Source organism: Amia ocellicauda, chromosome 7 (assembly GCF_036373705.1).
Source record: "Amia ocellicauda isolate fAmiCal2 chromosome 7, fAmiCal2.hap1, whole genome shotgun sequence".
NCBI classification, from domain to species: domain Eukaryota; kingdom Metazoa; phylum Chordata; class Actinopteri; order Amiiformes; family Amiidae; genus Amia; species Amia ocellicauda.
This window is the reverse complement of record NC_089856.1, coordinates 9,758,783-9,980,560: the sequence shown is the minus strand read 5'-3', so window position 1 is coordinate 9,980,560 and position 221,778 is coordinate 9,758,783. Positions and strand designations below refer to the sequence as shown.

General features: G+C 43.2%; 7 protein-coding genes and 1 long non-coding RNA gene across 11 annotated transcripts; 4 read left to right on the top strand and 4 right to left on the bottom strand.

Annotated features, from left to right (window-relative positions):
* The first annotated feature begins 25,641 nt into the window (after positions 1-25,641).
* LOC136754037 (uncharacterized) lies at positions 25,642-29,186 on the top strand. The gene is made up of 3 exons (XR_010817503.1): positions 25,642-25,758; positions 27,279-27,332; positions 27,696-29,186. It is a non-coding gene; the product is annotated as an uncharacterized LOC136754037 (long non-coding RNA).
* A 9,405-nt stretch (positions 29,187-38,591) lies between these two features.
* Positions 38,592-81,946, bottom strand: itga7 (integrin, alpha 7). Of its 3 annotated transcripts, XM_066708292.1 has the most exons (26): positions 81,391-81,946; positions 60,125-60,252; positions 59,338-59,417; positions 58,532-58,787; positions 57,143-57,274; positions 52,441-52,648; positions 52,050-52,243; positions 51,690-51,778; positions 51,374-51,501; positions 50,978-51,073; positions 50,774-50,835; positions 50,481-50,650; positions 50,151-50,297; positions 49,764-49,879; positions 49,454-49,637; positions 49,251-49,334; positions 48,914-48,993; positions 47,350-47,427; positions 47,116-47,218; positions 46,587-46,793; positions 46,350-46,472; positions 46,112-46,225; positions 45,825-45,923; positions 45,429-45,554; positions 44,525-44,685; positions 42,150-42,235 (listed from the first exon to the last, which is right to left on the bottom strand). In XM_066708292.1, exons 1-25 carry the CDS (start codon positions 81,594-81,596, stop codon positions 44,572-44,574), a joined length of 3,324 nt encoding a protein of 1,107 aa, XP_066564389.1. In that variant the 5' UTR covers positions 81,597-81,946; the 3' UTR covers positions 42,150-42,235; positions 44,525-44,571. The 3 variants fall into 3 exon arrangements, with proteins under 3 accessions (XP_066564387.1, XP_066564388.1, XP_066564389.1); XM_066708290.1 differs by lacking the exon at positions 44,525-44,685 and having other exon boundaries at positions 38,592-42,235; XM_066708291.1 differs by lacking the exons at positions 44,525-44,685; positions 57,143-57,274 and adding an exon at positions 56,641-56,748 and having other exon boundaries at positions 38,592-42,235.
* An 11,735-nt stretch (positions 81,947-93,681) lies between these two features.
* On the top strand, positions 93,682-102,206 carry bloc1s1 (biogenesis of lysosomal organelles complex-1, subunit 1). Its single transcript, XM_066708289.1, has 4 exons — positions 93,682-93,864; positions 94,600-94,672; positions 97,823-97,955; positions 101,486-102,206. Exons 1-4 carry the CDS (start codon positions 93,804-93,806, stop codon positions 101,594-101,596), a joined length of 378 nt encoding a protein of 125 aa, XP_066564386.1. The 5' UTR covers positions 93,682-93,803; the 3' UTR covers positions 101,597-102,206.
* Positions 102,207-110,357: 8,151 nt separating this feature from the next.
* rdh5 (retinol dehydrogenase 5 (11-cis/9-cis)) lies at positions 110,358-118,804 on the top strand. Its single transcript, XM_066708288.1, has 5 exons — positions 110,358-110,475; positions 114,885-115,212; positions 115,549-115,807; positions 116,048-116,211; positions 116,865-118,804. The coding sequence occupies exons 2-5, from the start codon at positions 114,894-114,896 to the stop codon at positions 117,086-117,088; spliced, it is 966 nt and encodes a 321-aa protein (XP_066564385.1). The 5' UTR covers positions 110,358-110,475; positions 114,885-114,893; the 3' UTR covers positions 117,089-118,804.
* A 4,208-nt stretch (positions 118,805-123,012) lies between these two features.
* Positions 123,013-140,359, top strand: LOC136752732 (glutaminase kidney isoform, mitochondrial). Of its 2 annotated transcripts, none has more exons than XM_066708286.1 (18): positions 123,013-123,329; positions 125,578-125,677; positions 127,396-127,517; positions 129,549-129,678; positions 129,953-130,032; positions 130,177-130,340; positions 130,625-130,683; positions 132,490-132,522; positions 132,652-132,710; positions 134,706-134,772; positions 134,873-134,923; positions 135,027-135,203; positions 135,363-135,494; positions 136,299-136,391; positions 138,047-138,108; positions 138,341-138,417; positions 139,087-139,150; positions 139,275-140,359. In XM_066708286.1, the coding sequence occupies exons 1-18, from the start codon at positions 123,172-123,174 to the stop codon at positions 139,426-139,428; spliced, it is 1,782 nt and encodes a 593-aa protein (XP_066564383.1). In that variant the 5' UTR covers positions 123,013-123,171; the 3' UTR covers positions 139,429-140,359. The 2 variants fall into 2 exon arrangements, with proteins under 2 accessions (XP_066564383.1, XP_066564382.1); XM_066708285.1 differs by having other exon boundaries at positions 136,284-136,391.
* A 570-nt stretch (positions 140,360-140,929) lies between these two features.
* spryd4 (SPRY domain containing 4) lies at positions 140,930-145,705 on the bottom strand. The gene is made up of 2 exons (XM_066708287.1): positions 145,545-145,705; positions 140,930-142,667 (listed from the first exon to the last, which is right to left on the bottom strand). Exons 1-2 carry the CDS (start codon positions 145,672-145,674, stop codon positions 142,126-142,128), a joined length of 672 nt encoding a protein of 223 aa, XP_066564384.1. The 5' UTR covers positions 145,675-145,705; the 3' UTR covers positions 140,930-142,125.
* Positions 145,706-147,341: 1,636 nt separating this feature from the next.
* LOC136752731 (elastase-1-like) lies at positions 147,342-150,215 on the bottom strand. Its single transcript, XM_066708283.1, has 8 exons — positions 150,135-150,215; positions 149,589-149,677; positions 149,149-149,249; positions 148,919-149,044; positions 148,675-148,811; positions 148,389-148,531; positions 147,916-148,065; positions 147,342-147,500 (listed from the first exon to the last, which is right to left on the bottom strand). The coding sequence occupies exons 1-8, from the start codon at positions 150,172-150,174 to the stop codon at positions 147,483-147,485; spliced, it is 804 nt and encodes a 267-aa protein (XP_066564380.1). The 5' UTR covers positions 150,175-150,215; the 3' UTR covers positions 147,342-147,482.
* Positions 150,216-151,891: 1,676 nt separating this feature from the next.
* Positions 151,892-207,534, bottom strand: itga5 (integrin, alpha 5 (fibronectin receptor, alpha polypeptide)). The gene is made up of 30 exons (XM_066708282.1): positions 207,155-207,534; positions 188,908-189,038; positions 183,632-183,732; positions 182,919-183,042; positions 182,485-182,546; positions 181,999-182,044; positions 181,520-181,645; positions 181,063-181,107; positions 180,334-180,377; positions 179,994-180,050; positions 178,840-178,892; positions 177,873-178,081; positions 177,406-177,597; positions 177,163-177,208; positions 176,853-176,972; positions 174,809-174,864; positions 174,548-174,699; positions 173,648-173,785; positions 170,148-170,215; positions 166,963-167,113; positions 166,506-166,598; positions 165,999-166,078; positions 165,712-165,792; positions 165,250-165,355; positions 164,730-164,888; positions 160,792-160,899; positions 158,793-158,906; positions 156,889-156,987; positions 156,593-156,715; positions 151,892-156,200 (listed from the first exon to the last, which is right to left on the bottom strand). The coding sequence occupies exons 1-30, from the start codon at positions 207,340-207,342 to the stop codon at positions 156,117-156,119; spliced, it is 3,156 nt and encodes a 1,051-aa protein (XP_066564379.1). The 5' UTR covers positions 207,343-207,534; the 3' UTR covers positions 151,892-156,116.
* Positions 207,535-221,778: the final 14,244 nt, after the last annotated feature.

Sequence of the window (221,778 nt, the reverse complement as noted above, 5' to 3'; positions counted from 1 at the left end):
ACTGCCCTTGTTCTCAATTCTACACTTTTGACAATATACCATAACATCCTGTTTGCCTTTTTTATTGCTTCCCCACATTGTTTGGATGGAGAAAGTGAGGAGTCCACATAGACTCCTAGGTCTTTCTCTTGTGTTACTTCATCTAGTTCTATTCCTCCCATAGTGTAATTATAGTGGACATTTTTGTTACCTGCATGTATTACCTTGCACTTGTCCACATTGAATTTCATCTGCCAGGTGTCGGCCCAGAACTGAATAATATCTAAGTCCCTCTGAATAGCCTGTGCTGCCAAGATTGTATCTGCTGAGTCACCTATTTTAGTATCATCTGCAAATTTGACAAGTTTGCTAACTATCCCAGAGTCCAGATCATTAATATAGATTAGAAAAAGCAAAGGCCCTAGTACTGATCCCTGTGGAACTCCACTAACAACCTCACTCCAGTTAGAAGTGACTCCTCTAATCGACACCCTCTGTTTCCTAGACATCAACCAGTTCATAATCCATCTACTTACATTACCCTGAATGCCTACAGCTTCCAATTTGAGGATCAGTCTTTGGTGTGGAACTTTATCAAAAGCTTTCTGAAAATCTAAGTATATCATATCATATGCTTTCACATGATCTACAGCTGCAGTTGCATGTTCAAAAAATTCTAATAAATTAGTAAGACATGATCTGCCTCGTCTAAACCCATGTTGACTATCTCCAAGAATATGGTTTTCATTAAGATGCTGCTCTATTTTCTGTCTAATCATTTTTTCCAACATTTTACAAGTGATGGAGGTGAGACTGATTGGTCTGTAATTTCCTGGCTCAGTTTTGTCCCCTTTCTTGTGGATTGGTGTGACATTTGCTGTCTTCCAGTCAGTTGGCACATCCCCTGTTCTAAATGTCATTTGGAATAATTGAGTTAGCGGCCTATAAATAATTTCCCTCATTTCTTTAAGTACTGTTGGAAATATCCCATCTGGCCCAGGTGATTTGTTTGTTTTTAATTCTGCTAGTTTTAGTACCTCCTCCTCATTTATCCTGATCTCTCTTAGGATTTGACTGGACTGATTGTCAACCTGTGGCATGTCATCTGTTTTTTATTTTTCCAAGATACCTCAATTTTTGCCCTTTATCTGTTTCACCTCCTCCTTTATTGACCGCTTGCTGTTGTAATTTTGAAAAAAGCTCTTTGCATTAGTTTTAGCTCCAAGAGCTACGTTTCTTTCTATTTCCCTCTTTGCTTTCCTGATCCCTTTCTTAAGATATCTTTGCAGCTCAACATATTCTATGTATTTTGTTTCGTCACCATCCCTTTTGTATGCGCTATACAACATTTTCTTCCTCTTTATATTTTTTTTGCATACCTCTATTCAACCATTTTGGCCACTGTTTTTTGTTCCTCAATTTGCCAAGTTTTGGTACAAATTGCTCCTGAGCCTCAAGTAGTATATTCTTAAAATATACCCATCCATTTTCAACTGAATCTGTATCCAGTGTGCTCCAGTCTAACTCTTCTAAGTGACGCCTCATACCTTCAAGGTTTGCTTTTCTAAAATTGTAGACCATTGTTTTAGACTTGGACCTTGTTTTTTGAAAGAATGCCTCAAAACTAACCATATTGTGATCACAATTTGCTATTGGTTCTCTAACTACTGTCCCCCTGACTCTATCTTGGTCATTTGAAAAGATCAAGTCAATACACGTGCTCTCTCTGGTTGGTTCCCTGACAAATTGAGTTAGAAAGCAGTCATTTACCATCTGAACCATTTCTATTTCTGCTTCTGTAGTCCCAACCGGGCTTTCCCAGTCTAAGTTTGGGAAATTGAAATCCCCCATTATAACAGCCACATCCTTGCTACATGCAGTCCTGATTACACTGTACAATGCAGCATCTTTCTGAATATCTGAGTTGGGTGGCCTGTAACACACTCCTACTGCTAATCCTCCAGATCTCTTGTTTAAAAGTTTCACCCATAAAGATTCTGTTCCGTTACTGGGATCTAATACAAGTTCTTCTGCCTCAATGTCATTTTTCACATATAATGCTACCCCACCCCTTCTTCGATTTTGCCTGTCTCTCCTAAACTGTGTGTATCCTTCCAACTTGTATTCATCTCCATCATTTTCTGTAAGCCAAGCCATGTTTCTGTCACTCCTACAACATCATAGTCACACGCCAGCACTGTGGCTTCCAAGTCTGACATCTTGTTCCTTATACTCCTGGCATTGAGGTACAAACATTTCAGGACTTTCCTATTAGCAGTTTCCCTTGGTTTTCTTTCCTTAGTGGAACATCTCCCATTGTCAGAGCTCCCTGCCCCCCTGGTTCCTAGTTAAATGATTCTCAATTTCACTGCACATACGCTCTCCCAATGCATTAGTCCCCCTTCTGTTTAGATGTAGACCGTCCAGTTTGTACAGGTCCCATCTATCCCAGAAGAAAGACCAATGCTCCATAAACCTAAACCCCTTTTCCCTACACCAAGCTTTCAACCACGTGTTAAACTTTCTAATCTCTGCCTGTCTCCCTGGCCTGGCACGTGGTACCGGAAGTATTTCAGAGAAAACTACCGTGGAGGTTCTGCTCTTTAGTTTTGTTCCTAACTCTTTCAATTTGTCTTGCAGAACCTCTGTCCTACCTTTTCCTATGTCATTGGTTCCAATGTGGACCATGACCAGTGGATTCCCCCCGGCTTTGGCCAGTAGACCGTCTACTAGTTTAGGGAGATCTGCAACCTGAGCACCAGGCAGGCAAGATACCATGTGGGTCTCCTTGTCACTAGAACACACTGTGTGATTTACACCTCTAAGAATTGAGTCTCCTACTATAACTATCTCCTTCTTCTGGGGGGGAGTGGGTACCATGGTGCTCTGGTGCTCAACTGCCCCCCATCACCCTCTGAGCTATCACTGTCCAGCTCGGTGTCCAGCAGTTGGAACCTGTTGGGCAATTCTAGCTCTTGGGGTGTCTCTAGGGGTTGTGCACGCCCTTTTCTGCGGTTACGACCTACTGTAACCCAGCAGTTCTCTACGCTGTCCTGCTCTAAGGTCTCAACTTTCCTAGGTTTTGGCGTGCACACCATCTCTCTCATGGGCTGATTGACCAATTCTTCTATATCCCTAATACAGCGCAGATCGACAAGCTGAGCCTCAAGATCACCAACCTTGATCTCCAGGATTTCAACCTGCCGACAACATTCACAAATTAAGTCTTCTTGGATGAGTTCATCCAGGAAGGCAATCATTCTGCAAACCTGACACTGTAGTGGCCACATGCTTCTAAATGTTACTTTTTTTTATTTTTTATATACGTCTCTTGGTTCCTGCTGTTAGTCAACTGCCTAACTTTTGTCAGCTGCTTTAAGTAGCTTTTGTCTACCTACCCCCAATTCACACCTAACTGGCCCCACCTGGCTTCTCCTGCAACAGAATTCCTGCCTGTCCTAGACAAAATCTCCCTTCTACAACCCGTTTACTTTCACCAACTCAGCAGCTGAACTGAATTGACTTCAATACAGACAATGCTAACGTCAATTAAGGCAAACTTAAAACAAAATGAGCAATGCTAAGACTGGTCTGAAACTAGTCAAACAACAAGATGGCTACCTCTCACCTGTACTCTCCTGTCTCTCTCTGTGGCAACTTGTAAATACTTCTGTTTGACACAAAAAAGACACAAAAGCAGAGTGCATGTTTCAACTATTTTACTATTAAAATAATATTTTACTTTTAATGTGTTGTTGTTTATCTGTGCTTCACCACTTTACAATTCTAGCTACATCAGACAGTCAGTACCTCTCCTGCCCGGCTCATGGATAACTTGTCATATATTGTTGCTCTATATTTATTTGCTCTGTTGTAGTTATTCGTGGTTAGACACGCAGATGAGCTTTTCCACCAGTTCACGTCTTCCTCTCGTGTTTCATTGTCCGATGTAATTGTTAACGCACATGAAATTAGATCTAATCGCACTCGTTTCACAGTCAGTGTGCGAGGTGGGAAAGGGAATATGAACACACTCGTGTATTTCTCTTTTCACGCAAGTTGTGATCGTATGCATCATCCAGTGTGCATGTAAATGTACATATTGTGCTACTATGCATACTCGTATCGTCTCTCATTTCAGGAAAATGTATTGGACTGCCGTGGACGCTATTTGATGTAGAAAAGCCTGTAAACACTGAATTTAATGTTTACTTTTCATTATTTATTAAAAAAGGGTTTAGCACCTTTCAAACTGAAGAGTAAAACAGCTTTGTGTTTTTAGATCAATGTAAAAACACCTGTTAATATATACACTATATACAATAAAGCCCTTTATTTTGTGCGCATACGTTTTCTATTGGTTTTATAGCTGCCATCTCAATGTTTTAAAGAGAGCATTACGCAAGATGAGGAAAAACTAAAAACTTTAATAAAATACTTGCATTTAATGCTGGAATTATGTTGATCCAATTCATCTATTAATCGAAGTAGTAATCGACAGATGCATCGATTATCAAAATAGTTGTTTGTTGCAGCCCTACTTAACTTATTACTCTTTCTACAGATTTGTAACTGCAATTGCTGTATTATTTTTAATTTACTAAGCAGATGTCTTTAACCAGGGCAAGTTACAGTTGAAACAAAATACACAAGTTTCACGATTAATAATATAGTAATTAACAGCAGCTATAATATAGCAGGTTAATTTAACTAAAGTGTGCACGTTTCAGTCATGGCATTTATGGACTTATGGATGCATTTATTAAACCAGTCCTTAGTGTTTTAGAGGGAATCCTAGATTTGCTGTATTTATTTATTCATTCATTTATTTAACTTGTAAATGGGCACACGTTAACTAAATCATGTTGGCCTTCATACTGATTGTCTCTGCGCAGCTGTTATACAACTGTATAACAGCTGTTATAACAGCTGTATAACAGCAGTTATACAGCATCCACAGCACAACAGCCTGAAACACTGTCCAGTTGTTCATAAAATATTAATAAAATCAGCTGCTACCACTCCGATTATTATCCTTCAGTTTGTTTTTAACTAGTCACGGCACTGCACCGGGGTCCTGTGAAATCCATGTTTGGCAAGTTAATACACTGGGCTATTAACTGTAAGCATAATTATTTCTGTACATGGATTTCACTCCATGGTGCTATAATAAAACACACACGGCACTTGAGATTATATCTTCCTAATGTGGCTGATCTCTTCCAAGTCAAGCACACATCTCTTCTTCTGAAAAAGAAGTATTTCCTTAGTGGGGTGACGGACACTTATGGCCACATCTGGCAGCTGATAGTTAACCATCCACAAAACCGGGACGCGTCCATGCTTAAGCCACTGGAAACAAACGTTGAAGCGTCCGGGGCCGAACGTTTCTGCCAGTGGAAATGGGGCATTAGTTACCTCATGCACTTTCATGTCCTCCATCTTGCCTTCTGGTGAACACAACTGGCACAGAAGACGTTCTGGGAAACGAAGAGAAGAAAGAGTGAAACCAAAGCAGAGATGGCTTGTGAGTAAGAGCTGCTGCCACTTCTGCAGCCAGAGCTCAGCTCACAGGTGTACAGGTGTAGATATATTACAGTTTAAAACAAATTCCTGCCCTGACACACTGACAGCAACCTGAAGACCACTGTACAATCAGACTCCTGCTGAAAACAAACTGAGTGGAAAAACAAATTAGTGCTTCTGTTCATTAACTCACAACACAGATCAATGAAAACTGAGGAGCCCACCTGGATCTCAAAGACGTGGCACATCAAAGAAATAAATTAATAATAAATAATGTATTTTTTAAACTAAATGAAAGCAAGGACAGTGTTTGCAAATAAGTGTTGTGTTTTATTCCAAACTTTCACAAAGGCACTGACAGATTTAATACATTATGTAGGTGTTTCCAGTTCATTTTAAACTCCTTACAGGAATCAGTTTTTTATTAGTCAACACAAACATAATAAATAAATAACTACATAAAACAGCTATATTAAAAAATGGTTTGGACTGGGTTCTTTTAAGCTGAAATAGGATAAATAACTTTTCTGAAATCTATAATATTCTTCTAATTCAGTACAAAATGGGCCACCCGGTACTGATGGGCCAAATACCGCCCTGCTCCTAAGAAATGGGTCACAGCTCAGCACTGACTATGAAAGAGACTGTCTGACAGAGAAGCTGTTCCCCTGTACATCTCCGTGGGTTTGAGGGTGTAGAGTTGTGACCTTCTGTGTGTCCCGAGGGTGAGGAAAGAGAGTCAGGGAGAGGCAGCTATTTCTGCACAAGCCAGTTCACAGCCATAGCCTTATAGCACAGGATGTGTAGTTTGCACGTCTGTATTAATGTATTCATTCGTCACAATGTGGCCCTATACACTACAGCCTACACAATTAATCCCTATTCCCATTTTAGTTCAAAATGAATCACGACTAGCAAGGAATAACACGTCCACGAAAACACATGTAGTCAACAACCAGGGTTCTTGGCCTTTTCTCATAGACAAATTCAAGACTTTTTCCAGACTTCTTCCAAACTGTTTCTTAAGATTTCAAGGCAAATCTGTAACCGCTTTCTGTTAAAGAAGTGCATGTTTATAGAGTATTTTGACAAATATTGTACAATTCTAATCAATAAATCAAAAACTAATGTGCAAAGAATAAATTAACATCTTTAATTAAACAATAAGTATTGTTTATGCCTTTCCCATCCTACAACATTGCACAGAAAAAAATATACCAGTTTAGCAGTTATTTCTCACATTTACCATGGTCAGAGAGAAATCACTATCTTAATAATTAATCATTGGTAAAAACACACTATCCAATCCACTTGATAAAAATATTAGATTAAGATTCTCTAGTAACTTTAAATAAAAGGCTTATTGAAATTACATACCCGGACATCTACCATTATTTGGTTGTGGTAAAGTTCCACTAGCTCCAAACAACAACAACAACAACAACAACAACAACAACAACAACGTATAACCCGTAGACTTAAGGGGCACAGACTTGACTCCTGGTACCTCATGATTATTAATATAAAATCGCTGAGGTTCCCCTACTGCAGTGCGCGTAACTGAGGACGGGAACCCTGTGTATGAAGCAAACATGCTGACTGTACAGTTGACAGTCAACTTTAGTATACATTATTTGGACAACAGGATTTCCATACTTTTCCCAAACTTAAATTTAAGTCATCAGTTAACACTGTCGAATCCACTCTTATGGATCTTATGGATTTATCCCAATAAGTCAGATTGATGAACCAGAAGTATGTGAAGATAGAAGTTTATTTTGCATACAAGCAGCTCGGGAGAAAAATACCCATGGAGGCAGTCTCTATGGAAGCAGTTTCTCAAAGCACTTTCCACACACACACATTTTTATATGATATAGTACATGACGAGACGGACTCTCTTCCAATCTCCTCTGACATATCAGTCTCTTTAGGACATATTACAGCATTACAGATCTTGTTGCTGGGCAGACAGGGAGTTATGTCCATTATCATAACACATACCACGAGGAGCAGTCAGAGAGTATTTTGACAGTTTCTCTTGAGAACCACAGAGAGAAACAACAGACATTCTGGATACTTGTTTGTCCTATTTATATTAAGAACGTCAAGTACAGACAACATTAAGTATAGACAAGGACAGAGTTAGTCACATAGCATTCCTCAACTTACATTCCTCAATATGGAGGATTTTTAGCACTCAAAACTATTTCACCCTTTGAGCCCCAGCCTCTTCAGACCCTCCTGTCGGCAAAGCGAGCGAACAAGAGAGCAGGAAGCCGAAACAGAAAATCATGAGCTTGGCACGCCTTTTACAGACTAGCCGCAACTCCACAGCTCCATATGTATTCAAGGCAAGTAATACATGTTATTATATGGGCTGGGATGCGACACTAGTCATGTTGTAAGTGTTAAGCAATTAAAGAAAAGGAGCCATGTCCTTGTAATTCCCAGGGGTGCTGGACAGTGGTCGGGCCAAAGCAGAGGAGACAGGGAAAAGGGTATCAGAGGCTTTTCGAAACAGGCACACAGACTACATTGAATAACAATATAGCTACAGATGAGGAGTACTACAATATAAACAACAAATGACATGACAGAGTCCCAGAGTTTTTGAGCTACCTTCTGTATATGATCTGCTAAGTCGTAACTATGTTTGGGGGAATCAGGGATGTATGTACAACATTGTTTGCCTATAATAGCAGACGTTCCCCATTGTGCAGCAAGTAGATCATTGAGGGCCATGTGATTCTGGAGGGCAACAGTGCGTATAGCCACCATTTCGGTAGTGATATTAGACAGTGCTGCAGCAGTATTATTAGCAACAGATTCCAATACAGATGAAACCAAGCGCACTTCTTTAGTATTTCGAGCAACACCGACATTAGGAAACAAAAACATAAAAAATCTAGTATGTTCATAAATTTCTCTTGTAGAAACATGCAGGTGGCTGACAGGGATGCCTGGGAGCATTGAAACATTGTGTAAGGCAGGATATACATATCCCAAATAGCAACAACCTATGAAATTTGCTGGAAGGACCCAATAGGCTCTGAGGCCACAAATCCAACATGTGCCATTGGTGGCAGGGATGGATACATAAAAGGGCACCGTGTGGCTATGAGATGTGGTACATGGGTGGAAGCTGTTCTCGAAGGTTATGTGGGACAGATTACGAGGACCTAGGATGCCATTGATAGAACAATTGCTAAAACCTAGCATCCACTTAAGGGAAGCATTCTGACATATACAGGTATCAGAGGGGAGAGAATAGCTTCAGTGAGTACTTCTCCTCTTTAGGGGTGTACCGTCTCCCCGTATCGGTCCTAGTTTTGGTTAGCGGACGGGCCAAGTTGAATTTCTTGTGGTTTTACATCCGGTGGCGTTGGTAAGATTGTCTCTAGGTCCACCAAATGCTGTCATGACCCGCGTAAAGCCACACTCAACAGGTTGTGCTATTAATGGGGCACCACTGTCAACCGCTGCAGGTACATACATACACATCCCACATTTTGACACATTTAATGCTTGTCCATATGCTGCAGTGATCTGATAGAAGGAGTTCATCCTGTGAACTGTGTCTATCATGTAGATCAAGATCATCTGTGGAAGACGTGCTGTTGGTTTGACTGTCCGATGTGGACAGCCATAGGACGACACCTAGGTATAAAAATAGAACACCTGAAATTTTAAAAGGAAGTGGTTATATACCTCAGGTCGGCACACATCTGAAATTAAGAAGAAGTGGTTATATGTTTCAGGTCGGCACTGGTTGCAGGTCTGTGGGAAGAAGAGATAGGGTTATCATTCTTTTCATATAGCTTTACTTGAGACCAGTGTTTCCAGCCACCCCCCCCCCCCCCCCCGGGGCGCAAACCTGGGCACGGAGGAAGAGAGCAAACCATAACAAGGCTCCCAGGGACAGGGAGGGTGGGAGAAGAAGAAAGAGATGATTCTAAATCTCGAATACACTGTTATTCCTGAGCATCTCAAAGAAGGGAAGAAAGGTGAGTAGAGAGGGCACGAGCATAGTCTTTAAGGTAGTCTTTAAACGGGGCAGAAGAGTCAATAGGGCCCCAAAGATCAGCGGGAAGTTGCATGGCCCGCCCTGTCATAAGTTCATAAGGGGAGAGATGCATCTGATGGGAAGGAGAAGCACGGAGCTTATACAAAACAGCAGGAAGAGCTACCGTCCAACCTTTGCCGGTAGTGAGCAGGACCTTAGCAAGGCTTTCCTTAACTGAAAGGCTTTTTCTCCACCAAACCACTACTTTGGGGATAGTAGGGGATATGGAAACATTGTTTAACCCCCAAGAACTGACACATGAGTTTCATAATCCTGCCAGTGAAATGGGTACCCTGATCTGAATCTAGCTGACGGGGAACGCCCCATTGGGGAGCAACCTCAGCGGCCAAAAGATGGGCGGCTGTGGTAGCAGAGCAATCACGGCACAGAAAAGCCTCCACCCATTTGGTGAAGTGATCGATAATGACGAGGCAATAAGACTTACCATGACACTTAGGAAGAGGACCAGTGAAGTCAATTTGCAGATGTTCCCAGCACCCACGAGGCCGTGGCTGGTGAGCTTGACGAACCTTGATAGGTTTACCTGGGTTAACGGGAGACACCTTTGACAGTGGATAGCAACATCGCGGCCCAGGCCGGGCCACCACCACGTTCGAGAGAGCTGTGAAATCATGGCTGCACGTCCAGTGTGGCCAATGCCATGATACAGATCTAGGAGAGTAGAACGAGTGCAGGATGGTGCTATGGTAGCAGAAGTGTCAGGGTGGCGCCACACTCTGTGATGATCAGGGGAGGCAGGATGCCAAGAGCGTAATGGCTATCGGTATAGGTGTTAACAGTTTTGCCCACTCCCAAACGACTCGCTTCTGTGAGCGCAACCAAATTCAGCCATCTGTGCCGAGCAGTGTCCAGGCAGGGCGCCAGCCACAAGTACGTCTCCAGCACTTGACACAACTGCCCAGCCTGTCCGATGGAAGCCCTCATGGTGTAACTGGGAGCCCTCCACATAGAGTTCACAATCTGGGGATAGAAAAGGATGTTCGGAGAATAAAGAGTGATCATCAGAAGAAATAGTAGTGGAACAAGTATGAGGAATACCTTAGTAAGAACCCTCCCATTACCATTACCATTACCTTCTTCTCCCATTGGTGTCTCCTATTATTTGACATGCCTCAGGAACATGTGGATGTGGAACCAGAGTTTCCAGCACATGATCAGGATGCAATTGCCAAGAGAAATGCAATTGCTGCAAACTGTTGCTGTGTAGGAGATACACAGAGGACAGAGGATTGTGTATAATCATTGAAAATAGTTGTGTAAAACTGGCAGACATTGTAATATTCTTGTTTTATTCATGGAACAAAGCATGCAAAATGAAACCTTGAGTTAGAAAGAAAAATAATCCTCCCCAGCCAATACAAATAAATAATATCACTGCTTTTCCACGATTGTTTCTAACAGTTCAATAATTCTGTCTTGTTTTGCAGAGACAGCTTTAATTTCTTTAAGCAGTTCATTTCCCCTCATTCTCTTCTCCCATCCCTCGGCACAGCTTTGAGACAGCTTTCTTCCCTCTTTTGTTGTCACCATTCGTTGGTTTCTATGAGGGTTTACAGCATCATTGTCCTTTTTTGCAGACAGATCTGCCTGTTCAGTCAAAAACTGCCCTGCTGTATTTCCACCAGGTGTTTTGACTTTTCTTTTTTGTGGGATGTGTTGGGGAGGGAGGATGGCATTTCATTGGAATTAGAAAAAATCAGGCCTGACATTGCCGACAGTGGATGGGAAAAGACTGTTGAAGAGGCAGATTGTGGCACATACATCTGGGAACAGGTTTGTTGCCACAATGGTCTCTTTTGCAGCTAAAGCCCCTTGTGTCTTGCAGAGCAGACTACCAATTGCCTGGGAGGAGAATACACAATTTAAATTTATTCAAGCTGACCCCTTTCAAACCTGATCCAAGCTGATCTTACTAAAAGACGGTCACAATATAGTGTTAATGTTATAGCATGTTTTGTCTTGACTAGACCCTTCCTATCAGAGGGCCCCTAGGGGTCCCCCCTACGAACGTCGTCACCCCCCCCCCCCCCGCGTGAACAAAACACCATCAGCACCCCCCCTCCCACTTGCAACCCAGACACAACACCGTCTGCACATCCCCCGTAGCACGGTGTGGAAATGTATGACCCCCCTAATATTACAAATGGCCCCAGCTGGCCCCCCCAGCTGAAATGGTCTAGAACCGCCACTGCTCCCTATGAGGCATCCACAGATATACAATGTAACTGTCCGTGTCATGTGTGCACAGGTTATCATGTGTTAATAAAGTAAATAGTTTAAGACCGTTATACCTCTGATGGTAGTGTAGCTGCCTTTTGTAGGATCGAGTGAACACATGAATACATCTCACCTCCTGTCTTGAGGGACAATGGGGATGCAGGTGTAGAAGATTGTTGTGGCATAAAGGCGATCTGTTCAAACACTGTATATACAAATGAACCATTCACATGCACCATTTATGACAGTTCTTAAACATCATAAGGCTGGTTGTAAACATTCATTTAAAAAGTACAAGGTAATCAGGTTGTGCTTGTGGTGCTGGTCGCACTGAAGACATCCAGGAGAGACGATCTCAAGAACAGTCTTAGAGAAGATACAAAGTACAGGCACTTTCATGCAGACCAGACAGGAAAGAAAGATAACATGTCTGTACCGTGATGAGTGGAAATTCGGTTTCCGCCTGACAACTGCTCAGAAACACCCATTTTGATGGGTCTGTCATGACTTGACAGACAGGAGCGTGGTGCATCCAGGTGCTCGCTCACGCTTCTTTGCTGCGCATGTGCAGTTCTCTCTAGACGCTCACAATTCTTTTTGACAGTGTTTTCACACTGAATCAGAATACAAAAATCAGGCATCCTAGATGATCATCGGCACTATCGATCTCCATTCTCATCAAACATGGCTGACCCCACGGCTAAAAGTCTAAAAAGCTTAACATGGCTAAAAAGGGTAAAATATGAAAAAGGCACAATCACAGACGAAAACACAGTAGAATGTAAATGTTAATAAAATCACAATAAAAGACAGAGTGCAATAATAAAAGGGCATAAAAGGATTTAAAATATATATATATATATATATATATATATATATATATATTACTGATATTTCATGTTTTCACAATGAAAATTACAGGTGAACATTTGCTTGCATAGGTCTTGACTTGCAAGTTTCCAAACTTTTCTTCCTATTTTTTTTATTTTCTTGATATGCTGTTAATTCATCTGTTAAAACTATATTAAGTTATCTATTATCATTAGGCATGTAGGATGTATATTAAGACAACAACTGACATGGTATTATTCTTTTATATTTCAAAGGATGAGGGCAATATCTCAACAAAATGTGTTGTTGTTTATTAGAGCAATACGTTTACAAATTAATGAAATGAAATTAACCCTGGAATGTGATCAATGTGGAAGAGAGTCTGCCCACATGAGTTAATGACGCATAGTTTTCTGAATTCTTCTACAACACTACAATTTGTGTATAGCTACACAGACCAGTTTGGGTGGTTTCTGAATTACACACATTTCCCACTCCTCCCTTTGGTAGCTCAGTGTATTGCTTTTTTATTCTCTTTATCTTTTAATAGAACATTTTAGTGAAATCCAGAGCAATTTAACGTAACAAAGCCTAAAAAGGTCATGAGGTATTTTACTGTAAAGAGCACAGTAAAATACAGGCAATTGTACAACACATGTGGAGTGCAGTAACATACTGTACTGTGTGCCGTACTTTACTGTAAATTATACAGTCCAATTACAGGGGTATTTACTACATTTTTTTTACAGTGTACTTGTTTACCTTACAATTGCAAGTGCATACAGCGTGGTTTCCATGGCACATCTATAGATATAGCTAATAAACATTCAAAAGCATGCAATAGCGTGTTTAGTGAACACATCTAGAATATGAATTATATAACTATTAAATATCTACGGTTGACAATCTAAAGTGTTACCGAAAATACAGTCTTAGTCACAACTGCAGTAACGAACTAAGAGGAAGTACAATAAACAGTGCAAGGGTGTTTAGGGGCAGATAAAAGAAAAGGCAGAAATGTACTACCCATTGATTTCCCCTTTGCTCTCTTTCCTGTAGCCCTTGACTGTGACCGAACATCTTGACAGCCCTACTGTATACCTGTGTAAACTGGAAGTTGTAAAATGTATTATACTTTGAATTGCTTTGCATAATGTAAATTCGAGTGTTTGATGCCTTGTACTTAACTGTATTCTTGCACTTTGTATTGCACTTATGTTGTAAGTTGCTCTGCATAAGGGCGTCTGCCAAGAAATAATAATAATAATAATAATAATAATAATAATAATAATAATAATAATAGTTACAGTTACGTCCATGAATATTTGGACAGTGACACAACCATCATCATTTGGGCTCTGTACATCTCCACAATGGATTTGAAAGGAAACAATAAAGATGTGCTTTAAGTGTAGACTTTCATCTTTAATTTGAGGGTAGTTACATCCAAATTAGGTGAATGGTGTAGGAATTACACCCATTTGTATAGTGAACGATACACCGATAAACCACTTTTCACTCAGCGGTCATGACCAAACTCAGTAATGGCGCATTTTATCAGATTATTTGAGGTTAGTCTTGTCTTTACAACAAGGCCCACGGACATGTAAAACAGAGTGAAAACAATCAGCACTGTAGTGCACACGAAGATCAGTGATATAACAGGGATATTAACCCTATATTAACCACGGTTGGGCTCCAGCTCACTGTGACCCCGGACTGGATGAAGCGGTTATTGAAAATGAATGGATGGATTAACCTCAGATGATGGGCCTATTTCAGAATGCATGGGAAGACATAAATGATTACCAGATGCTGTAAGAATTTCATAATTGTAGAACTGTTTGCCTCCTTCATCCTAATAATCCATTCTTTATTCTGTCAGGCATTTTGAAGCGATTTAAACAATAATAATCATTATTGTAAGACCATGAGTATGGAGTGAATTCACTGTCAAAATACACAGCACAGAAATACAACTTGTACGTGCAAAACTACATGTACGGTTTTTATTTTACGCTTACAATTCAATTCTGCACTCATTCAACATCGTTTACACATGTGCAGTTTTCGCTGCTCGCTCACGCTTCTTTGCTGCGCATGTGCAGTTCTCTCTAGACGCTCACAATTCTTTTTGACAGTGTTTTCACACTGAATCAGAATACAAAAATCAGGCATCCTAGATGATCATCGGCACTATCGATCTCCATTCTCATCAAACATGGCTGACCCCACGGCTAAAAGTCTAAAAAGCTTAACATGGCTAAAAAGGGTAAAATATGAAAAAGGCACAATCACAGAAGAAAACACAGTAAAATGTAAATGTTAATAAAATCACAAGAAAAGACAGAGTGCAATAATAAAAGGGCATAAAAGGATTAATATATATATATATATATATATATATATATATATATATATTACTGATATTTCATGTTTTCACAATGAAAATTACAGGTGAACATTTGCTTGCATAGGTCTTGACTTGCAAGTTTCCAAACTTTTCTTCCTATTTTTTTTATTTTCTTGATATGCTGTTAATTCATCTGTTAAAACTATATTAAGTTATCTATTATCATTAGGCATGTAGGATGTATATTAAGACAACAACTGACATGGTATTATTCTTTTATATTTCAAAGGATGAGGGCAATATCTCAACAAAATGTGTTGTTGTTTATTAGAGCAATACGTTTACAAATTAATGAAATGAAATTAACCCTGGAATGTGATCAATGTGGAAGAGAGTCTGCCCACATGAGTTAATGACGCATAGTTTTCTGAATTCTTCTACAACACTACAATTTGTGTATAGCTACACAGACCAGTTTGGGTGGTTTCTGAATTACACACATTTCCCACTCCTCCCTTTGGTAGCTCAGTGTATTGCTTTTTTATTCTCTTTATCTTTTAATAGAACATTTTAGTGAAATCCAGAGCAATTTAACGTAACAAAGCCTAAAAAGGTCATGAGGTATTTTACTGTAAAGAGCACAGTAAAATACAGGCAATTGTACAACACATGTGGAGTGCAGTAACATACTGTACTGTGTGCCGTACTTTACTGTAAATTATACAGTCCAATTACAGGGGTATTTACTACATTTTTTTTACAGTGTACTTGTTTACCTTACAATTGCAAGTGCATACAGCGTGGTTTCCATGGCACATCTATAGATATAGCTAATAAACATTCAAAAGCATGCAATAGCGTGTTTAGTGAACACATCTAGAATATGAATTATATAACTATTAAATATCTACGGTTGACAATCTAAAGTGTTACCGAAAATACAGTCTTAGTCACAACTGCAGTAACGAACTAAGAGGAAGTACAATAAACAGTGCAAGGGTTTTTAGGGGCAGAAAAAAGAAAAGGCAGAAATGTACTACCCATTGATTTCCCCTTTGCTCTCTTTCCTGTAGCCCTTGACTGTGACCGAACATCTTGACAGCCCTACTGTATACCTGTGTAAACTGGAAGTTGTAAAATGTATTATACTTTGAATTGCTTTGCATAATGTAAATTCGAGTGTTTGATGCCTTGTACTTAACTGTATTCTTGCACTTTGTATTGCACTTATGTTGTAAGTTGCTCTGCATAAGGGCGTCTGCCAAGAAATAATAATAATAATAATAATAATAATAATAATAATAATAATAATAATAGTTACAGTTACGTCCATGAATATTTGGACAGTGACACAACCGTCATCATTTGGGCTCTGTACATCTCCACAATGGATTTGAAAGGAAACAATAAAGATGTGCTTTAAGTGTAGACTTTCATCTTTAATTTGAGGGTAGTTACATCCAAATTAGGTGAATGGTGTAGGAATTACACCCATTTGTATAGTGAACGATACACCGATAAACCACTTTTCACTCAGCGGTCATGACCAAACTCAGTAATGGCGCATTTTATCAGATTATTTGAGGTTAGTCTTGTCTTTACAACAAGGCCCACGGACATGTAAAACAGAGTGAAAACAATCAGCACTGTAGTGCACACGAAGATCAGTGATATACCAGGGATATTAACCCTATATTAACCACGGTTGGGCTCCAGCTCACTGTGACCCCGGACTGGATGAAGCGGTTATTGAAAATGAATGGATGGATTAACCTCAGATGATGGGCCTATTTCAGAATGCATGGGAAGACATAAATGATTACCAGATGCTGTAAGAATTTCATAATTGTAGAACTGTTTGCCTCCTTCATCCTAATAATCCATTCTTTATTCTGTCAGGCATTTTGAAGCCATATAAACAATAATAATCATTATTGTAAGACCATGAGTATGGAGTGAATTCACTGTCAAAATACACAGCACAGAAATACAACTTGTACGTGCAAAACTACATGTACGGTTTTTATTTTACGCTTACAATTCAATTCTGCACTCATTCAACATCGTTTACACATGTGCAGTTTTCGCTGCTCGCTCACGCTTCTTTGCTGCGCATGTGCAGTTCTCTCTAGACGCTCACAATTCTTTTTGACAGTGTTTTCACACTGAATCAGAATACAAAAATCAGGCATCCTAGATGATCATCGGCACTATCGATCTCCATTCTCATCAAACATGGCTGACCCCACGGCTAAAAGTCTAAAAAGCTTAACATGGCTAAAAAGGGTAAAATATGAAAAAGGCACAATCACAGAAGAAAACACAGTAAAATGTAAATGTTAATAAAATCACAAGAAAAGACAGAGTGCAATAATAAAAGGGCATAAAAGGATTAAAATATATATATATATATATATATATATTACTGATATTTCATGTTTTCACAATGAAAATTACAGGTGAACATTTGCTTGCATAGGTCTTGACTTGCAAGTTTCCAAACTTTTCTTCCTATTTTTTTTATTTTCTTGATATGCTGTTAATTCATCTGTTAAAACTATATTAAGTTATCTATTATCATTAGGCATGTAGGATGTATATTAAGACAACAACTGACATGGTATTATTCTTTTATATTTCAAAGGATGAGGGCAATATCTCAACAAAATGTGTTGTTGTTTATTAGAGCAATACGTTTACAAATTAATGAAATGAAATTAACCCTGGAATGTGATCAATGTGGAAGAGAGTCTGCCCACATGAGTTAATGACGCATAGTTTTCTGAATTCTTCTACAACACTACAATTTGTGTATAGCTACACAGACCAGTTTGGGTGGTTTCTGAATTACACACATTTCCCACTCCTCCCTTTGGTAGCTCAGTGTATTGCTTTTTTATTCTCTTTATCTTTTAATAGAACATTTTAGTGAAATCCAGAGCAATTTAACGTAACAAAGCCTAAAAAGGTCATGAGGTATTTTACTGTAAAGAGCACAGTAAAATACAGGCAATTGTACAACACATGTGGAGTGCAGTAACATACTGTACTGTGTGCCGTACTTTACTGTAAATTATACAGTCCAATTACAGGGGTATTTACTACATTTTTTTTACAGTGTACTTGTTTACCTTACAATTGCAAGTGCATACAGCGTGGTTTCCATGGCACATCTATAGATATAGCTAATAAACATTCAAAAGCATGCAATAGCGTGTTTAGTGAACTTTTAGTGATGCCTTGTACTTAACTGTATTCTTGCACTTTGTATTGCACTTATGTTGTAAGTTGCTCTGCATAAGGGCGTCTGCCAAGAAATAATTATAATAATAATAATAATAATAATAATAATAATAATAATAATAATAATAATAATAGTTACAGTTACGTCCATGAATATTTGGACAGTGACACAACCGTCATCATTTGGGCTCTGTACATCTCCACAATGGATTTGAAAGGAAACAATAAAGATGTGCTTTAAGTGTAGACTTTCATCTTTAATTTGAGGGTAGTTACATCCAAATTAGGTGAATGGTGTAGGAATTACACCCATTTGTATAGTGAACGATACACCGATAAACCACTTTTCACTCAGCGGTCATGACCAAACTCAGTAATGGCGCATTTTATCAGATTATTTGAGGTTAGTCTTGTCTTTACAACAAGGCCCACGGACATGTAAAACAGAGTGAAAACAATCAGCACTGTAGTGCACACGAAGATCAGTGATATACCAGGGATATTAACCCTATATTAACCACGGTTGGGCTCCAGCTCACTGTGACCCCGGACTGGATGAAGCGGTTATTGAAAATGAATGGATGGATTAACCTCAGATGATGGGCCTATTTCAGAATGCATGGGAAGACATAAATGATTACCAGATGCTGTAAGAATTTCATAATTGTAGAACTGTTTGCCTCCTTCATCCTAATAATCCATTCTTTATTCTGTCAGGCATTTTGAAGCCATTTAAAAAATAATAGTAATCTGACATTAAAGCACATAAACAAAATATGAATAGTAAAAATGTATATATATTAGAAGAGGTACGGCAGGGAAACTGATGCTCAAGAAAATAATAGTAATACTTCCACCATCACCAATAATAATAATAATAATAATAATAATAATAATAATAATAATAATAATAATAATTAAAATCAAGGCTTTTCTGTTAATTGAACCAAAAGAGACTGCTTTGGTTTAATCCTGTTCGCAAACAACACAAATCTATGACAGGATGTCATAGGTTTAAAGGAATCGTAACTCCCCCAATCCCCATCTGCCTTAATCCTTGTCTCTTCCTAATCTTTTCTTTCTCACCTTCTGTTTGCTGTTGGTTGTGGTGTTGATACAGGCCCGTACAGAGACAAGCCCACCTCCCTGTATAAAACGCACAGCCTCCTTTAGAGCTGACAACACCCCCACATGAACCTGCGGTCTCAAAGAGGTAAGGATGTGATTCTGTCTGATCACCTCAATGGATTCAGGTATCAGTGCCATACCTTGTCAAAGAGAACAGATCTGAACACTGCTCTTTTGATGGGAGTGATGGGAGACTCACTGAGCTGGGCCGTCATCGGACAAGCTGATTGTTTCAGAGAACCAGTAGTATTTTGAAGTGTAGCCAATTGGGAGCTTTCTAGGCCACAGCTGAAGAATGGGTCTGCAGCCTGGGGTCCTTAGAGAGCTGCCGGGTCTGAGCCGTGCAGAAGTCAGTGGAGTTTCTTAAGAAAGAGTAAATGTTTTAAGAAGAATTATGGTGTGCGAAATGACACCTGTATCGGGGAGAAGGTGGAGGACAATGACACCAGTTGTGCAGTATCGCAGTGTGTGTCCGTGTCAGGCAGTCACCCTCTCTCTCTCCTCGCAGTGCTGGCTCCAGGACACCTATGGACGCTCTGCCTGTGTGTGGGCCTGGCCGTGCCCAGCTGGCAGTGCGTGCCCGAGGGCTGCAGAGCGTGGGAGGAGGGGCCGGAGAGCTCCATCGCGCTGGACTGCCGGGCCCTGTCCGGGACGGAGCGAGCCCTCGATCACATCCCTGAGCAGGTGAGAGCAGAGATCAACTCTGGAGTTTCAGTTAAAATAGTTGTTCTATTGCACAAATTGGCCTGGCAAATTTTTCGTAGGGGTGGGCGCGTGGGAGGTGCTGGCCATTCGGCGACTGGCAGACGAACGACAGAGTTCGTTATAGGAATCATAGGAGGGTATATCCTATCCAGAATCGTAATGGTTATCGTTTCTTGGGCATACGCACAGTTCCATTCCAATTATGTGGGCATACGGTGCATGCCTGCATATGTCCTCGACTGAAATGATAAACTCCAGTATGGAAACAGCACATCATTCAATTAACAGATCTCTGATCACCTCAACCGCCCACTCAGTTTAGTATTACTAATCCTGTCCTTGTTTTCCCCAGGCCTCCCACTCAATCTCGGCCGACTCTTCCTGTTCAATCAGAACATCAGCTCGGTCTCCACCTGGGACCTGCGAGGGCTGTCCATGGTCCACACGCTGGATCTCCACGGCAACCAGCTCTCGGCGCTGGGACCCGACTGGCTGCACGACCTGACCCGGCTGGCCATCCTGCGTCTGGACTCTAACACACTGACTCGCCTCAGCGCTGCGGACCTCGCTGGCGCCACAGGAACGCTGCGGGAGATCCATCTGTATGGCAACCCCTGGAGGTGTGGCTGCGCGGATGGGGGAGGGGCTTTCCAGGCCTGGGTCAGGTCGCTGGGTGGAAGAGTTGTCAGCAGAGAGAAAATCACCTGCGACAGCCCCCCTGCTCTCAGAGGAAAAGCTTTACTGTCATTGGACGCGCACACAATCTGTGGATAGCATTTAATGCGTAGGTAACTATGCAGCTAAAAGTCATGCAATTCTGCTGGTGGGGAAGTTACATCCTATTCAATAGTTACAATGAAACGTCATACAAATATCAACAACTGGGAAGGATAGCTTTAATTCTTAAGATTAAAATACCAAATTGACTAAACAAATACAAAGCACACATTCCCTTTGTATCAAACTGAAACAATAGAGAGAAAGTAGAAAATAAAAGAAAGCTTTCACTTGGACTTGTTGGGTGGGCTGTAATCCATCAGCCTTATACAAACTGATACTACACAATGTGGTGCATTTTACCTGCATCCTAGCCACCTGGAAATATGGACAGAACCCAGACCTGACAATCCAGACAGAAGAGCAGACAAACCACACACACACACACACACACACACACACGCACACACACACACACACATAAGAACATAAGAACATAAGAAAGTTTACAAACGAGAGGAGGCCATTCAACCCATCGTGCTCGTTTGGTGTCCATTAATAACTAAGTGATCCAAGGATCCTATCCAGTCTATTTTTAAATGTTCCCAAATTTTCAGCTTCAACCACATCGCTGGGGAGTTTGTTCCAGATTGTGACGACTCTCTGTGTGAAGAAGTGTCTCCTGTTTTCTGTCTTGAATGCCTTGTAGCTCAATTTCCATTTGTGTCCCCGTGTGCGTGTGTCCCTGCTGATCTGGAAAAGCTCCTCTGGTTTGATGTGGTCAATGCCTTTCATGATTTTGAAGACTTGAATCAAGTCCCCATGTAGTCTCCTCTGTTCCAGGGTGAAAAGGTTCAGTTCCTCAGTCTCTCAGTAGGATATTCCCTTCAAGTCTGGTTGCTCTCCACTGAACTGCCTCTAGAGCAGCGATATCTTTCTTGAAGTCTGGAGCCTAGAATTGCACACAGTATCCAGATGAGCTCTAACTAGCGCATTGTACAGTCTGAACATCACTGCCCTTGTTCTAAATCCAAACTTTTGACAATATACCATAACATCCTGTTTGCCTTTTTTATTGCTTCCCCACATTGTTTGGATGGGAAGCGTGAGGAGTCCACATAGACTCCTAGGTCTTTCTCATGTGTTTCTTCATTCAGTTCTATTCCTCCCATAGTGTAATTATAGTGGACATTTTTGTTTCCTGCATGTATTAACTTGCACTTGTCCACATTGAATTTCATCTGCCAGGTGTCTTCTATTCTATACAGCTCGTTAACTGCTTAATTGAAGCAATTATGGGTCTTAATTAGGCAAAATGTCCCTGTGTACAGTGTATCCATTAATTGGTAATTTAGAGAGATCTGGAAATCCTGCAGGATTGCGGCTCTCCAGGACCAGGGTTAGCCACCCCTGCTTTAGTATCTCCTCCTCATTTATCCTGATCTCTCTTAGAGTTTGACTGGACTGATTGTTAACCTGTGGCATGTTATCTGTTTTTCTTTTGTACAAACCTCTGTGAAATACTTAGAACATTTGCTATATCTTGTTCGTTTTCTAAGATACTTCCATTTTTAGCCTCTAGCTGTTTCACTTCCTCCATTATTAATCTCTTGCTGTTACAGATTTGAAAAAAGCTATTTGCATTAATTTTAGCTCCAAGAGCTATGTTTCTTCTGTTATTGTAATTGTTACTGTAAAACAAAACTTGGCATATGGTGAATGGCTCCCACCTCAATAAAACAGGAAGCAACAGGCAGGCAGGAAGAGAGCATGAGAATGCAAGGGAGAGAACAAGCGAGAGAAGAAAAGTCAATACAGTACATGGACTTGGATTGGTTTGCTGTGTGTGTCGTGTTTGTGTTTATTGTCAGATGCTTGTTTAGAGAGGGATCCATTTTGTGTTGTAAGAGGATTTCTTTCCAGCCAATCTCATTAACAATTTAACTGAAACTCATATTGAAGAATCCCCTTTTTAATTGCTTGTAACAGAAATCAGACTGTAGAGTAGATTGAATCAAACAGAGTCTTTATTTAAGCAGCTTGAAGGAAAGTAACACTCAGACACGCAGGTCTTTGTCTCAACTTCCCTAAAATCATAGAGCTTACATGATGTTATATACATACTGCGATATCCTGGACAGGGTGCGTTTGAACCAATAAGGGGGAGACAACTCCCTATCTTATGATATCCTCACTATCTTCCTGATTAAGCTTAAACACAATGTTTTCTATTTTATGCCCAAATATGGAGACACATGTAGCCATTTCGTTATTTATATTCCACACGTATCTAATGCATGTCTAGATAGGTAAAGGGGGCTTGTGTGCCCACTTCCCCATCTTCTTGTGGTTTTACTAGAACGTACGTTCTGTACTAAATTTGTATTGTGTGTCTGCAGAGAGATGCATCTGTTACAAACCGGTAGAAGCTGGTCTCATTATGTGCTCTTTGGTAACCTCATGTACGGGTGAGGAATTTGGGGCCTCTTCACATATTATTACCTCAATACAATTATTTTCTGAGGGAAGATGCAGTCAAGTCACAGGTGTTCAATAATCATTTATTTGTGATAGAATTAATGTTAAATTAATATAATTTGATTATATTCCTAAACAAGTAATATTAAGTCTGTGTTAAGTTACAGAAAAGAATGGATAACCCTATTCTCCTCTCCTCTCACAGAGCAGCTGTGGTAAGTTTGTAACTTTGCAGTGCTCCTCTAAACCAATAATACTGGAACACCTCTGTACCATGAGCTCTATATGTGATGAAATTGTGCTTTACCATGGGCCCCTCTTTTGTGCCCATGCCTAAGGTCATAAGGTGAATACAATAAGGCAATGGATCTGTTTGGAGTTCAGACCATATATGGGTGTGACATGAGGTGCGTTTTCACTGCCATTTCTGATCTGGATTTAATCCTCAGTAGCATTTGATTCTGGCAGTGTGGTCGAGCATCCACACTGCCAGCATCAAATGCTACCGAGGATTCCTGTCAAGTTTGTCTCATGTTAAACAATAATGCCCCAGTAAATAAAAAATATTGCCACATCATATCACTATAATAGTTTTCAACAATCACAATCATTAAACATAATACAATTATTAATAACAAAGAAGAAAAATGATCTACTAGTTTTAGTATACTCTGTTTTTAAATAAGGTTTGAAAGAGTTTAGTAGATTTTCACTTAAAAAGTTTAATAGCAGTTGCTTTTGACCTGCCTATTGAACACTCTTAGAGCTTTACAAATGTTTGAAAAACTTTACTCTTTAGAAATTACAGCACAATAATGTGTTTGTCCCATACAGACTTGTGTTAAAAGACATTCTCTTGTGCGTTGGTGAATTTTTACACAAAATTCTGTTGTCCTTAAACAAACACAGAATGTGTTCAATTTAACAAACTACATAGCAGAGTGGTATGCTGTAGACAGGGCCGTTTCTAGCCTTTTGGGGGCCCTAAGCAGCATTTGATTTGGCCCCCCAAATCTTTTCTTATTGACGTTATTTTAGAATATATATGTGTAAACATTTTTTTTTTAACTAACTAGCTCGAGCCTTCCTTGACACGCCACAGTTTGAGAACAGCTTATCTACACCAAATGCTATTTGCTGATTTTAACTAGCTAATTAGCTAAATTGATCATTGATGCTGGGGAACTTGGTAGTAGTATATCCTAGATTTTGAACAATCCTCTGGCAGATCTTATTCAAAGTAACACTTGCAAATACACAGCCACCATGTTACCAAAAAAAAGGTTTTGTGGCAGGTAAGGTGAACTTGGACTGTGCAGTTAAATTAACCAGAAAAAAAACCCATACAGCCACCCATGTCTTAGCTACACATTTAATGGCATCGTCATTAAAACGGTTACTTTAACCAGTATGCAAGCAAGCTACTGGATGAGGGGCCTTTTAGGAAATAATTCAAGCGTTTTGTACACACACGTATGAAATCGAATAGTCACGTATGAAAAGTTCGCACACATGCAAATTAAATTGAATACTCTCACACATACATATATGAAACGCACTCACACATAGGACTTGTATTAACTGTATTTTATTTATTTATTTATGATCAGATGCCCTTATCCATGGTGACTTACACAATATAAGAGCATTACAAAAGTTCAATAATACTAGCATTTAGAAAGTAGCATTCATCAGAAGAATTTATTAAAACAATTTACAGCTGGGAGGCACCTCACATCTTCCCTGGATGATCTCCTGGGGAGGCACACCCCACAGACGAAGAACTCCTGATCTAGGGACTACGAATAGAAATTATCCAAAAAGGCCACTTCACCAGCTAAAGTGGAAATACAATAAATGTTATGTCAATTTTTGCTTATCTTTTGCATTACACAGCTGCACGTTTAGCACTGCCATCCAAAGACTTCTGAAAATGTTTCTTTAACTGCAGAGCTAACTTACTTTGTACACTCCAGTATTTTTCATCAATGTCTATATCAAGTATTCAGAAATATATATATATATATATATATATATATATATATATATATATATAAATAAAAGTGAAGGGGAAACTGCTATTCTGAAACTGCACTGAGGCCTCTAAAACTAACATCCAGACACATTGTTGTAGCCACTTCTCTGGGATCCTTCCATAGTAGCAATGGTCATGGTGCTATAAAAGATAAGTGACAGATAGGCACTTGTCCACATATTCAAAATTAGAACTGAAGAACAGTCAAATTCAAACAGTCATAAAACAATTCAGAGAAAGGGTTATGACTGAACCATCTATTATCAGATATCAACATGACTGTAGGAGTGTTCTGACAGATGCTAGCAGGTACTGGTAACATAGCATTGGTATACACCCTAATGGTAGGCTGTTCCTCTCTGCTTATTATATAAAGACATACTTTTTTTCTTACTTTCATCTTGCTGCACAAACCAGAGAGACTTTATACCAGAGGGAACATTGAGAAGATCACTCACAGTAAGTCTAATTCAGTTGTGTTGTACAAGCTGCCACTAACTAGCTAGTAAGTTTTTTTAAAGGACATAGGAAGAATATGCAACATTGTAGAGTAAACACGACTTGAGTCTGGTTATTATTTTCCTGAAATGAATTATGAAGCATCTTGGAATCATTAAATGAACTTTAACAGTATAAATTAAAGGTTGGTCCTTGGGTATTATAGTAGTGTCTATCTTTGTTAAAAATGGTTCCCCAAAAATATGGCTCAAAGTCTATAAGCTGAATATGACATTTACAAACTATTCAATACTGATTGTATTTTTATCTAATTGAACACATTTCCAAGGTAGTTAAACTCAACTGGAATATAAATGAAAGTTGTATTCATTATCAACAATCAGTGAATTGTACTAGACTATAACTGGTTTATAACTACATTAATTTAAAATTCTATAGATTAACACTATGCATTAGATCACTAATGCAATCAGACCTATAGTTCAGCTATCTATTCAAAAGGAGGACACAAAAGGCTCTCATTGCATGTTGTTAATACAATTGCTTTTTTTTTTAAATATATGTATTTTTTCAAATCTTTTTAAGTTTTTCCATACACATCCCAAAACAAAACAAAAAACAATAATAATCATCATTATTATAATAATAATAAAAATAAAAAGAATACACACAACAACAGACAGAGAGCACATACATAAAACAATGATCAATGACAGAGGGATTGATTAGAGATTATCGTGATAGAAAGCCACAGCACTCGATGTAGCACTTAAGGTAAATACAAAATAACTATACACTCCACAGTCAATCCCGCGAATATTAGTAATAACACACACAAAACAGCAACAACAACAACAAAAAATCTCAACAATTACTCATACAGAGCCACAGGAGGGGTCGGGACAGAAAACACATTTAGTCCTCTGAGAGGCACTGGAGTTGCTCAACATAGGACAAGAAAGGGCGCCATGTAGTATAGAATGCTTTAGAGGCCCCATGCAATGTACATTTTATTTTTTCTAATTTTAAAAACTGCATAAGATCCCTAATCCAATGTATGTATGAGGGAGGGGTAGATTGTTTCCAATTGAATAAAATAAGGCATTTGGTTAACAATGTGGTAAAGGCAAACTATCCAATTGGAGTCTGTTCAAAGGGGTGTTTTCAGACACTACTCCAAAATGTGTTAATAATAGAGGGGATGGGTCAATGTATTTTGGGGAAGGCCACATTTTTGACAGAGCTGTGTAAAAGAGGCAAATTGATTATTAATGTATAACTGATTCATAGACTTAAAACCACTAGTGAGCCAATTACGGATGGCTCCATCACCCAGAGAAGGAGGAAAAAGGTGGTTACCATATAATTGTGCGTGCACAGATAGAGACTTTAGACCAAAAGACCTTTTGAACTGAATCCAAATCCTAAGACACTGTCTAACAAGAGGATTGGTGGTGAGGTTAGTGAAAGAAAGTGGGAGGGAAGAGCACAACAGAGCTGATAAAGAAACTGGTTTACAGGAAGCGGCTTCCCTGAGAATCCAAGCTGGATTGTGAAAAAATACATATTTAAAGGTTTGTAATTGTCATCTCTCTTGTTTGCTTTTGAGTTTGCTGTCAAGTTTCTAATGCTTAGATCAGATTGTGCTTGTCAAATAATTCTCTCTCTCTCTCTCTCTCTCTCTCTCTCTCTCTCTCTCTCTCTCACACACACGGATAAAATAAAAATATATAATCCTGAATAGTTGAACAAAAGAACACATGGATATCAGATTGACATCTAGTTGAAATTGATTTTAATCATGGTCTCAGACACTTACTTGTTGTCACTGGGTTTAGGAATGATAAAACCCAGATGAATCAAAGCAGGTTAGACAACTGACCGACCAATAGTAGACAAAAATAAAAATAAGTCTTTGCCATTTCCATTTCTTTCAGACAATTAAGCTCAATGGCCAAAATCCTTCCTAAAAACAAAGCCCCTGGGGTTGATATTTGTGGAACAAGTAATATGTTCTACATTATCCGCTCTGATCTGGGCTTTTATGTGGAAACCTCCAACCTCAACACAGGAAGTGACATGAATCTGCATCACCTGCATCCCTCTTGCACGGGGGGTGAACACTACCTGGCCGATTACTATGGCAATTTCTTTGTCATCAAAGGTGATTCATTTCGGAAAGTGTCCAACCTGAGTTCTGACAGTGAGGGTAAAGTCTTCAACCTTCACTCCAACTGCCAAGGAGGAGATCACTACTTGTCATTCAATGGATATTTCTACATCATCTTCAAGACAAAGTCAACTTACCACAAAACCACCAATCTTACTGAAGATACTTATGGTGAAGATGCACCTCTGCAGACAGATTTACTGCAGGGGCTCTACTACTGGGGTTCTGGTTACGAGTTCCAACTGCTCAAGCCAATAGATAAATGGGCAGTCGAGTTCAGCTCCTTCAACAATTTCAATGAAGATGCTACTGAATCCATTTCCTCCTTTTCTCCCAATCTAACCTGTTTTCTACCCGCTGGGCTAGCGGTCATCCAAGGGAAAACATTTGCCCGGTGGGAAAAAATCAAAACTGTCTGTAATGATTCCAGTATCCCCATAACATGGAATAAAAAGATCACTAAGAAAGTGGGGTATGTAAAGGAGACGATGTCATCGGTGGAGAAGAATTGGAAAGTGGCAGCTGAGAGCTCAATCACACCGGGACCCCTGACTCGTTTTCTGATCCAGTTCCAGTTGTCCCTCAGTACAGAATTCGGAGGAAGCTCCATTAAAACAGACAAGGAGAACTGGGAAGATGCAACAACAACTGAAGAAACTCTTTCCTTTACCCTTCAACCCAAGCAGAGTATCAACATGTGGCAATACACAGTTGGCCTAGGCAAAGAAATAATCCTGTTCTCTCAACACATCAAGGTTGCTGAGGGAACTTGCCCACCATCTGAAAACCCCATAGCATACAGTGAAAAATAACATCACCAAGATTAAAGAGCACTATATGATCTTCTTTATATTAGAATTTCAGGAGAGTGTGTCTTGAAAATAAATGCATGTTAGTGTCATTGGATAATCAAGGGTCTAGTGGGGTAATATTGGTGATGGGAAGTTTAATTATAGTGTGATGTATTTAGACAAGCATAATCATTTTCTGAGTTCTGAGTTCTGAGTTCAAATGATCAATCGCATATAAAGGCTATATGTATGCAGGCCAGGGTTAATACATTGTGTTACTTTTCTAATGTGCATGTAATGAAAAAACACATGTCACGAAGGTTATGAAAGCATTATCAAAATAATGTAGTGTTGATTATAGGGTTGTATTTGATTAAGCATTTAATTTTTTTCAAACTCGTCTCATTCTGTGGTACTTAGGCCACTTTATACACAGATGCACACATGTATAAAAAATATGTAATCACCTCTGGCAAATAAATTACTTTTAAAAATACACATGTTTGAATTGATATGTTTTGTCATATTTAAGGAGCACTAATGCTGGGAAGTTAACGTTGGCAGAAAAGCATAGTAGTTATAGTAGATATGTAGGTAAGTAGAGTAGATATCATGCCAAATATATAATCAAACTAATATGAAGCCATGTATCAAATTGCATACACAATATATTGTGAAACATGCTGATTTAAGTTTCTCTAATGCAGTCAAAAAACTACTCTTACTGAGCTGAACTACACTGTAAAGAAAATCTGTTAAATTTACAGTAAAATACTGGCAGCACAGACACCAGCAAGATACTGTATAATGTAAAGTAATAGTACTGTAGGTAACTGTACAGGATGTTACTGTAATATTCAAATACATTTCTGTATTGATTTAATTTACAGTAAAATACTGGCAGCACAGATTTTGACACTCTACACTCACTGAACTACTCCCAACCCCAGCACCAGTGTTGCCAGGTCCTCTCCTTGATTTCCCCCTAAACTGGTCCTAAAAATCACAAAATTTCCCCCACCTTTCGGAGAAGGTGAAGTGAGGCCCCGGGGGGTGGAGGGGGGTGCTAATGAAATGAGGTCCGGGGCGGGGGGGGTGCTGATGAAGTGAGGGGTCCAGGGGTGGGGGTTAGCTGATAAGGTAAGGTCCAGGTAGGGAGGCTGGGGTGATGAAGTCAGGTCAAGGGGGACTGGGTTGGGGTACTGGTGAAGTGAACTCTTAATGAGAGCACTTTGGGGAATTTACAATGAGGAAAATAATCCCCCATTTTTTACTTTTGCCCCCTGTTTCATATCCTTTTCCCCCCACATTTCCCCCCATGGCTTCAATTTCCCCCCAAAAATGAGGGGTTTCACCCCCAATCTGGCAACCCTGCACAGCACTACTCCGCGACTGCCCTGTGGCCCCGTAACTGGCTTCTCCAATCACGACGCCTCCCGCGTTCCTGCGCGAGGCTAACCCTTAACCCCACCCTCCCACACACGGACAGCACCCCCACACACATACATACACATGCACATACCCCCCCCCCCGCCAGTCCCAGATCGCTACAATAATTAGCCAATAATCAATTGTATTTATAACGTGCTTTTCTCAAGTCACTACAAGCCAAGCAGTCAAAACACACAAGATCAAACAGGCAACACAGCAGAAGCAACTCAACAGCTGCAACTAAGAGAGATCCAAAAGGTGAGTTTTAAGAAATGTCTTAAAACTATGGGGTGTAGGGGCGATCTCAGTACGTTGCACAGCCGTGGAGTTGCTACAGTAATTTTCAATGGGGGTCCTGGAGAAATAAGAGCATTTTTACAATAAGGTAAATAAATACAACCCTAATCGCAACACAAACTACACCTCACCATAAAGACACAAAAGCAGAGTTTATACAGGGGCAAAACAGAATTTTTTTAACCGATATTTATATTATTTTGTTGGTGTAATTAAGTTATTAAGCAAACACACTAACAAAACAAACCTCAATACAGAAAAATCTAGAAACTATGGACAGATAGAACCATCCCACCCATCTGCCACCTGCATCCACTGAAATTAAATATATTTGTAAAAAAATTACAACATTGTAAAAGTCTGCATCTTCATCTTCATCATCATCACTGGTATTTTGTGGGTTCCAATTATGATGTATGAATGATGTTTTTTAGGTATACACATATATTTAATTTCAGGGAGTTACACGGTTTCAGAGTATGGAGGACTATCCAAACCGAAATTTAAAATAAATACACAGAGAAAATAAATACATGATTAAACAAATACATGGACATTTAGGCCTATCTATTTACTTATTCATCTATTTATTTGTTTATGTATTTCAACATTTATTTATTAATTCATTAGTTTCAACACGTATATATTTATTCCCTGTTTGTCTCTTTGCTATTCACATTTCTCAGTGCGCTTCTACATTTCGTAGTGTCTCTTGTATTTCTTTTTCTTTTTCGATGTGACAAAACATTGAACTCTGTCAATCAGAGCTAGTGGGCGGTAGCTAGTGCGCTTATTGGCTAATCCAATGCACATAATCATCTTCCAAATCATCTTCATGTTCACGTTCATAATCCTCTTCATGTTAATCTTCATAATCATCTTAATAATCCATGTTAATAATCATCTTCATAATCCATGTTAATAATCATCTTCATAATCATCTTCATGTTCATTTTCATAATCATGTTATTAATCATCTTCATAATCATCTTCATGTTCATCTTCATGTTCATAATCACGTTCATCTTAATTTTGGCACTGATCACCCTCCATACTGATCCGTTTAGTACAACACAATTGGGATCAAGATCGGATGCCGTTAGTGCAACCCACCCCTGCTGATCAGTACATGGTATTGCGTCTGTATCGATTGATTCGACAGGCAGGCGAGATGACGAATTGCCGGATGAGCTAATCTGCACTGCACTTAAACAGTGGAGTGTCATCATTTGTATTTATTTTTTCTTAATTAATGGGTGTACCTATACTTTTCCTATGTTCTTAAAGTTTCATTCACATTTGTTGATTATAAGATGAAAAGGAAAAAAGTACATTTGCTGTTCGACCATTTAAAAAACAAAAAACTTGGATTCCTTGCATCAGGCCATTCCCTATAGTGTAAACAACGGGCGTGCAATGGCAAATTACCTATCACTCAGTATTTTGCATGTAAACATATCTCGCTGGCCACTGGACCACTGTAGAGTGGTCTCTGTACTGGTACAGACCAGTTGTGCCTGGAGTATTTTGAACCACTGTCGAGTGGTGTTATCACTCGTTTGATTCAAACTACTACTAATAAAAACGATGATGATGATGATGATACATACACGATGTCTCAACATTGGTATTCAAATTATTTGGTTAGCCCTTCCATTTTCTCACATCAGCTGAGAATATTTGATCAAATCTTTTACACTGATTGCTGTTCACACCTTGGACCAGGTTACTTAAACAAGATATTCAAACTCGGGCACTAATCAAAGTATCAAATAGTTTGTGTCTGACTTTTTTCTCACCTCAACCTACTGTCACCGGAGACACTGACCTGTTGATTAATGGTTTTGAAGGCAAACAATGCATCCTTGGCGCCAGGTAATACGTCTGGTAAGAGGTAAGTCTGGAGTGGCTGGACTCGGATCACAAAAGACGTCAATCAAAGGCCAAGTGGTATATTTTTAAGTCCGAATCATAGATCACGTCAAATTCTTTCCTTCAACGCATCTGCAGAGATCACAGCTGAATGTCCTATGGCAGGTATGATATTTGAAACATTTTGCCACTTCTGTGTACTAACATAAAACTGGTGTCATTAGTTGTAGTATTATTACTTTTTATTTTACAAACAGGTCCAAAAACATTTGCATCTTTTGAGGATTTATGAAAGATATCAAAAGATGATGATTGTCAATTTTGCAAGACACCGTTTACTTGTACAGAGCACCACCTCTTAAAAAAAACACTGGGGATTTTCCATTTGTTTTGAAGATGGAGGTGTTTGTAAGTTATTAATTTATTCTTGTGTTACGGTTTCAATTTTTCTTTTCATGGTAAGAAAAAAATGTAATCAATACATTGTACTGTGATCATTGTCTTCATTATAAGTTTAAATGTATCCTGTTTATATAATATGCATGTATGTGTTAGCTTTCAAACATTGTATTTTATGTTCAAAGTTTGTCCTACCATTGTATTTTGAATTGCCCAGCCTTTTTCTATTGAATATGTCAATATTTATGCTGATATAATCTACGTTTTGTGGTGTCTATGTATATTTTCACAGATACATTTATCATTCCTTGTTACTGTGCTGAGCATGGATGCTCTGCAAACAGAAGCCACTGGCACAGTCATAAGTGCAAAACTGTTGTGCAGAGAAAGCATAATTTCAGGGAACACCTTAATGTAATTGCATGTTTTGTCTTGACAGCTAGGCCCTCCCTGAGGCATCCACAGATATACAATGTAACTGTCCGTGTCATGTGTGCACAGGTTATCATGTGTTATAAAGTAAATAGTTTAAGACCGTTATACCTCTGATGGTAGTGTAGCTGCCTTTTGTAGGATCGAGTGAACACATGAATACATCTCACCTCCTGTCTTGAGGGACTGTGGGGATGCAGGTGTAGAAGATTTTTCTGGCACCAAGGCGATCTGTTCAAACCCCTGGAGAAAATTGATTCTTGTCAGACCCAGTTCTTCTAGTTATCAGAGTTGAACTATAACACAGTACTGTAGCACCGTAAGACCATGAGACCATGACCTTGTTTACACAGACACACTAATTCAATCAAACAAATACAAATTAAGTTGGACAAAAGCTTTATGGTAACCCAGGTACAATTATTTTTACATGGGTTGCATTACAGTGTCCAGTATTATAATTTGTTAACAGTTAATAGTTACAAACTTTATATACTTACATTTCCTTAAACCCGAGGTTCATAACATATCATTCCCTACCTGAAGTTATCTTTTGGTTGTAATCTAAAGTCACTAAAAAATCATTGGTGGTGGAGCCATAATTCGAGAATCCATAATTCGTTGGTGGTATATACTAACTAACCAGCAACCTCACCTACTTATAAACTAGTTGCCTAATTGGAACGGTTTAACACATATTATGTAATGTAATTACATTGAATTTATACACAATGTATCACACATGGGGATTGCATTCCATAATAAACATTTACCCTTAACTTGTTCCATAATGTTGTTTCCTTTAGTGTGTTTATTCCGTAATATAATGTTCATTGTCTCTGTGTAGTGTTGTACAATACTGTTTTACATTAAAAACAAGTCAAATGTTTAAATAACATAGTGTTACAAGAACACTTCAGTTGGTCATTTTGTTTAGGAATACAGTGAGAACAGTATGAAACACTGCAAGACATAAATAACCAAACATTTTTACAATTTTACATTCACACAGTGAGAACAGTATGGAAACCAGCTGTAATCAATGCATTGACACAACATTATCAAGGCACACCAGACCCATTTGAATCATATATTTTGTTATTCAGGGCTTTTCTTGCTGGTGTGCAAAGCCCTTTACAGACATTTTAAACAGAGTTAAATAAGAAAAAGGCACAATCACATTAGAAAACACTGTAAAATGTAAATGTTAATCACAATAAAATACAGAGCGCAATAATGAAAGGGCATAAAAGGATTTAAACAATTTTATATTTTACTGATATTTCATGGTTTCATGATGAAGATTACAGGCGATGGCTTGCTTGAATAAAGTTTCCAAACTTTACTTCCTCCCGGTTTTTTATTTTCTTGATATGCTATTAAGTCATCATAAGTTATCTATTATCATTAGGCATGTAGGATGTATATTAAGACAACAACTGACATGTTATTATTCTTTTATATTTCAAAGGATGAGGGCAATATCTCAATACATTTGTTGTTGTTTATTAAAGCAATAAGTTAACAAATTAATTAAATTAAATTAACCCTGGAATATGATCAATGTGGAAGAGAGTCTGCCCACATGAGTTAATGATGCTTTGTTTTCTGGATTCTTCTAAAACACAATTTGTGTATAGCTACACAGACCAGTTTGGGTGGTTTCTGAATTACACACATGTCCCACTCCTCCCTTTGGTAGCTCAAAAAGGTCATGAGTTATTTTACTGTAAAGAACACAGTAATATACAGGCAATTGTACAACACATGTGGAGTGTAGTAACATACTATACTGTGTGCCGTACTTTACTGTAAATTATACAGTCCAATTTCAGGGGTATTTACCACATTTTTTTTACAGTGTACTTGTTTACCTTACAATTGCAAGTGCATACAGCGTGGTTTCCATGGCACTATAGATATAGCTAATAAACATTCAAAAGCATGCAATAGCGAGTTTAAATAACTATTAAATATCTATGGTTGACAATCTAAAGTGTTACCAAAAATACAGTCTTAGTCACACTGCAGTAATATGAACTAAGAGGAAGTACAATAAACAGCGCAAGGGTGTTTAGGGGCTAATAGTTACATCAGTGCTGCGTGCAGTGGGGTCAAAGCAGGCAGAATTACTAACAGCACAGATACAGTTACAGCCAATGAAGATGAAATACAGATATAACACGAGCAATGGCAGGGAGCATCATGGTGAGGAGCAAGACAATTGTCCAGAAGGGAAGGGCTGAAGTATTACAGGGAGGGCCTGCACATCTATCACTGCAGACTTCTGCGAAGCTGCACAATGAAATCTAAAGCAGCAGACACACAAAGTACAAAGGAAAACATACGAATCGGGATGCAGAGGAGAGGAGAGACACAGGAGCTTTAGAGTCCTGATGGCATTTACACCAGTCAGAGAGACGAGAAGAATCTCAGCCACAGAAGGACGGTATTGCTGTGACTTGGAGAAAAATGGAGAACTACAGAACTTTAATGGGCAATGCATTCAATTACTTATTAATGTTTTTTTTCTGCTGTCAATTTATTGTCGATATTGAAACAAAATTACATAACTCTCAAGCACCCTCCGTTCTGACCTCCTGCTTCCCCCTGGTGGCCAGCTAGCCACATGTAACCTGTGATAAACCGATAAACTGCTTTTCACTCAGCGGTCATGAACTCACTAATGGTGCATTTTATGGTGCATTGCATTTTATACAATAATTAGAGGCTAATCTTGTCTTTACAACAAGGCCCATGAACATGTAAAACAGAGTGAAAACTATCAGCGCTGTAGTTCACACGAAGATCAGTGATATAACAGGGATATTAACCCTATATTAACCACGGTTGGGCTCCAGCTCACTGTGACCCCGGACTGGATGAAGCGGTTATTGAAAATGAATGGATGGATTAACCTCAGATGATGGGCCTATTTCAGAATGCATGGGAAGACATAAATGATTACCAGATGCTGTATGAATGACATCATTGTAGAACTGTTTGCCTCCTTCATCCTAATAATCCATTCTTTATTCTGTCTGGCATTTTGAAGCCATTTAAAAAATAATAGTAATCTGACATTAAAGCACATAAACAAAATATGAATAGTAAAAATGTATATATATTAGAAGAGGTACGGCAGGGAAACTGATGCTCAAGAAAATAATAGTAATACTTCCACCATCACCAATAATAATAATAATAATAATAATAATAATAATAATAATAATAATAATAATAATAATTACAATCAAGGCTTTTCTGTTAATTGAACCAAAAGAGACTGCTTTGGTTTAATCCTGTTCGCAAACAACACAAATCTATGACAGGATGTCATAGGTTTAAAGGAATCGTAACTCCCCCAATCCCCATCTGCCTTAATCCTTGTCTCTTCCTAATCTTTTCTTTCTCACCTTCTGTTTGCTGTTGGTTGTGGTGTTGATACAGGCCCGTACAGAGACAAGCCCACCTCCCTGTATAAAACGCACAGCCTCCTTTAGAGCTGACAACACCCCCACATGAACCTGCGGTCTCAAAGAGGTAAGGATGTGATTCTGTCTGATCACCTCAATGGATTCAGGTATCAGTGCCATACCTTGTCAAAGAGAACAGATCTGAACACTGCTCTTTTGATGGGAGTGATGGGAGACTCACTGAGCTGGGCCGTCATCGGACAAGCTGATTGTTTCAGAGAACCAGTAGTATTTTGAAGTGTAGCCAATTGGGAGCTTTCTAGGCCACAGCTGAAGAATGGGTCTGCAGCCTGGGGTCCTTAGAGAGCTGCCGGGTCTGAGCCGTGCAGAAGTCAGTGGAGTTTCTTAAGAAAGAGTAAATGTTTTAAGAAGAATTATGGTGTGCGAAATGACACCTGTATCGGGGAGAAGGTGGAGGACAATGACACCAGTTGTGCAGTATCGCAGTGTGTGTCCGTGTCAGGCAGTCACCCTCTCTCTCTCCTCGCAGTGCTGGCTCCAGGACACCTATGGACGCTCTGCCTGTGTGTGGGCCTGGCCGTGCCCAGCTGGCAGTGCGTGCCCGAGGGCTGCAGAGCGTGGGAGGAGGGGCCGGAGAGCTCCATCGCGCTGGACTGCCGGGCCCTGTCCGGGACGGAGCGAGCCCTCGATCACATCCCTGAGCAGGTGAGAGCAGAGATCAACTCTGGAGTTTCAGTTAAAATAGTTGTTCTATTGCACAAATTGGCCTGGCAAATTTTTCGTAGGGGTGGGAGGTGCTGGCCATTCGGCGACTGGCAGACGAACGACAGAGTTCGTTATAGGAATCATAGGAGGGTATATCCTATCCAGAATCGTAATGGTTATCGTTTCTTGGGCATATGCACAGTTCCATTCCAATTATGTGGGCATACGGTGCATGCCTGCATATGTCCTCGACTGAAATGATAAACTCCAGTATGGAAACAGCACATCATTCAATTAACAGATCTCTGATCACCTCAACCGCCCACTCAGTTTAGTATTACTAATCCTGTCCTTGTTTTCCCCAGGCCTCCCACTCAATCTCGGCCGACTCTTCCTGTTCAATCAGAACATCAGCTCGGTCTCCACCTGGGACCTGCGAGGGCTGTCCATGGTCCACACGCTGGATCTCCACGGCAACCAGCTCTCGGCGCTGGGACCCGACTGGCTGCACGACCTGACCCGGCTGGCCATCCTGCGTCTGGACTCTAACACACTGACTCGCCTCAGCGCTGCGGACCTCGCTGGCGCCACAGGAACGCTGCGGGAGATCCATCTGTATGGCAACCCCTGGAGGTGTGGCTGCGCGGATGGGGGAGGTGCTTTCCAGGCCTGGGTCAGGTCGCTGGGTGGAAGAGTTGTCAGCAGAGAGAAAATCACCTGCGACAGCCCCCCTGCTCTCAGAGGAAAAGCTTTACTGTCATTGGACGCGCACACAATCTGTGGATAGCATTTAATGCGTAGGAAACTATGCAGCTAAAAGTCATGCAATTCTGCTGGTGGGGATGTTACATCCTGTTCCAATGAAACTTCGTACAAACCTGGGAAGGATAGCTTTAATCCTTAAGATTAAAATACCAAATTGACTAAACAAATAATACAAAGCACACATTCCCTTGAGGCAAACTGAAACAATAGAGAGATCCAAGCCAGTCCTTGACACAACACAGAGAAGAAGTAGAAAATAAAAGAAAGCTTTCACTTGGACTTGTTGGGTGGGCTGTAATCCATCAGCTTTATACAAACTGATACTACAAAATGTGGTGTCTGTTATCTGCGTCCTAGACACCTGGAGATATGGACAGAACCCAGACCTGACAATCCAGACAGAAGAGCAGACAAACCACACACACACACACACACACACACACACACACACGCACACACACATGAACTCACACAAACACATTACCAGACACAAACCAGCACAAAAAAGAGAAAATGGAATTGAAAGAGAAAAGAAAAAACGCCAACATCTTTCAATTTATTAACATTTTCTAAAATACAAAATCAATAATAGCTTTCTAGTTTATCTTTTTTTAATCATTAATTTGGCATCATTAAATATATTCATAAATACAAAGCACAAAATAATTAACATTTGTTCGGTAACAGTACCAGCATGACCAGTTTTTAAAAAACAAACAAAACAAACAAACACAAAAACTCAGAACACACCCAGACATGGACACACACAGACACTGCCCAGTAACAGCACTTTGCTGAAATACAGATTTGCCAGCATGTTTAAACCGTGTATACTTTCTGACTCGATTTGCCTCTGAGAACTAGGCGTATCACCTGGTCCCATGATCCCAGGAGATTAAAAAATAAAGAAGAAAAAAAAATAGTGCCAGGGTTTTAAAATTGACGTCATGGAGTCACTGTTTAACCACTTTAGAAAATGTGTGCAATGGTGTAATAAAGCTTAGTACGTTTGCTCTGCTCTTTAGTCCTTTCTCCTGATTTCTTAGCAGATCCCTCCGCTAAGAGAACATCTTAGAAAGAGTGAAATCTGTCAGCTGAAATAATCTGTTTAAATAGAACCAAGAAGGTATTGCAGATGAAAGAAAAGTAGCAACATTACTTGAGTCACACTTTATTTTAACAGTGCCTGACTGCCTCCAAGTGGCCACAAAGAGACACTACAGGTGCTCAAAAACAAGCCTTCACAAAAGCTTCATTCTGTTGCAATTCCAATTCAACTCTAGTAGAATAAGAGCTTCAGCACCACTTCTGCGCTGTGCAATTTGGCAGGTAGCCTGATCAAGATTTCAAAAATGCACATAGGGTAGGTAGGGTTTCTCATCACGGCTTCATTGGGCAGCGTTTAGATAATGTGTTAAAGACACACACACATTGTTAAGGAGTTATAATCAATAAATCCAAATATGAACTCAGGAATACCTTGCAGCATAGTGACATCTAGAGGCTATGGTTGGCCTGTAGTGGCTGTGCTAAGATGGCTTTGTTACATGCTACATTAATTCCAACCCGCTCACAGTAATCCAATGACCTGAACATGCATAGCTCACCAGATTTCACTGGGCCGTAATTGTGAAGCTCAGCCGGGCACCGCTGTCACCCACCCTTTGCTTTGGAGTGTGCGTGAGGATAAAGCGGGCAAAGGGACACAGGTTGACAGGGAAGGGAGGGCCCACGCGTTTGTCCCTGGGCACTCATCGCGTTGACCGCCCCAAGAGTTTATCTGGGGCATGTCTCAATAAATAAAGCCACCGTCAGTTAACGGTCTGAGCCTCATGAGGGCAAAAAACCTCCACACGATAAAGAAAGATTGTCCAGCAATACGTGCGCACCAATTAGGCTGTGAACTTGGGTCTGTGTCTGTGCGTCATGGTCCATCCCTTCCCCCACTCCCCTCTCCTAGTGTCAAGAAGAGACCCCACCCTTCTGTCCCGGAGAGGCCAAATCTGACCCCCGAAAATGCTTACAGGTTATTTTCGGCATTTTCGGTTCTGAGATGAGCAGAACTTCTAAAGTAGTCATCACCTGTATTTAATTTCTGTACTTTGAGTTAAATAATATTAGCCTACAATGTAATGCCTAGCCACGAAAAAAAACGAAAACAATGTGTTAGAACCCACAACAAGTAACAACTGGAAAATATGAATGTGGGGATTATCTGGATTTGAGTAAGATGGACCAAAACCTTTTGGAAATAGTATTATTATTATTAGGTGTCAAATATGGCCATCCCCATAATAAGGCACTTACAAGTCAGGAGACCAAAAAAAGTTTATCATATTTTAAACTTCAACATAACAATTCAAGCCTCCATACTGTACGAAGACAAGACAAAACTTTGAACATGTGATTGACTTTTCTGCGTTATTTAAAAGCTACTTAAGGAACCTATTGATCCTGGGTGTTTAAATATCTGCTATAATACACTTGCATTTTCTCTTTTTTTCCTTTGCTTTTTAATGAAACTGATCTTTGTGCCAGTACTGTTTGCTAAAAAAACAAAAAAGACACACTCAAACTAAAGGTCTCTTTCAGGGGATTGTGTAGTAACCAGGTCAGCAAAGTAGTAGATTGTACACTAGTAGTTGGTCAGTTGGTCCCAGAGAGCCACAATGCATCTTTTTTTTTTTTAAGGTCATCTTTAAGTCACTAGTTTCTGACACCTGGACCAGTTAAGCAGATTGTTTTGTTAGTGAAAGTAATTTAAAGATCATTTACATCAAAAACCTGAACATACTCCTCAGTGACAACACATGACTTGCCAAAACTGAGCACAATCTTCCCATTGACCAAAAGACTGATTTACAGTGAGCTACACACATTCTCCTGTGTTGTGTACTCTCTAGAACCAGTGCTGACCATCCCTGTTATCGACAGATACTCCCACACTTCCTCTCTCGCTCTCAAACAGAGATAATAAAATGTCACACTCCAACACTCAGTGCCTGCCAGTAACTCCCTGCGACATTCAGACAAAATGTCCTGCAACTTTGAACAGAGGCAGGACAGAAAGGGTGAAGTCATGAAGAAAAAAAAAAAAAGACACAGTGATATATAGAGAATAAAGACAAGTGCAGCTAGAACAGGACCCCTGTTGGGCAGAATCCAAAAAGTGCATTCGCACCATTTACCAGTGTTTAGTCTGCAGAAACTGGCACTCAGATCTTAGTTAAACCCAACGGCGATGCTCCTCACAGATTCATTATGAGCCAGTAGAGGTCTCGTCCACAATACACAAGGTCTCAGTTTCAGGGGCGCTGTGACCTTCTGGTCCAGATCAAATAGGATCTCTCTTCACAGACCTAGAATGGATCTTCCCTTGTTCAATATCAGTACCATCCAAGACCTGTCAGAAGCCACCGTTCACGTGCTGGCTGAGGAGTGATTGGGAGTGTCATGGTGAATGCTCACTCCAGTCTGTGGCAGAGTGACAGTGTGCCCGTCCCTGTGAGTGACTTTTTACCCATCTGTATTCCTCGCTGCCCTGGACCGTCTGACACTCCAGAGCTGTTGCAGGCGAGTGGGGGGCTGTGATGGCATGAGGGAGCAAGTGAGCACGTCTTTGTGTGTATGTCAATCAGGAGCGTGTAGTCCGTGAATATATACAGTATTTACATTTGTGTTTTGAGAAGGAGGGATTTCCGAGTTCATACTTTTTCCTTCTCCCTCGCGTTCTGGTTATTCAGTATCTTTGCACTTTCCCGCCCTGGCATTGTCCTCGTGCTCGAAATGAAGCCTGTGGATTGGCTGACTGGTGGCTCGCACATCTGTAGGAGGCGTTGCTCGAAAATGACCGAATTTCCTCTCTCTCTCTCTCTCGGTCCGATCGGGTGTTTGTCAGTCAGTCTCAGTGCGAGTTGGTTTTGTACTCGGGGTGGTAGTGTGTGTGGTGGGAGGGAGGGGGTTGTGTGTGTGTGTGGGGTGGGGGGTAATGAAATGGGAAGGGGGTAATGGGGTCGTGTGGATCAGGAGGCCCCGTCACTCCAGTGCGTTGCCCACTCCTTCTTCTGCAGGGTGCCCGTCTTCTCGTCTTTGAACTGCGGCCTGTCCTGCCGGGGGATCTTCACAGCATGGTACTGGGGAACGGTGTCTTTGTGCTGGGCTCGCCTGAAGAACCCACACTGTAAAACACAGCAGAACACAAGGGTCACGGACAGCCCCACACAGCCCTCAAGGTCCTAGCCAAGTTCCTTCATCAAACTGTAAACATGGATAAGAAAGAAGTTTGTCCCCTTAAGCTACACCCTTAATCTCCCATCCACGGTCCATGTTTTCATGCAATTGCCTCACAGCTTTTAAGGCATCGGCAGGACCTTGAAGAACATGTGCCTTGCTGCAACTGGATTTCGCAGAGGCAAAGGAGATGATTTTCTTTAACGGGAGCACTATACACGCATGCTGCTGATTAAGTTAAAACCAGCACCCAACAATACACCCCTCCTAAGTCTGCTGGGTTAACCAGGCAAGGGCTAAAGGGCCTGCGTTGTGTAATGCTGCACACACGTTAGATGTGTGGGTGAAAAACACGACAGCAAACTACAGCAGTGTCAAACACACATGAACACACAAACACACAGACGCACAAACACAAAGGCAAAGACTTCCATAATATGTGGGCCTCAAATTCGAAAATTCGCCAATTCTAAGAGAGCATCTGTTAGTCTGTGGAGGCCGATCTAAGCTGCTGGAACGATGTGGACCATGATCTCTGCCCTTTATTTGGGATACTGATATTGTTGTTATTATTTGTTGTATTATGATTATTAATTATTATGATGCTTATATCATTATGTATGTGTAGCAAAGGGCATTAGTTGACCCCATCATGATTACAGAAGTAGTGTCTGGGGATTGTTTATTGACCTATTAAAGCATGCAGTCTCTTGCTTTGCGTGTTCAATGTGTGATCATTGCGTGCTCACTCAGACAACTGGTTATCAAATCCAACCAGTTAACTGTAATGTTCCCCAATCAACAAGGCATATTGTTGTGGAGAAAAGCAGGTTGCCGGAACAGATAATGGACGCAGTGTGCTTATGAAAGCAGGCCAGCCCCTAGGAGTAAATATTTTACTTGGTTTGTTCCCCTTAGCCGAGTTCAGACCCAGAAACGCCCGCACTGCTTTTGCTGCAACTCACACGAAGGGGACAAGACAATAGTGGAGTAATATAAACTGTGTCTTTTTTCTTGTTTTTTTCCAATGGTACATTTTCAGTCATGGTGCACACACACACATGACAAACACTACACACACGACACACACACAAAGCCTAGCAGTGTCTCTGTGTAACACAAACAAGGCTTCCTTTAGAGAAGTTCACTCTGGCTAGATTGTACAGATCCTCGTTAGGTTTTGCCCATGTGGTAAAATTCCCCATCTTACTGAGCATTGCCTTTTGTTTTGGCTGCACATTACTTTAGACACCAGTTCAAAGTCATGTGATGACAGTGACCTCATTCAAATCTAAACAGAGGACACATCTATTCTTCCAATTCTAATTAGACTTAATCAGTTCCCTTTTCTACTGCTGCTGTTCCCTCCGATCCCTGCTGCTCTTGAATGGATTCGGTACGCTTTAAAAGTTGTGCAGGGCCCTCCTCAACTCCTAAAGCTTACTGAATCCATAGTTTCATCTTCCACACTCCAACTAGGTCCAAAAGCATCTGTATACAAGCATTAGTACATCTGCAGTTTCACAAAACACAAGGGTCTGTGGAATGTATACAGAACATCCAGAATTACTTTATAATCCAGAGCGAATTAAAATCAATCGCAGGACACCAATCCATGATGATGATGATGATTATTTTGTATGATGTGCAACTGTTGAAAGGTATAGAAAACTGGTAGGGCTATAGTAGGGTACCACTTTGGGTTTCAAACATGGGGGCATTTGTCCTTGTACGAGTTCTCCTCCTGTAAGGAGAGATAGATAGCAACTCCTAGCCAGGCAGTCCACAACTGTAAACAGCTCCAATTAACATAAAGAACTATAAAAGTTATTATGTTATTGTATCTAAGAGTCAATTTACGTTGGAAGACTTATCGTTTGGCGGGACTAATGAGTACTAAATAAAAGTACTGAGATTCAAACCTTTTTGGCGGATGGTGGTTTGCGAATTGGCGGATTAATGAGTCATTTTACAATGGGAATGAATTCATTCTTGGCGATTTGTGGCGGAATTGCAAATTTCGCGGATTAAAGAGCAGCAAATTTCAAGATTGGACCTGTACTTAATTTACACAGACAACAGGGAACACTGCATCCTAGCATCCTATAGCATCCTATCCTTGTTCTGTACTGCCGGCCTTGTGGGGCTTGCAGAGAGCCAGGGTGAACTTTTCTAACGGAGCTGCAGCTCAGTGGATCACAACACAGCAAGCCGCCCCAGGGCGCAGGCCGGGTTACCGCTGAAGGGGGAAGGGGTAGAGGGGGAGGGAGGGGGGGCGGGCAGTCTAGCTCAGATCGGCCGCCTGTTTCTCTGCCTCGGAGGGCTGGACTTGCAGGTGGGCGCTATGGTATTCCGTCTCGTACTGCGGGCGCCGCTCCGAGCGACGGAAGAACCCACACTGTGGAAAGGAGGAGGAAGAGGAAGGGGATGTAGGGAGGGAGGAGGTTGACCAGGGAACCAAAGACGACATCATCAGCAATGGGGGTAACAACAACACACCTCCCTGCCCTGTGACACAAAATCAAGTCTGCATCGTTTCACCTCTTGTTTCTTGGTGTGATACACAGCCCTGCCACATTCAAACGAGTCCAGGCAGAATTGAAGTACTGAACTGCAGTACCCCTGAGTCCATAATGGAATTACCAGCCTTCTGCATCAGGTCCAGAGAACAGATATCAATGTGTTTGTGTCTGCTCCATTTTATGCTTGGTGTTTTCTTGAGGCTGATCTATTGAACACGGCAGGGCTCTGCATGACGTCTGTTTTGAGTTACTCTTTTATTTTGTAATCTAACAACTTGTCTGGGGGAAAAAAATAGAAATCAAAAAAGCTCCTGAAATGAATTACAAACACTGATATTCATGAAGCAAATAACATTCCAGCTCAATGATACAGACCATTCTCTCATTAGCTATCATAAGTGCTATTTTATTTATCGGTTATTTCTGCCGATACAGTATAAAGCATTTGTGTACGAGCACATCAGTGTAGGACAGCTACTGTGCCCTTGGGGGACACCTAGAGGCACACACAGCCCTGTTATCGATACCTGATCATACACAATCCTCTTTGTTGTAGCCGCTGTTCCTGCTAACTTGGAATTTAATTGGCTGTGTGTTTGGTCCCCTTTTAACCGCTTACCTTCCACAGCAGACACACCAGCAGGGCTAAGACCAGGATCCCTGCCAGGACGGCTATCAGGATGATCCACCAGGGGATCCCGTATTGATCGGAGACCCCGTGCTCTGGATATATCATCACTGAGATCTGTGCAGGAAAGAGAGAAGGCATTGTCCAAAGGCAGGCTTTCTCATGGCCTGTAATCTTAATCTGACGTACTCTCTCAGATTCTGTCACAGTTTTTGTACACTTCACTAAGATCTGTAGAGAAAAGGAAAACTAACTGATAATAAATAAATATCATTTGCTCACTTAGACAACTCCATATCAGAGCCAGGGCTGGAGAAATTTACAAGGCCGGAATCTTAACAGCCAACAGACAAAACGTAATGCCATAACAGCATCAGGGGTGCCTACCTTGGCAGCAGCATCCTTTAACACCAGGTGTTTAATGGTGGACTTGACTGTGATGTTTGCCTTGACTATCAAGTCTAGGGCACTGACTGAGGGAAACTCCTGACAGAAGCCAAGAGGGGGGGAGAGAGAGAGAGAAAGAGAGAGAGAAGGATTTAAAAATTATATAACAGCAAACCAGAAAGTCTTATTCGATAGCCTGCTGGGGTATCGATCCAACCCTACAACAACAGGTTAAGCTTCTCTCTAGTCAATGGTCGGATTTAGAGTGCAGAGGGTATGTCTGATACCTCCAGGAAGGTGCTGTTCCACAGCCGGGCCCAGATCTTCAGCACGGCCGAGCTGGAGAAGCTGTGCAGGGGACACTGGAACAGCATGCAGCGCGCAGAGCCCAGCTGGCAGTCCTGAGGAGGGGTGGGGAGGGGGGAGTATACCACATCATTAGATTTGACACAGATGAATATGAATACAAATATTCAGATTGTAAGTGCCTGGGGTTATCTACAGCCTTAATGGCGACCTGCTCACCAGCTCCAGAGACTTCCTCCTTTCTGAGGCAGCCACAGCTGGAGTTGTCCTACCCATGATGCTTTGCGTCAAGACCCTGTCCTCCTCCTCTGGGTGGGACCGGACCTTCCTGGTTGGGGAATTCTGTTCGGATGGAAAACCAAAAGTTAGTCAAGAGCTCCCAATCCTGGTGTTGGAAACAATAGTTCCACCACTAGACTGAGATGGGGAGGCATTGGAACTGTGCAGAACCCTGACCGTGTTCTGTAAAGCCTGGGATTGGTAGACGGGACTCTTGTTCAGGACGTTGAGAGGTTGGGAGGTTGTGCAGCGAGTGTTGGGCTGCCCTTTAAACTCCATCGCTGTGGGGTACAGTAGCCACTTCCCATTGGCTAGCTCGTGGGGCCACATGACGTTCAGGAAGGCGGAGCCTAGTGTCTGGAGGGACTGCCCAGGATTGGTCACCTGAAGAACAGGGCAAATGCAGTGTAAGACTCCTCTGTTCAGGCAGAACCCTTATCATACAAAACTCAAGGATATCGCCTCAATGAGCACATCCTGCCTGGTGTTGCACTGTTCATGAATCACAACACCGCCAGAAGATCCCAATTTAGTTTCCACATGGCTCTGTTTTTAAGTATGTGTCATTATTTTGACTGAGAAGGACTGATCAATTAGAAATAAATAGATAACATACATAGTGAAAAAACTGAAAGACAGAGATCAGTGTTATTTACATCACTTATAAAACTTATAACATGAACAAATGAACAAAAAAAAACATTACCGTGAACTCGTACTCCACCAAACTGCCCATGTCCTCCTGTGATGTCATCGCACTCTCGCCTCTCACTGTCCCGCTGAAGAAGAGCTGGTGAGGACGAGCCACCCTGTTGAAAACACGATCCACACGGCCCAGTCAGGATGGCTGCGTTCAAATCGTAGACTATATCCCTGCCAGGTTTTCTAACTGTGCAACCAGTTGCCGTGAAATATCCCTGCATACTGGTACAGTGCTTACCCAGCAACAGAGAGAGGGAGCTCGATCACAACTTTGGCATGAGCCACAATGGGTTTCAGGTCCAGCTGTTCACTGATACTGCAGGTGGGAGAAAAAAACACACATAACACAGCCATTAGTGTGACGATATAATCCCTTTCACAACAGCACAGCTGGAAAGTTACAGATTCTCAACTGTAAAGCACTCTATTAAAGACAAAGGTATAATTGAGCCGGTTGTAGCAAAAACATGGTGCAGTTACCAGGGTTGGGGTCAATTCCACTAATTCAATTCCAATTCAATTATTTATCCCTTTAAATTCCATAAAATCAATTCATTATCCAAAACACTTTCCTAAATTCCTTTTCAATTCAATTAATCTCAATTCCAAATTCGGATCAAATCTGCAAACTCAATTCCAATTTGATATTTCTCCCACACCAATTCCTTAATCCTTAACGGTTTCCTTCTTTGTTACCATCACTTAAGTTTTCAAAGTGATCAAACACCAGAGGCTTCTCTGACATTGTGAAAGTGTTTGTCCAAATCGGTAGGCATTGGGTCCTCAGTCAGTCCAGGTTCAATCACAAAATCAGGGTTCTCAGTAACAGTCCAAGTCAAAAACACAAGCAATCCTTAAAAAAATTATATGTTAACACAGTCAAAACCACCACAATCCTTCTACCCAACAAAAACAAGGAGAGCAAGGTAGGTCCTTATATAGTAAGGTTTAGAACAGTGGGTAATTGCAAGTAATTGAGATGGTTCTTGTGATATATCCTTCCCAACAAGAGGGCAGGACTAGGACACTATCTTGTATGAGTGTCTATTAGGTGGATGAGGAACTCATTGGCTGAGATTCAGATAATAGAAATTCCTCAGTTGCTAAGAGGCCTGGAAAAATTCACCTTAGAAGCTGCTGAGAATCATTTACCTGTAATTTTAATAATAAAACATTGTCTTGTAAACATTGTATTGTCTACATCATTGAAAAATTTGATGAAAACACAATTATTACAAAATAAAATATTTTAAAAACAGATAATACATAATTATAGATGATTCATAATGGATTAAAAAGGGTAAAATGGTAAAACAAGGCACATGAAAAGCATTTCCAATTCAAATTCTGAAGTATGAGATATTGACAATTACAAATTAAATTACAGCTTAAAAGGTCTAAATTCCAATTCAATTCCAATTCCAAAGACTGAATTTGAATTACAAGAACCATTAAGAATTCAAATTGGAATTGATCAATTAAAAAAAGTATAAGATTTGAGTTGGAATTAACTGATGAATTTAAATTTAAATTTAATTGACCTCAACCCTGGCAGTTACAAAAACTAAAAGTAGGCCAAGGTACTGAAATTGTTCCAATGACACCAAATCACAGAGTAATCTCATCACTTGTCAAATCTGAGACTTGAGCTGAGACTGAGCTCCAGAAATAAATCCTTTAAAGGTCTATTGAAGAACATTTTAAAGAGGAATATTTGTTGCCCCCGGTGTTACACTGACAAAGGAAGTGGAAATTCTGCCTAACTAATTGGGACTTCAAACTCAGGGTATATTAGTACTCACGTGTTCAGTGATAGGTTGACAAACAGGTCGGTGGTTTCTATGGTGATACCAGAGGTGCTCAGGATTACATAGAAGGTGAGCTGAGAAAGAGAGAGAAGCAGAGAGAGCAAGACAGATGGAGGGGGATAGTGGGAGGAGAGAGTGAGAAAAGGGTGATCAACCTTTATTCGGTTAAAATTATGAAAGCCCTCACAAATCTTAAAACCTGAATCTGGGTAAAAATTGTAAAACTCCTACCCCAGAAATGTTTTCGTGTAAGGCAATTTCGTCCAGCTGGAGACAATGTAGCCGAAGGGGGTGTGGGGGGGTAGGATATGTGCTGATGGTAGAACGTTACCTTGGAGCCTCTTTTGAGTGGATTTCCCAGTTCGCATTCTGCCAGGGAGCCGTTCTGATTGGCCTGACACACCAGCTGCTTGTCCTGCGGAGACGCAATGCTGTCAGATCATTGGTTGTGACCAGTGAATCAACCAGATTTGAGAAACCGAGTGGAATCAAGTCTTTAGCTTCTGTATTTGGGAAAAGGGTGTGAGCGGGTACCTGCGGGCCCCTGAAGCCGGAGTAGGACAGAGTGTCCGGCACGGCCACCAGTAGCTGGGCAGCATGGGCATCGTCTCCGTCCTGCTGGGGGTAGCGCGGGTCAGAGGGCAGGTTGGTGACGGTAACCTCCAAGGTCACAGCCTTCTGGTCTGAGAGAGAGAAGACAGGCGTGCCTTCAATGTCCCTGTACACACAAGAGACAGACACACAAAGAGAAATGAGTTTCCAGCAGGTAAAACATGGAATGCTTCCTGCTTGCCATTTTGTTTTTTAACACAGGCAGTTTTGGGGATTTAGCGAGTGTACTGACTTGGGCAACTGGGTGAAGAGATCTGAAGCGTGGTGGCGGATCCCGAATCGATAGCGGAGCCGCAGGTTGCTCTGGCAGATCTTGTCTTCTCCACAGCCCTGCCGTAAGAAATTCACCTGCAGAGAGGGAGGTTAGAGGGGGGGGAGAGAGAGAGTGGCAGAGCGAGAGAGAGAGATGGAGATCGGTCATTTTCATCCACCCCTTGTACAATTGGCTTAATTTGGAACAAAAAAAATACCTCACAGAACATTTAATATACACCTATAAAAACAGGCAAACAGCATGAGGGCTAATCTTGGTCTTGCTTTGGACTTTGTGACAGTATTTCAGTGATTAACAGTGAACAAAATTGTGTATGAAACCAGGCTAAGAAGGCTGTACACTGACCTCGTCGTGCAGTGTGGGGGGCATGGCAGGACTCAGTACTGGAGACAGCTCCCCTAGCTGGCTGGCAGGGACATGGGAGTGCCACACACGTTTCACAGAGTGGGTGACGGAGATTGATATAGGCCTCAGCTTGTCTCGCAGGTTGTCCTGCAGAGTGAGAGAGAGAGAGAATAAATAGAAAAATAAAAGAGAGGCAGAACCATTTATTTTCATGCTTGCTTTAGTGGCACACTGAGCAGTAGAATGGGAGTCTCTGTAATTTTCTGTTAAGTAATTCTCTTACTGTTAAAAATTAAAATAAGCACTAGTAGGCTCAGTGTTGTCCCCTACCTGCAGCTGGAAGGTGGCTGTCTGGCAGGCGACGTGATGCTGCCCTTGGAGCAACACCTCCTCTGAGTGCTGGTACTCTGGCTCTCTATCCACCCGGCCCAGGAAGTTGACGCGATGTGGGAGGCTCAACTTCCTACGCTCGGTGTCGGCCTCAAACAGAACTGCCAAAGCTGAGCGAATGGAGAGAGAGAGGGAGAGGGTGTGAGTAACTGAGAGAGAGGCAGAGGGAGAGAGAGAGAGAGAGAAACAGCATGAGAGCAAAGAGAAATGGTGACAAAAGGAGGAGAACTCACTGATATGGGGTCTGTAGGATGAGGGGTGCGCAGTGTAACTGAAGCAGGCCTTCACGTCCACACTGTGGGAAAACAAGCACAAGTCGCAGTGTCAATCACTCTGAAAATAAAGAGTTTGTTCATACAATCGGGTGACCAGTTCAGGGATGGCAGCAGCTACACTGCGGCACTAACCACTTATTCACACATTATTGTCGTACCCACCACACTCCATCACGGCCCTGACAGTTGCGTTGCTCCAGGTCGATGTTTTGGGGCGTGATTTTGACGGTTCGGCCTATGTTGATTACTGGACGAGACCTGGAGACACCAAGGAAAGGGTCATAGATTCTGAATGGTGCAGGATTATTTTACAGATTAGTTAATGCAAATGATATTCCATATAACATGTGCTGTACTAGTAGGATAAGTTATTTTAAAAATGTAACATTTTTTAATGCTTTTGTTGTCTACTGTTACCAAGCACATAAGGGAGCAGGCTCAAACGCAGCTCTATCTGGTAGCCTGGCCTTGTGCGTCACCCAGGGCAGAAGGCTGATGTGTTTGTGTGGCAAACGGGGGGGAGGGAATTCCAAGTTTAAAGGCATTGCGTGGTGTCACCTGTACAGGACCACCTGATCATTGAGGGAGCCCACTGCCAAGTCGGGGTAAGAGTTCCCGTCGATGTCCAGACCCCCCGAAATGGAGTATCCGAAACGCTGCACCCCCACAGCCAACCCATCCAGCACCTGGGCACCCAAGACAGAGAGTGAGAGAGAGGCAACAAGAAAAACAGAAGAACATAAGAGTGGTCTATCTTCTTCAGTAGAATGGAAGAGCACAAGATTGTCCCACAAAACAGTGTTGGAACACATAGGGATCATGCAAGAATCAGTCAGGAGAGCACCAGATCTCGACCCTAACAACCTCCACTGACCTGGGCAGCCTTGGTGATGATGCCAGAGGCAGAGCCACGGTAGATGTAGACCTTGCCATCGCCATCGAATGGGGCTCCCACTGCGATGTCTAGAGCAAGAGAGAGAGATTTAGAGACAAAGTGTCAGCGAGTAAGAAAGAGAGAAAGAAAGAGAAAAAGACAGCCAGCAACATAAAGCGCGTTGTGTTCAATTTCAATGCCTTCAGTTCCGGTTCCCTCAAGCGCCAAAATGTCCTTAAATTCCAACAGCTGTTTTTCCCTTAACTGGTGTGTGGACTTCACTGTGCTAAGACATCCTTCAACTTGAGCACTTAAGGGGAATTAATTTTACTAATATTACATAACTACACGCAGACTGACCTCCATATCCATCCTGGTCCAGATCACCCACGCTGCTGACCGTCAGACCGAACATGGAGTCATAGGTGCCATTGAGCCGCACAGGCTTGGCCCACTCCTTGCGGCCCTTTGGGTTGAGGTACACGTACACAGCGCCGCCGATCTCCTCCTTCCGGTCAAAGAAATTAGGAGCCCCCACTAACAGGTCCACCCAACTGTTAGAGAGCAAGAGAGGATGGAAACAAGGAGACGATGAAGTGTTTCTTACTCTTAATCAATTGAGTGACAATCTGCATGCTTAATGGTCCATTTAACCAGGTTTGTCTTCATGTGCATGTAGCGTTATGTGGACAGAGCTCACCCACATGCAGATACCAAGAAGCCTGTGACTTGTGAAGGGAGAGAAACTCACCCATCATTGTTGAGGTCAGCTGCAGCGACAGAATACCCAAAAGAAGATGCCAACTCCTCGCCCCACAGGATGTGCTTAGGTACCAGTCTGTACACATTGTCCTTGTGCAGCAGGACCACGGCGCCCGTGTGGTTGGCACGGGGCGCCCCGGCCACAAAAGTCAGCTCCTTCTGGCTGATGATGCCCTTGGCAGAGTCTATTGAAAATCCTGGAGGGAGAGGATGGGGGGGGAGGACAAAGTTAGGGAGAGAAAGAGACTGGCACTCATCATCATCCAGCCTGGTCCTGACAGGCTTTTTCCAACCTCCTACACCAGGAGTAGGCACTGCCAGTCTTCGAGGGCTGAGGGGAGTTCTCTATTTCAACTGAAGTCATTATGGGGAGGAAAAAAATCACCTGTTTATGCCAGGTCTGAATCAGGTGATCCAAGTCTTCATCATCCTGCAAGTGACAGGGGACACCTATGTACCTGCAGGCCCCGTTGAACATTACACTAAACCCGAGAAGGACAGTTAAGGGACCCTAATGCCTAATCAAAAGGTGCCCACAAAACCTATGACAACCCAGACTGGATTTACCTACTCCTGTCCTACACTACTGACTTACCTTTGGTGTCAATGGTCTGGGTTTGTCCCCATTATTCAGCCTACAAGAGAGTGTTTATGAGGAAACGCCAGTAAAGCTACGGAGTGGTGTTTTGCGAACAAAGGCCAAGACTGAGGATAGCAGTTTACTCGTGTGTGTCACTGCTGTCTGGTGGATTTGGGTCTATCCCTGTTCTGAAGGGCCACTACTCTTAAACACTGACTCGGGTCGCTCTCGAGGTTTGACATCAGAAAGGCAGAGGCCTCCTACAGCAAGTTAGTGCTGCCCATTAGAGAACAGCAGTGCAAATCTGCTGTGGTAATTAGCTGTTTAAGCTGGGCCCACAGGTTACAGAAAATCAAAGCCTGGATCAGAAGCAGGTGAGAAGGTAAGACGCCAAGTGTCAATTATCTGCTGGTTTAATCAAAGTTTTTGCTAAAGAAGGCGTGACTGAATTTAAAACTGATTTAGTTTTCCTTTTTTATAAAGGCTTGAAGAAGTGGTGTTCAATGGTATGTGTTTGTATTTGGTCTGGGTGGGTATATAGTGCAGGAGTTACACTGCCTGGAAGCCTGATCTGATCTCAGAGACAAAGCCAGTTGGAACTGGTACTCAGTTGGGGACAAGTAGAAAAACTAGGAGCTGCAATTACTGGGGGTGTAGCAGGTAGGCCAGTCAGTGGCATTCTGTCCACTATAACATAGAAAAATCCAAACCAACGATCGGTCTAATGACAGGGTACAATTTAGCTAAGGGCTCTGTAAATAGCGACAGAAAAACTCATCCTGTGATCCAATTCCATTTATATTTTTAGAAGTAATGTGGCAGGCCCCTGTTCTTCATGTTCTGATGCTTGTTTTACACAAAATTAAGGATTTTTGTTCTATGTTCTACACCACCTGTGCTTACATCACAAAGAGCCCAAGGTAAAGCGCAATATGATCTCTGCGATGAAGTGACGGCGTTGTGGTGTGCATCGCTGGTGTGTCTGAGTCTGATTGTGCATTGCTGTGTGTTTGGAGTAAGTATGAGAGGGCGCGTGTGTTTTAAAGTAGGGGAAGCCGCTGTGATGTAGGGGTGTTTGGGGTCTCGTTGCAGCCAGCTGTGAAAGACAATGTTGATTAGTTCACTTGTTCTTGATGAGCATAACAGTCATGCCGATTAAAATGTCCACACTAACGACTAGACGCATGCAGTAAGATGCAAGGGAAGAGGAGGGGGTGGAGGGGTGGGGGGATTATGGTAGCTGGGACCTTCATGCAAAAGCAACACAGGGACAAACGGACAGACAGACGGTTAATGAGATTTTCCAGGGTGGCAGAGTCGGGCAATCCTCTGAGTTATAGAGAATACCTTACACCGGCAGGTGCTTGATGTAAAACTGCACTGGGGTGAGCAGTTCCACATATGGCACATCTGCAAAGTCACAAATCTTCGTTTATGTGCTACTCTTAAAAGTAAATCCCCCTCTTTAGAAACTGGCCAATAATATTGTCACCACAGAAACCAAAGTGCTGTGTCACTTTACGTTTGGTATTTACTTGAACTATACTCAAAAATGACTGAAGGCTTTGAGAAGTTGCCAACATTGTTGTTTCTTGCATTCACAAAAGAAGCTACAAAGCAATAAGGACCACAGTTCAGTTGGCAAACTGTTTGGACATAAATTATTGACTTGGGGAGCCTGTGAAGTTAAGAGGTTGGGTGCCCTTTTAATCACCACTGTAGTGACAGAGATTTAATGAGATAGCTGCTTGACCAGAGTGCCTGCTCTCGTGGACACTAGGAGATGCAGTCAAACACGACACAATTAGCACTCATATCCATTTCAAAGCTGCGGTATGGATCTGCACAGCATTAAAATCATACCCGTTCTGTTTGGTTGAATAAGCTTGGCAGCAGAGCGTGGAAACACCAGGTAGGAGTACTCCCTTACTGTGCTGAAGTTTCTTTGCCATTAGCGTTAATCAATAATGGAACACTGGCTGCCAAGAATACTGATCGATCAGCTGGATCAAGTCACATTAAAATCAGATTAAGCCAAATCAACTAGACCCAGTCAATAAATTGATCCACGTCTTTGTGTATAGGAACTACGGGTAAGTTTCTTCATAGAAGGGACTGCTCTATTTCACTCTAAATCAGTTTAGGGACTGCACAGAACACCAGCTCACTGATAGCACTGCATAAAGCACAGATGAAGACAACATGCCCTTTTGCAGCAGCTGATGCAGCACGTGTGAGTCTGAAACAGCAGGCTGATTGTACCTGCTGCCAGGGCAGAACACTTTAATGACACTCAAGAGCTCTTTCAGATACCTAGGGTCCATATTTGGAATTGGTTGAGCCCACGTGCTTCAAGTACAGAGGGATTATACAAGTACACACAGGGATTCTTGTTCTTTTGTATGTGATTACTGTTTCAACATATGTGTGTGTTTGCTCTTGGACCAATAGAGAGGAACATGCTTGTCCACGCTTAAACATAGAAGATGGTGAAGGCGTTTTGGATGGGAATGAAGTGGTGCCATCCAAGCCAGAGCAGGCCGTTTGAATTGTGCTTGTTTGTGCTCAGTGAGGGGGAGACATGCAAGTTACACCGTGCACTGGAAGTGGAGACGGTGGAATCGAGGAGTTGAGAAGGGGTTGGATTTACAGAGCACGTGCGAACGGAGCCAGTCCAAGTTATTAAGCTGCTGCAATGAATGGAAAGCAATAAAACAAATCTATCCCGTAATGGGCATCTTCACTGGAGAGCTTCATGATTTGAAGATAAAGCAGACCAACACCAGTATACTCTGTCTTTGGGCTAACGTGCCAGTAATATTTTTAAAACTGATCTGCAAAAATACAAATCACAGTTAATGCAACATTTGCTGAAAATCCATCATCTCAAAGGGCAAAAAAAAACAAAAAAACAATCCCCATTGTAAACGTATGACGAATAAAATTATTTTAAAATGTACAGAGGGGAAACAGTAACTCCCCAAGGACTATAGACAAGCACAGTGAGCTCGAGTTCATTGTGGGTAGGAGAGGTAATACTGAGGAATGCCCTAAGAAACCAGAACTCTGCGGGACTGTGGGTCAGTTTAGAAGCCACCACCAAGGAAGCCTGGGTCACCCCACGAAAAAACCCACATAAACATGCATTCCCACTGACCGACAGGACAGAGACCGACACAGACCACCAATCTAGCACAGACTACTGCAGAGACCCCCCCGGCTGTAACTCTCAAGGAAGACACCACACTACCATGGTGGCCTCTTACCCTAGATGCCACCAAGACACATGTCATCAGACACATGCGCAACACTGTGGAAAATAAAGCTTAGCATATTGGTTTGCAAATGGGTCTGTCTTTTGATTGGCTGGATGGACAGAATGGATCCAAAACTATAAAAAACTATTTGTCAACAGCTTGTAGCATCTAAGCTTTTGAGTTTTTTGGCTAAGAGCTGCAATGGTAGTGGGTCATTGAGGAGAAGCTAGCAAGGTCTCTGATCCAGGCTAAGAAGAGCACAAAGTGAGTGAGGAGGAGCAGGGATGGAGGGGGAGGGAGTAGTCTAGGACAGGGGACCTGATCTAACGAAGGCCTCCTTCTGCCTACAAACCTAAGTAGCTATTCTGAGCTACGTCCTCAAAGGTGGTGGCGCGCTCTGACGGCTCCAACGTTTTGTATACCAGCGTGTCCTCGACGGGGCTGGTCATGAACAGGAGCCCTAGGCCCCAGAGAGAGAGGGAGATGACAGAGAGAGACAGAGAGAGACAGAGAGAGACAGAGGGAGAGGGAGAGGGGGTGCAAGTGAGAAAGTCTGTGCTGTGATGTGCACATCAAGTGGGCATCGTGGTGGGTACTCACGCCAACCATGGGTGCCCCCAAAAGGAGGGGAGGGACTGAGAACTGTCACTCAGACTACCTTAACCAACATCTTGTTTGAATAAAGGCTTCAACCTTCCAAAGAGATTAACTTTTTGATTTCCATTTTCCATGCATTGGCCTGGGGGATTACAGTACTGGAGGGATTCTGGGACGTGCCAGAGAGGGCTCGGAGTCTGGGGACAGTTCTCAGCCACCATGGAGACCCCGGATGCCCACGGCCTGCCTGCCCGTACCCAGGTAGCTGTTATAGGGCACTGGGATCAGCTTGTCATTCTTCTCCTGTTCGTCTGCCACCTCGTAGGGCCCGTCGTCATAGAAGCCAATGTCAATCACAGACAGGTCAAGGAGCTGGACCCTCAACTCACCTGGAACACAGAGGGGTGAGACCACAGCACTCACACTCGCACACTGACGCATTCGCAGACTGACACACTGCAGGCACACACTGAAACGCACCCAAGGATCCAGACACGCTGACCTCACCCTGCAGACAATGCAGACACACAAACGCACACACACTGATACTCAGCCAGACATGACTCACAGACATCACTAACTCTTACACAGATGACACTCCATGAGTACACAACACAGACACACAAACTCCAAACACACACACACACACATTAGCACACTAAGAAGAACTAGTAAAGTAATGGAGACATTAATTTAAAAATGCACAGTCAGCTTCCAAATGTCAAAACAAATCTAATCAAGGTCAAGATCACGCAGCAGTTAGCCTCTCGGGATCAGGATCCATTAAGACAGTATAGAAATACAGAAAGGGTTTGAAAACGTCCTTGTGCGCACCCTTTCAAAAACATCCAATTTGTTTGGAGGTGTGTGGAGTGTGCTATGCTCTCATTGTCCAGTAGGTGCCGGTATAATCACAAGAGTGTTATGTGCAAAATGGGAGAGGAGCGGCATACTTCAAATAGCATCCCAGAGAATAAGGCACTGTACGGGACCTCGCCCCACGCGTTTCTGGAACCGCCTGAGCAATGTGCTCGTGTTTGATCTTTCCCCTGTTCACATCCTGTCAAGAACCGGCCACAGGAACGCCCTCCATTGAACTTTGATATGAATCGAGGGGCCGCAATTGGCATCTCTCCAGCAGCTGCTACTGATGTCAGACAGACAGACCCCCCTGCTGTTGATGTGGTTCAAAAACGTAAACAGCAAACACAGGAGTGTCTCTGAGACCACTGTTTCGCAACCCGTGTGCCCCGACACATTAGTGTGCCTTCAGGCTTGAACAGGTGTTGCACTGAACATTTGAAAAGTCGCACATGAGGAAAAATAAGATAACAAATCAATTAATATGAATAAAGGTTTCATTAAAAAAAGATTAGTGTACTGCATGTTATTTCTACGTTAATTAGGTGTGCTTCAATGGTATCAAACTAATAAGTGCTGCTTAAATCTATCTACTGGAGCCATAAATTAAATAAATCAAAATATCATAAGGATGCTAATGCAAATGGAATAAGTTGTTTGTTCCTCTTAATTGATTCAACTGAGAGTTTCAGATTGGGTGGAAATGACAACAGAGAGGAAATGGAAGACTAGACCTTGTTGTGAAAGCGATCACTAACTCTCCCCCTCCCTGCACCTAGGCTCACCTTTCCAGTTGTAGGTGCCCGGCGCCCCGAAGAGGATGTACCTCTTGTCGGGGGTGAAGCTGGCGGAGATGCCCTGCTGGCAGTAGCCGAACTGCTCATGCCCCTGCGGCCGCCCCTCACAGAATTTCCACTCCCCGCCGTCCAGGTCGTCCCGCTCTGTCAGGTCCTCGCTGAGCACGTAACAGCGCCCAATGGGGTCCCGCGTCTCCGAGGGTTGCTTCACGCGCTGCCGCAACTCGTACAGGTGGGCGCATGTCTGGGTCAATGAAATGGGAGGAGGGCACAGATTCTCTAAGGGCCTGATCTGAACATGCTTTTTTTGTACTTTTATATTTGGTTTATAACTGGGCTGGGTAATGCTTGTAAGCTCTCCTACTTTGCTCTGCATAATGCGGCCCTATGCCACCACACATTTTAAATGCCTTGTAGAGTTCCTGCTCCAAACCTGTACTGCATATGAACTACAGAACATCTTCTAATGTCAAGGATGAGAAAGCAAAGATATTAGATTGCCATCTATCAAAACCAGGACCAGAAAATGGCTTTGAGGCCGGTGTGGGTCAGCCTGAAGGATCAATTTTCAATGATCGGACAGATCACAGTTTGGTGCCCGCACTGTCCAATACCATTGTGCTGAATGTCTCTATTCACAGAGAAACAGCAGAAATGTACCTGAACAGGTTCAACTAAAAGTTCTGCAGCACAGCAAACACACAGTCACACAACCTAGGGCTGTTGGGATATTTTCATTTCTGTGATATTGAGATTGAACACAGTGTAATTAAATAATTAAAATAATTCCTTACCACCACTTTTCCTCCAACGCCCTGGCTCTTGACTGTCACCCCGAGCCATTGATTCTCCTTGCTCTCCCGATTAGCGCTCACTGTGGACATCGAAGGGGGGGGAAATTAATGATTAAAACTGTATTGAAAATAGGCCTCGGATGGCTATTAACTGAATGAGAAAAACTGCCCCCTTTCTGTGCACTGTCAACAGCAAAGAGATCAGACCCAGAGAAAAATGATCAATCTATTACAACATCCATACAATTACAAATGGCCTCTTGTCTCAGATGATGGTCAGAAGCCCAGAATTTAAATGCCATGTCCACACTTTATCTGATTTAAAAATGATGGTCTATGAAGTCATTTTTTTTTATTAAGGAAATTTAGTATGCAGGACACATGTATATTTATGGTACGAGCTATAGAGATTGTATCATAGCTAGGCCAAGGATGAGCTACTTGAGTCATTTTATGAGGCAGAACTCTGTATAATCCTTGTGTCAGGTTTCTTTCAAGACTTCCAGGAATGGACACAGCCAGCAGAGGAGACACGGCACATTGTGTCCCTTCCAGAAAAGCCTGAAAAATCTCAGGTGCTCATCGGAGGTTCACTACTGAATTTCAAGCCCCTTTCATACTAACCCATTCCTCTACCAGGGTCAACCCTATCCAGAGTGCAGCCGGTTGGGTACACCCTTTCTACCCATGCCCGTGCTTTCACACTGATGAAACCTGCTCAGAAATGGGTCATATCCCTGGCTGGGGTAAATCCCTCCCTAAATCCCTCTGTCGGGCTCAGCCTCACCCTCGTTGTCGATGTTCACTCGCTCGCAGTCCCACTCCTCCGCTGTGATTGGACACTTGAACAGCGCCCCTGTGCGACTGGCTCCGTCTGTCACTATGCCGCGGGCCTGTGGCGCCCCCACCAGGATCCTGAGGAAACGGCACCCAAAAGACATGGCATTAGTTTTTAATGTTTTAATTATTGATTGTAAAATACTTAACCCAATAAAACAGTATTAGAGGGATGTACTTTTCATAAACAATGGAGGTCTGCTTTGGCTCACTTGTGGAACTTTATAGTGTGACTTTTGTGACCTGTCGCCGCATGTTTGATTTTGTCATGAAGCTATTGTTGTCTCGGCTTCAGTTCTGATTCACAACATCATCACAGATCATATCAGTAGACCCAGCATTGGCACGGATTTCCTACAAGCTTTGTGCCAGGATGTGTGCAGGGGGAAGGAAATCAGCGTCATACCATATACGCACAAAATAAAGGTTTTGTGTCCCCGATCACATTTCCTTCGGGACAGCTTTGGATCAGGACACACACATGTGACAGGATCAAAACTGAACTGGAAAAAATGTAGGTGATGTGCAGGATCAATTTTATAAGGAACTGCTTTGGGAGTGGGATCAATTGTATTGTACAGAAAAACATACTGCACATACCAGGACCTTTCTGCTGTGCTGTACTATGGCAACACCAGGGTTAAATATGAGGGTGTTGAGGGTAACAGTGTGGACTCCTCTCTTGATGCACACAAACACACATATGCACATACGCACATACACACACACACACACACGGTGCTCTATTGTCACCCAGTGCTGGTATATCAGCTCTCAGCCCTGAAATCTGCCTTATTTGGGCTGGCTGGTTGGCTCCTCACGGGGGCTATTTAAAAACAGCGCACAGAGCCACATTCCAGACCAACCCTCTCACCCATGACAGCGCGCAGGGATCAGGGGAAGCGAGAGGCAGGGCCGACTGCACAGCTGTCCTGATTACCAACCAGGAATCAGGGCTGTTCTCCCACAATGCTCGGCCCTCCACCATGTTGGAAACCTAAAAGAGACTGGCTTGATTCTCTGAGGCCCTGGCTGATTGTGATCTTGTTGTAGCCTTGTCGTTTTCCTCCAGATGTCACAGTACGCGCCACGGCCCTATCTCCTGATTACAGCATCATTAAGTTGAATTCTTCCGCCTCGTGATCTTACAGCAGTTCTCAAACCAACATGCAGTCATTATCAAGCCATCAGATGTAATGAGCACTACTACCCTGTGGGAAAATAAGACATTAATCCCATCCACCCCCCCACCCCCCTTTATAAAATCATCAGCTGCTTTTCGGGATACATTAATGGCAAAACAGTGCCAAACTGAACCAATTTGCCACCCACCGACCACTCTGCCTCTTGATAATGAAAGACCCCATTCCTATTCTGGAGGAAACACTGGGGCACCAAAGAAGTTTTCAAAACCATTCACTGAACTTCACCATTGGTAAAGATTGTATTTTTTAAAATCTGTACATGTTAGAGAGATGTACTAACTGTTCTGCATACTAATGAGCAGTTCGAATCTTTGTGCTATATCACCAGGCCGCAGTAGTTTAGTCGCTGGGCTGCATTTGGAGGCTTTTGAAGTTTGCGCTTTTTTGTGAGGAAGGGCAGCTGAGGAGACGGCAAGGGATCATGACACTAAGAGTGACGAACAGCCTGCTGGGAAGGCAGGGAGGCTACTTGCTTAATATGGCATGAGAGAGACCTGCGTGTGTGTGTGTGTGTGTGTGTGTATGAGGTGGGCACAGTCCTGTAGGTAATCTTGCGCTCCTCACCATGACACTCTGTTTAGACAACCTGGCCGCAGCTGCCGGTTCCTATTGTTGTAGCTGTGCTGCTGCCTGCCAGGTTATGAGTCAAAGAAGTGAGTGTATGGGTGGGAGGGGGGACAGCTGTACACCCCCCCCCACCCACATCCCACATGCCTACCCCCAACCCTTACACCCACCTCCTGCTAGCCCCGCCAATCTGACCACCACATCTTTACAGCTGTTCTTTAAGACCCCCCCATCCTCCCTCCATCTGCACCTCTGCCTTTTCTTGGTGATGTATAAGGTATATATGTTTCCTTTAAGTATAATCCCAGGTCAAGGCAGTGCAATGTGTTCTGATCCTTCTGTTAGTCACTGTGTGTGTGTGTGTGTACTGTACTGTAGTTACTCTAATTAGAACCTGTGCACCTAATGTCCCTCACACGTTAAATGCCTTGGTACTAAAGACAAGTGATTTTTCAGCCCTTACTCAGTGTCAGACCAATATGCCATGTACAGTCAGTAAAATGGATCTCTGGAGGCGTATGCAATACCTGTCAGTCTGATATAATCACTGCATATGGCTTATGTAATCCAAGTGCTGCTACAAATTGCTGAATTGAATCACTTTCCATGAAAAAGTAGTTTGCATCATCAAAGCTTTTAGATTATTTCATTTCTCCTGGCAGTCTGGGGGTTGTCGTTTCTCCTTAGATTGCTATATGCCGGGCCACTTAACAGCCACCACAGGGGAAGCTTGCACCGTAAAAGTCTTCACTGAGCAGAGCGAGAGAGAGAGGGCATCGGGAAGTGTCTCCGTATGCCAGAGCCTGCCAGCACTCACCAGCTTTGTGCGCCGACTCAAACTGTTTCTCGGAAGAGCCGAGTGACTCAGCTCCTGATGTATAGTGTGGTACTCAATACAATATGCTTTCAGACACACTCTCAGCAATCTGTATCTCCCTGTGTCTCTGTGTCTACCTCGGATTTATCCCTGTTTTATGGGCTAGTCTCCTTTATTCCTGTCAGGATTTTTATTTTGCACTACTATACAAAATAGTTTACTTTGTTGTACTATAGTTTCAGCAGGCACATATGTATTGTATGAGCTAGCTCTTATACAAAACAGTTGGGAGGACCTTTACATTGCAAGTTCACAGCAGGGTACAGTGATTGGAGGAGGAGGGGTGGTGGTTTAGTATGGGTGGCCTTTGTGTAAATTACCACCCTCTCCAATTTCCCCCACCCCTCTCACTATGGGCTGGGAGGCAGGTGGTGAGCAGTGGGGGCCGGGCTGGTATGCAGCTGGGTTTTGTGGGTATGCTGCTAGTGGGCCTCCAGTTCTATCTGAGCCATTCAAAAGACTCAGTCAGGCATGATGGCACACATATCCACGCCAACCAGGCTGATCACCTAGCCCCCATCTTTCTTTCTGATGAGCACAGGACCGTATTTGAGAGGAGCTTTTAATCTGAAGGGAATTACCAGAGCCAGGGAGCATTGACACCTCGAATTGAAAAAGGCTGCTTTTACACAGATTGCAAAATAATTTCTTCTCTGCGACTCTGCAGCAAAGCTGTCCGTTTAAATACATGACTTTATTCAACCCTGAATATCTGATATAAATATAATATGTCCCAACTGGGACAATGACAAAGCAGATTCTTTGTTTTTATTCTGTTTCTGGAGGTCCCACCTCATCTTTCTACATGCCCATCTACGTATTGCATACACATCCTGTCCGGACAGCCCCTTGACACGACACTGATGAGTGTGAAGCTATAAGAGATTTAAAACTGCAGTCTCTTCCGTTCTTATCACCTGAGTCACAGGCCTTTACAGTGAACACATGGCCATGACTTGACAAGTGTACTCAACTCTTGGTTTCTGTGCAAATGTGACACGGATGTGAGTGTAAGGCCTGGTCCTTCTCTTTCAAGAGATAAAGGGTGAATTTTTGAGTGTGTATGTGTGTTGGGGGGGGGGAGGTTCAGCACCGTGTCCATTGCAAGAATTCCAGCCAAGCTTCCCTCACAGCCCTGGATTGGTCATGGCAGCCCCCCCACATACAGCCCGAGTGCGATGGTGATGGAGCCCAGAGGAATGCCCAGCTGCTGCCAGCCGGCCCTCTTCTCTGCCAGCTCAAGGCGGTGCAAAGGGGGCACAGAGTTAGCACAGCAAAGTTGAACACTGAGCCCACTCAGGGAACGCCATCCACAGGGGGATACCAATCTTTGTGGATTCACTCTATTGGTTCTACTGTTACTTCTCCTAATAAGGGCTTGTGGGACAGACTTGCTCAGCTTTCCAGTTTTACTTTTTTCTTTTTCCTCGTCTCTCACTGAGGCAGTGCTAGATCGAAGTCAGTGGCCAGAAAAAATAAAAGATCAATGACTGTTATAAAATGTTACACCTACGTCTGAAAATCAAACACGCAGACTTTTTATGTGCCTTTTGTTCCAGGAATGCCAGAAATGCAATCCAAAGTCAAACTGAGGAGTTTTCTCTTAACAGTTATGTAATCCCAGTGTTAGCACGAAAACATTAAGTGTTTCATAGGACATCACTGCAGAAACTGTGATTTTCCAACACCACAATGCAAGAAAACCCCACTAAAAGCTAGCTTGCCTTCTTTCCACCTCTGCAGTGGAGCGGTCAAGGCTCTGGACTCCTGAGTGGAGAGCTATATAAACTGTATGTATAAATTGACAATTTATGTAAAAATAATGTGATATATTGTAAAAATTGTAACTCACCCTGGATAAGAGAGTCTGCAAAGAAATATAATAATAGTAATTATTAACTACCTCTTGTGGTAAGACACCCTTCAGAATGCGGTCGGATTCAGGCAGATAGTGTTTCATTCAGCAGACAGGGGGAACAAGCTGTCGTGCTGGAAGTGAACGGTCATTAACGCTGTAAGACCATTTTATTGGGGGGGTGGGGGTGGTGACCTCATTCCCATGCGTCGGGCTCAGGCAGAATCCAAACACAAACTCCCTTGAAGGCGATGGCTTCCCTTGCCCACCTCCACTCATTTTCAGCCTCACTGCCCCTGTGCTTAGCATCTCATTCAGGGGCCGATCCCCAAGGCGGGAGGGGGCGGTAGAGAGGCTTCGATCCTTGTTTCCGCCATCCTTGTCACTAATCCAAACACTCATCCTCATCCCGTTTCTAATGGCAGGTCAGGGAGTTCAGCCCTTGTCTTCCCATCAGTCTCAGGGGACCCTGCCCCTTATCTCTCTGTCTGACGCCGTGGTGTCCGTTAAGAATGTGGTTCTTGAATTACCTTGTTGTGGCTGCTGGCCGTGACTGCGGAAAGTCTGGCTGCTATGCTAAAAGCTTTTAGTTTCGGCTTGTATGAAGTAAATACCTGAAGGGGACTTAGCGGCCTTGGAAATTGGGCTTCAGGGCATTCAAGACAGAAAACAGGAGACACTTCTTTACACAGACAGTCATCACAATCTGGAACAAACTCCCCAGCGATGTGGTTGAAGTGACAATTTGGGAACCTTCGAAAATAGACTGGATAGGATCCTTGGATCACTTAGTTATTAATGGATACCAAACGGGCATGATGGGTCGAATGGCCTCCTCTCGTTTGTAAACTTTCTTATGTTCTTATGTTCTTAACTTACAATTAAAGCTACCACAAGGACAGAAGAGTTTAGGGCAGCAAAAACGGGAAAGGAAATTAAATGAAAAGATCAGTGTTTGAATACGTAGAAAACAAATAATCTATCTGAAAGTAAACAATTTACTTCTGGATGAATAAAGATGCAGAAACACTGACCCCCCACTTCCACCAAGATTGCAAACTCACACATTCATTGCATTATTAACACCGCTGATGGCTTTGTCTGAAGGAAGGGATTGCATAATTAATAGGGGTGTTGTTGTTGTTGTTTTTTTTCCTTTTGAAAGCAGTTTGGCTGGGATTGACTCCCCCAATGGAAAGATGCCATACAGGGTTTAGAGGTCAGTGGGGGTTTCCAGTGCCCCGCCTCAGTCTGGGTGGCACCTGCTAGCAGATTCACCGAGCCTCTTCCATCAAACCCAGCTGAGAATTTCCATTCCCCACACCAATCACGGCAAGACATCAGACCTTCATACTTCAAGGTCTATACAGCTCTTATTCACACAAGGATCCTGTTCTGCTGAAGGTCACTCCACCCTTTAAATGTGGTCGTTAACAGCAAATGAGGTTATTGTCTAATTACCTGCCTGGACAAGGGGATGGTTTTTAGCGTGAAATCTTAAAGCAGAAATCAGAGCCAGTTGTAGTTGTACATGGTAAATAATGCCAAATACAGGTTGGAACAAAACAGTAATGCAACAGAGAAAGCAGGGAATAGCAGCTAGCACAAGCAAGAAAACTAGCAAGAAAACTGAAAAGAAAACAAAACCTTACATGTGACAAAGATGAATAGAGGGCCTGACCGGGGCTGGATACAGCAGCAGCCGTGGTATCTGACCATAAAACCCCCAAAGACAGTTTGGCAACAGTTTGACAATGTGTGGAAGGATAATCATCCCCCCAGCTATAACTTATTCATCGCCTGGTCTCCGCCATTTGAATGTACAGTTTTGGAATTTGAAAGCTTGTCACGGCTAATTCGTTTCCATGTCAAATGCAGCCCTGGTTACGGATTACGTGTTGCCGCTGGTGGCACCAGCGTCCCATGCATATGCCGGCCGGGGCCTAAACATGACAGCGTCCCTTGTCTTCCCTCATCAGACGCGGTCAAAGACCTGTCAGCGGACAAGTGTGAGACATGCTGTGGAAACGATGCCTCAGGTTGTGCTAATGCACACCGAAACCGAGGTTAACTGACCGGCCTGCAGTGAGGAACTCCAGGGGGTCTGGTTTAAAATCCCATTATTCCTTGGGATCGGCATTCAGCGGATACAAATGTAGGGGATTTTAAAGCAGAACGTTTTGTAATCATGCGTGGCTGAGAGAGGACCGCTTCGAAAAAGGCCACCTTCGTCATCACTTCCAAGCCTCATCTAAATTCATGAGCCGCCAGCTGTTACAGATCAATCTGAGCTGCTCCCCTGCAGCCCTTACTCGCCCAAACCCCCCCTTCCCCTCCCCCTCAGCTCTTCCGCCCCATATTAACCCTTGAACAACTCTCGGCCCTCACAGGATTAAGATGTCGGTAGTCCTCCAAGATCCCAGAGGGCTTTGCAGCAGGTGTGAGGTGGTCATGAATATTCTGATCAGGGGAGCAGGCATAACAACAACCGATTAGAATCCTCTTTTGGAAGATACAGTGGACTATACTGGTACTTTAAAGGAGGTTAAATAGTTCTGTATCTTTCATAGCTAGTTTTCAATACGGTTGTAGTGGAAAGGTTTCACACCCTTCATCAGAAACAATGCGATTTGTTACATTTAAAGTTTACACAGTCCACAGTTTACACACGCCGTTCAATCAATTTCAATCTCCTTCAATCAGTGTTCAACAAAATCTTAAAATACATAATTGCCACAGAAATGTAATTTGATGAACAGTATGGGAATACAAATAATCAAGTTGAATTTGTTTAATTTTCAGTATATTTTTGATGAGAAAGGAATGAGAGAATCAAATTATGATCATCTAATACAGACATACTTGTAATTCTTTTCCTTTAGGAACTATGTCCACAGTGAAATGTCAACACTATTTTAAGTTTGTTTACAAATGTACAACTTTAGCATCAAGAAGACATTCATAAAGGGGCACTCACCTCTTAACTATCTCTCCTGCAGAACCCACTTATAACACATTCGAGAACATTTGTTTAACATGATCTTTTCCAGATGTAAAAAGATATCATCTAGTCCGTTTCACAGCCAAGATCTTGTCATGTACCTCAGAACCTTCCAGAAAGAAGAGACAGGAGACCTAACATTTGGGGAATTCTTTCCCCCTGTGATTGTGTGTTACTGTCAAGAGCTGACACAGAAATGGGTGTCTGGATGTTGTGGAGTGATAGTGAAAGCATATATCTTGATATGTCTTCAATCAGGGAAACAGGAGCAGGCTCTGAGACTCCCATGTCTCCTACCTATCACTCCCTACCCCTTAGCACACCCTACTGATAAAACCATTCATCTCACTCCCAGTCACTACATCATATCAGCGACCTCAGACCACCCAAACTGCCTTGGTTTTCCACTTTTGGGGGCTGTGGTGGAAAGAATTATGGCAACACTTTGTTTTCAGCTTAACGTCTTCACTTTCACTGTTGATCTCTCACACTCCCTTGCTCTCCCCTGCTTTTATGAACCAAGACTGTAGAATTCAGTGCTGTAGGACAGTAGGCAAGCGAAATCTCGGTTCTAAAATAAGAACTGATTTAAAAAAATGTTGTTATTGAGTTCTCTTAATGTCGGGTGGTGTCACATGTTTTTTCATGTCTAATTTCAATGTTATGACTCAGTGTAATAACTGAATGCTTTGTATTTTCTATATTTATAAAATCGCTACTTTTTCCTCCCCCCTTTTGTTCAATACTTTTGACCGAGCCCAAAAGATGACACAGGCTGGGATTAAATCAGTACTGACCTGTTAATAGAAATCTACAAACTTGTGCTCAGAGGTGACTTTCTTTTTTGTCAGATGCTTCTTTCTTCAACTCATGAATAGAACCGCTATTAAGTAGCCCCACCCATAGTTGAGGGGAAAAAGTAAAAAAAAGAAATAAAAAAAAAAGAAGAAAACAACAAGACCGGTATTCATGTGCAAGGGTGAATAATTTGTGCATGATGCCCACAATTTAGTAAACCTAGAAATCAGAATAATCATCTGTGCACAAATTAGTCAACTGTGCCCTTGAATAAGTGATTAAATTCAAATTATATCATCCCGGAGGCTCTGTATGTTTTTGAATGGCATGAATGGCACTCTACACATAGAAATGATTAGGATGAAGATCATGGTTATTTATGACTTGACTGAAACTAAATGGGACCACACAAGTCACTAGATATGGAATAGAGATGGTTCCTTAGCTTTTAATTCTTACTACCATAGAACGTCCCTTACTTTTCAACAATGCAAGAATATTCAAAAGCACTAAACAGAAATGTGCTCCAAAAAAGGGATTGTTGGATAGAAAATAAATGTTTCAGCTCAAATGGCAAACCTGGGTTGCAAAAAACTTGCAATATTAATACTCCAGTATGAATTTTACATTGAAATACAACTGAATGACATCAATAGAACATCTAGCATCACTTATGGTCTAGTGTGTATTTGTTCCATTAAGTATGTTTATTCAAACCTCTACATAAAAAAGAGAATGTTTCCCCAGCTGTGGAAAAATTTAGCCCTGGGTTGCACTAGCCTGTACACTATAGACAAGCTGGTCAAGTGAACAACTGTGCAGCTACCCTGAGAGAAAAGCCACAGCGGTGCGGCAACGAGGGATTTAGTCCATTTGGCCTCTCTTTTCCCATGTCCCCTCCTACTTTGATTCCTCAGAAGGGTGAGAGCGGCAGCAGCTGAAACATCTCCTCAACAACAAGCAACAGTTGCCCCCCCCACCCCTCAAAACTCTTTGCTGTTCTGGGCAGTAATGGTTGGGCCTGAAGAGACAGCTGCATCAAATTTCCATACAGGAACTCCAGAACAGGGATTCCAGTTTATAATTGGGTTTCTCAACCATGACGGTACAGACTAGAACTTAATTTTCCATTTTTATTTACGGATTGATTTTTAATTTGGAGAAGGTGTATCTTCAGTTGGGCTCTTTCCCTTCCCACTAAACTATTAGATCAATAGCAGAGTCTCGCCGTCAACTAGAGTCTAGTTTTTAATCCCCCGGTCTCCCGTGACACACCAAGTTTTGCAGGCAGGGCGTGGGTGTAAAGGGGAACGGTAGGGAGAGGGGCCACATTGTAGGCCGAACTGCTGCGAAATGCATTTACAGGGGACTGGGCATCTGGCCTAAAGGGAAAAAACAAGGAGACAGGTCTGTAAATATAGAAGGCGTGAGTGAGTTGTGTGAATGACTCTTCGCACGGGGCAAGTGGGGAAAAGCAACAAGAATAACAACAACACACTGATCAAAACGTTGAGAAATCTGGTGCCCGGATCCACTGCCACCAGTTTCCCCAACTCTGGCCTTCCTATAGTATGAAATTCTCTGTCATTTTCCCTGCTACCTAGCTCTCAGATTGTGTTTTCATTGCCTGCTCTGTTCTAGATCTGGGGATAGAGAAAATAAGTTCCCATTGTGTGTACGATACCTACCCTATGTAAGTATGTATGGTTGGAAAGATCGGTACAGACAGATTAACAAAATATCCAGTGCCTATGCTGTATAAATGTGTCGGTCTGTCCTGCGCATAGATTGAGCTGAGCTGCATCAGCCCAACGCACCCCACCCTACCGCCAGCCCCAGCCCCAGCCCCAGCCCCAGCACAGCAGTACAAAGAAACACCCTGTAGTGCTTTGAGAGGCTCTGTGCTTTGTCTGCTACAAAGGCTCCCTGAAGAATTTGGCACTGGATTCTCGCGCCTACAATTTGTACTGCGCGAAACACGTCCCCACGCTAATCAGGCCTCGGTTCACTCTGGGGGCCCCGGTTGTCGAGCTTTCAGATTGGGGCATGAAGTGTACAAATCGCTGGACAAGACTGTGGTAATGATTCCTGCTGGAGCCCACGCCGTCTTCCTTAATTGGCTCATTACAGAGAGCGTGGGGTAGAAAGCCACCCCTCCGTGGGCTGTGCTGGTCGGGGGAAATTGCGCACGGCTTTTGCAATGGGAAAGAAGCACATTGACTCATGTTTAAAGGCAACCCAGGCCTGCTGAAAGAGGCTGAGCAGTGTTGAAAGTGCATGTACCCTGCCATCAAAGTGTTTTCTCTGGATCAATTCCTCTAGGCTCCTGGGGATGTATTTCAAACATTACCCCGCTGGTACCAGATCTCAATGGGCTGGCATCTGCGTTCTTTTCATTGTGAACCTTTTAAGGAAATGTTGAAAAGATTGGTATCTGCAGCACATATTAAAATGATCCATCTTAACATAGATTTCATGTCAAAACAGAGCAAACACATTCATGCCCCTATTTTGATCTGGATGGGCCATGAAACGGTATTTGGCGCAATCCTTTTGGAAATGTGGAAACGATGGGAAATTGCTGAAATTGCTAAATAATTTATGTCCCCATATTAATGAGTCTCTGACTATTAAAATCCAGTTCGAGAAATTCCAAATCAGCTTTGTGCTAATTTTATCTGCAGTATCAGCATGATCGATGCCGGCAAATTGCAGTGCCTCAATTGGAAAGCCATAAACTGGACATTTCCAATCCATTTCTAACTAATGAATTCTCATATTAAAGCAGTAACATCAAAGTATTGGGATTGCCCCACCGGATAACACGATTACATCCATATTACAAAGGCAGCATCGGACTATAGCTGCCGAAAGTGCTCCTCTCTGTTTTTTGACTTCATTACTGATCTGTCAAAGAGCAACCTCCCTCCCCAATTCACCAAGCAAGATGTTGAAGGCATTTCACAGACCCACTTCAATGAAATATATGCACGTAATTAACTATCCCTAATGTTCACGGATGAAGAAATACGTTCACCTCGGTGAAAGTGCCACTGTATCCAGTCGCATTCCTTCTCCTCATCTCTTGGTGACGGTCAGGTTTCTCAGGCCTCCCTCAGTTCCTTCTCTCGGTGTAACCCCCCCTTGTCAACAGTAGCAGGCAAATATTAGTTCCCCACAATGTCCAACTTGACGTGAGTGCCAGCAGTATCTTTAAACAACCCCCTCCTTTAAATCAATAGGTAAACAGGGCTGCCAAGAACAGATGGTGTTCCCAGCACAACCACCCCCCACCCCCCACTTCCAATAAAATCCCATATGCCCCCATCTCCTTCAATTTCACATTAACAAACATGCACAACAAGACGTCAACTGACTTTGAACTGCAATGCATTCAGTGGTCCAGTTTGGGAAACCCTTTTCACACACCAGGGGCCTGCGAGACATAATTTTGGTTGGTTATTTTTATTTCGCTGCCTGTTCAGTCTCCCTGTATAGCCTAATTTTGATGCAAATCAAATTATTTAATCAACACAAAGGAGACACTGTAGCAAATTTTACTTCCTCTGCTGTGTGCTAAACCTTGCACAAGACCAAGACCATCACAGATGCAGAAACAGATCAAACAAACAAGCAAACAAAACAAACTGCATTAACCGTACATTTCCTGCACACCCTGAGCTGGCACAACCTCTCCATGCAGGCAAGAGTCCCCAGGGAATTTAGCAGGGTCTCCCAAAGGATGGCTGAGGTAATTGCCTTATCTGTATCCAAACCACACACACGGTTTTCACCCCAATTACTACAAAAGCCGACTCCGAGAGCTTACTTTAAATGAGCACAGGCATGGAAACAATGTCAATGTCTGTCGGGTGATCTCTTCTCCTGAAACCAGGCCCTTTGAGGTTAGCTCTCAAGGGTAAGATCTGTGAAATGTGTTTTTCTGTGTTTCTGATGGGGTCTGAACAACTAATACAGATAACGTGCTACAGAGCTCCCAGGGCAAGATAAAAAAAATCTGCACGACGCTGGATCCTAGATCAGGGAAATCAAACATAAGACAAAATCAACCGAGCTTAGGGAGAACGGTGAAATCAAGCGAGATAGAGATGTATTGGTTGCAAAATGGTACAGGTGACACATGCTGGATGTCAAAGACTCTTCAACTTAAGCCACCTACTGGGGCATCAGCAGAGCCCATACTGTATCATGCATTGTACCGGCGCACAAAGACGCTGCCTGTGGCAAACGGCCCAGTAATCCCTGAATAATTGCCTGCTCTGGCTTGCGTTCATTAGCAAGCAGCATCTCATTCCGAGAGAGAGACCGATTAAACGGTGTCATGATTTATTTAGCAGGTTGGTTGGGTGAGAAGCGCGGCAATTCGCATAAGATGGGTACTGGTGTCCACACTGATTGGTTTCTCATTACTGAGCTGGCACAGGCGGTGTAATCTGTTTATCAATACAAAAAAATTGGTAAAACTGAGATCCACTGGCCAATGCACACTGGGCCAATTCCAATTTGAACATATGCACTTGCATGATTCTGCACTTTGAAGGTACACTTTTGTCTGCACCTTTATTCAGGGGTGCCATGCAAATAAGGTCTTATATATGTTGACACTTCTTTGATTCTGGACTCAATCATGTGTCTGTGGGTTGTGTTTCTGTGCACCTATATAAGTGAAAACTATAAGATATTTGCGAGTATTTCTGATGCATTGGTCCTTGTGTCACCTTTCTCCATATGGATGAAGTCACGGATCCAAGTTGGGTGTGTGTGTGCGATTGTGTCATATTTCCTCTGTGGAAATACTGACACTGACATCGCCGAAGTCTGGGCTTCCTTCTCATAAACAAGGCCTGCCAGTTTTCTCCTCAAAGGCGTTTAACACTTGCAGTCAGGGGTTGGGGGCTGCCAGTTGTTCAACATGCTCTCCTCTGCATGGATGACAATCCGATAACACTTCACTTCGGGGAAGAAAAATCAGCAAATATAAATTAAATCCTTAAAGCCACCCCAAATGAGTTGCAACCTTCTTTACACAACTATTTCCACTGGTCCTTCAAGACACAGTCAAAGATTAAATCAAGAACCCCTTTTACCTGTGCCATACTGCATGAGTGTATGCGCATACAGCCCAGAAGATCAAGATACTAAGTACAGCTGTGTTTGTGCCTGCTCTGTTTTGTGCTCGGCATTGTAGGAATCGCGTTATGATCTATGTCAAGGCTGCTTATTTTGGACACAGCCCTTTTAACGGGCTTCTTTCCTCTGGCGTTGAAGACTCAGTTCAATCCTATCAGAAGAAGTAAGAAAAATAATCCTGACAATTGATGTTTTATCACTGCTGCCTTGCTTTGTTGTATTCTTGCATTACCTGACCTGGTGTCATTACCAGAGGGGTACACCCATATCGAAAACGTGCTCCTTTGTGTTGTACTGTGCTGCGTAAGAGTAGAGTTTCAGACGCATGTCCCTGTGTTTCCCTGACTTGGCATATTGTCTCTGATTCTGGTGCAATATTAATGAGTCTCCAGTCCCTGCAGGGCTTTTATCAGTGAAACAGGAGTATTAAAAAAAGAAAAACAGCAGCTGCGATGTGTGATTGCCTGTTCTCGGAGGGCAGTGTAAATCACCGCACCGAACCCGACTGCGAGAGCCCCCACTCAGAAACACGGCTATTAAAAACTAAACCCTAAATGCTGGACATTTCATGAAGACTGGGCAGCCCATTGCAATGTAATCAATAAATAAATACAGTCATAAATAAATGTGACGGGAGCAAAAACAAACAAAAAAAACAACAGGTTTGCCATTTTCATTGTTAGTTTTAAGCTGCTTTCAAATGGGATTTTTCTTTTTCAAAGGGGGGGAGATTTAAATGCAAATTAGGCAGAGGAATTGTTTCATGCATTTGGAATGTAAAAAGGGATTTGTTATCCTTATTTCTAAGCCAAAAACGTCCATTGCTACTGTGAAGGCTACAAAAAAAGACGAATTGTGTCCGGTCTCCAGCACAAACTGATACATCAGACCGGTGTATAACTACAGAGAGTGAGGGAGAACGTTTATGGCTTTAAAAGGGAAAAGAATAGGGAGTGAAGTAAAGATGACCAAGAACTTAAATTCACCCAATCACAAGCAGCAATGGCAGTTGCATCGAAAAGCTGATGTTACTGTAATTCACACTGCTGTCACTATGGTCTCATAGTAACTACTACAATACCATTAACCTTAACTCAGTATAATATTAGAGTCATGCAAAACTACTCTTCTGATGATTTACAGTGGCCAACTTTCACAGAGCAGAATATAAAAAAAAAACAGAGTGAATCAATAGCCGAACACCGGGAGAGCGAGACAAATAGACATGAAATGCAGAGGAGAAACCCTACGGTTGCCGGGAAGAGTTTACAATGGTGACAACTCCGAGGATCTGTTTCCATGGAACTGTAGAAATCACAAGTCTAATGGGCTCAAGCCGAGCTGCCCGAGCTTCTGTTCATGTGTGTACATACAAAAAGAAGACATTGTGTTACAGGGGGGAAAATATTACACTAGCAGGACGAGGGTGGTCAGCTATGGATGTAATTCAGAGCCGACTTCAAAAGCCGTCTTGACAGTGATTTTTTATTTTTCTTGACCTATCCCACACACCCAGCCCCCCTTTCCGTATGTCATAGGATTATATCCAGCTGTCCGAAACTCGCCTTTTCCGATCACATCATTGCTGCTTATAGGCTTTTTAAAGACTACATTGGAAAACTTTAGGAGCTTTTGAGCATAGCCCTATGTTAAATATAAAACTAAGGATTGGGGGGGTATGCAAGTATAATAAAACACAAAATGAAAGTCCCAGGAGAGAGAACTGACTTCAGCATTGTGCATACATTGGAATAAATGTATGGCTGAGCAGGTAAAAGTGAGACTGTTATAGTGTGAGGAGGTAGAAGAGTCTCAATTCTAGATCTCTGAAACCATCAATATATAAAAAAAAATCTGCAAGCTGTCCTGAATCAGAGCTGCAGTACTTTTATAAAATTTGCTTGCAGGCCTCTGCATTAAAGCAATGAAGATATGCAGCCATCGGTATTGCGGTCACACTCCATAACTCCAATCACTGTCAATCAATAGCTACCATGCGCACACACACACACACACACACGCACACACGCACACACACACACACCACTCCCTGGTTGCCTCTGTACCGCAAGACTTTAATCAGATGCCATTATTAAAATCGCTGTACCCCTGTGCCCAGATGCTCAGCTGGTGTTTGAGGAATTTATGTGGGGAATTAAGGAGTCCAGCAGGACCTATGACAGGGACCCCCCCCGCCACCCCCTCCCTGTTTCTTTCTCTCTCTCTCTTTCATTGCTCTCTACTTGACTCAGCTCTGCAGTGGGTGGCATTGCAGAGAGGGAACTGTATAACACTCCCTGCCTTCCAGTTGCAGACACTCACATGCTGCTTTTCACCCACACCACATTCTGCGCAGAAGACGGCTTACTGACCAGGTGTGGTCACTCGGCCCATCATCGCCATCTCGCTGACCGGCAGCTAATTGATCCAAGATGATCCTCGAGCCTTTCCTTGTAATACACTATCAAATCCATACTCACATAACGATGGGGCACTTGGTTGAGTTTTCGTTTCACACTCAAGTAGAACATCACCCAGAAGCACTTACCAGAATGAAGTACAATCGGTAGTACAACAAATCGGAAGTACAACAAACATGAATTACCAATTATGAGTTTAAGAAATTAAACGTATAAACTAATGAAAATACATATGAAACAATGCAATTTTATATCAAAACAATGATAAATTAACAATGATCTAATACCAAGAAAATCCCCAAACACATAGTATGTAGAATATGTAGAAACTAAACTTTAAAACTGATGACACCTGACAAGAAGAGAAGCATAGTGATCAGAGATGTGAAGATAGAGAGCACAAATACACCCACGGCACTGTCAGAGGTATCTTCTTCTGTCCTCAGACCTTAATGGGCCTGAAAATAACTTACATGTGTCCCAGCAGTTTCCTGTTAGTGAAAATCTACATCAGTTGACCACACTTCTGGGTGTGACACAACCCTGAGCTCAAGATGTAGCACAGAACAACCTGGAGATCTTTTGGCATATGAAAAATAGAAGGATTGCACATTTCTAGCATATATTGAATAATGAATTATATTACTAATTCAGATATTAATCATTATTATATTAAAAGTTTGGTCTGCATGGGTGACTATAAATCAATCCCCCCCCAAAAAAATGGCACCATTATATCACTCCACTGATGCACACCTGTTTTGCAATAACAAAAGTTAACAATAGCAACTTCTTCGGCCTGCAGGAAGGACGGGTGTGAGTCAGTAGCTGTTTCTACTCCGGTTTGAATGAGATAAAAAAAAAAAAGTTACATGGTTGTTTGGCTCAGTTTTGCTGCAACTGAACTGTCAGACACCCGCTGAGGAGACAGTCGGAAATAGCCAAGCGCGGTCTAAGAAAGGAAAGCCAGCGAGGGGGCTGAAACTAAACCTCTGGCAACCCAATCTGTCCCCTGAGCATAGGATGGGAGGGGGAGGGGAAAACCTATAGGTCCACAAAAATCAATGGTGAGTGTTGGTGACGACAGCTGGCAAAATGAGGCCAGGTTCAGAGTCTTGCAGGAGAGGGTGACACAGATTTGCATGATGGGAAATAAATTTTAGAAGTTGAAGAAACCACTGGATCAACTGCTATGAATAAACTATGCAGGGGGTGAAAACTTTTTAAAGCATCTGAGTGTTACCTCTGTGGCAAAAATATATAAAATTATCAGACAGTCTATGCTGTGTCACCAAAGTGCTAATTCCCCTTTCAGTATTTCAACATATTTCTCTGGAGCTGGGGCTGAGTGTGAAGTCCTGGGACAGTATTCCTGGAAAAAATGTGAATAGGGTCAATCCCAAGCAGACCATTTCTTCCTTATCTTTACCCTTATATCCCACTAATTTCCTGTGGTAATCACACTATCGCTATCACTATCACACTAACATAGGCTTCTTGATAACGCCTGGGGGCTAATTTAAAGACTGCAATCACAAGCTGCTTCTAGGTTTCGTCCTCAACAAATGTTATTATTATTAAATTATGTTTTTTTCTAGGCGTCTTTTAGGGAAGTCCCCGAAATAAACAAGCACAGTTTGGTGCAGATAAACAAAGGGCTCTGCACAAACACGCTTTATATAACCCTGTGAGATAATCTTAATACACATTTAACCCTGTCCACCCTATTTAGGAAGTTCTTCTAAATGCACAAGATCAAAATGGGCCTGTGTCTCCCTTTCACAAAGTAAAAGGTTCAATGGCAGTAACTGCACTCTGAATAAGGCTTATCTGACAGCAATTTCAAGCACATGATCAGCTATTCCACGTATGACTGAAAGAACGCACAACTGGTCGATCTGTTCAAAGCCTCAAATGTGAAGGTTTTTTTTTGTAAATCAGTTTTTTGTGAGGGTGATCTTGAGTTCTCATAGCAGCACAGGAATATAACAACTGATTTTAGCTCTTAACCATCCCTTCGAGTTTGATAAACCAATTGTACGGCAACATTAAAGTTTTAAACAAGATCTGCCATTGAGAGAAAACGTTTTTCTTTCTACCAATATTTTTTATGAGAACCAGTAGTGTGCAAAATGGCCAATAAATTAGCCATTCGAGACTCCAGATTAATTCAAAACAGTTCGGACCAATCATAAAACTTGAAAGTCATGTTAACTTTAGCATCCCTTTAAAAATATATAACATCCAATGATACAAAGTAAATAAGTAACTAAACACAACTTTATTTTTAATAGATTTATGCGACCCCACCCCCCTGTATCTTTATGTTTTCCTTATTGAGAAAAACAGGTGTTCCCTTAACATGCTGCTAAACATTTGCGCCAATATGGGCTTCGATGGCACGCTGGGGTTCAGGGAAAAAGATTCGGGCAGATTGTGGGGTTATCCTTGAGATATCCTCTGGTCTGCAGTGTGATGGTTTGAGGGCCGAGTCTTGGAGGACGTGCGCGTTTGTCATTAAACATGGGCAACAGCCACAGAGATTTGCATATTACAAAAGGAAAACAACAAAATACAGCATCCAGTCAAGCACTTTGATAACTAGGCTGTTTACAAGTGTTTCCACCTTGTTTAAATGACAATATGCTCTGTGTCACAAACTGTACTAGTAATGCGCTATTCCGAGCACTGGAATTTGCCTTTGTATTCATAGAAACGGACGTAACCTCGTTTCCCCCCCACCCATCACAACAGCCCCCTTCCCCAGCCCTCAGAAAATCTCACTTGGCCACAGCTTTGCCTTTGTCACAGGACAATCAATGACATCCACTCCCCCACCGTCTGGTGAATCCATGTGATTGGGTTTTTCTATATTCAATACATTTGCAGGGATCAGCTAACAATCTATTTGGGTGAGTCATAAGCCATTTTAGTCCTGGGGCCAGGGATCACAGTAATGTATACTGGGGTTCGCTGTAACCTATATGAGGGAGGATAGAATTCTGCTAAAAAAGGAGACAAGGTCAAAGAGGGACATTAGTTAGGACAAGAGCTGAACACGTCCCAGCATTACCTTGACAAATGATAATTGACCAAAGCGAATCCATCCAAACCGAAACTGAAAGGCCAACTTTGTTAATTGCCACAGGACTAAAAGGTGTGCGAACCCGTCTCCGCCTATAAAGCAAAGTGGAAAAAGTGATTTCTTAGTTCACTTCATGTGCGAGGGCAATTCAGAAGCACGTCATGCAAAAATCAAAGTGGGCAGGACAGAAAACCATAAAGGATGCATTCAATATGTAATAAAAACACAACAAACACACAACAATTTAGCTAGAAAATTCACGATACCAAACCATTACAGTGCATGTGCACATCATAAATAAAAAGAGATACAGCACTATATCTAAGGTAGCCATCTGAATAATAGGCTCAGTTAATTTGTAAAAAGCTGGGAACTGTAGAAGAAACCCTTTCCTCTACATTGTACAAGTTCCTGACTCAGTATGTCCAGTTTTGACCTTGATTATGTTTACACACTGACGCCGTTTATTCCAAACTGTTTACATGATTATTTATACTACAGTGTAAACCCATATTTTAGAGGGTACACCACTTGGATTTTCTCACTAAACAATCATTCCAATGATATCAAACTCAAACAGCCACACACGTAGAAAAAACACCTATCCTACACCTAAGTGTGACATAAGTACGGGAGCCAGGCCATCTGTGGTAGGCAGGCGACACTGCACTGCACTTGAGACACCAACAAGTGTTTGTATAAGCCTCATTCATTTCAAATTCCTCTCTACTGATGACATTAGAACAATTTTCATATTTTTTTTAACTGTTTTGTTTCCCTGTATACCCTACTATTCAGTTAAACCTTCGGATGAGTGTTTTGAAACTATCACACCAGCACTGTCTCTCCCGTTAACTTGCTATTCCCAGGCATCTCCCGCCGTCCAGTAACCCAAACCTGCGATTAAAAGAGAAAAGCACCTGCTGCTGTTATATCATTAGGATGTAATGGCTTTAGCCAGCTCAAGGGCTCTAAAGAGAGTTTATTGCCTGCAGATCTGTGCTCGTCTTCCCAGATTGAAACCAGTCTGTCAATAACATAACTACACCTGTTCTTTAGATTGCACCACACTATTATACTACTTTGTTTTCCTTTGAGGGGCAGCTTTACAGGGCGTCTTGCTTGGTTAGAACAGCGGCTGCTTGGTGTGTGCCAGTGGCTGCCCTGAGGTTAATAAGAAGCCAGCTTGGGACAATAAAAACCAACCAAAAAAATAATATATCCCTACCACTTGCACAAATTACTGAACGTTATTAGACATGGTTCTGGTCAGGGCGGAAGGGGTGGCACAGCTTGGAATTGAGCTGGGGATGCCAGAGGTAAAGGTTTCCCTTTGGAAGCACTGCATCCATCCAATATAGATCTGACCGGGCGTCCAAGCTCATGCAGACTGATAGCCTCCTCTCTGGGCTGCCAGCACCCAGGGGCGTGGAGACGGACGGGCAGCACGCTGGTAAGCTGAGCCCGCACAAAGGCTGGTAAATTTGGAAGCTCTATAACAGGAACGTGCAGTAAATCATGTGCCCTGCCTTGACGGGAACCTAATTGGACGGTTTGGAATTGGGGAGACTTTGCCGGTTGGCCCGAGCGCAGGTTAACGATGGAGTGGGGGGTCACTGAAAAGCACGGAGAGGCGGGGAAAGGGGAGCCGTTACCTCCACGAGTTCATCTGACTGCAGCCTCACACTTCATTTAAAATGGAAAGACTCAATGACAACTTCGACTCCAGCTTTGGTTCCAGCCCAACTGCTAATACTGCCTCCTTGATTTATCATTACAGTTTATCAGTCGTTGTGGAATGTGGAGAGAATAGATATAGTGTGGGTATTCTGGGATACAAAAGCTCCAATGGAAAAGCATCAACTGAATTACACAAATATGATAGGCTGACTACGTTACGTGGAGAAAAATTAACCACGTCCCCTTTGAAGCCGTGTTAATGCATACCTTTCTAAATTAATGACCAATAGTCGCAGTGCATTCCTGTGCTAAAGACTGAAGGTGCTTTTTAAGGCTCACGGACTGCATCCAAACTTAAAATACAAACACATAAACCTACTCACTCAGGACCAACTGACCGTACACAAATCAAACAGGCCCCCCCAGGTATCAAAAACCCAGCCGCTGTCCATGCAAACTGAGTACAGTATGGTTGCTTTTGCTGGTGGGCACTCAGATCACCCTCCCCTGACATAAAAGTAATGTGTTGTAAACTCCTGTTCTATGCAGCATTGGGGATGGCACCAAGGACACTCACCAACTCTTCGGCTCAGGGGTAAGTTGTTGATGAAGGGCCACGGAGAACCCGAAAAAGCTGTTCGCCTCGCCCTCCTTGGTCAGGGTCTCTGTGGTGTCCAGGTTGAATCCCCAGCCTTGTCCCGCCAGCAGCGCACCCAAGAACAGAAGCAGAACGGTGCAAGCTGAGGGTCCGACAGCCGCCCGGTGGGTTCTGTAAAGTGCCATAGCGCAGGTCAGAGGTATATCCCAAGAAGCAGTGAGCAGACAGCAGTTCCTGGTGCGTTTGGATTTTTATTCCCTTCTGGTCTGTGCCTCCAGGGTCCCGTTTACAGAAGCAGTGGTTCCACCTTCCTTGAGAATGATCCCACTTTCCCTCCCTCTCCTTCTACAATCTCAATCACTCTCTCTCTCTCTCTCTCTCTCTCTCTCTCTCTCTCTCTCTCTCTCTCTCTCTCTCTCTCTCTCTCTCTCTCTCTCTCAGTCTGCCTCCGTCTGCTACCGTCTGTCTGAGCAGCCTGGGAAAAGCTTGTGGAGCTCTCTCTCCCTCTCCCTCTTTCTCTCTCGCTCACTGTGATTGAAATGCATAGGACAAGTGCTGTGAATAACGCACTTCACTTCCCTCCGCCCCCCCTCCCCTCTCCCCCTCTCTCTCTCTCTCTCTCTCTCTCTCTCTCTCTCTCTCTCTCTCCTCCACTCCCTCCTCTTCTCTTTCTCTCTCTCAGCTGACATCAACACTCAAGGGACCTCTGCCAAAATACCAGGCTGTGTTGTCAAGACACTTGGAAGCGTTGGGGAAAAAAAAAAAAAAAAAAAAAAATGAAGGAAAAAGGGAGGGCAGAGTATTTTATCTCTTGTAAGCAACATATTACAATTGTCATGTCCATCTGAGGAACATGGAGAGTGGGAGTGCTGTGAGGGTACAGGGCGAGGTGGGATTTGAAAGGGTTTTTTTTTTTTTTTTTTTAAGCTCTGCAAGGACTGAGCCAGAGTCCCACTTGAAAACGAGTTTGGCATTGCGGAGTTCACCTTCACGATAATCACCGTTCCAGTATAGCGCAGCTATCCATTAAAGAGAAGGGGGCCTGGACTGGGCTTTCTTCCCAAAGCATGTTGGCAAGGATTTGACAGGGATGAGGAGGGCCGTTTTGAGAGAGGATGAGACTTGAGCATGGATACGTTATTAATAAACAATTTTGGGCTGCAGGGAAAAACTCAATAAATTATTTGTTTAAGTGTTTCAGAGAAGTGCAAATTAGCTCCCAGGAAAGAAACCTGTAACAAGCTATTTAACACCAGTACAAGGGTCTAAGACACTTCCATGATAGACAAAGGCTGCCCTGCTAACCTGAATACAGTGGAATAATGATATGAGGTATTTCCTTAAACTCAAAAACTTTTTACTATTATATTTTGTATTTATTTAGGCATTTATCAATTTATTTTCACTTTACACCTCTAGTTTCCACACTCTTTACAAACACAAACATTAATTCTGGCAGAGTATTGAGATTCACATAAAACAAAGATGATGGAAACTGGGATCAAATTAATACTTTTATTAATACAAATAATTATAAATGATGATAAATAAACAAAAAGTTTGCAAACACTAATTTGACGGTTTTACTGATATTGATTCCTCTGAACCGATACCTTGGATGCTCCAGACTTTAGCCAGCCCATAAGTTAAGGACACCTCCAGCAGCAGATAAATGAAATGCACCTACCTTTCACATCGTGGCTTTCTTTTCAGCCCTCTTAGCTGTCACCTGCATCTTTCATCCACAGATCAAGACATGGGGTTGGCATCCCAGCATTCTTCAGTGACATTAGAGCATCCAAACATCGGCAGAGACACCTGAGAGATGCAACAGGGGGTCTGGCTTGGCAAGGGTCTCAGTGTTTTCTCCAAAGCTAAGCATAGTGCATAAAGACAATATATTTAGCATTCTACCAGCACACACATGATACACGTTGACATTGTCATCTGCATTGATCATTCATATGAACTATCAATTGATCTGATTGTACATTGACAGACATTCTTTGCATTTTGGCATTAGTAAAAAAAAAAAAAAAAGTTAATCAAATTTCTCTGGTGAGGCATTGAAAACAACAGCAAACAATACAGGCCTGTATTTTTTTATTTATTAATCTCCTATATAATATGGTGAAGTGTTTAGAGACAAGGACCAAGACCAAGGAGTTCTGCTGACATGGACTGGCTATTCTGCAGAGTGTTGTTCTAAGGATGCCACGCCTGGCCCTGGGGTTCTTTCTCAGGGATGTTTGAGGAGTATCCTGAGTAGCAGGGTCAGAACACAGGGGCTACGCAGCCGGAGGGGAGGAAAGAGGGCTGTTCCAAACCCACTCCGAGATGAGGACCTCCGGACATTCACCCATGTCTGCGTTACTCATTAACCCAGCCCCACCAGGCATTCGTGGCCTGGCGAATGCTTTGATCCCATTTACAGTAGGACTTTAACCTCTTGCTGATGCATTTTAAAAGCCTATCAGTCAACGACTCTTATACAGTGACTTTCACTACAGTTGGAGATCCCAAAGTGCTTTACAACAAAGCCAAAAGCTAACTGAACAGTCAAAACTTTAAATTAAGAAGGTAATGTAAGAAGTAGACTTCCACCTTAAGCTGACAATAAGATTGACACCTCCCTGGTCTTACAGAAAAGCTGGACAGGGTCTCACGACAACTGATGTCTCTTCTGAAAGAGCTGCAGCCGAGTCACTTACACTGGGTTGGAATTTGAGGTGCAGAGGGAAGAGTGCCACCTGCTGGTCATATAGTATAATTCCCAGTAGAAATGCCATGGTTTTCATTAGAGGTCTGCTGTGAAAGTACTGCTCAGGCCGTGCCCTGTTATAATATGTAGACCAAGTTCAGCTCTGATGGTTTTAACAGACAAACATCCTTACAGAATAAAAGAGTGGCATTTTGTGTAACTCAAATAAGAGCAGAAATGGAGCTAATTTACAAAATTACTATTGGGATACGGACATGAGTATAACGTTATTTTAACATTATTATGGATTGTACTGAATCAGTTCTTTCTTGTCTTACTGTTTAAGCAGAAATACTTCTTCACTCCCATATCAAAATCCAAACTTAAATATATTCCAAGCACTGAAACCCATAATTGAGTTATTTTGTTTTGTTGGGGGGAAAGCCGGGAGCAGTATTGCTATAATATGATTATTTTATATGAATGCAGGAGGGGGAGAGGGCAGCATTTTGTTCAACCTGGTGCCATTAGCGTTACTATACTGCGCTTTCAAGAACTACAGTAAACGTGACAAGCGAATCCGCTTTATTAAAGGTCTGTAAGGGGAGCTATCAGTCAAGGCTGTGTCTGGTCTCTCATTTACATGAAAGCTCTGTTCAGACCATGTGGGAATATGCAGCAGGAATTAAGCCAATAGGCCTGACAATACAAAGGGATTTGTGTGTGTGTGTTTTTGTGTTTCTTTGAGGAAAGTGTAAAGGTGCAGGTGTGAGCAATCACATCAAACATGGAAGTAGCACCAAAAAAATGATACAAACAGTGATGGTCATTTTCAACAGAACAGGTTGTAGAGGCTGTGTCAGGTCTGATTGCTGCACAAGGCCGGAGTTGCCAAAGTCTGCCAAGTGGGGTTTATTACGAGTGAGAACTGCCATGAAAATGCTTGGCAAACCACAAACAAAGCCTTGTAAAATCAACCATTTTCACAGAAAGGTATAATTTAATCACATACGGTCAATTTGTTGTTGTTTTTTAAATCTCACTCTGCAATAAGTCTTTCACAGTCATGCTTCTGGGGACAAAGATTAAATATATCACAACGATATGGAGACTTTCCAATGTCGGAAGGGGTGCATTATTACATGTACATATATACAAATACCACCCTCCCGGCAATCCATCCCTCTGTGGTTTCCTTCTCTGTCCAGACACATACCCCAATATCAACCTTTCAAGTCTAGGTTTTCCTACATCACCCACCCCGACTTCCCACCTCCTTCCTGGTCTCTCATCACACTAACAGGGGCAGGAAAAACCCAGAGACTCTGATAACAGAAGTGGTTCCCGGCCTCTTGATTCCAGCCTGTGCTAAATTTGCCAAGACAGTCCAATCCCAGCCCTATGTAATCTCTGTTGTTTCACAGCCCGATTTCTTTGTTGTTTTTGAAACGCTTTCCTGAGAAACGTGCGGGAGCAGCCCGCCGGAGCCCAATACCTCACCTGCCGCCCAGACACATTGCTGGCTATGAGAGATTTCTATTGCAATTATTTCTACAGAAAGGGTTCAGACACCACTTCCATCCACAGACAAGTCTTCAGTTGTAAAGAGCTATAAAGGGCATCATTTTCATTGCAGGTATGTGAATTCCTTATTCTGTACTGTACACTCTTCCCAAATACTGTAATAATGGTTTTGCAGTCCCTTAACTGTTTTATAGCACCATATTATTTATGATTATATGATATATGATTTTATATATGGAAAGTTGCTCTAAATGTGTGTGTGGGAGGGTCTGATCATGCCGTTTTGCATTGTGTTCCTTAGCAAAAGCAGACCCAGGGGGAGTAACAAGACAGTGCTGTCACCTTGTATGAGTTCACTGCCCTGGGTAAAACAAGGGAGTTATTCTGTACTAGTCTACTACACTACACAAAAGACGATGAGGTCACTGAAAGACCTAAATCCATGCATAACATTTGATGAATAAATATGGGCCCCACAGATTGTAGCCCCCCATGCTAGATGATAATAGGAACTTCAGTTCACATTCGTTTTGCACATTTTAATAAATATATGAAGAAAAGAGGAACATGTAACAAATACAATGCAACCCCGAAGTACGTTGCAATGTGTGCATTATGGCCTTAGCTAAAAATATTGATGGTTCCGTTTGAGCCTTCAGAAGCCTCCCTCCCCCGCCGTGCACTACACATTTATACAGCTCTTCTCCGTGTGGAAGCACAATGAGAAAATAACAAAGCCCATCCTTCCATCGGAATGGAATTTGATCCTCTCGAGAATTAAAGAAGAAAAAAGAAAACACAAGGAAAGTGTTGGCCCAGAAAATATCTTAATGGCAGCTTGGGCAGCCGGCCCAGAACGCTGAAACAAAGCTGAGGAGAGGATGGACAATGGGAGGGCCGCATCTCACACGGCGGCCCCCCAACACTACCGGCGCACCGCTCATTAGCAGGCAAGGGCCGACTTCAAGGAGAACGCATATTTTTAGGACAGAGGCTTTTAAGAGAAGGACGCTGCATCTCCCTTCTTCGGTGTCAGCACTTTTATCAATTCGCTGATGAGATGATACGGCACTGGCAGGCAGCCACTCAGGCCGTGTCTGTCTGTGTGGATGTCCGTACCTCCGTCTGTCTGGAGTGCACGTGCAGCAGGGAGATTTCTCTTCATTTTTTTTAATTGATTGATTATTTTTTGTACCTGAGAAAGCTGATGCTTTTGCTTTGGGCTGCAATAAATCATCTCTCCCCCTACTCTACTTTACTCTACTTTAACTTTTGCTGGTCTAACAAGCAGTTACTTCCTTCGGAGCAAAAGATTTTGGGGTCCAAAAAAGGCAGGTGGATAAAGCAGGGTACAGAATCTCTCACTCTCTTTCTCTCCTCATCCAGAGGTCAGCTGCAATCCGGCTGGGATTCACCAGGGAAGAAGCATTTCCAGAGACACTCATGCGTATTACGCAGCAACAGATACCAATATTGTTCAAGTAACTGTACAGCACAATTAGTATTTTAGAGATCAAAAGCAAACCGATTTTCTAAGAAAAGGAGCTTAAACTCTTGCATGAGGACAGACTGCTTGCAATATTATGCCTCAAAACAATTCTATCAGTTTCCCAGGAGTAGGAGAATACAAAAGCACATGCATACATCAAAGAATCTGAAATATATAGAGAGAGAGCAAGGGGGAGAATAGGAGAGAGAGGGAAAGTGTAAGAGTGAGAGAGGAAGAGAGAAAGGCAGAGAGGGAGAGAGAGAAACATAGATAGTTAGTTAAACAAATGCTTGTTTTCTCGATGTTCACTTGTGTGAGAGTAGGAACCCCCAGAAACAGAGGTCAAGTCTGATCTCAGAGAGGTTTTTAAATCTCTGCTCCCGCTCTTTGCAGCTTAGCTGTGAGTATCTTTGAGATGCTTGGACTAGATACTGCAGTGCAGGCGTTTTGTCTCGAGTCCTGAATGCCTCTGATAAAGGGCAAGGAACAGAGCGGGCACATGCATTTCAATTCACTGCTCTGATTTATTTAATGCAGAGCTTCCGGACATTCTGCCCTCCGAGGAATGCATTATACTGTAGGCTGCCTAAAGAGCAAGCTGGCCACCTCTTATCTTAACAGGATTCCTCTGCTGTGCTTTTAAAACATCTGACAGTCACACATTTTTGAGTCTTATCTCTACCCCCCAAAAATAACTAAATAAAAAACAGAAACATCACTAATCACATCTCTGTTTCCTCAGTTAATGGCATATCCTTTCACAAAATATTTAGTAACAGGGTGATGCTTGATGCTTCCCCCTCCAAATGGAAAGTTATACAACATACAAAATTAATTGCAACGTATGAAGCAGATTCGCATAAAGCTGGGTTTTTTCCTGCTTTGTAGAGGTAGTGGTAGTGGTGTGTCAATTTTAAAGAATTGAGATTTTGGAAGGGACCGTGCCGGGGGGGTGATGTCATTCTCAGTCGTTTAGGGAGATCAGCAAAGTGCCTGGCTACACAGTGAATCAGGGGAGGTTCGGGGATTAGGGAAAACCACACTCACACTCACACTCGCACCCCCTTTCCCAGCATTCCAGTCTGTCCAATCACTGGCCCCAGCACCTGTTAGCATCACTCTGCGGCCCAGTCCAGACCGACACCGGCTGGTCACAGAGCTCAGACCCTTTCAACAAATGCCCCGTTTCACAGGGAAGCACGAGTGGTGTTTTTTTATCTGATGAAAACAATTATGCACAGTGCAAGAAGCATTCCTGGTTTCTGCACTCTGGCAAACACGGTGAAATTGCAGGCCCACTCTGCCCAGCATCATCTCCAAGGCTGATGTGGCGAGAGATCGGTCACAGGTTTTCCTTTTTATTTTTTTTGTTGCTGCAGATTCTTTCAGGATACAGGACACAAAGTGATTTCAGCTATGAAGAGGGAAAGCAAATTTCTACAAAGTCCTCCTTTGCTTATGAATGAATAAACATTGTGAAAATAAATAAATACAAATAGAAAAGCAGTTTATATTTTCCTTCTGAAAAAATACAAAAAGATGAGTGACCCTGACGTCTTAGGGTTTAGTTTTCCACACTGGAAAGTAAGCACCTTTGGCTTCTTGGGTTTTTACACTGTGTTGCTTGGCATAGAGACCTCTAGCAGTTTAATATACGGAAACCACGAACCGTTTGATAGCTGTATTTTAATAGCTTGGGTAAATAAACACTTTCTAGGCAAAAGTAGCCAAAAGATGGATGACGCAATGTAGTAAATGTCAAAATAACATTCTCATAATAAATAGAAATGCTAACACAGCAATGCAACACTTCTGAAACTACTTCATTGTAAACATCAATATCTTGTCTCATAAACAGTCACAGGCTCGTATTAGTTTCAATTAGTTATCAGTGAATCTCCATTTGGCTTTTTTAAAATATAATATGATTTTTAGAATTATTACACTGCATAAAGTGTAATTCATTATTTGCTATAATTTGCTGCAGGAAGGGGGCATCTCTCTGTCCTTGACTGTACATCGGAGTACGATAAAAAAGGGGGAGAAATGAAAAAGACACTTAATAGAAATTACTGACTGGCAGCAGAATATTTCACGACCTCGATAGCTGTTCAAGGGGCTTATTCTTAGAATTGTATCCCTTGAGAAAAAATAAAAGCTGCCAAAAAGGAACTGAAGGGCACAATTTATCAGGCCGTTTGCACCACACTGTGCACTCCGAGAAAGGGGCTGCTAACATGACAGCAGTAGTGAATAATGACTGGAATGGTTACCATTAAAAGTGGAAAGCGGGCACCTAGGTTGTAATATTAGAAGATCCGTGCTTCCTTTCACAAACATGCCACAAGATGCATGGTGCTGTAATACTCGAGAGAGAGAGAGGCAATCTGACCCGCAGTGCCAAAGGGCTCGCCCCTCGTAAAAAACCCAGCTTCTTTTACACAGTCTGCTTCAGCTGCCATTGCTGAGGGGGGGAGACACAAAATTGCAAATACAGATTCTAGAAGAATTACAGTCGGACCACAGCAATGAGAAAGAAAATGAATCATAACAATAATATTAATAAATCATTGACTATAATTAGATTATTCCACTCCATTCCACCTTTTTTCTTAAAAAATAAAAATGTGAAAAGTAGAATCCCATTTATACTAAGATAGCAAAGCCCCAGAGGTCAGTTTGTATTACCTCTGTATTACTGTGTCTCTTTGCTTATTGATGAAACAGGCATCATTTGTGTTTATATGCCCACCCAAGTCTTCTCATAACTGCCTAAGAGGTATCTTTTTTCAAGAAACTGGTTACTCTCAAGAATCAGGAGGTCACATGACGCCCAAGTCAGACAGAACACGAATCACAGGCCAAACCAACTCAATGGGGACAACATGGCTCTCGTACAGGACTGTGGAAGTGGGGCGGACGCCTTCCAACTGGGGAGCTAGGATTAGTAGTTCAAGAAGGCACAGTGTACAGGACCGTTATCACTTTAATATTGTGAAGTCATTAAAATGAGTGAGTGGCATCTTGGCAGCAGCATTGCTTTCATCTCTGGCAGAAGGTTGAAGCAATTAATCTCCGTTTCTACTCAAGCTTGAAGAGACCCAATAGCTGGTAAAGTGTAGTCTAAAAGTAGACTCATATTGGCCTTATAGGGTGCTATTTAAATGTACTAGTTGCTTTGAGCTGTAAGAAATCTGACAGCCCTCTCTCCAAGGCCATATTTTAATACAATCTGCCAGGCTTGTCAAGTGTAGTATCGAACTATAATACTGCTACTTACCTACTTACTGGGATGCATACTACTCCTATCCCCAAATATGGCTACTGCTTCAACTAACCTATAAACTATTAGTGATACTTACAGTGAGGGAAAAAAGTATTTGATCCCCTGCTGATTTTGTACGTTTGCCCACTGACAAAGAAATGATCAGTCTATAATTTTAATGGTAGGCGTATTTTAACAGTGAGAGACAGAATAACAGCAAAAAAAAAACGCATTTCAAAAAAGTAAAAAATTGATTTGCATGTTAATGAGGGAAATAAGTATTTGATCCCCTATCAATCAGCAAGATTTCTGGCTCCCAGGTGTCTTTTATACAGGTAACGAGCTGAGATTAGGAGCACTCTCATAAAGGGAGTGCTCCTAATCTCAGCTCGCTACCTGTATAAAAGACACCTGTCCACAGAAGCAATCAATCAATCAGATTCCAAACTCTCCACCATGGCCAAGACCAAAGAGCTGTCCAAGGATGTCAGGGACAAGATTGTAGACCTACACAAGGCTGGAATGGGCTACAAGACCATCGCCAAGCAGCTTGGTGAGAAGGTGACAACAGTTGGTGCGATTATTCGCAAATGCAAGAAACACAAAGTAACTGTCAGTCTCCCTCGGTCTGGGGCTCCATGCAAGATCTCACCTCGTGGAGTTTCAATGATCATGAGAATGGTGAGGAATCAGCCCAGAACTACACGGGAGGATCTTGTTAATGATCTCAAGGCAGCTGGGACCATAGTCACCAAGAAAACAATTGGTAACACACTACGCCGTGAAGGACTGAAATCCTGCAGCGCCCGCAAGGTCCCCTGCTCAAGAAAGCACATGTACAGGCCCGTCTGAAGTTTGCCAATGAACATCTGAATGATTCAGAGGAGAACTGGGTGAAAGTGTTGTGGTCAGATGAGACCAAAATCGAGCTCTTTGGCATCAACTCAACTCGCCATGTTTGGAGGAGGAGGAATGACCCCAAGAACACCATCCCCACCGTCAAACATGGAGGTGGAAACATTATGCTTTGGGGGTGTTTTTCTGCTAAGGGGACAGGACAACTGCACCGCATCAAAGGGACGATGGACGGGGCCATGTACCGTCAAATCTTGGGTGAGAACCTCCTTCCCTCAGCCAGGGCATTGAAAATGGGTCGTGGATGGGTATTCCAGCATGACAATGACCCAAAACACACAGCCAAGGCAACAAAGGAGTGGCTCAAGAAGAAGCACATTAAGGTGCTGGAGTGGCCTAGCCAGTCTCCAGACCTTAATCCCATAGAAAATCTGTGGAGGGAGCTGAAGGTTCGAGTTGCCAAAACGTCAGCCTCGAAACCTTAATGACTTGGAGAGGATCTGCAAAGAGGAGTGGGACCAAATCCCTCCTGAGATGTGTGCAAACCTGGTGGCCAACTAAAAGAAACGTCTGACCTCTGTGATTGCCAACAAGGGTTTTGCCACCAAGTACTAAGTCGAAGGGGTCAAATACTTATTTCACTCATTAACATGCAAATCAATGTATAACTTTTTTGAAATGCGTTTTTCTGGATTTTTTTGTTGTTATTCTGTCTCTCACTGTTAAAATACACCTACCATTAAAATTATAGACTGATAATTTCTTTGTCAGTGGGCAAACATACAAAATCAGCAGGGGATCAAATACTTTTTTCCCTCACTGTACCTGCATGCCACCATAAAAAGAACACATATTTAATCATATATTATGCAGAAAGGGCTCTTGCATGCATACAAAGAAAAAGTCTTCAGATACTTTAAATTCTACTTGTATATGTACTTTGTGTCTGAATGCACAATCATATAATTAAGAGATGTGTTACTCTGCCTGGGTTTTTGCTTAAGAATGCATTGCAGTCAGGACTTGTGAACAACAAGCAGGAACACAAAAATAAGGCAGGAGGTTGCAATTTGTGTGGCACGCAGTCTTTTGTAGTGCAGCCCAGCGTGAAGGAGTGCGTTACTGTAGTCATCATTGATAAGGTTTGTTCTGCACACTGAAGTGCTTGGATCGGTATCGCTTTAACTGCCCACCGCACTCTTTACTGTAAATGTTTGCTTTCTTGCTCCTATTTTTAGCTGCCCATTGTCTCCCTCCCCTTTAAATGTAGATTTGATCCCTGATTTGTTGTATGAATCCCCCACATAAATGCATAACAGCCTTTCTATGCTGAGGAAAATCAATTTCTGAAAGGACTCTCAATAATCTTAAAATAGCCACATTCAGCTAGAGCAAGGATCGCCCAGTTTTGCCCCAGTTTCTGCAAAAAGGCCTTGCATGTTGCACAAGTCCAGTAGGCCAGTGAGAGCTGTGTGTGTGTGCCTGCTCCATTGCGTGCATGGTGGTGTGTTGCAGTTGGCTGATATTTTAAAAGCGCAGAAACTCTTCACTTTCCATCATGTGAAGTCTTGATGGAAGCCATCTTCTCTGGCAAACATGGCAAATTAATGCAAGGAGAAACGCCTACAGAAACAGGAAATTGGACCGTTAGATGCAAATACAGAAGAGCTGGGAACTGCTTGGAAAAGCAAACAACGTGGGATTTTGCAAGTTAACAAGAGTCTGCCCTTCATTAACAGCAAGCTTTAGCACAGACACATTTAAGAAGACATGCCAAGAAACATGCTGTCAAACAGAAAGCTCTCGTTTAAAATAGAAACAAAGAGAGCAGTAAATGAACCCTACTGGGGATTTTTGGAGGAAATTTTGGAAACAGTCTCCCTTCTCCTACTGTATTCTCAGGCTCTTCTCTAATCACTGCGCTCAAACTGAAGAAGGCAGGGGCGGAGATGCACACATGAAAATAATTTATAAAAAGAGTGTGGGAAAGCCAAAACTTTCACAATCTCCTCTAACTAGCCCAGATCCTTTAACCGTTAAACAAATACAACACTGTATCTAGGACACAACTAAATAAAAACAGAATTATTAAATTTTGAAGGAATGTGGAATAATTTATGTGTTTACTTTAAGTTGATTCATTGTTCTTTGTTTTTTAATTCTACTATAGTATATTTCCCCTGGCATTAATTAATCTATTGAAAATAATGTGAGCCATTTTATATACAGTTGTTGGCTTCAGTAATGTTTGAATTAATAAAACGGCAACAGTCTAACAGTGCGTTAATACGCTTATTAAAACATATTTCTCACAGACTTGCATGTCTTATCTATTGCCAAGCTCTAAGAGCGCAGTTCTGCGCAGATGTGCAGAAATCCACCGATCCCATTGGCGGAGCAGCGCAGATCTGCACAACACCAACGCGACCTGAATTCGTGTCTCACCACTGTCACATGCCGCGGGAGGCTTCACTTTCCCTTTTCACTCGGTTGCTGCTTATTACTGCAAACGGAAAGCGTAACAGAAATATTAATATATATTTGATGACAACGTAGCAATGCTTTCTCGCTTGCTTAAAGAACATCAAGCGAAGCAGAATGAGAGGAAAGAGCTACAAGGTAAGTTATTGTAATACAATTTCGTTTACTTTCCAACGAGAGGCCTGTATTTGACGCAAGGACCTGGTGCTCACTTAATAAAAGACGCCGAGGAAGGTGACGGGACTGCCGAGGCCTTTCTATCCAGAACCCGCTACTGTAACTCGCGTCTCTCAACCCTCTGCCCCGCCTATCTCGGTTGTGATTGGTGGTTGGGTGTCTGGTGCAAGATGTGATTGGTACACACGGATGTCGATCTTTTTAAAAGCTTTGTTACAGGAAGTAGTTTGTTGTTTCATTTAAACCATTTTTTAACGTTGGCGTGTTAGTTTTAACTGCTACACTTTTCCTTCCTAGAGCACATTAACCTTCACTTACAGGTTTAGACTTTTAGTCCTTTACACAGATTGCACAGCATACACATCAGCTATGTAATTAGCAATGCTATGGTACAACATTTCTTGATTTTATCATGGTTGTATTTATACATAGACTTGCCCCTTGTTTTCTTTTGTTTAAGACTGTTAAAAATGTAAATGCATCCCCTCCACATACATTAGTGTAGTAGTTACTGTATAGCTACTTGTAGCTACTCCTACAATCTAGTTTAACTGACTACAATACTGTTTCTCTCTCACTGAATACAGTTCTGACAGCACAATACATTGTCCCTCAGCTTACACGGCATCTGTTGCAGTGTTTATATTCAGCTGCTGTTTGGGCTTAAGCATTTATGATGATTTTGATTTTTCCTAGAGAGGCGCAGGCGAGAAGCGATTGCAGCGGCCACCTGTTTAACAGAAGCCCTGGTTGACCACCTCAACGTCGGGTAAGGTGAAAACGTCTCGCTCAGTACCTGAGGGGACCGGTCACAGCACTGACTTCAGTTCGGTACAGTTTCATCACCATAGAATGAGACATTCAAATTGGGCAGTTGTCACACGTATACCCTCAGATCACACGAGTTGGCAGGCTTGTGGGAAACAGACCAAAAATTGTAAACAACAAGCAGGATGCCTCCTGTCCTCACATATCTCAAAAGATGCCAAAATTTGAAAGATTTATCACTGGGTAATTTCTTTCCAGTGTGCTGCAGTGCATTTGTAAGTGTGTGTTGCTCAGGAAATCCACTTGTCCTGTAGGAAATGTTGCTGAGCCTGACTGTACATTTGGACCAAAAACTGCATTCCAGGAAGAGACTTTTTCCCCTACCCTGAGCAACCCTGGCAACCCCCCCGGCTCCCAGACCCATACAGCCCCTGCCCAGATCAGTCATTGTAGTGCACCAGAACTAGGGCTGGACTCCACTGCTCTTCTGTAAACTGTGGGGGTGGATCATTTCCTCAGCTGTTGGATTTGATTTACGCTTACCCACACACACACACCCCATACCGGTACAAAGCTCCGCAACAAATTTAGTAACACGCCCAAAATTAGCAACAGCTGAGTTCATCTGTCACCACCGAGAGAGATTAAGAGGAGGTACACAAACAGCAGGTCAGAAACGGACAACAACGCGCCAACTCATTTCAAGTTAAACTTAAAACTCCAGTGAAGGAAGTCTAGGATTCTCAACACACGTATTGTACAGAGAGGCGTCTGCGTCAGGGCAACTAGAGCACTACACAGTCGGCACAAAATAAAGAACCTTGATTCTTTATTCTCCTTGACCAAACTTCCCCAAATTAAGAAAGAGATGGGATATTTTAACAGCTGCCTTGGGAGGTGGATTGTGGAATATAGTCTACTGGGGAAAACAAACTAATATTTGTGATATTCTTGACCTGATTTTCATCATTCAAAATTTTAAACTATCTATCTATCTATCTATCTATCTATCTATCTATCTATATATATATATATATATATATATATATATATATATATATATATATATATATATATATATATATATAATGTCTGTTATACAGCTGTCATCTGAAGAAAGATAGTTCAGTTACATGCTGGAGAAAACCTCTGTGATGCCTTTAGTTTGGAACGGAAAATCAAAGATACATAACAAAGTATTATTATAACTGACAACTAAAATTCTGATGTGAGGATAGTTTTCCTTTAGGAGATTAAACTGCACTGGTAATTAGTTTGTGTATGCATTTTTAAAATTACATTTATTATTTTTGGACTTTTTCACGGGTCCCTGTGAGGGAAAATGTTTCCCATACGGCCAGCGTACCAGACATACTGGGAAGATGAATGAAAGCAACAGGAGATTGACTTGATTTGCACATAATACAGTCTCTGCAAAATGAGAAACAGATGACACTGACCTAGTGAAAAAGAAAAGAATAAACGCAATCTGTACTGGACTGCATTACGTCTAACACGTAAAAAAAAAAAATCTTATAAACAGTGATAATACACCCCCCCAATATCATGACATTTTCGTAAACATCCAAATGTTAATTCCATACAGATATGGCAATAAATTAGACACCTAAACACCTAAATAGTATTCTTCACGCTGAACTATGATATTAAATTGCAATGTTGAATGGAGTCCCCTTATACTATACCCCATTGTATATTAAATATGTAGGTTATCTGCCCTAATTAAAACTTACAATATTTCATGTTAAACTATTAAGTTTGGGGTAATTTTGAAGAGTCCTCAGTGAGTCACTTTGCTAAAATGGGGCATCGCCAAAGAGGACTGTAACTGAATACCCTGCATCACTGAATTGTAATGCATCACAGTTGAGATTATAGCCTAGAACCACAAATCTCAATACCAAACACCACGCATATTGGCAGTTATCGTTGTTACAGTTACAGTTGCTCTTGTAACCCAAACTACTCCACTAACAGCTTTGAAAATCAATCCAAGACCTTGTCAGTGCAATCGACAGCAACCCTCTGGCTGTATTAAAGATACGGGCGGGGGGGCTGTTTTAAACTACTAAAATGCTCTCCTAAAGGTATAAAGTATGAATACAGCAATGAAAGACTGTCCCTAACGTTAGCCTGGGATGAGATTGGAATTAAATCTTGGTAGTAACAAAACCTTCAATGCACCAGGAGCCTTTGGTTGGATGGCTGTAGTTTTCCTTCTGTGTGTTCTGTCAATAGCTTTCAGATATACATATGATCAGTAAGAGTGACGTTGAGGTTTACAGTTGATCATTAATGCATTCCAATAAGCAGCCAGCCGATGCCTGACTGGAAACACTCCTGTCCTTCTGCCTAACCCAGTGATGATGTCCTTAGCTCACCACTCAGGCCCGGCTGGTATCGACTGCCTAATTGATTGCTGGCTCGGGGCTGACATTACACAGCAGAGCGCTGAGATTAGGAGTCAGCTGAGGGTGACTAATAGAAGAGGAGCTCTTCTTCAGAGACTGGGGGTTGTGATCAGTGTGTGTGGCAGAGACAAACAGAACTTGCATTCACTTACTGGAATGGAGGCATAAATTGATCTGTAACACTGACTTCATTTGTGGCAGCATTTTCAATTTTCTGTCAGTGGAGCTGATATATCCCGTACAGTCATAGAGATGTATGTAGGGGGGGACCAGTGTCTCAGAGCTGAATGTTTTATTTCTGAAATTTAGGTGATCTCTAAGTGGCATGAACTCCTAATAAAGTTATTGCCCATTAAAATAGTGTAAAATGAAAATGTATCTTCAGCTAACATCATGGCTTAATATAAAAGAAACAGGCAACAGTGTATACAACACAATCAGTACAAACTGCAAACATAAATAATGCACACACTGCCGATTGGGTCACTGGGTGCTAGTCTGGTCTGGTCTGGCAGAAGTCCCTAATACTGGGTGAACATTTTTTTTTCCTCTGACCTGAAAAGTCCCTTATCCAGTGTCTCTTAGCCCCAGTCCTGGTGGTTTTTACTCCAACCAGGCTCTACCTTTTCTGAAACCTGCATTGAACTCCGGTGGTCGACTTAGGAGCGGGTGGGCTTTCCTCGCTTTTCTCACTGGCCTCTCGGTGTGTTTCCCAACAGGGTGGCCCAGGCCTACGTGAACCAGCGCAAACTGGACCATGAAGTGAAAACGCTGCAGATCCAGGCCAGTCAGTTCGCAAAGCAGACGGCCCAGTGGATCAGTATGGTGGAGGGCTTCAACCAGGCCCTGAAGGTGAGAGTTCTGAATACTTGAGTGGGTGGTCGATGGCAGAGTACAGGGTTTCCCGCAACTATATTCAGGCCAGGACGAAAATCGCGGCAACCTGGTCAAACCAATTTGTGAACAGTTTTGAAATACAAGCGCTCTAGCTCTCGCACCACCCCCCCCCCCCCCCATAAACCGATACACTATACTTCAGCCAAAGCAGCTTGAGAACAGACAAAAACGTTTATGGGAAAAGATAATGGATTATATCAGGCAAATTTGATATTTTCAAGCTTCAATACATTATTTGGGAGATTGAGAGAAGACAAAAATATCTGTGTATGAAAACTGGCTCCCATATTCTAATTTCATCCTACTTGTTTAGTTTAAAAAAATTATGAAAAGCATTTCGAGCTAGAAATGGGATGGGAATCTTAAATTGGAAGCTGTGCCCTTCAGAAGCAATACAAATTAAATCAATTTGCTGAAGTCTTTTTCCAGTCCAGCGATACAATACAGTTGGTTACGAGCATTTTGGCATTTCGTTTCCAGTGATCTATTGAATTTGGTTGTCACTTGTTGTGCAGAAATCAGTCATGCTGCAGTAGGGATGTATTATAGTGCTGTATTAGTATAATGTCAGCAGAAAAGAAATTATATGAAAAAAAAAAAAATGTATATATATATGTATATATATATATATATATATATATATATATATATGTATATATACCACAATCTCAATCAGAGATTTCCATATGAAGAAATGTTGAGAACAGATTGAGCCCTCGTTTTATGTCGAGTCATGCAAGTCAAGCGATAACAAAACCAAACGAGTCACAGTCATGTCTGTTAGGGGGCATTATTAAAAAAGTGTTCGCCTATCAAAGGGAATGAAAGAGAATTCCTTTTCTACAGCCTGATAATGACTCAAAGGGCGATGTCTTTGAAGCCATATAGGTGCACATGCCTGTGGGCAATGTGTAACACAAATGGATCCAGAAGGGTCACGCTTTGTTGTAACTTAAACTCTCAATGCTGTATTGTCACCATCGAACGCTGAGCCAGCGAAGAGGCGTCTGTGTCTGAAATTGGAGCACCTGTCCTGGATACATCAAATGCCACCGTCCTGCCTTCCTGGCCACAGTGCTCTGTATTTCACATTCAGCCAGGGCCTTGGGTTAGTGTGCTGGTCCATAGGATGCCTTTGGAGTGAGTCGGAGGTTTGATTCACAAAGTGTTTGCCGCTGTTCTAAGGTTGCAAAGTAAACAAAGGTTTTTAAAATCGGTCTTTCAGTCTTTAGTTTACATACCGCCTTTTAATGGTCAGCATCCAAATATCCCTTCACAATGAGTCATATTCCAACTGGGAACAGGACGAATCTGGGAAAGCACCAGCAGATGACCTACAAGTGTGGAATATAAACCTAATCTGTAAAACAATTATTTTCTCATACATACAGTTCATCATCGATAGTTTTGACCTCTGGTGCCATTTGTATTGTCACAGTGTGGTCAAAACTTCAAAAGGGGACAGTGTTAACCTAGACAGACATTTACAATGCCAAATTGACAGACCATAGAGAAGGTCACGACCGTCTGAAAACTAGTAACGCCGCAAAGGGGACAGCCAGTTTCTCCCTGCTCAGATAAAATATAAATGATATTGTGTGAGGAGCATAACTTGACCTCTTGACAACCTCCTAATGAAATGACTGTAAAATGGGCATCATCTGGCTGGCTATGCCCTTCAAGACAAATTTATTTTATTTTTTATGTGAGTCGGTCTGGCAGTTGGTTAGGAAGCACAGCAGCCACCAAGCTTGATCTGTATCTAGCAGAAGCCCAACGCTGCCCTCTACTGTGCTTACAAAGTAACTACAAACAGCAGCTCCAAGACAGGACTCCTCTCCTTTCCACAGCGCCATGGGTAAACGATAGAGCAGAAGTTCTCAAACTGTTTTGTTCACAAACCATATGAATCTTGGGGGGATTCTGGTGGCAGTTAAAGTGTGGGTCACAATGAATTAGCCCACCAAGTACTGACACTGATCCATTGTATAACACCAATCAGATGTCCGCTTACCCCATAGTTAGTTGATAAAGAGCCAGATCCCCAAATCTAACCAACACCAACATTTGTTGCCCTTCCCAAACAAACTTCACCTGTACTAGTTAACACAGTCAAACTCTGACCCCCCAGCAGAATTGAGGACAGATCCCACTAACCCAACCTAAAATGTAACCCTAATTTGATCCCTTAACTAGTTCATAATTTAGATTACTCAAAATATTCCTCTGAAAATAGCCTAAATGTAACCCTAAAATAATTCCTACTTTAAACTATATCACTTACTAGACCACATTCGAACCCGAGCCCAGCCCTGCACACATCATAATGGTTAAATTACAGATCTCGAGTTTATAATGTAATTGAGATACCCACCCAACTCCAAAGCCATGTAAAAGTGTTTTCTAATGTTCCACTTGAGATTATATCAATTCTAATCCATCTATTACAGCAGTGGGATTGTGTACGTTTTCCACAGTTTGGGAACATGTGTAATAGAGTGCATCTGTTACAAACTACATCTGTAAACCTTGAATTATGTGTTGGGTCGGTTGAAGAATTGCTTTTAATTCCACAACAGGTCACTGATTTAAAGAATGGATTTTCAGCTGACAATTGCTACAGGGGTGTCCCATTGGAAAATTATAGAACAGCCAATAACTCAAAATACATCAACATTACTGCAGTTAAAAAAGAACAACTCTTCTTCTTGTTTCAAAGGCTGAACAAATTTCCACAATACCCATAAAAGGGCGCTTAAAAAGGGGAGAAAACACGAACTCAAGTCATGGTGAACCAGTGTGTGGGTACATGCATTGCGGTACTGCTCGGTGTTCGCTAGAGGGGGCAGATGAGTCCGTCTTTGCATGCTGAAAATTCAGTGAAAGTGACTTTCTTTGGCTAGGTGACGTGTGATTGGTTATCAAACATGCACAGTATGATTGGGGGACGGGGGACAGGGGGAAGGAATAGAGAAATAAATGTTGACTGTTGAAGACTGCACACTGACCATATTCTTAGATTCTTTAACCCGTTCCCTGGTATGTTCAAACCAGTTCCTTCTGCAACTTCATGTGCTGAGCCTCTGTCTCAAAAGGTTTAGGAGGCACAGCAGCCACCATGAATAATCTGTAGCTAGCAGAAACCCAACGCTGCCCTCTACTGTGTTAACAAAGTAACTACAAACAGCATTTCCAAGACAGGGTTTGTCTCTCTCCAAGTCCTTTCCACCTGAGCGATCAGACACACTGTTCTGCCAGCTGTGATTCCATGTAGCTGCACAAAGATACACTATGATTATAAGACGTGTGAATTTTAGGAGTAACACTAACAGGGTTAGCATAGAGAGCAGCTGAACAACATTTAAAAAGTAACTATATTGTTAAAAGAGCATCAATGGCACTCTATTGTTGCTGTTGTCTAAGTGAAGTGTGCTAAAATCAGTCTGTGCACAGTGTCCCTAATAAATATTTGCTGTCTTCTGCAGGAAATCGGCGACGTGGAGAACTGGGCACGCAGTATTGAGATGGACATGCGGACCATTGCCACCGCGCTGGAGTATGTGCACAAGGGCCAGCTGCAGCCCGCCTCCTCCTGAACACACACACACACACACACACACTGCACACTGGATCAGCCCAGGACCTCAGACCTGGCTCTACTGACTACTGAAACCCTGGGTCCCACAGTGGTTAAAGCCTGATAGGACAGGGCACTCTTATAAATAAATAACCACCCAAAAAAACAACGCTGTCCTCTTATACAGCAGCTCCATACTGCTTCCTGTCAGTGTCCTCACACTGGGGTCAGAGAGTCCTGAGGCTCTCAGGAAAAGTCTGAAAGGACAACGTATTCCAGATCACCACTGATACGCCATCAAAGTGTGCAGCTCGTCAAAGCATTCAGGCCTTGTGGAAAAGGACGTCTGTAGTCAGGCTTGCTGGTGAGGTGCAGGCCATAGCACTCCTAGTTTTTTGTTTTGTTTTGTTTGTTTCAGATCCGTGCCATTGTTTACAGCATAGAAGTAACTTAATCTCGCATTGTAAAGCTTTTGAAACTTTCATTTACAAAGACAATACTGCAAATTTTACAATTTTTCTTTTTGCCAGTAAAACAATACCTTACGATACCGACAGTTAAACATTTTACTGCATCGTGTCTCAAATCCATTGTCTATATGTAAACCCATTAAATTGTAATGACAACAATGCATATAGTAATTTCTGTTTGTAATTTACAATTTATCTTTTGGCCAGAACAATGGCATATTACAAGTTGTGTTAAACTGCTCATATTACAATCTAAAATGTGTTAAAAATGGCGCAATGTTTCAAAAGAGAGGTGACAGATGGAAAATACTGTGGACATTCTCTTTAATGAAACTGGGCCCTACATCATACAGTGCCTTAGACTATTGGCTGATCTCCTAATATTTCAGGTCACCTAATTTTATGGGACTTTGAAATAGTATTTGAAAGAAACTGCCAGCACAGTAAACACAGTCAGACCAAGCTTTCTGGAAACCCCCTCAGATTTGTCATGAGCCTTGTGTGCCGTCGTGCAGTTTAAATTGACAGTACAAGATTGGGAATGTCCAGAATCGCTTAGGCTACGTAATGTTCAGATACTGTGAAGATCAGTTGGTTGGATTTCACACAAAGTGTAACCAAATTCAGGGGTCTATAGTGAGTAAATGTTATCTTTTTCTTTTTAATTTTAATTCAATGTTTCATTTCCGAGCATCCACAATAGAACTTCTCAAAGTCTCCCTCCACTCTCACTATTGTTCTGAAAGTAACAAAAACAAAAACTGGGTTATATATCGATTGATTTAAAAGTCACCCTGCGAGTGTCAGATATAAAGTGCACCAGTTAATCCGCCCCCTCCCCCCTGAATTTCCACTTTGCAAGATGTGATGTGGAAGGGAAAGTGTGATCACACCTGGCTACAGCAGGACATTTGGACACGCAAGACTGAGCTCCTGTGAGACACTGTGAAAGCAAAAACAGCCACAGGAACAATGCCAACCAATGGCTAAGATAACTGGCATAGTACGTCCGTGGCACTGTTGTGTGTCAAGTGTTATTGTTCTACTGTGTGCTACATTAAGGGGGAGCTGTGAGGTAATGCTAAAAAGCGATTATAGATGCAGTTTATGTAACTAGACAATGTTCCTGCGAGGGGCAATTTAAGACTTATGTACTTATTTAAGCTATGAGTACATTTTGTTTGTTTCAAGACCTGATTTTGCTTTACATTTTACTTGTAATTCAGAGATATCATGCCTAATAAGGATGTAATAAAAACAAAAACAAAAAAACATTCCCATAATAAGCCGTCAGTCAGCAGCACCCAAGACATGCTATTGGGTTGCAAAGCTTTCGTTGCACTTCTGAAAGTCACAGAGGCGGCAGTGGAGAAAGAAGAAGAGCACCATCTAAGAGTTTGAACCCAAGTCTGATCCTCTGATTGAAGGTTTGAAAAAAATTGACACTAATCAGCAAAATGTCCTCTGATTAGAATATTATCATAAAAACTAAAATACTAATACCATGTCAGCACAGAAGCATGTCACAGACTGCCTTTGGAAGGGCTTTCGTAAGGTTTGAGGTTTGTGCAGTGTGACTCCTGGGCAAAATCGTCCTATTAAGAGACTCAATAAATGCATTTTCATCTTAAAAAGGGGGTTTTGTATTCAGAACACTGCTTCTGTTGAGGACAAATCATCCCTTGACATACATCCAACACATGAAGGAATGCACCCGAGGACTTCACTCTGGGCTATTAGTCTCCACTCCAGTCCAGAGAATGTATTCGTTTCCAATCTGATTGGTTGATTACACCAGCTTAAATTCATGCCACCAAATTACAGACCCAGGGAATCACCGTATCAGATTTACTGATTCCCTGATTTGCATTTACAATGCTGTAAGGCTTTTCTTTTTTTCATCTTGGTTGGTAACTGTTGAAAAGGATTATATAACCCAACTATTAGTTTGGGCAAGGCCTGAAATTTTGCTGCTTGTGTTATGTAGTCAAGTCAAATTGTACCCTGAAACACACACTGACCGAGCGGAATTGCAGTCTCAAGGAAATCAGCCAGGAAAGTGTTATAAAGTGACCCTGGTACTTAGACTTTTTCAGTACAAAATACATAGTTTGATTCAGGACTGTGTCAACTTAAGTTGCATAACCCCAAGGTCTTATATTTAGTTACTTAAATACTTAAATGCTCCATTCACTTAAGGTTCACTTTCTTACCTAAATCCCTTTTACGAGAGCTTTGTTGTATGCCAGAGAAACATCACACCTGAAATAAGCTTTTAACTTTTACACAGGCATATTTGTACATATTGGACTTCATATTCCACAGCTGGTGAGAAGTTAAAGACCAGCTTTTGAGATGTTTCTCATGTTTTGTGAGAAATTATGGTTTAATTAGGTTTCTTCCTGGATGCGTGGAGCAACATTTGAATGCCACAAGATATCTGAACTTCATTGCCAATCAGGCGCATCCCTTCATGGCAGCAGTGTATCCATTTGCGAATGGGTCTTTTCAGCAGGATAATGCTCCCTGCCAAAAGGCTAGGATTGTCCAGGAATGGTTCCTGGAACATGACAGTGAATTCAGCTTGCTACAGTGGCCTGTTCAGTCACCAGATCTCAATCCAATCAAGCATCTGTGACATGAGACAGCACGAGCTTGTCAGAGTAGAGATCCACCACCAGCCAATTCTGTAGCAGGTTTTCGACACCTTGTTGAATCTATGCCCTGACAAATTGAGGCTGTTCTGTGGTGCCAAATGGGGAGGAACTCGGTATTAGGTCGGTGTACAGGTGTAGACTTCTAAGGTTGGTTTCTCTCATTGCTTGATCTGCCCTCCACTGCCTGTTGGTTCAAACTGAATCCCAGTCGGAGAAGTCTGATTTCGAACAACGTACTCAAGCTCAACAGAAGCCCCTCAGACTCTCTTGGGGCAGGATCAGTTCTCGCTCTTCCTCTGAAGCCACACACAAACTGTAATCTCCAAGTCCTCTACTTGAAAATGCCCCCCCCCCCTCTCCATTTAGTGCAATCCACACAATATTATTAGAAAGACTTCTGCCATTTACTAGCTTGGTTTTCCCTTCTGTAGTTTACAAGTTGTCTTTCTGCCATTTACAAGCTTCAATTAGGGTCTTCTTGTTCGATCAGTACAAAATGTTTTTGTTTTTTTAAGTTGTTTCTCAGATGTTTTCATTCACAAATGCCACAGTCATAAAATGTACTTAATCTAGAGCCTCTGAATGACGCTTCATTAAAGTTGTGGGAGTGTGGTCAGGTTACATCTGGGAGGGATGTTGACTTTCTAATGGCCGTATTTGATACAGGCGCTCCTGAGGGTGTTGTGAGGGTTTCATGCCTTGTCCAGGATTTACTGTGGCATCTCTTACTTGAGAGGTAGTGATATCTGAGGAGTGCGGCTAGGGCAGACATCACAGGGGAAGAGCATTAGTGTTGCACACATGCCCAGCTGCACAATTCTTCACCTGGGGGTTTGTGTGACCTTGAGAGCTGTTAAAAGACAGTAAAAGATCAATCTCTGCAGAAAGAAAACAAAAACAAAAACAGATGACAATCTCACTACAATGAATAAATCAAGACATGGCTGACAGCAGGTGAGAAACTGTAATCATCCATTAATTTTAATTATCGGTTACTTGTCTAAGGTTTCCCTAATTGCCTGTCTTTTCCTGGTTTGTTATTATAACCCAGTATGATCAGGTATTTACATTTCTCAACTGGCTACCTCTGCTTATTGGGGTGTCAACAGGTGGTTAATGCTGGTCCTTCAACGTAAATGCTGCTGACTGAATGGAACTTACTCCCTCACGGCCCCCTGAGTCTGATCCCTAAAAGATGAATCCATTCTTCATTTCTTTTAACCGCTGTACCATTCAACTTTCTCATCTGAAGTAAACGGTCAGCACTAATAACTAGCCCCGGAAGAGGATAAGGCCCAGTCTCCGTGTCTTTGTAGTGGTTGTTTTAAATTCCCAGTCATTATCTTCCAATTTCATCATTTCAAATGCCTCCCGTTTCTGTCTACCCTACTCCCTACCCTGAAAACTGATGCAACTTCTCCTGTGCGCTCTATTCATAAAGATAGTGCTCTGTGATAGTGGGTAAAAGCAGACATGAGGCAACAGGAGATTCTCTGGTTATGTGAGCATCATTTGAAACATATATAACACAGAAATAATCAGGGTCAGGGCTTTTCCCCCCCAAAAAAAATCCATGTCCATGAATGTTCCCAGGCGTGAAATTTTAAAACGAAAACTATAATTCCTCAGCTTGAATTCTTCTGGGGATGAAAAGGACGTTTAAATTGGGATTAGCATAGCTTTCTCTACAGCCTGCTTCTTCACCAGGAACAAAAGAGGCTTTGATGAAATCACCACAGCAAAGAAAGGGGATTTATTGACGAGTTATCGGTCTCATGTTAGCCTGACACCACCCCTCCCCACCTCTCCCCAAAACCCAACCTCCTCCTGGCTTAAATTGATCTGCTTTGTGAGAATGCTACTGTTCAGGCTGATGCGAATAGCTCCAAGCCCCTATATGCAATAATGTTATGCGATTCCTTGTTTCATAAAAGTTTTTCATGATAGTTACCTTCTAGCTATTGGCAAACCTATCAGTCACAAGGTCATGTAGAATAAATAGCATTTATTTGGTTACAGGAAAAGCTCTCATATGTTTATGGACCTTCTATGAAAGGAATGACAGATGATTATACAACTGGATCTCAATTATGTATCCATTGCACAGAATAAAGACATGTCTATGATGTGGATTTTGCCCACTTTTGAGAACCAAAGGAAAATGTCAGCAAAACAGGCCCCTGAACCAAGTGTTATGGGAGTAAATGTTGGTACTGTTACACTTCGGCCTGGAGCACATAGGTTAAAAATGACTTACTCACACACTTGCCATTTAACATGCTGATACCTGATGAGGTTTCCCTTAAAAATAATGAAGTGACACTTCATTGTATATGTGTGAGTCTTGCTTCATATGTGATTCGGTGACATACTGTACACACAAGCAAGGCACTAGCAAAAGCAATTTCCACAGCACATTTCAAAACCCTGCCAATGCATTACAAGCAACAGGACAAGGCTTCTTAGAGAAAATGACTGGAGCTTGAGCAGTTCTGGGAGCCACATTTATCGCTCCACGCTCTTCAACTCCTTTAAAACCTCTGAAATGCTTTATGCGAGTTACACTGGATTTTCCCACTGTGTAAATTCCCTGTCTTGAGTCACTGACTATAATTAGAACATCTTTCACAGGGCCAGGTTATGCTTTTGTTACATTACATAACGTTGCATGACACTTGAGTTGAGAGCGGGAAGAAAGGGAAAAAAGTATTCATGGTGACAATTAGAGATGCCACAAAGATAGCGCAGGACAATATTTACAATTGTCTCGATTACTTGAGCACATTTGTCCAAACTTTTTCAAAACAATGAACACACGCCCCAAACTGAACCATGTTTGGCCAAAATGACACAAATCATTTGCAAAATGCACTCAGACTCTCAAAACAGCAACTAAATCACAAAATCACAAAATCAAATCAGTCCATCAAAACAGTATCATTTGCCATCTATTGAAAAGTTCTTTCCATTTCACAATGGCCTTCTAAACACTAAGCATGAGCATCAAAATGACATTGTCAACGCTGTACAATAAAGTTTAAATAATCAGTAAACATTTCACCCCATCATGAGCTGAATTCATATTCTCTGAGTGACTCAGATCAAGAAGACCAAATTAGAAACAATTTTATTCAACAGCAAAAAATACTTTGATAAAAGATTTTACTTTACTCATTTACAGTAGTGCTCCTGATACATTGTGTGTGCATGTGTGTATACACTACCGGTCAAAACTTTTAGAACACCTCCATTTTTCCAGTTTTTTTTTTTAATTTACGCAGTTTAATGTCTCAATGTACTCTGAAAGCATAGAACAAATAAACAATTGGAGAAATCATGGAATCATTTTGTTTAACAAAATGTAACCCCATAAAAGGGCACCACATCCATGTTCTTCTCTTTAATCCCATGTGTACTCTTCACTGTTGTGTCATTTGCCAAGTGTTTGGTATCCCATGAGACTCTCCGCTTTCTAATGATGTGAAGCATTCTCTGATGTGAAAAAAAAGTTTTTTATTCCCCCCTGCATTTATGCCCCCCCCACCTCCGCATTTTGAAATGGGGAGGTGGGGGGATACTTGGTCTGAGTAGGAATACAAAATCTCGGAAAATATTGACAATTATGACATATTCTGGAACCGGACAGTCTACTGATCAAAACAAGAACACCCACGTTTTGGTAGAAGCAACACACACCCGTGGAGAGCTCAAAATGTCAAGATGGAAAACTCTGTTTACAGTGTACTAATACACGATTTTACATAATTGGATCTGACTTCACTGTGTTTGATAGAACATAAAATAATATATACTAGCCTACTAACAAAACAAGCCTATTTGCAAAGAAATCTGATCGAAACTGAGTGATCTGAATGAAACCCCCCCCGACGATTTCCATGGAGGAGAATACGTGTTTACCCCCCGGGCTCTGAATGACGGCGGGCGACACAGAAACTGTGAATCGGATGTGTCTGAGAATGAAACGCGCTGGTAGCCAAGAGAATAAGCTTTCAAACGATTGTGTGCATTATAGGAATACAGTGTAACTTCTATACATAGGAGCTGCGCGTAACACTGCCAAATAATGCTTAAGAGGGTGTAGTAACACAGTATATAACTCTGAAATGTACATTATTTTTCAGTTTTTGGTAACCTAAACTGTTTTTAACCTTTGTACCATTTCAGGTTATTCACTGGACTTGAACTGCTTCATCCACGTATATAAATACATGTGCTGCTGTGCCACCATGCACACGCACCCCTCTTCCTCTATTGGCCCCGCTTTCTCTCTTTTGTCTTTGTCTTCTGACTTGCTCCATTTCATGCCATCACCAACTCACTTTTATATGTGATTATGGACTGAATGCTGATTGAACAATTGAGCAATAAGATTTGCACATGTGCAGTAGAGATTCACAGTTGTGGGAGTATGTGTTATTGACTGTGAACAAATGATTTAATTTAGTTTGACATGACTTACCCAACTGATTTTTGTGTGTTGTGTAGAGAGTGGTGTTTACTGTGCTGCATAAATGTGCTTGGCATTTGCATTTTGTGTGAAAGCAAACAAAAATGACTTTGTTTCCTGTTCTGCTCATTTAGGTTATGGTGTTGGTCATGTGGACCACAGTTCCATTCACATTGAGTTAGCAATCGAGAAAAAATGTATGTGTCAACAAAGTCGCCACCATCTAGCCAGAATAAGACATATCTCTCTTTATACATCTATTGAGACAACACAGACAAGCGGGCCTGCCTGGATCAGTGGAGCAGTGCAGTCTCCACAAATCAAACAATGAAAGTGCAAGTGAGCAACACAGCAGACTGCTGGATCACACAGCATATGCAATGGATGAGAGAAGTCAAGGCACACATACAGGGTATATAGCTGATTGTTCCTCATTAGTCTACACCTGGGCTGGCACACAGTGAGTCCAGTCTCAGGTCTTAACTTAGTGAGTCTGGACCAGTATAGAGTACAACACTTGCTATTAAAGAAGGGAGACTAGAGATATTGGCATCTGGGCCTTTCCTAAAACACTAATAATAATTAAAAAAATAAAGTATACTCCTGATTTTCAACTGTGAATGTGGGTTTGAATGTGCTGCTATGAAGGTATGGCTGGACGTATGCAACAGGCCTCTCAGGAGCTGTCGTGTTCAATTTGTTTTATTTTCAATATATTTTATTTGTCAAAGATCATGTGAAAAAGAAAACTGTCCAGCAGCACAGTTTTAGAGTGTAGGATAAGTATATCAAACTAAAACACTGAATTAAAGACAACAGCCCAGCATTTCATATGTATATTTTTATACCGTAGTTCTAATGGGACAAAACTACATTACCTGAAGTTATTTCAATGTGATTTAAATACATACCCACATTTCCTAAATCTGGATACTGGCCCCAGATATAGTTCTTAGAAACTAAATACACATCGATCAATTTGGAACCACATTAATCTGTTACTATACAACAATATCATAACTATTTTAAATGTCTGTGGTCGCTTGAAATTCCCCAGTTTTGCAGTTATGCTCTGAGATTTGTTCCACAAGGAGATGAAAGGATTGCGTTGGTCCCGGCTAACTCTCGCCCTCCCTCCCCTCATCTCACCCCCTCTCCAGGATTGTCTTAAAGGCTAAAGCACTTTCACTGTGACTCTCACAGTAATCTGACAGAGATCAAGAGAGGCAGAAAGCAAGCCAGAGACAGAGGCCAAAGCTCACTTCAGCACCAAGACTTCTTCGCATTTTACACTACATAGAAGGTAGGTCTTTCCCTTTTTTATATGAGTTTCACTTGCAGAGATTTAAACAGACACTTAAGACAAAAATCTAATTTATCCTGAATTCCTAAGGGTTTATTATTTATTAATAATGATTTATTCTGCTGGTGTATATGTTTTTTTTCTTTCTTGTGTGTTTTTTTTTCATAGTAAGAATCATACCAAGTATAACATTCAATTATTGAATTGCTTATGGAGACATGGGACACTTACAGTTGGCTGCTAATGATCTGCTTAGTAGTTTACACAATTAAAATGACACCAATTAGGCAATTAGGTCTATGGAGAGTGATTAACATTTAAAAAAAAAGCATGAACATAGCTTGAGTTATCTTTGAATATGCCATAGATAATATTGTATAGTGTATTGAACACAATTAGAAGGTATGACATTGGAATTTGGTTTTAAAAACAAATATTGCTGTTATTTTGTTATTATAATTATTCTTTGTATTATTGTTTTTCTTTTTTAAATAACACTAATGAAAGTGGCGATTTGATAGAATAGCTTACCCTGCTATTGGTAAAGTACCTGGGTTTTGTTGCACTTCCATCTTCAGTCAGAATTTGTCCTCATCAGTTAGTTTAATGGACAGCAGTGACTGGACAGAGCCCGAGGGATTTGATAAAACACTGCAGCTGTGTGAGAAGACACCAGCATGACACTTCCTTAGTTTGATTTTATCTTCCTTGTCAGGTATAGAATGTTCAGTTCGATAGCCTGGATGCACTATAGCCTCATCTGAGCCACAAGGTTGTCCTTAGCATATCTGTGCCTTGGCCCCTTTAAGATGCAACTAAGTTAAACCCAAGGGCTCTACTCTCAGATCTCACGGGATCTGCGGGAGGACGCTCCAATGGGAAAGAGAGATATGGCAATCTTTCATGCCCTGGGGAAACATAAGAAACAAATATAAAATACGCATTAAATAAAAGTTATGGATAAAAATGTGATTACCCCCTCCATTAGCCACTTCACTGCCAATCACATCGTAAAGGGCAGACCATCTACGTGTCTGTGTGCACCTGAGCTCTGAAAGACCTGCGTTTTGAACAATGTGAAATGACCTTATTTGCCTTTTCTACGGGAGAGTTCAGCTCTGGTGTTTAGCATGAACTTTTGGGAAGGACGACACCACGAGACATCCATGGGTAGCAATGTCACCCTAATCAGGGTACATAGAAACAAGTAGAGAACGAAATAAAAAAGATATTCTCTGAAGCAGTCTGACAAAGAGGCTAACTGAATATTTGCTTAATTGTTCATGAAACCTATGAATCTGTGTGCATGCATTTGTGCCCCAAGGGGTTCGATCATGAAGGATTTATAAATGTGGATGAGTTGAGGACTGTGTGTCACTCCTGGGGCACATCAGTTATACTCTTAATACCTATTGTGTGCTGGAAATCACTCCCACAAACCAGAGAAATAATGCAGGCAACTGATGACTTCACCATATTTGCACAATCAACATGGGCCAGAAAAATAAACCACAAAACCAGTGCATGATATCTAAATTGTTTGGGGTTGTGATAAGACCTTTACCTTCACTCACCAGAGGGTAAACAGGCGATAGAACGCATATATATATATAGGAGGACGTGTTAACACGATGTCTGATGGGGTTACAGTAGGAATTCTGGCCATATCAATCTATTTAAGAACCACATTAAACTCCAGGGTTATATTATTTATTGCTAAGAAATAAATAATAATAAAAATAATAATTATATATTCAGCTCCCATTATGATCAAACTGCAAAACACAAAGCATTAATAAAGAACAAGCGATCCCAGACTAAGTGCTGTTTAGGAACTGGTGTTTTGTGTATTTTGTGTATTGTGTCTTTTTGTCTGTATTTCTGAATGTACATTTGGTTATTTGTTGTATTTGATGGGCATGCCTGGATATGTGTGTTTGAGAGTGAGTATCTGTGTGTGAGTGTGTATTGCTCAAATTGCAAAGGATCCTGGTTTAGCTGCACTGAGGATAATCGCTTTGAGCTGCGAGTAGATTACAGTGCTGCAACACGGGCGTGTGACTTTCCCCCAACATACAAACAGCCTCTGGCCCGTGTTGTCTGAGAGCGTCTTTGTGACATAAGAGTCCTAGCCCCGGAATTCTCTTGTGTTCTCATAGTCGATCGTAAGCCCGTTTTGTAAGGCCTCCCCTCACACGCTGTATTCTAAGCAGCCCGGCACAAATGCTTTTGTCGACAGGAATTAGGACAATCTGCTCATTTGGAGACTTATGTTGCTTATAAAACTGTGCGTTCCCAGCTCCACTGATTTATGGCGTAACAACACAGAGACGTGTCTTATCGTTCTTAACGTTGTGGATCACAAGGCTGATTAAGACCAGCGGAGAGCTGTCAACATGTGTACACGGCTCACGGATCAAATAATCGCCTATAAACGGCAGATTTTCTCAGTTTCTTTTTATTAATTATTTGTGTAACATGCTTTCTCTTGCTTGTATGCAGGTGTGTTGTCTTAACATAATTCAGTACACAATCTATTCCAGCCAAACCTGTCCCTGAAGATATGTGGAGAGGTGTAAGAACTGTGGGCATGTCGTGAAAACGGGCGTTCTGTATAGACTAAACCAGTTAATATTGACTCTGTATCATCTTTAATTACCCGGCATCTACTGTGTGCGATTTACATTATTACCCAGCCTTCCCTGAAGAGCTGCAAGGACCTCCATGTTTTGTTTTTTCTGAATTGTTCATTTCTTAACTGAGCAAATGATTGGTCTTAAGTAGTCAATGTTCCTGTGTTCAGGGTATCCAGTAACTGATGATGTAAAGAGATCTGGAAAACCTGTTGGATTGTTGCTCTCCAGGAACAGGGTTGCCCCCCCAGTATTTGGTTCTACTGGGTCGAACCCCAGTTCCTAGTTAACCTGATCACCCCAGTAGCTTACTTCCTGTTACTGTACTTTGCTGGTGTTGGTATTTACAGTATACCATTTGGAAGACATTTGAGAGACATTTACACCTAAATCACATTCTCTTGGTGCACTTTTTTGTACTTAATCTTTTTTATGTATTATTCTTTGCATTCTTCCAATATATACATATACATATATTTTTAAGTCAGACTTGAGGGGAAAAAGGGTGGTTTCCACAGCAAACAGATCACTCAAAACCCTCTTAAATGGATTAGTCCAGGGCAGAGAAAATTGAAAATGGAAAAAAAGCAATTGCATTTAACACAAGATTACTTCCTCCTGTCTTTTTAGCATTGAAAAGTGCCTTCAAAAAGTGTAGTGGAATGGCTGACCAGGTCTGTGCTGATGGGAGAATAGTGGGGAAGAGGCATCCATTTTCTACACTTGGGCTATTGAGGTCTCCTTCCAGTTGACTGAAGCTCATAAAACACTAATCGATACATTAAGATACAGATACACTAATGTGGCTATAGGTGGTCAAAATAAATAAGCAAACAATATGGAAAAGGTATCCCCAAAATTAAGACCCATTATTATTTAAAATAAGACCAGAAACATACACATGACCTGTATCTGCTTTTCACTAGTGTACACATCATCACCTCCCATAGCTGCTTTCAAATTGTAAAACACGAATCGGAAATATTGCATCATGATATGAAACATGCCCAGACTGCATGTAGAAATATGTTTTCATAATTGGATTCCTACAGTATGCTAAGACGGTCCACTGACCTCACAGCACCAAGCATTACTGTGTACCGCAATACTGTCAGAGAGAGAGGGCTTCCTCGATTTAAATAGGAGCTACTTACTGACATGCTGTCAGCATAAGAACATAAGAAAGTTTACAAGCGAGAGGAGGCCATTCGACCCATCGTGCTCGTTTGGTGTCCATTAATAACTAAGTGATCCAAGGATCCTATACAGTCTATTTTAAATGTTCCCAAATTGTCGGCTTCAACCACATCACTGGGGAGTTTGTTCAGATTGTGATGACTCTGTGTGTGAAGAAGTGTCTCCTGTTTTCTGTCTTGAATGCCTTGAAGCCAAATTTCCATTTGTGCCCCCGGGTGCGTGTGTCCCTGCTGATCTGGAAAAGCTCCTCTGATTTGATGTGGTTGATGCCTTTCATGATTATGAAGACTTGAATCAAGTCCCCACGTAGTCTCCTCTGTTCCAGGGTGAAAAGGTTCAGGTCCCTCAGTCTCTCAGTAGGACTTTCCCTTCAAAGCTGGAATAAGTCTGGTTGCTCTCTGAACTGCCTCTAGAGCAGCGATATCTTTCAGGTCAACCATAAAAGGCCCTCTTGTACTGACCACTGGTACTGCAGCCTGTCAGAACAAATATTCAACACCCTGTGTAGGGTCGACCGGGGTGGAGGATGCTAGTGTTGGCACTCATGGCTGTGTGCGTCTCTCTCTGTTGTATGAGCAGGGAGAGGCGATGCTATGGCTGTACGGGCTCGTGGCGGTGGTTGTGCTCTGGGTGCTGCTGTGGCTCTGGAGGGACAGCCTGATGATTGAGGGGATCCCGGACAGGTTTGTGTTCGTGACGGGCTGTGACTCGGGCTTCGGGAACCTGCTGTGCAAGCGGCTATACCGCAGGGGCTTCCACGTGCTGGCTGCCTGCCTGACACAGAAGGGGGCCGATGACCTGCAGCGCAGCACCGGGCCCAAACTCAAGACCACCCTGCTGGATGTCACGGACAGCGCCAGCGTGCAGAGGGCCATGGAGTGGGCGAAGGGAGAGGTGGGCGATAAAGGTGAGAGAGAGAGAGAGAGGGAGGGAGGGAAACTAGACAGAAAGGGGGAGGTGGGGAATAAAGGTGAGAGAGTGAGAGGGGGGGAGGGAGGGAAAGGTGGGGGATAAAGAAGAGAGAGAGAAAGATCTGAAGGTGGGAATGTCTGGGGAAGGAGATGCGAGACAGGAGGCAGGAGACAGGTGGGGGAAAACAAAAAAAGGAAGATAAGAGGTCCAGGATAACTAGAGGAGAACAAACAGAGGGATGAGGGAAAGGGAGGAGGAGGAACAGTATGAGTAAGCAACAATAAGAAAAGGAGAACTTAACGATCATACCCCGTCTCTCTGTGTGTGCCAGGGCTGTGGGGCCTGGTGAACAACGCGGGCCGCTCGGTGCCCATGGGTCCCACCGAGTGGATGCGGGTGGAGGACTTCCAAAGCATCCTGAAGGTGAACATGATGGGCGTCATCGAGACCACGCTGGCCTTCCTGCCGCTGCTCAAGCGCTCGCGTGGCCGGGTGGTGAATGTGGCCTCGGTGCTGGGCAGGGTGGCGGCCAACGGGGGCGGCTACTGCATCTCCAAATTCGGGGTGGAGTCCTTCTCCGACTGCCTCAGGTACCCATCTAATCTGTCTTTAAGTATAACCAGCTGGGCTGGGCTGCATGATACATGAAGATACATACTATGTGTATGTGTTTGTCGGCCCCCTCATCAACTCCCGATGAAGTATAAAGTGGAAAACAACATGTAACTCTTGACGTTCATAGACGCAGATATAAGGGGCTGTTGGGACCTGTAGGCCTTGACTGAAGCTTTGAAAAACACTGGAAAAACACTGGCGTGCTTGCGTTTCAGGAGGGACATCCACTATTTTGGGATCAGGGTGAGCATCATTGAGCCGGGCTTCTTCAAGACTCAGGTGACCAGCCTGGAACCCATTGAGAGGGAGCTGCACCGGCTGTGGAACCAGCTGAGCCCAGAGGTGCGAGACAGCTACGGGGAGAAGTACTTTGAGAAGTGTAAGTGCTGGTTCTTGCATATATAATATTTTATTATTTATTTATTGGCAGATGCCCTTATCCAGGTATTCCTGGCAATTGAATGAGCAAGAGGGGGCATTGTAACTGTGGACAACATGACTAATCAATCACAATAGACCCGACCTCTGGCCTTTATTCTGGACAGGAGGCTCATAGTGAAGACACTGGGGGGAAGAGCATCACGAGGCAATGTAACACTAAGGGCCAGACGCCAAGCATTGCCACACATTTTGGAGCAGTGATGAGAAAAAGCAACAAACGTAACTTATATGCAATAAACTGCACTGACTATGTGCAGAGAAGAGAGGCTCCAAGTTGCTTATATTACTACAGACGAGGGCAGCTCCGAACATAGACAGACAAATCTGTCCCATTACAGGATAGTAGCACAATTCCCTTGTGGGTTGTTGAATTATAAAAGGATATCCAGGTCAAACCAAAGCACATGAAGGAAGAAAATGGAAGGGATGGATGGGGGAGCATAATGTAGATCTTTCACAGTAAACATGCCAAAAGTGTGTCTCGTCTTAAGTAAAGGAGCAGACCATAAAAAAGCTGTTCCCTAACATTAAAAACTCAAAAACACGCACACAAAAATAATGGTAACCCACGCTCTCCTCCCACCTTGGCAGACATCAAGATCCAGCGCTTCGTGATGAACACCTTCTGCGACCCCGACCTGAGCAAAGTGACCAACTGCATGGAGCACGCTCTGACTGCCCGCTTCCCCCGCACCCGCTACAGCGCCGGCTGGGACGCCAAGGTGGCCTGGATCCCCTTCTCCTACGCCCCGGCATGCGTCATCGACAGCATGCTCAACGTGGTGCTCCCTCGCCCTGCGCAGAGCGTGTCTTAGGGGACGGCGAGGGAGGGGGAGAGAGAGAGAGAGAGAGAGAGAGAGAATGAGAAAATGATTGAGAGAGTGAGAGAATACAAGAGAGGGAGTGTGAGAGAACATTCCCCCCCGAGAACCTTCCAATGAAAGACGACCCAGAATACATTCCCTTCTCATCGATTGTGTCCTGACAGCACACACTGGGAGAGACCTTAACCAATCCATGCTAAGAATCAAGAGCGCAACACACAAAGAACAGGTCTGGTGTACTACTACCACTACTCCTGGATGGCAAATAACAATTCCTTTGCCAATTTACATTTTCACCCATGGATGCTTTTACGCGCTCACTCGAGCGATTCAGGTTGTGGTGCATGCAATGTTAATTTCTTGCTTTGTACATTACTGGGAACTGTTTGTGATTTTTATATGGGTAAGCCTACACTAGCCTGTTTCATTTTGTTTCTTTTTTGCCTCTGAGGCTTAACAATAATACAATGATACAGATCAATTGAAAACTATAGGTAGGCTTCCTATTGGCCTGGCAGAAAGCCTAAATATATGACAACTTTTGTTTACTTCATCATTTACCTGCACTGGGAATGTTAAAGGAGATCATAACATATCAAACCCTGCAAATATATGTATTTCTTATACATATTATTATAGGACTTTTTAAAACACAAGAACAAATTAATAGAAGTCTGGTTATTTGCTTTCAGGCCAAAGGTCTGTATTTATAAGACCAACATTGTCCATTTTGCAGGCTGTGGATTTAGGGTGAAAGACTGTGAGATCAGTCACCTTTAGATATATAAGTGGTGTGAAGTCTCGCAGCACTTTTGTGTCACAGATCTTTCCTCAGCCTGATCAAATTAATTCTGTCCCAAATTAAACCAATTTCACTGCTGTTTTCCCTCAAGGAATATGGATAGTTTACAACCATGTGATCACAAAGGTGACCGTTGATGATAGTGACTGTGGTTTCAGTCACCTGTGCCTGCGGTCTACCGAGCCTCGCTGCTAGAGCATTTAGCAGTGCAGGAAGATGATATAATGATTGTGTTTACTGTAGAAACATCATCAGAAGCAATACTGCAACTGTGTGTGGAAAAATAGAGATGCATGAAGAATGTAGAAAACAAAATCTGGAAATAGACTAGCCCTAATATAGTACATACTTATTTTTTTATTAAAAAAATTCAAGACAGGTCAGTTATTTTGGTAGATTCATTACTGTACCTTTTGACTTCCCCCAGATCTTTAGGTCTAGGTTTGTTACAGCCTTAAGAATCAATTTTATGTACAATTATGTCTCGATCGTTTGTAAAAACTGCATTGACTGTTACGGGGAGTGGGAACAGTGCTAATTTACTAAAACAACTGTTTATGTTTTATTTTTAAGTAAAGACTTTTCTTAATGCGTGAGGATTCTTAATAAAGGCAAAAAACTTGCCTTAAGCCAGAAAGGATTACTGTCAATGTTACATGAAAAGGGTTCTTGTTAATCACACAGTGAATTTTTTTGACATTAGTATATATTTGAAGCATTCATTACTACTTGAACCCCACTTTATTGAGACTGGACATGCGATCTTTCCGGTCAGGTTCTCTTTCATCCAACAAAACACACTGAGCCTTAATGTAAACTGTAAATGCAATTGTATTTCTTACTTAAGTAATGAATATAATGAGAATATATATATATATATATATATATATATATATATATATATATATATATAGATATAGATATATAGATATATATCTGCAATAAAGTGTATATACGAATCCTCTGTATCTTGTGTTTCATTTGATAACACTCCGCTGAAAACATAACTTAAAAATGTGTTATTCCCCCAACATTGTGATTAAAATGGCGTTCATTTTTTGATGGAAAGAATTCTTGGGAGTTTCAGTCAATCAGATTTATTTTTGAATTAATTCACACAGAAACCCTGTGTCTGGTTTGACCCACAATGCCTGTTGATTTCCTGGTTACAAGCAGTTCTGTTACCCACCAGAAGAGGCATGCTAAAAAAGCCATTGGAGAAGGCAGTGATACAGAAGGAAAACAGCCAATAATAAAATTATAGTTTTGCATTCTGCGGTCTGGGAAAATTCCACAACTTGCTTACATCTTAAACTAGAAACGTTTATATCGTCCCAGGATAGGAGCTGCTCAGCACCTGGTATTAAGATCTTGTTCCCATGAAATGAAAGATCCCAGACATTTTCCATAAGCACAAAAATATTATTTCTCTCACATTTTATGCACACATTTCTCTACATCCCTATTACTGAACATTTCTCCTCTGCCAAGATAATCCAAACACCTGACAGGCGTAGCATATCAAGAAGCTAATTAAACAGCAGGATCATTACACAGGTGCACCTTGTGCTGGGGAAATAAAAGGCCACTCTAAAATTTGCAGATTTGTCACACAACACAATGCCACAGATGTCTCAAGTTTTAAGGGAATTGGCTGCTGACTGCAGGAATCTCCACCAGAGCTGTTGCCAGATAATTTAATGTTCATTTCTCTACCATAAGCTGCCTCCAGTGTTGTTATAGAGAATTTGGCAGTACGTCCAACCAGCCTCACAACCGCAGACCACGTGTCACCACGCCAGCCCAGGACCTCCACATCCGGCTTCTTCACCTGTGGGATCGTCTGAGACCAGCCACCTGGACAGCTGATGAAACTGTGGGTTTGCACAACCGAAGAATTTCTGCACAAACTGTCAGAGACCGTCTCAGGGAAGCTCATCTGCAGCTCATCGTCCTCACCAGGGTCTTAACCTGACTGCAGCTCTGGTGGACATGGACATGGTCATCATACTCGCCCTCAAAACTTGAGACTTGAAATACATTGATTAGGCCCTAATTTATTTATTTCAATTGATTGATTTCCTTACATGAACTTTAACTCAGTACAATCTTTGAAATTGTTGTAAACCCTAGTGCTATTCTATGGCATATAATGAAATTCTATGCTTAAAAAATGGTAATGAAGAGGTTTTCAACTCAACACCTTTTCTGAGTTGTATTCTCAGTTTCAATGTAATTTTCAAACTGTGTGGAGTTTCACCACAAGGGGGACCCAGATAAGCCAAGTTATTTAATTTTCTATTAAGTTAATTTTCTATTAAGGTCTGCTAATGCTTTTCTTTATGAATATGTTTGTAAATGCTTGATGTAAAGATTGAGGAAATAATTTTGAGATGGATCCAAAATGTCGGCAAGGTTTCCACTTCAGGAAGTGAAATGAGCTATTAGGTTGTTAATTAGGTGTGTGTGTGTGGGGAGGGGGGGTCAGCACATTGCAGGATAAGTCACTGGGGGGCAGGATTGACTGATTATAACCGGCATTGCACACTACGGACACTCAAGCACTTTCTCCATCTTGGTCTGGAGGTTTAATGAACTCTTGGACTGTCAACTCTATTGAAATGTCCCAGAATGAATTACGAAACTCCTTTTACGTAAAATCGTATGTGGAGAATGTGATTGGCGTGTTTGTTTGTTTTAAATTATTACATATTTACTTAAAATGTTATTGTAGGAAAATATAATATAGGACAGTTGGTACAAAAACGTCTGTCCTGTGTGTGGATCACAAGCAAAAAGCATACTGTTGTTTTTCTTGTTTGTTTTTTGAAGTACTGTTCAATCTGTGCATCATTCAATGCATGAGCATATGTGTTTAATGGAATACACAGATCATATTCATACAGATGCTACTGATTCAGTTCCAATGTACCTAACTAGGTCGTTGTGGATTTAAACATCTTCTGTTTTTTTGACTAGCCTTCATCAGTTAGGGAGGTACGAAGGTCATTGGCTGCATCTGTGTCAATTTAAGCACTACTGACTAATTTTCAGACAAATATTAACAGCTGGTAAAGAGACACAATGTCTGGCATCCTAACAGTAGCCACTAGTATAGACAAAACTATCCATCATATAATGATGTCTGTGTCAATGAGATCAAACTCGTAAAGGTAGGTTTAGATTGTAGTTTAGGTGCTCTGAATGTTGTCAAAATCCCATTTTGGAGAACAGTGCAAAATGAAATTGGGCCTACTTAAATCTGCCTACTTGATTCTATATTTGGGTAAGCATATCCCACACGTTTGGTATTTATACTCATCCATTTAATATTTCAAGTTTAAGTTTACATTTGAGTTATAGTCTGTCAAAAATATGGTAAAATAAGAAAACAGTGGCAATCTTTGTACTCGTTTGCCAGTCAAATGGTCCAGTTAATAGCGGTTAACTTGTGAGATATTTTTAGAGCTGTGAACTGAGACCCGGTGACGCATCTTCATTGCGCAAAAATGATAACATTGCACAGTAGTAATCCTTTAACAGATATTTACCGTAACAACAAACAATGTTAATAGCCACAGTAACATTCATTAATAGGATACAGTAAAAGTAAAAGTAACGGAACATACACAGCAAAATCTGTAGTGTTGAAATCCCAGTGTTAATAATATAGTGTTAAAATCAGTTGTGTTTCAACACTAAAAAGATTCAGTTGACACTTTGAGAGTTAAACCATCACCGTCAGTGTTAATACTGGGTGTCAAATTAAAGAGTGTTGATTTTACACTGTACTGGTGTAAAACCAAAGAATTTACCATACCCACAATGCATTTGTTTCAAGTTTCCTGAATAATTGTTGTTTTATGGTTTTATTTTTTCTTAATAATTGTATAAATGTTAATTATTGTACAATTAATTATTGTTTGAGGGTAAAATGTATCTTTACCCACCAATGCATTTATATTTGTGTTGTCAAATTTTTTCTACCCTAACTTCGAACTCATGTCTTTGAGTCAACACCAGACCAGAATGCTTGGCTATTTATTGGTTTGTGGTGGTGCTTATAAGCGTTACCTGTATATGTCTGATCAGTTTGTGTTATTTTCAGTTATTTTCAATGTATTTGACTTTTATGTTGGTGAGCAGTTTTTGCTTTAATCACGCTTGTTTTGTTGTTCTGTGCACTTGTTTATTTGAAGTTAATTATTTTGTTTTTCGTTAAATCACAAAGATTTTAAAATTTTTAAGTGATTTTAAGAATTGATTTTAAAAGTTTTTAATCATAAGTATTAAAAATTGAATTGATTTTATATGTAATGTAAAATACTTCACACAATAAAACAGTTTGTGTGTTTGACTGGGTCTGGGTATTTATTTACTGAAAAGTAAATTGTAAACCTCTATATATATATTCTCTCTCTAACAAAGGACTGCTAGATTTTAATACACAGTATCAATTATACACATGCACACATTTCTGATCATCCAGTGTATAGAAGCAAATCTTGTGGTAATGCTAATTATCGTTTAATTGCCAAAAGCAGAGTAAACAAGGGTTTAACAATTTAATGGAGTAACAGAGTTAACAGAGGTGAGAGTGTTAAATAAAATAAAATAAACCCTTATAAGAGTTGCTTATTTAACTCCCTGAGAGCAGGACTTTTAACTCTGAAGCAGTGTAAAAATGCCAACTCTGCTGAAACTGTTCATTTTACTCTGGTGAGTGTGGATATATAAACACTTTAGAGTTCATTTGAACACTGTTGGAGTTAATTCAACACTGGTGAATTTACTGTGCAGGCTATTGTGGAAGTCGCCCATTGTAATAGCATGCGTATTGCTAGTTGTACTCTAGGAACAGAGCATGTCCGCTGTTTACACTGTTTCATATGTTTCATAACATGCTTAGAAGGAATGTGGTTCTAGTAAGGCAGCTGTATCCCAGCTCTGGGGACCCCCTATCCAAGACCCCCGCACTCGTCCGCAGTGACGTCACTTGGCGGTATTTCTGCGTGTGAAGCGATCGCGCAACTCGCCGCGCCATTGGCCGCCGGCCCGCACACTCGACCCCGCCTCCCCTCGGCGCGGCACCGGGATTGGTGGCAGCTCTGCCGCTGCGGCAGACAAATCCCCGCTGCCTGCCCAGCCTGTATGTGCGCAGCCCCCCACGGAGACCCACCTGGTTCGCTTGTGCGGCTGTGCCCCTGTCAAGGATCCGTATAGATTTCCTCCTCCGACCGTGAAGCCAATTGTGAGGTGAAATCAGGGGACTATGCACTGTGTGAAAGCGCTCAGGCTCTGGGATGCGCTTGTCAGAGATGCGCTGAGGAGGACGCCGGTGCTCAGGAGACGCGGGCGGCTGTGGAGCTCCAGCTCGGCGTCTCACCTGCAGCACAGCGCCGCCGACCGGGACCATGCGTGCCGACACGAGTAAGTGCAGCCACAGCGGGGCTCATGTGCGCCGGGTCATCCTGTCAATAATACCGTCGTGTGTTTCTGAGGTTATTCATGTGGTTATAATGGGGTCGGCGGTGTTGTCTTCACGGATGCTAGTCCGGGGCGGGAATGATTGACGTGCCCAAGCAGTGACAGAAAGTTCTAGACATCATCGCAGACGCGCATTGAATAGCATGGATGACGGAGGGCTGGGGATTGAGTGGCGTTAACTCGTGTCACTGTGTTATCTAGCCGTTTGCCAAACTGTCTCCCTGTGTGTTACATATGTAGTTAGTGGTGGACAATGTGTTTTTTGTGCGCCTATTGCACCCTGAAATAAACGCACTTATTTTTTTTCCTCTTCGGTTCATTAATTCACCACTGATGGCAGGTAACTTATATGGGGGGTTTTTAATTTGAAAGCAGTGTAATTAACCGTTTAGTGTTAAAGTACGGTCTACAAAATCATTCACTCCTACGACACAATCTGTTCAAGCTTCAAATGGACAACAAAAGGAAAAGTAATGAGTAAATATCCACACATAACGTGTGTACTTTGAAGGTTAATGACAAATATTCTTCAGAGGACAACTGACAGCAAGTTAAGTTAAATAAACTTATTTTAAGAATTGCATTTGTACACAGACACATCTCCCATTTCTTTTTCCAGTTGCAATCCTTTAAAGGTGTAGACATTTTCATCCTCGGATTAAAAACATTGAATAAAGTGTTAACATTTTGAAAACTGTGCACATAATCAGGACATGAAGACTTTCCCAGATGGTACATTTTGGCCCGTCTTGTGTTAATTATATTTTGCCTTCATGCTTTGCCAATGTTACTCATTCCACTTAATAAAACAAATCTAATATTTCTTTGACATGCCCAAAAATGAAAAAATAACATAGCAAACATACAATTACCAGAATTACAATATTAGTTTAGGGCCATCAAACTAAACTCCCCAAATTGTAGGTTTCAGATACCATGAAAGAAGTCACAATTGGCTAAAGTATATTGAGATAAATGTCCAAGTTGGTTAAAGTTTATCCTTTTGAAATTGCATCATATATTTATATATAAAAACAAGATAAGATCAAGTGATCCAGCATGCTCACCATAAGCATAGTCAATTTTATATATGCAGTTTATTCTTAAGTAAATAGACACCCATCATCAAGTGACATTCAGTGTATTAAGCTATTAAACTAACACCCAGAGGTCACTATTTTCTGGAATGCTTATTAAGTAAGGTTCAAAATAAAATATATATTTTTCCAGTAAATTGGCAAATCCATACTGCCTAAATTAGACAAACGACTTAAACCCACAATGGAACATCAGGGTCTATCCTAACTGAAGATATGACAAAGTCAGCAGACAGGCCGATACCCCAACTAAGTCGTTAAGTAATTAACAAAGTGGATGGCAATCACTTGGCTGGGGAGCATGTTGTTGTGCTACTTGCATGTACGCCACAAGATACCATCCATGAGAGGCACATCAAAACAGAGAATCCCATAACACACAGCGGTGATCGAACAAAATGGCCCTTTGTTAGAGACAGCCAGGTTCCTCTGGAAGTAGTGGAACAAGCTGGATCAATGGTCCATTCACGCTTGGAGCAACGCCGCCTCTTAAGCGCTCCTCCTTGATTCGGCCCTTCCTGATATTCTCATGGGGCTGGCAAGGGGAATCGGAGAGTCTGTTATTGAACTTGAGATAAAGGTAAACACCAGAGGCATCATCACCAAAGGTGTTTATTCCTATATATTCATTAACCTGATAATCAGAACCCCACTGTGGGACTCCGTCATTGCATTCTTTCTGATTGGCCTGCATTTCCAGGGGCTTTGAATTTGTATTCAAATCAAAACCAGAGGAGCCACATCAGACCAGAGGAGCTTTTCCAGATCAGCAGGGACACACGCACCCGGGGACACAAATGGAAATTGGGCTTCAAGGCATTCAAGACGGAAAACAGGAGACACTTCCTCACACAGAGAGTCGTCACAATCTGGAACGAACTCCCCAGCGATGTGGTAGAAGCTGAAAGTTTGGGAACATTTAAAACAGACTGGACAGGATCCTTGAACCACTTAGTTATTAATGGACACCAAACAAGCACGATGGGTTGAATGGCCTCCTCTCGTTTGTAAACTTTCTTATGTTCTTATGTATTCCTCAGCAATTTGATGGGTGTTTGTTAGTAACGGAGGTGTGTGTGTCTTCTGCCTCACAGGAGTTTCTCTAGAAAGGGGCTGCTACCTGGGCTGGAAGATCTGCTGTTCTACACCATCACTGACGGAGAGGAGCAGATCCCTCTGACGCGCTTCATCGCAGTGAGTTCACACCCACAACCACACACACACACACACACACACACACACACACACACACACACACACACACTAGAACTGCTGAGAGGAGGAACGAAAGAAGATTCCCCTTGTGTAGCAGTTAGAGCCATTCCATACTTCTCTGAATCCTTTGTTAAACACGCATAGGCCACAGTTAAAATACGAAATGCATTTGCTTTTGTGTTTCATCCCTACAGTCTGAAAAAAAACTGAAATTGAGCCAGCAGTTTTGTGGTAGTATTTTCTACCCCCACCCCCATCCATGCATTGACATATCCACATACTGACAACTGATAAACAGACTCACACACTGATACGCACACACACCGACACGCCCATGCTCTCTGTGCATTCTGCACAATAACAAACACTCATAAAAACACATGGGTCCTCAGACACCAGAAGTGGCTTCTAGGACAATGCAAAGTGTCCGGAACTGTATATAATACTGGCCAAAGCCCTTGAAAGAGTCCGGGTTCAGTCAGCCAAGTGACATGCACAACAATGTAGGTTGCGTATCTGCCTGGGAGTTAATTACAAGATTCAGGATAATTGATAACCTATTATAAACTATGATGTAATATATATTTTGAAGGCACAAAGTATGCCTGTTTAAAAGGATGTTTGGGTGAAGAAGACTGCTTTAAGGAAGTTGATGCACTTGGAGACTTCAGGAAAGGGCTCGATGAAGCTGTGTGATAAAAAAGCCACAAGTCTGGCTGCTCTGTTTTTAAAGTCACCGACTCTTAGAGCATCTGTGTCCTCAAAGAGGGGTAAAAGATTGGATACAGGAACAGCGGGACACAGGGTTAAAGAGAGATCGATCAACAGACTCTGACAACCCATACGTGTACGGTTCCACGAGGATGTGTGTTAAAATACACCTATCCCCCCCATCCCACCTACACCACAACAGAACCACATGTTAAGTCTCCTGCCAGGGCCACCACTAATATCCAATCTGCTGACGATCTCAGGCAGGTGCTTCTCTGATTGGTCGGAGTCATCACTGAAAACATACACACACACACACACACACACACACACACACTTGCAGACAGACCTGTGCCTCTAGGCCCTGACAAGAAATTGCAAATAGAAGATGTGTTTGAGCTGGGCACTATTAATAGAAACCTTGGCAGCGAGAAGTGACATGTACTGTGTATTTTGGTGCTGGAGGCTGGTGCCACTGCTTCCCTCAGCAGTCATGAGTTTTGCAGGTGGACCAAGTGCACAGAGGTGCTAATTCCAAAGACGGCGTTTCGTGGAAAACACAAGTACATGGTGACATTTTCGACACATGGCTGATAGACCCTGCACCGGGCATGACTAATGGTGGGAATTATGTATACATGGTCCAGTGGTTCATATATATAGCCTCTGTAAAGCGTACTGTGGCAGTTCCTTTGCTAAAAGGGTGCTGTATTAAACAGAGATTGGTTGATTGATTGGCCATTTCATGCGTCTGACAAAAATACCAACTCCCGACTTTCCTAAGGCTCGTTAATGACAAAAATGAATAATGCCATAAATAAATGAGAAGTAGCTTTTGTTTCCTGGTGTATTTTAATATTCAGTGGTCTCAATTATCCCTGTTTTGAGGTTAAGTTATCCATGCAAACTCCAGGGCCGTGGTTGTACAAGAGTCCCATCTGATTATACCTATATTTATCATTGTGTTTGTTTTTCATTTCGCGCAGGCACTGAAAAGTACAGGCCTGTTGACCTCTGACCCCCGGCTCAGAGACTGCATGGACCTCCTGCAGCGATCGGTGCAGGAGACAGTGGGCGGGTTCATGCTGGACCGTGAGCTATTCCGAAAGTGAGTGTGTGTCCAGTCTACACTCTCTCTCTCTCTCTCTCTCTCTCTCTCTCTCTCCATTAACAGAAGGGGATGATAGGAAGAGATTGGGAGAAGTGTGGGGATAAAGAGAGACTGACTATCTCTCTCACCATCCTGTCTCCCTCAATGTCTGTCTCTCTCTCTCTCTCTCTCTCTCTCTCTCTCTCTCTCTCTCTCTCTCAGAGTCAGCCAGACTGTCTCCCATTCAGTCTCTCTCAGACTCTGTTTTTCATCCTGTCTAATATGTCAGTCACTTTCCAATTAAAAGTTAACAAACTCCAAATAGCCGAGCTAATCAATCCGAGGAAACGGGCCCAGATATAGAGTAGCATCTAGCAACTGTGAGAGGAGATTACAGCATATCCACTTCCCCAGTGGCTCGGATCACTACAAAGAGGCGATGAGAAGAGGCCCTTAACCCTTTGCCGAATTCGCTCACTTTACTTCTAAACCTGTTCACCCAGTACAGTTCGTTTGAAGCCACCCACAGAAGACACCAGAAACCAGGAGCTGAGGAATGCGTTTAGTGTTGAACTTAGGCAGTGTGCTCAGTCTTACGTACGGACATTGATGAACTGTGAGATTCCTCAATGGAAGAGCTATTTTGAGGTCCTGCTCGTGTGTAAGAGGGCACGGGGGGGTGGGGGGGATTGGTGTCTGGTGACAACTACAGAGTGGATAGCAAGCAGCTGCTGCCCGGCTGGCAACAACACTGCCAGAGCCCACCTCATAATCCCCTCTGTTAGCAAACACTGTGCAGCCGCCGGGCACAAATTGGTGACAACAGGGATCCGGCATCTCACATGAGCTACAGTCACTGTTCTTACCATGTGTTTCCATCCGGCTTTGAAAACAGCAACACTGAAAACAATGATTGTTACAATTTGAGCATACGAGTTTGCATTTGGCTTGAGGGGAATTGCTAATCCTACATACAGGCAACCCCTCACTTACAACCCCCCCAGCATTTACGATCGTTTTTGTAATGCAAGGAGCATCTAAAACTCCTCTGATTTATGTCCGCAGCTCGCATTTATGACGCCGCATGACACAGACTCCAACATGTCATCCCAAAACAGTTAGACTCAGCAGTTTGCCAATCAGTCTTTACTTTATAGTAATTGTTGTGTGTTATTTGAACTTTTGTACTGTTCACCACGTCTGAGGAAAGTGATGCAGGGTCCCCTCACTGATTTTCTCCAATACCCAATAATCCCAAACACTTGGGAAATCAATTCAAATGCGTCATTTATGGTCTTCAGTCTCTGCGCTCAACTGAAATCTGGAGTACTGTACTCACCCCTTCCCCTTCCCCTTCCCCTTCCCCTCCCCCTGCAACCGTCCTTGCCAGATCTGGTCCCACTAGCCTGTCTTGTATAACACTGAGGAATGCCTGCAGGGTGAAGGCAGGTGACATGCTGCTAAATAAGGAGCACTAGCAAACGACTGGGAGTAGAGAGGGGGAGTGGTCAATATCCCACCCTGTACACATTCAGCCATGACATCCAGCAGGAATGTTTCGGAAACTCGGCTCAACAATGAGAGGGCAGTGCATTCTGCCTGCCAGGCCACTTTACTGATTATACCAGCCCGCTTCTCCCAGATTATCTGGCACGGACCCCCACTCCCCTAGAGAGCATATGCCTCACCATGTGGCAGTCCTGTGCCAGTCCTCATCTCTCTAGGTGCGAGTCCTTGCCGGTCCTTGTGTGCCACCGTGTTGACAGTCTGTGTGTGCACCTGTTGACATTTCTGTGTCAGAGTGACTCAGTGGTGTTCTGGCCTAGCTATGCATCCATCACTGGTAAACTGGATGTATTATTGCATTATTGTTTGCTACTGGAGATTTTTTTTTTCTTTTTCTGAAGGACTTTGAAGCTGGGGGTGTGTAAACATCAACAGATCAATTCTATCCTTTGGCAGTGTAACACAGAGTTACTGTATAATCTCTGATGCAATTCTTACTCTGCTCTGGATTGACCATGTGATTATGGTGGTTCTGTGTTCCAGGTGTGTTGCCAGTAACATCGTTCTGCTGACCCAGGCCTTCAGGAAGAAGTTTGTCATTCCCGATTTCGAGATGTTCATCTCAAACATTAACCAGCTCTACCACAGCGCCCAGGCTGAAACCTCTGGAAAGGTAATGCCCCCTGACTGGCTGTCAATGCCTCCCTCTCTCAAAATTAATCCAGTTCCTCACAACATCAAAACTATTCAAAATCCTCACTGACAAACCGAGAATCAAGTCAGATGTAGATGTAACATGCACACACGTGCAGCCACTTGACCACATGCCTGCACACACAGCCTGACTGCCTTACTCACAATCCCCTACACACTCTGAGTGCGCAGCCTGCAAGAAGCCTCACCCTTGTGTCCCTCTTGTCTGTCTGCCCGTCTGCCCGTCTCTCCAGGTAGCCGACTACATTCCTCAGCTGGCCAAGTTCAGCCCCGACCTGTGGGGCGTGTCTCTGTGCACCGTGGATGGACAGAGGTGAGACATAAGACCTTACCCAACTAACATCCATCTCAACTTCCAAGACACTTCAGTGCATTTCTCTATTCCCATGGTACAGTACAATCCTTCCTTCTGGTTCCTCCTGAGCATCTCTGCCTCTCTCCTCCCTGTGTGTCTCAGGCACTCCATAGGCGACACCAAGGTGCCCTTCTGCCTGCAGTCCTGCGTGAAGCCGCTGGAGTACGCCGTGGCCGTGAATGAGTTGGGCACAGAGCGCGTCCACAGATACGTAGGCAAGGAGCCCAGCGGACTGAAGTTCAACAAGCTCTCCCTTGACGATGATGGTCAGTCCACAACCCTCCCGTTCAACACACCCCACACTCTTGCAGGCTATCAAGTGTCCAGAAATGATCGTAGTGTAGGGGCTTCATTGCTGGATCTTCATTTGGCGGCCTACCTGCAAAAGTCAAAGCAGAATTGCAAAGCAAAGGCAGCTGTTGAATATTGTGTACTCATTTTGTGTTGTTGTTGTTTTTTATACCTCCATATTAGACTCAAGAGCAGTTTAGCAGACTGATTATACATAACGGAGTCTAACTGCATGTGTGTGTTTTTTTTATTTTTACAGATAAGCCCCACAACCCGATGGTGAACGCAGGTGCCATTGTCATCAGCTCTCTCATCAAGGTTAACAGGGTCTAGCCGCTCTCTGTGTGAGCCTGTGATGTCGCTGGCAGCTTCAACATACAGCCTCACCAGTTGTCCTCTCCCTCCGCCTTCTTGTGACCTACTATTATTCTCTTCAGAGCAGGCTGACTTTACATGTAGGCCCACTTGCCAAGATCCCAGTCTGACACTTGGGAAGGTGGATGCTTTTCATGTTACACTATCCAGACTTTGCAACACAAGATGACACCTACAGTGCAGCAAGCAGACCCATATACAGGGATACCACAAGGCTCTGGAATACAGTTAGATTAATTTCAGATCTCAGGAACTGATGAAGCACAAACACAAGCCATTTAATAATATTGCATTGCTCGAAGAGTAAGGTCACAGACTTAAGAGTCCCCAGTACTTTGTCGTGCTAATGTAACAGTAGTACTGAAATGAGCCCAATAATAACGGCGCCCAAGTCAGTGCGGCCACACTGCTGTGTTTGTGCGTGCTTAGTTTTGTGCTTGGTGTTGCATCACCACAGCGTTTTGTTCCCTCTCATGTCAGGGCCGGTTCTCCTCACATGGCAAAACGGACACCATCTTACACAACAAATCTGTTTTTAGAGGTTGCATGACCGGCATCAGCTGATCCTGTTTATGTACACGAGATGACATTGACGCTAGACAACACACTGACATTTGCAAGTCTAGCCTTCTCATGAGTGCCGACCTTTCAACCCTGACCTGGAATGAAGATCAACCTCTTTTCTCACTGGCTGTTTGCTACCCTAACCTTTGTAACATTTTATATGTCCCAGTTTTTTTCCACACTGCCTCCTGTACAGCCTTATGCACCATGCATGTTGTAAAAGCAAGGGGAGGTCAAAGGGGGTTGGGATAGGTGCAGCTCCACCAATCACAGCTGGCCTAGGAGTAGGTGTGTGAGCGGTGGTGTCTCAGCGAGAGAGAGAGAGAGAGAGAGAGAGAGAGAGAGGAAAAAGGGAGGTACAGGAGATAGAGCGGAGGGTACAGCAGTGGTGATTGACCGGACTGAGGAAGGGAGACGGAGGGGCTGAGTTGGGCAGAGAAAGAAAGAAAGGTTTACACACACAGATTCAAAGAAAAAACTGTTTTCCTGTGCCAGGGTTAACCAGATGTGAAAAACAATTCCAAACTGAAGGGGAACAGAATGGCCTGTAATCTTAGTAAATTACTCAACTTGTGCATATGTGCAATTTTCTCCATATTAGGCAACACGCACAAAATATACAGCACCTCCTGTTGGCAGGAAGTCATCAGGTTGTAAAATGTGGAATGGTACAGACTGCTACCCAATAGAGAAGTGTCACTTCCACTGGTCAGATGACTCTCTCTGGATTACCTAACCCTCACCATAGCCCCCGTTAGAGTGTATTCAGTAGAAGATGAGTTTGGAGACGCAGCTCCGATGTAGAGACTACATGCCAGTCTGAGAAGTGTATCAGTTGATACCCTACCCTGGAAACTCCCCCTTCAGAAGGTTGCTTTACTCTGATTACAGCTGGAGCTCCTTGCAGGGCCCTTAAGTAATAAAGTAGGCTGCACACTTTTCACTTCAGCCCCTCCATTAACTTGGCCCACACCACCCCCTTGTGGTCACTGGCCTTCCTACACAAGCTGTGAGGTATTCAAGTGGGTTAAGAGGGTTCGGACACTGCCAGTTAGTGAAGAATTGATCTTCTATGGTACAGAAAACGGTTATTATAAAAAACAAAAAGTTAGACGTGTAAGATTAGTGCCTTGATATTCCTGGTAACTGAATGCGTTTAATTTTTTCTTTTTTCTGGTCCAACAGCCTGGTGCAAACAAGGCAGAGAAGTTTGACTGTGTGAGTATTGTGCCCCAAATGTTCGCACCTCTCTCACATGCCTATCATACACCCGAGTCTGTTTCACGTTTGGTTGTAGTCCCTGCTGCAGTTGTTCAGAAACTAACAGAAGACCACTCCCTATCTTAGATGATGGATTTCCTCACAAAGATGGCTGGCCGGGAGTATGTCGGATTCAGTAACGCCACGTAAGCTCTTGAACACGTCGTACGTTATGTATAGACCTCTACTCCACAGGGAAAGGGGGTTTCAAGTTTTGAGAAGAGCTCAATTGTTGGAGAGAAATTCTTGGGACAGGAGTTTCAGTGAATCAGCTTTAATTTCAAATGACCCTGCGACTGGTTAGGACTGCAAGGCCGGTTGATTTCCTGGTTACAAGCAGTTCTATTGCCCACCAGTCGCTCTACAAAGGGAGGGGGCAGTCCTCTTCCTTTCCATTGGAGGAGGCAGTGACACAGAAGGAAAACAGACAATATTATAATTATACAGTTTTGCATAATAGTGATGGTCTGGGAAAATTCCACAACTTACATCTTAAACTAGAAACTTTTATCTCGTCCGAAGATGCAGGAGCTGCTCAGCCCCTGGTATCAAAAACTTGTTCTCGCCAGGTACGGTGGGTTCTCGGTTAAACTTGGCAGTAACAAAAGCTCACAAGACAAATAAGAGAAGGACAGTGTGCTCCTTGCACAAAAATAGATTTAATATCATACACAGAGTAAAAGTGATTATTATGCATATTCAGAAAAGCATTGATTGTTCATACTAACCCTTCAGTGGGATTCAGTAATCATCAAAAATACAACAGAAGCACCATGTATCTGTGTGTGTGTGTGTATATATATATATATATATATATATATATATATATATATATATATATATATATATATATATATATATATATATATATATATATATAGAGAGAGAGAGAGAGAGAGAGAGAGAGAGAGAGAGAGAGAGAGAGAGAGAGAGATTTTGTGTTAAGTTCCATACTATGGGAGCTATTGTGTCTGCCTGCCCCTGACAAAAGCACAAGAACACAAACCCCAGGACAGGGAACGTGGGAACTGGAGTAACTGAGAGCCCCAAACAAGGCAGTCCAGCCCACCTGACATTCAATCCCCAGATCACGGGGCCTTCAACTCTGAGACATGACAGAGTCTGAGGTGACGGAAAAACAAACAATTCGAAAGCTTTCTAGTTTTAAACCGTTCAAACACTGATAAAACCACTCATGTTGTATTTGGATTGCTTCCCAAAGAAAACAGCCAGGAGTCATGAGTAATCATAGATGAGCTCGCATGTTGAGGACAAACATTTTCACATCTTTTACAAGCCCATGCGTTTGCAGACATTCGTAATTTGTAAACACGGTTGCACAATTAGAGTTACACGCCAGCTCCGTTCGAGATGTTTTGTATTTTTTATAGGTGGTTTCACACGTCTCCATTCGTCCTGGGCTCGAACTCCTCTGCCTAAAATAACATCGCCTTGTCCAAGACTTGTGATATTCTGGGTCTCTGGAAGGAGTAGATTATCTTGTGAATCCGAGTAGTTTTTCACAGATTTGAAAGTTTTCTTATTTCTTGCCTAATTTGCCTCACTATACCATATATGTTAATATGAATGACCAATGCTTTACTGAATACGTACACCCATCACTTTTATTCTGTGTGTGAAATTTTACTTACGTGCAAGGAGCACACTGTATTTTTCTTCATTGTCTTGTGAGCATTTGTTACGGACAAGTTTAACTGAGAACCCACCATATTAGTTGGGGAAAAATACCTTGCAACTAGGTGCTGAGCAGATCCTACATCTGGGATGAGATAAAAGTTTCAAGTTTAAGACTTAATCAAGTTGTAGAATTTTCCCAGAACATCACTATTATGCAAAACTGTATACTTTTATTATTGGCTGTGTCACTGCCTCCTCCAATGGGTAGAGCACCTTTTTTGCTGGGTAATAGAACTGCTTGTAACCAGAAAATCAACCGACCTTGCAGTCCTCACCAGACAGCAGGGTCTCTGTGTAAATTAATTTGAAAATAAAGGGGATTGATTGAAACTCCTGTCCCCAACACCCACACTTCCTGTAACTCAGATTTTCTATAATTTTTAAACACAAGTATGCTAAAGAAAAGCAAATTAATAATAATAATTAAAAAAAATGTCTTGCAGGTTCCAGTCAGAAAAGGAGACAGGAGACCGAAATTTTGCAATCGGATACTACCTCAAAGAGAAGAAGGTAACCATTCTGAGAAAACCGCAATTTAAAAGTGTTTTTCCATCAGCCGCTCTGTGTACGCTCTGTTTTCTCACTCTCACCTCCCTCCACCTTCTCCTAGTGCTTTCCCAGTGGGGTGGACATGATCGCTGCCTTGGACTTTTACTTCCAGGTAAGACAGCCAAACATCGTACAGTCCCACCCAGTCCTGTGGTGCGGCACTGCGCAGCCGCAGTGACGTACCTGTGTGAACCACGTCTCCCTCAACTCCACAGCTCTGCTCCATCGAGGTGACCTGTGAGTCGGGCAGCGTTATGGCTGCCACACTGGCCAACGGAGGGATCTGTCCTATCACAGGCGAGCGGGTCCTCAGCGCAGAGGCTGTGCGGAACACTCTGAGCCTCATGCATTCCTGTGGCATGTATGACTTCTCCGGGCAGTTCGCCTTCCACGTGAGTAACACAGACACACACACACACATACACACACAGACATCTTAGACATCCTTTTCAAATTCATGACCTATTCTTTTGTTTGCTCTGATGATAGAAGCAGCAGTTTAACCCTGCCTCATGGTGCATGGCTCTGAATTCCGTCTCTCTCTTTTTCAGGTGGGTCTGCCGGCAAAGTCTGGCGTCTCGGGGGCGGTTCTTCTGGTGGTGCCCAATGTAATGGGCATTATGTGCTGGTCACCCCCCCTGGACAAAGTGGGGAATAGTATCCGTGGAATCAAATTCTGCCAGGTACCAGTACAGCTTGCTGCACTAATGTTAGTCTAGCACTGAGTAGAATAAACACTGTTTAGCCACCTGATCCTGACAGTGTTCCGACTTTGATGTGCTTTATAGAATGACAGCTAATTAGACTCTCTTAAGAACTACATGTCGAACAGCACTGCCATTGAGACAGACATCTGCTTCCAGTCATCTTTTAAATCAACAAGGTTTTGACAAAACACCAAGCACAAAACAGAGCAGACACAAACACACCAGTCTGGTAGCTTGTCATTGTGTATCACTATATTTGTATTACTATAATTATTAGAGAGATGTAGGTATTGTGGGAAAAACTGACAATGTCTGTCAGTGGGGAGATGAATAGTTCAAATCGGGGTTGGGCTCTCTTTATAAAGAAGAGGGGGGGGAAATGCAAAACAGACAAGAACTTATAATAGGATGTGAAACAGGCAGGAGTGAAATAAGGGGGAAAATGGAGGTCAAACTCTCCCATTAACAATTCATAGCAGGTTTGGGATCTTTAGTGCTGGATCAGTGAGTGCAAGGGTAACCGAACACATTGCTAGGCCTGGTTTGAATCAAAACTTTAACCTACCAGAAGAATCGCAAATTACGTACATCTATCAGTGTTAATGTCGGTGTCAGCAGCCACGTTCTACTACTTTTAAATGAAAGCAGAACCAGGGTGAAAACTGAAATCTATTTCATTTGTAAGTCATTGAAAGTTTTGATTTGGTCTAGGGCCTAGTCAGGAGGCATATGGATTTCATTGTCTGTTTTGAAAGTGCATTTCAGTCTATCCGTATTCAGGAGCTGGTGTCCCTCTTCAATTTCCACAACTACGACAACTTGAGACACTTTGCCAAGAAGCTGGACCCCCGCAGGGAGCCGGGAGACGTGCGGGTGAGAGGAGCCCCCTCGCCTGCCACACGGGAGACACGCACTCATTCCATTTCACACTCAAACAAGCTGCACGGAGCCACACACTTGCTATTGCAATGGGAGTGTTATTTGTTCCCTGAAATACACACCTACTGTGTCAACAGCCACTGCAGAAATGCCTTGACTGAATTCAGATTGGTGCAGCAGTCATTTCAGACCAGCTGCGCCATATTATTTCACTGGAGTAATAAACTTCTGAACCCACACCCAGGTTAAAAATAGGTTGGGTTAAAAATACCATATTCTGAATCCAAACAGCTGCACACAATCTACAACATGAATGTATACACTTATAATCCAGCTCCTGCACAGCTCACTTAGGTACAGGGTAGGGCTGGGCTATATGACTTAAAAATAATATAATAATATATATATCGATATTTCTTGGTTTTTATCCAATCAAGCCACAAAATAAGACCAAAGACATTCAAACTACAAGTATTTCGTTAATCCTTCAATAAGCAAAACTAACAAATACTACATGCAGGCTGTCATGGTAAATATATGCAGAATGCAACACATTACAGGGCAAGTGTTGTGTGTTGTTATGGGATATTTATATATATATATATATACACACACATACACATACACACACACACATAAGTTTAAAAATAGCTGGCGTTACAATAGTTTTAATAAATCTTAAATGCGGGTGCCTTCTCCCAGGGATTTTATATAGAACAATTATCCGGTCAAGGAAGGAAGGACAGCAGCTCCCGTCTAAAAACAGTCCATATTTACCGATGTCTCAAAAATTATGTATTAGAGAAAAAGTGAACATCTTAATGCTTACGCGTTTCGACTTATCTTCCTCAGAGCACATATATACATACACACAGTATGATTTACTGTCACATAACAACAATAACACAAGTAATGGTAATCACGCAACACATGCGCTGTAAAGGTACAGATTCAGGGAGATTTAGCACAGCCGGGTTTATAGTGGCGCATTTAACATCTGCTAGACAGACATTTCTTTCTGACTGTCGCGTTTCGATTCTGCTTACCGGTACAGCATGTTGTTAATACAAAATTGTTATAATCTTCTTCTTCTTCTTCTTAATAATAATAATAATAATAATAATAATACTGTTGAACCACTTCATCATCTTAATAAAAAGAAAATGATACTTTCTGCATGTGTTTGCATTGCTTTCCAATTTATTAAAATGCAAACAAACGTTATTATTAATTTTATACAAATGATATCAATCTAAATTAGCGGGGGTGGGGGTGCTTGGAGATCGAGTTTAGCCCAACGACGAGAGCGGGGCGCAAAGTGTGCGCTTGTGCATTAAAGAATCTTTTGGTTATGTTGGTTATTGTGTGTCAGTTCTCTCTCCTCCATGTCTGTCTGTGTTTCTGATGGACATATCTACCTGCATCCAGCACATGTGGAAGAACTGGGAAGAACGCAAAGTGTCCTAATGACGTCAAATACTGCCATAAAGATTGCAATTTGTGACACCACAATATAAACGATATAGCATTATATGAAACGATAGACGATTTTATATCGTCATACGATATATATATCGTCATATCGCACAGCCCTAGTACAGGGCCTCGGCTGTCTCTCAGTTGCCTTTTTTGTGTTTCTGCTCCTACAGAATAAATCGGTGGTCAATCTGTTGTTTGCAGCTTACAGCGGAGACGTGTCTGCTCTGAGAAGGTGAGAAGGGAAAGAGGAATTTGCTGACAAGTTAAATACAAAACAAATAACTAACCTTAAGCTGTTCAGACTGACTGTACCATAATCAATCCTAATTCTCTCCTTGACCCACCGCACTCTCTCTCTCCCCCTTTCCCCCTGCTCCCTCTGTCCACCTGTCTTTTTTCTCATGCCTGCCTCCTCCTCCCATGTCTTTCTTCCTTCCTTCTCTCTCTTCCCCTCCCCCCGGCAGGTTTGCTCTCTCTGCTATGGACATGGAGCAGAAGGACTACGACACACGCACAGCTCTCCACGTGGCAGCAGCAGAGGGTGAGTCCCCAGGCCATTTTCGGCACTGTGCCTTTACTCGCAGCCCTGTTTCAGCTGACTGATATTTGGATCACCCTGCCGACAGTGAGAGAAAGGCATAACCTAGAATAGTTCCTGTTCTCACTTTTCAAATGTGACCCTGTCAGATGAGAAGGCCGTGGTCACTTCTGACACATTGCAAGTACACTTCAAGTACATCCTCAGGGCTCATTACTGGTCTATTCCGTGTCAGTAAAGCAAAGCATTCTGGGAGGTTTAATGGAACTTAGAACACTGAGCTAAAACCACTTGGAATGCACATATGTTGTCCTCATCGAATACTTGTTTTGGGGGCATATAGTCCCTTTGGTCCTTTTTAAAGTGATTCTGTAACCCTGAGGCACCACAGCCCTGCATATGCATAATTGTACAGAAGTGTCTTTGAGTCTCAGGAGTGGATAACACTTACTGTTACTCTCACTCGCAGGCAAATAGATTTTTGAATGGTGTGATTTTTTTTTTAATTCCCATAAAACCTCCAACAAGCCGTGCTCCTTGGGGATCAGGTCAGGAATAAGTGGTGCTGACCCAGGGAAGGGAAAACATAACTCTCTATCCACCCCAACCCCCTTCTTGAATGATAGCATGTCTGCCAGTCTGACTCCTGCCCACCTGTCTGTCTGGTTCTAGGCCATGAGGATGTGGTGCAGTTCCTTACTGAGGCCTGTAAGGTCAACCCCTTCACTAAGGACAGGTAAGGATAGAGTCATCTTCCTCCCTGTATTCACATCAAGAAAATATTCATCACTGGGGGGGGTTAGTTAACTCTAAATACTTCTGTCTTGTCATCTCTTGCTCCCCCCATCCTCTCACCTCAGATGGGGCAACACCCCCCTGGACGACGCGGTGCAGTTTGGGCACGAGGGCATAGTGAAGATGCTGACGGAGTACCAGCAGCAGTACTCCCTGCTGGAGCCTGTGTCCGAGGCCGAGGACCAGGGCAAACTGGAGACGCTGGAGGGCATGGTGTGAGGGGCAGGGGGCCCAACAAGTGTCAGGGCTCAGCTCCAATCAATCCCCCACCCCAACAACCCCACGCATTTCTTCGTTTCAGTCGCCTTCTTCCAACACAGAAACCCCAGACGGTCCAGATTGGAATTGTCCGAGCCAAGATCCTGCTGCTGGAGAACAGCAGGGGGCGCTGGTGCTGATGGGCAACACACTGGGGTACCTGGGGTGATGCAGTGGGTGCGTTGGGGGCTCTCTGCAGTGGCACAGCACTGACATTGACCATTGAGTGACCGCTGCTTCCATGCCAATCAATCTGGGCTGACGAACTTCAGTCACTCCCAGTCTGACTGGGATCTGGTAAGGATATAACCTCCACCCACCCCTGCTGCTCTCCTCCAAAGCACACAGTAGAGATAGGTAGCGCCGATACATTAACAGTGAGCGCCCTTGTGTTTCCGATGTATTTATTTTTCTGAATAGAAGGCTACACCAAAGTTGTGTAATATTATTCTAATTTATATGAAAATATGAAGTGCTTATATGTGTTAAAGTGCCTTAGAGGAAAAGTAATCTTAATTCAAATTTCTATTAAATCTGTATTCTCCCATGCAAATTCCAGTGGCATAGAAAGCCTACCTGTGTGAGGGTCGCTTATAGGGCTAGTGGTCTCCAAAATCATTCTACATGATTGTATGCACAGTAGCCAGAGAAAACTGAACAATGGAGTCACTGTGGGGCTCATAGCTTAGGAGACAGTTAAAATTGGAAACTCACTTTAAAAAAACAACTTTCTTCTGCCTGAGTGAAAATGACATCATCTTTCAGCATAGGTTTTGTACAAAGGACCATCAATATCTTCTCAAAAGTAGGAAGATTATTTCATGCACCTTGTATTAAACAGTGATTCATGTACATAAATGTTGTATTATAAATAAAGTTGGGCAATATTGAAGGGTTTGTGTAAGTTTTCTTCTATTCAAACTTCATCACAAATTTGCCTGGAATTTACAATTGGGGGGAAATGGAGGGTGGAATAAGGGACTATGACAGCAGGGCTACAACAAACAAAAGGATCAGAGCCCAATGCAGCTCAAATTACTGCACTGGTTCAGAATATTAAAAGTTTGATCATTTTAGGAACTACAATATTCTGAGTTCCATATGGGTCCAGAAAAAATATATAAAATGTAATCTAACTATAAATAAAAAAAATCTGTAGACAATGCAGTGTCCTACTGATTAAAACATAATTAATTTCATCAGTAATGGAGCATTGATCTCTGAGCCCACAATAATCAGATTTAGTTCAACCAAGCCATTTTTTAGAAGCTGGACAATTAGACATTTTGTGTGACACCATTATAGCAGTGGGATATGAACCCAATGTAAAGACATGCAGGGGTTTGAACACAAAACACAATGACACCCAGCTGTAGAACTATGAATTGGCCAAAGAATGTAACAACAGTGTTACAATAACCAAACAACAGTGCAGAGAATCGGTGCTTAAGCAGGACTCGGGTAGAGCTTAATTTTGGTTTAATTTCTCTTACACGATAGTACAAAAACATATAGATACACTGCTATTGCTGCCCTCTAATACATCCTTTATATACCCATATAACTGGCCAAAATCACACCTGGACTGTCCTTACCTATCAAATGCTAAGACATTTTTAAAGATGTTTGATACAACACAGGGATCTGCAACACTGGTCCTGGTTTCTGTTCAAGCTGGCCACTGAACTCTAGACCAGTTTGTACAAGGGAACTTTTTTTTTTTTTTTTTTTTAATGTATACAAGGGATGGCTAACCCCGGTCCTGGAGAGCCACGGGGCCTACAGGTTTTTGTTCTATCCAAATCGTTGACTGCTTAATTGAACAAATTGTTGGTCTTAATTTGGCAAGGTATCAAAGTATCCATAGATTGGTGATTTAGAGACTTGGAAGCCTGCAGGATTGTGGCTCTCCAGGAACAGGGTTAGCCACTCGTGATCTATACTCACTGCCTATTTAGAGGTACTTGTAAAACTGGACAGATTTTCTCTCCAGGACCAGGGTGGCAGAGTCCCTGGCCTCAAGGCCTTCAGTGAAACAAACAAGGCTTGTTTTAACATCAAAGACATCAAAACAGTAAAATGCAATGATGTTTTTTGGAGTTTAAATGGAGTCACCACTATACTTCACCAGACATGGGTCAATGCTACGGAAACAAGATAAAGAATACTCTGTGGTGTATACTTTGTGGTCTACTGAAATTTGAGATCCATGGGTCCCTGGGGCAGATATCTGTTCTCAAGCCCGGCCCAGTCCAATGCTCTGTAGTGTTGTGAGCTGGCCGTGCGATCTGAACAACGGAGAAATACTTAGTGACGAATATTTTACATGCCGCCCAGCTCTGAAGCTCCAAAACCAAAAAGGGGAGATGTGATGTCAACATGCCCCACGAATGACAGATGAAGATGTCAAACTTCTGCAGAGGTGTCCTTCTGGGTTGGTCCGAAGCACTTGAACACTGAGGAGCATCACAAAGCACCCAGGAGGATAAGGGATGGAGATTACACCACAAAGGTCTGAAAACAGAAACCCCTCTGGGTATCACATTCACATGCGACTGTTGTCAGTGGTCTGAATTTTGCCGATGCTGGGACCTGAGCGAGCTGATAAAGTCCGTTTCTTACCAATGCACACAATCCCCACCTCCCACCCTTAAAAGATCAGGCGAGACCCTCAGGCACAGCCAGGCCCGAGTGAGCCAGCAGCTCCCCATCCCACAGGGCAAAGGCCGGGCAGAGGGGGCTCTTGAAGGAAGCCTTGATGGAATGGACGACCTGGGAATTCTGGGGATCCACCAGGTCCAGTCGCCCACCCTCGTAGTCCAGCAGTAGGCCAACCCTGTCCGGCTTGACCACCAGGGCGATGGGTGCCATCTTGTTGGTGGTCATGGCGTACCACTTGCGATGGACGTAGCTGAAGACCCAGGAGCAGCTGTTGGTGCCCACGCACTCCTCCCTGGACATGGCCGGGTCTGCCACTCCGATGCGGAACTCCTGCGACTTGGAGACGGTCACCTCCCAGTAGTGCCGCCCCCCCATGACCGAGCTGTCCCCCAGGACCACGGCCCAGTCCAGGAAGCGCTCGGGATTGTCCGGCACCAAGGTGGGGTCCAGGCCCAGAACCCGGTAAATTACACCCATGTCCTTCTTGAACAGGTCCAGGCTGCTGTGGGCCGTGCGCTCGTCCAGCTTGAACTGCAGGTCTGAGGAAGGGAGAGAGAAAGGGAGAGTAATATAGAGAGGCAGAGAAAGTCACTTTAAGGTCACTTTCTGTACCCATAAATAAAATGTACCAATGACTAATTGTGGATATTGAATATATGAACGTACAGTACTGTGCAGAACTTTAGGCAGGTGTGAAGTAAGAATGCTTTCAACAATAGACATGTTAATAGATTATATTTATCAATTAACAAAATGCAAAGTGAGTGAACAGAAGAAAAATCTACATCAAATCAATATTTGGTGTGACCACCCTTTGCCTTCAAAACAGCATCAATTCTTCTAGGTTCACTTGCACAAAGTCAGGGATTTTGTAGGCATATAGTCAGGTGTATGATTAAGCAATTAATTCAATATGTAGGTTGAAACAATCATTAACTGAAACAGAAACAGCTGTGTAGGAGGAATACAACTGGGTGAGGAACAGCCAAACTCAGCTAACAAGGTGAGGCTGCTGAAGACAGTTTACTGTCAAAAGTCAGACACCATGGCAAGACTGAGCACAGCAACAAGACACAAGGTAGTTCTACTGCATCAGCAAGGTCTCTCCCAAGCAGACATTTCAAGGCAGACAGGGGTTTCCAGATGTGCTGTCCAAGCTCTTTTGAAGAAGCACAAAGAAATGGGCAACGTTGAGGACCACAGACGCAGTGGTCGGCCAAGGAAACTTACTGCAGCAGATGAAAGACACATCATTTCCTTTCGCAATTTGAAGATGTCCAGCAGTGCCATCAGCTCAGAATTGGCAGAAAACAGTGGGACCCTGGTACACCTATCTACTGTCCAGAGAAGTGTGGTCAGAAGAGGCCTTCATGGAAGACTTGCGGCCAAAAAGCCATCCCTCCGACGTGGCAACAAGGCCAAGTGACTCAACTATGCATGAAAACACAGGAACTGGGGTGCAGAAAAATGGCAGCAGGTGCTCTGGACTGACGAGTCAAAATCTGAAAAATATTTGGCTGTAGCAGAAGGCAGTCTGTTGGCCGAAGGGCTGGAGAGCGGTACACAAATGAGTGTCTGCAGGCAACAGTGAAGCATGGTGGAGGTTCCTTGCAAGTTTGCGGCTGCATTTCTGCAAATGGGAGTTGGGGATTTGGTCGGAATTAATGGTCTCCTCAATGCTGATAAATACAGGCAGATACTTATTGTAGAACCGTCTCGGAAATAAGTGGAGAAGTCGTCGAGATAAAGCAAATAGAACTTTAATCAAGCCGGCTTGGAAGCCCCACGTCAGGAAATTCCTACAGTGAGAACTTAATGTTTACAAACATGAGTGCAGCTTTATAGGAAAGTGACGTGAAATCTTATGGTCGTTCATCCAATCAGAAGGTACAAGTCCGGGTCCGTTTACGATCTGTCCTCCCGTGGAGAGGTGATGGATCCAAAAAGCAGATGTCTGTCTTTGATGTGCACTAGGAAGATGTGATCCCACGGTCGTCATTTACCTAGTGTCAATCGCCCATTAACAGAAACAATTCCTGCCTATCTGGAGAAACGATTAAGTCACAAACAAATTTTCAGCAAACAGCTGTAGGCTATTTCGGCACTGTGTGATCTTTTATTACTGACAGGAGTTTCTAACAAATTAACCTTGTTGACCTTTTGCTTAGCCTGCTAAAGCTAATCTGCTCAGTCTGTATACAAGCTACTTCTAATGCTAGTATTAATATAAAACATTATATAATTATCACAAACCACTTTCTTCAACTTTCCTATACAGAGTCTTCACTTATCCATCATGCAATACCATCAGGGAGGCATCTGATTGGCCCCAAATGTATTCTGCAGCATGACAACGACCCCAAACATACAGCAACAGTCATTAAGAACTATCTTCAGTGTAAAGAAGAACCAGGAGTCCTGGAAGTGATGGTATGGCCCCCACAGAGCCCTGATCTGAACATCATCGAGTCTGTCTGGGATTACATGAAGAGAGAGAAGCAGCTGATGCTGCCTAAATCCACAGAAGAACTGTGGTTAGTTCTCCAAGATGTTTGGGCCAACCTACCTGCCGAGTTCCTTCAGAAACTGTGAACCTAGAAGAATTGATGCTGATTTGAAGGCAAAGGGTGGTCACACCAAATATGGATTTGATTTAGATTTTTCTTTGGTTCACTATCTTTGCATTTTGTTAATTGATAAATATAATCCATTAACGTCTATTTTTGAAAACATTCTTACTTTACAGCATTTTTTCACAGCTGCCTAAAACATTTGCACAGTACTGTATGTTTGTACAATGTTATTCCTAAAACATGTTATAATATACTTTGATACTGTATTCCAGTGCCAAAAGGAGAGACCTGCCACTATAACAACTATCACATTAGATGATCTACTCCAGGATTTGAACTTTGGAGAAACTGCCCTTTACTTGAATGAAAAACAATAACCTTTGTGTACCTAGTGATTCAATAAAAATCCTTCCACAAACACGCAGTTTTACGAATATACAGATATTTGCAAATGATAAAGTCCAACTACGAACCAGAGAGCTTTCTTAAGAAACCGATCTGAAGTACAAGCAATAGTATCAATACATCTGTATTACGTGCTGTGTTTTGCATTAACAACAGTGATCACCCATTATCGACATATATAACTATTATTAATATCAATACTACTACAAGAACAACTACTACTACTACTACTACTACTGCTAATAATAATAATAATAATAATAATAATAATAATAATAATAATAATAATAATAATAATAATGCATTTTCAATTTGATAAGTATATGACCTCTAAGCCAGACTGTAACGACAGCCCAGGCAGCCACCCAAGACCCTATTCCTATTGCCACCTCCCTCCTATGGTGACAGTCGTAGTGGTTAGACAGTCTGGACACTCACCCCTCTTCGCGGTGTTGGTGACATACAGCCGGGTCCCAGCCGTCCTCAAGCGGGACTGTCTGCACAGCACGGCGCTCAGAGCCCGGACTCCCACACACGCTCCGAGCAGCATGTTCCTGCCTGCGGCCATGTTGAGTTCGGCTGTGACATCAGCACACGCCTCCTGCATGTGACAGAGGGACCGAGGCCACACCGGGCGCCGCCATTACCCGCATCACGTGTTATGGGTAGAAGGGTAAGAGCAGACTGCAGCCCGGGGTCTGGCAGTGGTCGAGTTTGAAAAATACTTCCCTGCATGTGAAATATATTGTACTTTATTAATGATTCAAGGCAGTCAACCAGAATTAAACCCACCCAAAAAAAAGTGTCGCAATTATTGGCACCCTTGTTTTCAGTATTTTGTGCACCCTCCACTTGCAAGGATAATGGCACTGAGCCTTTTTCTATCATTTATTATGAGATTGAAGAACACATTGGAAGGGATCTTATCTGCATGCTGCTTTATATTCTTTATGTACAATACACATTTATTTGAAAGTTTAACACACTAATTAAGGTTGTCATCCTGTACTGCCTATATGAAGCAGCTGAGAGAAGTCAGTCTGTTATGGCACCACCTCGGTCAGTATATAGGTCTTACCTGTACACAGTTACAATGGAGGCTTGCAACAAACAATCCACAAGCAATTCCAGTGTTCTTTCGTGTGTGTTTTGAAGGCATTATTTATTGAAAATGTACAATATTTCACAAAGTTTCCTACTGAGCATCATAGCGTAGGGAAATATCAGTGTTATGGATGATAATTATAATGGAATATCCCCCATGGTCTATGACTTATTTTTCCATTACAATATAATCAAAAAATGTATTACCAATGTTTGTAACTTGGGTATTTGCCAGTCATTAAATCTTCGACCAGACAGGCCCCTTGCTGCAGGCTAACAGAATTGCTTATGGGTGAAGTCATTGTATTAATACATTTATATATATTTCTCGTTTGTTGCTCACAAGCATTCAAACACAACGTGCAAGGAACATTGCACGCGAAATTCTGCACTTCTTTTCTACAACCTTTACATTACTTATGCAAATACAATTATAGGCCCTTATTTCTCTACTATAAATATGGAATAAGATAAAAACTCACCTGTTTAAATGAGTGGAAACACAGCAACAATGACTGATATATGAACTAATGCAGATCAGTCAGCAGATGTATAGCAGTCTGGTGAAAAACATTATAATGATTGTGGTAAATGAGAGAGAATGGGCTTAATTTATCACCCCCACACCTTAATCCAACCCCACCCCCTCTTTTTTCTGATCTTGATGTAAAAGCATCTGTGTCAGATATATTGCCTGAAAGGGAGACAACCATTAAACCTAGAACTCAAGCTGTGGACCCCTCAAGATTTAATTTCTCCTGTAGGTCTTCATTATGCAAGAGGAGTTTTTGGTTTTCACTGTATTCATACGTTTTTATTTCTCTGGCAGTTTTTATCAAAGTGGGGTATACTAAATAATCATAGAGCTGAACTGAATTGAAGTCCTAATCATTCTAAATGCAAGCAAAAGCTAAACCAGGTTTGATGCCATATCAGACTTGGAAGCCCAGAAAAGTATTTCTCCCACTGGGTGCTGTGCTGTCCAAAGTAAAACAAAGTGTATTGCATCTGTGTCGCTGTACAAACAAGCAATGGAAAAATCAGCATTTTGCAGCATTTTTGTTGTTAAGCTGAAGTTACATGTCTGGGTGTGTCTGCCAGGATGGGTATAGATATATCAGAGTCAGGTGGTTTTGGTCAAACAACAACTTTATTTCCAACACAATGCAACAGTGTCCACTCTGGAGCTGGGCGGGAGGGGGCAGGATCGGTGTGGTGCCCCCGTATGCCTGCTGTCCTGGCAGTCCCCTGAATACTGTAGTAAAGAAGCCTTTAGTTGCTGGCCATGATCTGTCAAAGAGAGAGAAGATAAGATAGGCACACACGGATCAATCTATGAGATGCCAAAGCTTAGAAGTATAATTTCAATCTACATAAGAGACCAAACAAGATTTTTCCTTAAAATCCTCTGTCACCCAACCTGGAAAAATGTCTCTAATTTAGACTCTAATGGGATTTTTCAACTCTGTGTCTGACGTAGCAGGAGGATCCAGCTAAGATGATAGATTGGTTGATCAATTAAGAGCACTACACATTTGTAATGCTTTAAAATGTATTTTGTATTGATTGTATTGCAACACTTTTGCAATCCTTTAAAATGCTTCTTGTGCAAAAAGTAAATAATCATAATAGTAAAAGGATAACCAAAGAAAGTGGATTCATTATGAATTTAGGGCTTCCCACAACCACCCCCCGTTCTACTTACACTGTCCATCCAGCCAATGTAGGCAGACACCCTGGTGAAGACAGTGGGTTTTCTGTACTGGTTGCAGCCACTGGCCGACACAAAGCTGGTTACGCCATGCACCTGGTACCCTCCATTGACCAGACAGTTCAGGGGTCCTCCAGAGTCACCCTGTGTGTCGGGGGGGTAGAGCAGACCCAGAGATTTTAGAGAGCATTTCTGGCCTAGATAGTACTAGTGGAGATGGTGGAGTTTCAAAGCTGCAAGTTTCGAAAGTTGAGTTTCAGACATACCTGGATCATACTGGAATGAAAAAAAAAAAAACAGTCTATCTCAAGGCACTTTAGCCTCCAGGATCTGTCACTTTAATACATCCCTCTCCTTCATCTGGCTTACCAATCAGGAAGTGCAAGACAGGTGGGCAGCATCACAAAGCATCATCGGAGCATCACTCCCCCCAGCACGCCCGCCAGCAGATCCAGTGGCGTACTAACCTGGCAGCCTGACTTGTCCGCACCGCCGGCACACACCATGGTGTTCTTGACCGTGGAGCCCCACCAGGAGCCGCTGGAGCAGGTGTTGTAATCCACCACGGGCAGGTAGGCCTCCTTCAGCACGGCGGATAGCTGACCCCCAGCTACACACAGAGACAGCGGCTCTTCACATATGGACACTCTGTGCATCAACTGAATTGATTGCTAGACCAACCAATGGCTTAACTGATTTGCCAAGACAACAGGCTGCTTTGCTTGCCCCACGATTACTTAAAGGGACACTTACTCATAGTGCGCCCCCAGCCTGTGATCCAGCATTGGTTGTTGTTGGGGAGGACAGATCCAGAGTTGGGGAGGGAACCCAGCTGGACATAGTTGTTGATGGTGGCATCCTGAGACAGTCTCAGCAGGGCGATATCGTACCTGTAGGACAGAGGAACAGGGCAGGGTTAGAAAACGTTACGGGACGGCCAACGATCAGCAGCGGGGAGGGCTTTCTGGACCAGGCCAGCGCGGTCAGGGACACGGACCCGTTGGCAACGTTGTTGGAGTTCCAGTTGGGGTGCAGGAAGACGCGGTACACGTTGATGTACTGCTCCGTGCCCTCGTTGCGGTTGATGTTGTGGTCACCCACCACCACACGCAGAGTCAGTGACCTGCGGAAAATACACAGGGAGCAGGTTGGGAAGTTAGCACTCCTATTAAACTATGCTTCCTTATGCTCCAGCCTACTTATGTTTTGATAGCACTCGTGGGTTACCTGTCCACACAGTGGGCGGCGGTCATCACCCAGCCCCTCCTGATCAGAGTGCCCCCGCAGGTGTGGTAGAAACTGCCACCTGAGTTGTACTGCAGAGAGATCTGAGGAGCAGAGAGAGAGAGTGTGTGTGTGAGAGAGAAAGAGAGAGATGAAACAATATTCATTGCTTATGCACTCTTAAAGCTGGGGGTGGGGAGGTGGGGAACGTAAAGTAACCGCAACCGCAAATCTCTGCTCATTACATTCACTGCCTGAACTGTAACTTGTACCCTCCTGTCTGCCTGTATTTCCCATCACCTAAGATCCAACGGTTTGAAACACTGGAGAAATTGGATGAGGAGGCCCAGGGTGCAGGGTTTGAAATTGCAGGTGTTTCCTGGGAGAGGCAGGTCAGCTAGTCGACCACTGTGGCAGGAAGGCCGTAACGTGGTGCCACTCACCTGCCAAGGCCAGAAGTGTGGCTTGGTTTCGACTCCGTTCACCACACGCTCCTTCGCGTTCTCCAGGTATTGCACCTCATCCCCCCATGCTGCCGGCCACATGGACACACACGTGGGCAGAAAGACAGACAGGCAGAGGGGGGAATCATTAGTTAGGCCAAAAACACAAAGAGGAACAGAGTACACTATTGCACACACACTTTTCTCTTCCCACTCTCCGACTAAAGTCCGCACACACTTCCTAACACTTATATAGTTGTACTGAGAACATCTACTCCTGAAAGAATACCTTGAGCAGCATAACATAGAAACCTGCCCGAAAGAACAAGAGAAACTGAGTAAACCTTGTACAAGTTTACCCGTATCAATTTACCACAGGGTTTTGCACTTTTTACATTTACAGTTATACAGAGCTCTCCTGTACCTCTCTACAGCGAATAAACCCTGAGCTACCATAATAGACACACCTTAGAAATATGGATCATGGTATTCCCAGGGTCCATTGTAGTAAAGCACAGGGAAGGATTGTGGAACTCATAGTCTTACCGAGCGCGGCAACGATCGTCAAGAGCAGAAGTCTCAGCATGGTTGTGGATATTTCTCCGATGGTGAACTGAGGGTTGGCTGCTCCTTTTTATACAGCCCAGACCACTATCCCGGCCCTGACCCGGGGTTAATGGCTAACCCGTTTTGTTCTGTTCCACCCCGTGAGAAAGGCCCAGCTGAGCCGATCAGGTGCCGCTATGCCTGAGTTATCGCTGGCACCAAGGTCAGTTATGGAACGCGATCTTGATCTCTGTATGACATTTTTTAAGATTTTCCCGCGTCTCAAACAGTGTGGGGGGGTCAACTGAGGGGCTGGCGATGCAGTGGAATATTAAAAAGAATGGGCAGTTTGTCACCACCCCCCCTTCAGAATTTCATAGTCCAATAACAATACAAGCCCAGACGCACACTTCCTATGCATGTGGAGAAGGGCTCTTAGTTATACAGTGGTGTAATGCAAGATGGATTAGTGAATTTGTGTAGTGAATTATTATTATTATTTTGTGTGTCTGTGTGGGGTCAAAGTTCCATTAAAAAAAAGGCAATAATCTGGAGATCCTGTAATAAATCAGCACACCATTGCAGACAGAAAGAAGTATCGTGTTGACGCATTACTCCATGGTGTCTGAGAAAGGTGCTAAGTTTAGAATCGAAAGAAGCACCAGAGACCACTGCTCTTGCCATTTATAACCCCCAGTGACTATACAGATGTTGCCAAAGTAACCATATTCTGACTTCACTCCTTATTTATGCTTTGTGGTTTGCAGTCACTCCTTAAAAGATACTAATAAAACACACACACACACACACACACACACACACAGTCATCTTCATGGCCCTTGAGATCATTGAAACACGTTTATTGATCTGAAAGCTTCAGACAACTTATATGCATATTTTTTTTCCCCAACATCAGTTATCAGTAACAGTAATGGGCTCTGCTGTATTTGGTTCAGAACTTTAAAACCAGTCCGTATATCATGATGACACCGGCAACTCTGCGATGTCTTACTCAAAGAAATTAGATTTCTCTACATTTTACCACTAAGAATACTTGTGCTTGATAAACCGTGCCACTGTTACAGTACACAAATATGGGCCATCACCGAATACATATACTGACAGTGCTTTGCCTAATTGTCTTACATAGGCCCTTCAAAATGCAGTACAGACTAAATAAACCCTTACAGTCACAAATGCGGTACAGTGTTGGTGTCAGTGCAGATTTTTTTTTTTTCCCCTCTCTTTACAATTACCTTCAGAATACAATCCCAGAGGCATGTTAAAACAAGGGGGATTCTAATACTTCCAACAGTTGCCAGTGGGAGCATAACGCTGCGTGACACAATCTATAGGATGCAAAGTAAACAGGTTTTATCTTGGGAGTTGAGAAATAGCACAAACCAAGGCCAACACTACGTATAGAGTTGGACTGGCCTTCTAACAATCTGGACCCCCTGATAAAATCATTAATTCACAGATATATATAGATGACAGTCTCCTTTTTATAACATGTGCCGATTATTTGTAGTGCAATATAGGGAGATCAACACATCAGAAATTAAAATTGATTAGAAGCTCTTATAGGCAATTCAAGATTTTTTTGTATCACTTATAAGGAAGGAAGTTAGTTCTAAGAGCAGACATTAGATCCCTAAAACTCCCTCAAAAGCAATCCCCTGTGTTACTTACTCTCTGCTACTGTATCAAATGCCCAGTCAGATGTTTTTGTGTGACATGAAATAAAAATAAAAACCTTTTTTGTACAAACTGGAATTTTATTTAAATTGCAAACCGTAAAATACAACCATAAACAAAATTACAATATTAAAATAAAAAATACAAAATTTCCCCCAATATGGGGAAGAGAAAAATCCACCACAATCCAGAGTATTTTCATTGAAGGCGAGCTTCAAATATTCTCCTTCGCTGACATATTTACAACTAGAAAATGCTTGGGAAAAAAAAAGAAAAACACACACACACACACACACACACACACACACACACACATCCACACACACCAACAACAACAAAAAGCAGGACTGACCCGGTGCAATTGGTTCATACATCAAGTTTTCAAAATGAGCAGCAGAGCAAATGTAATAATGGAAATCAGCTTTCTTTCAATATCCACTCCCAAACAGATGTCTTTCAGGGTCTGTGGTCAACAAAATCAATTAGCAGGAATTCTCCTGCTTTCATTCAGTACAAAGATATACAACTGAAAGAACCAAGAAAGACATACTTGGAGAATGAATCCAGTTAGCATTAAAAACAATCACATGCTTCTGCAAACACAATTCCTTCTCCAAAATGTTTCTTTACCATGTTTTGCAGTGGCTTAATTTGGAGTCTCTAAAAAAAATTTAAATAAAAAATTAAAATATATAGGTTTTACATTTTCCTACAAACAGAAAATATCCTCCTAGGGTTAAATCAGAATATACATAACTAGGGTGAATCGCTCATGTTCCTGGTAAGCATGATTCAATTAGGATTTTTTCCCTCAAATACATCTAAATTAAAACTTCAGAAAGACCCAGAGAGAACAGAAATAGACACTACCGAACTGGCAGCCCCTGTGTGTAATACTAAAGACTTAAATTTGAAAACTTTAATGAAAACAACTTACCCACTATGGCCGTTTGCTGTGCTGCATGATTTGAAATATTTTATCCAATTGAAAAAATATATATACACGTATATGGTTTTATAATAGAATTTTGTTATTTGTGTCTCTTTACTCACATTAGTGTTGTTATGCTTTTATTGCCAGTTACATTAACAGCTGCTTAAGGCAAGCACAAACAGGAATGATATATTTTTACAAATTAAACGTTTAAATGGATCCCAGTTGTCACAATCATTTTTCTTGTTCAGACATCATGCGATTCAAGCCAACGTCTACCATTCCCTGGTGTATCCCTTATAGGACAATTTATAACTAATGCACAGACCTATCTAAGCTCTTAAACTGCAGGGGTGTTTGTAGAGATTTTTTACAGATAAACTGGAATGTATGTGTATATATAGGTTTATCTATACAGACACATGCACTCATTATGCATATTGCACTAATTACATTCATAATTCAGATTGGACCATCGGTAAAAGGAACAAATAAGCGTTTCTTCATTTATAAAAGGACTTGATAAGCAGTGAGAAAAAAAAATGAGCACATTTTGGGTCAGCCCTACTGATCTACACCTAAGGAAGAATGAAACGCGAGATATAAAACATATTGCACTTACAACACATGGTAGGAGTGTTCCTAATAACCTGGCTGGTCCCTTAATATCTCCGCCTTGTGGCTCCAAGGCATCGATTTCTCTCCCAGCATCCCAGTTCTGCACATACAGTGTAAACCTGCCTTCTCAAAGCCCACCCTGCAGGCTCCCCCACCCACCCCCACAGAAAACAACACCACACAGGCTGGACACAAACCAATTGTTAAGACTGGGCTTGATGTTGTGCAGTTACTACACACACCTTCCTCGTTAGGATCTCTTCCATGGTGACGGAAAAGCTAAAGAGACCAGGGCCAAGACTAGAGACAAATTATAGCCCAGCACCGGATGGCCATTTTCATTGGTTAATGAGTAGAAGCAGCAAGCTTCTGGCAAAAGTAAAAGGGCAGGTTTGTAATGTAGCAATTAAAGGGGGGATCAAAGTTCTCGTCATTCAATCCCAGCCAAGGACTGAAAATGATTGCATCAGCTTACCGTCATACTGTGATAACCGATTACAGAGTTGATAAGTGGTTAAAGAAACGGATCAAGTCAGTCCAGTAATGAAAGATTAAAGGAGTACGTTTCTTGGTCATACCTACAAAACGGTGTATAAAATGCTGCGTTTTTGGGGTGTAGAGATCAGACAAGATGCTGTCCATCCTGTGCAGCTCAGCGCAAACTGTGGTCAAAAGGATGACCCCCCCGGTATTAGGAACCCTCCAGATTAAGTTAATATTATGTAAAAACAAAAACAAAAAAACAAAAAACAGACCAAAGCCCAAAACATATTTCTTCACTTCCTGGATGAAGTTGCACCTGTGAGTGGCTAGTTCAGATTGTCTTTGGTTTCTTGACAGTCAGTGCGGGTGGACCCTTGAGGAAAATGCAGTTGTTCTGCCGACCTTTGACCTTAAACCCCCACCTTTGACCCCTTTGGAAGGCCCCCCTCAATCTGCACACTGCCCTGGTTAGTTTCCTCTCCAGTTTCAGAGGAACGTCTGGTCTCTGTTCAGTATTCAGAGTTTGTCCCACTCTCCCCCCTGCTCTCAGTAATTTTCAAAGTAAGCAAGAAGCTGAACTTATTTTCAATTTGTGCCATCTTCTTGGAACAGTTTAGCGAGACTGATTTTCAAGCTCTTAGCACTCCCAACATTTCCCACATGTCTGCTGTTTTGAACATCTCACTTTGTTTCCTTTCTATTCCACTGATTTTCAGCTCTAGGCCTGAAGGACACTTGGGTCATCTGCTTTTTGTTCCAGAAGACTAGGGTTAAGAATCATGGTTGTATTCTGATATTTCACTCTTTGGGGGGAGGGTAGCTATAATTTACTAGCACACAAGTCTTAAGACTGACCTTTCACCAGTCCAAGGAGTGAAATAACTGTTGCTTTACTACAGGAGAAAAGCAAACAAAACTTTGCCATGACCTCAGACGACACAGGAATCTTACGGTCGCCCTATTAATGCAATGACAACATTTGCCAAGTCCAGATTCGATGTCCTTGTGCATGTGGAGAGGCTGCTGTACTACCGGTCTCTCTCCACCTTCAAAAGAGCGGCAATATATTGGAGCAATACGAATCTGAATGACACACTAGATGGATGAAAAACTCCCGTGGGGTAACAGAACTGTCGGGGGGTGCTAGACAGCTTCCACAGAGGACCACGGACCCAGTCTGCTTGGGTTAATGTTGATAGAGATCAGAGGATCCTAGTGGCTTGAGTGCAAACAGAACCCGCAACAGTGTCATTCTTAAGTGGCACCAATATGAGCCCGACTATGAAAAAATAATTAAAAGAACCTGAAGAAAATAAAATGTGCTCCTGGGTTCCATCTCCAGCTGGTTAGTATTCATATACGCGTGTTTTGGCTGCAGTCTTAAATCATACAAGCCCTGTGTCTGGAAGTCCCCACTCCTTAGAGACTTAGCCAGACTTCTGCAAGACAAAATTAGAAAAAGCAAGAAATGCACTTAGCTGAACAATCCAAGTGTTGGACTAATGTAAGGGGGAAAAATAAATAAAATAAAATCAGTCCCAGCGTAGGAGTAGGAGATAAACCTGGTGTTTCAGTCCATAGACCAGAGGAATATTGGCAATGCAAAATCACAGCCCTGGACGTTACGTTTTCCCATCTTCTTCCTACTAATTGATAATTCTCTCCCCGATGTCCGTTTGTAGACCTTTTGATTCTTTGGCAAAAGGAGCAAAATCCACCCTCCTTTGCTGGAATATGCTCTGCGACCGATTCTAGCACCAAGAGAAATAAAAATAAAACAACCCCCTCCCCCCCAAATGACAATTAAAATCAAACCAATTCCCTGACACAGGAATGCATGTATCTCAAGTGTAGGCTGAGGATAACCGTCTTCCACAAACAAAAGTGAGTCCAGAGATCGCTAAGCCAATCGGTGGCGTTTTGGAAAATAGTTCGTAAACGGTGCCTGTTTCGATCTGAACGTCACATCCACCGTGAGGCTGTTGTGAGGTTTTGTACTATCCTGCATTTCCTCTTGAAGAAGGCTCCCAGTAGCCCACCCCAACCCCCTCCTATAAAATAAATTTAAATTATAAACATTCATTTGGTTTTGATTCATTTTTTTTTTAGTGCAGCAAAGTGGAGTTCCAGTGGTCTTCCTCCTACATCTAAACTGCAGTCTTCCTTTACAGTCTTTGGATTCCATGGCAATCTTGTGGGTAACTCGTTTTGGTTTTGTTATTTTGCGTTATTTGGGGCCCGCTTCGGTTTTAGGCCTCTGATGCAGCCTGGGGCTTGAGTTGCGCCTTCTCCATCGCAGTGCCGTAGGGTAGGGATCGTTTGAAGAAGCCAAGCTGGAGGAGAAAGATAAAAGGGTATAATTACAGATGCATAAATGAATAAATACATCACGAGCAGCCTTCCAGTTAACTTTCCTAATAGCTCACATGCACCAAGTGATTACAGAAAATTGCCTACTTTATGGTAAATTTAGTATTAGGGCAATGTTCTTCATAACAGAAAAAAGACCAAAAAATGTCTCTATGAACTAAATATGTTTTCCCCTAAATCATGTAGTAAAAACAGAACTGAAGGATCCAATGATTTGAAATAAATTAAAAGGCAAATGGAACTCAACATACAAAAGACACATGTGCACACTTGCACACGCACTGTGATTTTGACGGAAGACACTTTGCTAGGACAGCAATAAGTCTGGAAAACTGAAACGTTCTGGATCACTCACTTTATACAGCACGTAGATGAGCAGGGCTAGTAGCAAGAGGCCAGCTAGAATCGCCAGGATGATGATCCACAGAGGCACAGCATACGGGTTCTCGGGCTTGTTCCAGATCACGTGTGTGCTGACCTGCAGAGGGGAAATACAGCACAGTCAGACTCGCGCAAGGTGCCCAATATCAGCGCTTGGGTCTGCTTAGAGAGGCCCAACCAGTGAGAAACAAAAATAGGGGTAACTTCTTTATTAACAGTGCCTGCAGATGCTGGCAGTGAACTAGCAGGAGTGTGAGGGAGGGAACCTGCCTGTTTGCTTCCGGTGGGCTTCTCTCGGGGCAGGATCTCGTAGGGCATCTTCTGCACCTTGTAGGTGGCAGTGCACTCCAGCACATAGGGGTAGGATCTCTGCAAAACACACATTCCCACAAGGGGTCATTCACTCCCATGGATAAGATAACTATTGCTCCTTTACCCACCCCCATCCCCAGCCTAGTTTATTGCTCATTTATCTACTTCCTTCACAACTAGAAGTGCCTACATTTTGGGTGTTTTTTTGCTATGGTTTAAATAAGCGTGAGGCAAGAGCTCACTTGGGAACAAAGATTAATTAATGTGGATGCAATGCGTCTTAATAAATCACGTGAGTTTTCTGGGCCCAGAAGACTGGTTTGTAGAAAATAAACATGAATTCCTTAACACACCCTAACATCCTCATAAAAAACAAAAACACGCACACATTTGCAAAAACCTTGTTGGTTACACACACTAATTCTCACATTTGCCACAGTCTCCCAACACTGAAAACAACATCTTAATATAGCACCGTCTTAAAATAACTGAAAATTAAAAACTAGTGGAAGATACCCATTTTTATAGTGATTTACGATAGGGAGTGTACAGCTCTCAGCACTGAACAGGCAACTATGCGATTTGATGGAATTGCCCAGTAGGTGGGGGTGTCGTACCGTCTGCTTCCATTGCTTCAGCGCAGATGTGATCATTTGAACTATGCAGGGACTAGGAAAGATCCCGTCACGTAGTGGGGAAAACTATCTTGCGTCAAACCAAGCTGCTAGTAATGGCGGGGAGTGATCTATAGAGGGCGCCAGGAGGACAGGAAACGGCCGTGTGCCTGGCGTCTGCTCCAGAACAGCCAGTTAGACATTCCATTCCTATGAGGAGTCCAACCCGCAGAGCTAATGGATTTTCAATGCACACACACACACACACACACACAAACACACAGCACCTTGGATGTCTGTGCGCAGCGCTCAGCATGTGAAACTCGCTGTGTTACACTGCAAAACCGCTGGCCAATGAATACAGAGCAGGTCCCGCTTTGTGTGACAGCAAAAGTGCAGGCCAAAACAGTCAGGACTTACCCCCCCAGTACTTCCACATTGCTAGCACTTTATAGCAATGGAAATTGAAGGAAGGCATTGTATTGCTCGTGCTCAGTTGTCCAAGTAATACAAATTACCTCTTGCAATCTCCTGGGTTATATCTGTCCTTGTATGCACGCTTCTACACATGCCTGTACATCGGATTATTACAATAATGTTCCAAAAAACACAGAAGGAATTTAAAATTCTGCTGATATCTTGCATGTTCTTCAATCTATCACTGTTTTCGAATGGTGGTAGAAAGACAGCTGAGAAATGTAATGGGCAGTTTGCAGTTGTGAATTCTCCCCCACCCCCACCACCAACAAGACATTAATTAATCTGTGTCTCGGTCATACAGTACGATCAGTGAGGGCAGCACACTATTAAAGTCTAAGTTAGAAACTGTCTGATGGGTATTAAAGGGTGATTTATTTTCATCTAACCATTTCAGTTGCTTGTATTTTAAATTATTGTATTATTCATTTTTAACCCCTACAGTCTCAGAACCACTATTTTAGAAGACTGTAGCTACGTATTAGGACAAAGTGTTCACTGCCAATCCACAGAACTGCAGTGAAGATCAGGAACGGAGGTGTTTGATTGGACAGCATTGGCAGAGCTGTGAAAAGTGTCTGAACACAGCAAGTGCACTTCACCCTCACACCTGCCGTCACTGCGGTTGGATACCGAGATGAGCGGAGGTGGAATGGAAGACGAGCATTCGGATTCTCAAGGACTGGATTTAAGGAAATAACCCCCCACCCCCTCCTGCCCCAGAGCCAGACTGCTGCCTTCTATGTGGTGTGCCCCCCCCGATGCCCTCACCTGTATGAAGGTGTCTGCCCACACTCGGGAGCGCACTTCCAGGATGGCGCTAGTGCCTCTCTCCAGCAGCCCCACCTCACAGCGCAGCTTCCAGCACTCCACCTGCCCGCAGCTCTGCAGGACACATGGACAGTTAGAGGAATGACAGACAGAGCTTACATACAGACAGTCAACGGACAGTCCTTTTAATTTTTTTCAATGACATGCCACAACTTTGACCCTGCCAATTGGTAATCAAGTTTGGTACCAGTAAAAACTAAGACCTCATACACTCATCCTCTGAACTGCCAGGGAACTGGTTCTCTGGTTCACACGGCATTTTGCCCTGTTGTGCTTTCTGACCCAACGAATTGCTCTCCCCCCACCCAAACCACTATAAAAACTCAAGCTAAGTGTAATCGCTTTACTAGCCTATTTAATAAAGGAGATTACATCTGAGGAATCCTGTTTGCCATTTACTTTTATGTTAATGAAAAGTGTGGGGGGGTGGGTGGGTGGGTTCACATATTTGTGAAGTGATCCTTCAAAGCAGAGCAGCTGGCTGGTGTGGTTATTATGGTTAATGGAGAAGCAGAGGAAACCCTGGCGAAGTCAGACGAAGGCCATAGACACAGTGACAGGCGAGGCTATATAAGGTAAGAGTAGGGCCACCATCCCAGCTTGCTACCAGCAGTGGGCCGTCTCCGTGACGAAGACCGGCCGTCATTGGGGTTGGGGAAGACGTTAAGGCCTACAGCACAGTTCGCAGCCTGGGCCTGGGTTTGTCATGGTCCAGCGCCAGCCGTGCTCCAGGGCAGTCTGCTCAGCCAGCACTCCCTGGAGGCTTCAAATCAAGGAGGGTGCTGACAGCGGGCTGGATGTATTAAAGGATGCAGGAGAGGGTGGAGGAGGTGTCAGTGGGGGTGAAGCTTCTTGCGTTGGAAACTTTTTGGTCTTATAAGGCCAGAGCAGTGGATGAGAGAAACCCTTTCTTTGTTTTCGGTCAGCACTGCCCAGGACATTCCTCAGCCTTCCGCATTCGAAAGCTTTTAAAATTGCCATCTTGATATGCGGTGGAGCGTGGCGAGATCAGTGATCAGAAAGGGCCCCCGGCACTCCCCCCTGCTTTCCCCATAGCTTGTAAACCAGATGAAAGAATACATTTGCAAACGTCTGTAAAGGCAGGAAACCGGGGGTAGCTTGGGCCAAGGAGTAACTGAAGCGCTGTCAGTCCAGGTACAGCTCAGATGAAATTCGAGTTTAGTGGCGTATAACAGGCCCAATCTGGAGCGTGGTGGTATGCATAGCCTTCATGCTCAACCGAAGAAGTCAGAGCACCATCCATTAAATTGATGGGGGGGGGGAGGGGGGGCAGATAAATGAGCAGCATTGAAAGACAAAGGCTCTTTTCAGCGACAGGTGGAGTGATTAAGACACCTGCCCCTGTCCGAGTCGCACTCGCAGGCGCATCAATGGGGCTCCTGTCCGAGTCCACTCACACTAATTACAATGGAGTGGGGGGTGGAATCACAGATTGGCCAGGCACTGAATGGCCCATTCCAGTGAGCGACATCAAAGCTGTGTAATAAAGCCATCAGGAGCTGTGCCTGATGACAGGACACCCCTCTCCTTCACACATTCCCCTGAACCAACACACCTGTGGTATTCCGATTCCTCTCAAATTTACTTGGAATACCTGTATTAGTGGAGCTAGGTAGCAAACATCAGGGCTCGGGACCAAATCTTTCCCAAATCTTCCCATTGAACGGCCCATCAGGACGTTTTCAAGTCGAGACCCGCATAACGCGAGAGGACAAGGCCGTTTGCAACGCAGGGATTCCACCGTGACTGACGCCACATTCCCACACAGCTCAGAATGACTGGCATCCCATGCTTGGTCTTCACCCTAAATACGAGGCGTCATACCTGATCGACGTTTCAGCCCCTCGAGTAGGTGATGTTACGTCCGTCACAAGGGAATTTCCACATACACACACGCACAAATAGGGAGATCGCTCACCAGGGTGCTCAGCTCAGACAGGGGGTCTCGGGAAGTGTCCCTCTTCTGCATGTGGTGGTCCAGGTGTGGGGTCTGGGCGTGAGGCTGCTCTGTGGGCGACTGCTGCAGCTACAGAAGCACAGAAAGAACAGTTTGTTATAGTCTAGTATTCCTGACCGGTGTTTCACAAGACGTTTGCATATGTGCTTTGTACAGAAAAAGTCAAAATATACAGAAGATATGATTCGAATATACAGAAGCAAATCCACATAAGAACTAAAAGATTTTTAAAATGTACATAGTTTTGTTTTTAGTATTGTCCTCTGGTCGGTCTTGGATATGAAATACAAAAATCAAAAATGTAATGCTAAAGAAGTACCAAACAAAAGGGGGACAATCCACCAACCGCAGGATCGGGAAAGGAATAGAAATTCAACAACATCCGGATTTGCGTTGTAGTCGAAGGCATACATTCCTGTACAGGCCATTGTGACAGGGCTCACCATGTCTCTAGGGCTTTCAAGAATGTACAAACCCCTTGTAGTCAGATACTTGTTTTGAGTGTGGCGAGTGTTTTTTAAAATGGGCTGTGGTGAGGCATTTCGAATCCAGGGTCTCGGCACGACAAAGCGACACAAACTCATTGTTCCCAGAGCTTCCTGTAGAAAAACAGCGTTCCTGGTGGAAACGGGGGCTTCATACCTCAGGAATGTGTTCTTTGCCACCTACCCGCAATGTTTTTATTGTGAAATCAATTTAAAACGTGCACAGACACACACACGCTGAATACAAATGTTTTGCAACTCCAGTGCTGGGAATATGGTTGTTTTTGTTCCAGCATTCAACTTTAAAAGTCCTTTTAAAAGGTGTGCTGCTTCACACTGTATTGAAACTTGTATTAGAAATCGCTGGGGATAAATTAATTGAAGTGAAGAGAAAATGAAAAATCAATTCCAAAATCTTATATAATGTTTTAAGATATAGATAAACATACAGAGACATTTTATAAAACCCATAGATTTTATTACTATTCTGTAGCACCCACTTTTTACAAGGAATTTATGGAGCATATTTCATCCAAATTTGTGTAAATGTATCTCTTCTTCCCCTGCAATTACGGTTGTGCCTCTCTGGTCAACACAAAGTTTTCCCAAAGAACTGTAATTGCTTAGAGCCCAGATGGATTTTTTATTTTCTTGCAAGTCCCCTAGGAAGAAGAAGTGATTTTCTAGCTGCTTGCAAAGGGATGGTGACAAGTGTCCCTTAGGGTTAGGCTTGGCAGAATGGGAGAGAGGGACTATAGGGGACTAGGGGATGGGTGTGACCGAGCAAACATCTGGAACATCTGGGAGGCTGTGGGCCAAACGAAAAAGGGCTGGCTGGCTGTGTGCAAGGGAGCTCCCTGGGGGCAGAGCGAAGCAGAGCAGAGCAGTGAGAGATGGGGCCCCATTTGCACACAGAGATGCAACAGGGAATGCTGGGATCACATAGCTTCCTCCGTGTGCCCAGTGGTGTTGGCGATCCCCGGCAGTTGGCTCACTGGTACTTGGCTGTTTAATATCTTCTTGCCCTTTTCCACGACAGACCAGGGGACCGAGCCAGTTTCTACCAGACATGGTCGATAAGATCTGGTTTTGTCAGTTTGCAAATATCGCCGTCAGTTTCAAAACTACTTCTCAGAGAGCAAGTAATATGGAATGCAATACATTTCACAGTATTAGTACAGGTGTGCTGGTTATTTATGTATGCATTTCAAACCTTGTCTAGTTATCCAAGATTGGTATAGAAAGGTTTACTCAAAAGGATCACTTTCTACGTGGCTAATAAGATTGGAAACTGGCTTCAATTGCGATAATGTGATGCCTATAAAAGGAAATGGGAACTCGTTGAGCTAAACAGATCCAGCCAGCACAATAATTAATACAATACAGTAATCGAGGACGGGGGGGGGGGGGGGGGGGGGTGTGTGTGTTATAGCATGGATGAGTGGCAGTGATTATGCTAGCTGGGGATGGGCTGTGATCTCATTAAGGCGGGTGATCTATGAACTCTTTGTGTGAACGTTGGCAGCAAAATGAGAAGCTCTTTTTGAAGTCAGAAAGCAAAACGCAGTGAAACTCTTCCCACAATTAATGGCAGGCTCTTGTGGTGAAGCCTTTGGAGGGTAGAGAACGCGAGAGAGCAAGAGAGAAACCCCACCGTGCTGCAGCCTTTTACAGTATGACACTGATAAAAAGGTAAAGATGGTGCACTTCGAAACTACCACACAGCCTCCGATTGCCGCGCTGGTCATGACCCCCAGTGCCCCGCCCCCCACGCCTACATCACCACCCTCTTCCCATCCCCTGAAGGAAAAGTGAAACCTCTGTAAATGGCAGCCACATTGGGTCACATCTGGTAGCATTTAGAATCAATAACCTCTGTCAACACACACACACACACACACACACACACACACACACACACAACCCAAGACAGGACTTCAAACATTGCACGAGAATCGGTCCATCCCATCCCCAGGGAGATAGAAAGGGGAGCTCTGGCAAACTGTACTCAGTATGTTTTTTTTTCCCTGCAGCAGGTCACAGACCACGTGCGTCTACAGGGGAGCCGAGTGGTGTATTCTGACATGGGCTGTATTTGATATGCATGTGCTCTGTTCACAAACTGGTATGTCACAAGTGATCATCGATTTAAGAAAAGTGAAATCACATGGGGGTTCATGTTTTGGTTCATTTTACTTTGGTACTTCACAGATTCCCTGAAGAGAAACTACCTCACTATATTACAGACTGTATTGGGTTGCCCGTCTTGCTATAGTAATGGAGTTACACCGGGAAACAAAGTTAATTTGGAAATCCCACATGGACGCCTTCCTGGTTGCATGACCAGTTATTTTGGAAGAGAAGGTTTTTCATGCAGAAATCACATTCCATACGGCACCTACATGGGAGAGATTCGTCCGCAACATGTGTAAACTGTGAAAAACATGCTGTCAAGGATGTGCATGCAGACACGTGCGGCTATTTGTGCATGGAATTGTTCTTCCGCAGTGACTACACTATATACGTTTATGAAATTTGTATCAATAACTACTGGAGCCTCCCAGATGATCAAAATTAAACATATATGACAAGAAAACTTAATTGAGAAGTTTATACAGAAGCTTTTAACAGGTCTGTGTATGCCTTTATCTTTAATACTTACAGAAGACTGTAATTATTATTTATTTCTTAGCAGGCGCCCTTATCCAGAGCGACTTAGTTTACACAAGCAATTTAAGCACTAAAGTAGTAAGTACACATTATAGTTCAATGAGGTAACAAGTGCAGATATAATACCGTTAAGTCCTAGGTATGTACTAAAGGAAGGGTAGGCGTAGGAGAAATCACTAACAAGTATAAAGCAAGCAGAAGCATACAGGTAGTTGTAAAAATTGCAAAATGTATACTCTGTACTGGAATATTTTCTACATTATTTCCTTTTTAAGTGGTATGTTTGCTACCCTGGAAACACTGTTCCCCAACACAGAAAACACCCAGCCGAGATGTGGTACATACTTGAAAACAAGAGCTTTTCACCTGCAAGGCATTTTTCTCATGAATATTGAAAAGTTCAGCAAAATATTGGGCCGTGAAATGCATTTTTCATATGCACATCTCCTAGGTTATAAGAAAAGTTAAGTGTATTTGAAGTGTAGCTGTGTATTGTTCAAATTAAGAGTGCAGTAAAAAAAAATGACAGCCACTTTGCCGTTCTTTAGCGATGTATACACTCTCAGCCATGAAAACATACCAGTCTAGATACTCAACTATACAAAACAGATTCTGGGCCGCTTTGTTTTTGTCAGCTTGGTGTGGAGACAATTTATAGACTTCCGACTCTACAATTGTACCTTTGCTAGTGGCTGGCGTCATATTACGGAGAATTCAGGCCCTAGGTCACGTGTTGCTGCCTACCTTGAGCTGCAGAGTGTTGATGGTGGTGTTGGTCGTGCAGTTCAAGGGGCCCTGGGTCACAACCTCCACTGGGTACATCAGCTGATGGTTCTGGATTTTCATTGGACAGTGCAGCTCCAGGAGGGTGTGGCTAATCAAACTGGGGCCATAATTCAGTAGCTGTGAGAGAGAGGAAGAGGTCTTTCTAACTAAACAGTTATAGTAAGGGGTATAGAGTTGTAATTATAAAATCATTTTTTTTGTGGCAGTCTAATGTTTAGACATTCTCTGGTCTTAACTTCGTTCAATCAACTGGAATCCCCTCCCCCCATTTTGGTTGAACCACTGTTCAACAGACCTAGATCTCCACAATAACTGAGGAATGAATGCCATGCAGAATGTTTGTTTGCCATGACATTTCACCTTAGGCATGACATGCGAATGGGCATGTTGTGGGGTATAAAAGGAAGCCCCAGGCCCCACTGCCCAAGAGTGGTCCCTACCAGTGTCAGTGTGCGCCTGGGAAATTTGAGTGTCTCACCTCGTACACGTGTTTGACTTCAGGCCCCACATCCTGCTCAGTCACTGGCTGCTTAGTCGACTTCCAGTTGGCCAGAGGAAACAGGATCTTGTCTGGGTGAGATACTCTGTGAACGGTGAAATTAGCCATTAGCATACGTATCCAATGGGTTCCAATGGGAACTCCATAAGGTGGAGTAACAGACTAACACAGACCAGCACAGTACATATCAACACCATTGGAAATTACTGAAAAACAAGGGAACACCCTTAATAAAACCATGTTATAAGTGCACACATCCCAGGGAAAGTCACCAGGGTTATCTTGGATTAGGGGCAGTTCATGGCAATCTGCAGATTCCTCATTACACAGGGTGACAAGAGCTGCACTGTGATTAATTTTGTGAACATGTGATTTGTAGGCATTAGAACAAGATAAGAAATCCTTGTGCTTCCGTTTTGCCATCGATTGCTGGGTCCTCACCCCTGTAAGATGACGTCCGCCCGCACCGCCACATCCAGCTTGTAGGCCATAACCTCACTGCGAGAGTTATTCTCATTTTTACTGTGGACAAGAGAAAACAATTTACCTACTAAACACATTTGATTCAGGCAATGTGTGAGGTTGTAGTTTGGTTGCCATTTCAAGATTGACACATATGATCAAAAGTAACCTTTAATTTTAGTTTTATATACTATTTATGGTTAATGCTGTGCAAGAGATGCAGGCAACAACAACAAAAAAAAAGTCAGGTACAGTAGGGGACGTACCTCCGGATCTGGAAGTCGAACTGCACAGACTGGCGATTGTCTTTCAGATGGGGCACGGTGAAGCGCAGACCACCCCAGAGCTGAGGAGAGAGGGAGTGTGTCAGAGTGGAGGGGCGGGGCACAGACGTGCTAATGAGGTCCCCTAGTAAATTATGAATCGGTGCTGAAGTGAAACGGATGGCAGGGGCAGCCTGCTCAGGTTTATTTGCCTTGTCCTCCCTGCAGAGCCTTGCCTGCACTGCAGCTGCCCCTACCCCTGGCCTGACCTACAATAGGTGCCTTTATGTGCCTATACGAGACCCTTCTGCTGTACGTGCACCCCATTTGATGCATTTTGGGGTTCAAGAACAAAAACAAAATCCAGATTTGTATTCCTAAAGCACTAATGACAACGCTACATTTTCCAAAGCAGAGATCTTTTATACATGCAGGGTGTTTTGGAACAAACGGACGTGGTTCGACAAAAGCCTGCGTTAAGAAGAAACGGAGAAGAAGTCGAGTTCTTACATTGGTCCCGGACTTCATGGGATTCCCCAGGTCACAGACCACTACCCGGGTCTGGTTCTCTACCACGTAGCTGCAGGTCAGCTGAGACAGGCTCTGCAAGGCAAGCATCACAAATAGAAATATATGTACAATGAAGTCTGACAACGGGGCTGGAATGACAAACCAGCAGACAGTGGTCCAGTGGGCCCAGGCTTGAGAACCACCACCTTAGATTAATAGAATCACTGTAATCATCCTCTGATAGTAGCTGGGGGTTGAGAAGCTACTGAGTGCTCTGTGGCTACCATGCAAAGGGAGCTATACTAAACAAATTGATTGCTACTTCACAGTGGCACCACCTTTCTTATCCTCCAGCCAAGGGGAACATACATTTACACAACAAATCTATGGGGTGCATCGGTCAGCTTTTTGGGGGCACCTCGTGCATTTACCGTTAATCTATGCTAACGGCCCTCACCTCGTTGTTGCGCACGATCCCGCTGTAGTCCGCCTCCGGGGGTAGGAAGGCGTAGAGCTCAGCCTCGTAAGCGCCGCCCTCCCCCTCATTGCGTGCGTTGAAGGTCAAGGTGAGCGCGTTGTCATCGCCCAGGAAGACGTCCGACTTGTCGCTGTGGAGGGGAAAGCGAGAGTGAAGTCGAGGCACATACCCTGGCCCTCGTACCGTGGGCCCGAGTTCAGCCGCAGAGCTCGTGTTCAGTACTGGAGCCAAGCAGGCCTTTCCAATTAGACCCAGTGGTGGTTTTGAAGCTCAGAGACTCCAGCTGAAAGTTTCAGCGATAACTCGGAGGGAAATTGGTGGATGGTGTGCGTTGATGCGGTTAACTTGTTGATAGCTTCTTCACGATAACAACCCCCTCCCCCCCACCCTTCCCCAGGCCCCGCTAGAGAACCTGAAGTTGGCCCCAGGATTTTATACGCTACAATTACAACTCTTGGAACAAGAAAACAACTAACAAACAATAAACAGTCCCCATGCACCACCCACTGCAGTTGCCCTTTGTTGAAATTGTAACATTCAGAATGAAACTGGAAATCAACATCGGAGTTATACTGGGTATAACACAAATTGTGACTGACGTTACATCACCCAAAGTCCGAGACCCCTAGTGCTTTTTACTGCTCTGGTTTTTGTTTGATTTAGTAGGTAGGAGGGTGAAGAATCCAAAGGGTCACCCCAGAGACTTCAACCCAGTATAACAGTCACAAGGGAATTGCCCCTCTGTACTTAGAGTTCCCTTTCAGTCTCCGGCCACTGCCTGCTTTGAGAGCCACTCTCCTTTTCACCGCCGACAGATTGCAGAGTTGAGAGCCGCCCAAAAAAGCACATTGGAAAGATTTGTCTAAGGAAACCTTCCCGCCCCCCTCTTCTACTTTATCCATTATGTCGTATTAAAAGTGCTACATGGGAAAAAGCAGGGAATGCGAATGTAGAACAGCTCTCGCTCGCTCTTCCCCTCCTCCCTCCTCCCTCCTCCCTCCACAGCACCAAACACAGTAAGAGATTCCATATGAGAAAGGGGCAGCTGATTCCAATTACTTCCCGGCCCTGGTACAGTTGTGCAGAGGAAACGGGACAATCAATATTTCAAACACCGCACGTCTCCTGCCGGAGCCGGCCCGGGCAATTTAGAAAACGGGAGAGACGGGATCAATTTCAAATGGGCCGTGGAAGCGCTCGAACGAGAACAAGAGGAGCTTTAGGTTGTCGAGTCAGGGAGCAGAGGAGTGGGAGCGGCAAGCATTTATTTCCATGTATTGTTTGGTCCACAAGCCAAAAATGAATATAATAGCCAGGCAGAAGCCAGTGATACAATGCTACAGCATATATTCATTCATTCACACTTGCCTTGGCCATGGTGTCTGCTGAGCCCTGCTTTTGCTCCTTAATTGGTCCAATTAAAACAATTAACTGGATGAATTTAACATTTCTATCCAGACTCTGAAATGATCTGTGGGTTCAGTGTTTTAAGTAAATCAAATTGTAAGGTATCGGCTATAAAAATACAATATGCAGGTTTTAGATAAGCCTACCCGAGTAAATAATGTAATTGTAATGTAATGTAAAGTAATTGGGAACTCCGGTTAGAACAAAAACCAGCAGACACTGTGGCCCCCATGACTGGAGTCTGACATCCCTGCTGTAGACAAATAATAAGGAACAAAGGAATCTGGATTAGTGTGCATTTGGGAGTGGAGGTTAATTAAGTACCAGAGCAGTGAGACTTCATTATTACTTCTGTGGGAGACTCAATGTCCATCTGCATAAAACTGCTTCCACGTTGAATGAAGTCTGAAATATAGCAACTTTTCTACTTAATTAGCAGAGTGGCTTTGACAGGTTTTAGGCAACTGGTCATAGGACTTCAAAACCAAAGGCAACAGACTTGGTTGGTTTTTGGAGTTGCTAAATATTTATTTTGAATGCGTTAAAAAAAAGCATATTCCGACAGGTAGAAGGGAATGATCTGTGAGACGTGTACTCTGCAACTGATCTTGTTTCCACACACACAACAAAAAACTCGCTCTATATATACATTTATAGGTGTGGAAAAAGCAGTTAAAGCCAAAGGCAATCAAAATATAATTAAATAAATAAATAAAAGGCCGAGCTGTTGGTTTTGAAGAGCGCGACCACATCTCTTTAATCAAAGTGCCAGGGAATCTTGTAGCGGCTTCAAAAGGGCTTCAAAAATTCTGGCACACTTAGCATCTTTTTTTTTGCACATCAATCAAATCACTTTCATGTTTCAGTACATTTTCCCCGTTTTCTGCACCTGTTGTTGATTGCAGCACACATTTCCAACGTGTTAAGAGATCATGACGCTAACCTACAATACACCTGCTGCTCTATGGAGACTTTCCCTCAACCTACGAGTGCTTCACTTCAGATACAGACTTTAGTGCAGCCTCCACTCTTGAGGTCTCTGGCCGCAACTGTTCCAGAGGCCTCCTCTAAGCTTCTCCTCGACACAGCTGTTCAGTCGGGCTCGCCCATAACCTGTTCGCTTTTAGTGCTCCCACTGTGACACAGTTCTCGGCAAAACTGCAGAGCACCGGTTTCTCAGGACTCCCTTCTGGAGGGCCACCCGCAATTGTTAAACAGATATACCTGAAAACCCTGGCTCCCAGCATAGTTTCAGCACATCAGCATACAGTTTTTAAACCACCTTCGAATGAGCTCCTTATGGAAACAAACAAAATATAACAGCTGGCTCCCCTTATTGTTATGTGTGCACAGTTTGATTTGGCTTTGTGCGTTTCGTCTGGTCGTTTTCTGTGGCGGCATGATTAAAGCACTGCTGAAGATTGCCGCACTGTTCTGTACTCCTGCTTTTTGGTTGCCTGTTCACCTTCACTGTACAGTACAGATGTTCGTGGATGTGAACGTGTAGCCTCTCATTGGGGCAGGGTTAAAGGCAATATTGGTAGAAGCACCCAGTCCTCCAGGTTCCCAAAAATGTAAGGTAATTTTCAGTGGTACGCGGGTACACAAAGAACCAATGTGCTTAACTGCGTGATCAGTATTGGCATGACCCCAAGTCCCAAGCTAAATTTGGTCACCTTTTACTGCCGAAGGCGGCTTGGGAGAAAGAGGCGGTGACAGGTGGGAGATCTAGACGGTTATATGGAAGCTTTACTCACCCACGCACAGCCAGCTTCAGGTCTGGGACACAGATGTTGTCCTCTCCACAGTCCAGCTGAATATGTGCCTGCAGTCCAGCACAGAAGGAGGGGGAAAACAAAAACACTTGTGAGAAACTAACAGGAGGACAGGAGGTGGGTGTAGACTGAGGCTGTGAAACCACAAATCGCCCTCTGTGGAACAAATTGACTGGCAATGTCATGCTGCATCGGACGGGAGGTTTTGCACAGGTGCCATGGAGTAATGATGCAGTCCTCTACATAGCCACTCAGTTCTGTATTTTACTGTAAGTTCAGCCATTTCCTTCCCCTGTGGAGTCATTCACAGTTGGAAATTAGAAGCCTACAGTCTTGGTTAAAGGTTGGTATTGGTATAAACGCCCGTCTCCAGTGATCTGGGAACGCTTCTTACAAAGTGTGGGAGGTCTGACTGATATGAAACCCTCACACAGCAGGTGTGAAAGGCATGAAAATTGCTCAAATAGGTTTTACTAACTCACTTCTGTATTTGACTGGGATGAGACAAGACTCTCCTCTTTTCTGTTTTTTTTTTTTTTTTTTTTTTTAATCCTTTGTGCTCCGTCTAGTTGGCTAGATTTGGTTAAAAGCTTTCCACAATGGAGTCAATGATGTATCCAGTCAGAGAGCTTCCTCTGATCTCCAGCACAAAGTCTAACGACCCCAATCAGCTCGCTCTGAACAATGGCACAATCAGATTCTACAGCTGGGGGGAGAGAGAGGAGGGCATATAAGGCACAAAAAGGCATAAGATAAGATTGGCTCATGAGATTACAAGGAGCTCCATGTCTTTTAGTCTGGAACTTGAGAAAATCATGGAGGGTTAAAGCAAATATTAAACATCTAGAAAGGCATTAAAAGAGAGCAATCACGACAGAAACCTAGTCAAGAGGATAATTTGAAAGAGGGTTTAAGGTGGAAACAGGAGACGGGCATCTTTACACAAAGACGGGTGGGGGTGAGGAACAACTTACTTGGCCGCTAAGTGGAAGCTGCTCTAGTGTGATCCTTCAAAATTATATTTTATTGCACTGTATTTAAAACCTTGCCCTCCAGGATTACCAAAAAAAAAAAAATCTAAAAACATACTGCATCGTCTCATTCTTGCAGGGGAGTGCGTGGGAAGCATAAAATAAGACTCCCAATGATCACATCTCTCACCTTCAAATTTTTGGTGAATTATCTAAAATGGATTTAAAATAATTTGGCAACAGTGCATTTCTTTAAGACAAAAAACTTTGTCTGGATCTTTAAGAGTTATCAGTAGATCAAAAGTGAATAGCCATTGTTAGACTCGGATAGGAACATCTTAAGATAATTGGGAGCAACCAGATAGATTCCTTTAAAGGGTAGCTGTAACCAATTAAATTGGGGTGGTGGTGGGGTATCTCCAGGGCCTGGGTTGAACAGCACTGCCCAACAGTTTTCAAAGTCCTGTTCTTTTCTCTACTGAAATTTGACCCAGAACCCGATGGCTTCACTGTAGCATTGGAAAAGCCACTGACACGCTTGATATCGACCACATCAGAGCGGGAGACGGCTGCCCACAGGCTTGCCTCGTGTGCAACACCCACTGTGCCACAGAACAAGAATAATAATCTGATCTGCTAAGAGAAATCTGGGAGAGAGAGGGAGGGGAGAGAAAAAGGGAGATGCTCTCTGTCAAAAGACTAGCAGCAAAACCCTGCACTGTTAATTGCTTCCCGGTGTGCTCCCCATAGGGCAAGATACCAACATCTAACCAATAAGGAGGCAGCAGCAGCCCTGGCCATATCAAAGCACAGCGTCCCTAGTAATTAAAGATCAGCGAAACTCATCAAGATCCACCAAATCTGGCACAGGACGGCAGCTTGGGAAAAGGAGGGAATCGAGCACATTGATGCAGGCAGGCCATGGAAGCAACAACTCAGCCGGGGGGAGAAGGGTGTTGGGAGTATCTCACCAGCCTGTTTACAAATTAGGTTACAGTTCATTGCGTCTTTCATCTCTGACTGCGTCTTCCTGTGTGCGTTTACCCTGCAGTCTCATCTCAAAGAGAGTGGCTGGTGATTGGCCCTGGTACCTGGGACCCAGAAGATTGCGATTGCTACTACTAATAAAATCTGATGAAAAAAAATCTACCGATTTTGCACTATCTTTCACTCCATTGTCTAGGAGAGCGATCAGTGGAGAAAGGATGCTCCGTCCGCCTTGCCACACCCACACTCTGCCTGTTCCTGCGCAGAGAAGCCCCTACCCTCGTCTGGTTTGGATCTTAACTCGGGACACGGGCTGCTCTCTCCGCATCTCTCCCTCCCAACCCTATGGCAGCTGGATTCTAGCCGCTGGAGATATCCATTCCAATAACTGCCTCTCTGACGTGCCACGATTGCGCTCGTTTCTCTGAAGCCCCCCCGTTTCCTCGCTTACATCTCTTTTGGCTTCAAACACAACAGAGGGGAGAGAGAAGGAAAGAGAGGGTGGATGGAAATAGAAAGTGAAGCCGCACCTTCTCCCCAATGCTGGAAAACAAGCAGGATTTGGGTTGCACCGATCTGCAAAGACGAGAGGCCTCTGTGCCAATATGGAATGAGCGTGTGCTATTACCATTGTTATGTTAAGCTGTCGCCACACATATGGTGCAAATTACACTGCAGAAGAATGTGTGCAGAGCAAGCAGACAAGGCAGAAAATGCCGTTCGCAGCTCTGCCGACACGCACAGCGCAGGAGAGGGAGAGACAGCCTTCTGACATTGATGTGGACCGTTCCTACAGTGGCTGGTGTGCACATGTTCTACGGTTTGGTTTCCAGCTTGCTAAACTCTCTCTCTCTTCCAGTTCTGTGTGGCACAGTTGGATGCCAAATACAGTATCCATTGCCACTCAAGAGCTGAAGAAAGCAAACAGAGAAACGGAAAGCTGCAGTGAAATGTTTCTCCCAAACGTCCAGATGTGCAAAGTTATGTAGCCAGGGAGCTCCACATGTTGACAGATTACCTCGTACATGTAGAACGGCTTCAACTGGTCTTTGAAAATATTAGTGAACTGCATGTAGTGAGCAAACACATTAGAACATCTGTGATCTGCCCTCAAGTTCAAATGTGAGACCTCTTTTCCTACGTCCCTGACGAAATCACTCCTGATGCTACACCTGACCTCTTCGCTCACGTCTCACCTCCATCTGATTGGAGACACACCCCCCACCACCCAAACCCCTCATGAAGTGCACTACACCCATTCCACATCTAGCCACACCCATCACAGAGAGCCATGCTACAGTTGACCACACTCCTCCCAGAGTACATTTCACCCATTTTACAGTTTGCCACACCCCCACAATGCTTCTCTCCTGCCCACTCTCCTGTCTTCCAAACATCAATCACACAAAAAGCCTCTGCTCTTCCCCTCCAATCTTCTCATCCACACCTTCAATCAAGCGAGTCAACACACAAAGGGGCCACACTAACAGAAACAAGTAATGCTAGAGATGGTGGTTGCAGTACCTTCTGCTCGATGAGCTCTGTGGTCTGGTAGTTGACAATGGGCCTCAGGCCATGCTTGTCTGCAGGGGCATGGGGGTCCAGGCTGAAGTTCAGGCCAATGTAGATGGCTGACAGCTTGTCTCTGAAATCATTTTCCCCCTGACAAATCAAGAGCAGAGAAGGAAAGAAAAAATGATAAATCAAGGGTGGGATAAAAAAAGGATTGGGATCATTCACAAATCTGTGGGAGACTGAACAAGTAAAAATCTGAGAAATCTAAACGGTCAATTCCTTGCTGAACCTCCACGGTATTACACCTCTCTCATGTCAGCCAAACAAATCGGACGCAACGCGTCGACTATGACTGGAGCTGCCCTACAGAGGTTAGTAATCAGTTTTTGGGTGTTAACGTGAGTATAAAACAAAAATTCCAGCTCCTTTCCTCACCTCGCTGATATATATACGTGTTGCAGTCAAGTGACAGAACCGAGATTAACAAATCCTACCCCGAGACAGAAAGTCGGAGACTAAAGAGTCGATCAGGAAGGAGCCTTGTAAATCAGGCCACCGAACCTCTTTCATTCCAGCTGGAGCTCTCTCCATTACATCATTAACCTTGTTTTTTTGCTTGTTTGTTTTTTCTCCGGCCCAGACATCTTTAAGCTCATTTACAGTTGATGGCTCTAAGGATTCTTTGGATTCCAAGTGTATGGGCCTGCATTGCAATTCACAGCCTTTCACAGTATGAAATTCATCCAGTTAAATCAGCTAATTGGAGTGTTCCGGTGACTGGCAGCTGGAAGACAAGCCAGAGGACTGACATCAGGGCCTCACTGGGAACCCAGTTTGAGGCAGCTGCAATAAAGCGATCACACGGCGCTCTTGTATTCTTCCCAGGGTTTTAGGGGAGGTGGGCCTCACCCGCAGGTAGATCTGGGTGTCGCTGCAGTTGCGGGCGCCGTTCCGCACAAGCAAGGTCTTCTTCATGGTGGGCTGCTGGGTGTCGATGAACAGTGCCCTCTTGATGGCTCCTTTCTGCTTCAGACGGTCCAGCTGCACTTCCACCAGGAACTCTGCAAAAGAAGCGATGCCTTTAGGATCGGTTCGGTCAACGGGACTCTAAGAGTGAGTGCACTCGGACTCAGTGGGTCGGTCTTTATACCACCCAACATTCTCTCTTACCTAGGATATCCGGTAGGTGCTTCCCGCTGGCATCAAGGCAGAAACTGAGGTTGACACTGCGGGAGAAAAACCGAATGATCTGAACATGAGCACAGACAGACAGACTGACAAAGACAGACATACCCTTCTGCGATCTTCTAGGCCGACAAATGTCTACCCCAAAACAGCCCCGCTCCAAGTGAGGAAATGGCGAATATATACACAAGAGCCATTGTTTAGTGCAGTCAGTGTTTCACCAGGGAGAAGGAGAGCACAATATTTTTAAGTCAGTTTTGGTTCTCTCGTACAGATCTGTCCTTTCGGGTTTACATTTGCTCCTCTTATGGGATTCAGTTTGCATCACCTTGGAGGAGACACCTGCTGTAGGGTTTTGAGAGGGGCAGAATGTTGAAATTTGAAAATCTGAGTGGGAGAGAGTCTGTCGGTTTCTGTAGCAGCCTTGTGACATCATCTATACCACATTGTTCAACCACACCCCCCCACCTCCTCTCCAATTACACCACAATCCCACGCTTCAGTGACTGTGTGTGTGTGTGTGTGTGTGTGTTTGGGAGGGGGGGGGGGGTTGTGAAGGTAGCTGAGAAAAAAAAAAAAAAAAATGAAAGAGGGATAGAGGAGGAGTTGGGAGGTGGGGAGGTGGGGGTTGGAGGGGGTGCTTTCCTGATGTTTCCCAGCTGTGTTCATGGCCAAACAATCTCTCTCATTCAGTGCAACAGCCAGTCCCCCCCACCCCCATATCTACCCCTGCTGTCACTAGGCAACCATTAATTTAGACACGCACACGCACCCTTGCATTGCTGGAAAATTGGGGATGGTTCAGGGACGGGGGTAACGGTAACAGAAGCCCCATAATCTCCTGACTGTTAGTCCTTAACTTAGTTAAACCCTAACCTTTGCTGCATCTCACTCACACACACACACACACCCCCAATGTACAGTTGTTTTGTAAAGTTCACATGGGGCTGTAACTTTCCACAGCTGGTCTTTGTTATGAAACGGAGGATTGGGACATGCGTTTTTTTACCCTTACATACAGAACGCCTCCCCTGCTGAATTTCATTAGACACACATTGTTGGAATCCTCAGCGTCGATTGATTTTTATATTTCTTTTAAGCAGTAAGCAATAATTTAAATGCAAAATAGTGGAAAAATGTGGAGAAAGATTGTTGATTAGGGAAGTTACATTCCAGAGAAAAACGTTTGAGTTCTGGGAACCCGAAAATAGAGCAAGATTTTTGTTTTACGTTGCTCTTTAAAAATGTATGTGGTCGATTACAGCGTTTGCCGCCCCAGCCAGGTTGTCTGTAGATTTAAATGGTGCAGACAAGAATACTGAAGGCTTAGATTGTATAGTTTCTACACTAGTTTCTGTTACTGGACAGATTTCACAAATTGGGCCAACGCCATTTAAGGCTGCAGATTGTGTATTGGAAGTTTGTATGTGTGAAATGTCAGCAAAACATCACAAAACATGTCACAGCTGTAAAGTAAACCTATTTGACCAGAGAAAATCCTTGTTCCTTGAAAAGTCCATATAGAAGGGAGTTAAATAAAGCTCCAAGGAGGTGGATTAATAGGTTTTAAATCTCACCTATTAAGGACGGTATTTTGTGAATGGTAATGGATAGTAGTTGCTGACACTTCTTTACAATAAGCATTTATGTACATTTCACTTGCATCTCAGAGAGGAGTTGTACAGCATAAGCTTTGCCTTTGTACACATTTACCTCTCTATCCAGAAGCTTGTGAAATAAAATAAACACAAAAAATGTCTTCTAATCTTTCCTGAGCTACAGTTGTGACTTTCTCCTGCTCCTACAAATAACATTGTGCAGCTCTGCCAAGTGTGACATAACCATCGCCCAGAAAATAGCCACATGGCCACGGGGAGAACAGACAAACCCCCAGCAGCCAGAAACCAAATGCCGGAATCAAACCCGGGCCCCAGGAGGTATCTTAGGAGTTAGCCAACCCCAACCCCCGACTCAAATGCCCTCCACACTCCAGAGGTTTTAGGAACCAACTGGGCGTGTGTCCGCTCACCAGGAGACGGCGATGCTGGAGGCCCCGTTGTCGGCGGGCACCGTGCAGGCCTTCTCCTCCGGGTTGATCATGGTGGGCGAGACAAGCAGGGACGCGCTGGCGTTGACGATGGGCCGGGCTCTGCACAGGAGGGGAGAGGTAATTACCACAAACTGTACATAGGGCCGTTTTATATGTACCATCTACTGCATTTACACACCTGCTAGCGAATTTAAACCATACACTTTCGGGCTATTGCAAAGAACATGCTTGCGGTCTCTTGGGAATAGGGAACACATGATCTACTGTATAAAAGGCAACAGACCATTACCTGTAAAGCAGGGCCTTGTCCACTCCAAACGCCCCAACAATGAGATCTGAAGAGAAGGGAAAGGAAGCCATCAGTGTTAAATGTCCTGGAGGGATTAGTGACTTATCTGACTGCAATGCGTGTTAAAGGAGAGCCTGGCATTCACCCACTGCCACTGTCCACTTCCACAGTGTGTGGAAGACTGATTATAGCTGGGACTCTGTTAGCCACTGTTGGCCCCCCGCTCAGCCCTGCAAATGTTACCTGGGTATCCATTTTCGTCCAGGTCTTTGCTGCCCCGAATGGCGTAGCCAAAGCTGGAGGGCAGACTGCCGGCAGCCCATTGGCCCTTGAGCACCTGGGAGGGTTCATCCCTGAGCCCGTTGGCCTGTCCATTATAGATGTATACCAATCCCTGCTGGTCTTCCCCTCCAAAAGGACAGCCCACTGCCACATCTGGGGGAGAGGGTAACAGCTGGTTGGCACAGTCTCTCCACATCTCTCCTGCTCTGCAGTATTAATCTAAAAATGCTATTCTACTTGTAGACCAAAATGAAAAAAAAAAAATCCATTCAATATTGATTTTTATAACTAAATTCAAAGCATATACAATCAATACATTAAAATCCTAACCCTACCCTCATCCCTTTGATAAGATTGGTATTTTTTTTTTCTTTTGTAATATAATGTACTCAAGACTTAATAGGGATCGTTTTAGTCTTTCCTCTCACCATTAAAGCTATCCTGGTTGAGGTCTCCCAGGGGGGCGATGGAGCTCCCAAAACGGCTGAACACCTGGGTCCCCTTCAGCACCTGGGGGGTGGGGTTGAGGTCTAGGGGCGCGGTCTGCAGGTAGACATAGACCCGGCCCACCTCCTCCAGCCGGCCGCCCGAGTCTCTCACCATGAACATGGGCGCCCCCACCAACAGGTCATCCAGCCTGTGCACAGAGACACACACACACACACACACAAAGACACAGTGATCAGACAGATTGGTCTATTTTTACCACCATATACATCCACGTCTCCTGAATCTGTACCCTTGTCGAAGCAGTCACGCATGTTAAGAGAAGGCTGCTGGAAACAAGTGAAGATTCAAAACGTAGGGAAACATGTGATTAGGCCAAACAAACAAAAACTGAAAAACTATGATCACACAGCAGCAAAGTCCCATGTGGAGGGAGAGCGAGAGAGAGAGAGCAGGAGAAGGGGTTGCATTATAGAGAAAGGAGGATATAAAGTATAGGGCAGTGGTTTTCTGACCTGGTCCTGTTTTGTTTACTCCACAAGAGCGTTCAGTTATGTATTGAAACCCTTTCCTGAACCATCTCCAATCATTAAGCAGCCAAACAATTAAATAAAGCCCTTTAAGCAATAAGTTCAATTTAGTCATTTAGAGATGGGCTAGAACAAAAACCTGCGAATACAGGGGGATTCTGGGAAACTACTAGTATGGAGGACAGACAAGAAATGCACCTTGGCCTGGATGGTAAATCATGGTATTTCTAGGTTCTATTTCTAAGAAACTATGCCTTTCCAGCACATTTTCTCCTACAGAAGAGACCAGATTAGTGTACAGCTTATGTCCAAACCAAAGCCTGATTATTTTGCTGCCGAGCTGTGCCGCTCTGTTTGACGGCACCAAAGCAGGTCAGAGCGGCTGGCTGGCTGACTGGCTGGCTGCTCGCTTACTCACCCATCATTGTTGATGTCAGTGGCTGCCACCGCGTAGCCAAAATAGGATCCCATCTGGAAGACATTACGGCATACATCAGTCTGTAATCACGCAGGCAAAAGCGGGACCTCTGTTCCAGCAGCTTTCATGCTGAATCAAGGCCCCAATGTATCCTGCACAGCCACCCAATACACAGCACCACACCACACCATACTTTACACTGTGCTTTTCACTCTCACATCAGGGAGCAAATAAAACTATCTGTGCTCTCCAGTGCTCAACATAGCTCAGCCTTGCAGTTTCGTTCACTCCACAACGATCGCTGTAGGAGCGTTTCATCGGTCTATATGTCTCGAGCACACTATTGCAAAACACTATTAATTGCTATTGCATGAAATATAGCATTACTCCACACATTTTTATTTTTATTTATTTTAGACCATTTAGTTTTGAGCGAAATTGCAGAAGCTCATTTCTGTACCCCACTTGGTGCCTCGCACATTTATCTCCCAGCTTCCACAGTAAATATATTTTATGCATACCTAAATGCAAAGCTTCAAAGTGAATTCCCTGGCTCCTTAAATAAGCAAACAGTTTTTATTTTGTATGTATTTATTCAGCTGAGGGCTTCTGTGCAAACGACAGCACACGTGCAAGTTCATTACGTGACAACAAAGACTAAACCTCACTTCTGACAAACATGTATATATACTTGTATGTGGTAATTGCCTATGCAGTATAGAACTCTCCCAACTAGATTTATAGCATTTATAGCAGTATATTCACTAGTTGTGAAAAAAATGTTAGTGTCGTATATACACACACATTTCTATAAATCAAAGCTTTTTCTCTGATAAGGTTAAAGGATTATCTGGTTTCGGCTGATCTACATGGCTGCATATGGCGTTCATGCTTTCTTCTCACTGACAGATTTGTCTTCCAATCCGAATGACCTTACAGATTGTCTTAATTGAGAAGCTAGTGCAGTTGGTGGGGGAAGAGCTAGCACAGAGACATCCAGATTCACAACGCATTCACTTCACACTTGATGTTCTACATTTGCTTAAGAGTCTCCAATACTTTGGGAAGCTGGCATTACACAAGATCATTACAGGGCCCTCCAACACATGACATTTATTCTATAGAGTTTGGGGAAATGAAAGCTAGGAACATACCTGCTCTCCAGTAAAGTTCATTGAAGATTTCAGGTCACTCCCGCTAAATATAGCCACCTGTAGGGGGGGGGGGGAGAGAGATGTCAGGAAGGCAGTTAGAAAGCGAGTGAAATTTCCAAAACTGTTTCCATTTATAAGTATTGGACATTTGCCTTCAATCCTTTAGCCTTAGTACTAAAGGAAACCTAGACCCCAAACACCCATTACCTCCTAAATCATATTACTGTGAGTAGAAGAGGCAAACTTTACAAAAGGTTGTACTACTATCCTTCTACCCCCCACCCACGGAGACAGATGGCTACCCAGTAGGGTTGTACATTTTTCACAGAGGTTTACTCACATAGCCGTATACCAAGGCTCCTTTGGGGACCCCTGCCACGAAATCTAGGTGCGGGGACACAAAAAAAAGCGTTTCAGAGAGGGGACAAGAGCAAAGCCTAGACCATTCTCACTGGGGTTACGGGAGACTCTGGGATCAGGGATTGGAGAGAGGGGAGAGATATAAATGGCCAGTCAACACAGCAAATAAACTGGTTACATAACCTACAGACGTCACTTGAAAAAGAAGCTCCGGGAAGCTAGTTTCCATGGGCTCTACAGAGAAGTCACAAGGTCTGCGTTTCTGATTCCTTACAAACAGGGCTCCAGGATGCGCTTAAGCAAACAAACACCACAAGACCTGAACACTAACAAGGAAATGGAGTGCTTGGCGTTGAGATCTCAGTTTAAATATGAGGGTTGGCCTTTGACAGAACGAGAGGCCGGCTTCCAGCTAGTAAAGTATTATAACTGTCCACGTTAGAATAGTTTCAGTGTCTTTTTGTCATTCCAAACGCTGGCCATTCAACTTGTTTGATTGTTTTTCTTTTTTTAAACCTCGGTAGTTGAAACAAAAGCTATTGTCTTAAGTTGTTATTGCCAGCACCCCATGGCTGGGCTTAGATAGGAACTGAATCTTTGAACAAGGCATAAAAACACATCATGAAAGATTGCTTTAATGTAGACAGCCGAGGGGCAGGGGGGGGGGGTGAGGCAGCGTGTTTTTTAGATTCTTTTTAATCCATCTTACCTTCAACTGCATCTCCAGTGAACTCCCCCACTGCCACAGAATAACCTGCAGGGAGGGAGGGAGAGAGACAGAGAGAGAGAGAGGGGTCACGCAATGTTTGATGACCAGTGGGAATGGTGCAAAATGCAAATTAATCTTAGGGCTTGGTTTTAGGTGCCAGCAGAGTAGATCCAGTAACCAGGAGCAGGGAAAGATGTCTGCATTTAATATTGTAATGGACAGTTTAAAGTAATACTAATAATTCCAGCAAGTCCATGTCTCCTGAGAAAGTATATATACTTCAGTGTTTGGAAATCCTGTATCAACAACAAAAAACACAAACATTTCCCTGGGAATTGATCTTTTTTCACCACCACCCTTCCTCATTTTAAACCCAACAGTGAGAGGGTGACCAGGAGTGGAGAAAGAGGTCCGCTCCAATTTGATAAATGGTTTCAAATTGTGTGGAGTATCTTACCAAGGTAACTGTCATCGTAGGAACCCTGGGCCTGGCGTGTCTGGATCTGTCCGTGCACCGGTAAAACAAAGTACTGCGGGTAGTAGGCCTTAACAATCTCCTCCTTAGTGGCCGAGATCAGCTGACCTAGAGAAATTCGGCAGAGAGTCAATACCCAGAAACCCACATACCTGCCTTTCCCCTGACAAAGTTTTTAAACTACATTCTTTAAATGATAAACAGGAGAAAAGTTTTTAATTGAGGTTAGTCATAACGCGAAACACAATGCCAAATTGTCAACATTTGATATATTGACTTGTACGTTCAATACTTAATCACATTCATAATAATAAAAAATGAATTCAAATGATCTTGTAAATAAAATGTCATCAAAGTACGATTCTGTTAATTCAGATCAGGTTTCCATTAAGAAACCAAGAGCTCAGCTGGAATTAAAACCAGGCATAGGGATACTCCTGCTTTGACCTCTAACCTCTTACCTTGCCAAAAGTAGCTGCCAGGCCCCCCCAGGACAACCCTCCCATTCTGAAACACAGCAAGACAACACTGGCATTAGTAACCGAGCATCATGACGTGGCCATTAAGCTTACAACTTTGGCCAAGTAAGAGGATCTTTCCCTAGTTTGCATGTTCTGAATACTAAGTGTTCAGTAAAGTATTTAACCCCAAACTCCTTAAGTGTGACCCAGATGAAGGTACTAAACATCCCTGTGTTGTCCAATTTGATGAGTCATGTCAAGGTCCTGTAGCTTTACCCAATGAATTCAAGTGACTGCAATAATTGATCCACTTATTATAATGATGATTATAATTAGTGCATAATTAATATATGCTGAAAACTGGACTGCAGATCAAAACATTTAGTTGATTGACATGACAAAAATGGAGACATCAAAAAAGGTAATTTAATATATCTTGTTATTCATATGCGGCAGACTTCAGAAGCAGGTTTTCATTCGCCATACCTTTGTGAAGTCAGCACTGAATCCTCCCTGGCAGTATCCTTGTCCAGCTGCATTCGCAAATTCTGCACAGAGGAAGAAAGCCCATTAGGCCCCAGTCACAGCCAAGCCTACCTAGACCCCCTGGATGGGATGTCAGGCTATCGCAGGGCAGCACACACAGACGTACACATGGCTACATTGTAATTTAGAGTAGAAAATTAACCTAAGCAGCCTGCCTTTGGGTTATTTTGGGAAATTTGAGCACCTGGCAAAAACCAACACAATACAGTCACAAGCGTCTCCAAGTGATCGTGGGACCTGCAGTTGACAATACCACTGCTACAAGGGTGTAGGCCTTAATGCCTTTTCAGACTCCTTTACCTATAATTTAAGTGGTTCTTTAAAACTAAGCTATGCCAAGAGGTTGTCCAAGGCTCCCCTGGTGCAATACCCACCTGTGCGGCAGGGGGCGTACTCCACAAACTTAGTGAAATTGTTGATCGACAGGAAGCAGGAGCCTGTGGCGTCGGAGGCCTCTTCATCTTTGGTGGTCCGCCAGTAGTACTTTGGTGCACAAGCCTGTGAGCGGGGGGGAGCGATAGATAGAGACACTCAGTCCTTCACATTCCTGGTAAAATACCTTTGCAATATTCAGTTCGTGTCTACTCCCCCCATTTCTGTTAAAACCCAATATCATCACAAAATTCTGTACGTTTTTATTTATTTTTTATTTTATTATTTACAAGCTTCAAAAGGTATGTTAGTGCAAGTCTTATGAAGAGATCCACAGCCCAGATCCTGCCACTGCCCAGCAGGCAGGTATTGTATAGGCAGGTTTAAATAGTCCATGAAGAGAAAAATGGGATCACATGGCAAGGTGTAACACATTCAAAATCAAGAAATTGGCCCCTTAAGATGGCTCAGAGGCAATGACAGCCAGAAGACACTGTAGCTCTCCAGGTTCAGGGTTAGATTCCCTGGTTCTCTTCCCATCTGCCTCACCCCTAGCCCCCAGCCCACACCACCCCTAAAACAATGCGATTCTTCATGTCTAGCCCTTGCTCTGTCCCCCCCACCCACTTTTAAGACCCAGCTTTGTGGTCTCGGAGGGCAATAGCCCAGCTCTGTGCCTTTCAACCTCCCACAAGATCGCTAAAGTTGCACTTACCAAGATGGTGTTCTCATGGGAGCGTACAGTGGCTCCAAACCACTGGTGGGATTTGAACTCCACTTGCTTCTTGGTGTCATTGAAGGTGTGCGTGCGGTCTCCTGTGGACAGAGACAGGTGGAGGGTTAAAACTGTGTCCTACAGGGGCCATACAAGAAGCCTCATATTGAATTGCGGGCAGGGCCCTAAGTTTGAGTAGGTTGTTGGCAGGCCTTCACAGTTCTCCCCTGCCATTCGCTACACATCTATAAATACCCTTATGCAACTTTACCTTGGTGAGCTTTCCATGGTGTTTTTGCACTTTTAATGTATATTTTTTTCTCTGGTTCCACTATTGTTTTTCCAGTAGCTTCCTATGGTTCTAGCATGAAGATCTCCAATAAAAAGACAATCCTAGAAAAGGCAGTATAAAAGGAGTGTGCGTGACCGATCTGTACACCTTTTAACTGAATCTCTGACCTCTGAACCCAGCCACCTGCCCCACAGCTGTTGGCCTTCCCAGCCCCACAGCAGGTAATCAGATAGGTGAGGCAGGGAGAGGTCATCCCAGGGCAAGGCCAGGTAGGACAGTGATCTCCCACTCCACCTGCTCCTAAAGCAGTCTAGTGCTACAATGCGTTTTTTAACAGATGGGAACCCAAGATGTAAAATCAAATGGCAGGGTAAATGACCGGACTTGCATTAAATGGAAGATGGAAATTGAAAGCCACTAAAGACAAATTTGCAAGTACTTTGCAATGGGAGTGCTAGAAATGAGACGATACAAAACCCACAGAGGACTGGTCGATTATTTTTTCCAAGCTTTAAAACAGTGCCACGTGGAGACCCAGTTTACCCCCACTCAACTTTAAAGAAAATGTCTACGGGTAACAGAATCCTATGACATCAGCCTTCCCAATGCACGGATGACTAGTTCAGGTCATTTAGCTCCCAGGGAAGAAGGAGAAATACACTTTCCCTGGGTTTATTATTTGTATTCCCCCCCCCCCCCTTTTTTAAAACAAAAAGTCCCGTCCAACAAAAACAAAAACCTGGCAGGGCTCCCATGCCGTACCTATCAATCACATTAACACAGCATGTTCCCAAACTCCACCGGCCCTTTGAAACAGAGGAGCTGGGAGAGCAGAGTGAAGGGAAGGGGGGGGGGGATTAAGTCCTATAATCACATTACAGGAGATCTATAATAATAAAATTGAACCACCGAAGCTCCACTGATCACGGCCCAAGACCCCCCTGCTTTCATGGCTCCTGAGAGGGCTTTCTCCAGAGTTCAGGCATGTCAGGTGTTGTGTGTAGGGAGCAGGGATTGAACTGAAACTGAATTCTTCATGTGTTGTTTTAAAAGTTTTTTCTCAACCTGTTGTTTTATGTGGCAACTACAGCAAGAGGCGTTGGAAGCATCTGGGGAAGCAAATGTGAACATCCTTCCTGTAATGGCCACAATTTAAAGACGAGTTAGTGGAAGTGGGTAATTGCTTATCTTGTTTATCAAATCTTGTGTGACTTGTTTATGAACCTTGAGTTTATTTTTGTTTCCTTGATGTTATTAAAGAACGCGGTCTTAAAGCAGCCATGTTTTTCCTTTTTAATGCTTACTGAGCTGCCTGACACTTTCGTGAAGCAGTGAGGGTACAAATGCCTCATGAAGAAAAGGCATGTCAGCCTTATCAGAGGACATACACATGTTTTTGCTCTTGCAATACCTCCTTCTCATTAGCATCGCACCATCGCTATGAGTTCAAGAAGGATGTAGAGACCTTGTGGCACAACTGGTGCCCCCTGCCCTGCTCTGCCCCGCCCATCCCCTTTAACACCGGAGGCCTGGTGTGCATCTGCAGACACTCCAGCCCTTTGAACTATATGCACAGAGGATTGCGAGAGTCCAGCGGGGTGTACCGACTGGGGAGGGTGACAAATGGCTCTATTCACTCAACAGAGAGCTGGTCTGAAGGAGGGGGATGGGGTTAGGTGAGTGCAGAGAGGACAGTGGTTCCCTTAGGGACAGGATGCCTCTCCACCCAGGATGCTTTGGTTTAAGTCTGCCGAGACTGGAAGCGTAAGGGGGAAAACAGCAGGGGGGACCCTCCCCACCGCCGGCCCTAATTAAAGTTAATTAAAAGGAGGCTGATGTGGCCGAGCAAACTGGACAACCTCCCGCGGAGACCAGAAAGGACACAGCATTCCGAGGTAGGGGGAGCTAATTAAAGTAGTGGGACAGAGGAAGCCATTCTGTCTCTCGTCGGCCTGGTGGCTACCGGTCTTAATGATCTGTGATTCTGATGCAGCTATTTCTTGAGGGGGTGGAATTAAAACAGGCCAGGATCAAACGGGGAGGGGAGATCTGGTCATAATTCAAACTCGGGACAATTGCTGGTCTGTTCCTTTTATATTATCGATTTATTTAGCTCCTTATGTATTTAAGTAGATTTGTGGGATTTAAATTAAAGACCATCAGAGAGTCACCGATAAGGGACAGGATGGGGATTATGGGTTTCCTTTGTTTTGAGTGTATGTAATGAATTCTAGAAAGATTTTTTTATAATTCAAGGCCTGAATGGGTAGTACAGGGTTTAAAATCTGAGCAGATTCCATGGTGACAAGCTGAAGACTGAAAAATCGCCAGTGTTGGCAAATCCTTCTCATTGTGTGCGAGAGAATCAGTACATAATTGCAGTATAGCCTGATTTTGAAAAAAATAAATGTAAGAACATACGCGTTACTTTGCATGTTTGCAAAAACTTTGTTCAAGTTTAAACAAGTAGGACAGGGAAAACTAACTCCTGTCTCAAGCTTGAGCTCCAGTAAATTGATGAGATCAGCACCCCTCCCCAAAATGACAGCCAGCCCCGTCCCTCAGCTCTCATCAGGCTCCGGTACACACGACTAGCCTTCTAATCTGGGATGCCCTCTTATCTATTGTCTATCTATTCAAAGGTGTCCTCCCTTATTATTCACGAGAGCAGCCAGAAACAAAGACCCCACTGAGGGTCCGTTTACTCTGCACTCACTCCCTAGGATGGCTCCTGCAACCGGCTCTGGGACACAGAAAGACGCGTCTGAAGAGGCATGCACACAGACAACACAGAAGTGCACACAACACAACACAAAACAGACCCACACACACAAACAAACAGGCCTGCCTGACCCGGGTCAACCGCAGAGCTCGAGTGCACACACACCAGCCCAGAGACATTGCGCGTTTCTCGTGTTCGAAAACCTCAAGAATGTCGATGAAGAGATTCCAACACGGCTGATCAAAAATATGCTTCAGTAAATCAGCGCAGCTCTCACTGGCTCATGTCCATGATAACCTCCACCCCAAAGACAACAACACGCTTCAGCTCATCACGTGATAAGAAAGGTCAAATCAGGTCATCGTACAGATCTTGGGTTTAAGAACAGGAAAATGTATCCTGCTAAATAAATGTGCTCTGGGTATTTTTATCACAGCCTGTGGAATATCTAATTTGATATAAGGTGCGGCACCACACTACACAGGAAGGAAATATGATCAAAAAAAGCATTCTATTAAATTCCCTCCTCCCTGCATCTGAACCCAAGTGTGCAGATTGAGCATGCTGATGACTCATTATTTTCTAGACCTTTGAACAAAATGCTCAATTTTGAGGTTGTGTTGAGGTTAGACCTACAAGGACTCGGCACTAGGCAAGACAATGGAAAAACACAGAAACACACACACACACACACACACACACACTTAGTAGAAGACTGAAACAGAAGTAACACACCTACAGGGGAACTCCAGTTTTAGAAGCAGGCGATTATGCTGTGTGACAATTTGTATAACAGGGTGAAAGGTTCATGAGATTGGCTTCCAGGGAGAGGAAAACGTTTTTACGCAAACTAGACTGAAATGTATACAGACATTGGCATGTGGGCTTCTGGTCTGCAGATCTTTACCCTGTACCGTGTCTGGTTAAAATCTGCATGCGAAGGAACAGACAAAGCACTACTGTCAACCTATAGCCCCCCTCCCCCTTCCACCTCCCTCCTCAAGAGATCCCCCACTAGGATTTTAAATGCAGCGACCATTAATTCTTTGCAGGAGGGAGTTCTGCAGGAGTTTGTGTCAGTAGTTTACAGGCAGAGCTGCAGAGTGGGGGGGGGGGAGGAGAGCACGTGTGTGTAGTGGTGGCTCTGTAGTTTATTGCCGGTTTTTGAATGGAATGGCTAACTGGGTTTTAGGACACTCGCTTCCCTGAAAACAGGAATTAGGCCACCGACCAATCAGAGACCACTGTCAGTTGTTCCGGAAGCGATCGGGAACATCCTGCTGTAATCCCTTCTGCAGTTCCGCAAATTATAGAAAGGCCTCTGCAGCTGCAAGTAATATGGGTATTGCACTAGGACAGTCATTACACATTTATGGTGTAGCTCAAACATCATGGAATACGGGACTCACTTCTGAACAGGGTTTGAGAGAAGACAACAAGCGCATAGATGTTGGAAAATCTTAAACCTGGCATTTCTGACAGGGGAATCCATTAACTTGGGTAGTCTAAAAGGGGTTATAATAGTTAGACTGTATGCCTTCCCTTTTAGAAAATGTATCTCAAGTCCCAGGACTCTACAGATGCAGGACCCTATTGATGTTCTCCTAACGCTTTCTCACAGGTCTAAATACACCATCACAATTTCTTTCCCATTGCTATGAATACAAAATTGAAATAAAAAGTGGATTTGTGTATCTTGGGTAGGTCTTTGAAATCCCCAACTGTGTCAAGTCCTCAAAAGAATCTCAAACTTGTCCAACTAAGCAAAGGATTACGTCAATTATGTAATTAGGGGCTAAGAAAAGTGGAAACTAAAACAGAAGAGGCTGTCCCCAGTCAACGAGGGCTGGGGTTTCCACGGTGCGTTGTATAGGCCTGAATAAAGACTAGAAAGAGTCAAGAATTTTAGGAAATCTAATTAAAAAAGGGATGCAAGGGCTCTGGATGAATGGTAAATATTTTCTGACAGGCGGCAATTAAACCGAACCGCAGTTATTTCCCAGGAAGTTAAGCACGACAAATAGGGGTGGGACAAACTGGAATGGGTTAAGAGAAGATTGTAAAGCAAAATAGTTTCATACTAAGTATTAAAGCATGGGAATGATGGCTGACACTTTGGGAGATGCACGCACTTCAAAATACTGCAATAATCCATCAGGTTTTCAGATTCCCGTGACGGACTCAGATTGCCCTGCCCGGTTGACCTCTGATCCCAAACCCAGTCTCAGTTTGTGTAGTGCAGGAGAAGTGGGCAAGCGTTACCTTCGGTATCGAACTCGATGACGTAGCAGTCCGTTTGCCGGTTCCTCCACGGGCAGTAGTACACGGCCCCACCCTCAGTGATGTTCGGTTGGCTGGTGTTGGCCTTGGGAGCTCCAATCAGTACGCTGACACTGCGAAAAAACAAAATATTACTTAATATGAAAAAGTCACAGTCACATCACTAGTGGGACTAGGGAAGATCCTTTTATGAAATCAAAGGCTTTACTATAGGCAGGGCCTGCAGGGTGGTTGGGAGGGGAGAATGTGAGACCCAGTCCTCCACAGGGTATAACACAGGTTTAAATGGTCCCGATTTGGTCACCTGGTTTCTTTTGGGTAATCCGGTGTTGCTCTCAGACCGCGTCAGTCAGTGACATGCCTTGCTTCAGTCTATGGGAAGGGAAGGGGGCAGCAGATTGCATATCTCAGGCCACATTCCAGCATGAGCACAAGCTTTGCGGAGATCGTGTGGGAGTTTTTGCATGGCTTTCTCCTGCTACCAAGCCTGTGATTATCTCATTTGCAGCAGTAAAATAAATGGGAAAAAAAAAAAAAGAGCTAAACTGTACTTAATGACTGGTTATTTCAATGTTTTTCATACCTATCTTGACCCCTGACCAAATGCTCATCAGCGAGCGGTTGTTTTCTGCAGGGCGAAAACATTGACAAAATTGCATGGGATCGTGAAAAAAAAAAAAAAAAAAAAAAAAAAAAAAACCTGCAGTTTGAGTTAGTTCAGGGTTTGCAGTGTTGCAGTTTTTTTTTTTTTTTTTATATATATAGCAGCCAACAAGTTCAGGCCCGTCAAAGTGTTGGAGTGTTAAATCGGCAGCGATCAGCTTTTTCTGCCTCATCTGCACAATTTATACAGGAGCGCACTGCTCATAAAACCAGTTACAGACCCTATTGATATGCCATGGATGCCTCATTTCCATTTTGAAAATAAATACAATTGAAAGATTGTGTATGGTATGTACTGCACAGGACTTTCATCTGTAAAGCTTATCTGTCCAACCAGCTTTCACCGAGTCAGTGAGGCTTCAGTGATTGGCACCAGTTCAAAGGGCAGCGAGGAAAAATCCAGAACAGACTAAGGATCAAACAGAGAAACAAGACTGTGGTCAGTGTGTATGCAAATTTTAAATCGTTGACAAGCTATTTAGCCAGAGAGAAAGACCAAACATGGAAGAGAAATACATAAATAAAAGTCACAGAGTCCAGCCCCTCTGGAAGGCTGCAGCGATAAGGAGAGAATGGTTCGGTCCCTTGTCGGCCCTTTTCAAAGCGCCCGCCGGCCCTGCCACCCTCCCTCATGCCCTCCCTGTTCCCCTACCAACCCTAATCTGTCCAGCCAGAGAACTGGGCCTGTAATTGGGAAATCTTTAAAGAGACCGCAGGCTGAAACCTTGCGTGGATACTGCCGGAGCAGCCATTACCTCACTGTCATTATACAATTATATTAGTATTATTATTACCACCAGTCTGCAAGGAGAGAGTGAGGGGAGGGTAGACTTAAAACAGGAAACATGCAACATTTCCTGACCAAGGTTACCATGATACTGAATGTCTCGGAGGCCTTTACATTGAGATCTCACTATAATTTAGTATTCCCCATTCCCAGCAATTATACCGATTTATTTTTTCTTCAATAGGAACTACAAATTATGAGACAGTTTTCAGCTGTTCAGAGTAATAGACTGGGACTTTGCAGTAGATATGCGGATTAAGGAGATGTTCCTTTTACTTGTTTGGTGGGAAAACAGATCCAGCTCTCAGAAAGGGATTGTAAGGGGTGGACCAAACAATATTTTAAGGAGCAAAATACAAGCTTTGTATACATTTGTACAACAGATCAAGTCGTAAAGCTCTCCTTATGGTTATTTTCCAGGCTCAATCCACAGATGCCCCCCGTCATCCGACACTACAGCCAAGAGCACAACAGCTCTAAACACAAAACTAGAAACAGCCCCAATCACTTCATCTGGAAGGCAGGGAGAGTGGGGGGGGGGGGGTAAACGCAAGACTTCGAAGGTACACGGTGGTCCCCAGCCAAACACACCTCTCCTAAACCACTAGACAGCTGCTTCCCTCCACACTGCACCCCCTGTAAAAGGTCAGATGACTGAAAACTTATGAGTTTTTCTGCAGCTTTGATTTGGAGGATGCAGTTTTGCCAGGCTCAAGTTCCAAAACAAAAGATAAATGCATACAAAACCACAAAACAAAAACTAAAAACTTCCGGAGCTGATGATAGCTTATGGACTACAACAATTAAATAATGATCTTTTATAAAAGATCACTGCCTCGTTCACATAATACCAAATTTTCATTTACCCTTTCACCTCCATAGGCACACTGGATAGAGACAACATTTTAGAAGTGTGGCTTCCAACTGGGGGCACGACACATTTGTGCCAAGCAACATACTTCCACTTTGCCAACTGTACTTGGCTTTCAAATCGGAGTCCTTTGGTACAGTTTCCACAGCTGGGTTCAAAAATGTGTTCAATTCCGGACTTTTGACGACGGTAATCCAAACATCTGAATCACATCTCCACAGACGCTGTTGTAAGCTGGAGAGACCACACATGCTCGGGCCAGGAATTACTATGCTTGCGCTCTGTGCTACATTTTTCAGCCTGTATCAATGTGTAAGCATTTTATAGCACCGCATGGGGGTGTGGGGGGGGGGCAGCAATTCCTTTTGTTCAATTCTGGCTGCAACAGAATTGGAATTGATGCCCCAATCCTCATTACACACAATGTAAAGCAGTAATTCTGCTTAAAATACATTACGAGTTGTTGGTAGGATTTAAAATAGGGTCTATTTCAGTTTTCCTCCCTCTAATACTGACAAGTCAAAGAGGGCCTATTCAAAATGAAATATTACCTCAGATTGGAGACTGTGATTCTGAACACTTCAGTGTCCATACCATTGCCCCTTAGACAGTCCATTGAAAATCATAGTGCAGACAAGGACAGGGCGAGACTCCAGGCCCAATTCCCAACAGACTGCGGTGGGTCTATCAACACCAACAGTCACTGTTCCTTGGGAGAAGAGCTTCTGGTTTTCACCGTTCCCTTTCTAATGTTTCACCTCATGTTTAAGAATCTGGATGATTGAGGTGAGAGACCCCGCCCCAGAATGGAGTTCACTGGGAAAAAAAAAAAAGTCAGTTTTAATGCCACCTCCACTCACTGAAGTGATGAAAGTGAGAGAGTGCAACTGTGAAAAAGTGCCATTCCTGACCGAGCCCACAGCACTGTAAGAAAAGGATGTGAACTGATCACTGCTCCATGAGAGAATGAGAAAGAGAACACGAGTGCAAAAGAACAAGAGGGAGAGCACTCTTGGATGCAAATTGTAAATACTTGACGCAGGCACTTGACAAGTAGCTTCTTTGCTACCATTACCACTTCCGAGTTCCTGTTCACACACAGGATCGGCACTAGCCTCTCTCTGCTGACAGGTTTCTGTCTGCGCCAAGAAAAACACAGACCCCCTTGCCGTCCTTAATCAGGGAGCAGCTACTGTACTTAATGCAATTAAACACTGCAAGCCCCTGATAGCCATCAAAGGGCTGTAGAAGAGGCAACAATTAGAATTGAATGCGCCATTTATCCCAGCCCAGAATCTTTCTGGCTCTGGCTCCCTGCCGAGTTGATGGCTTTTCACAATTACCAAGATTAACACAGATAACGGAAGGTTAACAGGGCTTGATTGGAAAGGACTTGACGATAATCCCTGGCTTTCTCCTGGACCTCTGCAATGAGATATTGGCGTTAGCTCAGTTCCTTGACTTGACCCTGACAGAGGAGCGGGCTGATCCGTTCCATCCAGAGGGAGAGCTTGTGAGGGCGGCAAGAGCCAAACTGCCGGGAGCATGTTGGGACCCAAGCCAGCCCCGGGAGGACGGGAAACATGGGTGTGGCTTTATGAAGCACATTGTCCTGCATAGTGGCGTGGCAGAGAGGCAAGAAGGATAATGCTTCTTTTTTTCTCTTTTTTTAACTAGGAGAAAGAAAGTGGAAAAAAGGGGAGAAAAAAAAAAAAAACTGAAGATCCCGATAGTTTCAGATTATACAAAAGGTTATTTCAGTTAGGCTTGATCCTTTAGCTCCAGGGGAAACTCTCCACACTTCAAAGTTCCAGAGCTACACACAGAAGGAAAACAATATTGCTAAAGTGGCACTGTGGTGTACCAGGCCTCTCAGACAGCCCCACGCCAGCCGCTGCACTGAACCACACCGACACCACACTGGGTGTCTGAGCGTTAATTAAGCTGCGGTTAATGATCTAGGCTGCGTAAATTGAAAGATTATGAGATATTAAGGGGCAGCGGTTTTGAACATTCCAGCAGCAGCCCCCGCGTGCACAGCAAGCGGTCTGCGAATCAGCATAATTTCAGCAATGAAAAGCCTTTTTAAAAAGCCATTAAGCTTTTAGGTAAATTAAAAGGCAAAATAATTAGCCGCCGCAAGAGAAACAAATGTTCCACTCTGTCATTATTTCCAGCAATGATTGGCAACTCCAGTCTTGTGTCCTGTTCCTGAAGGACATTAGAAACCGGATCAAAACAGGTACTCAAACTCACACCCCCACACCCCAACAAACAACAAAAAAATATTTTAATTTTTTCCAGCATTAATTACCTATCCAGCTGCAACAATTATGTCAGCAGAAGGCCATTATAATTGCTGCAGCACACACAAACCACAATCATTTAATTTAATTTTTTTACAGCTTGAAATTACAATTATTCTTTATAGGGTCGGCTCAGCTGCAGCAATCAACTAGAAACACGTTTCTCAATGGGAGGTGGAGCACAGATCCAGATTATGGAACCTTCTAGAGATGCTTTTTTGAGAATTAATCTAAACACCATCGCAGTCCAGTCATTGCGATTCAGGGCTGGTTAAAGGTGCTTTTCTTCCAGCTCGCAAAGGAGACATTTTGGAGTCTAAAAACAAACCTTGAGATCAATCCCATGATCCCCTGTATCCCTATTAAACCTCACCATGCCCCCTTCCCTGTAATTAGGTCATCTTTCCACGGACCACCCGAGAGCAGCAGTCACACCTCAGTTTGGGATTTGTAGGATTTAGGAATACAAAGATGAATACAGAGAGCATGACAATGGAAACACTTCGCTCAGTACTATAGTACCAAAACCCTTCTGGACAGTCGCCTAGAGTGCAGTATTTATGAAACCACACAAAAAACAGACAGCACTTCCCAGTCCCACGAGTTCCCCAAAGTCGCATGGTATAGTATTGGAACCGTCCGCGCCCTTTGTGTGTATGGAGATGGGTGGGCCAGATGCAGGCTCTCCAGCCAGGACTGAAAAAGCACTCGGGCCCAAGTTCTTATCTATAATGTGGCGGCATCCTGGGAGACTATTTTTAGCAGCACGGCCTGAAATTAACTAAGCGAGCACTTGACCTCCCAGTGTTGCTGCCAAAAAGAAAACCACTGCAGAAGAAAATCCAATCCCCTGCACCGTTTCCAAGCCGGTGCTGAAGAGCAGGCCTTCCCCTGTGAGGCAGGGAGCGGTGGGCTTTATGCATTCAAAATGATATCGCTATTTACGACCTTCAGATGATAAATACACAGTGCGATTGTTTTTTTGTTTTTTTCCCCAATCTTTTCTCGCTCATAGAAAGAAGAAATCTGTACAGGTGCCTATAATTTACTTACAAGTACCAGTACACGCAAGACACGCTTTCCTTGATGTCAAACATGTCCGACACGAAACTGCGCAGTATACTTTAAAATTTTGTTCAATAGACTGCTCCATTGCCTCTTTCAAATCAAATTGTGTTGAACAGTTCGTCCTAATGTGGAGCCACAGCCTTGGAAATTGAGGATCTGAGACTGTGGGGGTTAGAAAAATAAAAGCAACTGAAAAGGGTGGATGAAAACAAAGTCATCCTATGGAAGTACATACCACAGAAGATTGTTATTACAGCTATGCACTGTGTACACATTACTGAATCACTGGATTTCTAAATATGCTTTGTCTTTAGCCAATAGGCCATCAGGGATACAGAAACTGAAACTGAATAAAAAAAAACTAAAAACTAAACAGATCATCTTCATTTGTGTGAAGATGAACACAAAGAGGCCGACTAAAACAACTGAATTGGATCAGCTCACAAGCACACAAAATAGGCTACATAAAACCGACACCACAAGAAAATCTTGGCAAACCTCAGACGTTCAGAACCTATTCAGACTATGTACGGTTTTGCATTTAATCTTGTAAATCTTGTGCACTGGCTCAAAGCAAAAAGAAAATCTAATCCAACTCCAAAATATATTTGATTAAAATGATACTGTTATACGATAGAGGGGCCCAACTTAAAAACTTGGGCTGACATATGGCTACTGAAAGGGGTTCAGCCGGGCATAGAGCCATGAAAACCTAGTGTAGGAGGGGGAAGCGAACATCCCAATACTCGCCTAAAGAAAGCTTGGGAAGAGGCTGCATTTAGTTTAAAAAGTGACCTTGTTTTCACTCTGCCCAAAAAGCCAGCTTGACTTCAGTGATCTCTCCAGCCCAGGTTGCTGGGCAAAACGAATCCATCAGGTTGTACAGCAGGCTTCATTCATTTTACATGGGTTTTTACTGGAGCAATGTACGTACAGTACCTTGCTCAAGAGTACAACAGCAGCGTCCCCACCTGGGATTGAACCCTCCATTCTGTAGTGTTACCGCAGCCTGTAGATGAGCACACCAGATATCGGGTTTTCTAACAGGTGACTATTAGATCTTCAGCTCGGCTGCTTCCACTCAGTTCCTGTGCTGTGTGACGCATTGCAGCACACAGGGCTGGGTGCTGATTGGTTAGAACACTTCACAAAGCCACTTCTTAGGCTTTATAACTTTTGGGGTAAAGAGAACTAACAATACGAACAATCCCCTTCCCTCAATGGACTAACATTTAAAACACTGCCAGCATTAAGCAGGACTTGCAGAAAAACTAACTTAAAAATAGTTCACACTTTATTTTTATTTTTTACAGGCAAACCTAAGTTGCCACCCCTGCCGTCAACCCCCCATCCGCCCATTAAGCTGTAATTAGCGGTGCTGAGACGCAAGGCTTGTTAAGTAAGAAAGCAGCATTTCCACAGCGCTGCCTCGGATCAGAGCCAAGAGCCGATGTCTTCCTGGCTGGCCGTCTAGTCAGCAGAGCCGTTTCATTTTAGTTTATGGATTTTTTTTTTTCTCCCACCCACCCCCCTCCCTCTCTTTCCATCTCAATTGCTCTCCCTCTTCCCCTCTCCTTCTCTGACGTTTTCTCCCCTTTCCCCTCTTTCTTTGCGCTCACCCTCAAATGTGTCACCCTCTCCCCATCTCCGTCCCTCTCTCCCTTTCACTCTCCTGCCCTACCTCCCTGCCCCTTGAGAAACCAATAATAAGTGCAGCAGTCCCTGCAGAGCCGCCTTGCCAACCGCTTGTTGCAATTCTGAGCTCCTGCCCTGAGGAAATCACAGCATGCAGGGAGAGGAAGAAAGTTCCACTAACCTGGGACTCCCCACCCCTCTGCCATTCATTCTCACGCCCCACCCATTCCTACACAGTGCACCGTGTCCAGTATCTGTACAAAAGTCAAACCAGCCACTTATAAGAAGCAAGAGTTTCTCAATTATATTTCCTCTACTATAAGGAACACAAGGGTTCAACGTAAATGTTTGCATAAGCGAATCTTGGCATTTAACCATTGGATTTTACTTGACCGTGAACAGCAGGATGTCCCGTTCGATGACAAAATGTCAAGTGTGACGTGGAAGCAGGCAGCGGAAAGAGAAGCAAGCCTAGCCAGGGGAAAGTGTTTTCCCCTTACAGGATCTGAATGTCACTTCCCCAAAAATTCCTCCACTGAGATTTGTATCGGTTTCCAGAGACCGCTTCCTGTACTTCCACCGAGTTGACCAACGCAGGCCTCCCGAGCAAAGACGCTGATCCTTGCAGCAGGCTGGCCTGGATTGGAGTGAACCTGCACAATATGGAGGGGAGAAACGTTTGCCACATGGAAAAAAGGCCGGGCCTAAAAATGTGTAGATGTTCCAATTGGTGGTCAGATTTATACACACATGTATGACATGTCACATGCACCACCACGTGTGCACCAAGAGAGGAACAGCAGACATTTCCTGCAACAGATGCGTACAATTTGAAAGCACTTCGATCGGTGGGGGTGACAGGGGACCATATGTTTTTTTGTTTATATATATTTTGAACTTGAGTACACTTAGTACAATTTTGGAGAATGATAGTTTGAGATTAATCCAATGGTTAGAGAATGCTAACTCAAGGGAAAAAATGCAGTTGCAGCATTTTTGGTTCCAGACAGCCATCCCCTCCTTCTACCTCCAACCCAAATCAATAGAATTTCGCCTGCAGAGAAGAAAGTGCTTTCCAACATGGAGCAAGGCCGTAAAACACTCTGCCTTGCTTAACCATGAGGGATAAATTATTAATACACACAGATGCACACACAAACACAGGTGTGTCTCTCTGTCCGTGGCTGAGCACGTCCTGTCCTGGAGTGCCCCATTAGTGCCTCTTCATTCTGGTGCAGGCTCCCCATGCCCAGTCACCAGGATGATTCTGGGAGCAGCCCACAAGCAGACAGCTGCTCCCTCAACACAGCCATTGGCAGTGTCCCCTGGCTACCATGACTCATCCCACCTCTCCCAGCAGAGCCAGGAAAATCCACAGCATCACCCTGAGCTCAGCTTCCCCGTGGCAGCGCCAGTGAGGTTAGACCCAACACACACAGACACGCTGCTCCTCCTTTTAAATAACTGCTCAGTCTTTAATGCAAGAGCGCAATGCCAAGTAGAGACTCGGTCATTTGGGGCTCCCGTCTTACTCAAGCTACCGAAATGCAAACCTTTCCATTCTTAACACAAATTAATCTCAGACTTCAGATATCAAACGAGCATGGGAAACCAGACCTCCCTTCTTGCCGATCAAGAATATAACACTAAGCCACTTTTTTCAGATTGTACTAGCCAGTCTTCATACAAATTTGAGGAAGAAAAAGGAAAATCTATGGGTTTTTAATGTTAACTCCATGCTTCCCTGTGTACATTAACTATGGATAAGGTCACAAGCAAGGAAAAAAATCCTCAGCTGGGGTTGGCCGAGCCTGCAGTTTGCACAACTCACATATTTATGCCAGCAAAGATTTTTTAATTCACCTCATACGGCCGTTTGGCACAATGAAAACTAGGAGCAGAGAACAAATGCATTCAACCCAGATTACTCAGACATACAGCACTCTTTATTGTCCTATGGCATTGACGTCTTCCACCCACCGCTGACATCAATACAGCAGGTGTCGGGGACAGGGGGTGGGCGGGGCGGTGAGCAAATTTAAAACTCCTTGCATCGTCTAGCTCCCTCTCTGTAACAGGGACGCAGGGATTGTAAGCTCATCAGAGAAGGAACAAGCAAGCTGTAGAAAGAAGTAATTTACCTGACAGTGTTGCGTTGGGCCTGTATTTTCCTTGGCAACCCCAGAGCATTCTTGTCCTCTGAATAGCTCCACTAGCAATGCAAGCACACTCCACGAGTCTCTTAAGTCATTCAACAGCTTGGCAGGGCTTCGCCAATGGCGAGAATGAACAGAAAGAATAAATAAAGCAAACAGAGGTGTGAAGATCACAGAGACTGGCGGCACAATATGTATGCCAATTTGACCTGGTCCACGTGGCTAATTACACCTTTAAAGGAGGTTACTAACGAACAAGTGTTGGGCTAGACCAAAGCCAGTGACTCGCCCACGCATCCTAAAATGTCTAACTCACAGCCTACCGTGTTTCGATTTCCACGTAGCAGAAAGTTACTTCTGACAATAAGTTCAAACAAGATGTGCAGACTTTGCAACTCTTAGGCAGGGCACAGTTCTTATTGGGTCTAGCCCAGGTGTCCAGGTTTAGTACAATAACTTGCATTGACTCGCACTTCGCTGTACTGTGCAGAAATATACCCCCGAAATGTCCCCCTCTTTGCACCTTTGCTCTCACTTGGGGACAGCCATCGCTGTTGCAGCTTTTCATGAGAGCTAGAGAAAGCAGTTAGGACTTAACCCCTTCACAAGTCACAAGTGCGCGTGCGTGCGTGCGTGCATGCAAGTGATGGGGTCCGCAAAACTGCACAATAGTAGCAGATACATTTTGAGAGCATTGAAACCCCATTGCAGTGGATCTTGGGAGTTTTCAGCTGATGCAATGTCATGTTTTGGTTCGCCTCTCAGACTATACAGGGTGTGGCAGGCTGGGACATACAGGCAATGCAGTCAATGCAGGCGATGACACTGGCCGATTGCGTCAGAGCACAGCCTCCTATGTAACAGACATCACAGGGATGATTCTTTCTATGGCACGACAGGTGAAAGTGATTAAGACTCCCCCTCTGCAACTGGGCCTTATTTTCCGTAAGTGACGGGTCTCTCGCCATGAACCAACAGCAGCTGCAAGGTATTTTGAGCTTGTCGCCTTATTCTGAGTCCAACTCTGGTGACAGACAAGGGAAGTTAAAATAGGATCAGGCGCAGCTTTTCAGCACAAGCTTGCGGCAGATCCTAAAGGTCATATAACCGAATCAAACTGGTGGGAGATTCCCTGAAATGCCAATAGTGGAGGCAGGACAGCAAAGCACTCCCCAAACCCTCCCCTCCCGCTCTCTCTCTCGGGTCAGATTAATCAAATGGTTTCATTCCAAGTTGCAAATTTTTAGTTCTTTCCAACACCCCTCGTGGTGTGGGATATAAAACTCATTCTCCTCAAGGCATTGGAGGAATAGAGTCTGTTGGAAAAAGAAGGGGGAAAATGACAGAAAAGTCACACGGAAAGTTGCGAGAAAGAAAACATTTTTCACCCCGGTACAATGAGCACCATTGTGCCGGGCTGCAGGGGAAATCGCTAATCACCTCAGAGAACCAGAGCAGCAACATGCGCAGGACAAAGTCAATGTTTTAATAATAGCCTGACTTCACCCTCTGCTGGAACACGTTTTTATACAAGAGCATAACTTGGCCACGAATTAGTTTCCTTTGTCGGTTGGCGAAAAAAACAACAACTGATATATGTATATTGTTTTAAGCCATAATGAGGATAAGAACTTCCAACACCACTGAGTAGCCAGTCTGAGTTTTATTCTTATCAGAAACCGGACACAAATATTTCTTTACCATGTAACAGGATAAGGCAACACGGTCTGAGAAAATACTGTCTCTGTGTCGGGCTCCCAGAGGCAGCGAAATTGCAGGAAATTGACCGCCACATCAGAGAGGACTGAACACACACAGACTGGCCTGGACGAATTAGATGATTCAGGAGCAGGCGGTCATAATATCAGACTAAAAAGCCACAGTCTCGTGGGAGAGAGGTTAACCCTTTCTGCTGCCTGTATGCAAGAGAGACTCAAGATTTTTATCTTTGGTAGCAAAAACCTGCAAGATAAAAATCTTGAGTCTCTCTCACATCCGGGCATCCGAAAACCCTTGTTCCTTGCACTCTTCGTGCAGGGACTATCACCAGTAGATTGCTGGAGGTGACCTACTTGGACCAGATGTACGTGTTTTATTCTATTAAAGGGGAGAAAGCAATCAACCACAAGCAGCAATCACCCTAGAGCCACACTACGCCTGTCCATCGATGGGTGTAATGCACTGAACCTGGCTCTCTCTCCCCATCTTAACTGGTTTAAAATGGTACAGCTACGAGCTTCGTGTGTTATGTTACCTACGATTTACCGATTTAAAAAGAGTGGAAGAAGTGATGAAGCAGAGAACGAGAAGAATGCGAGAAGGAAAGGGAAGTTTAGATTCGGTTATTATTGCTGGCAGGAGTGGTCATCCGTCACTGCTGGTACGTCATCGGGAGCAATATTTCTGGTCTACACTTTATTTGCTGGCTGCATTGTTAGAGATTGCTTGGCAACGCAAGGCTGTTATTGAACTTAAAAATGAGCCGATTTTCTTTCCACCCACTTGGCTCAATTGGAAACAGACACGAGGTCTTGTAATAAAAGTCACAATATGGGCATTATAAATATCAGGAAAGTTTCTAGAATTCTTGGCCGCACTGCAAACAAATCTCAAAACGTTACACTATTGGCAATTACTGCTGGGAGGCGTTCTTAGTGTGAAAGTGTCCCGAGACCATGGAGCAGAATGAGATCAGAGAGATCGTTGCCGTTATAGAAGATGAATGTGTGGCAGATTTAAGACCATGATAAACAACTAAAAAGGCTTTGGTAAGCATAAACAAACAACAAAGCCAGTCAAGAGCAGTTGACTTCTAAAAATCATTAAGGCAACTACCCGTCTCTGCTGTGGCGATGTCAGAGGTGGGGGGGCGCTCGGGTAAGAGAGCTGCCCGACGGGTCAGAGCAGGGCCGAGGGGCTGGGGCAGCACGCGGTTGGAGAGGCCCTGCGTAGCTTCCCAGTGAGACTGCCAGAACTCTCCCAAAAGAAGTAGTGTGGGATCAAGGCCAGTCTGGCGTCCCCGGGCTGAGTGATGGAGAGGGAGATCCAGGGCTGTTGGCAGTAGTCCGTCTTTGGCAAGCGCTCACACTCGGGCAAGGAATCCCAGCTGATTGTGGATCGCAGTGGGGGCTGCTGCACCTTGTTGCACTACACTGCAATATCCCATCATGCACTCACACTGTTCTGCCCTACCTACAGGACCAATGCCCTGGAGCAGCTCCTGATACCCGAGCACCTCAGCCCTGCACACTAAAGAAGTAACCTGAACTCCTCAGCGGCTGGCAGTCTGGAAAGTAGCGGTCATGGAGATCTATTAAGACAACAACTGATTCATTTAAGAGTCATTAAGAGCTCAAGCAGAACACACAGACCTGTCCTGGAGGTGCGCACACTCACACAAACACACACACAAACCCCAGCCAACTCTCCAGCTGCTCATGGTTTCAGAGGACATTCACCCATTAGGATCAACACAGACAGCACCATCACTTCAAAGAAAACCCTGCTTCAGACTTATTTTCACTCCCATATCCTCTTAAGCGTGTCCTGCGTGATTCTCTACTCTTCGTTCCGCTTATATAACCCACAGCCTAGCTTACCAATCGTTGTTGCATGACGGCACGAACGGACTCATCGAATCATGAGCCCCTTGCTCACTGGACCGTTCCACAACCAGGGTTCCGATTGGCATCAAAGCACGGACACGGGTCGAAAGAGGGTCGACCCAGTTCAATAGCATCCTGTCTTAGGAGGTGGGTCAGCCAGCCAGCCAGAACTGACCCGGGTAGAGCGAGATGAAAGACACAGCACACTGCGGACTTCCTGCAGTGTGGCTGTTCTCTTCGCAGTGCCGATTAGTGGCTGCGGCGAGATTCCTCCCTGACCGCAGCTCCTCCGCCGGTCGCTGCGCAGTGGCGGCGAATGAAGGGAAGCACTGTACACACCGTGGCATTCCACTGCGTCAACCACGGCTCACGCACACAGGGCTGGAATGACAAATGGCTGACCCTGACTGGGCCAACATAACAACACTGCCATTATACAGCCCTGCGATCCATTTCTGTTTTCGCCATCGTGAGGCCCTTCATCTCAAGCCTGTGACATTATTCCCTGCAAAAGAGAGAGGTGAAGTGCACATCACCTCTCCGCCTGATCAGAAGTCAGGACCAAAGCATGCAGCTGATAAAAAAACTGTTGTGCAAGGAGTCTTGCTGGCTCCAGTCTCTGTGGCAGTGCACTAACCCTTTAAAAACTCTGAATGCAAAGCCTCATTTATCAAAAAAGATCAATCCTCTCGCTATTGCACAATTTACAAATATTATAAATGAAAGACGTAATTAACTAAATCCAACTGGTGATCCTCTGGTTCCTGAAATAACATCTCTTCTACTTGTTGAACAGAAAATGCAGCTAAATAAGCTGTTCCACCCTTTTGCATCTTTTTACGAGATATTATCTTTCCAAAAATATCCAAGTTCTTCCCCTCGCCCTGCATTCCTTGATGTTGACATGGAGGCTTCCGTGTCTGAAGAACTACTGCAACTCTAAATCACACAACGTCTCGCTGGGCGATTGAGACAAGTCCTGTCCGTTTGCGATGTACAGTGCAATATTCGAACTTCTGTTCATAGACGCTGGCGTCGAAAACATAATGGAGTTCTGGGAGCCGTAGCGTAGAGGGTTAAACCAGTTACATCATGAGAGTCCATTATTGGGGGCATATGAGGTCGGGACGAGCACGTGATCGGGGGGGAGTCAGTGGTTGAGGCTTCGGGGAGGCCTTATAAAACCTGTGGCTCTCCAGGAACAAGTCATTCTGCAGACGAGCAAAGCACCGGCCACTGTTCCGCTGCTGCCAAGTCACTTACAAAAGGACCTTGGTTTTATGTCTCGTCTGGAGGACAGAGCACAAGGCGGTAAAGTTAGTTGACGCACAGCGAGTCGGGGGCAGGGCCGGGCCTTGAACTGGAGCCCTCCTGGTAAATGCATTACCCGCACTGCACAAATACAGTCTTTAACTAGTTAATACCCCACTCTCTCCTTATTCTAGCAAGACAAACCTTCACTGGAGAGCAGATCATTAACCATCAGAATTATCCCAAACCAAATTGATCCACTGCCTTTCCATGAAAGGTGAAGCTCCACTCTTTAACTTTAAGCTGCTCAATTTCCCCCAAATCCAATCAGGTCCTTGTTCAGGAAATACGGGATAGCTACTTCAGCTTTAGACTGCAATTACAGATGGACTGAATACCTCATTTCGCACTGAGGGGAATGTCAGCTCCCTAAATGAGCAAAGCTATAGAGGACAGCATAACCCCACTGCACACAACTTAACCCAGCCATTTCTGAACCCCTTCAGTACCAGCAGAAGCACATCTCCAGTCTTTGATAAAGTCTGGCTTCCATTGATTGGTTCTGCTTGAGCTCTGCGTTTCTTATATGAAGCAAATTACTTGCTCCAATGGGAAAGTGTGACTTATTTTCCCCAACTGTGATTGAAAGACACCTACAAAATCTCATCCATTACTGATCCCTCCAGCCCTTGAACACAACATATAACATCCCTCCCCATCTCTCCCTCCCTCCTCACATTACTCTCAGCAGACCAGTTGAGGAGGCAGAGTCTGTGGGATGCCCGTGCTTTTCCCATGACTTAACACTCGCTCAGAATTAAGTGGGTAGAAAGAAAGAAGGAGGGAGAGATGGATGGGGGTTGGGGATAAAATAACAGGGCTGTAACTGCACCGCAGAATTACATCAACGCATCACAACAGATGACTACTGCAATGTCCCAGCAACACACTTTAAATCATGCCGTTTCCTGCCAAGGGAGCCAAGCATGTGAAGTAAGACAAAAAGAAAAAGAAAGAAAAATAAATCATGAAATCCCTGTCTGTCTGCTGGAGAAAATGGGTAACTGGAGACTCTGCCCAACTCTGAGCAAAGCTTCCGGAAAGCCGCTTGTCAGATTGGGAACGCTGTCGCTCCGCCAAGAAAAAAACAACAACGATTTTTCTTGTGCGAGGCTGAGAGTTCAATCTGGATGGGCGATGGCATTTATTCCTTTTTATTTTCGACAGCTGGAGCACAGCCCAGACTCGTTCTGGTGATACGGCACAACACATCCCCTGTCGAGAGACGGTCCTAGGTCCGATCCGCCTCGCTGTGCATCAGACAGGCCAGGCACTGGACTTTAAAGCCAACGTTCACAAGCGCTGCATTTTTGCTCAACAAGAACACTTCAACTGAGCGGCCAAGAGAGCAGGCTCCCATTCGGAAACATACAAAGCATCTAGAATGGACTGTGTACCATGACACGAAGGACAAAAGCAATTGCTCTTGCATCGAGGCTTGGTGTATGAGTTAGTTAGGGTGGTGTAATCCCTCGACACTACATCAGAGGTGGGCAGTGCCAGTCTGAGGGCCACAGTAGCTGCTGGTTTCAGTTCGTCCTCAGGGCTTCATTACAGAATTGAAGCCATTAATAGGATAAGAAGTCAAATCCCCTGTTCATCCCAGGTCTTAAGTATTTGCCGATTATTATTATTTGCTTTCTTAACAGACACCCTTATCCAGGGCAATAGTTTTCACAAGTAAATGCAATCAGTACAAAGTGCAATAAGCACAAATCCCACTACAAATGAGCCAACAAGTGCAGATGTAATACAGGTCAGTATTACAGATGGAATACAGCTTGAAAGGCCCCGAGGACTGGAATCACCCAGCCCATCTCTGTATCCTTAAATCCCTATAAGCCAGGCCTCAGCAGCCCTGGTTCTGGAGAACTGCCGTCTCCCGAGGGGTTTAGTCCCACCCCAGTTCTTCACTACCTACTCATTAGGTTGCCATTTATTGTCTTAATCGATTCAGTGTAAGTACCTGTCCATGTTATGAGAGTTGGCTATTTCAAGAGAGCTGGAGAAACCTCCTACATCATTGCTCTCTGGACTAAGGTTGGGGAACGCCTGCTAGAAAACAGAAACCCTCAATGACCCAATACCTTTATGTCTATAGTAAAATATGTCTAGTTTTCCACCACAATATGATATTGGGAGCTTGAGTTTAGTGGCCAAGAAAAAGGGTTAATGTGTGCTAGAAATGACAGTTACTGCTGCTCAGCCAGGCATGCGTCAGTGCAAGCACTGGAACAGATCAGCTTGCTCCGACTGTGTCTTTGCCCATCATACACACGAGATAGGAGCGAGAATAGCACGTATCGATTGCTCACCTCCTGCTGGTAACAAGGCTTCTGTACCAACATTAAACACACTCCTTTTCGACTTACAAACTATAGAAACCAAACCCTCGGCTGTTTTGGAAAGGATCCAGGCAGGGGACTTTCTACAGGATACTTGAGTGACCTCTGAGCACTTCACTGCTCCACACTGCCTGTTCTCATAGCATTCACTAGTGTCTGGAGGACTTTGGGGATAATAGTACAGTACAAGGCAGATTTATAGAGCTTTGAGGGGTTGAAAGCAGCTAAAACTCAATGCAAACGGCTTGACTGGGGGGTCACAGCTCTTCACATTAACATTTTTGTTTATTGACTTCTTGGCAGTGGTGGGGAGCTCAAAACCTTTTTGAATACAGCCCTGTTAAACACAGACAGTATACAAGCTTTCAATTGAGCCATCGGAGACTTTTGTTTGAAGGATTTGCAGTCCACAATCTAGAGTCAACTCCAGCTGGGATTGCATTCAGGTGCAAACGGCAACATGCCCCTGGATTGTGTTAAATCCCCGTGGATTCCGCGACTTGATACAAAGGTGCTTGAAAAGATCAGAAAAACGTGACTTGTTTTTGGGTTTAATCCCAGATGCGTACCGCTACATGAAACAAACTGCACCAAAGTGACACAAAAATAAACCGGGAGATAAGGCTTGTTGGTCACATTAACTGGTTTTACCAAACCGCGTTTAAAGAACCCAAAGCAATCGGTGCCGCAGACAAACGCACGGACAGGAGCAGCGCCAATGCTCGCCAATGAATGAATCGGTGTTAGAAAAACGCCCAGCTCCGTTTTATAAAAGGACAGCCTATTTAACTGCTAAATCTGGGGAGCTTTGGGCCGGTCTTACAGTGACTGTACAGTGGACACAACTGAGCTGTGCAAACCCGATGAGCCGCCACCCCACTTCCTCTCCACCCCTACTCTTGCGTGGGACTCAAACTCAGTACAGCTACCCAGCGCAGTCCTTCACTCTTAGGGGCTCAGGATAATATGAAACTCAACCTGAAAACAATCAGTTTACAGAAGAGTCAAATATGAAAAAAATATATATGAATGAAGCATTTGGTGTAAACTAAACTAGAACCTAAAATCCAGTTCATTTATCCTAGACTAACGGTACCACCAGCCCCCCAACCCAATCTACACAGGCGTAATCCAATGCCTTCATAAGTAACATTTCATCTAAATGTCGTTTGAATCCAAAAAGTGTGACTAGTTTGTTTGTTTTTTTTAAACGAAAAAGTTGCACCGAAGTGAAACAAGGATACGGACTATTATATCGGTGTAGGAGGAATTTCTCAACCACTCAGCCGTGTTTGATGTACCGTGTTAACATCTACATGTAAATCGCCTCCCCTCTCAATTGACAAGTGGAAGAAAAAACCCGAGACAAAGGTCTTCCAGGTCCCCCGTTAATCCAGCACAGACACCAGTATAACTTTTCCCCCTTTTCCCCCTTTGTCGTTGTGGTTGTTGTAACGGACACAGACGGGGGATACTACTCACCTAGAAGAATTGGTCATGTAAAAGTCCACAGAATAGCCGAAATAACTCCCGTTGGGTCCCGTGTAGATGGCCGGCTTGTCCACATCCAAGTTAAAACTTGCGCACAGATGCGCCAAAACCGCGGTCCACAAGCACAGCAGCAGAAGAGACCTGGGACGGGTTTCCGAATAATACCTCTCAGAGCCCATCTCCGCCGTTAATCCAGTCAGTGTGTTTTCTGTTGCAAATGTGCTTGTATTAAACGGGAGTGAGTCTGATTATCCAGACACGTTTGCGTGCATCCGAAGCGAACTACTCTCGGTTCTCAGCTGCCTTTTTGCGCTTCTCGCTGCTCCGTGCGCTCTCTCTCTCCGCTCTCCGGCTCTCCCTGGCCCTGGCTCTCTCCTACTAACTTAAAGTGCTGTTGAAGGGAGGGTGTTCCCCGACACATGACTCCCCTCTGTAGAGGTGGGGCTTTTAATTCACAAAAAGAGAGACCGAGAGAGAGAGAGGGGGGAGATTGTCCAAAATTCCTGCAGACAACTTTTTTTTTTTCTTATTCGGTCATTCTTCGTGTGGGGTTATACTTTTTCAGTTAATCATAGTTTGAATCCATCCCAGGGTGAAATAATTATTTTTTTTATTTTTTTTTGGGGGGGGGATAATTTCAAATGTAGTTGCTCTGTGCGGTTGTTAGATGGCGCACTCATGATTGTGTTTTAAAAAGAAGTAGGCTTTTTTTTTGTATCTAAAGTTGGGACGGAAAACGAAATTACTAAACGTAGTCTGCAAGAACAAACTCTTATAAAGGCTGGTGATGTTAATAACGGGATGGAAAGAACGCATCACTTGTGCTATTCACATTTGCATTGTAAACACTAGTTGTCATGTTTTCTAGTTTGTGTAATGTTTTAAGCAAGTTTATCCCATTTAAAAAGAGTCGAGGATTACACTAACTGAGTCGGGCTTCTAAAAAGGTAAAATGAGGTCGAGTACCTACTTATTTATTCATTCATTCATTCATTCATTTCTCACCAATGCTATAATGTGCTTAATGCAAATTGTTACAAATTAACTACCGGAGAATCCGACCACTTTTGCCCCGAAAGAAACAACTTGACAGCTGAAGGTTGTTCTCCTCAGTGACGTGAACTGCGGAGTTAAGCGGCTCATTTGAAGTTAGCAGAGGGGAACCCGCTGACGTCACAATCCCCGTAAGTGATAAGACTGACAAATATGAACCACTTCAGGGCTCCGGGAAAACACGCAGCACGGGTTGATTTAGCCTCCAGCCATGATGTCATGATGTCCCGCCGACCACAGTCCCCTATCACTGACCTTCGCGGTTTCAACAATCCGCTTAATGTTTAATTCAGACCCGGATTACCGCAGTTTTGACAAGAGATGTTTATTATTAATGCCAAGATTGATAATAGACTCCATAAAACCCCCAAGTCATTTAGGATTGAAAAATGAACAGTCGGCCCTCGGTTAAGAAACAGTCACTCGACGTTAATTGCCGTTGCCTAGGAGCAAATAAATACAATAATGTAGGCCTAGCTAAGTTAAACACAAGGCAATTACTTATTTTATACTGGCGCCACTTAGGATACAGAACGCAAATGTTTACAGACCTGTGCTACGAATATGCCACGAAAGAACTGGCACTGTAAACTGTTGTAAACTTTGTAAACACTGTAAACTGAATCTAAAAACAGCCTTTCTGGGGAACACATTCTGCACAGAGCGTTTATGAACTGCGTTTAATTTCAAGACTGTAATAAACAGATTTTTCCCAAAGCCCATTTCCAAGGCAAAACACAAGGGCCAATTAATTGTGAAGTAAGCATGGTGATACAGGGTTATCAAAATAAAGTCGTTAATGGTAGCTTCATAAGATAGTAATTTTCCAGATTTAACTACCTTTCAAGAATTGGCATCCTGAATTTAACATTTAAAATGTATGTAGACCTAATAAGTTGTAATAAGCAATACAATCTGTAGGCCTGTAACAGTTCATTTGTAGCCTACTTACTTTTACACTGTAACGTTTTATACCTAAACATGTCTGATCAGCTTGTTTTTAAATGGTTAAAAAGATGCCTTGTACGAATGAAACCGTAAATACAAGTAATCGAGGACAGAAAAAAAAAAGAACGAATCAGAGAAAAGATCAACTTGTGCAGATGTTGTTTTCTTTGGCACAATTTCCATGGCTTGTCCTCGGAGGAGCTTTTTGGAGTGGTGACTCTGTGCGGTAATGAGATCCATATTAGAGAGCTGGGCTGAGGACCGCTGGCTCACCTACATGCGCTGTGCCAGTAACGCACAGGTTTGATGAGCCACCCTCCTGGACTGAGCCTGTGTTGACTTAGCTGATTCACTCTGCGCTTGGGGTGGCCCTGAGCCTGTCGTGCTCACTCTGTGAGGCCAAATTTGGCTGTGTTCACTAGAGCATCGAATCTTGTGTGTGTGTGTGTGTGTGTGTGTGTGTGTGTTGCTGACCTGACATATATTTAGAAGCCTGTGTAGTGGGGATATCTCTTCAGGACAGAAAGGGGAATTCTTCTGGGGAATTGGGGGAGGTGGAGAAACAGTTACAGCTGCTGAGGTGCTGGGGAGGTAATGTCCCAGAGTTTAGTCTGTCAGGAGAACACTGCTGCGTAATTTGGCCCCTGCACCAGACCTTTCAAAAAGTTCTCCTATGTATTTCACTTGCTTTCCCAGCTTTGCTCTATTGTGTTGTAATGCATTAGCTTCACTGCACTTAATTGTGTTCCTATAGACTATGACAATACAAGGACCTGCCATGCCCGTCTAAGGGCAGTCCCCGGTGACTTTAACTCTAAAGATCTTGTGGCAATCAGCCTAGCTCTTGGGACATCTTCTGAATGCCTCTTTTCTACCGGCCACTGCTGGGAAAATCCTACTGACACTAGCTGCCCTATGGAGTTTCTCTGTTTTCTTTTTTCATTCCCCTTCCCCGATCATAAGCATCCAATTACAGACTGGTAGGAAACAGTGGCCCAGAGACTGCGTCCACATGCCAAGGTGAAACTGAAGTGCCCCACTCAATGGAAACAGGGTCTGATTGTTCCCCCCGCTCTCGGGGCTAGACGGCATGGGAACAAGGCACCATTATACTGTACCTGGGTCTTAATTTTCTGTAATGGAAACACAGCCAGTTGCAAATCAGAGCTTAGCATTTGACAGTAAAGGGGACTTACTCTGGGGATCCAATACAAACTACTGGACTAAGCCTCAGTATGCTAGATAGGAATGGTCCAAATCACACAACACGGCAGGCGCTGAGTGTATTGGCTAGGAGAACTGTTGCCTCAGAAGGAAAGGAAAGCTCTCGATGTGGCAAAACGAAATCTCGGTAAACCAATCTTACACCGCCTTGGAGAACAGTAAAAACTGACCAAAAACCAAAGTGTGGCCAAAAATGATGTCACGGCCCAGAACTGTTTAAATGACTATCGTTTTTTGGTGGGGGGGAAATATAGGAAGAGAATGAGCAACCACCGCACCACACTGCAATCATTTGTATATTAGCATTTTCATTTCTATCTGTTCTATCTATCATATCCATCTATTTTTGTCCAGTTGGGGGTGGGGTGGATTTAGTTGTGTTCAGTTGAATTCTCCCTGCACCGTCTTTGACAATACAGAACAAGATGCATGCTTTTATCAGGGTCCCAATCTTGTGTTTGTGCAAGAGGCACCTCTGAGAGCTCTATATTACCCCATCCCCTCTGTAATTACACGTGAGGGCCCAGGTTAATGACAGACTAGTGTACCGGTCTTAAGGGTGATAGGGAGCAATGAAAACAGGAAAAGGAGATGCTAATGAGGTAATTAGCTACAAGAGGAACGTGCCATGTCTTTCATCATGAGAGTGGGGAGGGACCTCTGTCTCTCTCTTTCTGTTCTTTGCTCTGTCTCTCTTTCCCGGTTAAAGATAATTAAATTCTCTGTCACCGAGTGTAATTTGAACAGCATGTAGTGTTTAGGAAGAGCTGTTCATTCTTGGAGAACATTCTGACCTCAATTCGAACCTAACAAAGGGATGGTCCAGACTAAAAGTTTTTCAGATGATTGGACCACAGGAAGGATTTTGTATATACCCACAGACTGAGACAATGCTAAACGTCAGCAACATTTACCTACACTTGGATGAGACAGTGAGTATTATTAAGTAAATGAAGACAAAGGAACAATGCTCATAGGTAATATTTGGGGATTCAAAAACAAATAACCAGGAAACCAAGTTCTACTACTTCTAAGTCACACATAAATAAGAATTGCTAAACCCTATCTACATAGAATACTATATATGTATTTATTTATGTATCAGACCATTTCAGTTTGCCTATGTTTTTCTAACCCCTGCAGTGTCAGAACTGAGATTTTAAGAAAACGTCTGGTACATACTAAGACAATATGTTCAACACTAATCTGAAGACAACTGAGAGCCGGAGAACATGCAAAGTAACATAGAGGAGGACACATCGAACATGTTTGGCACTGATGACTGCATTTCCCATATGTCTTGGTTCTTCAAGTAAACAAATGAGGTGTGTAGTAATTGCTTCCATTTGATGAGCAACAGAAAAGGTTAGATGAATAAAAATGTACCCTGTGTACCCTGTAATTAAGATGTAATTAGCTATTCTATTTACCTCACTTCTTAGTTACCTCAGCGGTCAATTTGAACTGGAGTCTTCGGTCAGTTATTAATGACTGAACTATGTGCAGCTGCAGCCCTCTGCCCAGCAGCTGCCTAGTCAAGCAAAGGCTGTTACACCCATCCATCGCAGACACACAAACACAAACACACACACACACACACACACACACAGACGCTACAGCACTTCAATATTATTCTGGATTCGAGCTGTGGTCTGCAACCCTGGTCCAGGACATCCCCACTGATAGACGATCAGAGCCAGACATTGTGGTGTTGGTGACGGGTCACTTTCATGCTGGGTGTTGTGTATTCTTCCACATGTCCAATGTCAAGGCTGTCATTGGATCACAGCAGGGATCTACAGACACAGAAGTGATGGAGGCCAATGTTAGGCACTTTTATTCCATGACAGTCTCGCTCTCTCTCTCTTTCTCTCTCCCTTGTTATGCGCCCTGAGTTTTACACAATCCACATCAAGCACAGAAGTATGATTTAAAAGCTGCCACTGGACCCCTTTGAAGGGCGATCCTGCTGGTGTGGTTACCCACAATCCCATATCTGTCTCTTGGATCATTTTGTGCCCATGTTTCTGAGAAGAGCAAGCGCAAAATCACACATTTACATTAGAAGCTTTTAAACACACACACACACACACAAAAGCCTTTACTGTGCTCATCTTAAAAATACCATTGATTCCCTCAAAAATGTCATTCACATCAGGGGGCAATAAAAGAAGCCTTTTAAACACTAAGGGGTGCTCAGAGTTGGTATCGTTCTCATTACAAATGGTTCAGATTCTGAATGCCGGCTGCATGGTTGTGGGCAGAAATAGAAAATCTCTCCTCCTGCTAACAAACCTCCTGGGGTCTCCCTGAACTGTAATCTGCTGCTCAGCCACCCCCTCCCCGGCTGCAGATGCAAGGAGTGAGACAGAGAGACATGGGGGGGTTGGAAGACCTGGTGCCAGGAGTCTCAGTCTCTCTCTCTCTCTCAATCTCCAGACAAAGAAATCTTGATAGTGGTTATCCAAATTGCTACAACGTCGGTCATATCTACTAGGCGATTCCTTACTCACTCCCCTGTAGACTGCTCTGAAAGGCACAATATCAGGAAAATCCCTTTTCAAGTCCTCTTAAAAGTAACATCCTGAAAGCGGTCATCTGTCACTCAACACTGGGAGTCTTTCGTCTCCAGTCATGTGTAGGACTAGTACTCACTCTCCAGCCCTTGACTCAATTTATTTATTTATAAAATGTGATGCTCACTTAGACAACTTCCTTAGGCCTCAATCCTAACAGCTAATAGATTACATATACTTCAAAGTAACTGGCTAATAAAGTGGGATACTAATTTGGACCACAACCATGTCTGGACAAAACACATGAAAATCTCTCAGACTGAAAAAGATGTAGAAAATGAACACAATCTAGTTGGTAATCTGTTTTTAATTTTACATTTTTGGTTAAACACAAAAAAATATGCTCTTCTTCCATTAAAAAACAACTAAAATGAGATGGTAACATTACCTACTAATTTGTTCATGGGAGTGCAGTGTGGGTGGATTCATGGCCATTTTATTCTCCTCATTGCTCTTGGCTTGGTAAAGGTCTCCCATTTATGTTAGGAGTTAACATCTCTCCTAATTACCTACATAAATGGGAGACCTTTACCAAGCCAAGTGAAAACAGGAAATGTGACTATATTTGTATGGCTGTGGCGTACAGATACATCAAGAACAGTGAAGTGACTTTTTCAAACTGATACAGTACAGCAGCAACAGCAGTGGTCTGTGGGGTGTGCGAGTTTCACTGACACACACACTAATATCGCAAGTAATGGAAGAATCCAGTAAAAATACAGGGTGGTTTGAGAATATTTACGCTAGGATTTGGGTGAGCTGGACCAAATGGATAAATAAGCATCCTGACCCTATTGTACGTATGCTGAGGCAGCTACAGATAGAAATAACTTCATTCACAGTTGTATGGAAGTCTGGTTTGGACACAAGAAACATCTGCTGACTGACTAACTAATATTAAAAGTGATTCATTGTCACTGTTATTATTATAAGATGAGACGCACACAAAGGTCACATTATCAGTGCTTCTACAGCTGCTGATTTACTGTCCCCTTCCCCCACCCACTCCCCAGTAGACTACAATTTAGATAAAACTTGAAATGACTAATTATCCTTCTTATTGCGCTCCCTACATTCACAGCTGAAGTCTAGCTCATCTGTCCTTGTGCTGTGCTTAAAAATTTCTTTAAAAAGTCCCATGAAGGCATTGCCACTGTCATATCCATCTGATGTTTCACTGCCCACCGAAAGTTGGCATCATGACATCCTCTGGTAGTGGTTCCCCAGCTAGTTGTGTTGGTTGGGCCTCAATGCTTCTAATTACCCTTACAGGTCAAAAGTACACAAAGTGTTGCACAAAGCATTGGAGTGCGCACCAGCAGTATTGTTCATTCGTCTTCGCTGGCTTACTAATATCCTGGCAACCCGTCAGTAACAGGCATCTCCTGTTGGAAAACAACACAAAAGACACGGATGGGGAAGTTGTCTATTAACCTATATGACTCCATGTACTGGCAGAGCAGTTGTTTTTGCTGTTGAGGTATTAGCCTGTTGAGTGATGACAGCGAAAAGAATGTTGTGCCCTTCCGCCCACACACCTTCTAGTGCGATAGGAAGAGGTGGTCCTCAAAACGTTGCAGAGATGCATTACCTGGCCCACACAGGGTTAATGTTCTCTGCGGCACAGAAACAATGTCAGCACGTTTCATAGACCCTATCTGGGAATTCAATACGTATTAAGCCCAATTTGATTACATTGCCTTTGTATAAACAGTATATTTAGTTCATTCTTTTTCAATTGAACTTAAAATAAACAGGTTTTGTTTTTTGTGAAAATCATTTCCTGGGAATGTGGTTTTACAAATGGAGCGTTTTAATGTTATTTTACAAGGTTCTGATGACATCCCCTGGAGCCTACAAGTTTACATTGCTCAGTGGTCCATGCTGGCTTTATTACAAAGTCGCCACAAGGTTTTTCAGGTAGATGGGTGTGTTGACGTCAACTCACATTCGAAAAAGGAACTGAGATGCTGGCTTAGACAACGCCATGTCAGAGCTGAGGGATTCGCTGGGCCCGAATCCTAATGGCCATGTGCTTCACAGTGGGAACTCAGTGCAGTTGCATTCCTGGCAAAAGATATCGAGTCCTTTCCTTTTGTTTTCATTGAAACTGCCAACAATGTCTGTGGCTCCACATTGCTACCAGCCTCCCTCTGTGCTCCTCCTCAGTTAAACCACAAGCCACAAGTAGGTCTTGTGTGACATTATTGTAAGCCACTGGACTTGCAAAGTGAGAAAATATCTTCTCTGAATCCCAAGAGAGAAAAACAAAGCACAAAAAGCCTACAGGCATTCACCTCACTCCTCAAACCCTCAAACCTAATTGCAGGAGGCTAGGTAGTCAAAGTGATTAAGAAGGGAGGCTTGTTGCCAGGATGTTTCCAGCCTGAGCCCGTTACTACTCGCCCCTTTCAGACGAGACTAAAAACCCAGCTGATGTGATCTCAGCCAGTGAGAGGAAAATGCATATTTAAAGCCACGGAAACATGGTTCCCAGAAAACATATTTAAATATTTTCAAAGTCCGTTTGCAGGGAAATGCGAAACTAGAAATGTCCAATCGTGGTCCAAAAATGATCAAAATTGATATCGCTTTTTGCAGAAAACGTATTCTGACTGTGTAGTGCTGTTTCGGTGTTATCGGTGCCTTTCAGTTAGTGACTGATTAAGACCTGGATTTAACACAGGACTTGACTACATATCGTGATAACGACTTCAATTAAGTAACCAAAGCCTGAGGTTGGAATGAAAACCTGAAACCCTCTGGCCCTTGGAGGACTGGATAGCTCTGGTTTAGTGTGTGCAAACAGGCCCTCATCCCTATTCAATGTGCTACTGCTTCTGTGAGAGGGCCCTGTGCTTCACTCACACACACACACACACAATAAAGGTCTTTGGAGTGGTTTAAGAACCATAATCGGAAGGATGTAAGTGTCCATTTCAAGAAAACACTTTCCCCATTTGCTTTGCTTACTTGCATTTGTTTTAGGAAAAAAATCACCTGGTCTTAAGGTACCGAGCGTGTCTGTAGAGGTGTTTCGGAGTGATTTCCGCTGCCTCCCATCAGCCCCTGGCCTCTGTGAGTCTCCTTGGGTAAAAAAAAGTCTGCTAAACGAATGACCTCAGTCTCCACTCACCCCATCTCAGCTCAGCTAGCGTCTGGCTCAATACCTCATCAGACTGGAACTTAAAGAGAAAATCCAGGTTTCCTAGAGTTAACTGAGCTGGGGTAGTAGATAAAAAGGCTTGGATTACTCATCTGACTCCATTATACCCCCCTCCTCAGATGTCTGTATATGTTTCCTGGGTCACTGCAGTTGTACGTGAGTCTGACACGAGGGTTCAGAGTCAGTTTCCCTACCTCGGGGGCGTGACCCCAATTGGAGGCGCACTGTAGAAATGGGGTCACAAATTCAGGGTGATTTTTGTTTATTATGTTTTTTTTGGGAGGGAGGAAATAAAAAATAAACAAGTTGAAATTGAGAGTATGAGTGTTAATTGTGGTGCAATATTTATGACATAAAAACACGTTGATCTCGTCTGTGAGGTATTTTGAGTCAGAGGAAAAGGTGCCAATTTTGGGAAGCCCTGCTCTAGGTGGTTTGTCTGAAACAGTGGGTCAAACCTCAAAGGGCAAGTGTCAGGGCAGACTTATGACATGGAACATTTTCCCAGGAACACCAGGAAGGTTACTAACGAGACAGCTCATCAAATGTCCTACCGCCATTCGGTGAAGGACCCAGAGAGGTATGGGAAGCTGGTTCCACAAAAACACCTTCTATTGTCAAGCCCTTAATATTACCTCAGGCCAAACCAAAACTTATTGACGTATTCCTCTACAAAATTGCAAATTACAGTCGTGTTTGTTATTGAAATGTCCTAGAAAGCAGCCTCTGACAAGGAAATAAATCACGACTGGGTACAGGATTTGTGAATTTTGTGAATCATAAGAAGTACATAATTATGGGCCTAAATCTTAATGTCCACTTGTGATACCTACTGGTTAGGTTAGATTTGGTATATTTTGGTATATTTATTCAATTCCCTTCTGTTCAACCATAAATAGACTCAGTTCCCAGTGTCTGCATATGACTTTTCATTACTCACATCCTACAACAATGTATTATGTGTTTTAGAAGCTTTGTTCTAGACACCAGAATGTTGCCAGAAAAAAGAATGAGGTCAATACGAAATACTGTGAAAACCAAAAATGAGGCCTGGAGTTCATCCTTAAGCTGCAGTTGAGTGGTACTGAACAAGAACGCATTATCAACTCTGAAACGGTTGCGTCACTGTTATAACATTCCTCAAACAGGCACAGAACTGGACAGTTTCATTATCTTCTCGATTGGTCTAAATATCCTGATGAAGTGGGAGAATTTTAATAAGAAATAAAATAATAGATTCATTTTAGTGATAAAAGTTCTCCTGTTGGAAACAAACACAGACAGCACTGCATACCTCAAAGATCTGAGCTGGACATGTCTATTGTAGAGCGTGGAAATAGGCCCTTGGAAAATGAGTTAATGCCTTCATAACAGCTCTGCAGAGGGGTTCAGAGGTATCGACTGCCAGATCTGAGACAATAGTGGTAGTAGAGGGGGGGTGATAGTACCTGGCGCCAACATGGTGTAGTGGTGCCACAGACACAATGAGGACTACATCCTGGTGCCATTGTGTATTGTATTTTGCAGGGCTGCCACAGTCTGTGAGGGTGTGTGTCAGGGGGGCTGCAGAGGGTGGGGGTTGTTGTGCGTGTGCAATGGTGGTTAAGTCTGAGTGTGCGATTCCCTAAGCAGATGAGATACTTAAACAACACTTAACTTTCCAGTTCCTTGATCCCATACTGGTCATTTCTTGGTAGTCTGTGTGTATTTCATGGGTATCAGTGTGGCTGAGTGAGTTTATCCATTTTGTGTGTGTGCGCTTGTGTGTCTTTCTTTTTCTTTACAGGAAATTCATTAGAACATTTAGTTTGAAGATCAGATCTAGTCAATAACATGAAACAGTGCCTGGACTCTGAGCTAGAACTTTCAACTGCCCCATTCAGCTTGCTGCTAATGATTTTGTTGCTAGATATTAAGGGGTCGCCAAGAGTTTGCATGACAGGAAATGAGGAAAGCCTTGAAAATGTCTTATTTGCATTAATGCATTAATGGAATTTGTCAAATCAGTGGGGTGGTTGGTGGGAGTTAAAACTGAGAATTGCATGTTCAATGCGCATTTGTGTTTTTCTGTGGCACTGCCCACCACTGTGTACGTCATTTTCAGTGTTCTGTATATCTGTGTCTAAGTTAGAGAGAGAGAGAGAGACGGAGAGAAAGAGAGATTCAAACATTTGTAAAACAAATGTTCAGCTAAAATAACAGGAAAGAATTAGGTAATGTGGCAGTACTTTGGTAAAGGCTTACATTTCCGCTGTTCTTCATTGTCAGAATGCTGCTTTCTTTTAGTTCAACTGGCAGGATCATCATCAATTAAAGTCAGGATCAGCCCTTAGGCTCTGGACAAAAAAGCTGAATTAGGTATGAAAAATGCATTTAAAAAAAGAGCCCTGCTGTTTTAAAATGAGCACCATTAAACGTCCACTTTCCCAGCCAAAACGCATCACTGGTGGTCACAAAAAACAGACTGGGCATAGAACCTGACCAATCGACTACCTGTCTCATTAGCTGTGATAACACACTGTATACAAATTACCTACAAGTAGCTGTAGAGCATTACAGAAGAGCATTTAAAACAAAGTCACCCAAAAAAGACCATAACTGTCTCCTCGTCAGATTCCTGAGGTTGTTCTCTACCCCCCACTGTCCCCCACCCCCTCCCTGGACCCTGCCAGCCCGCCGGCCTCCTTGACTAATTTTATTTGCTTCCTGACTGCTCCTCCACCCCCCCACAACAGACACCACGCCCCTTTTGGATGACATCACAAACATCCAGCAACAAATTCCTCCCTTTTGCCAAGATCTCCCCCGTGGCTCAACTCAGAAAACATCCCTGACTGAGTTGTGGGATTGCTGATCATCTCATCACAGATGTTCTAAAACAAGTGACTCACAGAGCTAATTGAAGCTTGTCGAAAGAGAGTTATGTGCATGCTAAAAAAAATGCTTTTAGTATCCACCCTTCCAATCATGTTTTGCAATATTTTCCAGATATACTCCTCTCCCCTACCCCCCAGAAATAAATGAATGTGCTCATTCTTCTGAGGCATTTGTGTGCCCCCTGTATTGTAGTCCGTGTCTCATTGCATTACATATTAGTGTAATGCAATGTATGATTTGCAAGGTTAACCCTACAGTTTTAGGATGCTGTTGTTGCCTTGGTATTTTTTATTGTTATGTAATCTTTTTTTCTGCAGTATCTTAGTTTGGCTGCGAGTTTTGAGCAAATAGTACCCTTTTGCAGTCTCTGAAGGTCTCCACCCCATCGTTTCTTAGCACTGTCATGCAGTATGTTGAGAGGGGAGAGGGGGAGTCCCCAAGCCTGCATCATGACATCATCATCACAGCTGCCATGGATACCGATTGTGATCTCCCAAACAGCGGTCTGTGAGGTAATCGCAGGGGAGCTCCAGCAACTGGGGGCCGGTCTAAATATAGATCCCACTGTGGATGTAGCAACACAGCACAGAGGGCTACAGGAGGGGTGGAAACAGACTGTTCTTCTGTGTTGTGTGCAAGTCGGAAAAATGGTCGCATTCTTCCGTGGGGTGTCCGCCGGGCTGAGCTCTGCTGAATTCCGCGCATCAGGGTCTGCAGTTCTGAGCTTGAACCTGGTTTTGTTTTTTGACTTTTCCTGTGTGACCTTGCTGGGCATAACAGCTGAAAGGCCTGCGATGTAATTAAGTTTGAAATCCACGCAGTGGGCAGCGTGCTGGGCCGTGATGTAACGCGTGTGGGATCCACCATGATGTAATGGACTCTGCTGTTCTTGATTTGAGTTACTTTCGCAGTGTGTGGGCCTCCTTCGTCTAAACCCACACCATCTCACCACAATGTACAGGGCCTTGTATACCAATGCACAGACTGATGCAATCCTTTTGATAGACCGCCAGAGGAAAACGATGCAAATCCTGCCTGCAGTGCCATCAGCCTCTGTTCTCTGGTTGATCACTTTACATGTTCTACAGGATTAAATATGCCTTTCTCCTTAATGCACACTGTGTAACTCTCCTAGCTTTGACATGGGAGTGTTATTGTGTTTTTGAGTTTATAGATACACACATCCTCACCACTTTATTAAGTGACCATATGACCTGTGAACATCTGCCACGGTGTAAAAATCACATTGCATCAATACTACCAGTCCCTGTCTCTCCACTACAATACCTTATCAAGCAGGCCCTTGTCTAAAGTGTAATGAACCAGGTGTGAGACACCAGCCTTACTGGAATGCAGTGTCAAGGACAAGAGTCTCATTGTCTGTTTCTTCTACAAACACAGCCCCCCACTGATGACCAGTCAGACAGGGTGTTGGCAAGATGTTTGTGAGTGTGGCTGTTTGTGTGATCTGTGTGTTTGTTTGTGTGGTGGGGTAGTCTCTGTATACAAACACCCCCGCTGCCTCCTTTCCTCTGCCACGTCCTATGAATTTGCACTACTAGTTTTCAGATACAGAGACAGTGTGAAATATGTCTGTGATATTCTGATAAGAACTTAATCTGAAGTCGCTCTTAGCTCTTTCTAGCGCGGGGGAGCTTTCATCAGTCGGAAAGTCTGTGTTACTGAGGGGGAGGGAGAGAGAGAGAGCGAGAGAGAAGGGATAGGAGAAAATAGTAACGTCATTAACAGTATGTGTTCATTTACATCCATACAATCGTAGGTGCACCATAGAAAACGAATTTTGTTTTCTATAAATTGCGATGTGTTAATTGCGGCACTGCCCCCTATGGACGCGTCAACCTTACGTGCAAGTATGCTGGCAGACACCTATGCGAACGTCTGCGTACGACGCCCGCGCATGTACGCAGAGACACAGATGCAGAAGTGTAAATCAGCCTTAAGAGAGGAGAGACACACATAAAAAGCAAGATACAGGCACGTTATTGTTCTTCAAGGTCTTACTGCAATGAATAGCCAGAACGGTCTACTTGTTGGATCTAAAATAAGTCGAATTGAAATGAGGAAATATTGGAAGTATTAGTCTGAATGTGCAATGGTTCTTCACAGATTTCCCAACACTGTTAATAAAGGAAATCTCAACCCAGAAGGTCACCGCACTTCCACCAGCCTGATGGTATAAAACAGTGGGGGGGCAGTCTCAGTCCTTAAAGGCCGAAGGGGTTTCTGGATCTCAGTCCATCTCGGGTCTTAACTACTTAATTAACGTCATTATTAAGATAAATCACTGTCCGATTCCCAGTCTGAATCAGTAGCTAACTGAAAGATACCGATGAAATATGTGGGAACAGAGCCACCAAAGTCTGGCATTGCCTAACCCGGGTACAGATCATTTCACAGGACAAGCACAAGCAAGGTTCCTCCCCCAGGAGAAGGTATCTCCTACAGCAACAACTGCCTTCTTTTTGGTTTTAACATGGTTTTTAATCCCCCCCGGTTTACTGCTCACTGTAAGCCCCAAGCCTTTCCAATCGGTGAGAGTGAGCGGATCAGGCTGGACAACTGTTTGTCAACTAGGACCTCTGAGATATCAAAAAGCAAAGAATGGTCAGTCCTTGTTTTAACAGTGGCTCGGTGCTCGTGTGTAGCAGTTTTAAGTCACTGAAACTGAACTGGTTTTGAGTGTTCTCACTCACAGCCACTCAGTTACTTGGTTACTGTGTTCTGAGGGGTAATGTGGAAGGATTCACACA

Excerpts from the sequence above, each read along its gene's own strand:
- itga7 (XM_066708290.1), bottom strand. The coding sequence starts at position 81,596 with ATGGCACTTTACAGAACCCACCGGGCGGCTGTCGGACCCTCAGCTTGC. Across the intron at positions 49,880-50,150 it reads CCCCCACACTGCACGACGAG|GTGAATTTCTTACGGCAGGG; the intron begins GTCAGTGTACAG and ends CCCTCTCTGCAG. Across the intron at positions 46,226-46,349 it reads GGAGGAAGTCTCTGGAGCTG|GACTGCCAGCTGGGCTCTGC; the intron begins GTGAGCAGGTCG and ends ACCCCTCCTCAG.
- bloc1s1 (XM_066708289.1), top strand. The coding sequence starts at position 93,804 with ATGCTTTCTCGCTTGCTTAAAGAACATCAAGCGAAGCAGAATGAGAGG. Across the intron at positions 93,865-94,599 it reads TGAGAGGAAAGAGCTACAAG|AGAGGCGCAGGCGAGAAGCG; the intron begins GTAAGTTATTGT and ends GATTTTTCCTAG. Across the intron at positions 94,673-97,822 it reads GTTGACCACCTCAACGTCGG|GGTGGCCCAGGCCTACGTGA; the intron begins GTAAGGTGAAAA and ends GTTTCCCAACAG.
- rdh5 (XM_066708288.1), top strand. The coding sequence starts at position 114,894 with ATGCTATGGCTGTACGGGCTCGTGGCGGTGGTTGTGCTCTGGGTGCTG. Across the intron at positions 115,213-115,548 it reads GGGAGAGGTGGGCGATAAAG|GGCTGTGGGGCCTGGTGAAC; the intron begins GTGAGAGAGAGA and ends TGTGTGTGCCAG. Across the intron at positions 115,808-116,047 it reads TCCTTCTCCGACTGCCTCAG|GAGGGACATCCACTATTTTG; the intron begins GTACCCATCTAA and ends CTTGCGTTTCAG.
- LOC136752732 (XM_066708285.1), top strand. The coding sequence starts at position 123,172 with ATGCACTGTGTGAAAGCGCTCAGGCTCTGGGATGCGCTTGTCAGAGAT. Across the intron at positions 130,684-132,489 it reads TCATCAGCTCTCTCATCAAG|CCTGGTGCAAACAAGGCAGA; the intron begins GTTAACAGGGTC and ends CTGGTCCAACAG. Across the intron at positions 132,523-132,651 it reads AGGCAGAGAAGTTTGACTGT|ATGATGGATTTCCTCACAAA; the intron begins GTGAGTATTGTG and ends TCCCTATCTTAG.
- spryd4 (XM_066708287.1), bottom strand. The coding sequence starts at position 145,674 with ATGGCCGCAGGCAGGAACATGCTGCTCGGAGCGTGTGTGGGAGTCCGG. Across the intron at positions 142,668-145,544 it reads CACCAACACCGCGAAGAGGG|ACCTGCAGTTCAAGCTGGAC; the intron begins GTGAGTGTCCAG and ends TCCCTTCCTCAG.
- LOC136752731 (XM_066708283.1), bottom strand. The coding sequence starts at position 150,174 with ATGCTGAGACTTCTGCTCTTGACGATCGTTGCCGCGCTCG. Across the intron at positions 149,250-149,588 it reads CACACTTCTGGCCTTGGCAG|ATCTCTCTGCAGTACAACTC; the intron begins GTGAGTGGCACC and ends TCTGCTCCTCAG. Across the intron at positions 148,066-148,388 it reads CGGACAAGTCAGGCTGCCAG|GGTGACTCTGGAGGACCCCT; the intron begins GTTAGTACGCCA and ends CCCGACACACAG.
- itga5 (XM_066708282.1), bottom strand. The coding sequence starts at position 207,342 with ATGGGCTCTGAGAGGTATTATTCGGAAACCCGTCCCAGGTCTCTTCTG. Across the intron at positions 166,599-166,962 it reads GGATCGTGCGCAACAACGAG|AGCCTGTCTCAGCTGACCTG; the intron begins GTGAGGGCCGTT and ends CTTGCCTTGCAG. Across the intron at positions 165,793-165,998 it reads TTCGACTTCCAGATCCGGAG|TAAAAATGAGAATAACTCTC; the intron begins GTACGTCCCCTA and ends TCTTGTCCACAG.